Below are 235,559 nucleotides of genomic sequence, written 5' to 3' on the forward strand. Positions count from 1 at the left end.
AGCAATGTCCCTTTGCATTGGTTTTATCAAGTGTTTGATGTGATTTTGTGTCATGAATGTAAATACCATACCCTTTCATTATCATTTCTTTGAATAAATATTTGCATATACAGAAAACTTTAACATCGTTTGTTTTTTGCATCGGGAGAGTGTTGTTTGGGGAAAACACATACGACATGCGGACAGGGTTTTAAAATGATATTAATTTAAAGCTAAAATAAATTTTCCAACGAAATAGTGTAAAGAGACGGGATGGATGGGGTCTACTGAAGTTGACGTATAACAACCATTAAATTTTTGCTTTTTTATGTGATTTCGCAGATCAATTTTTTTTTCTAAAGGGAGAGAGATGTTTTTGGTAATATTAAGATATAATTCATTCTTTTGTCGTGCAAAATATGTGAAAAAAAAATCCTTTTTAAACGCCTATCCGCTTTTTAAATAGATAAAGACTTTCTTTTAAAAATCTTTTTTTTTAATATAAATAAATATTCTGGCAATTGAATAGAACAATCTGTTCAAATGATTTTCTTTTTTCTTTTTGGTACTTTAACGGTAAAGAAACACTTCATCTTAGTTGAGACAGTCATATCGAATCGGAAAACCAATTTGTGATGGTGATCAAAAAGACTTAAAACAAAAATTTACAAAGCCAAATAAAGAAAGAAGTTAAAGAAATTAAGCACCTATAATTCTGAAAGTTTTTGCAAAATACAGCTAAGGTAATCTATTCCTGGGGAAGAAAATCCGTATTATTTCGAGAATTCAAAGTTTGGTAAACATTTGGTAATTCATAATTATGACCATATCAATAATAATTCATGTCAACACAGAAGTGCTGATTACTGTGCTGGTGATACCCTCGGGAAGGAAATCTCCACCGGCAGTGGCATTGACCCTGTGATTGTAAATAAAATCATCATAGATACAGGGTACATTTGTATGTTAGTACTGAGAAATGGGAACCTAACAATGTGAAAACTGAAATCTTCAATATCAATCAATGTCAATATCAAGAAAAAGATCAACATAGGAAGCAATCCTTCTAGTTTTAGTGATGCCTTTAAATCAATTCACTGGAATATATGATACCAGCACTCACTGATATGTGGGTTATTGATTTACAGGACTTCATCAATACATCTGAAAGTATAAAATTTGAGAGTTTGGCAAGATGCTTTTTCTTTGTGTCTGTTAGATGGTTTGATTTGAATTCTGTATTATATGAATACAAAAACAAGTCGAGGGGTAGCGGTGATTAATTAGTACCCATTGGTATACCAATTGCTTGCGCTCCGCAAATATCGTGTCAATCAAAAAGACTAGCATTTGGATGATATCGATATCTATTTATTTGTTTTTGGAATCAATGTGGATCCTGACAAAGTAAGAATATCCTCATTTCCCAATAATGCTTGTTTGTTTCGAATTAAATGCAGTGATTACAATCCCCATCGCACAATAAAGTATTGGAATGCATATAAAAATTAATTATTTCTGGTACTGATAAGGAAAGAAGATTTAAAGGAGAGAAAGGAAAGTAAAATATATCCTCTGTGATAGTGCAGGAAGATTTTTTGAAACCATAAAAAAGCAAAGAAAATCTAATAGTAATACCGTTTCAGGCTTTTAAAATAGATCATGCCACAGAATGGTTTCATTGCAGAAAATACTCTTTAAATGAAAGGCCGTGGCTGCTAGCGTGTTTTTCAATATCGCCGGTTGAAAATTAAGGCAAAAGTCGTGTGCCGATGTTCAAATTTCATAATTCGATTAAGAAGACAAATCAAAGTAACAAACTAAGACTAAGATAATCGCATGAACTAACAAAGGAGAAAGACCGTGTGTGTCAACAAGGTAAGGGCATCCTCATATGCATACATCTCCCGCCATGCGAATCCAAATCAGTCAAAATATCACAATCAGGAATAGGACACAATCGGTAAACATACTAATTAGACGACTGGTATCTAAAGATATCAGACCGATATAACATGTCGCTAGTGAGTTGAGACATATAGATTCTACCACTGCATCGAGTGTGATACGATATTTATCCACTCGAGACAGTTAAATTTTCAAATTTAAAACGCGAGGCTCGCCGAGAGTTTTAAATATTTAAAATTTAACTGTCGATAGTGGATAAATATCGTATTACACGAGGTTTGGGGGTAGAATCTGTTTCTCTAATGATTTTCAAACAATATGCAGGCAAACTTATTCCTTCTTTTCGAATGACCTGCAAAAGATGTGTTCTTTCTATGTGACGTCATCAGGCATGGTCGCCTTTTTTCATGCCGTCACAATAGGCAATTCAGAGGAAAGCAAGAAGATTCGACGTCATAATCGGATTTTAACCAATGAAGAACTGAGATAAAACGAACCACACGTTGATTAAATTTTTTTATACAATGGGTGCAGAAAGGGATAAATTGACGAAGAATTTGAGAAATATAGATTCTACCACTGCATCGAGTGTGATACGATATTTATCCACTCGAGACAGTTAAATTTTCAAGTTTAAAACGCGAAGCTCGCCGAGCGTTTTAAATATTTAAAATTTAACTGTCGAGAGTGGATAAATATCGTATTACACGAGATTTGGTGGTGGAATCTGTTTCTCTAATGATTTTCAAACAATACGCAGGCAAATTTATTCCTTCTTTTCGAATAATCTGCAAAAAGATATGTTCTTTCTATGTGACGTCATCAGGCATGGTCACCTTTTTTTTCATGCCGTCACAATAGGAAATTCAGAGGAAAGCAAGAAAATTCGACGTCATAATCGGATTTTAACCAATGAAGAACTGAGATCAAACGAACCACACGTTGATTAAATTTTTTTTATACAATGGGTGCAGAAAGGGATAAATTGACGAAGAATTAGAGAAACAAACATATCGTTTCGGTCAATCAATTCGTAAATAACCTTGTCAACAAATTTAATGCTACAAGGATTCCTTAAAACGTCACAAGACGTTTTTTGAGAAAATATACACCGGAACTATTCCCTATGAGAAATTTTCATTGAAACTATTTCACGAGCTAATTTTGTCGTCTTGAATTGCTGCAGACATTTTTTACTAATATTACAATATGTATATGTTTATTACAAACAATAATTAAACAATATAAAAATTAACAATTAACAACGCGAGATATCCAAATCACTTGACCATCTGTATGTATTAGATCTCATACCCGTTAACGTTATTTTCGTTGATTTCTCTACTGGGAAACGATGTTCTGTTCGACATCCAAAAAACTGCTTGAATGATCTAATCATTAACCAAAACGATTTTTGGAAATGCTTTCCATACAATGCATACACAAAAAAGTTTACACTGAATGTGCTATAATAAAGTAACTGGCAAATTTGTTGTAAAAACTTCTCGTATTTTTCTTTGCTTACAGGTGCCACAATAATGTTATAGAGTCTAGCAAGATGGCTAGGGAAATTTAAAACAAGGAATAGAGTGGACACAATCAATAGAGTTCGCGTCACACGCATTTGCGATTTGTTTGTTAAGTGTTTATTCCTTTTCACTTTCATTGAGTCCGTTGGTTTATAACAATGTTGCCTTTTCTTGTGGAAAATAGCAGCTTTACAAATAACTCTACAGTTCATAAAAGCTATACAGACGAATGGCAGAACCATGCTGATAATTGTATCAATCCATGTGACAATTTGTAAAAACTCGTAATAGTCATTAATTGTTAAGCACCATTTTCGTGGGCCATACTGTACAGCTTCGGTTGTCCATATGGCAAAGTTATAAAACACCGCTGCAAATATTGTTAAACAAGTTACTGCTATTTTCTGACGACGATTAGAACACAACATAGGGGCTCGTAGTGGATGACAAATGGCGAGATAACGTTCCGTAGTAAATCCAACAACTAGCCAAACGGATAAAAATGCCGCAAAATATGTAACATAAACTACAATCTGGCATGGAATGGTTGTTGATAAGATATTTGAAGCTGTTTGGTCAAACCATGTTAGAAATAATGTAAGCAAAAACAGGTTGTCGACAAAAGCGAGCGCAGCCAAAAACACTGATGACGAGTGTCTCTTAAGGAAACTAGATGTAAATACTGCTATTGAAGCAGTATTCCCAAACAATCCGACTACAGCTATGATAGGAACCACTATAGTATATATATTAACATATAGTTTATGTAAATTGACGGATTCTGTTTGAAGTTTTTCTATTGATTCGTTGTAGACAGTTGTTACATTTTGATCCATTGTTGTATTGTTAATATAACTATAAGTGTAGTTCAGTGTGTCATATTGTTTATCGGGATTCATATCACTCAAATCTGTGGAAAAAAAGAAAGAATAAGATATAAAAAAATGTAGAACATATTTCATTACTGTAATTGAAGAAATCAATCAACAGCATGTACTATAACAGTCCATATTTCCTAGTTGTTGCTTATTCCCATGGTAATACAATATTTCCAATATAAGAATTATAAAACATATCGTACATATTTTAAGATACAAAATGACCATTTGTTTTGTATTATGCTGACCAGTTGAGGCTTGCATTCAATAATGATCGATAACAAAATAAAGATATCAATACCGTGCATAACGTCACCAGCATTCATTTAACTTTTTCTCAAATAGAACAACAAATAGAATGCCAAAACATCTAACGGTAAAAGTAGAATAAAAAATTGGAACAAAAGGACGATTTATAAATGAGACCAATCCAACTTTCACAAAAATCTAAGATTGATATCAAGTACGACTGAAAGGTGAGTATATCGTGTTTTCACATGAAATTCGTCGAGCATTTCGATTTCTAAATAGAAATAGCTTATAATATATGTAAATAGAAAAATGAAATAAAAATTAAAGAATGCAGAATTTTTTTTTATCAAGAACTTACAACCAGAAAAAAAAATTACGGCTACTCATGAAACAAGATGACAATTCAAACACCATAATTGGTTTTTATTTTGTGAAATTCATTTTCTTAATAAAAGTGTACCTATCACAGAGTGTTTGCCTCTCAAGACATGGTGCCCACTTCAGTGATTTTTTTAAGGCAAAGTTGGGCATTATTTCGTATTTATGAAAATTTATTGTCATTTAGAAGAACGCATTGCACTGCATCTGAACATTGTAAATGAAATATGCAGCATCTAGTATACTGCGAGTTATACAATCAATTAAAATTAATTGGATGGATGTAGCGTACTTAAAAAGAACCAGAAATGTCATTGTTTCACTTGGATTTTCAATTTTTCATGATTCCGTCCGCAGAATGTTGTTTAAAAATGATATGTTATTACAATCAGTATTACTTTTATAATGATAGGGGTCACCGCAGTTGGTTGTTGCTGTCTATATCATTTAAGTTTGAGCTATGTATGAAAGAAAATGAAAAACTACGATGATTCTGCAGCGAGACTCCTCTTTTAGATGACATTTGCTTTTTAGATCAACCATATTGATGTGCTAATACTAGCAGTTTCAATATTGCTGACTACTTTATATGTATTTTGTGTATAGACTTTGTATATGTCTTCTCATATTTCAAATTATGGTAATGTCTGCCTGGATATGTTGCTTGTGCATACAAACAATTTATCTCTTACAGTACAATATTTTCTTAATTATCAAATGAATATAGTCATGTTACTAAAATATCAAATCGGGAAATGAAGAAACCCAGATGGATCATTATTTTCAATTGACCTCTACAGGAGGATCATAATTATGGTCTGATAAGAAAGTACTTCTCAACCATGTAATTTGGCATGCCACTTTTTAAAAGAATTGACAGAACATATATTTATTTCTCTTTACAACGACATTTGATATGCAAGTACAAGCATTTAACTAAAAGTACATTTGATATGAAGTAGCAACTAAAACTGTAGGTCTGTATTACGTACTGACGATTATACAGATATCGGTTACGGGAATTACTGGCATCTTTTAGCAAACCCGTAAAAGTGCTTTACACCATTTGTATTACATTCGCTCGATGACATTAAAAATAGTAATTGAAAGTGGAGTGTTCTTTGATAACCCAGCGTGGTATATTGTTGACCGAGGAATTTCAACACAAGGAAAGGAAAAGGATACATTTCGGAGGCGGTAGTAAGTTGTAAAAATCAAAATATTTAATTACACTTGATTCCTGCAAAAAAAAAATACGAAGTACAGTATGTCAACAACATTATGTAATGCTGATGTACAATATAATGTATAGGTGATGATCTTCATAAACTATATCTGGCTGGTAACTGTTAAGCATATTACAAAGAACCGAGCAGAATTAATGGGAAATATAGCATTTGTATAAACAAAGCTCTTGATTCTAGTATTACACCTACTTTTTTTAATGAATACAATTCAAAACTAGTATAGTTTCAATCAAAATTCAATATGCTGATAATGAATTTAAAAATTATTCAATAGTGACTTCCGGCATCCTTCACATTCGATTATCATAAGTGCGAAGATCGTAGAAATGACGACTAAACCGTACCATTTACCAGACTATCACCCATTTACCATTGCGTGTATAAGAGGAATTATTTCTATTCCCGTTATTGAAACGAGGCCATCAAATTGCTCAGCAAAAAGTTAAGCCGCGTCTTATACGTAAATTAAAAAAACTTTTATTGGCGATGAAACATGGTTGCACTCTGTAACTGAAAGATATCGTATCGCAACAACGCTTAAAGTCAATACGTATGGACATTTATCTATTAATTGCCAGACAACTTAAGCTGGAGCATTGTCAGAACATTTTAGTGTGGTCGGATTCGAAACTTTTCAGACGTTACAACCAAGTCTTTCACATTGGACAATACGAACTTTGATATTTTAGTTTGATTAGTTTACAACTTTTATAGACTCCAAACGATTTATTAAGGGCTTGACATACAGTATGGACTATTGGTGAAGACAGAAAATTGCCCTCTAGCTTTTATTTTGGTTATTTTTGTCGTTAGATTGCTATCTCATTGATGTTTTTCCATAATCTTCTGTCATAGACATATACCCAAAATAGCCTGTGATTCCAATTTAGTGTACAATTAGAGTCGATAAGATAAATTTTATCTATAGCAGAGTTACATTGACAGTCCGGATCGATGAGTTTCAGAAGAAATTAAACAGCATATGCAACACTGGTCATACGATTCTTAAGTCCGTATCAAGGAGTAAGCGTCTTAGCCAGGAATATTTTAAAAGGTGATAAAGTAAATGGATAATGGTTGATGATCTGTGACAATATCAAAAAGTTTGTGACACTTGTAAAATGATTTTAAGAAACTGACACCCTGTTATGATCAACTGATTCGTGATGGCGATCCTGAACCAGACTTTGTTGACAACTGTTTGTTACAATAGACGTCTTAATGTATGAAGTAGCATCTGCTCATAACAAGTTCGGTTACAAAGGCTACTAATGATCCTTTTCATCCCTTAATCAACTTAACTAAATGTCGGCTGTGTGTGCTGATGGCCATGTAATATTAGTTAACATAAATGATATGATATATATTTAAGATAAGAGCGGCCGCGTGACCTCGGGCCATCAAAGCGAACAGTGAATACACGATATCCTCTCTATTCAAATTAATAATGACCGGAGTTGTATCTTATGATTATAACCAGAGTTAGTCTTTTGATGGAACAAATCTTTAAAATGAAGTCAATAATGTGGGTAAACGGTATATAATGTAAAGTTAAACTTGCTCACCAAACGTAAACCTTACGCAATTTTTGGATGTTCTGCAAGGATGTTTTGGTTTTGATGTTGTTAAGTTTTTTATTTATTTGGCCTCCAAAACTTTTGGTCCCGGGCGTACGTTTTTAAAAAGTCATTTAAGAAACACAAAGTCGTCTGCACTGAATTCGATATAACAACGGCAGAGTTGATGACCCTGGTAGTGAACTGTCAATCTCCAAGGGCATCATCCCATCACTACCCATTGCAAAGGTACTACATGATAACAGCCAACGCTATTGTCAGAGATAAAAGAAGGAAATTTAATCAGTAGACCACAAAAAACACATAACCGCTTAAACCTGGTGCTAACTAAACTAATTTTCTTCAGAAGGGTAAACAGTTCAAACTACAATGTTGCATCAGTCATGTAAACATCCTGTGATATTAAATTTCTTGGGTTTTTTTGTGATTGTTTGGGGGAGGGGGTGTTTTGTTACTGTTGATGCTTTTGATATTTTATTGATCTGTGTTTAAAATTTCTATTAATCTTGACATGATCTGTTTTTTTTTCTTCAACACTTATTAAAAAAGGTTTGGTCGTCAAATTAAGATAAATCTCTAAGAAATATTATGTGACCATTTGATATTTTATAGAAAGAATAGTTCAAAGTTTGACAATTTAGATTGATACCCGGGGTTAATTTCTATGATTTTCTATATTTACGACAGTATTTATGAAACTTGAACTTTCTATTTTCTATATTTATTAAAGTATTTAGGAAAGTAAAACGTTTTGAAACCCGAGAAGTTATTGGATCTACGATATTATATCGTTTTTTTGAATTTTAAATCAATCAAAACAAGTCAATCATGTTTCCAGGATGGATAAAATAAATCGGTTGCTTTTATTTTGTCTTCAGAAATTAATTTTGTCGCATTAGAACTTCACAAAAGGATGCCTTTTGTGCTATGAAAAAATCCAGATACTGAAGACTGAAAAGTTTTAACAATCTCGTATTATTTCCTTACAATTGTTGTTTCTGTGAGGCAAATACAATTGGTTAATCAGAATTAACATATAACCTTGGTCTAGTAAATTTACAGAGTAAGTTTTGTTTTCGTAGATTATCTTTTTAAAACATTTGTTTAAATTAATTATCTTTTAACACTTGAAACCAATATAAAGATGGAAATGTTTGTATATTTAAAATGACAAAAATACAACTTCTCATCCTTGTTCTGCCTCTTAGCAAAGAAACTAGTTTGTTACGAACAATTATTGTATAGTGTATCTTTAATTCAATATTATTTACTCAAGGTCAGTCAGTGTCTGTAAATAAAACTACACAGACTTCTAGCAGCAGATCTTCATGTTGATAGAACGTCTGTTTGGTTTCAAAGATGTAAAAATTTTCAGTCATACCTTTTTTTTTTGTTGAAGGTCAATCCATGAAACGCAATGGAGAAATTAATCTATGTTCATGTTTAAGAACTCTAACAACAACACTTTGAAAGTTTGGATGGATGGAAAGTGACTAATGTGAGATTTATTTCAGAACACACCATTATTTCCTATTAGCAGTCAATTATATACACCACTTCTCCCGATTATTCAGATCCTGCCAATTGATATATTGTAAATTTTTTGTCGTTTTGGAAAGCCTTAATTTAGAAATATTTGCCAATAGACTTAAAGCAGCTAATAATAATTAAAAGATAGACACAAGGTTTTTTTGCACAATGTTTTATGTTGGCTTTTATTGGTTGGCTCTTGTAGTAAAAAAATGACCATTAGAAAAGTACTTCAACATTATTTTATAAAAGAAAACAACAACACTGTTTATTTTGAAGACCGCATCTTGACCACTTTGGATGTACTTTGGTGGTTGTTAATGTCGTTGGGTTGCTTGTCTATTGAAGTATACCACAAATATCCTCTTATTCATACTACAAAAGACTTTTGTGTCTTGTATTCAAGTCACGTAACCCATTATACGGGTTTCGCAACTAATAATTACAACCGAACGAGTGTGTTAAATGTAATAACGTTGGCTCTTTGGTCACTATATGTATATCGCTTCATGTTGATGTAATTCATTAGAAAGTACATTAAATGGTAAATCGTGACGAAATTACAAACTACATAGACCAAATATGGGAGATTCACTCAATGCGTGCACGTGCTGACACCACAAATTACATATATTTAGTCTCAAATTTAGCCCAGCAATGTAGGACCGGCAAAACGCAATTTTTTTGTTCTTCCCTGAACGTGATTTATATATATATATATATATATATATATATATATATATATATATATATATATATGGTTTCTGCGCACGGTTTAATTGCGTAAACTGGCATGAATTTAATATAGTACGTGGAGACATTGTATGTGAATGGCATGGTGCACGGTATCTTTTACTAAACCTTGACGTCGTCATGGACACCTTACGTTTTACATCTTCGCGCTATAGTCGACTTGCGCTGACGTTACGTTAAACAGTAATCAATCAATCAATCAAAAATCAAGTTGCACTGGAAGCTTCTTGATATCTACTGGTGATAATATCAGCAAAAGATGTTAGTAATTATTATATAACTGTATAGGAATGAAGATGCCCATGTATTGGCAAGTACAAATTAAAAAACAAATTTAACCACGTCCATCCAAAACCAATAAAATAATAATGAGATCAAGTTAATAAATTCATATGACAACATAACTAAATATTTAAAAACATCGATAAAATAAAGTAAATGTTTCACATACGAGTGCCTTATACTTTTTTTCTTTAAAATAATCTAAATTTTGAGTTATTGTTCCATTTTTGACCAGAAAAACATCTTTTCTACCATAATTAAAATCTATATAAAAATTTTAAATTATGTTTAACAAAGATAGACAATACTAACATGACTAAGAGGTCAACAAAGAACCAGAAAAGACAGATAAGTACATGTAGCAGTTACTGCTCCACAAGTGACACTCATCGTATTATTCCTTATAACATTGATTGATTAATTGTTGGTGTTTACCGCCACCTTCAGCACTCTTGGCTATATCGTTATGGAAGAGGCCAGAGTAACGGGACATAACTACCGATCTCCGGCAGGAAAACTGGCAATCCTAGTAAATCAAGATACGAGTCCGAACGCACCTGCAACGAGCGGGATTTGACCTCACAACCTCAGTGATGACAGGCTAGTGATAACTGTAGATGAACTACATAGATTGAAATACATTGATGAGGCATTGTTAAATGTCTCTTGTTTATCAAATCCCAAATCATTACCATTTGTTTAACCGTCGGCTTATGCATTTTTAACCACAATGCACAACCGGATTTTAAAATCTGAAATAAAATCAGTAATAAAACAAATGTAGAAAAATCAACAGAATATGTATGAAGGTCAGTAATGTGGAGTTACTCGTATGAAAAATGATATCAAACGAATTCAAAAGTGAAATCTGTTACATCGTCAGTGTAGGAAAAACGAAGTCAAGTATAACTCTTTTAAAATCACCAAGATCATGCTAATAGAAAGAGGATGTAATGGTTTAATCCGTTACAAAAAACAAATCGTAACATAATTCTATAAGAATAAGACTCAGCAATTTTGTAAACATCTACTACATTGTTGTTCAACAAAAGAGACGTTGAGATCACATGACAAAATAAACAAAAAGAGGCTTCAAATAACTGTCCTTTGATTGTTTCATAACAAAAATGAATGGTGACATTGTTCATGCACTCAACACTTGTTTCCGTTATTTTCACAAGTACGTTCCAGACCAAAATATTGGAAAGCCAATCATATGAAACAGAAAAAACACAGAAGTAGAACAAAAATAATAACGGTTTGAACTGAAAGCCTATTTGTTTTCGATCAGATAGTTGCAACCTTAATGTAGATTTAATTTGTATTTATGAACTCCAAATTTTAAAGACAATTTGCATCAAAATATTTAGGTTACTAAAGGCAAACTCAAGCAGATAGCTGATGAGATAATGAATAGAACTCAAGATAAATATTACAAAAATAAGAAGATGTGGTACATGTTTAATGGCCAGTGAGACAACAATTCACCAGAGATCCAATGACGTAGATGTAAGTAACTATAAGTCACTTTACAGCCTTCCAGAGGTGACTGTACAACCTTTAACAATCCCCATGCACCTAGATCATACGGGAAGTTAATAAAAATAGTCCCAAATGCAAACTAAACAGTTTATCGAGACATCGCCTACCACCAACAAGATAAACAGAAGCGTTGGACAGGATTAAACTAGTTTCGTCAGGACATTTCTCAATCTATGAGAAAACAACTGATACTGTGTAGATACCCACAATAAAAATCAAATCAAAATATATCGGCAAGGAAAAAGACAAAAATACAGCTACATAAATCAATTTGTGATTAAGGTTGCTGAAGGCATGTTCTAAGTATATCACGTGTTGATAATTGTATCCCGTCTTTTATGCTATACTAGTTATTTCATTAACTGTGATACTCCAAAATAGATTTGAGAAAAACAAATAGTTCAGTCAAATGTAAAATTGTGCGAACAATCGGAACATAAAAATATTGATGAAAGTGCAATTTGTCAGTGCGTCTGTACTTTTGTTTATATCAAAAATACTAGATTTTTCATTGGATACCTTTAAATTTTGTCATTTCGGTTTTTTTTTGTGGCTTACTGTACGGCATAGGTTATTGTTGAAGGCCGTACTATGTCCTATACTTGCTTACACCGACTTCCGTTGTTCTCTCGTGGATTCCTTATCTGTATATGCATTTAACCTCTGAAAATGTTATTATCTATCCCAAAACCCCTGATCCAATTAACAACTCTATGCATGTAATATGTCTACTTTGAGTAAAAAAAAATGCGAAATATTTTTGTAAAATTCTTAAATGAATAAGCAACTATGATTACTCGTAAGATTCAAAGATGGTCTTGATGTATAGATTCTAGGTACTGACGCTGTTTATCATCTTAATTACATGTTATAGTGTTCCTTTATTTGTCTTGGTAAATTATTAACCTTTACTGTTTAGTCCATTTTTGGTAATATCCTTTTGGCATGGCTCAGTACATCCCGCCATTCTGTTATTGTGCTATGGTAATTTTTTTTGTATTGTGTCTTTCAATTTTGCTTATGTGCTTTGTCTATATGCCATTTTGTTTATCGTTGTTAACATTTTGTTTGTTTTTATAGTGATTAAGATTTTAACTCAATGTTGACTGCTGTACCCCTATTATTGACATTTGTACCTACTATGTCTGTTTATTTTGCTCAAACATTATTATCAATATAATGGAATTTTATGCGATTGTCATACAAGTGAGAGGTTTAGCTAGCTATAAAACCAGGTCTTATCCACAATTTTCCTCATAAGTAAATGCCTGTACCAAGGCAGGAATATGACAGTTGTTTTCCATTCGCTTGATGTGTTTGGGCTTTTGATGTTGCCATTTGAAAAAGGACTTTCCGTTTTGAATTTTCCTTGGAGTTCAGTATTTTTGTTATTTTACATTTTAGTAAAAGTTTTGACAAATAAATTATTTGTATCGAAATCTTTGATTTAATGGTAAACGATTTGTTTACAAAACGATAAAATCCATAAAAACTCCAAGATGTTACTGCAAACATCTGCATAAATAATCAAAATTGAAAACGATAGAAAGGATAACAATGAAATTAATAAAACCACATATGATACATGGAAAAGAAAATCACATTAACGAAAGAAATATGAAGACTAGCCTTGTTTTTCATAAGTTTAAGAATGAATACTTCCTAATAATGCTTATAGATAAAAAAAATAAAAGGTATTATTGGATTTATTAAGAATAAGTCTAAACGAATAAACAAAAGTCATTGTCATCATGCATAGAACAAATTAGGATTGTCCAGAGAGAACAGGTCATGTTAATATCTGATCGAATGATTTAAACGATCTTTTATAAATTGGATTTTTGTTTATTGGCTTGTATTCTCATGAGTGTTGTAATGCAATTTAACAGTAAAGAAAACAACATTTTCTATAAGAAGGCTGCAAATCATAACTTTTTATATTAGAGAAAATATTATTTGACAATACCCTTTCCGTAAAAAATTAACATGAATAAAAGGAATTGTGGGGTATGCGTCTATAAGACAGCAACCCAACAACGCCAGAAACCAAAAGCCTATCATTATTTCTTTGCATGAATGGTCAGTGTTAGTTTCTTAATGACTGAAAAGAGAATTGTAACAACAACAGCAGCCGTAGAATATACCTGACAGTCTAACTGATACTATAAATCTTACAAATAACAAAATTGACAGGAAATAATGAAAACGCACAAGAGACAATACAATAAACATAAATAGTTTAAAATTGACATAAGGGTATATCTGAGTTGTCCTTCTTCCCACAAAAGATATGGTAATTATGTCTTGAAAGAGAAGTCCTAGATATAGACAGATATAACATTACTAACGTCAGTTATGAAGAATTCTATATGAAACCACAATACTATGTTGTGTATAAAAACCAACCGCCATAAACATTTTAGTCAGATGAAACATTGAAATACTAGTAATCCGCACCAAAGTGTTGGTAACGCTGCTGGTTGCCTGCCAATCAACGAAAGTACTACCTGACAACCTTATTCTGTGTTATTTAGCTAATCGTTTCATGTTTTTAGCTTTAATAAAATAGTATTGTCTTGCACATTTTAAATTGGTACATAGATTCATCAAAATATAATGACCATCAAAAATTCTGATTGTATTTCGAGAACACAATAATTTACTCCATCTCGTACCGCACACGTTTATCGGGCGATTCATTTTGCTCAGTGTTTAGCTTTTGTCTAATTTTTCGTGAATGTAATTGTTTTCCTTTTATGCCTTGTATAACTACATAGCGATGTCGGGCCTCATCCGATTGATAAATTTAAATTATCACTTTTCTAAAAAAAAAAAAAAAAAAAAAAAAAAATACTTAAGAAATCTCTTCCAATCATTAATGAAATAATTGGAAATGATGGGACGAATTTTTCCGATGTGACAGAGATAAATTGTTTGTTTGCCAAGGGTGGTCATCAGAATCAATCGTGTAGCTGCTTAGTGTTATGTTTTATACAAAATAAAGTTACTTTGATGATATTGAAGTACGAATTGTTTGGATATACAGATCGCAGGTGGTCAATTTCTTCCAGATTAATTAAAATCCAACAAGGAAATTAATTAGTTATAATAATTATGTTTGGCTTTATATAAATTCAATAGAAGTTATAAGTACTCTCACCAAATACAGACTTATGATTATATTAAATAACAATTCTTATTATATAGATGGGAGTACCTTAACACTTGTACTATCAAAATAAAAAAAATGACGCCGACGAAGACCATTTGTTTTGCCAATTTCTTTTTTTCTGTTAGATATCATTTCATACTTATTTGGTGGCCTTCGGCTGTTGTCTGCTCTATAGTCGGGTTGTTGTCTCTTTGACACATTCCCCATTTCCATTCTCAATTTTATTACATATATATCTCGATATCTTTGCACACACTTATCAACTGGAATATTTTTTTTGTTTCTGAGCACTGTCATTTCAAGGCGGTTCAATACCTATTTGGGTTGCTGGTTCATTTTAAAACTCTTAAAACTTACTTTGGTCTGAATTCGAAGCAAGACGTTCTTTTTTCCAATACAAATTATTGGTCAGATTATAACAATGACTCCGAGATATTTTTTTAATAAAGTCTGATTTTGAAATCTTTGAAATCACAACTTTAAGCAATTGTTTATATTACATGTACTGTCTCTCTTTATACATAATCTTTCTTTTTTCTGTTGCAAATATGTAATTCCTTATGGTTTTATTAGTTACATACATATGTCAAAATAACGGATATATAAATATATGTAAGTGACATTAAAAAACGTTACACCCTATAAAGACCATAAAATACAGATATAAATTAATAAAAATGTTCGAGTTCTTGCATAACCTTTCTATAATAGTAAATATTAACTACTATTAGCCGTACTATAGTAGTAAAATAAAGTGCAATTATGTATCATCATATATTTTACTCTTATTTTTTTCAACTTTAATGTGTTTTTCACACATTTCATTACATTATCAGAAGACGTAATTGCAAGTCAAGTTTTAAGAATATATAAGTTTGACTGCAAACCCCAATCCACAAAATTGTTGTGTTTAACGATTCAATATAAATCGTGGCACTGTTTTGTTAAAGAACATTTTGAATCGTAGGTTTAAGTCAAGGTCCGAAAAATGCAAAAAATCGTCGTTTTTATTGACATCTCCAAAATGTGCTGACTTTCTGGCAAATCGTGAATTTTTATAAAAAAAGATCTATTGAAGAAACAAATTGTGAACTTTTTTGTATTTAATGATACATTTGAAATACAAGGCTGTAAAGTGGAAAAGGTGAACCTTTTCCTGTTGGTGCTTCCGTAGCGCTTTTCTTAATTTACCTTAAAGTTTATAAGTATCGCTTAAATCCCAAAAAATTGAAAGAAAGAACTATATATTAATACTGGAATATCATATATGAAGACGTTTTTTTAGCTGTTTTAACAGTTTGACAGTTTCAATCAGTTGAATTGAAAATAAAAAAATGTAGACGCATATAATAAGTGCTACACGTAGGTATAGTAAAATAAGTTAATATAAAGGTTTGTAAACTGAATTATTTGTAAATTTCAACAGATAAAAAGTAGAATAAAAGTTTGATTTTACCTTTATAGATCCGACCATTGCCTTGTACTCAGTTGTACATCCCTATTGCAACTGTTGATTGAAGACTAGGACACTCTATTTTAATCCTAGTTGTATCATCCTTCAGGTAATCGATGCTCAACACAATCCACTATGTCATTGGATTTCTTCATCAATATGTTTACATTCTAGTGACAGAAAATTATCGCCTTTCTTTATTTGACTTTTAATTTTTGGCACGTATATTTATAAGGTTAAATTTATACAAATCAAAAACAAGAACAAAACATTATTGTATATTCTATAAACTTAGTATTAAGTAATGTTCAGTTTGTGAGTAATACAATCAATGGCAATCGTTCTGTATTAGCCATCCGTGATGATATCGATATCAGTCATGGTTGCAAAGGCTATATCAAAATCTTGTTACGTTAAGTCACGTGAGAGAGAAAAACTATTTATGTGTGTGAAAAGTGTATATGATATGACTTTTTTGATATTACACACAGTATCAACCCTCAACCAATATAGGCCTTCGGCAAGAGCTCATTGTTGTCTTTGGATTATAAAAGTATGTAGGGTTGATACGAGTGAGATCTTTTAAAAGCGACATGATATATACATGAATTCTCTATTTATTCTTATGTTCTTTAAAACATAAGAATCAACCTGAAGGAAAATAGCATCTTAATGGAGTTTTGCGTAATTGAAATTGACAATAAAATTGTAGATGCACCATGTTTCTTTTTCCCCCACTTACTGGATACATGTATAGGTCATCAACTAAGAATGGTAATGATACTACACTTGCGAGCTGATCAATTCAGAATATTTCAAAAAGAAGGTACCCAAACATAATTTAGTATACATTAAGACAAAGGAAAAGTATGGTATCGAAACAGCATTTCAACGGTTTCTATTAAAAACAACAACCACAAAAAATCAAGGACAAAAACAGTCCTAAATTTTTTTTTTTATTTCTAACCATGACAAATAAAGGCAACAGTAGTATACCGCTGTTCAAAATTCATAAATCGATTGAGAAAAAAACAAATCCGGATCACAAACTAAAACTGAGGGAAACACATCAAATATAAGAAGAGAACTACGACACAACAGAAACACAACATTAAAATGTAACACACACAGAAACGAACTATAATATAACAATGGCCATATTCCTGACTTGGTACAGGACATTTTAAGAAAAAAATGGTGGGATGAACCTGGTTTTGTGGCTAGCCAAACCTCCCGCTTTTATGGCAATGTTAAATATAACATTTAAATGACAACATTACATGACAGGACTACAATGCAAATAAATGGGAGAACATATAGGACAGAGAAACATACGAATAATAGCTTACAAAAGGTACCAGGTTTAAAATTTAATACGCAAGACGCGCGTTTCGTCCACACAAGACTAACCAGTGACGCTCAGATCAAAAAAGTACGAAAGCCAAAAGAAGTACAAAGTTGAAGAGCATTGAGGACCAAAAGTTCCAAAAAATTGTGCCAAATACGGATAAGGTAATATGTCTGGGATGAGAAAATCCTTAGTATTTAGAATTATTCATACTTTTGTAAACAGTAAATTTATAAAAATGACTATATTATAGATATACATGATAACACCGAAGTGGTGACTAACTACAGAATAAAAACGGAAACATAAAACAACATAAACCAGCACATAAAAATTCACAGCCGAGTTAGCCAAAGAGATCAACGCTAATAAAAGGTCACGTCACATTTGAATTTCTGAAATTTCCCAAGATCTTAATCTCCCAGTGTATATAATTTTCAAAAATAGGCTATAAAACTTCATCACTTTTTTTCTCAAATCTCTTACTAAAAGTTGAGTTGCTTCAAGATGCAATTTAATAAGAGTAGACGTGTACTACGGTGTATAATATGTCATTTCTGCTCAAATATGAAAATCAATTATACATTTACATGTAAAACACATTAAGTAATTAAAAGACTTATGGATTCTACAAATGCATTTTTCAAGTGGCTTTCAGATATATGTAAAATTGAGAATGGAAATGGAGAATGTGTCAAAGAGACAACAACACGACCGAAGAGCAGAAAACAATATATTAAATGGGATACCAAATCAAGGAAGGGACACTGTCGCGGGAAATTACATTACATGTGCATTTTTATTACTGTTCTTCATATTGATATAGTATTCTACATTTAATGTGGATAACATAATTCATGTATAAGTTGTTATTGGCTTTGAACAAGCTTTCAGTGTTTTGTGACTGATGTGTATATGTTAGTTGTTTTTCTGTGTATCGTACAATACTATTGAGTTAAGGCAATTGCAACTAATTCTTTCAGTTTGTTCTTATGATATGCCATTACAATCAGTGGTATTAACCATATGTAGATTCTAAAAAAGTCTTAAAGAACTTGTGGATAATTTTAAATCTCGATCTTTCTCTGAAATTAATTCTATCAAAACCTTTGATTTTTCAACCCTTTATACCACCATTCCCCATGACAAATTGAAAAATCTTCTAAAAGAAATAATCCACAATCCTTTTCAATATTAAAATGGTAGCATATGCTATAAATTTATTGCTTTGGGATACCATACGACATATTTTGTTAATAGTGAACAAAAAGGTAATACATGCTACACCGAGGAACAAGTGATCAGTATGCTGGAGTTTCTTATTGATAACATATTTGTTGAATTTGGAGGTAGACTTTTTCAACAGATTGTAGGCATTTCTACGGAAACGATCTGTGCGCCTCTCCTTGTCGACATCTTCTTATTTTCATACAAGTCGAATTGCCGTCACACACTTGACAAAGCAAGCTTGCAGCTGCTACTCAGACTTTATAAAATGTCACCAGTGTCTGAGCAGAAAGTTGATGAACTAGGGTTATGTCAAAGAACGTCTTGTCCTTTTTATAAAAAATCATCGGAAGATACCAGGACATTGTTGATAAATATTCCGTATCAACTTTACAAATACTACATGATGGTCTTGAAGTATAGATTCTGGGTACTGACGTTGTTTATCATCTTAATTACGTATTAAAGTGTTCTTTTTATTTGTCTTTGTATATTTTTAACCTTTACTGTTAAGTCCATTTTATTGGTAATATCCTTTTGGCGTGGCTCGGCATTTATACATCCCGCCATTGTGTTATTGTGCTATGGTCATTTTTTGTATTCTTGTCTTTCATTTTTGCTTATTTACTTGTCTATAGAGTGTCAACATGTCATTTTGTTTTTTTTCTTTGTTGGCATAGTTGTCTTTTTTTAAGTGATTAAGATTAAAACACAATGTTGACTGCTCTGCCCCAATTTTTTACATTTTTACCTATTATGTCTCTTTGTTTTGCTCACACATTGTTGTCAATAGAATGAAATTTTATGCGAATGTCACACCAGCTAGAGGTTTAGCTAGCTATAAAACCAGGTTTAATCCACCATTTTCTACATAAGGAAATGCCTGTATCAAGTCAGGAATATGACAGTTGTTTTTCATTCGTTTGATGTGTTTGAGCTTTTGATTTTGCCTTTTGATAAGGGACTTTCAGTTTTGAATTTTCTTTGGAGTTCGGTATTTTTGTTATTTTACTTTTTTCAACAGATCATCTGCAGTTACTGAAAGGTGATCTTTTTATGCATTCTTAATTTTTGTGTTCCTGTCACCCCAAAACAAACTTTTAGTTACGGTGTATCTAATATCAAATCTATTTAGTTAGGAAATTGAACGAGTCCATTTAAACCCTATCCCTGAAGTGCCATAAAATATTAGTGCCGATGGCATTTTATGTAACGTGAATATCATGGTGTCCCTCTTTAATGAGTAAATGTGTGATATTTATTATTGCATGATCGTCACTGCGTTGTAAAACATCAAAATTCTAAATATGAACCAGCCATGCGCTGCTGTGTGTGTCTCATTTCAAAATATCATTTAATCATATGTCCATGTCTTCAGATTTCTGTATGCCCTTTTAACTTTTTTGATTCGTCACTGATGATTATTTTGTAGACGAAACGCGCGTCTGACGTACAAAATTTTAGGTCTGTTATATATGATGAGTTTATTTACAACCACTATGTTGATGCCACTGCCGTTGGAGGCTTCCTCCCCGAGGGTATCACCAGTCCATTAGTCATAAATTCTGTGTTGACGTGAGTTATCATTGATATGGATGATCATAGATATATATTTACTGTTTACAAAAATTCTAATTTTTCGAAATACTAAGGATTTTCTACCCCATGAATAGATTACCTTAGCTGTATTTGGCAAAACCTTTCGGAATTTGGGGTCCTCAGTGCTCTTCAACTTCGTTTTTTTATTTGGTCCTTTTTACTGTTTTGATTCGAGCGTCACTAATGAGTCTTTTGTAGACGAAAGGCGCGTCTGGCGTTCAAAATTTTAAGACTGGTATCTATGATGAGTTTATAGCTTGTTTTAAATGAATTCAAGTTTGCCATTTCTTACTTTCTAACGAAATATTAATTAATATATATGTCATATATTGTTATTGATTTTGCTTCGTTATATTACATATCATCTGAACATAGAAGTATTACGAGTTACTGATTGTGACGATAAAAATCATTTTACGTAAGAGCTCTACATTTTCATAGTTTCATTATTTGTAAAGGGCGGACATATATTTTTGGGGGACGTTTTGAAGAAAACAACGTTACCTTAATAATTCGCAAAGTTACCTTTTTTTTTCTCTTTTTTCCTCTTTGTTTTGCTGCAACTGCATTTAGACAAAATAGATTAAACTTCAAATATATTCTTAAACATTATATTCAAGTGTTCTATTAAAGAGGTCGTCTCTTGGTACCGAGCTTGCATTGAGTGTGGGAAGTCGTGGGTTAGATCTTAAGCAGCAATCGTTTTTCCAATCAATCAAATATAAGAATGTGTACTATAGTAGAATCATTGCAGTGGCGGATCCATAACTTTTTATAAGGGGGCCCGCTGACTGACCTAAAGGGGGGGGGGGGGGGGGCGCTCCAGTCATGCTTCAGTGATTCCCTATATGATCAACCAAATTTTTCCCACGAAAGGGGGGCCCGGGCCCCCAGGCCCCCCCCCCCCCTCCCCCCTGGATCCGCCTATGGAATGTTTAAATAATTTCACAAGTATGCTGATGGAATAAGTTTAAAAATCTACTACTTGGAGAATAATCTTGATTCTTGTCAAATACATTAAATTTAACAAAAAAATTAAAATAAATAAACGATAAACATAGTTTCTTCTATTTTTATTATCTCTATTAAGTTATTAGATTTTTTAGTTGTAGGAATTTGTAACTGACAAGTCGAAAGATTCTCTGCTAATCTTAATATATTCTGTCCATCACATCTGTCAAATTATCATCATCTTACTGTAATTTGAATGCCGAAACGTCGATTTGATGTGGTAACGTACGATGCCTACGCGATTAGATACTGTAATTCCAAATTAATAGCGAATAAAGATGTTAAACAATTGTACTGTTATATTTCAGAGTATATATTAGTACTAGAGAATTTGACAAAAACAACTAAGAGTATGTTTTAATTTGAGTAGTCAGACAGGAAACAGACCAGCAAGTAGATAGCTAGTTGTCTGGCAACAAGAAATGAAACAAAACATATTAAAACGAAATTCACCAACGGTATAGGTTCAGTCGTCTCCAAATCGAAAATGTCAGTTGGAAGAATCAACCGAAATCCTGAAATTTATCCCAATAACACATGCAGTTCACACGTGTTATTACACATGCTACAAGAAAACAGCATCCTGACGTCATGAGCAAACAATAAACAAAACATCAATTATGAAACAATCAATGAACATATAGTTAACTTGACATAAAAAAAATAATAGAAAACCCTTTATTCAACCAAAGCTAGGTCAATTTAATACTATTCCAGGTAAATATAAAGAGCTAGCATAAAATTTAACTTTTATTGAAAATTGCGAAATGTATAGTTATGTCAATAAAACGAAGGAAATAAAGCTGTTGTCATATGACAAAGGGTAATAACCTCGAAAAACTTTCATAATAGTATTTAATATTTTGATCGTCAATCTCGTATTTGTTTTTAAAATTGATTCATTCCATGTAACAAGACACCTATTGTAGAAAATAAGTCTGAAAGTAATGAGAGAGAAAAAAATCATTTATTTGTCCTTTGGTCTTTATGGAAAGTTATCTCATTGGCAATCATATTTTTCTTCTTTTTTTTTAGGTGAAGTATAATATTGAATACATAAATAATTTGGCAATTGTCTAAGTTAGAAAAGTGTTCTACCACAATTACTAGTTAAGTCGACAGGATAAATGTCATCCACCATGAACATTCATACTCATCCTAAAATGTCTGGATACGGTAAAATAAAATCTGTAAATTTTCAGAGCTGACAACTGTTATGTGTCTAAAGATCTTAGACTGCGAAAACACGTATCGCGTGAGTTGAGACACATCTTTTTTATTTACAAATCACAAACAAAAACAGATATCTAAACGCCTTCTCAACTGATCTTACATGTTATTGTCTTGTAAAATTAAATTCGATGTGAGACGTTTGATGTATCATACAAATGCATTGGTTGCAATGAAATACATTAATGTCCAAGTCAGACAAAAGGAAATATTTCAATAAATCCTGTTCACTCCTTTGACGTCATACAACAATAGGTGTTGTCACCGAAATAGTATCAAAACGAACTGAGAACGGGTAGAAAATGCCTTGTTTTGTTCTACTGAAAGTTTATTAAAATTCAGTGTTATTAAAAGAATAAATACACTGCAATCAAATAATTCAAACATCGAAAAATATTTACATGTAATTCTGGTCCGAACAGCACTGATAAATCATTCGTTATTCGGTCATTCGTTGAACAGAAAATGACATTCAAATTCTTGATTATTTATTCCATAATGAACAATTGTCTTTTATTGATGACTGTGTTTTATATGTCATGGTCTATTTGTATAGTTGCATTGCTTTTCTTTTTATCACTTTGTCATAGGTTTTGCCGGATGGGATATACCCAGGTGTCCATATTTCTTGACCTATTCAACAATTAGCTACAAAACTAACTTCTTGGCTTAAAAAACCCTTAATAATCAAGGATTTGGTTTTGCTAAATCTTAAATGTCTTTCATTTTGGTTCGCTTATTAATCCAACCTTGCCAGTTTAGAATGAACTTATAACGATAGTGCGTTTTGGTGGAAAAAAACTTTTAATTGTAGAAATACAATAAGTTTGCGCAAATTGCTGTATAACTGATGAAAATATACAAAGATACAAATGTTTCATCATTTAGCCGTCTACTTTAATAGCATTACAATTATAATATTTCAACAGTTATTTTAAAATAGTCCATATCCTTTGCTCATGTAACCGACCTTCCTAATTAATTTTTCTGAAGTAATCAGTCCTAATATACATTTATGTCTATAAATAATATTTCGTGATATTAACTCTAAATATACTGAATGTGTTCTTGACAATCTGTCATGAATACATTTGTAAATTACTTGCTTTGTGTGCGCATCCAACTTGATTCTGTAATGAAATTCTCTGCCTTGAAAATATTTCAAGTTATATAATTAATGCCCCTTTATTTACAAAAAAAGTAAACTTAAAGTCAGAGCTGATTCATATATTATTTGTAGTTTTGATACAATCGCTCCATGAGAAAACCACACAATATCAAACTAAAGTGTTAAGATTCTCCGACCCAATGTCTGCTTCGCGTAAACATTGTATATAATTGTCGTGCATTGAGCAAGGATCCAGAAATATATGAGTCATTAGTTGGGCACTGACATTGCAAAAATGAAAACAAATATTCAAGCCTTTCAAATTGATGTTAACTCTATTGATAAATAAACATGTTGATAAAATATAAAATCTAGAGACTTTAGCGCAGAAAGATCGATCAATTGTGGTGCCACTATGATGTCAATAACATGTCTTGATTGACATATTTCACCTAAAGTTATCATTTTGATCATAGTTTTGGGACAACATGAATATCAGCCAATGTATATAATATATTTACACACATAGACGTCTTTATAAATTTCATTTGATTGTAAAATATCTTTTATTACGCCTTTAAGTTAGCTCAAGTCTACATATCATTGACAAGATAGATTTTTAAAATGCGACTGTTTTGGCAGTAAGTTTTTATACGCCCGTCTTAGACTGGACGTATTTTGGTATACCGTTTTCTGTCCGTCTGTTCGTCCGTCTTCAAAACTTCGGACAAAAACTCAAAAAGGCTTTCACCAATTTTCATGAAACTTTAGTAAATTGTTTATATTGACGCAAGCTCCCTTTCCATTTTATAAATTAAGATTTCACGTTTCCGACTTAGTGGATTTTATTCATAAAAAATGGGTGATTTGCCAGTTTTCGGATAATAACTAAAAACTGCTTTGAACAGTTTTCATGAAACTTTGGTGACATGTTGATAGCTTTATATCTATTGAAATAAGCTCCTTTTTGTTATTTTTTTTATAAATTTCTGATATGACATTACTTAGTTATGGAACTTTATTAGTTGAAAAATCGTCGAAAATCACAGTATTTCTGGTTGATCATATCAATTCATTTAAAGCTTAAAGATGAAGTATAAGGGCGATGGGCGTATCATGCGCTCACAGCGCAGCTCTTTAATAGTTTTGCCCTAAATTCATGAGTGTGAAGCCTTATTGCAAATATGTAAGACAAATTTAAAAGAATATATACACTAAAGGCTGACTTACTAAAGCCTTATGGACATCTGAAAGATGTCATTTAGTAGGTTTATAATAATTTTTGATTTTCGATTTCAACGGACCAAGAAGAGTCCTCATTATTCCTCATTATTCCACTTCCTTTAGTTTTTTGTCCTGCAAACCTATATATCTTGCTTAAATAATTATTCATGACTTTATACTCTTCTTGGTCAATTATAGCGTCTGGAATTAATTTGCTTTACACGCAGAACATGATCTATATAGGTGTCTGACCACCACTTCACCAACTCCAATTTAGAACATATGTTTACGTAGTTCTTTAATAACAAAAACAAATTGTGCTTTTGGTGTCATTGTTTTCTTAAACTGACAAACATATTTGTCCTGATAGAAATTTTATGTTTTCATCTCTTTTATACAGCTTATTTAATTCATTCACAGCTTTTCAAGACTTTGGGCAATTTAGTTTGGCATATAGTATTAAGCATGTAGGACTCTAGATGCCTTTCAGTTTTTTTTTGTGCCGTATGGATGTTATTTAATTGACAACCCTTATGTCCTTTAATTCATATGAACTATTGTTGTTTGTCCTATGTTCAGGGTGCAACAGTTCAGCTATGATCACGTCAACTAGATGTTAGATTTATCACACTATTCAATTCTTATTAGACGTGGCTACGTATTTTTACATCCTAAACAGCCGAACAGTCACCTCCTTAGCACGACAGCACGAGAAAAGTCTAAGTTACCCCTGTAACTTATTTTATCATGTGGTTAACTTAAAAATAGATCACCAAAAAAGTAGGGATGATATTTACGCATAGACCGAAATAACTTCTGTAGATATCTGTTCTTGACAATTGTCAATTGAACTGCAAAACTTCCATTATTAAATCTGTTAAAACCATTATCTTTCTAGACGAAGTTACCATCCATATATAATGGTAAAAGCAAAATTATCTATAAGCTTAATTTCCTTGGTACTGTGAGTTTAAACGTTCAAGTACTACAAAACTTCGAAAGGATGAGCCAAGTCGAACAGTTTTGTTAAAAAAAGAGTATAATATTAATACTTTTTGTCAATTCAAGAAAAATAAATATGAATTTGTCCTAAGCGCTTTTCTGGGTTTACCGTCATGAGGAACGCTCAAACGCCAAAATTTGAAAGCTAAGGATGTATAAATACTTGGATACTTAAGGAGCTATATGACCGAATGGAACCTCATTGGAGATGTGAACGAGATATTTCTGAGGATAAATGTAAACACACACGTAATTAAGGTTTTCACTTGGGTCAATTTCCTGATAAAATTCAAATTGATGTGGTACATTTGGGTACTAACAATTGCATGATAATAGAATCATGTGCAAAACAGTGTAGCCGAGACCATTGATTGGCTCGCTAAAATACCCCATTGACTGGATCAGATTAAGTGAACGTTCGTCTGTAACGCCCACAACTCACGACGTATTTATTATAAACATTTAAACTGTGGGGTTGCCAAAGGGTCTCAGTATATATACGAACTACAGTGCACAGTATAGTATATACATATTTTATTTGCGATCATAAAATGTACGAAGTCGTCCATTACTATGTTAATTGGGTCGATTAAAAAAAAGCTGAATATGTTTCTGTTGCCAAGGGTTTTTTCACAAGTATAGTAGTTAGCAGAAAAGATAACCAAACTATACATTTTATACTGAACTGCGGCCAAGCTTAGCGAAAGGTCGTGCAACATAATCAGTCAAACAAACTTTATTAGATTAACTCGTTAAGGAACGATCGTTTTCATTGGTCAATTCAAACCTTCGACCTCACACCTGCGAAAATAGAACACGCGTACTATAAAGATCATGACTGATCAGTATTCACGTAGCCGGTCAAGGTCGTTAAAAACTTCCATCGTCGTATTCACGTACATGAATGTGTTCTTGATTATCCCATGGCAATTCTAGCTTTTATATATGTGCATGTAAAATTTTAAACTTTAATCTTAACAGTCACGTCGAAATATTTAATTCAACTGTCTCCTCTCAATTGGTTCTGGATTAAGGGAGCTACCATTTTATTTTGATTGGGGATGGGGGACTTGGATGAAACATTTTGTCCTGCATTTTTTTAGTTGTTATCTCTGTCCTGTCTTTCTATTTTTCAGTCTGTTAGGTCCTGACTATATTTATTAGTTTATCCTGATTTTTTTACATAAATCGTCATCCTGCCTTTTTTTTTTTTTGTCAAGTTGCTCACCCTGCCTTATCTTTTATTCAATGGACTTGATGAATTAACGTTGTACTTGAAATGAAACCGTACTTAACTACAAAAATAACCAAATTCATACTAAAGATATTGCTCGATTTTTATAGTAAATGGGTTTGTGTTATAAACTGTCATGTTCATTATTCATATTCTTTCATAAGTTTTAGGATAGTGTGATTTTTTTTCTGATTTAGTTTACTTGATTTTGAAAAAAAATCCCGAAATTCTAAGTAAATTCAGAACATGTAACCAGCCATGCTTTGTTTAGAGAAAAAATGGAGATGGCAAACCATGGCACAGTGGAAGGAAATGTACTTTATAAACTCCAGCGATATACTTTCTTAATTTATAATTAACTGTTTTGCTATCCTCGGTTGAAAATTATATATTGTAAATATTTAAATAGTTGCATAGAAAACAATCAGTTTTAAACAGTGTGGTTATTCACTAAATGTATTGATAAAAGGTGACTCCATTTTTGTACATACTTTTACAGTAGTCATCCTTAATTTCTTAATATTTCGTTTATAAGTTTATCATACATGTATGATTTTGTATTTCATTTTAATACGCACGCATGCCACACGTTACTTTGGCGGATAGTTCAACAATGTTATGCAAAGCTCTATTCTTACGGTATGAAATTAAAGGATAAATTTTCAACCAATTAAAATCGAAAACAGTACATTTATATAGTTCCTTATAAACTACGACATTTCTCACAAGTATTTATTTATTTTTTAGTTCCACACATGCAAAAATAAAATTTTCGCCGATGAAACATTTCAAACCTTTTTACACCAACATGCCTTCACTGAATTCATTTGAATTTCGTGGTGACCATGATAGTACATTGCATAGTACATCTATATTCACGTGCACACATGATACGATCTTTCGGGGACAATTTGCTCGTTTATGACACGTCATTTCTGAATGACCAAACGCTTAGCTACTTTATTTTCGTTTTATAGCATGAAAACAATAAAAGAGGAATGTGCAACCCATCATAAATTTGAAATGGATCAGTATTATGAGATCCTTATTATAAGTAACTACGACATTGTCAGGATAATAACCTAGCGTCAATATGAAAGAAATTAAAGTGGTTCATACATCCATCCGTATAAAAGCGGCACATGTATTTTATTTTATCCTTATATTTTTCATAGTGCGGTACAAGTGCTGCATGCATAAAGAATATTACTTAACACAAATTATTAGTATAATATTTCGACCCCACTATTTGAAATTCACAAAATACTTATTTAATTATTTCGACCAAAAATCATTGTTTTTTACGTTCGTAGTAACGTAGAACATTCCATTGTCGGTCACCTGTGTCAATTCACGTGCACACTACAATTGTTGTTGTATTTAAATCTTTCGGCCAATGAAATGAGACGTTACAAGTTGTTTGTTTGTGATACGCCAGAATGTTATCAATGAATTATCAATCGTTAAACTTGACTGCATTTCAGTGTACCTATTCAAAAACGTAAATGCAAATTTCACAAGGCTTGATCCAAATAGCCTTTTTACTGTCTAATAACTTGCAAGTACGAAAAAGACAGGAAAGAAGTATATTTTGTCTATATGTTTTGTGTTTGCACACTTTTTAAAGTTGATCATGCATTCGTTCTAAAATAAAATTTTGACCAGATAAAAGTTAAAAGATGACATAATTGGACAACCGCAATTGTTTAATCGCTTTGACGTCCGAAAAAAAAGATAATAATCAACACATCCATTGTAACTTTTAAAGCCAGTTAAATCCTTTTTTGCTGAAAGAACGTCCGATATCATAAAAAATTCATTATCAAAACATAACAAAAACACAAGTAAAGAACGTTTAAGTATTCAATATAAATCAAAACACAAAGGTTATTCCTGATTAGTTTTTCGAATTATTTTATTTAGGCGTTGAGACCCTTTGGTGACCCCATAGTTTAAATGTCTATAATAAATACGTCGTGAGTTGTGGGCGTTACAGACGAACGTTCACCTAATCTTACCCAGTCAATGGGATATTTTAGCGCGCCAATCAATGGTCTCGGCTACACTGTTTTGCACATGATTCTATAAAGTTGGTAGAATTTGATAATTTAAAAAGGTATAGTGAATAAATCAATATAATGATAATTATATACAATTAAAAAGTGTACAACACCAAAATTTAATAAAAATAATAGTAGATAACTACAAATATCAATTCATATTTCGGATATATATATAGATTCTTAAAGTCCGAGCCTCGGCGTGGACATTAAAATTAAATAATTGAACTACAGAGATTGGATAAATTCGATTTTCCACGAGTCACTATGTAAGAATCCGTTTTTCTAATGATTATCAAATATATTTCCCCTTCGAATGCTTGTTACATTCCTGATTTCTACGTCAAACAAATATAAAGTTGTCAATTTCTCTAACACCTGTTATCACATTTTGATTTTTCCAGAGAGCTTTTAAAGGTTATGACCTTGTAACTTAGCCAATCGTCTACTGAGATCATCAGCAACCACAAGTTGATTAATTTTTTTAAATAATGGGTCCAGAAAGGGTTAAATTGCCAAAGAATTAGAGAAAATGGAATATCCTTCTTCAGTGTGATCAGCCTGTTGTAAGATAGAGTCATTATTATCATTTCTGACTTTCAGAAATCTTGAAAGGTATACAAAATTAGAAAGTGGGCCCTTATTCAAACAATTAAACTGGTGACAATTGAATAGATAATAAAATATCACAGTTTTGTGATGACATTTAAGTGCATAAAAAAGTATGCCCCATCATATCTTACTAGCAAAAAGTAAAATCACAAAAATACTGAACTCCGAGGAAAATTCAATCGGAAAGTCCCTAATCACATGGCAAAATCAAATGACAAAACACATCAAACGAATGGACAACAACTGTCATATTCCTGACTTGGTACAGGCATTTTCAAATGTAGAAAATGGTGGATTGAACCTGGTTTTATAGCGCTAAACCTCTCACTTGTACGACAGTCTTATCAAAATCAAGTTTCATATGTTTCAGACAGAAGTTCATACCCCTGGAGAAATGCTGTTCAATGAAACCTTATACTTCCTAAACCAAAAATCGAATTGTTCAAGATATCTTCTAGATATTCTGGACCATCCTGCAAACTTTTTGCCTATATCGTTATCAAATATTACAAATGCTTATTCTTTCAAACACAAAAAACACAAAAAACAGATCATTTATTGAAATCAACCAATTGGAAAAAAATGTTGAATGTGAATTACTCTATCCTGTTTATTTTATCATTACATTTTATGCAGTTGTATTGAACATTATCCTTATGCTTGACTTTTATACTAATGTATGCTATGTATATGTTTGTTCAACGTTTTTTTTGTTCATGCTATTTTATGATGACGGCCTCGGGGAGATAAGTTATATAACTAACTGTGTAACCCTCTTAAAATAAAGTACTGTTGTTGTTTTTCAAGACATTTTTTGACGTAACCGACGCCCCCGTAAGAAGGATCGTTGACCATTATCTATCTTGATGTTCTGATATAAAGAAAAGCTCAGTAGAGTCAGTATGCATATAGCATATAATCCATATCTAAATAAATATAATATATATATATACGGTCGGTAAACCTTTATGAACAAAGAAAACCAGTCTTTTCTATTAATGGCTATGTAATCAGATAAACTTTCCCTAATAAAGCTGGTTCACTTAGCTCAGTCTTTCGACTTACACTTAAACTTATAGTACATAGCATAAACTCGTCATAGATACCAGGCTTAACATTTTGTGCGCTATATACGCGTTTCGTTTACGAAAGATTTATCAGTGACGCTCGAAATTCAGAATAAAAAAAAAATATTATGGAATTTATTGTATTATCTTATAACATCCCCTTCGAATATATTGAGGCTTTTTCACTTTTAACTGCGAGTCCACAGTTATTCAAAACTGGATTTGGCTGTCATAAATCTTGAAACTTGTTCTAATGTGCCTATATAAAATAGGGAGATGTGGTATGATTGCCAATGAGACAACTGTCCACAAAGTTCAAATGAAGTGGATGTAAGCAATCATAGGCAACCGTACGGCCTTCAACAATGAGAAAATCCCATACCGTATTGTCGGCTATAAAAGGCCCCGACATAAGAAATATGAAACAATTAAATTAAGAAAACTAACGGCCTAATATATAACAAAACAATTTACGAAAAAAAAATATGACAGACATGAACCAACAACAACCACTGAACTACATGCTCCTAACTTGGGCCAGGTACATAAAGAATGTTGCGGGGTTAAACATGTTTGTGAGCGCTCAATCCTCCCCTAACCTTAAGCAATGGTTAACAGTGGTTTAACAGCACAACACAAGAACACACTCTAAAAATCAATTGAAAAAGGCTAAACTCATCAGATCGATACAAAGTAGAAAAACATCAAACAAAAACACACCAGATGTGGCAGAGAAAAATAGGAACACTAATGCTGACTTGCAAACACAAAACCAAGTCAGGATTAGTGTTCCTATTTTTCCAGGGGGATGAATGTCTGATACCGTTATTGGGATTTCAGTCACCTTGATTGGCTTTCAACAATTGATTTACTCAGTAAAACTAATAAAAAAAAACACATTGCACTATCCATTTACTACAGTACAGGTAATTTTTTCAGCGATAATTTGTTTTAAGATAACAAAAACATATCTTGCAGTAAAACATTTCAGAAGATGGTTCAATCCTTTTTACATTAAATTAACATGATGTGTTACTTGTTTGATTCAGAGGCATACATGTGTATATATGTCTCTGTTTGATTATATAAATGTAAAAATCCAATTAAAATTACTTATAAAGAGTTTACATACTTGTATTAAGTACTATTATAGTATTCCATTTCCGGATTTTATACTGATTTGTTTTGTACTGTTTTTGTAAAATTCATTTTATGTAGTGATGGCCATCATTTGTGTATTGAAAACTTTCGTCATCGTTATCAAATTAATGTACATTCATGCAGGTTAGTGCTAAAAATTAACTACATTATCTTAATTGTGGATATCGACATAAAAACGAACATTTAAAAAGATTTTTTTATATGTAGTACTTTCCAAAACTTTATCAGATTCCTACATGAATTGCTTGAAAAATTTGCTATCTTGCTGAACCTCTCGGACTTGGACGTTGTCGCTGTTATAATGTCCAAGCAATTATACTTTGGCAGTTGTTTTTCACTTTTTCCGTTGATTGATAGCGTTTGATTTTGTCAGTTCTTATGGACTTCCCCTTTTTGAATTTGCCTTGTAGTTCGGTATTTTATATAAACTTTTTTGTCCATTTATAGTTAGCCCTTTATGTACTTGCACTAGAATTAATTAAAGTCGTCACTCCCCAAAGAGTAAAAATTAAATATTGTTGATTATTATTTAGAAATTAAAAAGATTTCGTTTTACCAGCTTTAATATACTTTTACATTCTAAATTTTACATGATGAAGTTTATTCCAGAAACATGCAACATGCAAACACAATTTGTATATTCTAAATTACTTAAACTTACTCGATTCCATTATTCCGCAATTACGGTTTATCTATAAAAGCCGGAATTTTGGATTTACATCAGACTGTTTTATTTCCTTCACGATTTTATCGCAATCAATTGATTGTTCTTTTTTCTCACTTGCAATACTTTTTAGCTCACATGGCCAATGTGAGATATTGTCGTCACTTGGCGTTCGTAGTCGTCAATGAAGTTTTAAAAAAACTTGTCGTTTGAAACTACTATGCCAAATTGACCACAATGATCATTAGAGTATCTACTTTAATCATTATGTAGGATGATTCCTCCAGCCAACCAACATGGTTATAATAGAATACAGGGGAAAATCAAGTAATGTTCTTACATCTTAAAAACCGTTGTAACATTGTAGTAATTTTTTTGAATATTGTTGTTATCGATACTAACACTGATGATGTTTTTGGTGAATTAAAAGACAACTTTATATTAATTGCTACAGTCATGATATTAAATCATGTCGATACAGTGTAGTTATATTTTGAGATTGCACAAGGTCGTGTTTTTCTGGCACTATATATGACGTCTTTACACTAAACCGCTGCATATGTATTAAAAGAGGGACGAAAGATACCAGAGGGACAGTCAAACTCATAGATCGAAAACAAACTGACAACGCCATGGCCAAAAATAAAAAGACACACAGACAAATAATAGTACAGATGACACAACATAGAAAACTAAAGACTAAGCAACACGAACCCCACCAAAAACTGGGGTGGTCTCAGGTGCTCCGGAAGGGTAAGCAGATCCTGCTCCACATGTGGAACCCGTCGTTTTGCTTATGTTATTACCAATCCGATAAATAGTCTGATTCGGTAGGTCACATTCGTGAAAAGGATAGGGTATTGTAGTTACGACATAAGGAACATATCCGATATCATCTGTGAAACGGTTATTCCATAACGGTCAACCAACTCGTGATGGCGTCCGTAAAATTTACGAAGGGATGATTTCAACTTCACCATTTGGAACTCTTGGTTTAATAGCTTCCATGTGAGCAGCAATCCTCTATCAAGGAAGTCATGATAGGAAATACAAGCCCGGGAATATCGTATCAATTGGGAGATATGTACTCAGTATGCAAGCGCTGCTGGAATGTTGCTACATAAAAATGGAAAGTTCACAATTGGGAAGCTGAAATCATCTCTTTTGTCGTAAAGTTTTGTTTTCAACCGACCCTCATTGTCAATTTCTAGATGTAAGTCAAGATATGAGGCAGACTAAACTGTATCTGTAGTATCCTTTATCTCTAGTTCGATGGGATAGATTCGTTCAACATAGTCACCAAATTTTGTATTATTTAGTGAGGGAACATCTATATAGCGGAACGTAAAGTTAAAGGATATTGCTAACTTCTTATCTTTCTTCCTAAGAAGTTCCTGTATGGAGTCAGCCTCATAATAATAAAGAAACAAGTCGGCAAGAAGAGGAGCACAATTGGTTCCCATTGAAATTCCGACAGTCTGTTGAAAAACACGTCCTTCAAACGTAACAAATATGTTGTCAATCAAGAAATCAAGCATCTTGATAATGTCAGTTTCAGAGAATTTTTTGTTTGAATCAGAGTGATTCTTTACAAAGTAGGATTTATCCCTCCCCAAGACAAGATACTTGTATCTACGTTCCCATTCTTTTTAATGAAACAAAGTAATACCAACTCTTTCAATTTGTCTTTTAGTTTGGAATGGGGAATACTTGTATAAAGTGTAGAAAAGACAAATGTTTTAATACTATTGTAAGATGAAAGAGTCTTAGATTGTACGTACTCTAAAAGATCTTTGAATTTTTTTAGTATCCACATCTGATTCACGCCACCTCTAGAATAGGCAGTTTCACAATAACTTTGGAGCCCGGCTTTGATTGCTGAAAAAAATAGATGTTAATAATTTAGAAAGAGGTTTCGTGGAGCACTTGGAAGACCGAGCAATATACCGTTGTTTGTAAGGACACTTATGTAGTTTAGGTATCCAATACAGTGATGGAAGATCCAGTTCTTCATCTTTGGTTGAAATTCCAAAGGAACATAGAACAGAACTATGATTATCCAGGATTTCCTCTTTGGTAAGTGTCGTGAGGGTATATGTTGAGTTTCCAAATGAATTGTCAATACCTAATTCATTTATCAAGCAGTTTATGTAATGATATTTACACACACATACGATGTTATTTGGGGCTTTATCTGCGGGGGCAACAACATATTTGTCATGGAGGTAGGACAAGTGTTTTGCAACATTTGGGTCTTTAAAAATTGACGTAGCGTGGGTATTGGTAGACCCATTTAGTTTCTTAATTCGGATTTGTATCAACGACCTCACAGCTTTAATCCATTAGGAAAGAGTATCTACGTCTTCAGCTGTCGCGCGTTTAGCTCATTGCCTGGCATAATCCTCGACTGAATCCGTCAGTATTTTGAAGTTGTATTTCCAATTTATGGATTTAGGCTCACGATATTTCGGATAACAAATTTCGAAGGGAAGTGTTATTGACAATGTTGAGGTCTCCGGTAATAACGTGGCCAGCCGGATTATATGTGAATTGGGAACTAGCACAGGTGCAATCAGGAGGTTTAGACTTGAAGTCGTCAATGTTGAGATCCTGTAAAACGTGTTTGTAATTAAAAATTTTAGTTGCAATTGGTTTGGTTTAGGTATAAGAAATTATTGGTACAGACTGGTCTTTAAAGTAAGGAGGTATTTTAGACTGAACTAATTTATGATGAAGGATATTGCCTAAGTTGACGCCATCGAGACCTTTGTTGGCAAAGGAAAGTTTAAGAAAATATCTTTTCTCTTTTTCATCTTTTCCAAAGCGAACTGGTTTGAAAAGTCTGTGACTTGCAATATCCGAAATGATAGCTGTAAGTTTGTATTGGTTTGAATGAGGGTTTGTAACAGTGGTTTCCAAACATAAATTGAACAGAGAATGAAGTTTTGAAAGGGGTAATGAATAAAGTTTCGTGCGAATGTGATGGATACCTAACGGCTTTTAAATAAATGGCAGCAAGTCATTAATAGAGACATCATGCAAAGTATGTGATGTATAATGACGATGACCATGACTGCGTCTACGTCGAGGAGTAGAGTTAAAAATATTCATCACATTCACCGAGCTACAGGAAGGACTAGATAGAATACCTATACCATCAATTTTGTCATTGCAACCATATGGTATCGCAGTTCCCAATTGTCGAATCCAGTAGTCCTCTTTTTGTCTACGGAGAGGCATAAGTCTGGGAAAACAATTTACTTATTAGTTGTTATTTGATTTTTAACTAGCTTTTAGTATCTGCTAGTACTCTTAAATCGGTACTTTGTTGTCTCAATGTTAGTTGGTTTTTTTTTTTTGTGCTTCGTGCCAAATTGAAGAGCTAAGTCATTTCCAGTTTGTTTTTTATTGTGATGTTGCACCACTCTTCCAGGTTAGGAGAGGGTTGGGGACCTCACACCCATTTTTAACCCCACCACATTCTTTATTTGCCTGTCTAAAGTCAGGAGCCCGTAATTCAGTAGTTGTCGTTGGTTGCTTACAATCGTTTGTATTTCTTTTATTGTTTTGTCATTAATCAGACAATTGGTTTTCTTTATTGAATTGTTTCACATTCTAACATGTCAATGTCTGTAATATTATAGCTTACTATACAGTATGAGTTATGCTCATTGTTAAAGGCCATACGGTACCCTACAAATGCAAATTTTGCTCATGTAATCACGTGAAATTCACCTTAAACCTCAAACGAGCTTACACGTCAACTTTACAAAACAAAATTGGTATTTTTCAAGATTTTAATTAAAAGATTTTATTTGGAAAACTTAATTTTAAAAGATTCACGTGAAAACAGTTAACGTGAGTTTCACATATTAGTTCGTTTGAGGTAAAATTCACGACATGCATTTCAAGTGAGATTCACCTTAAATTCACGTAAGTGAAATTTCCCTGTGCATAGTTGCTTACATACACGCCATTTTGACTCTGGTGGATAGTTGTCGCACTGGCAATCATATCACATATCCTTATTTGTAGATAAATAAAGAAAATATGACATAGGCAAAATGCTGAGAATGTCAGGATCTACCTACAATTCATTAGGACTAAAATCGTCAGACCTCTCCTTGTTTCAGTTGTAGCCCTTAAATTGTGATTTAGCAGTTTTTGTGGGTTTTTCCTGTAGTGCTTGAAAACTATTATATTTATTATAATAGATAGAGCGAAAGTTTAAATAGTGCAATGATCTGCAAGACAAGATCTACAAGTTAGTCAATTACATATAGAAGTAATTGCCATTAAATGACGTTGTTTTTCTTTATTTTTCTATAATCTTGAAAACTTATTAGACGATCTACAAATGGTCAACATGGACGAAATCGTCAGTAGATTCCTGATAGAATCCCTCTTAAATAAGGATATTTTTATTTTTTTTTGGCAATTTTCTTGAAAACTTTATTAAATATATGGCATTTTTACACTGCAAAAATGATCAGTCATACAAGATCTACACACAAGTCAACTTGGTTGAAATCGTTTGTGGAATTCTTACAGCAATCATTGCCCTAAAATAATGATTCTGTTTTAATTTATTTTAGTGTTTGTACCTAACATCGTGATAATGGCGTTGTCAGTTTGTTTTCGATCTATGAGTTTGACTGTCCCTCTGGTATCTTTCGTCCCTCTCTTCTATAATAGATAGACTGATTTATTTTCAGCTTAATAATCAACAACGGAAGATTTACAAATAAGTCAGTATTAAATGAATTGTCAATCGACTCCTTACAGAGTTGTTGCCCCTACATACAGCGTATACTATTATTTTTTTCTTCATTTTTTGTCTACTATTTACCATTCAACTAAAGTACTCTTGTTGTATTGTACCAATTTCGTGCAAAAATGATAGATGAGCATTTCATGCTTCTTGGAGCCTTTGTTTATCAGAATCATTTTGGTTGTTGTCCTTTAAAACACTCTTTCAATTGATTGTCGAACTTATAATTCGTAATGCCATGATACGTATTCATAACAGTTCAGTCATCAGACTTTCAGAAAGTTCTATAGACAAAAAACTGTAGTTTTCAAATATTTTGCACTATAAAAAAAAGGTATTTTAATCTGTTTTTACTTTTAAACATTCGCATTGTTTTTAAAGAAATTTCTTCTACATTATAAGATTGCTTCAGCAACAGGATTTAGACACACAAAGTGATTGATGAACGGTCAATTACAGTACATGCACTTCAATTTTAGTTTAGAAAAAGGACGGACCCTAGGATGGAGTGCAAGAGGCCTTCTTTCCAGAGAGTCGATATTTATTACATCCATTACATTTGTACACCCGCACATCCTTTTTCCAAAAAAAAAACTTGGGCCCTCATTGAGAATCTTCAGACAATTATACGTACTATAGTAAAGGCATAATAAAAATTAATAGGAAGACATTTAATGGTTATATTTAATCTAAACTTCTAAAGACCTCAACTACCCTTCCCGATCCCATTCAGCTCGGTTAAGTTGGAAAACTCGTTTGCCTACGTAATTGCAAATATTCTAGTCGTACAATGTTTGCTCTTTCATCAACCGCAGCTACATAATAATAATATTTTACTTTGTTTCATAAATATCCTTGATGGCTTACTATCCAGCTATATATAAATAGTACACGATATTTAATATGTGAATATTAACACCGTAAAAACAAAGAAGATCACGAACACAATATTTTTAATTATAAAAAATGAAAGATTATTCATAGAATAGCATTAAGGATTATTGGTATGCTGATTCATTATTTTATTAAAGTATCGCCACGTGTTTAACATAACACATTCACAAACATATATAAAACATCGTGTATATCAAAACTAACAGTTAAATATCATTAGCTTAATATGTATATATATATATATATAAGTGCCAATCTACTTCGAATTATGAGAGGCTACTAAAAGAATTATTATATACAATACTTTACATCATTCTTAAAACTATTTTGATATATTTAGGATTTAATTACATCTTCAGATGTACATAAATAAGAAATTTGTTCTTCTGCATCAAATATTAAAAATAAAAGCATGTTTCAGCAACTAATCTTCATTTTTAAATATTTTTTTTAATCTATGTGGTCTCCAGCCCATGTCACCGTAAATAGCATCTTTTGGCGTATACTTGCCAACACCCATAACAATCTTATAGCTCTGTTTAGTTAAACATATTTATTGTCCAGATATAGCATTAAGGATAAGGTACAAGTTAGCCATACTTACATCGTCTACTCCATCACAATATCTCTGTTATGGACGACGTTAACAAAAGTAATCAAAGTACTGAAGTACTGAATATCGGATGACCGCAAGTTGTGGTGGATCACAAGCACTTGCCTCAGAAAAAAATCATATCTCTTTACCTGAAAGTTAAGTTATGATACATAGATATATGCTTTTCTGAGACAAGTTCCAGTGTTGATGATGAATAAATGACAGGGAATTCAACCTCACCGTAATATTTATTATATTGTAGTGATATAATCCTTTGTTATCAGTATACTCTGGTTTGTTGTTATATATTATATTAATATTTGTATAGCAGTTATATATTTTATAGCAGATCATCTTAATAACTCTACAGGCAAATTTTCATCCATTTGTATATCATTATATTCTACTATTCTAATGATAGTGCAGTGCAAGTGCATGGTGGACACTCTTCTGTAAAAGTTCATTTTTCTCATAGATTGAATTTGATTACTCATTCATATTTTCCCGCTTTTGTTGAAAAACGTTCTCGAGATATTCTTCCGCATGCGTTAACACAAATTTTCGGTATCCATGATTTGTTATTGATATATATATTTCTCACGACAAAACATTTACATATCATTTATCTATGTTCTTTAAAATTATTTTCTTGAATATTTATTGATGAAACTAATATATAACAAGCGATAAGGAATGTTATTTTGCACTCGATAGTATCCGCGTAATTATACGAAATACGTTCGGTTATCAGTCTAAAACGCAAGTCACGTGGGTAGAAATGTCTGTGGCAACATAACACCGGAATGACTCAAGGTCATCCGCTGTAAAAAGAAAAATTATCAGTGACCTAAAATAAATGCACCACGAAAGACTATAACTTACCATACCAGAATATAACATGTTGGATGCTAACACAAGTTGTTTAGCTGAACACAAAATTATTAGTTTATCGAATTTAATTTAAGCTATAAAATTATGCAAGCTTCAGATAAATAGTATATCGTCGGTGTTGCTCGAAACCAATCATTGAATTTCCCCAAATAGTAAATCATAGTCAAAAGCAATTATTTCAATATTGCACCAAACATCCGGCAAAAGTACATCTGTGCATCGGTCGATGATAGCCTTTAATTTTTTTTACTGGTTGACTTTATTGCATTTTATTTCCTGTTTTAATTTTTTTTTTCAGAAATATGTGGCGGTATTCTGCAAACGTCTTCAGGATATATATCTCCACCACTGTCAAACAACACTTATCAGTCTAACAGTTTCTGTCGATGGGAAATAAATAGCAACAGAAATAACAGCATTATTTTAACTTCGACAGATTTCTCCGTAGAAGAGTCACCCGGATGTATGTAAGTAGAGAGGGTGAGAAAGTATAACCCGATCTGTACACCAATTTTTGACATTTTTACCTATTATGTCTGTTTGTTTTGCTCTCACATTGTTGTCAATATAATGGAATTATATGCGACTGGCATACAAGTGAGAGGTTTAGCTAGCTATATCAAAGTACTGAAGTACTGAACATCGGATGACCACAAGTTCTTGAGGATGGTCAAAAGCACTTGTCTCAGAAAAAAACAACATATCTCTTTACCTGAAATTGAGGTTAATGTACAGAGATATATTTTTTTCTGAGACAAGTTCGTGCGTGGATGATGAATAAATGACAGGAAATTCAACTTCACCGTAATAACTATTATATTGTAGTGCTACAAATCAGTAGTTATATATTATATTAAAATAACAGTTACATATATATATATGATTTGCATCCATTTGCATATCATTCTATTATACTATTCTAATAATAGTGCAATGCAAGTGCATTGGTGGACATTTTTCTGTAAAAATTCGATTTTTCGAAGATTGGATACGAGTAGGCATTCATACTTTCCCGCAAAAACAATTACAGAGTTACCGGTCCTTGCCGGTATTGTCGCAAAACGTTCTTTGAGATATTCTTCCACATGCTTTAACACAATTTTTTCGGTACGTGTGCATTGATATTATCAACGATTTTTTACTTATATATATATCTCTTACTACAAAACATTTTCATACTATTAATTTATGTTGTAAACAAAAATATTTTTATCAGTATTCATTGAAGAGATGTATTTATATCAAACGATAAGGAATGCTATTTTGCTCTCGTTTAAGTGCGCATATTTATCATGTTTATAGATCGGTTACAAACCCAAAACTAATTTACATAATGGAAATCTAGGCGATAGCAATACATCGGAATGACCTCAAGGTCATCGCGATGGAAAAACCAGGTTTAATCCACCATTTTCTACATAAGGAAATGCCTGTACCAAGTCAGGAATATAACAGTTGTTTTCCATTCGTTTGATATGTTTGAGCTTTTGATTTTGCCTTTCCGTTCTGAATTTTCCTTGGAGTACGGTATTTTTATTATTTGACTTCTTATTACTGCAGCGATTATTTAAATGAATACAAAATGTTCATGTGCATTCAGGATTATTATTATTCTACATTATATCTTTATTTCAAATACGCGTATTTGCCCCAAAGTAACAAATTAATTTCTAATTATTTGAAAAAAAACTTATCTAAGGATTTCCGTTTTTCGATAAAGATCGCCAATATATTTATTTTATCGAAAGTCGTTCTTATGATACCCAACCTTTAATGAATTTAAATTTGACGTTTTTTGTGCATTTTAACAGATTTTCATAGTTTTACGTACCTATTTTTCTTTTGCTTATAATAACGAGAGATAATTGCCCCTTTTCGAGGAAACATATTTCATTGCTAGATTTTAAACAAAACGGGATTATCTTTTTATTATTATCAATCATCATATAAAATGAATAAGGTTCAACTTTACATGAAATTGAAGAAAAAGCGAATTTACTTTTAGACACCGAATCAAATTTCTATAATAGATAAGAAAAATATAGGAGAAATTAATCCAAAATAACACCAAGACCAGCCGAAAAACACCGATGCGTAGGGAGAATAACCATTGGATATTAGCTGACTGAGATAAACTATCATTCTCCAGTTCTTCATCAGAAATTAACTTCACAGTTACAAATGCAAGGAAGGAGGTGCCCATAATTTCGGAAAAGTGTATTTTTTCAATCATTGAAATTTTGTAAAGTAACTGTGACGTCATGATGAGTCTAAAAGGGCTATGTATATACCAAAAATTATCAGCAACAGCCGTCCTACAGTAAATATCAATTGTACATACGTCAGCTTTGTAAAAGACATATTGTGGTTAAATGTTTTGTGGCTGTGCAAAAAGCTGTTGGTCATACAAAAAAATTTGAATGTTAATTTCACACTTGTAAAATATAATCACAAATGTATGACAGACTAATGGCTTGTGGGCAGTTGAAAGGTGTTATTTGATAAATTATCTCCGGTTGCTGTAAACATTGGTGTTTTCATCCTTCGTGTAAGTTATTTCAAGTAATAAAGATCTCCAAAGAATTCTCTCAATAAAACCGGGATGATCAGTATATTAAATTCGTTTTGAAAACATCTTATAACATATGACTTCCATTTATATCGTTAATTATTGTGCACATCTTCCGAAAGATAGAAAAATAGACTGACATGACACGTGAAACAGTGGGATAAAAGTTGTGAAATCATGATTAATAAACCAAATCAATACTTCGGTTAATGGACATTATCTTTTTAATCAACGACAAATATGAGTAGACTTCATAAAATAACGCATATCTAGTTGAAATTTAAAAGCACTTTATTTTCATAAACATTCGTTATTCATGTAAATCATATACTCTTTAGTTATCACAACGCAAAAAAATATGATGAAAAAAAATCATCAAAGAAACAAGGCTTGTGATTATAGATATAAGAAGATGTGGTATGAGTGCCAATGAGACAACTCTCCATCCAAGTCACAATTTGTAAACGTAAACCATTATAGGTCAGAGTACGGCCTTCAATGCTGAGCCTTGGTTCACACTTATGATTATGTAGGCACTTGTGTTTGTACGCCAGACACACGTTTTGTCGACAAAAGACTCATCAGTGACGCTCAAATCAAAAAGGTTAAAAGGACAAATAAAGTACGAAGATGAACACTCAGGATGCAAAATACCGAAAGATTTTGCCAAATGTCTTAAGTTAATCTATTCGTTGTGTAGAAAATCCTTAGTATTTTGAACAATTCAAAGTCTTTTAAGCAGTAAATTAATTGATAACATCATATCAATGATAATTCATGTCAATAAAAATAAGAATATTTTCATTTTTGCTAAATGCTATCGTTTTTAACTACTTATGATGACTGAACATTCTCGAAAATGCATGACATTATACAAAGTCAAGTGTCAAATACATAGGTGTAAGATATTTTATGCTTTACATGTATGTAATTTCACACAGTCCAGTGTAAGCACTTTAATGCGCTATTTAAAAATAAACACCTGTTCAAGCTACAAAATTTTTGTTAGACGAATGGAAGGATTAACTAGCTAAAAACAAGGTTTTCTTCGGTTAATGCCTGTTCCAAGTCAGGAATTTCACAGTTGTTTTCCATCGTTCCGTTGGTTGGTATATATAGTCTAACGTTTGATTTTGTCAGGTTTTGTGGACTTCTCCATTTTTTAATTTACCTTGGAGTTCGATGTTTTTGTTAATACTTTTTTGAATATTGGAAATTGAAGTCTCCTTGTATAATTATAATAGATCCGTCGACGTCGTCATGTCATGTTTGTTATAATAAAATGCATACTTCATCAGTAGCACCCACAATCGTTGGCTATGATATATTGGATTGTTATGTGTTTTTTTTAAAACTTGAAATATCACCTGATAAAGGCATATGATATTGATTTATTACTTACGTTGAATGATGTAAGTGAACTATTTGCGTCATGTCCAGTTATTCCGTTTGTCATAGACTTAATTTTGTTAATCTTATCACAATTTATTTTCATTTACATTGTAACAACGTTGTAGATTGAAACTTTTGGTTGATTTTTTTATTCATTTTTTTTGTCCCATTCATCACATTCATATTTGTAACAGTACGTTCTTGTTCTATTTGTGTTGCTGTTATTAGTCATTACACCTTTAATAATTCTGGACGAAAGTTACGATTGCTTGAGATGTATGAAAAAGTGGGATGAGATACCAATAGGCCAATCAAAAGAGTCAAATAAAAGATCCAGATTCTACATTTTTTGCAAAACAAATTATTTTCACCTTACCACACACATCTTATAAAAATAAGAAGATTTTGTATGATTGCCAATGAGACAACTCTCCACCAAAGATCAAATGACATAGAAGTTAACAACTATAGGTCACCGTATGGCCGTTCAACAATGAGCAAAATTCATACCGCATAGTCAGCTATAAAAGGCCCCGAAATGACAAATATAAAACAATTCAAACGAGAAAACTAACGGCCTTTATGTACAAAAACAATGAACAAAAACAAATATTACCTGTTTTACAGATCATACAAAGTCATGATCACTATCGTTTAACTTACCCTGTGAGGACTACAGGTGCTATCCAGTGATCATTCTGTCTGTCGGTTGGTAGGTCAGCACTCTGTATGCCGAATAGTTATAACTCGAGTTCGCTTATACAGATTAAACTTTTTTAAACACAATGTTAAGAGGTGAAAACAAAATTCCCTGTCAATTATGAAGTTTTAGATGTAGTGTGCTTTTCCAGATTTATTGGAATATAAAAGTCGGAAACTCCTTTACTATCTATAGACCAAATTTTCTTCTATGGATTTCATAATATTTATATACAATGAAATAAATCTCTTTCGATGTTTTTGGAGCGTCTGTCCAGAGCTAAGGGATTCGATAGTCATGGGTTTATATTTTACGGCGCGGGGCGTTTGCGCTTTTTCATAGGACATTTGCGCTTTTTTAATGGACATGTCACAGGACATTTGCGCTTTTACAATATTTTCTTTATGGTTAAAAGTTAAATAGTCATTCCCTAGCACATTCGTGTTTAAAAGTCATTTCATAGCACATTGATATAGTTATATATACCTAAAGGCAAACATTCTAAAGACATACAGACACGTATAGGCATCACAGGTCAATTTTCGCTTGATATCTGAAGCCCAAGGAATGAACAATTTTGCTCTTGTAATCTGTCCTGACGGGTATTTCGCCCTCATTTCAAATACATATTCTAGTCTCTATTTCTCAATTTTTGACTTAGATAGATATAGGAAGATGTGGTATGAGTGCCAATGAGACAACTCTCCATCCAAGTTACAATTTATAAAAGTAAACCATTATAGGTCAAGGTACGGCCTTCAACACGGAGCATTGGCTCACACCGAACAGCAAGCTATAAAGGGCCCCAAAAAATTACCTGTTCATCAACATAACGAATTTTAATGTAATTAACCGACTGTTGTTCAATGATAAAAATCCATCGTGACAAATACATTTTTTTCCTTTACTTGTCTCTATAACTTTATGCTCTATGAATAAGACAGTGTCAATGTGAACTTACTAACGACAAATACAAGTTGAATTTATTTACGCAACTCATTAAATTTACAGGTAAACGACTAAAGGTAAAAAGCGCAAATGTCCGGTCAATTTACTATGTAACAGATATATCAAATTTAAAGCGCAAATGTCCATAGTGTTTGGAGCGCATATGTCCTATCGTGTTACAGGTAAAAAAGCGCAAACGTCCTGTGCCCATATTTATACCCTCGCTTTAAAAAAGTGGGGTATACTGTTTTATCTCTGTCTGTCCGTCCGTCCGTCCATCCGTCCGTCCGTTCGTCCCATGAATATTTTTCTCAGGAACTACATCATACGGATTTCTGAAATTTGGTTTCAGGGTTTATATGAGTCAGCTATACCGTGTGATGCGTTTTCAGATTCATCACTCAACAACTTCTTGTTTACCGAAATATTTGGGCGGGGGTATCATCAGTGAGCAGTAGCTCGCAGTTTCACTTGTTTAATAAGTGCCTTTTATTGCTTTTCTTCAGAGACTGTGTCAGTTATCGACACACCTTTGTTACTTGTATCATGATGCTAGTCATTTAATTTGAAAGTCTAGGTCAAAAAAGAATTGAAATAAAAAAAAAGAAAGTAAGGGGAAAAGATATGAAACTCAATGCAAAATACATGGAGTTTTTTGCAAAATAATCTTGAAATTATCTAGTGGAAGTGACGTTGTCTTGAGTAGCTTTATGCACTTGCTGTATGAAATAATCACTGAAATGCCCATGTTCATCCCGAGGCGTAGATATTTGATTTTAAAAACATATCCGTTCATTTTTTCGCAATCAATTGCCACTATTTTATATTAAAGTAGTAACAATTCAATGATGTAAAGCTGTTATATCGATACAAAATATCATGATATATGGACTATGTGTCTTTCTTTGTTGTGATGTTACACTTTTGTTTCAGGTAGGCTGAAGGTTGGCGTCTATTAAAACGTTAAAACCCGCAGCATTTGTTTGCATTTGTCCTAAGTCAGGAACCTGATGGTCAGTGGTTGTCGTTTGTTGATGTGGTTCATAAGTGTTTCTCGTTTCTCGTTTTTTATATAGATTAGACCGTTGGTTTTCCAGTTTGAATTCTACACTAGTCATTTTTAGGACCCTTTATAGCTTGCTGTTCGGTGTGAGCCAAGGCTCCGTGTTGAAGGCCGTACTTTGACCTATAATGGTTTACTTTTACAAATTGTGACTTGGATGGAGAGTTGTCTCATTGGCACTCATACCACATCTTCCTATATCTATATATATAAAACAATATCGACAGGATGCTGTACTGACATTTCTGTATACGACTTATATAACGCAACAAGAATATTTGTGTAGAATGGAAACTTGTGTGATCTTGCTGATCATTTTTGCTATCATTTGCAAAAAAGAAAAAAAAATTAAAACTGAGATTAAGGGTCAAAAACTCCTGTAAGGAGTCGATTGACAATTGCAATCATATTGTCATATGTGTAGATCTTGATTTTATTTTGTATATCGATTTTCCTGTTTACGGTTTGGTTTTATCTACAATAGTTTCAACATAAACACAAAAATTGTTAAAAATCGTCATTAATGAACAATATTAAAATCTTTCCTTGCTGGTCGTTTTTTTTTTTCTTTTTTCAAATTTTCTCTTTATTATCGTAATAATCAAGATAATTGCCAAAATAAAAAGCATGCACATGGCTAAAAATTGCAATAACAGTAGATTATGGCCAATTTCGGAAATTCATTTAAAATGAAATAAATAAGTGAATGCATTAGTTTTTATTGCACAATATATGAACAATAGTTAAATTTTGCAATATTGATTGAATCAACGACTCTTTTAACTATATTTTTACACTTAAATAATCTGATTCTTCTCAGTTTCTTTATGATTTCTTTCATGTACGTAAAACAAATACCAGGGAAATTTGGCATACCTTCTATAATCTCCGCCTCCCTGTATTTCAAGATTTCGGATTTTCCATTTAGTATAGATCCTTATTTTAGGCTTGCAATGCTTTCTTACTTCGTTTTTTATTTGGTCTTCCAACCTTTTTTATCCGAGCACCAATGATGGATCTTATGTAGACGAAATGCGAGTTACAAATTATAAGCCTGGTATCTGTTGGGATTTCATATGTAACAACTTTCTTTAAGTCAGATTTCAAAAATAAAAGAACAGAGTACGCCAGACGTGTCCTACTTTAAAAAAATACACTGCTCTTGTTGCAAGTATCAATCTTCGTTTTCACAAAAGTTTTAGAAAATAAATTTATTTGACGTACTATGAGTCGAAGAAGTCTACAAGTCTTATCTATCTATCTAAAATTCTGATTGTGACATAGGTTAAATAATATAGAATTATTTACATAATTTATGACTGCTATCAAACTAATTATCAATCAATTTTATGAATAACTTGAAAATTTATTACATGTTCTTGGAACAATAACTAACAGAATATTCAAATATCAAAATATGTAAATTATAACGCCATTTACTTGTCATTATTTCACAACAAACACACTGTTTTATATGAATTCTTTTTATTTATTACCTACCTAATGGGATATTTTTTATTAATATTGTTTTCGTGTACTCAGTGATGTTCAGTTTTTAGCTCACCTGGCCCGAAGGGCCAAGTGAGCTTTTCTCATCACTTGGCGTCCGTCGTCCGTCGTCCGGCGTCGTCCGGCGTCGGCGTTAACTTTTTACATTTTGAACTTCTTCTAGAGAACCACTGAATGGAATGAAACCAAACATGGCATGAATGTTCCTTATGAGGTGTTGACCAAGTGTTGTTACTTTGTAGCCGATCCATCATCCAAGATGGCCGCCAGCGGGGGACTTAGTTTAACATAGGACCCTATAGGAAATGCATACAAATGACTTCTTTTAGAGAACCACTGAATGGAATGAAACCAAACATGGCATGAATGTTCCTTATGAGGTGCTGACCAAGTGTTGTTACTTTGTAGCCGATCCATCATCCAAGATGGCCGCCAGCGGGGGACTTAGTTAAACATCGGACCCTATGGGAAATGCATACAAATGACTTCTTTTATAGAACCACTGAATGGAATGAAACCAAACATGGCATGAATGTTCCTTATGAGGTACTCACCAAGTGTTGTTACTTTGTAGCCGATCCATCATCCAAGATGGCCGCCAGCGGAGGACTTAGTTTAACATAGGACCCTATGGGAAATGCATACAAATGACTTCTTTTAGAGAACCACTGAATGGAATAAAACCAAACATGGCATGAATGTTCCTTATGAGGTGCTGACCATGTGTTGTTACTTTGTAGCAGATCCATCATCCAAGATGGCCGCCATCGGGGAACTTAGTTTAACATAGGACCCTATGGGAAATACATACAAATGTCTTCTTTTAGAGAACCACTGAATGGAATGAAACCAAACATGGCATGAATGTTCCTTATGAGGTGCTGACCAAGTGTTGTTACTTTGTAGCCGATCCATCATCCAAGATGGCCGCCAGCGGGGGACTTAGTTTAACATAGGACCCTATGGAAAATACATAAAAATGTCTTCTTTTAGAGAACCACTGAATGGAATGGAACCAAACATTGCATGAATGTTCCTTATGAGATGCTGACCAAGTGTTGTTACTTTGCAGTCGGTCCATCATCCAAGATGGCCACCAGCGGGGGACTTAGTTTAACATAAGACCCTATGGGAAATACATACAAATGTCATCTTTTAGAGAACCACTGAATGGAATGAAACCAAACATGGCATGAATGTTCCTTATGAGGTTCTGACCAAGTGTTGTTACTTTGTAGCCGATCCATCATCCAAGATGGCCGCTAGCGGGGGACTTAGTTTAACATAGGACCCTATGGGAAATACATACAAATGTCTTCTTTTAGAGAACCACTGAATGGAATGAAACAAAACATGGCATGAATGTTCCTTATGAGGTGCTGACCATGTGTTGTTACTTTGCAGTCGGTCCATCATCCAAGATGGCGGACAGCAGGGGACTTAGTTTAACAAAGGACCTATGGGAAATACATACAAATGTCTTCTTTTAGAGAACTACTGAATGGAATGAAACCAAACATGGCATGAATCTTCCTTATGAGATGCTGACCAAGTGTTGTTACTTTGTAGCCGATCCATCATCCAAGATGGCCGCCAGCGGGGGACTTAGTTTAACATAGGACCGTTTGGGAAATACATAAAAATGTCTTCTTTTAGAGAACCAATAAATGGAATGGAACCAAACATGGCATGAATGTTCCTTATGAGGTGCTGACCAAGTGTTGTTACTTTGCAGCCGATCCATCATCCAAGATGGCCGACAGCGGGGGACTTAGTTTAACATAGGACCCTATGGGAAATACATACAATTGTCTTCTTTTAGAGAACCACTGAATGGAATTGAACCAAACATGGCATGAATGTTCCTTATGAGTTGCTGACCAAGTGTTGTTACTTTGCAGTCGATCCATCATCCAAGATGGCCGCTAGGGGGGGGGGGGCTTAGTTTAACATAGGACCCTATGGGAAATACATACAAATGTCTTCTTTTAGAGTACCACTGAATGGAATGAAACCAAACATGGCATGAATGTTCCTTATGAAGTGCTGACCAAGTGTTGCTACTTTGTTGCCGATTTACTGTTCAAGATGGCCACCAGGATATTTTATTAAATAACGGGACCAATATTAATCAAAATTTGGCCTCAATCATTATTTGGGTATCTGTTATGATTTTTATCTATCTTTACATGATTTCTAAAACCAAAGTAGAGTCAGGTGAGCGACATAGGCTCTTGAGAGCCTCTAGTTATTTAAAATGACTGTATTTATTAGACACTTTTGATACCCGCGGTACAGAAGCGCGAACATCAATAGCAGTAAGTCGTTCACATTACAAACCAGGCATTATTCATATTTACAATTCAACCAGCAATGATTTTATGAAAAATAAATTAGTCCAAATCTTACTCATTACAGTAAGCACATGTAAAATACACACATGAATGGATAAGAAGTTTCTAGCTTGAAACATGATAGCCCAATTTGGCGTACAAACCATATGGTAAATGTTTTTACAAATTTCACAACCGTTTAATTTGATTTGGAAAAAAACCAACAAGTTTTTACAATATATACATACTAAGGTTAATATTGCAAAACAAAAAGGTTGTCACTTTCAAACTGTAAGGGGAGTAATGTTGACCAAATTAATGTTTCACACGTTGCTTACGTTCACCAGTAATAAAACATTTAATGGTCTAGAATTTTGTGATATCTTCGGGTTAGATACGGACCAATTACCAATCAGATATTGCGTGATGTCTAATCACTTGATGTAACATATCAACGTATTTTATAGGAGTAACTCGACGGGTTTCACATGTGGAGCGGAATCTGCTTATCGTTCTGGAGCACATGAGATCACCCCCAGTTTTTGGTGGGGTTCGTGTTGCTCAGTCTTTAGTTTTCTCTGTTGTGTTTTGTGTACTGTTGTTTGTCTGTTGGTCTTTTTCTTTTGTAGACATTACGTTGTCGGTTTATTTTCATCTTATGAGTTTTAATGTCCCTTCAGTATTTGTCGCCTCTCTTTTAATACAAGAATAAAACAAAACAAAAATACTATGCACATTTTGAGAAAGATACAAATATAATGCAATATAAAAAGTTCAAGCTTAAACCTACATTTGAAAGTAAAGAGGAAAAACATAAATAGATAAATACAAAAAATGTAAAGGGTACAAAGGAGCCCTGTGTCTCGTCTGCGATTGCTACTGTCAGTGTAAAAGTGTAAATGTTGATTGCTATAAACCAATATAAGAATAAGAAGATGTTGATGTTGTATGATTGCCAAGGAGACAACTCTCCACCAGAGGCAAATTACAAAAAACTTAACAACTATAGGTCACCGTACGGCCTTCAACAATGAGCAAAACCCATACCACATAGTCAGCTATAAAAAAAAACCGAAATGACAAATGTAAAACTATCAAAGCGAGAAAACTAACGGCCTGGTTTATATACAAAACAATGAACGAAAAACAAATATGATATACAGGAACAAACGGCAACCACTGAATTACAGGCTCCTGACTTGGGACAGGCACAAACAGAATGTGGCGGGGTTAAACTATCCTGTTGGCGCCAAACACTCCCCCTAACCTTGGTCTATTTATCATTAAAATAAAGAAAAAAATCTAAATTTCTAACTGTTTTTTTCAGATGTTATTTATTGATCGTAAAGCTTATTTCCAAGATTTCAAAAAGTTCATGCAGGATCAAAGTTATTGATTTCTAAAAAATGTTGTCACAGACTGTATGTTAATGTTAACAGCAAAACAAATAAGTCCACTTATCAGCAAAATTTTTAAAAATGAATAATGTATTTTCATATTTTTATTCTCTTACATGCAATCTTAAAAATATTCTGTGTCATAAATAAAGGCAACAGTAGTATACCGGTGTTCAAAAGTCATACATCGATTGAGAGAAAACAAATCCGGGTTACAAAAAACTAAAACCGAGGGAAACACGTTAACTATAAGAGGAAAACAAAGGAACAACAGGAACACTGAAGTGCAACAAAAACAAACGCCAACATACATACAAATTTTATATAAAACATTTTATATAAACCATTTAAAAAAAAATCTATATAAAACATATAAACATGGGGTATGATAGTCAATGAAACATACTCCTACAGATTCCAAATGACATATATAGATAAGGTTCGAATGACGTAATTTGAGTTTGAATTATTTTCCTTGGCCGCCATTTTGAAGTGATAAACGCGTGGTTTTCTTATTTGACTAACCAAATTGAAACATGCAATTCACACAAGTCTTATAAGTGATCCTTACTAGATCGTAGTGATGAATTAAGCAAGGCTAAAAGAAATAAAAAATTTTCAAACAAACCCAAGTCTTCAGTCTAGCGGTCAGTATAACAAGTTGAATTTGACTAATATATTTAACTTAATTAAGACCTCCAGAATGGCGAGAAAAGGAAAGTAACTCTTGCTCAAATTGTGTCAATCGAAACCTATCTATTATGGGTGTCCGCATGGCCATCAACAATAAACAAAACTCATACCGTATATTCAGTTATAATTCTTATATGATTTGCATATTAGAGAATACGTTGATATGATTGGTTGAGAGGACTTCCGGTAGTTGTTCTTGACGTTGTTTATTTTTCGATAGACGACGTTGACCGAACTTCTTTTCGTAACCAATGTAAACAAGATGGCGGCGATAATGCCGCAATCCGGATCGACGTTAAAAACATTTATTTTCAATTCGCGTTAATAGGTCTTAATAGTTAAATTAAATAATAAACACAAAACATTCGTTTGAATGATAATAAGAGTTTTTGTAGTTTATTTTTTATCAGATTGCAAATTTCATGGAGTACATATTTTTTGCGTTAACCAACAAATATATTCATGCACCAGGCCTATTCAATGACACAAATATACAATTGACGTGTGATAGAGGTTACGAGTGTGGAAAAATAAATTCCTTATCTCCAATTTTAAAGAATTATAAGGATTAAACGACTTTTTAAAGGAATTTATTGGTGTATAAACTGTACCAAGTCACTCACAAACATATCATAAAACTTTTATTTGTTTGTGAGTGAATTGGTCGAGTTTATACACCAATAAATTCCTTTAAAAAGGCGTTTAATCCTACAATAAAAGGTCCGACAAGAAAAATGTGGAACAAGGTTTGACAAAACTACTGATGTCTTAAAAAACGTCAACCAAAAATGTTCATCAATAAAATACGTAAAAACTAATAACCATATTTACAAATTTTACTCTGGATATTGTCCTTTGATCATAAAAAAGTATCTGTCTAAGTTTGATAAAATTCTTTGACGGTTTGACAAAGCAATTAATGTTTAAAAAAATCTTTAAGCGTATGCCACCACCGACGACTCAATGTAAGATTGCTGTCCCGCTTCCGTGACTCAATGTCGCAGACGCGACAAAAAAGTAAATAATGACCTCATATAAAGTGATTGGAGTCGAATCATCTTTTGAAATAGATTAATAAGGGATTATCTCGCCGAATTCAATTTTATCAAGGATGGTCATAGTTTTTTTCATTGAGTAGTAAATGGAGCTAGATAAAGAATCATTGAAGTGCTAACACGGTTCCTGTTTCCTAGCGAAATTTTTAAAACTTTTTTGAAGCTCATAGATACTGTTTCCAGTTTCGTAATAACCAATGTGTTATTCCTACAAGGAATGTTTATTGATTTTTATTTTTCGGTCAGGTATTCAATGTACTTCACAAATAATCCATTTACAAAAAGACCGTGCAAAAAAAATGTGTTCTCTTTTCTGAGTATACCTCATCAATTGAACTATTTCCTCTATATATTTTCATTTTTTTGAAACTCTATACATGCATATCAAATAACAACACGTATCGTTGTTATGTTTTCTTTGAGTTTCTTTTCTTGTCATATGCATTATTTTATTTAAATTAGGGAACCAACCATTTTGATCAATGAACTTGACTTCACAAGAAAATCTTAATTTTTACTGTTCCGATGTAAAAATCAAAACTTGGTTTAATATACTACGTAATGTATAGCTTACAACTAAAATGTGTTTAAATCTTAAATACTTTAACATGTTTCTTTTTTTCGGGGGCTTGATATAATTTTAATTACACATAAAATATAAAATTGCACTTTTGTTAGATTATTGAGTTGTTATATCTATTGACTGTTAAACATTGTTTTCCGCTCAAAATTTTTATTTTTCCATTTCCGTCTCTCTAATACTTTCAGATTTCTGCTTTTATTATTTCAAAGTATTTCAATAGAAATTATCCAGTTATATAACTTAGCTTAAATTCAATAACAAGTCGACTGAAAAAGCGATAAAAGGTTTGTATTAAGACAACAGGAAAAAAGTCTTAATTGAAGTTTTCAGTCTTTGAACATCTAATCAGTAGGATATTAAAGCAAGCTTAATTCCTCATCAATTTCCTTACTTGAACTGTTTAAAAATATTGCAATTATTACCATTTGGGGATTTTCCTTTATTTAACTCGAGTAACAAGGAAGTTTGGGTCCTAAATTTTGAAACGAACTGTTTAGATAGACTTGTTTATGAATATTTTATGGCTAGTTAGATGACTATTACCATTTGGGGATTTTCCTTTTTTTAACTCCAGTAACAAGGAAGTTTGGGTCCTTAAATTTTGAAACGAACTGTTTAGATAGACTTGTTTATGAATATTTTATGGCTTGTTAGATGATTATCAAAACCTCTGAGTTTCTTATGCTGACAATAAAATGTTACAGTCTACAGGAAATTAATTTCTTGGCATGATTTGAATTGTATCTTGCCTTTGATACTTGTACCATTGTGACATGTGCCAATATGTTAAATCAAGAGAAATACATTTGTTAGCTTGTGTGCTAACTTAGGATTCTGACAGAGACTACTGCAAACGATAACCCTGATTATACTATTAATAGAACTATTTTTTTTATTTTTCTACTGATATTATTCTCATCAGAATGATAAAATCAAATTAACCTAGTAATTTGTATATCGAACTCGTAAACTTGTAAATAAACAGTAAATAACGTGTCACTAATATGGTCGATTCTTTTGATAACCACCGGTTACTTTGGAATGGTTGACAATGAAAACATATCAGTAATTCGTTTAACCATAGTACGCGTCTATTGCATGTAATGTTCTGTTTGTGAAATGTAAACAATAGTTAATGACGCCATATCATAGAGAAATAAGGAAGTAAAAAAAATAATTGGCTTCAAGCGCGCAACTAATAATGCAAAAATTGAACCATTAACAATGTTGTTAAATAAACTACAAGATAAATCCATAAAATAGTAATGCAATGATTACGTAATATTATACAACAAGTGTGATATAAACATTCAAAATACGTCAATAAAAAGCAAATATTTTGATTATTCTACTAATTAAATAATATATATATCTAGTCTATATAGACAGAACAGTTCATGACATGGTATTACGTTTTGATAGAAACGGAAATTGTTTTTTTCATCACTTTTCATTTCGCATGATCACTTTAATTCAGTATTGTAACGTCCTTCAAAGAATTTGAAAGCTGCTACGCATAATTGAAGAGACGAATATCTCAAGATGTAAAACGGTGGAATAGACGCATATAAAAAAAATAAGTTTGTAAGTTGTCTTTATTGCTTGCTTATGGGTCATGATTTCGGTATTTACAATGCAGAATCTCAAAGAAAAAAAAATAATATAATATGATACTCCTAACTAAAATCTTTGATTTTACAACGCCAATCGTAACAGAAATTTGAAGATTATCGAAGCAGAGGTAGATTTTTAAAAGTCTTTAAGGTAGTTCGGGGGAGCTTTTCTATCTAAATGTCTAGATTCACTTTTTAATAATTAACATGTTGATTACATGCGTGATTATCTTCCAATGAGTTGAAATAATAGATCGTGTGCATATTTAGCTAATGAGGTCGAATTATTGTCTTGCAAATCAATAATGTACGAGTGATGTTTTGGGCTTATTTTGACAAAGTTGAACCAAACTGGCATCTTATTATTTTTTAATATTCGGTTACTGTAAATGTCTAAAACCATAACTCTACTTTATCAGAGTAGTTAATGAACTTTAAGTTCTGACAAAATACTTGTACCTTTTTGATTAATTTAAGCTAAGATAAATATGTTAAGAATAAAGGTGAAGAAAGTGGTGTGTTTCACATCTCTGGCTTTTAGAAATTTCCGTTTGAGCGTTTCTGATGAAGGCAATTCCAGGATAGCGCTTTGGAAGCGCAAAATACTAGCACTGGCATGGGTAGATACCTTTCCTGATGTGTTAGTCCCTGTGGGTTACATCAGCCCAATAGTCAGTGCTTCGGAACTGACATGCTTTAAGACATATATTTCTAAAATTTCCTGATAAAAAATTAATAAATTATTTTAAAAACTAAAGTTCCAGGTCCCTCAGGCAAAGTTGACCTTAGATGATTGAAGCAATTATTTTTAAGTCCCTTTTGGTCATGTTACGTATTTTAAGATACCTACGTCGCAAATGTTATGGTTTGAGCGTTGTGATGAAGGTAAATCCAGAAAAGCGCTTTACACACAGAATATTTATTTAGTATTGTTTTCATATAAGTAAGTAAATTTCATTTAAATTCGGCATACCCATGAGATTTGACATCTTTAGATTTTTACTTATGAGTGAAACCAATACAGTGGACCTTGGCCCTACCTCCTTAATATTACAAACGAAATGGGGGAAAATCGTTTGATCATCTTCATTCTTTATTGGAGTTCGGCATTTTTGTTACACTTTTTTATCATGCTTATGAAACGAATCGTTAACCGAATAAACTGTGACAGTTATTATCAGAGTTATGATAACAATATCTTTTTTCGAATGTGAAACGAGAGAGAGAGAGAGAGAGATAATTTCATTTACTGGACATGACTCCATCTTAAAGGTGCATTTGGTATGAACACTTTTAAAATTTTGTTGATTTGGCGTTTACGTATCTTTTAATTTTCCAATGCCTTTTCAATTAAAATATTACAATTAACGGGATATCACAGCAAAAGTTACATGTAATTAATCTGATTACAGAATATGTCATGTGAAAACTTTGAAAGAAAAAACGTATGCTATATCTATAAATACAGTTTTTCTATTGAAAATGCAGCGCGCAGAACTTTGTTTTAAAACTGAAAAAAAAAATAAAAGACAACAGTAATTTCAAATTTCATAAATCCATTTAAAAGATACAAACAAAGGTAATTTAAAATAACAAATACTGATGGAATAGCAGTAACTCCAAAACCAGCTACGCGGATGCGTTGACAAAATAAGTGTCTCCTGATATGCATGCATTAGTGATCGATTTAGTTATATAATAATACTTTAAAGTAAAGTGATTGTAATGCACATATAAACGTTATACAAACAAAAATTCAATGTAGTACCAGAAACATATATTACTATATACATGTACTTTTCTGGTGATGCACTTTATTTCTTTTATTAGATTATAATCTGTCTGAAAGTACATGAATGGATATACGATAAGGTGTTTTCGTCTTGTTTATAGAAAGATAAAGTATCGACATTAGCAAAGGACAGACGGTTCAACTATTTTGGTTTTATATCATTACATCTACAGGTCAGACGTTTGCTTTCGGATGCGATACATTTCGTTTTATTTATTAATGGACTGTTCAATTGTGACCTTTACTACCAGATATTCATTCTTTGAGCAACTACTTTTCTTTACGGCAAAGCACGTCACGTGATTATTTTACGTTATGTAGTAAGCAGTAAGATTGACATCATTTAATAGTCTTTTTACATAGATACAATATATATTTATAGCAAAATCTAATAACATGTCACTGTATTTGGTAGCAGCAGAAAGCCATTCCTCTATTGACACTATGTTTTCTGGTAAAGTGTGATTGAATGAATATTTTTATCAATGGTATGACGCCAAATCGTCTACTATGAATATTGCCGCAATGTTCCAAAGACAAAAAAAAAATGTTTCTTTTGCAGAATTAAACATAGGTTAAGTTTTCGTATTCTCCTTTATTATAATCCTCACAACTCTTATATTTGACCCGTGTTGGCGTAGGTTTTGCTTCTTTCATGCCAAAAAATTAATTACTTCATTTTCAAAAAATTACTTTTTATAAATCCAATGAACAGATGATTTAGAAGTAAAATAGAATTTTTGCAAGAAATAACGCATATTGTTGATAAATCATAATATGGAAATATCAAATTTGTCGTCTCTTCTGTTGTATACAGTCCAATAAATTCAAGTCCAGTATTTATTAGACAAAACAATAATATAATAGTATAGATGACGTTCTATTTGAGCATTTTACTATAATTGCTAGGTCATGCACACCTTACAACATTTGAATTTATTTGTTCTAGTAATAGACCCTTGAGGTTTAAACTTGACTTGACAGAACGTTCTACTACATTAACTGTAAATCTGTTCTCGTCCTGAATATGCATGAAATGTTCAACACGAGAAGCCAATCAATCAGTTGTAGTTAAATGATAAATGTGCAAAGATCGTGCTATTGATGCAAAGTGACATTTGGAAGACACTATTACCTAAAATTGTGCATATATGACTTTCCCCTGATATTACGAGATAAGTACAAAACTTTACGCTTCAACGGAAAATAGGTTTGAAAAGTCAAAAGTTTAAGATAGAAAATTACATTTGCGATGCAAATTTAACAGTTTGTATTCAATTTGATTCTGACAGGTCTCAGCAAAAACGGGAAAAAACGGCAACAATACCATATGTCTTCCTGATTGATAAAATAAAATAAGATTACCAGTCAACGTAATGAACATAAGTCTGCCTCGGTAACGAAATAATCGAGGAGATACTAGGCACCGTTGTAAATAACATGACAGAAGTACCAAAAAAAATGTATTGGGATTTTTTTAATTTTACAGTTGACTATATTTTGAAATTATTGTATTATTCATACATTTCAACTTGTCAATGATAACGGAGATTTATCGATTAATATGTTCGCCGGTGTACAATTTCAATGTCCTATAAGTCCGTTGACAGTGTTGGAAGTTTTCACCGTTAGACAACTTGGAAATGGTTTTCAATTTTTATTTGTGTTGTCTACAATAGAAAGCTTTAGTCAAAAACTTCAATGGAAACGAAAATATTGTAATTTTGCATTGATTTAAGTGTAAAAGGCTTGCAAATAGTAAAACAAATAAGATCAAATTATTCGAATAATACTGGATTATTTGATTTTCCGGCATTTAAATGTAATGTTCAACATTTCATTTGTGTTTATAGTAAATAAGAGTATTTTGTCTTAATATCGTGTTTCTCCTCAGAATATCAAAATGTTAACTGAAAATTACTTATATTCACTTTTTGTGACAATAGATCAAAATCAATGTGGCTGAACCCGAAAACCGGAACTGGTATGTTTGAAAACGATCTACAAATGTCCAAAGTAACACAACCTTAGCAAATATCCGGCTATAGTATTTTTTATCTTGAAATGGGAAAAGCTGAAAATGAGTGTTTATTGTATAAAAAGTATATTTAATGTATTCTTAGTTCATTGTATTTACTTCAAGGAAATACTGAGAGAACAACACACGTTGAAGTTAGAAACTATAGCTCATCGTACGGCCTTCAACAATGAACACCACTCACATCGCATAGCAAGCTGAAAAAATAAAAAGCCCCGATATGACAAATGAACAACAATTCAAATGCGAAATCTAACGTCCTGTTTTATGTAGAAAACAATAAACAAAAACAAATGTCATAAACAGCAACAAAAACAACCACTGAAATACATGCTCCTCACTTGGGACAGGCACAAACAGAATGTGGAGGGGTTAAACATGTTTGTGGGCTGTGAACCCTCCCCTGATCTAAGACAGTGGTGAAAACAACATAACATAAGAACAAAATATAAAATCAGTTGAAATGGGCTAGACTCATCATAATGGCACTAAACACAGAGTACAGATGTGAGAAGTTATCTAAAGCATCCAAAGAATTGCTTACACTCCAAACATACCTCCTGCAACAATAACGTGTCACAACGTAAACAAACGGTGCTTTCTTTCGGCCGTGATTTTAATCTGCTTTATATCACATCAGCTAGGCTAGATTATAGAAGATAGAGATTGGAAGTAAAAGTCCACATGTTTTTTCTATTTCACACTCAATGTTCTTTTAAGTTTTATGTTAGTATAGCGTGGCGCATTTGGGTTGTAGCTTGGAGGACAACTGTGGTTCCATAAGGAACCTAAATAATCCAGACTTTGTAAAGAGGCTACATATTATTGATTTTTGAGTGAGGTTCAGGGTCCTGCGGCATATCATGCCATAAAAAGCCATGCTTCAAACGACTGATATGAACAAGGTTCTTGACTAGTTTTCCATCTGATTTACGGCGGATTTTAACATGAATGTCTGACAGTTTTTGTGTAATATAGTATGGTCCAATCCACGGTCGCATGAATTTTCGATGCTTTCCTGGAGTTACAACTGGCCAGTATATGTACTCAATATCGCCGACGGTAAACTGTGGTTCATGTGTCCTTTTGTTTGCTTTTGTTACCATTGTTGTTTTCGTTCCTTGAGAATTTCCAGAGCTCCTTCTCGTGATTTGTCCAGATTTTTCCAACAAACGAATCCTCCACCAGATATTACTAACTAGCTTATCTTGTCGATGCACCCGGTCTTTGTTTCTTATGGAGTTCGTGCTATTCCCTCAGTTTTTGTTTGTTACCTTGATTTATCTCTAATTACGAGTTTTTAACATCGGTAAACTACTGTCACCTTAATTCATCAGAACGTTACAAATTCAAGAGTTACCTTGAGGCAGTGAAGATGAAGATACTCATATCATTACATCACAACCAAACACGGCCTTGTACGGTGAAACCCATGCTATAAAAGGGAATCCCTTTGGCTGTGCGGGATGTATACATTTGCATAAGAATGGGGACATTAAATTTGATGTCTCGTGTAACATCCTTTTTTTCTCTGCTTCAAATAACACACGGTTTTGAATCTAAATTTTCTTAAAATTCGTTTGTATTTTTGTTCTATTTTAAGAACAATTTGTCCTTCTGCTATCATGACAAGAAGATCATAAAATGACTATCTGCGATGTGATATCCTTTTACTACAAATAATCTAAAACTTAACAGGCAATTTGTTGAATTTTGTTTTAAAATTTCAGTCATTTTACTAAATGACTAGGTAGTTTTAGTAATTTTATATAATGCCTGTCAAAGTTAGGCATTTATTAATTGCCTGAAAATTCAGTTATTTTACAAAATGCCTAAATTTAGAAAATGTCTGTAACATTTACATCGTAACCTACAGCCAATTTATTTAATTAAGAAACTCTCAAACTGACCAACAGAAAGATATTACCATTTGAAGACAAATGCACTTTTCAAGTGACTATTTTTACTTCAAATAATTTATAATGCTTTATAAATAAATGTATTCACATGACATATAGTCTAAACTATTTTATATTTATACATATATTTTTTATTATAGGTTTCATTTCGAGTTGGAATTGGATTTCGCTTGACATCTACTAGAGTTTTATCTTTAATTTCCATACAATAATAACCTAGCTTTTGGCGAGAACTGAGTTGTTATCAAGCGAGATCCAATTCTCAAAAGTTGTTAAATCCATTTCTCTTTCGTAAAAAGAAAGTTCTGGTGAAATATTTTCGATTTCGCAAGTTTCACTTCAAATATGATGTCCGCTTACGGTATTGAGAATATTGTGTCAGGAAGTTAGACTATTCTTAAATCAGACGTCCTCAAACTTTTGTCCGCTTCAGACTGAAATCCAATTAAAAAAAAGAATATTTTCAGGTAAAACATGTGAGTATTTTGTATATTAAATTCTCCCTCGCCTGTTGTCCGAATTTAAAGCATTAATTTTCTTTCTTAAATTCCTTCGTATAAATAAGACAAAACTCTAATGTAGGTTTGGTTGCTCGCAGTAACTTGTTCTTTTCTCTTGCAAACAATGTATAATAACATAATATTCTAATATAACTTAATAACAATCTTCAAATTGACATCTGCATACAACAAAATTGTCCAACACATATGTAAATGAACTTAAACTCTATATGATCCATATTCATAAATATGACAATAAACGGTTAACTGTACGTTGAAGTTACTGTGAGCACCTTCGATGAACTGACAGATCAACAATTTCTTTATATAGTATAACGGAACCCCACCCTCTTAACCGCCAAAGGATTTCACGTGCACAATAACCAATATATCTAAATCCAAAATAACAATAACCCGTTGTCCAACTTTGAAGTCATCACTGACCTAACGAATGACCAATGGAAATGTCTCAATTTCGTAACCTATTGCGGGATAGGCAAACACATTATCGAAATTTTCGTATCACTTATTCATATCACACCCGGTTCAGTGTGATACGAGAAATATCTCTTCATGCGGGATGTACATTACAGACCACACTCATAAGAGAAATAAAATACTATTGGACTTGTCAAGTGTTTTTACTTGATTTATTCTAACATAGAAAAAATTAATAATGATTTTTTATGATCGCTAACATCAAGTCCTTGCAATCAAGTATGCTGTGAAAACGGTCGTTGTAGTTGTTAACTTTTTCAGTAAAACAAAAATGAAGCTTTTATATACTTTAACGTTTGAAGCGTAATAGATACAGCCTAAAGAGGTCTATATTCATGCATGACATATTTTAAAAACCGATATGTTTTTGCACCTCTTTACAGACAATTAGGTTCAATCTACCTCATTTAAAGTGGGGTGAGACTGTTAGGCTATTCTTTCAAGTATCTTTTGATTTTGCATGTACAAGGTGCATTTTAGCCTAAGGTTTTTTTTTTAAACTCATCAACGATACCAAGTATATAACATTTGAGTGTACATTATGTATGATTTATTACCGGAAACTATAAAATACCTTGTGAAGGTTGAAAGCTGTTATTGGATAATTCAGTTCTGGAATCAAATGGATCCGGGGAAAAACTATTTCTTCCTTAATCAATGACGCAAACAGCAACTAATAGTTGATTAGATTCACATTCTGATAGTAATAACACCGGAAGAGTGAACCTATTCTCCTTAATTTTCAAAGTAATAAATGGGGCATCGAAGTTTTATTTATGCATTATAATTTTGTTTTTACTTTGACCCAGACAGTTATGGTTACACGAATTTTGTGCTTCCTTCTAAAATTGTTTTTTTAAATTCCAAATACGCATTCTTTTAAGCGAACCAATGTGGAATAAGATAAAAGCTTTTTGATTTTTAGACGTGATAGTTGTAGAAGTAAACTGACTCTACACATACCATATCAATCCATTGCTTATTTCATCCGAAGCAATTTATATCTTTCCCAGACATAGATGACAATTGCCAGAGTTGACACAACATTTTTGGAATTTTTGGTTTTCAATGCTCTTTAACTACGTAGTTTTTTTCGCCCACCCAGTTGACTTCCTTCGAGTGCCACTGTCTTATGTAGACCAAACGCGAGTTTTATCTACTGTATGATGAGCCTATATCGTTAAAGGAGTTTTTAGACGTAGAACGATTTTAGGTTTGTCATGCTCTGTTGCTACTTGAAGACCATATTATAATTTCTGGACTCTGTTTATTGTGTTGTTGTTTAACCAACGATTATTTTACATTCCAGAACCGTTTTATTCATTGTCCAGTAGCAAATATCTAATGCATATCCAGAACGGGACCGTTTGAGAACCTCATAATAAAACTATTACTTTCACCAGCAGGACTCAGATATACTACTAGGATCACCCTGATTTCTTCCGTTCGGCTGTAAGAACCGTTACGGTAATAAGGGTACTCATTTTCAGTGTGACGGATGTATAAATACAAAGCCACACCAGGCCGGAATTGGTATGTAAATACAATGTTTAGTGTTTGGAGAGTGCCATAATCTCTCCAAATAACAGAAGCCTTGTATTAGTTTACTGGAGGATCAATCGGTGACATAGTGACCTAGCAAATATATGTCACAGTCTTACATAATCTCTTGTTACAGCGTCGGTCCAAAAGGACAAAATATAGCAAATTTATTCAAATCTTCCAAAATTATGATGAATGAACAGGTTAATATAATCTGGACACCTAAGTTACGTCAAGACATGTTTTAATTTACGTATTTTTTACCACAAAAAGGCCATTTCGCACATAATGTTGATATATGAGCAACTGAAACACATATTATAGTGAAATATCTGTTTGGGTAAAACTGTTGCCCATATCTAAATAGTAATGACTAGATCTCAAAATGAGGCTATTTTAATAGATTTTGCTGTTTTGCATTAAATGTAAGAAAATTAAAGCCTTGTGACAAATACGTAACACAAAAGTAAATAAACAGCTGCGCCATGAGCGCATGATACGCCCGTCGTCTTGTGTGTGATTTTTTTTTGCAATAAGCATAAATAGTTTCTGACATACGGCGTGACATGCGAAAACCCCCTTTTTTTTTTACAAAAAACTCAATATCTCTAAAATAAAATTTTGAATCAAAACCAAAAAGTATACAGATCTTTAGATTAATATAATTAAGAAGTGTGTAAAATTTTAAGCAATAATCATAAATCGTTTTTGAGATACGGCGCGACATGTGAAAACCCCCCTTTTAAAAAAAAAAATCAATATCTCAAAAATAAAGTTTTGAATCAAAACCAAAAAGTATACAGATCTTTAGATTAATATAACTAAGAAGTGTGTAAAATTTTAAGCAATAATCATAAATCGTTTTTGAGATACGGCGCGACATGTGAAAAATCCTCCCCCTTTTTTTACAAAATACTCAATTACTCAAAAATAAAATTTTGAATCATCACCAAAAAGTATACAGATCTTAAGGTTAATATAACTAAGAAGTGTGTAAAATTTTAAGCAATAATCATAAACTGTTTTTGAGATACGGCGCGACATGTGAAAAAAACCCTTTTAAAAAAAAAAATCAATATCTCAAAAATAAAATTTTGAATCAAAACCAAAAAGTATACAGATCTTAAGATTAATATAACTAAGAAGTGTTTAAAGTTTTAATCAATAATCATAAATTGTTTTTTAGATACGGCGCGACATGTGAAAAAAACACAAACCTGTTTTAGTTACTAAGTCCCGTAACTCAAAAAGTTTTAATCTTATTTTCACCAAAAAGTTTACAGATCGTTTGACCATCATAAGAAACAACTATATTAAGTTTCATGAAATTTGGATAAGTCATTCTCAAGTTACGGTGCGACATGTTTACGCCGGACAGACAGACGGACAGACAGACGGACGGACAGACAGACGGACAGACAGACAGACGGACAGACAGACGGACGGACGCCGGACATTTGTATACCATAACACGTCCCGTCAAAAATTTGACGGGCGTATAAAAACCAATTCTTTCCCAAACAAGTATTGTTAAGTTGACCTCCAATCACTTAAATGTGAGCCATCGAAGCTATCACTTTTCCTTTTTCTTACAAAACTACATAGGTTATACGTGTCTTAAAATTGCAAAAACAAAAACAAAATTTAACGATAGTTAGGCGAAAGTGTCCGTGTAGAAAAGAGGGCCTTGCATATTTGCCTTGTCGCGTTCTGCCACCAATTAAAATTTTTATGTCATTTATTTCCCTTACTAAACGTGGATTTTTATGAGGATCAAAGCTTACTCTGGTTGCCGAAAAAGAAAAAAAGAAACAAAATCTTTTTAATATATTAATAGATTATTCTCAAAAACTACTAAAACTCAAAAAAGGAAATGCCTTCAATATCTGCCATTTTGATCGTCATGGAATTGACTTTTAAAATTTTTGTTTCTATATATTTGGTTAAAACCTATTTTTTTATTGATGCGTAAATTTCTTGTTTGATTAATGTCGTTACGTAATTCCTGTCTTAAACCAGACACACAAAGGAAAGTCGGTCTTCTATACAAAGCAAAATAGAGATGCACGAAATGTTTCTGTTTAAGAGCCGTTGAATCCATTTTAACTAATATAAACCTAAAAACTCATCAAATATTCCTAAAAGACTTCTACTGATAATCTAAACATGCTATTACAAATAACAATTATAAGTAATAAAAAAGGGTTTTGTTTGAAAGTTCGAAAATAAATTAACAATTCCTAAATAACTGTCACGAAATTCTTGAGTAAACAGACAAGACCATTAGTTGAATATTCAACTAAGATTATGGTACATTAGAAGTCCGAAAATAGTAATAAAGTCGTCAATAAAAAATCATTCTTATATATAATTATTAAACAGTTATTTTAGTTTATATATCCGTGGTCGATTTATCTTTAACAATGTTTTGAAAGTGTATAATTGAACTAAAATATAATAATCAGTCGTTTTTGCGTTGTTTTTTGTTTGTTGTTGTTTTGTTGTTTTTTTTTTTGATTTTTCAGGGGGTGGGGGTCGATCTCAGTCACGATTGACCATTGAATGTAAAATCTTCTTCAAAAATGACCGAGTACACATTTTCTAAAGCTAAACAAACGAAAGTTTTCTCTGACTAATTACAGGGTATGGCGGCAATGTCCACAATTAACCAAGTCAGGAGGCTGTTGCTTGTTACTGCATGTCAAATTTGTTTTCGTTTGTTGGTTTGTACATAAATCATGCCGTTGGTTTTCTCATTTTTATTGTTTTACAATTTGTTATGTTGGTGCCTTTTTATAGGTTGCTATGCAATGTGGTTGGTTATTGCTCATTGTTGAAAGCCGTACGGCGACCTATAGTTGTTAACATCTCTAATGGATAGTGGTCTCACTAGCCATCTTACCACATGTCCTTAGTTTATAAAGGGTAAAAGTACATTATTCAATTTCTTATATTGTGATCAGCTGTCACACGAAAATTGGTTCTTTATTCCAAGTTTATTTTGAACAGTGCTATTACATTTAAGAACCAGATCATGATTGTTTATCAATTGCTTACGGTGGTAAGATCGCAAACAAATAAAAGTACATGTTGTATATATATAGTTTACCAGTGTCCAAATCTCATGTATACAGGAATTATAACGTTCACTTATTTTTTCTAAATATAAATGTAATGTAGAAATGAAATAAGGAATATTCTTCGAGTTTTTTTTTTTTATATTGTTATCAATTTCTATTTTTCTTAAATGCTAGAAACAGGAAGACAAATCAAAATCTAATATAACGTTTTGAGAACTAAAAATGTACGACTACAGTTTGCAACATGAATAGATATATGAAGATGTGGTATGAGTGCCAATGAGACAACTCTCCATCCAAGTTACAATTTATAAAAGTAAATCATTATAGGTCAAGGTACGGCCTCCAACACGGAGCATTGGCTCATACCGAACAGCAAGCTATAAAGGGCCCCAAAAAAATACTAGTGTAAAACCATTCAAACGGAAAAACCAACGGTCTAATATATATAAAAACGAGCAACGAGAAACACGTATGAACTACATAAACAGACGACAACTACTGTAATCAGATTCCTGACTTAGGACAGGTGCAAACATTTGCAGCGGAATTAAACGTTTTAATGGTACCAAACCTTCTCCCTTTTCTGAAACAATAGTATAACATCACAACATAGAAAAACACACTATAAAATATCAATTGGAAGGCTTGACTCAATCAAAAAACGTAAATTAACACACAATGAACGAATAAATTTGACCTGTGACACCTGAATGCAAATACACAGTTGATAAAAAATTACAAGGGATAAATAATTAAAGTAAAAAGTAAATAAACAGGTTTAAACAAAGTCAAAGCATGATATCACTCTGAAATTTCAAACAATTTATAGAAAATCATCACTTTTGAAGCAGGAAAAAGGTCAAAGAAAACCTTATCAACAAATGAAATTTCCTAAACTGGAACTTCGTATTACAGTACATTACATAAAAAGAATACCTTAAGATTGCCAAAACAATACAGGAAGTTACTAGTGTGACGTCCATTTTCATTGAACTAGTACACATTTTTGTTTAGGGGCCAGACGAAGCCCGCCTCCGGGTGCGGGATTTTCTCGCTGTGTTTAAGACCCATTGGTGGCTTTCGGTTGTTTTCTGCTCTTTGGTCGGGTTGTTGTCTCTTTGACACATGTTTCCATTCTCAATTTTAGTATGTTTTTCAAAATTAAAAAAGTGGGACTTATGCTACGAAGTATTAGCTTATCATTTATATGTATTTTTATCATTATGAATATATTGAGATTTTGGATAAACGATAATATCACAGCATTGAGAGATCGTCATATGGTTTTCAGGAAACCAAAATTGAATAATTTATGAACAGGAACCCTTGGTTGAGAAGTTTGTGTAAAAAGAAACCTGAGCACAAAAATTATAGAAAACACTTAATTTTAAAGGGACGTTTTCAGAGATGCCGTTTTTATTTCTGTCAGACTTTGATTTCAATCCCCATATATTGTCTTTGTTGAAAAGTTTGCTCATGAAAATATAAAATATATACGAGCTCGCTTTTAAATGCTATGAGGTTATGGTATATAAGCGAAAAATCCGTTTGGAATGGATTTTCCTTTTCTTTTTGTTTATCTTCTATCATGACATGTGACGCATTAATAAAAATGATATCAGAATTAATGTTGCCACACAGAAATAAATCCAGCGGAAATATTATTGAATGTAAAAACCGTTTTCAAAATGAAAATAATTGGATTGCTTGAAATTTACAAACAAATTCACGCTGCATGAAAATATCTCTTCATGTATAGATAAAATGGAGATTAATATTCTATTATTGCAGCAAACCAAATCGGAATCGTTTGGTGTTGTACTTATTTAATCATAATTTGAAAATACCCCCGTGTCGTACACGTAGAAATTCACAAATCACAATAACTATTGTCTCTATTATTTTTATAAATATCATTTTCATACCTTCATAATAATTCAACACTTAAGGCATATATATAACTTCTCTCTGTTGCGCTAACAATGTTATATATTTCACTTTTAAAAACCAAATAAATTGGAAATGAACTCGACATTTTGATACGTTATAATACCAAAGTCAAAATTCACTGACAAAAAATGTAGAAAGGACAGTTGCATGCATAACATACAAAAAGAATTCCCACAGTATATGCTGGCCGGACACAGTAGGTTTCAACTTACGATCATGCGCAGACAGAACAACAGAGGATGATCAGGTTCTGACAATTCATTCTAAAAACTAATCTAATTTTGGTGAAAAACAGAAACAAATAAAAATTCAATTTTACAATACGTTTAATAAAAGTATATGTATACGTAATGTTTGCATGAAATAAACAATGGCGCGGTTCGGTAAATGGGAATGAATTTTGCACCATTGAAACAGTGACAATTCCAGTAAAAGCCTGATGGATAAACAGTCTAATCACGATGTTAATATCATGAAAGCATTAAATACAATGTTATCTTAAACAACTCACGCTATTGTCAGCAACAAATTGTGTCTGAAAACGCGTTTTGCTGTTACAGCCTACAGTTTTCCTGGAGGCAAGGACAGGTTTAAGGTTCACCCGGAGGACAAATATGGCCGTGTTTACAACTCAAGGTTTACTCTGAGTACAGACAAACCTGTGCACCTTGAACAGTAACGATATTTCTATATTATTAAATATCCAGGGTACAGTGTTAGTATGTATGATCCTCTGAAGAATTTTAAATACATAAACGGATTGTGAATACGGTATTTTAACGGTATAAATACATTATGGATGTTACACATGTACAGGCAATTATTGTGTTCAAAATCAAGACGAATTTGATTATAAGAATTACGAGGTTGGATAGATACAAAGGCGGATTTAGGGGCAGCCATATATCTTTTTCCTCAAATTTTTAGGTTTTATTGACTTTAAATTTGTTACCGTCTCCTTGTTCTGCTGTGATAGTAATTTCAGGTTTTATATTATCGATGATAATAATCTTTGGGTGCAATGTGATTAAAGTGGAAATCATGTGTCTCGCTTCGCTAATATATTTGTTGTAACATTGGAAAAACGGAAAAGATAATTATGCGTGATACACTTATTTCAATTGTAAAGGGATGATTAACTTTCTCCGTAACAACATTTACATCCGTTTCAACAATATATTCTATTGTCACAATTGTTATAAATTCTTATTGACACAAATTGTGCACCTGTCTAAGAAGATGTATTCCTTGAATTGATGAATTTATTGAAAAGAAAGTTACATGAATGATCTGCACTTTTCTATGCACAAATTTCATCAATTTACCTAACTCAAAGATGAATTCATCTAACACAGTTAATGTTGTCCTAATCAGAATCTGATCTACACATTTTTCAAGTAATTGAAAACAACACTTTAAAAATGTCGTAAAGCTAAATCTATATATACTGATAGCCAAAAGAAATGCAACATCTACATTTAGTCTCATTTAATAAAAATTCAAACCAACGGATCTTCTTTCGAAATTGAACAAACGTCGTAAGATTTTGAAAACTGTGTAGGATAGTATGCATGCAGTAAATTTCCAGATATTTTCAGAGACTTTCGATTTTCAGATTTTAACGTCTAAAAATTCCTTATTTTAACCAAAAATTGAAATTTGCACTTTGAATGGTAAATTCTCGCCTCTATGAACCCATATAGCGAAGATTATTAAAAAGTAATGCAGATTAACAATTTTCATTTGCATTTGGTAGAGTGTGGTCACATTTTGATTTTGACCTCTATAGGACAAACGCAAGTTTCTGAACTTAAAAACATCGATACATCATACTGTTAAAAAAGAGGGACGAAAGATACCAGAGGGACATTCAAACTCATAGATCGAAAACAAACTAACAACGCCATGGCCAAAATAAAAAGACAAACAGACAAATAATAGTACAGATGACACAACATAGAAAACTAAAGTCTAAGCAACACGAACCCCACCAAAAACTGGGGGTGATCTCAGGTGCTCCGGAAGGGTAAGCAAATCCAGCTCCACATGCTTAAAGTAACATGAAGGCAAATGTTATGGCATGAATTTCGGGGCCTTGTAACGCTGACTATACGGTTCGGATTTTTCTTATTATTGAAGGCCGCACGAAGTTTGAACTCTGGTGGAGAGTTGTTTCATTGGCAATTATACCACATCTTGGAATTTTTATAGGCACTTGATATACTAAGTTACAACAAAGGACACGACTTTAACGTTCGTAATGTCAAACTTCCTCATTGGCGATATCCTTTGTTTCCATCTTACGGTGGAGTTATTTTCCAATTCCATCAGTAATCATTTGTCTGCAGCAAAATTTAACACATAATATTAGATCTGTTATTTATGTATGTCACGATGTTATAATTAGCACCAGCACAATACCTGCAAAGATAACGGTAATCAAAGCAAAAGCGTTATTATATGTAGTGGAATGGTCGTTATTGGGTTAGAAGTAAGCCAGTCAGGTAGAATGAGACTTAAACATTCTATGTCAATACTCACAATAGGGCCACGTGTGATGACAGTAGCTCAAGTTGTCGTTTGCGACAGACGTGACAAGAATATGATTTTAATCAAATGTGTATGTGGAATTTTATTTTTGCCTTAAAGGCACTTTAACCTATAATGGTTTACTTTTACAATTTGTGACTTGGATGGAGAGTTGTCTCATTGGCACTCATACCACATCTTCTTATATCTATCTGTCATACGCACTTTCATTATAACCCTTCAACTCGGTGTTATTCTTAAAAGATCATTAAACTGTGGATCGAGTTCTAACCAAACAAAGACATAATATTCCAAAATAAGGATTAACTTCGGCCTTTCAGTTGATACTTATTCAAATACGTAATTGAATATCATTATAGTTTATAACTGTTTTGTGCGTAGCTAGAAACGTGAAGATAATATGTTGTAAGCAAAGTAAAAAGCTTGAAAACACAGTTAGTCTAGATAAATATATTGTTCTTGACGCCCTCTTCTTTTCATTTATAAATTAACATCATCTTGTTTCTTTCGAAAGTTATTGTTTCTAGAACAAAACATTATATATGCTCATTAGTAAGTCTTTATTTGAATAGTGTCGCAAATTCTAAGGTCAAGTGTCGCAGATTCCAATATTGCGATAAAGTCTATTTAAAAAAAACAGAACGCAATTTTTAAAAATGGCTGGAGATGATTTTTTTCATTATTTTTACGCTCTCTGTTGTAATAATGAAAAATATTGTGTAGGCACATTCCTATTGTTTAAGACTTTATGTTGACCTGTAAATGCATTTTGGTTATATGTTTCGCTGGGTTGCTTTTTCATTGACGTATACCCAAAATCTTCTTTTATTTATCCACTTACAATTGCCATTTCAACTTGCAATTTTGCACTTTTACATTTTGCCATTACGAATTGTTTTGTACGTATTTAATACCAACCAATATGCAATTTGTCTCCTAAATAAATAAAAGCATGAATGTCAAGAAGACGAAAGCAACATGTGAGATGGCAATATAGAACGTCACATTGATCAATCGATTTAAGAAAAACATGCACAGTAGTAAGCGTTAACGTGACCTTCCACACCTCTTTTCACTATAGAACATTAAGGATGGTTAACTTAAAGTACAGTGTTATCGTTAACATGCTTCATTTGTTGTAATTTTAAGTTTTATTCTGTTACGATCCATTTATTTTGAAAGTTCTTGTCGAATAATAACATTTAGAATAATATAAACAATTTAACATTAACAAATTGACCAGCCCACTACACTATTTTAGACTAATTGCAAAAAAAAAGACACTTGTGGGTGTTTTGTTGACTCAGATATTCTTTCGACTGTATTTTCTTAACTAGAAAAAATATTTGTCTTTGAATCTAATGCTTTAAATTTTGCATGTATTTTATTAGAATGGAAGCGACGTGTAATCAAATCCTAAACACATTAATTGAATTTAAAAGTATGAATAACATTTGAAACTTGATTCTTTGAACTTGTTGAACTAAAACTAAACATACTAATTGGAATTGTTTTTATCTTTTGCGATGGTGTTACCAATCAATTCTATGAATAAAAATGAGCCGTGAGGTATATGTCAATGATACGACATCCCAATGGCACCTAAAACCAAAAGTTATCTACAAGTCCACATATATCGTCTTACTCTTGTAAATATGTTATGTTTTCTACTACCACAGTCAATACATCTTTATTATACGTAGCAGTAATTAATATATTTATTCAATAACAATTACATGTCTTGAAAATAACACTTATGTGTAGGAGCTTTAAAACAAACGGTAATGCTTGAAATGAAGATCGTTTATTTATAAATTTTCTCTATCAAAAATTAGTAAAATGGAATCTTTAAACATAACGAGAAATCTTTTGTTTGAACAACTTTCTGAGTTCTCATGAAAACATTTTTTTTTCTTTTCAGTTGGGACTACCTAGATATAAGAGATGGTGAGGACAATGCTACCTATTCAGTGGGGAGGTTTTGTGGTTATGATGATATATACTTTATATCAGAGTCATCTGCTGTATACATTTATTTCGTTACCGACCAACTTCAAAATTATCAGGGGTTTACACTTGCGTATCGTGAGACGGGTAAGTATCGATATTTTATGATCATCCCAGTGATATCTCCTTGTTCTGGCATGAAATCGTTTACATCTCTAAATTTGCTAGCATAACTAAAACTTTCTGCGTATTAACAAATTCAAATTATACAAATGTATGTATTCAAGACATCTTATGATAACATCGCCTTTTGAACATCTGTATGTCTCATTTGATTCTACTGTCGTTAATATAAACTAGAAACATCTAATTAGGATAAAAACTTATAAAGGATAACTTTTCATTCGTGGGCTATGGTAAAAATCCTTCCACATTTTGAAAATTTAGTCCAAATTCTAAACCAAAAAGAAAACATTTTATAGTATAAATATTGAAGAAGAAAACATTACAATGAACAGATAATGTACATTATTATACTTTATCATAGTTTTTCTTAACCCATACTGCATATCCTTAGTTCAATTAAAGACCAATACTAATTTAAAATTTGTTAAAATTTTTAACCCATATTCATCATAATAAGGATTCTTTTCAGGTCTTTGACACTGTGACTGGACTTTTGGAATTGTTGCTAGGAAGGCAGTCTTTCTTTATCTTCATCTTTTGTTCGTCTTTGTTCTTTTAGCCATAATATTGTCTGTCTTTTTTTTACTAGTTACTTTCAGGATCTTTGTTTCTTTATACTTAGTACATATTATGTAATGCAAAATAATCGGTTAGACGCCTTTTAGTATACTCTAACCAGGAGAGTTTGCATATGATTGCATTTGCACTGCAGTGATACCAGTCTTTACATTGTAAAGTAACGTTAAAGTTTCAAATAAGATGGAAAGAGATGTTAATACTGGATTTTTTAAAATATTATTTCTGTCACATAATCAGATTTAACTCAGATTTTAACTTGAATCTCAAGTGCCGACAAAGTTTTGTCGTAAGCTCGTTTTGTAAAATATAGTCATTGGAGTGGCATACAGATGTGATTCATTTCAGTATATTTCAAAACTACGTTTTGAAGAGAATGTTCAAATTAAAAAAAGTCTACAAAAGGTTATTTAGCACAAGAGAGCGCGTTGACTTTCATTATGGTAATTAGTTCTTAGAGTAATAGCTCTCTCAAGGCTAGATACTTCACTAAGAGCTTTGACACTGTCATATCAGAATTATTTTTTTTCATTTTATACACTTATTTTAGAGCCTTTTCATTAACAAAAACAAAACACAGTCATTTTAGAAATAATAGCAACTTCATCTGCTAATCTGGAATGTATTGATGAACATTTAATTGATGTGTCTGCCAAAAATTTTCATCGAAACCCATTTTCAAATTACTGACAGTATTCTATCAGCAACTTACAACGGGTTCATAATTGCTACGAAACTGCCTACCTACACTAGGGGCTGCGTGTTTTATATATTGATACTAAATATGTTCTTAGGTCTGTTAGAGTACTTGGATGGAGGGTTGTCTCATTGGCACTCATACCACATCTTCTTATATCTATTTACAATAAATGTACCTCTTATACATCCTTGGCTTTCAAATGTTCAGATTTGAGCGTTTCTGATGAATGTTAATCCAGAAAAGCTCTTTGGACGCATGCAATTTATGAAGTGTTGATTCATTTTTTTCCAATGGATATTTCAGTGTCAAAACCCATAGACAATTCAGAGTCAGACCCATATGAATGACTGTTTATTTCCTAGTTTTTGTCAAACAAACCGCCTCTGTTATCCTCGCTTATGTAAAAATGCTTGATTCAAGACAGGACTCAATTACAAGGCTATATTATCAGATTATTACATGGCATTTTTCATATCAGATGTATTATCAGCCCAAGAGCCGAAGGGCTGATAATACATCTGATATGAAAAATGACATGTTATGATCTTTTTATCTTATGCTTCAACAATGGAGAAAAATAACAGTTTAATATATTGATCATTTTAAGTGGTTCTCAAGACGAAGTTCAAAAAGTGAAAAGTTTACGGACGCTAAATGTAACATATTCAATATGAAATTTTTCTATCATATGCACTAACAGAGGAGAAAAACAACAGTATTATGTTTTATATTGACGATAAAAAAATCAACAAAACATAATGAACACTGTAAGTCAACATTTGTAAAGTAGCTTGCTAAATTATGCTGGAAACTGTGAAAAATGCATTTATTGTATCATTTGTTTTGCCTTTTACATAATATATTTTCCTGTTTTCTAATATATGTTTTGTACCCTACTTTTTTGTTATGTTTTTCACTGAAAACGTACCATTGAGGTGTATTTTCTGGAATTTACCGAGTAACGTCGGAATGCTATGCGATAGCGTTACGGAAAGGCATGCGATAATATCCGGAGGCAGTTGATAAATTTTTCATATCAGCCCGCTAAGCACCATTTCGGAAAATATGGATATATTCACGTAAATTTAATGCTTTTATGATACTGTTAAATTTATAAGTTATTTACTCTAAGTATGTGATAAATGATCTTATTTAACACCAGCTTATGAGAAAAGTACAATTAATTTCAGTAAGTTCAGTAAGGTAGTTCAAATTGATCGACATAAGTATAACAAACTTTTAATACTATAGATAATTCTATAGATCTGACATACCTATTAGTTTGTTATATTGGAAAAAAAGCAATAAACAATAATATTTCCAAACATACAAACAGCAGTTTGTTAAGGGAATTTCATTAAATTCAACTGTGAAAATATAAGAATATGTAGTATGATCGCCAATGAGACAACCGTCCACCATAGAACAACAAACGCTTATGTAAATATATACAGGTCGTTATACGGCCATCAATGATTTACCATACAATATGGTACTCTATAAAAGGTCACTGAATACCAATAAGTGAAATAATTCAACAGGGACAACAAACTGCCCGATTTAAGTTAATAAGCGAAAATTATGAAGACATACGGTACCGTTTTGTTTTCTTATCATAATAAGACATCATCGATAAGAAAAAGATTGATGTTTGGTAATGGAAGAAAGCATATTATTAAATGCTCACTGCTAACGTGTTTACAACGGTCAAGGATAAACGAAACTATAGAAAGGCAGAAAAAGTATGGACTAAAAGGAAAGATTATATCCCTAAGTAATAAGACAAATTAAAGAAAGAACAAACCAACAAACACTGAAAAATCAACAGAGAACATCTATCCCTCGCGATCGTCAGGTAACTACTAATGTGGTAAAAATACAGATGAGCTCTTGGCAAACCACAAGTTCTTCATGGCCTCATTGAATATTTCAATGAACAACAAATCTGAAGATTTACCATGTTTGAACTGGATACCTAAACTTCACAAGGCTTCGTACAAACAATGATACATTCCTGGCTCATCTGTATCTTCTACAAAGGAAATTGTCCGTTAGATTAAACAAAATTTTGTCCGCAGTGAAAGAGGGATTACAGAAATACTGTTACACTGTTTACTCTCGTTTTGGCATTAACCATATGTGGATTCTTAAGAATGGAAAATTTAAAATCTCGCTCATTTTCTGAAATAAATTCTATCAAAGCCTTCGACTTTGCCACCTTTTACACCACCATACCACATAAAAAAATGGAAAACCCGTTTCAAAAAATACCAAGACCTAATTGATAAATATTCAGTGTTTTCTTCACAAACAATAAAAGATGGTCTTGAGTTATAGATTCTAGGTTCTGCAGTTGTGTATCTTTTTATGTTACTTTAGTTACCCCGTTATTTATCTCCTTGCTATTATGTTTCTTTTGGTCCTATGACTTATGACGTGAGTCGATATTTATGCATCCCACCATCGGGTTTTTGATTTTGACTTTGCGCATTCCTGGTGCAGGTGTGTCCGGAGGTGCGATGCGGAGTCAAAGGGTTTTTACGGTGTTGTTCTTATTTTGTTTGTCCTTGTATATTTATATTTACTGGGTTTTTACTTTATCGAAAAAGTTTATGCTATATACGGTTTGTACTATCGGCGACAAAGGCTTCTTTTTTGTGGACGTTATTGTCAAATTTACACCTTTGTTGGTGGCGTCTTTGTTAGATTAATTTATATGTTAGCTTGAATTTTTAAGTCAGTTGTATGACTGTGATGTATATTTACGCAGTTTTGGCTGCTGGATCCCAATTATTGTAACATTAAACTGTTATGTCTGTTTGGGTTGCTCACTCAATTTTGTCAATATAACGGAACTATAAACAACTGTCATACAAGTGCGAGGTTTAGCTAGCTTTAAAACCAGGTTTAACCCAAACTTTTCTTGGGAAAATGTCTGTACTAAGTCAGGAATATGATATTTGTTTTTCACATGTTCTGTTGATTGATAGCATTTGATTTTGTCAGTTTGTATGGACATTCCCTTTTTGAATTTGCTATGGAGTTCGGTTATTTGTTTTACCTTTTTATACAGACTATTATGCCTTAAAACCATGGTATAATGATGACTTATTATGACAATAATATGCTTATAGTGTGTGAATGTTTTCGTTATTAATTTGAATGTATTATTCTTTTATCTTTTAAGGAGAGAGAGAGTCTTCACAGTGTAATACTATAATCAGAAGTGAGAGTTATATTACATCTCCGGGATATCCTGATAATTATCCAAGATCAACAACATGTTTATATAGAATAGTTGTAAGTATACATTTCAATTGCCACTGCCTTTCCACTCCTAAGCTGTCCAATACCCTGCTCGGTCTATTGTTAATGAATAATAACCGGAGATAGAAGTTCATTAAATGTTGAACAGATCAATGTGAACATAAAAAAGCTGCCTGCATTATACAGATTGGGAAAATCTGATAAAATTTACTATTATTGAAGCTGTGTCATTTTGAAAGAGATTTTAGCAAAGATTTGGCAAAAATTCCACATGTACGTTTCAAATTTCTTTCTTGCAATCATATTCTCGATTTGATAAAAAAATGTTTTGTCGTATCGAAATCTCCCCGCGCTGTATAAATGGGGAATTAAATTGTATGTCACAATGTGTTATACTTGTACGAGGTCTCAAAGTTCTATAACTCCCGTAAAAATGATCAAATCAAAATGACGATATAATAGTTCACAATATTAAAAAAATAGTCAAAGTCCAATAACTGTCGTAAAAATTGTCAAAATAAAATGACGGTTTAATATAATCAACAACACATTATGATAAACAATCTTTCCAAATATGTGAACTGTCCGTGAAATAGTATCAGAGAAGTTGCGTTCACAAGGCGTTCTTGTTACAATACTCCAACAAATGGTCAAAATCCAATCACTCCCGTAAAAATGATCATATCAATTGGCGGTATATTATGGTCAACTACACATGGTGACAAACAATAAACTCCTGTGTGGAAGCTGTCTGTTAAATGGTCTCCGAGGTTTTGCGCTCACAAGATGACACTGTTAGACTACTATTGAAAAAAGTCCCAAACTCCTGTAATAATGATCGAATCACAATTGAGGTACATAATTGTCAACTACATATGATAACAAACAATCCTACCAAGAATTATAGCTTTCTTTAAAACGTAAAAAGGAGTTCCGTTCGCAAGGTGTTATTGTTACAATATTCAAAAAAATGATCCCATAACTCCCGTAAAAACTGCCAAATCGATCTAAATGATATTTTAAGGTAAAAAAGTACTCTTAACAAGTATGACAGATTTTTGTCAAAAGGTCTCTGAGTTTTGATGTGTTTTATACTGACAGAAGGACAGATAACATTACTATATCATCAAAGCCGCAATGCTCGGGGACAATTAAAGGAATTATAGGATATACGTCAACGAGACAGAAGCTCAACGACATGAATAACAAAACACATCTACAGGGCCACATATAGTCACCAACAATAGACAGATTGGTGTCTATACAATATGTAAAGCCCTTTATCTTCCCGTTACTATAAGCGATGGTAAGAAATATAACAGAAACACCCAAAGATATGTCACCAACACCAAGTTCTCCAAACAACGAAAAACATTCAGAAATGGCATACGACTTATGAGGTTTCTGACTGTGGGTAGGCACAGGAACATCAGCGGGATGATTAGTTTATTCTGATCTCAACCCTCTTCTTTTAATCTCGATAGGTAGATTAACAAAACAAACATAGAAGAATAAACAATAAAAAACAGAACAGTAAATCCATTTAGATAACCACAAAACACAAACTAAATACGAATTATATCATGTTAAAGAATGATCGCAGTTACTGAGGCTCAAAGAACCTAATCTGATGATAAGAAAGCATGCCCTTTTACACTTAATATTGATTGCTGTACTTCACAATATATTGCACACAGCAATGTTACTAACAGTACAGAAAGACATAATTTTCTGCAATGCCTAAACTTACCTTTAATATATGTGATATATGCTTTTTTGTGCTTCTTTGTTAAATATTTGTTTGTTTTTGTTGTGATTAAGATTGTGACACGGTGTTGACTGCTGTACCCCTATTTTGACATTTTTACCTATTATGTCTGTTTGTTTTATTCATGAATCGTTGTCAATATAATGGAATTTGATGCGACTGTCATACAAGTGAGAGGTTTAGCGCTATAAAACCTGGTTCAATCCACCATTTTCTACATAAGAACATGCCTGTACCAAGTCAGGAATATGACAAATGTTGTCCATTCGTTTGTTGTGTTTGTTCTTTTGATTTTGCCATTTGATTAGGGACTTTCCGTTTTGAATTTTCCTCGGAGTTCAGTATTTTTGTGATTTAACTTTTTACAGAAAAACAATTTTAGTATTATAACTAAATTGATACTTATCCCAAAAAAAAGAGACACAATGATTGAACAACCATTGACCCTTTTTACCATGGATGTTTCAAACAAATTGACATTCACAATTATACCCTTTCTCGACTTCATTCTTTCTCCTTTTTTAAGACGGGAAATAAATGAAGATACTGTTGGTCCGGTCATTGAAGTGGTTTTATAGAGGCGAAAAAAGTATTAATATCTTGCCTTACACTCCCATTTTATTGAACGAAAACTAGATTATCTCATGAGTCTAACATATTAAAATTTTGAATATCTGCCACTATTCGGATATTTTTTTAAGGTATTACACTCTACTAGTTATATTTTATGGTTTACACATACATTTACTATCTGAAAAAATCAAAGAAAACATAGAAAAAAAATACACGAACAGACGAATTCTAACACTTAGTTTCAAATTTGTCGTTCACAGATTCATCGAACGCGACAGAGTACAGCGCTTCTCGTATGTTAATGAAACTATAGCAGGTGCCAATTGTAACGTCATTTGGTCTCTGTAAGAAAATTGTCAGATTTGCAATCATATCACATCCTTTTATTCTAAAATGTATCACAATATCAGTTTTGAAATGCGACTAAGTGAAAACGCAGAAGTACGAGAAGAGCCATATTTGGCCCTTGTAATTACTCAAGTGCAGAAAGGTCACTTGTGATATCATAAACATGTTTAAAAGGGACATATTGGACCTAAAATGAATATTATCTACATAATTGTTGGACAAAATAGATATAAGCAACATCCTCAACCAAATATATTTTACACAAATTAACATCGGTGTAAAATACATCGTATAACAAAATAATTTTCGGTAATGCTGTTGCTCATGTAAAAATATCAATGACTATATATCTCAAAATGAGGTTATTTTGGCCGTAAATGCGGTTTATACTTATTTCGAGAAGTTTTACGCCCTAATGCATTTATGCAATTCAGATTTCAAAAATATAGATACTAATGTCTGACAGACTTATGTCTTATGATCATCTGAAGGATGTTATTTTGTAGGTTTATAATAGTTTCTTATTTTCGAATTCAAAGGGCCAAACAAAATGGCCTTTTCATACCTTCCCTTTCCGTTTTTATCATAATCAGCAAAGAACTGTATCTAGCAACTATAAAAACGAATTGAACGGAAATATGTTGCATGTTTCAAATTGTCTTCTATGAACAAAATAAGAAAGTGTCATTAAAATATATATATATATATTATCTCATCTAATCTTGTATAGACCAAAAGTGTAGACAAATTTTCAAAAAAAGAATTGTCACAAATAATTTTTACAAGCTGATTATTATAATTATGTGTGTAATCACAAAGCAAAGCAAATGTAAACACAGAAGCTCTAGCATAATTTGAAATATTTACTGTGCTAACCAGCAGTACCACGCTTCTTGTAAATATTCATCATCAAATTTAAATTTAATAAGGTTGCATATCCTTTTAAACATACAATGACAAAGTTACTATTTTTCTCACCCAGAATGATCGTGTAGAAATATCGAAAACTGTAATATCAATGTAATTTGTCAGAGAAGATAGTTAATTAGTTAAAACGTTTTGTTTCGTTATAGGAAAATCTCGAAGGAGATAGTTAACGGTGTTTGGAAGTCAGTATTCATATTAAGAAGTCCTAAACAATTATGCAACATATTAGTTGTGCAACTATGGTATAAAAGAATGTGTCTCTGTCTGAAAGGCAGCGTAATAAATCTTTAAAGAATTGAATACCAATTGTTCAGAAAACAATTGATGGTATATCAACTTCACCTGTTGATAATAAAATATTTTAAAAAAGAGTATTTATAATGGAACACTATTTCGAAGCCTGATGATCTCAAATTAAAAGACCATAGGCTTACGTTTTATGAACTACAACAACATGTCGCATAGAAAATAGTCAGGGGTGGATTAGAACTGTAAGATGTTACCTGGTCGCTTTGGTCAAAATAATGTTACGAACAATTCAAAACAAGAATGTTATCGATTTCTTTTTTGTTTATACGGATAAGTTGTGCATAAAAGAAAGAAAAAATAGAGGAGATAACTCTTACTAAGAAAAATGATCAGTTAAACAGGCTGAGTTTCAAATGTGCAATGAATGTTTGATATCATTTATCCCCAAAATAATTGAAAACATCACTTTAGAAATTTCATGCGTCCGAAGCGCTTTTCTGGGGTTACCTTAATTAAGCTAAATATTTGAGAGCCAGTGATGTAATAGAACCGAAAAAGTTAAAGAGCTATATGTATTATTGAGATATTGCAAAACACATATACAGCTCAAGAACAAAATGGCAACCAAAAATTATCAAAACAATTTCTACGGGTCTTTCCCAAGAGATTTAGAAAGACTTAAAAGAGAGGCGAAAGATACCAAAGGGACATTCAAACTCATAAGTCAAAAATAAATATACAAACTCCAACAGATCAGTTAATATTTAGAACAAGATCATAACACCGTGTTCATTCTGTTTCGTTTTTTTTACCCACTTCTTAAGCAGAATTTCAAACATCTTTAATTTAAACGGGGGGATTTATTTCAATATAACAGTAAAACACAGATATTGTGAACCTTTAATAAACTAATCAACAAATTTTGAAGTGTTCTTATTATACCAAAGCCTTGTGAAATGATCATTTCATGTTATTTACACCCACACATCAATTAAAAACGAGCAATTTCATCTAGTTTCATAAAGCAGTAATCGGTAGCTAAAACTACCATGTGGTTTCCATTTTGTAATAAGAATGTTTTCAGTTAATACACAATTTACATAATGGCTGATAATTGATAAACAGAAATATATGTCATTTCATTGTAATGTTTTCAAATCTGCATTAAAAAATAATTGATGATGTAACGTAAATATAAAAACTAATTATAAAAAGCTCTCCATAACAGCGACATCTATTTGTAAACTTGAGATACAATTTGCACAAATTCAAGATAAAGTCGAATATCACTGAGGAGACATTTATTGTCGAAATGCGCATCTGGTGCAGAAAATTTGGTACCGTAAATGTTATTGTAACGGTGATAATTTTTCCTCAATGCCCATTATAGTTACCGTATTCGAATAATCCTTGTTACAATATCAGAAACAATCGTTTTTCAAAGGAACAAATGGTATCAGAAAATGTAAGACGATAGAAAGCGGGCATTAAAAAATCACAAAGACAACACTATGTCTATAGAAAAAGGAGAGTTTTTTTAAATAATAAATGATGACATTTTGAATGAATAGTCTTATCTGGGCTTGTATAAACAGCAAAACACATTGGTGCCATTTTTTTAAATCTAACTCAAAATTATCAATATATCAAATTCATGATTTTTTGCCCGACGCCTATATTAGTAAGCATACTCGACGACTCCTTATTACAATATCGGGATTATATAGACGTACAATTGTAGTAACAATCGTTTTTCAAAGGAACAAATACTATCAGAAAATGTAAGACACATTTTAATGGGAAAGACATCACAATGGTCAATAGAAAAAGGAGAGTTTTTTTAATAACAATTGATGACATTTTAAATGAGCAGTTCTGCCTGGGCATGTATAAACAGCAAAACACATTAGTGCCATATTTTAAATCTTATTTTAAATTATTAATATATCAAATTCATGATTGTATTTTGAAGTTGTAAGAACATTATGTCACATTAAACATTAATTAAAAATATAAACGATTACATATGGCTGTTAACTATTTGACATCACTTTAAAACATCAGTACGAATTATTGCTAGGTATTATTGGTTTGTTTTTTAAACTAAACAATTCATTTTCATTTCATACATTCTTTAAATAAATGCTACAAAAAATATATACATACTAATATTCTATATTTAAAATATCTTTCTAAAAGAGAGACGAAAGATACCCTAGTATTATTCAAACTCATTAGTCAAAGACAACTGTGAACGCTTGGCAAAAAGCAAAGAACGACGTAAAGACGAACAACAATCTACAAAACACAACATAGAAAACTACAGACTGATCAACTTTCTTCAATGGTGGTTTTTGATTTGGTATCTTCTTTAAACCCTTTTATTCAAAATGTTACCAAGTCTCTTTTATATTGAAAGTTTCTATATTTTCTTCAAAATTCCAATATTGCTACTGGAGTAAACGAAATATGCGGAATATAGCTAAACATGTTTCATTATGTCATAATATAAATAACTAACTTAAGAAATCACCTACACTTACAAATGAAACTTAATTCAAAGGGGATGGACTTAACATCTTGTCTTAATTTTCACAATTACTTTAGTTATTATCAAAGATAAAGTTACTAGTAATTAAACTTTCGATCCATTGTCTGATGTACTTTCAGAGTAAATATGTGATTTCGTTTTCTCAAGTATTAACATTTACGAATCCAATCTTACTGTAACATATCGTCAGTTTGACAATTAAAGTCCTTTAAAAAGTATTTTTCAAGTCAACTAGATTCGTATAATTACATATTAAATAAGAATATTTGATTGCAAGTTAACTATCAAAGATGTAGGGACAAAAAAGTGTTACTATTTACAGGTAACAGTACGTTCCTTGGTTATGTTTCAATTAAGTCAACATTAGTTTACCGATGTTCAAATATCATAAATCGATAAAGAAACAAAACCTGAGGGGATCGCATGAAATCCAAAAGGAGTGAGACCATGTGTGGCAAGCATGACCCGCCATTATCAGTCAGAATGTCAAGACCGATGAAATAGATTTATATATATAATATGTCAGTGGTTTTGACTTCACAAAATTGTTTAATATGAATAAAACGAGATGTGGGTATTTAGTTTTATCAACATATTACCTCAATTAGATAGCAACAATGAAAACACAATCAAACAGGAATAGAAAGGCGATGGATACCAAAGTGATATTCAAACTCATTAGTCGAAGACAAACTTACAATGCTAAAAAAACCCAGAAAAACGACTAAAAGACAAATAACAGTCTAAAAACACATAACGCAGGACGAAACCCACCAAAACCGGGAGTGATATCAGGTGCTAGACTTCTAAAAAGAAATAGGCGGAAGATACCAATGCGTCTTTAAAAACTCGAAGAAAATCTGACAACTCCATAGAAAAAAGAAAAATGATGAATACACGAACAAGTCCACAAAATACGATATTGAAAACTAAAGATTAAGCAACACGAACCCAACCAAAATCCAAGAATGAACTCAGGTGCTCCGGATGGATGCTTTACCCGTTCTAAAGAGAAAAATAAGGTCCCTACAAATAGACATGAGTCTATACTATACGTCAAGGTTCTAACTTTTATGAACGAGTTTGTGATAACTTTAATGAAACTGGTAAGATTTTATCAAAAGCGGATTTAAGGTTTTTAATCTGATTTTTAACATTTTTCAGTGTCAAACTATTACAAAACTGTTATCAAACCCTAAATTAATTCGTGTTTTAATCAGTATTAATATGTACATGCACTTGTATTTCACAGATAGTGTAAGTGACCTTTTTCGACATTGAATAATTGCTATTATGCGATCGAAATAAATTTTTTCCGAGGTTGGTTGTATTAAATAATTACACATTAATAGGATTGTACCATTTATAGAAAAAAGCCAAACTACCGGTTATATCGTGGGGTTTTATTGAGACTGGTGAAGATTCAATCAAAAACCGATTGAATGTTTTTAATCTGATTTTGAAAATTTTTCTGTGTAAAACTATTACAAAATTGATATCAAACCCTTTTTTGATTCCTTCTTTTATCAGTAAAATTAATAGGTACATGCATGCACTTGTATTTCACAGACAGTGTTAGTGACCTTTTTCGACATTAATTAATTGCTATTATGCAACCGAAATTATTTTCGTCGGAGATTGATTATATTAACTAATCACACATTAATAGGATTGAACCATTTATAGAAAAAGAAAATATACCGGTTACATCATAGAGTTTTAGCGCCTATCTATTAGTATAATCACCCGTATAATTCGTTTTTCGCGATACAAATAATTACAATGTCTGCCTGACTGCGATCAATACTGTATTAGTAAGTAAAATAGGTAAAGTCCTTTTTTGATATAAAAAAAAAAATGCACAACAAAATTAATCTTACGTACGTACCAAACATTTTAATGAATGATTAATAGTATTCGAAAAATGTTTTTGCGTGAACTTTTTTTCAAAAGTTGAATGACTACTCGGTTTCATTTTTCGAATTGATTTACCACAAATGTATAAAATGTACATGTAAAGATATCATTTTCAGCAGGCTATTTAAACTTAGCTAATTGGACTTATTTTGTATTTTTTTTAAAGTGACACAATTGAATGCATGATTTAATTATACTGAAATGATTCCGTTTTGGAAATTGTAACCCCGTGGAAACGTTCAAACTTGACAACGACTCATATGTAGAACACATATTTAAACTAAACAATATGATGATTTTAATAACACAAATGTATAAGATGTAAAGACATCTTTTTCGGCATGAATTTAAACTAAGCAAATGTGATTTTTTCATAGTGACAATGAATAATTTGGTGATAATGAAATAATTCCTTTGCCTTTTGGAAATTGTAAACCCCTAAGTAATATTTTACTCTTTACATGTAATCGTTATGTAGAAATATATTTTCAAACTAAGAAATATTTTGTTTTGAATTCTATACTGTATATGAATGAATTGACGAGCCAAACGTTTAATGTGTTAGCGAACAAGGTGGCAGTCGGAACACATGTTCTGCAAGCGTATTATTCTGGTTCTGAACCGACTCGTCTTTAGTTTGCTTATGCTGTCCTTTTAATCTAACTTTGTTTTTTTATCCAGTCATATTAACAAACTTTCAATATCTCCACTGGAAACCCCGTTACCAACATCCTTTTATAAATATAAAAAAGTCATAATGATATTTGATTTGAATGCAAATTTTGTATGGATCTATTGTCCTTACTCAAAGGCTACTATTTAAAGATTGAAGACGATGATTGCTATCTACCTAGATTTCCTTACACTTTTTAGAAGTTTATCAATATACATGTATTACCATTATCCAGTATTACATTACCAAAGACAATGCCTATTAAGTTGGTCGTAAATTTAATTTGTATAAACAAAATGCTTATTTTAGCGATGTCAATGTTTTTAGTGTTTTATTTTTGGTTTTTTCCCAATCTGGATTTCCAAAATGAAATTAAAGTGGCTCAAAAACACGTAAAACGGTCGAATTAATTTCTGACTCAATTAAAAGGTATACCAAAAACGAGCCCTAAGGTAAATTCAAAAAGGGGCAGCCCCTAAAAACAGACAATCAAACGTAAGACTTAGACGTATCAATCAATGGAACAAATGGAAAACAACTGTCATATTCCTGACTTTGTACAGGCAATATCAGAAGAAAATGGTGGGTTAAACCTAAAAGATGAATGTTGTGAAATTTAGACAGCAAGCAAATTTTCTTTTTTTATTTTTTCCTAAAAAAGATCTTTCGCCCCCATAAAATCTAAATCTTGAAACACATGCTGGAAATATAGTGTAACTCAGCAATGTTTTTATAAACTTGTCCGAATTATCTTTGATTTTCACTATTTTTTAGTCTACTATGAGATAGCACCCCAACAAAAACCAAAAAGTCTGTAATACATGCAGATAATAATTACAAAATAGTACTAAACTTTTCAACCTTTGCATCATTCATTTTGACTCATCCAAGATGAATATCGATTTCTAAAAAGAATCGGTTTTCAGTCAAGTGCCGAAAGGTTAAATTACTTCAAACCTCATCGATGTTAATATTTTTACTGGCAACGACACCAGAGTAACAAACATTTAAAAAAAGAGAGGCGAAAGATACAAAAGGGACATTCAAACTCATAAGTCGAAAATAAACTGACAACGCCATGGCTAAAAAAGAAAAAGGCCAACAGACAAACAATAGTACACAAAACACAACATAGAAAACTAAAGACTGAGCAACACGAACCCCACCAAAAACTGGGGGTGATCTCAGGTGGTCCAAAAGGATAAGCAGATCCTGCTCAACATGTGGCACCCGTCGTGTTGCTCATGTTAGTACAAACCCGGTAATAAGTCTAATTACGTAGGTCACATTCGGGGAAAGGGGACGGGATTGTAGTTACGACATTTGGAACGGATATTCCATAACAGTCAACCAACTCGTAATGGCGTCCATAACATTTACGTAGGGATGATTTCAACTTCACCACTTGGAATTCTTTGTTTAATAGCTTCCTTGTGAGCAGCAACCCTCTATCAAGGAAGTCATGATAGGAAATACAAGCCCTGGAATATCGTATCAACTGGGAGCTATATACTCCGTATGTAGGCGCTGCTGGAATGTTGCTACATAGAAATGGAAAGTTCACAATTGGGAAGCTGAAATCATCTCTTTTGTCGTAGAGTTTTGTTTTCAACCGACCCTCATTGTCAATTGAAATATCATTATTCATATTGAATATTGGTTCAATCTTTTAGGCTGTTTGCAATATTCTCGCAACAAATAGTAGAAAAAAAGCATGTAAAAAAGCATACATACACAATATTGGTTTTAAATAAAGAACGGTAAAAAAAAAATATATATGGTTTCTTATTTCAAAGTGGACCTGTGGAAAACAAATACCAGCCAGGCGGTCATTTTTGAAACTGTAGAACAAGTATGATTTTGTCAGAAAATTTCATTAGGTTCATTTATAAATAATTGGTTGAATCATCATCATAATTGACCCATCTTCCAATATTTCAAAAACTAGAATATGAAGACTTGTCAAATGATTGTTTCAATGTCAGGTTTCATTGAATACTTTTAACTTTGTAATATAATTTATTATCAAACTTGGTGGAAATTGGGTACTTATATATTCCCTCGACCATATTTCATATATCGGACGTGAGAAATACCGAACATTCCACAACCCGAACATTTCACAACCGGAACCCGTCGTCAATTCGGAAAATGAATTGCACTAAAATGTAACCCTTAACTAATGAGAATGAGCATCCTTAACATGTATTCCACGAATGCTGGAACACTTAGACCAACAAACTATTTAAATAAACTTGAATATCATACTAATATCGTGGTTAATTGGTTTGAATGCTGAAGTAGTCACTTGGTTAACGCCTAACTCCTACGATAAACATACGGTTGAAGATAATACAAATGTAGGTATCTGTACTCAGAAATCGATTAAGTAGAAAATCATTGTATAAAAACCAAAAACTGACGTATTTGCATGAACCCCTAAACAAGCAAGACCTGGTATATCGAGATCAAGATATGAAGCATACTTTCATTTTTCTGTATCTTTAATCTCAAATGCTGGGGTGAAATACATGCACTCACTGAAACGTGGATTATTTAGTGACCAGATATCAATAATACTTGTAAAAATAATATTTAAATAAAACTTTTCCAGATTTTTTTTCTTAAATTCTTTGAAAAGGTTTGAATGAATTTTAGTTCATATGAGAACAAAAGCATTTCAGCCAGTAGGAGAGCACAACAAGTACCCATTGGAATACCAACTGATTGTTGCTATATCAATCCACCAAACTCAACAAATATGTTAACGATCAGAAAGTCCCGCATTTTATAATATCATCTTCGGTGTATTTGTTTTCGGAATTAGTGTTGTTCTTCATAAAGTAAGATTTTTATGACTTAAAGCAATACATTTTTATCCATGATTTCCAATTTTTGCTGAAAGAGCTTTGCTTAATGTGACGATGTATTCGATCTTTCGATTGATCATGGAGATTGGTAGTATAATGCAAAAGTGTTGACATGAAGCAAAGGATTTACTTTGTAATTTAAATCACAGTTCAATGTATAAAAACTTATCTAAAATAATATAAACTTTTTTTCGATTATCTAATTATTTTGTGTCGATTCGCTGTATATGTACTTTCAATGTGTTTCTTTCATTAAACTTGTCTGTTAATGTAAAATTAACGAGGGTGGTGGCATGGTTAGCAGTTGCACATTTTTATCTAGTTTATTAATGCTTGTTTATCACTACCCGTATACGTTTTGGTCAAGCTCTTTATATAGAACAATAAAAAGATGTGTTTAAATTGCCAATGAAACAAATATCCACCAAATTCGACCGGATGTGCAGTTCATATAGAAAACATGGAACTTGCAGACCCAAACTTGGACAGTAGCACGCGTTTATTTCGTTAAGCAATGCCTATTTTGTAATAACTCGCCGGCCAGGTAACACCAATAAAAACGAGATAAACTCAGTTCAAACTTCATTCAGGCAATCACGTTAACTGTTTTTTAAAATGTTGTCAAAAAGTTGGTAAAAACTTACAAAACCCAATGATCAAAAGACCAAGACCGTCTCCGAAGTCATTTTTTCTACAGTAAACTTTTGGAGAGAAAAAAAATATTTTGAGGGGAAAAAAATAAATATAAATTAACCATATAGTCTGTGTCTCATTGCAATAAGTAAAGAAAATATAGTTCATTAACGAAATTTAAACTGTAAAAAAATACGAAAACGAATACATATATAGAATTCCTGAAAACAAAAAGCTCAAGCGAAATGATATGTATAAAAATCGTAAAGAACCTTGACTATCATTACTGGATAGAGGGTGATTAAAACGCGAGATAGTCCAGCACTTTCTTAAATACCAAGTATACATGCGAATAATCATATGATTATGCAGATGAAAACGTTAGTAACGTACTTTTTCTCTACGCTGCGAAACGCGAAAAGTTATAAATAGTGGCTGTTTTGTCGGTAAGCACGAACAAGAAACGTTTTACATGTACCTGAAGTGTATTTCTTATCTTAGAAATGGACTTATATAAACCCTTTTATCAATTTCTAAATTATTTTTAAATGTAATTTGCGAATATCTATAACCTTGTTCATGTCTCTGATTGTTATCAAGGTTATTTGTCACAGTTTTTGGATATATCAAATTAATGTCTGCTTTATTAAATTGAAGAAGTGAAACAAACTCTAATATGCACTGGAAGGCTTCGAGAATCTTCATTTAATTCAGTGAATTAAAATACTATAGCATACAAAACACGCAAGATTAGGATGTCGTTTGATCTTCAAAGCAATTATGTACTTAGCTTCAGCAATTTTGAATTTTGAAGCAAATTTAAAACCAAACGTTCTCCTGGACAAATTAGGTTTTATAAATCCTATCGATTACATAAAGAGCAAGAGAGGAAGCTTATTACAATTTGAGTGGGCTAACACTGAAACATTAAATAATAATTTTTTCACCTAATTGCATAGTTAATCAAAAGTATAATTACTGAAGCAGAGGGGACAAAAACAGCAAGATCCAAAAATAAGCGTACAAATCATTACAAAATCAACACATTAAAAATTCCAAATAGGCAATATGCTTTATAGAAATGTGCACTCAAGTGCGAAAAACATATTATAATGTTCTTTGATATAAAAATGAACAAACAAAGAAAATGAAAGGATCATACGGACCTTGGTATATATATATATTTGTTTTTCATTTGAGCAATTGCGGACATATGTTTTTCTTAATTCTCCAATTTAACACTTTTCCAAAAGCTGCTGATAAGACATCTGTTGTGAATTTAAATTAAGCATTTAGTCCGACTGAGTTTTTTTTAACTTTTGAAGTCAGATTATCTCTATGGTTTCTTCTTATCTTTTTTGTAAATCAATATATGTCAATGAAATTTTCCCCGCAAAATGGTATCTTATAAATTTTATTTCATAATTTTTGCGATTTTCAAGGGAAAAAAAATATCGAGCTATTAGGGTCATTTGTAGAAGTTCTATCCAGTTCCATCTCGAACCTAACAGTATTTACAGATAGTTTATAAAAGTGAGGCGAAAGATACCAAAGGGAAATTCAAATCATAAGTCGAAAATAAACTGACAACGCCATGGAAAAATAAGAAAAAGACCGAAATACAAATAACAGTATACAAAACACAACATAAAAACTTAAGACTGAGCAACACGAAAATTGAACGATTATTTTGCTGTTTTCTACAGTCTGCTGATTTATTTTATCATTTGTTATATTTTATTAGGCTCCTGAGCACCAACGTGTAAAGCTGAACATTTTAAAGATGTCAATTTCCGATGATAGTTGCATGTTTGATCGACTTGAAGTATTCGACAGAACTACCAGTCGTACGTATTAACCAATAAAAAAAGCAATCTACAGGATATCAATTGCAGAAATAGCCGAATATATGAATGGAGAAGTTGAAAATAAAAACAAATAATACGAATATTTAAAACAATGAAAGCACTTGATACTTTTTTTAGAACCTATAATATGAAAGCATTCTTCTACGCAGAATAGTTCCTATGTATATATTTATCATAACTGTTCTAGACAAAAATCTGTTATAGATTTGACTTCAAATAAATAGATAGATAGGTGAAAGAATTTGATTGTGCCGAGTAAAACATGTTTTAAATTTTATGTCATACTTTTGAGAGGCTTAGCTAGCTATAAAACCAAGTTTCATCCACTATTTTCTACATAAGGAAATGCCTGTATCAAGTCAGGAATATGACAGTTGTGTTCCATTCGTTTGATGTGTTTGCGCTTTTGATTTTGCCGTTTGTTAAGGGACTTTTCGTTTTGAATTTTCCTTGGAGTTCGGTATTTTTGTTATTTTACTTTTAAATAATTAAAACGCGATTTAACATCAACACCAAATTATTTAAAGAACAGAAACACTAATGTAAACAATGACGGATAAGGACACGGTTCTTGACTTGGGACACATTTTAATTGTGAAAGGGTTAAAAACTGTTTTCTATTCTATTGTAACCTATATATCCCCTTTTTCTGGACCAATTAAAAAAAACAAAGGTATTTGAAAGAATTTACAAGATAAATCAGTCTGGAAACTTAAGTATATAAGATTGGTATTTCAAAGAAACGAAAACCAAGATAAAAAGATTAGGAAGTGTATAATGAACAAAAATTTAAGTTTAAGTATAATTATTCTTATCAATGTTTACTAAATATTTTGGGAAAATTCTTCCAAGTACAATGCTTGTAGTTATATCTAACACGTTCAAAGTACTTATAACCTATTTACAATGTATTAATATAGAAATCATGGATGTTGTCTGAATTATTTGATTCATAAATACTAATTATATATTTTTTAACAAAGATTCCAAAAGACTTGGGACATTCTGTGGTACCGCATCACATGCTATTATATCGAGTGGTAATAGTATGTTGGTAGTATTTATTTCGGACTACATGTTAGAAAACAGAGGATTTCTTGCTGAAATAAATTTCAAAACAGAAGTCCAGGAGCACAACGAACAGGTTTTGGAAAAAAAATTGAATCAAAGTAAGTAGTCCTTCAGCTTCAAGTAAGACCAGAAGTGAAACCGAAGCGGTATGTCAATGTGAAACTTAAAACTCATTATATACCGGTTTATGTAACTTAATATTCCCTTTCAACATGATACATATTTTTCCTTGAACCTTTCATCGATAATGTATATTTCTTAAGGCTTTGACGATATGGTCTATATTTAGTATTGCATATCCTGGTATTGCTTATCGACTACATCTTTAAACGTCCTGAATTTATTAAAAATATTTATAATTTACTCTTTTGTTGTCTGGAATTTTTTTTATTAATGGTTAAAGTTAATTACCCTTCAAATATTTGACCTATTTTAGCAGTTAAAATTAGGAATTACATCACTTTAGAAAAACCCATGTATGAAAGAGAGAGTGTGTAGGAAACGGTGGTATTTATTCTTCCATAGGCGATAATACTAACATTTTCTTAATTTACAACTTTTTATAATAAAGACCTGAACAATACAATTTCGTGTGATATTATTACTTTATTATTCTGTTTTTGGAAATTGAATTCAAATCTTATCATAACCATCTTCGAACAGAGCTTGTTAGTGGTATCATTTCCCATCGTCATTTTACATCAAATTTACGAAAATTTGGAAGCCTTTTCGAATAATTCTCAAAAGATTTTTTCAATGTGTTTCAAAATTTATATTGTAAATATACATACTGCAGTTATTTATAAATAAATTAAAATATATATTATACCCTTACATCGAATAACAGTGCTCCTAAGTTGACTTTCTTCACCTGCCTTTGGTACACGAAAGGCCAACCTAAAGCTGGGAAAATGCAATACTACTTTTTCCTTGTAATGTTTATAATGTGTTATTATTACAGTGTAAAACAAACTCCGAAAAAAAGTTTTAATCCTGATTATCCAATTATTTTCGTGTTTTGCCAAGGGCCAACATTTTGGAATAATGTTTATATGTTTTATAATTCAGGACATCATGATGATCGTATTGGTTATGAAAGTATTTAGTGAACACAATTATCAAAAAATGAACTGCCCCAAAACACTACCAGAAGTGCTGGTAATCACAGTAATCCTACAAATAGCCCAAGAACTATATTGTATCAAGTGAATAATTAATTAAACTCATCATAGATTCCAAGACTGAAATTTTGTACGCCAAACGCGGGTTTCGTCTAAAAAAGACTTATCAGTGACTCTTGAATCAACAGGTTAACAAGGCCAAACAAAGTACAAAGTTGAAGAGCACTGAGGACCCAAAATTTTTAAAAGTTTTGCCAAATACAGCTAAGGTTATCTATTCCTGGGGTAAAAATTCCTTAGTATTTCGAAAATCAGAGTTTTTGTACACAGTTAATTTATAAGTATGCCCATTTCAATGATAATTCATGTCAACACAGAGGTGACTGCTGGGCTGGTGATTCCCTCGGGGAGAAAAACTCCATCAGCAGTGGCATCGACCGAGTGGTTGTAAATGACATGATATTACCTTTTTTTGGTGCCACTGTATTGTATACCTGAAGTCTTAATAATCTTCCCTGCCCGGCTTTGGCTATACTTTTTTTTTGTCCTTTTTGGCTTATAGCTCTTCATCTTTTGAATAAGCTTTGGATTTTCAAATATTTTGACCTTGAGCATCACTGAAGAGACATTGATTGCCGAAATGCGCATCTTGTGCAGAAAAGTTGGTACCGTTTATGTTATTAATACTGTTTGTATGAATTCATCAAATAGTTCCATAGATTACTTCTGTCATTTTTTCTCAAAAAGCTTTAAACGTTCTCTATTCTAGTCTGTTGTTAGTTTTGGACATATTTATATGATATGAAATAACGTCATCTAATTTCCATGACAGTTAAGGTATTAACCAAATTCATGTACATTAGCAAAAAGGGTTACATTGAGGTAACAATAGTTTATCGATGTTAAAACCTCATGAATAAAGAATTAAAACCGAGGTGCATATTACAAACTGTGAAACTGGATGCTTCTACAGGATAAGTGTCTCATGCTATGCGTGCACCATGTGCAATGCAAATCCACATTTAGTCAAAATGTCATAATAGGTAAAGTTATAGATTATATGTAGCGAAACGTTTTAATTGAACTATACTTGACATTCGAGGAAGCAGATTGTATGTTACAGCTCTTAAATGGGAAGTAGACAATTGGAAAGTTAAAATCACCATATGTTCAGTTTGAAGTCGTCCATATCTGTCAATATCGAAAAAAATATCAAGATATGAAGCAGACCTTCAAGTTTTGATAGTTTCCTTAATCCCAAGTTCACTGGGATATATGATATGCAAGAACTCACTGAAATATGGGTTATTGAGTGACAGGACATAATCAATACATATGACAATGAAATCAAAGATCTTTGCGAGATGCTTATTTTGTTTTGTCTTTGAGAAGGTTCTTTATGAATTCCATGGTATGAAAAATCACACTTTTGGAAGTCACTAAAAAATTGTTTTATATATGCGTGTTTTAGATTGTGGAATTAAAGTCGAAGGTTCTATGAGGGGAACTATAACAAGTCCAGGATACCCAGCTGTTTATGATAACAACGTGAACTGCTCTACAACAATCATAGCTCCTCTGCCAGACCATCAAATTATGATACAGTTTACGCACATGGAGATTGAAGAATCAGACAACTGCTCATTTGATAGAATTTCACTTTTCCTCGACTCTTTTTCGGGTATGATTTATTTCTGTAGTAAAACAGTAATATGTACCAAGTCAGGAATATGACAGTTGTTATCCATTCGTTTGATGTGTTTTAGCTATTGATTTTGCCATTTGATTAGGGACTTTCCTTTTTGAATTTTCCTCGGAGTTCAGTATTTTTGTGAGGTAGTTGATACATGTGAGATTGAAAGGATGTCAAAATCATATTTCATTTTTTTGTCGAAATCATAGCTAATTCCCCTTTAACTGCATATCTGGACAATTCAGGACAGTTATAATTTTGGAGACAAAATATGATGTTTCTAGACATATTGCTTTGCAGAAAACACAAACAATGATCCTGTCAAAACATAGACGCAATTGTCAAAAAACGCCCATACTCATAAAATTGAGAAAATTTGAAGGACTGTAGTTTAGCAGTAATACTTAAATTACATAATGGAGATCAAGAAATTATTTAAAAGTTTCATGCATGCAATTATCGCAAAAAAGGAAAGGGAAATAACATCGTGATTTGCACTTTGATTTGCATCGGGACAGTGTGATAGAAAAGGAATTATTTTTTTTTATTTGCAACATTGATCCATAAAGTCGTCTTAATGTATTAGCGATTTGTTCAAAATTATCAAAAGAAATGTGTGTAGTTGTTTGTTTTTTTTTTTAATGTTTTTTTTATGGATAAGTATTATGTTCCATGCCAGTTTTGATAAACAATATTGTTCATAGTATCAAGTTAGGGTAAACATAATTAGCAGTATTTCCGAAGACACCGACAACATAGTTTTTGAATTATGATTTATTCATCAAAGTTGGTTTATTCGTGTCGACATGCAATTCTTCAATCTTCATTTGGAAGATGACAGGATCAACGTCAAATATAGATATATTGTAAAATTCTTAACAATTTATCAAAATATAAATTGATGCAAACTTAGATGTGCAAGCACTCATACGAAAGAGCAATTGTCAATGTCGAAAGAGAGATGCATTTTAGCATATTTGTATGTTTAATAGCATTTCTTCTAGATTACAAATTTGAAGTTCAAGTGATATTAAATGAGAACAAACGCTACACAGACACATTTGTAAAGATGACATTAGTTTACACTTCCTTATGTTCAAAGGATAAAATATTTGATTGATGAGAAAGTTATAGCAAAACAAATCTCTTCTCCATTCCTACGATTTTCAAATTACATAACAACGACAAGAATTATAAAAAACCAAGTAAACCAAATAAATGAAATTGCACTGTGAAACTTTCATATTTTCATGTTTATACAGTCGATTACAAAGGCATTGAGATCTTTACAAAGTTGAACATTCAACTAAATGTAAATGTAGAAGTAAAATTAAACTTATCTTATCTTATATTGGTTTCTGGGTAAAGTATAATATTTCACTTCTTTTTTCCATAAATTTGTCGATACCACAAAGCGTCATATTTATGTAGACACTATATTGACACGTTTGTGTGCTTTCTATGTTTATACTAATATGGTCTGACAGTATGCGTTTGGTTAGACCACGTGCCTACATGTAAACCCATTTTGTTCGGGTCAAGCAAGACCTTTTAAAAACGCAGTCGTTACAATTGTCATTGGGTTATTATTAATTTGGTAATGTTGACCGAAGATACATATTGAATGCAGAAACTAACTGAAAACAGAACGAACCGTCATTGTATTTATGTTTTGATACCTAAAATAAGACATTTAAAAAGTAGTAAGCTTGCTTCCTGTAATATTTCACATTTTCATGATCTTTGGATCTCAATGTCAAAGTCAGATGTTATTAATTTAATTGAATAATTTGCTTTTTACTGTGTATTTCGATATTAATGGTAACTATTTTAACATTGTAAAGTATTTGATATCTATGAAAGGAGATGTGGGATATACGTCAATAAGACAGGAAATAACGACACAAAAAGGCCAAAAGACGTCAAGTGGTCAACATATTCATTTTAACAGTAGACAGTATATAAATAACATATAGCTGTGAGGGTGATAGAGCAGATTGTTACCCGGAGAAAACATTGTCAACTGAGGCGAAGCCAAGGTTGACAATGTCTTTTCGAGGGGAAACAATCTGCTCTATTGCCCTCTCAGATATGTGTTATTTAATTTATTATACTGAATGTACTGTTATTATTGTTTATTAAATTTCAAATTCAAAGTAATAAACTATGTCGTCTTGTACATAACAATCATCCGTATTTATTAAAGCGCACACTTGAGCAAGCGTCTCCGTGAAGGGTAATATTGTATTTGCCATGGGATAGAGTAAATTGTCTCCCTCGTATTAACCAATCAAAATCTGGCAGTATATATACAACATGTCGAGCTCCAAAAAGCCCAAGTCTGTTTTGAATTTAACAGAGACTATCAAAGATCAGACATCAACACATTTTTGACCAAAAACATATTAAACTACGACAAAGGACTTAAAGCTCAGTTTTAATGTTTTTAGACCCGTATTATGTAGATGTCAGTTAGTTAATTTGTGTGTGGTCGGGTTACTCTCTAATGAACGTGTACTTTGCACCTCTTTTTATTCATATGTAAACAGAGAAAAAGAGAAACGAAAAATACCAAAGGCACATTCTAAATCATAATCCGAAAATTAACTGACAACGCCATGGCTAAAATAGAAAGAGACCGACAGGCAAGCAACAGTACACAAACACAACATAGAAAATTAAAGACTGAGCAACACAAACATGGGATGATCAATTGAAAATCTAGTGAAAATGTCACATGAATTTCCTTTATCAAAATCCTGAGTCGTGAACTGTGAAGTTCAAAACTATCTCAGTTTGTAAAATATTCCGAAGGACAATACAGAACACAAAGTCTATAGTTCAAGTTCAATTAGTTGATTAAAGTTCTGTTAATATTTCCATTTTTATCTTCACTGTCTTTCATATATGATTGATTCAAACAGTTGATTACTTTTTCTAGGCTGAATTTCTAAAGATTCAGAAAACTCTTTTTCTAAAGCTATTCAATATTCTATATAACTCTTCTGCGAAAAAATACTAAAATATTCTAAATCACAGCAACAACGTTAATTTATTGCATAAACATTTTAAACTTTTGTTTATCGACATAGTGTATAAGCAATAAGTTCATTTTTTTCTCCAAAATTATGAAATAAATGTAAGACATTGTGTTGCTTCAAATACAAATTGTTAATTTTATCATATTTTTTTAGATTCCCCAGAAATTACACTATGTGCACAATCAGCATCAGATAAGTTGTACTTTTCAAGGGATGGCTTCCTGAAAATTAAGTTTACAACAGACAATTTAATCACATGGACAGGATTCTCAGCAAATTACACTGTCATTCCACGTCAAGGTAAAGGTTTCAATTCAGATAAAGTTACGATAGACAATAAAATGAAAATTAGAATTTTTTTCTAATGGAGAGTTAAAGGTGCACTCAAATTTCATTTCAGAAATGAAGGTTACTGGACTTTTATTGTAGCTAGCACGATTTTTATTCCCTTATCTTTTTAGTGCTTTCGTGAATAAGACAAAAGTCATGGAGAGAAAATAACCATTATTGTTTGAAAAGTTTACCTAGGTCATTCTCTATTTCTTGATAAAAGCAAAATTGAGGTCAATGGTTTTATGGCATTTTAATAAAACTTGCTTTTTTTAAGCTTCAGTCAAAATATATCCTAATCAAAACACCTTGATTAAATCAAATATTGTTTGAATAGATCTATATAAACATTTGTTCTGAAGTTGTGCTGATACACCACTGTCCTAGGTTAGGGTAGGATAAAGTGCTCATAAGCAAGTTTAACCCCGCCATATTCTATATGTGCTTGTCCCAGGTCAGCGGCTTGTAATTCAGTGGGTGTCGTTAGTACACGTCGGTCATATTTTTTTTCCTAAATTGTATTGTATAAATTATGCCGTTAGTTTATCTTTTGAATTGTTTCACATTTTTCATGTCGGGGCCTTTTACAGCTGGCTACATGGTATAGGGATTTCTCATCGATAAAGCCCGTACGGTGACCTTTAATTGATTGCTTATACCTTCGTCATTTATACTCTGGTGGATAGATATCTCATTACCGTTATTCGACATCTCCTGATTTTTATACAGAAGGCTTACATGTTGTCTTTAACAATATTTATACGTCTACATTATATGCAAAACTCTTAGTCGTTCCTAATCAAGACAAGTTGTTAATAATGAATAAACTCATCAAAGATAAATGGCATATAACTTAGACGCCGCTCATTTTAATCTACATAAGATTCGTCATTGGCATTCGAACAAAACAGTTGCAAATCAAATCAATTGGTAAATTGAATAGAACTGAAAACCAAAAATTTCAAAAGTTGCGCCAATGAATTTTACAGAAATATATATTAATGGCATCAATGAAATTTCAAGTCAGTAGAGGAGTTCTGACTTCTGGGCTGGTGATACAGTCGGGTGCAAAACATCCACCAGCAGTGGCACCGACACAGTGGTTGTAAAAACACCAAAATAGCAGGTTTATTTTTTTTATTGCTTACATCCACTTCATTTGAACTTTGTTGCATAGTCATTACTTCACGGCACCACATGTGCATTTCGACACTAAATGTCTCTCTTCAGTGATTCTAGAGGCTAAAATAATTGAAAATCTAAACCATATTACAGACGTTGCAGAACAGATAAAAAAGACCTAAAGTCTAGCCAATTTCCGACAACTATTTAATACGCCACATTCGCATTTTGTCTACACAGGAATGATTAGTGGTACTTGCAAAATTATTTATCAACACCATCGAAAAGCAATTTTATCATGTCTTTTCGTTTTATGGTATATGGGGGGAAACTAGGTATTTGATGTATCTTATAAATCCTGATTTTTTACCTTGAATTTGCTTTTTTAGCATACAAAACAAACCTTTAACAAGTATGTTGTATTATCAGGATCAATTTTTCTAGAAGTGGTTTCCGTGTGAATCAAAGGAGCGAATTACCTGTGCTAGTTCCCAAAGCATACATAATACTTAAATACATTAACAATTAATCGAAAATCTAGTTGCAACATTTTCTGACTGGTATAGTCATCTCTTATATTCCATCTATTTGAATTTTGTTTTTAAGTGTGTTATCCAAGATGTCAAAACAACAGTGTTTGTATCAAAGATGGACAGAACTACAGGTAATTTAAGATAAATTGCTTTTTTATCAGACTATACACAAAATTAAAGAAAATCTTTACAATCTTTTATTACTTAAGTGAATGTTTCAGGAGCATAGAAGACAAAATATAATAAAATGACTGTAGAGGTTAGAGTACATATCGTTATCTAATTTTTCAGATTAACAGAAAATCTTATTTAGTCCGTAATTCTAGTTTCTTTATAGGACTTGATGGAAAATAATTGTTTATCGTTACACAACTATTTCATATGGCTTGAATATTCTCAGTGTAATGATTTTCTATACCAAACCAACAAGTGGTATGATTTCTGTTCGTTTGATAGATAGTAATCAGAGGAAATCTACAGAGATACACCTTACTCGGTATATCTTTTACTTGGAAACTCCATGCATTCTTAAGGTACACAATTGAGGATTCGAACCTTTGAAAAGATTCAAAATCTATAAAAATAGCCTGTTTGTGAAATAAATACAGACTTTCTTCTTTGTCATAAAATCCTGCTGCCACATGTTTGTCTGGCATAAAGTATACAGAAAAGAAGATAATAATGCAATAAAGGGTATAACACAATTACTAGAAATAAATCTATTATATAGCCCATGAATTCTCGCTAACAGCTTTACAAATTGAACAAATAAAATAAAAAAAAACCAGTTAACATCTGTACTAATTTTTGCTGGATACTGCGCTATTGTATGAAAAGGACCCCTGTATATTTGAGGATCACCTCGTCAAAATAGCAAGATTACAACAGCAATAATTGATAGACTTAATTTGGACAATTGTTTTGTTTCTGATAAAATCATTTATTGTCACCTTTTCAGTCATCCTCAGCAAAGGAAAACAACAAAAAAATCAGTTTCTTCTACTATAAATCCAGAAAGATCGCAACTTGGCTTATTTAACCGTAGTGCTTTTGACTTTTGTTAAAAAGAAATTTACCTCGGAGACTACAAGTCCAGATTGTTTGTAACTTTTCGTGTCGAGATTTTTCTAATGAAGGTTATTCCTGACACACGTGTGTTGTAATTGCGTGATTTCATTTAAAGTAAAAATTAGGAAAATAAGTGATTTCTGAAATTGCTAGTTACAATATAACAATATTGAGATGTCGTATGATTGTCAATAAGAAAACTGTCTGCAAACAAAAACAAGGGACAATGTTGTAAACAGCTACAGGTTGAACATGCGGTCTTCAAAAATGAGCAAAACTCAAAAGCGTATAGTAGTTATACATTTGTTCAACTCCGACAATTATTGTTTTAAAATTATACAAGGATCGACAATGTACCCTTAAGTATCATAAGTATTTGTTATCAGTTGAGTTCAATGATATAAAATGTGACGAACGGAAAATTCAACCTTTTACCCAATTTTCTCAAATTTATTTAAATCAAAAGAAATATATCACATCCTGAATAATCACAATACAATTTAGAGGGAACATCTGAAATTTACTTATCACACTACCTTTTGGAGGGAAAAGCGATCTTTATAATGTACAAAGTACCACATATATCTTCACAATATATAATATATCATTTAAAATATTTGTGAAATTCTAGATGTATAAATGGTCAAATATGTGTCACCAATTTGTGCAACCATGGTCACTGCATTAAAAAAGGACTTGCTGACGTACAATGTTTTTGCCATGAAGGGTTTAATGGTTTATTCTGTACAGACGAAATAAAAATCGTAAGTTGTATTTGCCCTTATGTTATATCGTCTTACTGCAAAGTCTTCATTGAAAGTGTTGCAAAAGCAGTATATCTATTTATAAGGTATCGATATTTTGTCGTCTGGTATCTTTCTTCTAGGAAACGCGTTGAAGTTCTAATATACAATTATAATTTGATACCTTTTCGTATTTAACAGTTCAGGAACACTACATTTCTGACGTCAGAATACATTTGAATGGTAATTTCCCAAATACAAAATGTAAACATGCCCCTGTGAAATTGGCCAATCGACTCAATGACCCACAATGAATTGTAGGCTACTACGAGTGTACTATCACTTAATGACACGTGGAATTGGTTAAAAAGTGTCATTTTGTATTGTTTCTCAGAATCTTATATTTGAATTTTTTGTTCCTCTACTGTTATACACGTAATGTATATAGATGTAATGTATATAGTATAATCTTTAATTTGCATGTTCAGATATTTTAAAAAGTATTGTTTACAAGCTTCAGAATTCGAATTTTCATTTCGACTTGTCAAAGTAAAAAGGAACACGTTTTTTCTCTATTGTTATGCACTGTACCTGTGCATTCATTCCACGTAAAATTGATAACGAAGTATACGTTGAACAGTAAATTCCATTGAGTTCTTTAAAACTAATTTAAAGTACTAAGTTACATGATTCTTTTTGCTTAACAAATTTTCGTATTCTGTATGCTTTAAAGCTTATGTCTTTCCAAAAACTATGCTCTTTCATATTGCACAGAGAATAAGGCAAAGAAATTCTTCTTGATATAAAGCAATACTGGCTACAAAGCATCATGAGGTTCAAGACAATACATTGTTTATATATCATCAATAATTTGTTATATAGACTATACTACCTGTAAATTGTTAAAGACTGAATGCTGCCCTCTAGTCGTCGTTTGATTATTTTTTTTCGTTTAGTTGCTGCCTTGTTGACATATATACCACAACTCTTTCAATTTCAATTTGAAAACATTTAAAAATTACATCATACACTAGTATACGTGTATGTAGTTAGGGAAAATCCCTACGCACAAAAGGAAAAAAAGGAAAAATATGTTGTGAACCAAGAAGTAGAAAAAAAACCCAATAATTTAGGATAAAGGAATTGAATATTATTCTCATTAACTAATTAAAGACTTACTGAGACAAAAAGTATCAGTTACAATGATAGTGCAATGATATGGTCTTATTTATAAAACTTTGAATTTGAATTCTAAGGATGTTCTACCCAAGGAATAGATAACCTTAGCTGTATTTGGCAAAATCTGTGGGAATTTTGGGTCCTCAATGTTCTTCAACTTCGTACTTTATTTGGCCTTTTTGATGCGATTGTCACTGAAGAGTCTTTAGTATACGAAACGCGCATCTGGCGTTAAAAATTTTATTCCTGGTATCTATGATTAGTTTATTCATTGTATGTTGTAACACCAGATAATATTTTCGGATTATCTCGGATGTTTTGTTTTTTATGAAGCCCCCTTTATAGAGTTTTATTGACCTTTGTAATGATAGAAGTAGGCTTTATATCATACAATATATTCTAAGCCAAAATAAATTTGTTTAGCGCATTTTACGAATATTAGATACTGGCTTCCTCTATTTTACGAGATAACTGAAAAGTTCAGGAGCCTCTTGTTTTTGGAAATCTGAATGCAAGTCCAACTTATTATGTTTTTAGTTTTTGTGTCATTTGGTTTTTGTCTCGTATTTCGAACATTATTTCCTTATATAATTAGAACAGAAACAATTATTTGTCAATCTGAGCATAAAACTAATACTTTATATCATGGTCTTTAAATGAAATCAAATAAAAAAATTGATGAAATGTTTGTTCCGGCAATCGGTGAAAAATTGCGTTGTATGTCAGTAAAAAACACGTGTTTTCCGAGAATTGTAAGCACTTAGTAATCCATCATGCATTGCAAAAAATGAAAACAAATGAAAACAACACGTTATACATTTCATGCGTCCGAAGCGCTTTTCTGGATTTACCTTCATCAGGAACGCCCAAAGCCGAATATTTGAAAGTAAAGGATGAATAAAACCGAAAGCGTTGAAGAGCTATATAACTAAAAAAAGACTTAAAAAATAGCCAAATTCATCTGAGGCCAGCTTTACCTGAGGGAGTTGAAACCTTAATTTCTTTATAATTTCAAAATTTTTAAACGGCCAATTTTAGAAAGGTTTGTTATAAATCATGTCAGTACCGACATGAATTATATAACTAAAAAAGCCCTAAAAACTAGCCAAATCCATCTAAGGCCAACTTTGCCTGAGGGATTTGAAACCTAACTTTCTTTATAATTTCTAAATTTTTAAACGGACAATTTTAGAAAGGCTTGTTATAAATCATGTTAATACCGAAGTACTGACTACTGAGCTAATGATACCCTCGGGGACTGATATTCCACCAGCGGAGGTAAAAAGATTTGAGTATTATGTAAACAAATTATTATAATTTCAGGAACATTAGTATGCTAAATTATGCATATCCGTATAAGGTAGTGTTCCCGACTTGTATAATGTATCGTTGCTTTGGAAATTCATAAATTTGTTAACAGCGTTTTAGATTAGTACAAATTAGTGGTTAGTTTCAAATAACACTTTATAAATTTCGTGCGTCCGCAGCGCTATTCTGGATTTGCCTATATCCAGAACGTTAAAACCTAAATATTTGACAGCCAAAGATGTATAATATCTCAATACGTTAGGCGCTATATGGTCAAAAGGGACAAAAAAGTATGTCAGAGTTCGTTTCAGGTCAGTTTTGCCTTAAAGAATTTGAACCTTTTTTTAAATTCAAATAATTTATTTCCAATATCCTGTCACAATTACCTTAGTAGCCCAGGATAGCATACTTAGGGTTACCTTCTCACTCATGTCCATGGAGAACAGGTGAGATAAATGTCCACCTTACTTATAAAATTACATAGTGTAGCTTTATTAAACAAGTTATGTATTTTAAATTAACACAGAAGTCAAACACACCTAACATAACACATTGATTTGATAACTCCACATCTTTAAACAGTGATACCTATCTACAACACGGTAAATTAGTTTAATTGATTAGTTTATGTACATTGCTCTGTTTTGATAAACATTGTTAATGTAAATAAGTTGGTAGACATAATCAAAATTTCTTTTATGATTGAATAAATCGATACTTAACTAAAAGTACACACTTGACTTGGATATCACATATCATATCTAATAAGTGTACCACATCATTTTGATGTCTGGTTCTATATTTTGTAAATAATTTAAACGTAAAACGACATTTTCTTTTATTATTACAAGTGATGTTTTCAAACTTTATTAGATTTCGAATTCGAACCTTAATTTATATGTAGTTTCTGAAATTCTCAACGCATGTCAGTACTGAATACTGAGCTGATGATACCCTTGAAAATTAACAGTCCACCAACTGTGATATCAACCCATTGCTAGTTAATCAAAATAAAACTTTAAAATGTTCTATATACAAGTGCTTCGAATAACAAAATATAGCTGAATTAATTTATCATGTATGTATGTATGTCGGTAGGTATGTAGGTAGGTAGGTGCACACTTTTCATTTGAGGCGAGGTGAATTGTAAAAAAATGGATAATTGATACATTTGCTCATATGTTTGACTTTTAATTGTTTGTAAGGCCTTTCAGAAGTTTTTATATATGGATATTTTATAATTTTTTAAACTGAGTTCTTTTCATATTTTTTTCATTTGGCTATGATCTTTTTTATACATGTATTCGTAACAAAACATATCTTATTGTAAATTTTATTCCTTTTAAACAGAAATTTCTTTTAATTGAAAAAAATTATGATAATGGTTCACCAGAGGGAATGTAAAAGAAATATTTTAATGATACAATAATTTTGAATATTCATTACGTATTGTTTTTTCTTTAAATAAAACTTGTTTTCAAGAAATTTTAATGTGATACATACTTTGCCCTTGTGATTCTTTTTTAACTTCTATGTCATGTTTTTATTACTTTGGTTTAAATATTGTTTTCACATCTTTTTTTAATAAACATGCATTTTTCAGTGTTTCCTGGTATTATTTTAATGTAAGGTTGTTAACTTGGGAAACAAATACATCATTTTGTTATTCGTCTGCGCGTACCGTCTTCAGTGGGCGTTTTACTTGTTTCAATAAACTAAAAACTGATATAGTACTGAAAGTTCATGAGCGAATTATACAGGCTTTAAAACGTCAATCAAGAAGGAACCAAGATATATATTTCTTATAAGGTTATTCTTCAGTTTCATTAGTTGCTAATTAAGATAGCAAGAATGCATATAAATATTGTACAAAAGAAAAAGGTTTTTTTAAAACAATTTTCAGTTTACTTTATCATCGTGTTCAAAAATGATTTCAAAGGTGACTGCATATTATGTTCAATTAGTACAAATTCCTAGATCAAAGAACCTGGTTAACCAATTATATAATAACAAATGAACGATAAATTATCAGGCAATGTACTCAAGACGTGATTAATCAAGATTCTATTTGAGTTCGATGTATATCATGTATCAACGTCGAGTTCTAATAGTTTACAAAAAATGAGGAATAGGATTTGCCACGATTTATATCTAATATTTCTCTCATTTAAGCCTGAAAAGAAGAGATTTTTTTATATATTTTTATATCCAAGAAAAGCGCTTCGGACTCATCAGATCTATGAAGTGTTGATTTCCTTTTTTACAGCACTGGTTAGATATTGCTTCTGGTGGACTATCAGTACTGACATGATTTATAACAAAACGTTTTTATATTGTCCTTTTTTGAATTCGTAGATTATTTTTTTAAACTAAGGTTTCAACTCCCTCAGGCAAAGTTGACCTTAGGTGGATTTTGGCTATAATTTATTGTCATTTTTGTCATATAGCACTTCAACCGTTTCGGTTCTTATACATCCTTGGATTCAAATATTCGGATTTGAGCGTTCCTCATGAAGATAAATCTAGAAAAACGCTTTGGACGCATTAAATTATAAAGTGTTTTTATCTTTTTCATAAAGGTACGTCATGATTTTGTAGAAAAAAATAAAACTTGCGATAGCAACGTCTGGTTTGGAATAAAAGACATCCTATCAGTTAACTATATCATGAGTGCTTTGAAATAATTGTCTGAATAAGAATAGTTTGGTAAAACCAATGGCAAAAATGCCACAGTATAGTTAATGGATATATGATAATAAGTTGTTACAATTATTTTATATCTGAGGAAAGGAAAAATTTGACTTGTAAATGAATGATCAACAGCTCACAGCAATTATTATTCCAAAATTGTTCGGAACCATCACTCGGAATAAGTAATAGGAAGATTAAAAAGAAGTTAGCATTATCCTTTAATTTCACTTTCCGCTATATAGATGATGTCCTCTCACCAAATCATTCAAAGTTTGGTGACTATGCTGAACGCATGTATCCCATCGAACTTGAAAAAGGATACAACAGATACATTTAAGTCTGCCTCATATCTTGACTTACATCTAGAAATTGACAATGAGGGTCGGCTGAGAACAAAACTTTACGACAAAAAGGCTGATTACAGCTTCCCAACTGTGAACTTTCCATTTTTGTGTAGCAACATTCCAGCAGCACCAGTATATCCTGTATATATCCCTTAATAGAGGGTTGCTGTTAAAAAGGCTTTTATTAAACCAAGAATTTCCGAGTGGTAAAGTTAAATTATCCCTTCGAAATTTTACGGACGCCTTCACGATTTGGTTGACCGTTATAATAGAATGTCTGTTTTTCAGATGACGACGGATATGTTCCAATTGTCGTAACCACATCCCGTCCTCTTTTCCTCAAATGTGACCTACCAATTTATACTTATCACGGGGTTTGTACTTACATGAACAACACGCCAGTGCCACATGTGGAGCAGGATCTACGTACCCTCCCTACAGCACTTAAGATCACCCACAGTTTTTTGGTGGGGTTTTTGTTGTTCAGTCTTTAATTTTCTATGTTTCGTATACTGTAATTTGTCTTTTTGTATTTTTTTTTGTTTTTTGCCATGGCATTGTCAGTTTATTTTCGAATTATGAGTTTGCATGTCCAAATCTTTCGCCTCTATTTTTAATAAGAAGCTCAGCTTTAGTCTCGTGTCGAGATCAGAGTATAATGTGTTTGGGTGATTACCGGACTTATAAGGAAAATTATTAGTATATCATTGAACATGTAAAGGTGTTATTTTTTCTTAGTAAATTTTGTTTTCCCAGAAAGAGTCTAAAAAAAAACGCATTTGCGGTCATGAATTTAACATAATGTTGAATAACTTTGTCTCTAATGCTTGTTAGTTTAAATTAAGACCCCATATTGTACTTTTACAATTCAATAATGTCTAAACTGACTTTTATCGTTAATGCGCAAATTCTTACAGTGTAGTTTGATGTAATGGTAAGAACGTTACATACCATAAAAGACTCATGGACCTTTTTTCAACATTTATTTATAAATCAGGAGATTGGCATGATTGCCAATGAGACAACATCAAAGAGCAAAAGACAAGAATGTGAACATTTACAGTTACGGACTTCAACAATGAATTAAACCAATACCGTATATCAAGCTAGTTAAGGATAAAATGTGAATCTATTCAAACCAGCAGCCTGAGTTTATTTCGAAAAAAACAATTATGGAAAACAACAACAATAACTAATGACAACCACTAGATTACAGGTTCATAGCTTTGGGCAGGCAAATAAGAAATATGGAGGAAATAAACATGTTGGTGAGAGCTCAACTTTGGCTCTTCCGCGGACATTGGTGTATCATCACAATATAAGAACAAAATGTAAAAATCAATTGGAAATGGCTTGAATCCGAAGATCCATATTTAGCACAAGAGTACTAAAGTACCTCACAAACAGACACTATACATTAAACACTAAAAGTGAAGTTCCTTATACATGTTATATCCTGGAATCTATGATGAGTTTATAGACACATATTCTCTATTAAGATAATAAAACTTTATGTGTGTATCAGGTTTTATCACTGAAGTACACTCAAAAGATAACCGCTAATTTTGATTTGACCATACAGTTTGTAAAATGTTTTGTTTTGCCACGAATGAAATCTTCGTAATTAGTTATAATTCGCCTCAACAATTTTTTTTGTATTTGTATTTGTATTGTATAGTACTGTTGTTATACAGTTGAATATGCTTTTACCCGACAACGATCATGTCTGCTGACCCTTCTGGAGCACCTGAGATCATCACCGGTTTTTAGTAGGGTTCATGTTGTTCAGTCTTTAGTTTCCATGTTGTGTTTAATAGACTATTAGTTGCCTTTTGATGATGTTTTCGTTTTTCGCCATGGCATTGTCAGTTTGTTTTCGACTTATGAGTTTGACTAGCCCCTTGGTATCTGCTGCATCTCTTTGAGGAGAGTGGATTCAACAACTGCACGATATGTAAATATATAAACTCCCGTCTTATATTATGTACTGTGTTATTTTGTTAATTTTCATGCATGCCATCAACCCATTGGGGTATAACAGTGCATTCTTATTTCAATTAAACGTGATATTCAATTTAATAATTATTCCCACTAACATAACAATTATGACTTTATTGCATTTGGTTCATTAGGACTTTATTCGGTATTACATTTGAGATTTCGCATTATGAAAACAGAACAGTATTGTAATACGTGAATAATTAAATCATTACAAAGTTCATGTAATGTAGTATTCGAATTAAAGCAATATGCTAAAGTACATTTGAAATTAAATAATATTGTACAATTTTAATTGGCGTTAAGAGGTCTGACATATCATGTCTTAAATATTTATCAAGCCGGATGATAATAAAATCACTATCCATTATAATAGTTATCTAGTTTCGACTAATTTAACAATATCCAATGGCTAAAGCTTCAAGTTATAAATACTGCATTCCTAGAAATATTTGGAATAAATAACCAATGTTTAAACATTAATTGAAGTCCTGTTTCTTTCAATTTATCAAAATGTATATGAAAACACTAAAAACAAGTGTAAATTGATTGTATATTCGTATATTTTTATTTAAAATTTTATCATGAATCACCTAAGGCAGGAAGTTCGTTCTAACATAATATTAATTGACATTGTAATCGAATACGCGGGTTTCTTTTGGAAATGGATACAATAAATGACTGAAATCGTCACAAAAATAAAAATTGTCTGTACACAATTGTATATTTGGCATATAAGAAATTGAATCAAAATGTTTTATATGCAGCATCTAACATGAAAGGAAAAGACAAATCTCTATGAATACATTATAATAATCAAAAATATCCCTATTACATTAAAATTATACATAACCACTCAAATTTAAATCTGTTCCTCAAGTAAGGTTTTTTTTATATATATTGATTTCAAAATCAACTTGGAACCTTCTAAGCGCATGGTAATATTTAATAATTAATTCTTGATCATTCGAAATCCTTCCTTGGCTGAATATACGAGTCAGTCAGTCCGAGGCGATCCATGTCCTTGCTTGAACGATGCTTAGAAAACGCTTTGATATATATTTATCATACTTGGCATAATTAATGTAATTAAAAAGAAAAAATCTAACTTGTCGATATTCAAGGTTAGAGGTCAAAGGTCAGACTGACACAAAGCTTAGGTCCTACATCAATATAAAATCAATGTCTTGAGTAAATTTTCGCAGACTTAATTTCCAATTTTACCTACAGACGTTTATTTTCATCAAATGGCGTTGTTTAGAGTTGTCTCTTTGATATTTATAATGCATTTAATTTATGCACAATCACCAGGAGAGACTGATCCATGTATTTGTGATGTGTTTGAGGTTTAGATTTTGCCATTTGATAAGGGAATTTTCCTTGGAGTTCGGTATTTTTGTTATTTTACTTTTTCAATGTTCGTACGAAACCTATCTTAATTCGAAAATGACACTAAAAGAAGCATGAGCTGTCAAATTCTCATATTTTATTTACAACATACTAAACGTACATCCAAAATTACAAAAAGTTCAAAAGACACAATCAAAATAACACGGACTTGTAATTATGCATCAGAATTTCGAGTGTATTTCAATTGACCATCGAAATTACCTACGAAAAATGCCGATGGTCAATTATCTGTTATAAACATAAATCTAAATTCAAATACACAGACAAGCACGTGCAATCGTATAATGACGATTTTTCTAGGTCTATTTGATTTCATGTCTTAGATTAAAAAAATGTGTCAATCATTGTTTTTATGAAAATGATTTTTTGTTGGTCAAATCAGTCAACAAAATGGTTCGCACTGTGGCTCCCTTGTTTCACTTTTCAATGTTGCAAATCTTTTCATTTTTTAACTTAACATGCTTAGCGCATTGGCAAACCATCTCTAGCTAAGGGTCAAATTGAAGGTCGCATGGATACGGATTCAAATGAGGTTGAATTATTGACTTTCAAGCGATACTGTTTGGCTTATTTGGACTTCTAGATGAAAAGATGAAGAAAATATGGGACACTAGGGAATCCTGTTCTACTCTTAATATCTGGAGATAGCTTAATAATAATGTACATTTACACAAGTTATAACAATAACAATATTTTTTATTAATTTCAATGTGAACATATGTATTAGTCGGAACACAAAAAAGGGACAAAGGAATGAGTAGGCACTTTAAGATGAATAATTAAGCATATACCTAACATCCTGACCTCTTAAACGTTACAATACTTAAACAACAGTATTGTAAATTAAGGCGACAGTTATTTACCGATGTTCATATTTCATAAATCGATTAGGAAACAAAGCAAGGTAACAAACAAAATGCTAAATCGCATAAACTTCAAAAGGAGCGAGACCTGATTCGTCGTCAGGTTTAGCGTATTCTGCTATGCAAGTATCACCCGCCATATGATTTCACACTCAGTCAAAATGTCACAATCAGGAGTAGGCCGCAACCAGAAGAATTGCAGATCAGACGACTTTACTGGGATCTACAGATCTAAGACTGCGAAAACATGGCGCTAGTAAGATGAAACATCGACAAATTGTATCGAATTAGTGATGGTGAACGTAAAAGAGAACTACGATTTTTGCCATTGGAATGTCAGTTTGTTTTTGACTTATGAGTTTGAATGTTCCTTTGATATATTTCGCATCTCTCTTATTGCTTTCTATATGTGTAAACCCACACAAGAAGTACCTTAAAAATCCTGTTGATGATGAAAATATAGCCTGAGTTCCAACATTCAATTTTTAGATTATTATGACTGATATAAAGGGGAAAGGACTACCAGGGGTATGGTTGATACAGAATGATGCTAAGGACTTAATTTTGCTTTGGAATGAACATACAATTTAGATTTTAACAGTTCTAAAAAAATACACAGAGACATTTATTTCCAGTGGTGATTGGAAGAATGTATCAAAATGTCGGTATTGTATGTTTTCCTTTCATGAACAGTCGACCAACCCATCATTATACACAAATTTTATTTCTAAAGCTAAAGGTTACATAAAATTTAAATTCCCTCAAAAGTTTTTCGTGCAAACAAAATGTTATATCGCCATTTCATTAGACTCACTACCATACAAGCTTCCGTTCGCCTTCTCAAAAACGTAAATTGAATTTTAAATACTCGTTGTCGGTGTTCAATTCTGAATATTTGGTTGATGAATTAAGCAACCCGGGTAAATGTTATGTTCCAAATATCTATGCAGAGCAAATTATAATAAACAGTTTATTTATCATTAATTTAAAACAAATATCTTTGGTTTCAATTTGTGTTTTATTTTTTTATTTTGTGTTTTTAGGAAGTGGAAAAGCTGAAATTCATAAAATCACCAACAGATCAACTCATTGAGCATGGAGAACGTATCATATTAGAATGCCAAGTCAACGACGACACAGCTGATTACATGTGGTTTGTATAGTTTCTTAATACTATAAGTCAGATTGTTTTTCAATGCCTTTCATATATTGTTGTTTGAAGCACAATGTGCCATTGGACGTTTTGAATGACTAAGTTCGTGTGAGACATTTGCAGAAAGACTTGATTTATTGCCTATGAACGACATGCAAAGAAAAGATTCTTTAAGCCATTAATTTTACGCTTAGAATAGTCAATAAAATTGCAAAATATGAAGTTTATAATATCTCAACGTCAGTTCAAAAATAATGTATTTAGGTGCAAACGAACAATATTAAAGTGATAGTTTGAACTACAAGAACTCAAAACGTAGTGCGATCAAATGTCATGTAGTTTTAAAGTCATGTCTAATTGAGTAATATTGCAAAAGCCTATAGCAACGTTAGAAACAGTAAGATGTCAATACATTAAAGTTTCAACCTGATTTCATTTTCAATAAAAACAGCCTTCATCGGAGCACCAGAGATCACTCCTCGTTTTTAATGGGGGTCATGAAGCTTAAGTTTTCTGTGTTGTGTTTGTATAATATTGTTTGTCTTTTGATCTTTTCTTCGTTTCTTGCCATGTCATTGTCAATTTGTTTTCGTCTTTTTCGAATTTGGATATCCCATTGGTATTTTTCGCCTCCCTTTTTTATGCAATGGGAAATTGTTTTGATATTTGGTATTTTACTGTGATGAGTGATGAGAGGTCACATATGTATGAGATTAATCATAAAAATTATATTTAGGAACCAGTAGGTACGCGAAACAAAATATTTACGAATATTAATTTTCTCCCAAAAATAGACGTGATTTGTGAATCAGCTGTATCTTCAAAGTGCAACCTCTATTTTTATACTCTGACCATTGTTCGAGTAAGGATCTAATTTTCTGAATTTTAATAATATTTGACTTATAGATTAGCTCATATTTAGGTTTATTGTTCGAATAATACAAAAGAGTTTAATATAATTAAAGCTACGTATTTTATACTTTCATTCATTATTTTACTATTAATGATTGTAATAACATTTCATTGAAATTTTCTAATCATTAATTATTTGACATGAAAACAACTCATTTTCTTAAGAAAAGTACTTTATTCTATTGTAAAATGTGATTTTTGCAAATACTAAAGTAATATTTTATAGGTTTTATGAAGACCTAATGCTACAAACAGAGAAAAACAGTGTGACGGTCTACCCTGGAGGGGTTTTAGATATTTCTAAATTCAGTATAACTTTAGAAGGACTATATAAATGCCTAGCCAGTACATCATCTGACTTTTTAGAACATGAATTCAGACTTATCCTGGCAGAACCGTGCAATTTATGTAAGTAAAAAAATTGGAGTGGCTTTGAATAAGATTTTTTTTTCATTCAAAGTAAAAGTATGATAACTCTTTCAAACTCTTCAACTTCGGACTTGATTTGGCCTTTTAACCTTTTATTCGAGCATCACTGATGAATCTTTTATTGATGAAAAAACGCGTCTGGCGTACAAAATTATTAGCTCGTTAGCTATACAGTGTTTATTTCAATTATGCATTTTTTTAATCACGATCTTGCTCAGTTCTCGTAGATTTAATGTTTATTATGTTCAACGAGTATTCGTGCCATTTTTAAATGCACTTTTTTTTTAAATCATTCTGCGATTTTTGAAATCGTTTGTTGGTTTCTTTTCAAATCGTTCAAACAGTTTTTCAGTGATGTAAAAAAAAACGTTAAAATGATTTTTTTCAAAACTATACTATGTCGTGCTTATGTAATTTGTTAAAAATAGTGCTTTTTTATTGTTTGTTATTTGTTATAACTGTACTGATTATATGTCCCCTGATTAAACAAAGGCGGAAGATAACAAGGGGAAATTTAAAACGCATAAGTCGAAGAGAAACTGACAACGCCATGGAAAAAAGTCAAAGATGACAGAAAGACAAACAAGTACACAAAACACTATATAGAAAAGTTAAGACTTAACAACTTGAACTTGAGGTGATCTCATTTGCTCCGAACGGGTAATCAGATCCTGCTCCACTATTGTCATCCGTTATGTAACTGGAAAATTGAAAAATGCTGCAACAGAATTAATTATATAATCTGGATTTATTTGACTTTGATGAATTCTCTGGTAATTTATTTTAATGAATTATAAGATCATGTGTGTGATAAGCTACACAAAAAACTAGTGAAGATAATAAAAGAACGCACAATAAAGATCTTTTTACTTCCACGTTTACGGTCAAGTTCAACTAATTTACCACCTGTCTAAAGCCAAAGTTGCCAGATTTTCTATGTTGCTGGTAGCAGTATTTTGTTTTATTCAAAGACACCAAATATAAAGGGGATTAAATATAACTTGAATGGAAATTTAGAGTACTAAACGGACAGTTACTATCATAGTTATTTCAAAACTATAGATAGAAGAGGGTATTGACAAACAAAATTTTAACTTTAATTTGAGTTATTTGTCTGCAAGTTTTATGCAAAATGTTAACTTGAGTCACTAATATTCCTTACGTAATTCCGGATGCTAATCTTATTTTGCCAAAAATAGATATCTTGTTAATGACACTGTATGTTGAATTTGTACATGTTTATGACACCATTGTGTCATCACATCTGACATGTATGTATTCAAGATTATATCATTCCTATCAAACTATCAAATATTGAAAGGATTGTAGAATATTTCTATTTATTTATTTTTTTGCAATTTTGCAATCTTATTAACGTTTTCCGTTTCAATAATCTATATTCGATTTATCTCAGCGGTTACATGTCGCATTCAATTTTATTTTGAATCAGGACAACGCATTCACGATAATGAAGTTAATAACCATATGAAGCTTAAAACAATGTCATCAAACAATGGCAATGCCACCTACATTGTTCAAGCACATTACCACACGTAAAACCTTGTGAAATAGAAAAGCTTATTGCACTAGTGACGGCTTTATACGTCTGTGTATATTTGCTTCCTTTCAACGATCTTCAGTAAGCTTTCATTAAAATTATTAAACACATGGGTAACTTTATTTTCCGCAAAACAATAATTTTAAAGGTAAAGTCAAATGCTTTTTTGCACTAAACACGTACTAAAGCCACGGGTGGTATACCTTTTAAATTTATTCAATTAACGGTTGATTAATTGGTAGTCTGATTAAAATTATATAAGTCCAGTACATCTGTAATAAAAGAGGTTCAGAAACGGACTCATTTAAGTTATTTTGGAATATTTATATGGTGTACTATTAGTTATCTTGGTGTAATCAGGGGTGTACAGAATTTTACATCGTTGTTGAAAATTCATACACCCTGAGGCGCAACCGAATGGGTGTAAGAATTTTCAACAACGGTGTAAAATCCCGTACACTCCTGATTACACCAAGATAACGAATTTATTTCTTATGAACAATTCCTTTACTCATTTTTAACCCGGGATGTAAAATTGAAAAATGCTAATGAAAAATTTCCAGTGTTACATTTTTTCAACGTAGATGTTGCTGCGCATTGTCAAATACATTTTTTCTTTATTTTGGGGATTCAGAAAAAAAAATTTGTTCTTTTGAATTTTCGGGGGGAAATTTTTCAATTTTTTTTTTTTCATTTTTTACAAATGTTTGTCCTCAAATTTATTTATTTTTCATTTTTTATAATTTTTTTTTTTTTGACATTGTATTTATTTTTGTTTTATTTATTTTTTTGGCAAAATTTTATTTATCCCGGGGTGAACAAGGGTGGGGTGTTATTTACACCGGGGTAATTAACCAATCAGATTGCAGTATTTTTCCTGCATAAGAAATAAATGTTTGTATATTGTTGATTTGATATTCCAGACCTTTCAAATATCAAAACAATAAATTATTGCATGATGCAAGAAGTACATTGAAAATAAAATTTGTATCATGCTTTTTTAACCATCATGTGTGACTTTAAAAAGTGTTTTTTCCTGTTAATGAATCAAATACTTGCAGCATAAAATAGTATAGCATAAATACCGAACTGCAAGGCAAATTCAAAAAGAAGAAGTCCATAAAAACTGACAAAATCGAACGCTATCAATCTACGGAACAAGTGAAAAACAACTGCCTTATTCCTGTCTTGGAAAAGGCATTTTCCGAAGAAATGGTGGGTTACACCTGGTTTTATAGCTAGCTAAACCTCCCACTTGTATTATAGTTGTCCCGTTATATTGACAAAATTGGGTGAGCAACCCAACAGACTGAATACCTTAAATTTAACGGACGCCATCACGAGTTGGTTGACCGTTATGGAATAACCGTTTCACAGATGATATCGGATATGTTCCTTATGTCGTAACTACAATACCCTTCCCTTTTCACGAATGTGACTTACCGAATTAGACTATTTACCGGATTTGTAATAACATAAGCAACACGACGGGTGCCACATGTGGAGCAGGATCTGCTTACCCTTCCGGAGCACCTGAGATCACCCCCAGTTTTTGGTGGGGTTCGTGTTGCTTAGTCTTTAGTTTTCTATGTTGTGTCATCTGTACTATTATTTGTCTGTTTGTCTTTTTATTTTTGGCCATGACGTTGTCAGTTTGTTTTCGATCTATGAGTTTGACTGTCCCTCTGGTATCTTTCGTCCCTCTTTTAATGTGACAATAATTGGGATTCAACAGCCCAAATTGTGCAAACATACATCGCAGACATACAACACAACTGACTAAACAAACATACAAATTAATTTAACAAAAGACGCCAACAAAAAAGGTGCAGTAGATAGTAAATTTTTAATTTGACCATTACGCGTCAAAAGAGAAAAATTTTGTCATTGATAGTACATATGTGCATACCGTAGTATATACACTGTTTCGATAAAGTAAACATTAAATAAATATAAATACAAGGGTAAACAAAACAGAAACAACACTGTAAAAACGTGTGTCCGAATTGCACCTCAGGACCCACCAGCAACAGGATTGCCCAAAGTTAAAAAGTTAAAACCCCGATGGCGGGATGTATAAATACCGAGGCACGTCAAAAATCGTACAACCAAAAGAAACATAATAGCATGAAGACAAATAACTGGGGTTACACAACTTCAGCACCTAGAATATATAACTCAAGACCATCTTGTATTGTTTGTGAAGGAGACACTTGTTCAATTAAAATAAGCACTTATACATGCAAATGAGATATACAATCATTCTGATTGAGAATGAAAAAAAATATATAGATGTTTTGAAAAATGCCGGCACTTTGGATGTTTTATACATAACTTTATTTTAACTTTGAATGATATCTTAAACAGTGGTTTAATCAATTTTCTTTTAAAATGTAAACATGAAATTCGAAAACGAAAATAAAATTTCAAAATCCGTATGACAAAAACTATGAGGTTTCAAGTGTTAATATTTCGTTCAATAATTGTAATCATCGACTTTAAAAAAAGGGTCAAATCTAGCGATGAAATAAAACAAAAATTTAGATAAAAATCCTTTTCTTTAAATTGGAATAGAAATGAAAAGTATGTTTGAAAAACCAAAATGTTGATTTATTTAATTAATAAATCCGGGTATAAAATTTAACTTTTATTATACTTTCATGAAGTCAGGAAAAACCTAACCACGAGTTGTTTGTTATGAAATATCTGTGTCAAAGATATGTCTACGGATATTTTCCAATTGTCATAACCACTATCCCGTCGTCTTGTCCCTGATTGTGATATCACCGAATGAAATTTATCACCGAATTTGTACTTGAATGAGCAGCACGACAGATGCCCCAGGTACTGATTACTTTTCGGGGTCACTTGAATTCACCCCTGGGTTATGGAGAGGTTCGTGTTGCTCAATCTTTGTTTTCTGTGTAATGTTTTGTTTACTTGTTCGTCATTTCGTCGATTTTTGTCTTTTTGCCATGGTTTCGTCAGTATTTTTCGACTTGTGATATTTTTTAATGCCCCTTTGAATCCACTTTTTTATTTATCAGATTTGTGCAATTCTTGCTTTACACATGGCACCAGTAAAGTGGAAGTAATTCATAAATTGTTCTCCAACTTTGATATCAAATAAATATCAAATAGTTCTGATTAAGATTTGATCAATTTTCTCAAAGAAGACATTTTATCTCATGTCCTTTTCCCAACATATAACAGATCAAGTTCAGCGCAAATAATGAGTCTTACCTTTTTTTACGTAGTTGGAACTCAATTCTGGCATACTGAATTATAACATTGGTATCTTTAATGGTTCTCTTTGTCAACGGTTCCCCTGATGTATACGTTCATGATGATCATATCAGACCTTTCGTTTCTATTGTTTATTATTGAGTACTCATTAAAGTTCCTGAGAGAAAAATATCAATCCTTTTCACTTCCCTTTTTATGGTGTTAGATATTTAGACTTGTTGACAGTTGCATTCTTTTAAATAAAGGTACAACATACAAAATAAAACGATTTTTGAATTGATCAAACGCTTTTCATTGTAAACAATTTTATAGTGTAGTCATTCATACCGCATTAAACAATGTTTTGTCTCTGATTCTTAGCTGTAGAAGTTCCCCCTATGGATACAGTGGTAGAAGAATCCTCAGTAGTGTTGATGTCATGTTATTCACAACGAGCCGTTAATGTTACCTGGTATAAAGATGCCGTCCTCGTTGCTGATAATGTGAAATATGAGGTAAGTGTGATGTCATGTTATTAACAACAAAGCCGTTAATTTTACCTGGTATAAAGATGTCGTCCTCATAGCTAATAATGTGAAATATGAGGAAAGTTTGATGTTATTTTAATAACAACAAAGCCGTTAATGTTACCTAGTATAAAGATGTCGTCTCATAGCTAATAATGTGAAATATGAGGAAAGTTTGATGTTATGTTATTAACAACAAAGCCGTTAATGTTACCTGGTATAAAGATGCCGTCTCCATTGCTGACAATGTGAAATATAAGGTAAGTTTACGGACTTTTTATTGAACAAATGATAGTTTTGCAATAACTATATTAAGTACTTATTACAATGAACAATGATTAAACCGAACCACTTTTTGAATATGACGAGTTTCTGGTTTTGACAAGTAAGCCTTCTGAGGAAGATTCCTTGTTAACCTTGTAGTGGAATTCCGTTTAGACTGAAATCAACTTATTGCAGATTAAGATTTCGGCAGGTTTCACGGTGTATGAATCAAAAGATCAATTGTCATAACCACTATCCCGTCGTCTTATCCTCGATTGTGATATCACCGAATGAGATTTATCACCGGATTTGTACTTGGATGAGCAACACGACAGATACCCCCAAGAACTGATTAGCCTTCAGGGTCACTTGAATTCACCCCTGGGTTATGGTGAGGTTCGTGTTGCTCAATCTTTAGTTTTCTATGTAGTGATTTGTTTACTTGTTCGTCCTTTCGTCAATGACCTTCTGAGGAATATTCCTTGTTAACCTTAAATCAACTTATTGCAGATTAAGATTTCGACAGGTTTCACGGTGAATGAATCAGAAGATCAATTGGAAGTTAGGGGAAGACAGTTTAACATTTGACAGTATTAAATAATCAATATGAGTAACACAAATCGGATATTTTATAGAAATCTAAAACATCGGTTGAAATAATCAACAATCCCGTCCTCTTTTTCTTGATTGTGACATTATCAAAGCTGTTTATATCAGGATTTTAACTTGCCTGAATAATACGACGGATGCCACATGTAGAGCAATATTCCCTTCTGAAACACCTGAGTTGACCCCTGGTTTTTATGGGGTTCGTGTTGCTCAGTCTTTAGTTTTCTATGTAGTGTTTGTTATGGTTGTTTGTCTTTTCGTCGTTTTTTTATTTTTGGCCATGATATTGCCTTTTTTATAGGTCTTATGATTTTCAAATGCACCCTGAGTATGTTATCTCGTTTTTTTTTGGCTGCGGAAGGGTCAACAATTCCTTAACTTACCTACAATTACTGTTATCCGAAATGAAAGGTTGCTTTTTAAAGTCTTATGGAAAGTTTCTTATTTTCATTCTAAATCAAATTATAAAAGGAATGTTAATTCTTATATTGACCTTTCATATTATTGGATGAAATTATAAAATAGGTCATTCGTATGCATATAAAACTACGTTTCAAGGTAACAGTGTCAACAAAGAAACAACAAATGTTACTGATATTATGGGCTTAATATTTTTGCGGTTTCGCTTAATTCCTACACTATTTGTTAGCCTACTGTTTTGTATTTTTATTTTTATTTCGGAAAAAGTGTTATTTTGTGATATCAAGAGTGTAATTAACACATATTTTTTAGAGTAATGTCTCTACGCTTTTGTAAGCACTTCAATATTACAATCTAGTTTATAAAGAATAAAAAAAAATATGCAGATAGACATCTTGGTATTCATTGGTATATCAAAACGGATAGATTGTTTTAAGATTCAAAACACTTAAGGGAGTATTGTGAAGAATTGTATGCTTAAGTTGGATATTTTAAAATATTTCAATAAATGAGATGAAATAAAGACGCTGTGTATCATTTTCTTTTTCATTTGCAGTTATCCTTTATGTGTACTATTATGTGCGTGTTTGTCCTATGACTCTAGTCGTGGCTATTGCATCCGTCTTTTAGGTTTTTGGATTTAGGCGTTTCGGAGTGTCATTTTCATTTTGTGTACTCTCGTATCTGTATTTACTAAATTTGCAACTAGTCGGGAAAGTATGTCTATGTCATACTGTTTTACTTTACTGTAATAGATCATATAGATCATATTTATGATCTTTGGTATATCTATAATGAATTTTTTCACTATCAAATACAAAAACTCTTTTGTTGGCGTCTTCTGTAGATTTCATCTTATGTTCGTTTGAATTATTTTATTTATTTGTGTTGTATGATGTATGTTTACACAATTTTGGCTGCTGGATCCCACCTATTGTCACATTAACCATTTATGTCTGTTTGGGTTGCTCGCACAATTATGTCAATATCAAGGAAATATATACAACTGTTGTAAAAGTGGAAGGTTTAGCTAGCTATAAAACCATGTTAACAGATCATTTTCTTCGGAAGATGCATGTACAAGGTTAGGAAAAGTCGAGCGTTTGAATTTGTCATGTTTTATGGGACTTCCCAATTTTGAATTAATGTTGGATTCACATTCTTATCAAATAAATGTGCTACATCTGATCTCATTTGGATAAATAAAATACAATTTAGTTTGTGTCATATACAGGACTGTGCGTGTATTTCTTCTTACCTAATAAAACTCAATAGATACAACCTTAATTATTTTAAAGGTTGTCCACATTTTCTATGTAAGGCATGTTCTATTTAAAAAAAAAAGTTGTATACAGAAAAAGTCATAACACACATCTCGATATACAATTTGACAATATAATAAGATCATCCATATCACTTGTTTTTCTTATCTAGATGAAATACTCAGGCCTTGTCTTATTATGTACTTAAAAGCTGTTATATTAAATGTAATATCTGCGTTATTTGTTTCCTTCGGTTTAATTTTTTACCTTGATTTGTATCCTTTTAATGGATCTACGACATTTTAAAATCGGTAAACTACTCATTCCTCTATTTAATGACATTCAATATAAAACAAATCTGACAATGCAAATTAGAGGGTGGTATAAATGACATATTACTTTATAGATTTGCACATTTGTGGATTTACCATAGAATGAATTGCGCAATAAAACTATGGTATAAAAGGATATCATTCTACCCACGTAGTGCAAAAACTGCCAATCATAAAAGAGCATAAACAGAACACACTTTTTTATAATTTGTTCGTGTCAGTTTGCACCATAACATTAACACTTTCATACCAATGTTTTTGTTTTTATGCTCATAATCAATTTTAACAGTTGTCTGTCTCTGTCTCTAAAAAACCTTTTAACACATTACTATTACGGCGACACTGCACAAATCACCTAATGATATCGGTGGCGGTTATATTACATTTCTCCATAAATTAAATAAAATAAAGTCAGTAGATTTCATGAAAGATGTTAAAATCGTGCCTATTTTTAAATACTTGTCACTTTTAACTTTTTAGTGCTTTTAGGTTATATGATAGTTGCTCAGATCATGTTCTCTTATGTTTGTTATTCAGTCTACATGTTTTCTCCCCAGTATGGTAATTCCGCATTGCTGTAAGTTAACCGAAAATTCTACAATGGCTGTATTAAAATTTTTGACATGAAATATTGAAACTGTTTCAAAGTCATCAAAACAACGCAACATTCCACTATGTTCCTTTAACGTATTCCCTATGGTTTAGAATATATTATTATGCCCCATCTAGGAGCATTATTTTTTCCGGTCTGTGCGTCAGTTCGTCCGTCCGTCCGTTCGTACGTCCGTCCGTCCGTCTGTCCCGCTTCAGGTTAAAGTTTTGGGTCAAGGTAGTTTTTGATGAAGTTGAAGTCCAACTTGTTTCAAATACTTACAAAAATGGTCACATAAGTCATATAGATACAATTATTTTGCCGCTGAGAAATCTGTGAAACTTTGATATTTATTCTTACACTTTTTTGTTTATTTGCAATAATATGAATTCGACTTATGAGAAAAGATCTACAGATTACGTGAAGTCCTGGATTTCTATCTTAGGAATTCTGAAATTGTTAAGGATTTTTTAATTGGATTTCCAAAGTGAATGGATTTTGAAAAGGAAGTAGGAGGCTTCATAAAACAAGATTTTCGATATGAAGATTACTTATTTGGATTACAGGGCATACAGTCTGCGGATGACTTTTCTAATATTTAATTATTTGTATTTATATTTTTTGACAAGAAAAAAAATAGTCCTGTTAAAATGAAGAAGTGCAATTATAGTGGTAATAAGAAGTACAAATTTTGTCTGATGGCTCCGTTACTTTTTATATAATATCGGATATACAAACCATAACCTTTTGACAACTGTATTGAGCAAAAAACCAATATGAAATATGCGATAAAAAAGACGATTTCACAAACTTCCCTTTTTTAGATGACGATGTTCCTTTAACCGCATCCTATTGAATGTACTTTCCATAGCTTTTATGTTTTGATAGGATATGTTCTAATTTAGCTGACTTTAATCAGGGGCGTAGCTACACGGAGGCACGGCAGCACGTGCATCCACGTCGTTTTCACAAAAAAAGAGTTAACATATAGGAATTGGTTTTTCTATGTATGCATTTTACAAACTACACAAAGAATAAAAGCAAGAGGAAGACACATGCAGCGGAATTTTTAATCCTGTAAGACATGTATGTGTACGATAAATACATACAACTGGTGTAAACTAAGAGGAACTTTTTATATTACGGGCATTGTTTAGAAAATACCAGCTACATAGTTGTTGGTACCACAACCATACCGTATACTCGCTTTGAGTGCAAAAAAAAAACATAATCCCTTTAGGATTTACAAAAAAACTTGAAAATTATTATTTTCCGCTTCGCCCCAAAGCACTCATCTTACTAGAATGAAGACTCTTCAACTCGTATCGATCCGGGAATAATAACTGTTACCTTGTGAACTACTTCAATATTGACTAAGTATGTAGGTCTTAACAACACGAATAGTTCATTTTCACATCACGTCAACGTATCTCGTCCTGTGTGCATGCATGTAATATTTGCTACTGGACATTAATAACCATTCAATCAATCAATAGTTTCCGTATACTAGTAGATGAGAAGTTGGAACTGCTGTTATTATAAAAAAAAGTACACATTTTCCAGTACATGTTTTACGTTTTTATTTATTTTACAAAAAAAATCTTTTATATAGATTCGATGATTCGAAGTCGTTTCTATATCGGCCGGCTATACGAATGGTTGATTGTAAAACCATTTAAATAAATTATTAATTCTAACTCGTTTTACTGGACTATTAGGTCATTCAATTTTAAAAAGAACTGTCTGTCCGAGTAGGACACTAAACTGCTGATTCTTGTTCGAAAGATACACCAAACTTTTATTACACGTATCTTCACTGTTATCATCTAGATATTGCCATACAACTGGTCGAATGCATATGCATTTGTTAATTAGCTGGCTAATTAAAAACGCAGACCATGAAAAAGGTCGTGATCAAAGTATCATTTACTCTGAAGAAGTTCATTAATTTCAACTTCGAATATTCCTAACTACGTAAAATTCGAAACTCCCATCTCTCTCTTGTAGAGTTTACCCACAAAATTTTCTAAATACATATGTTAAGCTAAATATATGAGAATGTGTCCACCAAGTATTTGGTATCCATGATGTTTTGTTAACAGAAACTCCACATATAGTATTGTGTTTATGTTTATTGTTTGTTTTTTTAAATCTATTTTGCTCAATACAAATACTAGCATATGGAACAAATCTCCGTGATTTTAAAAGCTTTCACGTACAAAAAACGCCAGCGACAATGTTAAGTCTTCATTCGACTCGAAGTTAAACAAATAGTTGACCAAAAATCCACAACAAAAATGTCCAAGTCTTATTTCGTCCTATAGTTTGTGATGACACTTCATTAAAATGGTAGCTACATCCCTGTTAATGACTATAACCTTGCATTTACATAGAAGTTTATTTAAATTCGAGAGTCACTGATGAGTCATTTCAACTGTTCTGGTTGTTATACATCCTCGGCTTTCAAATATTCGGCTTTGATGGTTCCTGATGAAGGTAAATCCAGAAAAGCTCTTCGTATACATGAAATTAATAACGTGTTGTTTTCATTTTTTTTTTAGACAAAATGCGCATCTATCGTACAAAAATTATAAGCCTGGTATATTTTTACGAGGTTATAGGTATCACAGACCCTTAAATACTTTTTAAAAAATTCAGTCGTAATCAGCAATTTATGTGTTAATGTATTTTACTCGTAGAAACAATAATAAAATAGGTTAATAGATTATATTGGATCAGATTAGTATCAATATTTATTATCCCATCTTCTTTTGTAATGTCGCAAATGTAAACTTGCGACAGTTCTTATCTTTTAACAAAAAGGGCAATAGGCATGATAAACAAACTATTTCTGTTAAAAAAAATTTCTTGCGGTTGTCTGACTATTTAAAGTACATACTAGCCGCTCGTAAATACTGCCGATAAATTTTACGAGACTGTTTTTTTTCTGGAACGGCAGTTATCCACCAACAGCCAACAGCCGTGTGGATACATAAGGTAACTCCATGTTGTAGCGAGCACACTATCAAAATCTTTTCAAATGTATGTAACGTCTTTCATTTCTTTTATTCTAAGAAGACGTGGTCCTAATTATAACTGGACTGTAATGGGTTTTATGTGTGTTTTACTTTAACGATATTTGGTCAAGATATGCAAAGTGAGTAAGGGTTGTTCGCAGGTAGGTACACCTTGTAGCCAAACTACATTTATCCGGTACATGTGCCATTTGTTGTTGTTTGTCTTTGTACGTCTATTTTCTTGATCTGTTGTACTGTCCCAATATTTTTGGTAATACATGTACAAGTTTAGTTTTTTGTATATTGTGTTTTTTCATTCAAAAGAAGCTATCCTATGGAAACAAAAACACAAAATATGTAAAGAACCAATAAGCAGCCAACGGTTAGGAACACTCAATAGTGAAAGATGAAATTAGGCACTGAAATGATTTATAAAATACCTTTCATAAATTCTCCGTTGATAAATTAAGAAAGTATTGAGGAACTAAGGTTCCACCTCCTTCAGGCAAAGTTGGCCTTAGCGCGGTTTGGCTAATCTTTTTATATCCCTTTTAGTCATATAGATAATTTATACACCCTTGGCTTCCAAATATTTGAGTTTGAATGTTCCTGGTGAAGGTTTTTTAGAAAAGCTCAGAAATAGTTCCTAAACACTGGTTCTTGGGCTGGGGTAAACAAGGTCACTGATAATCCACCAGCAGTGGTACCGGTGGTTAAGGAAATCCTTAAGCTTCCGATTACCGTGTCTACCACACGTGTTATAGAATATTTTTCATAAGATACTTTTGAGACTAAAAGTACATGTTTAACATTGGTTATTTATTTCTTTAAAGTAGCTTTGATCTTATTATTTAATCTGTCTAGACGTTTATATTTATCTGAGTGAAAGTGATCCTCGATTGCACAGGGTTTACTCTTCAGAAAGTGTCGTTAGGGATTTGTGTGTAGTTAAAAAGAGAGTTGTCAATAACTAATTCCATTACTGAGCCGCTTATATATTCAATTTTTTATATTTCTTATGTCCACTCCAGAATGGTATTGCTATCGCCTTTAAGGTGAACGGACAACAACATTTCTGTCATTGGGGTTAGACAGCTGTCTTGCAACACTTGGATCTTTAATTGATTGATTGGTGTAAGCTTTTCGCCGCATCAGCGCATTGAAGATAGATACTGCATAAGTGTCCTTAAATACATTAATGTTCTTATTTAAGTTTGTGTCAACACTTCCAGAGACTTAACTCATTCTAAAAAAAAACTTTCTCTTCAATTTTCACGTTTTGTCCCTCGTCTAATGCAATGTTTTATATAATCTATAAGATTATATATAATATATTAAGATATGTTAATGAGAATTCTACCACCATTTTTCTTCTCATTTTGGTAAAAGTAAGTAGCTATAGTCTGCAATTTCTTTGCGTGGTGTGTAAAAAATGAAAACAACACGTTAAATAATTTCATGCGTCCGAAGCGCTTTTTCCGGATTTACCTTCATCAGGAACGCTCAAAGACGAATATTTGATAGCCGAGGATGTATAAGACCCGAAACAGTTGAAGAGCTATATGACAAAAAAATACCTAAAAAATAGCCAAATCCATCCAAGGTCAACTTTGCCTGAGGGAGTTGAAACCTTAGTTTCTTAATAATATCAACAAATGATACCATTGGTGTCGATGATGTTCTCTTCTTCCCATAACCTGTGTGAAAACTGCAATACTTGAATCTTAACTATTCATAGACAAATATTTCAAACCGATCTTTGTTTTGTTTTCAATTTAATGTCAAAGATGCCCTAAACTAAATGTATGTGCTGTTATGAAAGTAACATTGAGAATAAAAAATGTTTTATTATTGTATAAGTTTTTGAAGTTATGTTAAATTCCATGTAGCATAAGCTGATCCTACAAATAGTTCCCATTACTTCCCTGAAGTCTTCTATTTCTATCCAAATGTTTTGGAACACGCATCCAAGGACCAAAGTATCATCCTCCATCTAAAATAGATTGGAAACAGTGTCGTCAGGTCACAAAAGACGCTCTTTCATCATATTGTAAAAATTGGTGTAAACGGGAAAAAATCTGATAAAAAATCTCTTGATTCTTATTTAAATAAATGTATTAATGTTGTGGATATTCGAATATCACATTTTGAAAATGATTTAGAAATAAATAAAAGAGTACATACGACGCCTATTTCTACAATAAGAAACAAACTTCAAGTATACTCGCAAAGCGGTTTGTGTTTGTACCGGCCGACAAAGCAGCCAACAATGTGATGGTGGTATGCCGTAAATACTATACGGACGTTCTTAAGAATGAAATTTTAAAATCTTCTACATGTAAGACCGTGCGCTTCACAGAGAGTCATATAGTAAACAATCATATCATAACCACATCACAGCTAATGGCCTCTTCTGAACATTTGAAGATCCCTACTATCTATTCATTACCTAAACTACACAAAAAACAGTAAAATATCGTTTCATTTCGGCCTCTAGTAAGTGTGCTACAACTAATCTTTCAGTGCTTTTAACTAGTTCCTTAACTACTATCAAAGAACTTATCATTAACTTTTGTTATAAAACATATGAAAATAGTGGAAATAACTATTTTTGGAGTGTAAAAAATTCTTTGGATGTTTTAGATAAATTACGTGCCTTTGATGGTCCTTTTGATTCTGTTGACAGTTTTGACTTTTCAACTCTTTACACTACACTTCCACACAATCTTATCTTAAATATAAAAATAAGGAGATGTGGTATGATTTCCAATGAGACAACTATCCACCAAAGTTCAAATAAAGTGGATGTAAGCAATTATAGGCAACCGTACAGCCTTAACAATGAGAAAAACCATACCATATGGTCGGCTATAAAAGGCCCCGACATGAAAAATATGAAACAATTCAAATGAGAAAACTAATGGCCTAATTTATAACAAAACAATTTACGAAAAACAAATATGACAGACATGAACAAACGAAAACCACTGAACTACAGACTCCTGACTTGAACAGGAACATAAAAAATGTGGCGGAGTTAAACATATTTATGAGCGCCCAACCCTCCCCCTAACTTGGGACAGTAGTGTAATAGTACAACATAAGAACAAACTATAAAAATCAGTTGAAAAAGGCTTAACTTATCAGATGGATACAAACAGAAATACATCTAACAAAAACACAAAGTGGACGTGGACGAGTACTTATACATCCCCACAACAAAAAGACACTAAGTACAAATATGAGAGTACTCGCAGTTACTGACAGCTAGTTCAAAGCCAATAACAACTAAAGAAAAAATCATGTATCTAAGACTAAAATATCAATCAGTACACATCCAACATCCAATGGATTTAGTGTAAAGACGTAATTAACAGTCAAGAGAAAAACATGACCTTGTGCAATGCTAAACTATAAGTATCGACAGATTGTAGTACCGTGAAAGTACATATGAGTAATATTTAGTATGGTTTTAACTTACTGATAACAAAATCAATATTTACACCAATAAAAACAATATTCAAGATTTGATTACAGTCTTGAATAGGTAACCCTTAGAATAAGTTTATTTAAAGAATTGATAAGTTTACCCGGATCGTATCTAAATTTCCGGGCTCGGTTTACAACATCACCGTAACATTTAGGATGTGCTATTCCGTTTGAAATAAGTTTTCTACAGGTACAGCCGAACTTGCAGACCAAATCTCTGTATCTATGAAATAATTTAGTAAAGGTTTTAAGTAATTTGTGGTAACGAAATCACTGACTTAATAATTTACTAGTAATAGATTACGCTCATTAAAATCCAAAACGTCACTACAAACACGAGCATAGTGAACGAGTTTGGATATATAAACACCGTAAGACGGTGCCAAAGGAACATCACCGTCCAAAAACGGAAAATTAACAATAGACAAAGAAAAATCATCCTTTTTGTCGTAAATTTTTGTGTAGAGTTTCTGGTGTAATACTGAAAAAAGTTAAATCACAAAAATACTGAACTCCGAGGAAAATTCAAAACGGAAAGTCCCTAATCAAATGGCAAAATCAAAAGCACAAACAACAAACACATCAAACGAATGGACAACAACTGTCATATTCCTGACTTGGTACAGGCATGTTCTTATGTAGAAAATGGTGGATTGAACCTGGTTTTATAGCGAAATATCTAAATCTAGGAAGGAACAGTTATTGCTGTTGATATTAGATTTATTTAAAGTAAGTTCCTTTGGGTTAATTTCAGCAGTATAGTTAGAAAATTCTTGCTTATTTAACGAAAAATATCATCAAGATAACGGTAAGTGTTGTTGAATTTATCAATTAAATGGAATTTAGACGGCTCTTTACTGAGTTTGGCCACAAACTGTGATTCATAACAGTAAAGGAACAAGTCTGCTATTTAAGAGGCACCATTGGAATACCTACAATCTATCAATAAACTTTATTGCCGAAACGTACTAAAATGTTGTCAAGGAGAAAATTTAGTTGTTTAATCATCTCATCACACCTCCAGTAAGTATATCCAGCATATTTACCTTTCTCATTAGAGAAAAAGGTTTTATATGAGTTGCAGCAAATAAATTTGCAACCAGATTTATCAAACGACCATATAATTAGATAGGAAAACTTTTGTTTGATAAGATGATGTGGAAGTGTAGTATTAAGAGTGGAAAAGTCAAAACTGTCAACCGAATCACAAGGACCATCAAATGCACGTAATTATCTAAAACATGCAAAGATTTTTTTACAATTCAAAAATGGTTAATTCTACTGTTTTCATATGTTTTATTACAAAAATTAACGATAAGTTCTTTGATAGTAGTTAAAGCCTTCTTTTCTAATGTGAAAAGTAAATATGCTAGATATACTTACTGGAGGTGTGATGAGATGATTGAAGCTGTTAATTTTCTCCTTGATAATATTCATGTACGTTTCAACAATAAAGTTTATCGACAGGTTGTAGGTATTCTTATGGGCACCAATTGCGCCCCTTTAATAGCAGACTTGTTCTTGTACTGTTATAAATCACAGTTTATGGTCAAACTCAGTAAAGACCCGTCTAAATTGCATTTAATTGATAAATTCAACAACTCTTATCGTTATCTTGATGATATTTTTACGTTAAATAATCAAGAATTTTCTAAATATACTGCCGAAACTTACCCAAAAGAACTTACTTTAAATAAATCAAATATAAACGATAACAACTGTCCTTTCCTAGATTTAGATATTTCAGTTTTACACGGGAACTCTACACTAAAATTTACGACAAAAGAGACGATTTTTCGCTCCCTATTGTTAATTTTCCTTTTTTTTTTTTTTTAGACTGTGATGTTCCTTTGGCCCCATCATACGGTGTTTATATATCACAACTCGTTCGCTATGCCTGTGTCTGTTATGACGTTTTGGATTTAAATGATCGTAATCTATGTATTCCTGGTAAATTATTAAGTCAGGGATTTCGTTACCACAAATTACTAAAATTCTAAAAGGTTACCAATTCAACACTATAATTAGATCTTTGAATACTGTTTTTATTGGGATTAATATTTATTTTGTTTTCAGTAAATTAAAATCAAATTAATATCATTTTTATATACATATGCACATTCATGGCTCTACAATCTGTCGATACCTGTATCTTGGCATTGCACAAGGTCGTGTTTTCTCTGACTTTACGGGAATGTTGTTTACCGAGCCGGTTAAATTTATCGAGCCTTTAAATAAATGTATTCTAAAAGTTTACCAATTCAGCATACTAAATATCATTGTTACACCCATATGTACATTCACAGTTTTACAATCTGTCGATACCTATATGTTGGCATTGCACAAGGTCATATTTTTCTCTGACTTATATTGACGTCTTTACACTAAATCCATTGGATGTTGGATGTGTACTGATTGATATTTTAGTCTTAGATACATGATTTTTTTTATTAGTTGTTATTGGCTTTGAACTAGCTGTCAATAACTGTAGGTACTCATAGATCTGTACTTAGTGTCTTTTTGTTGTGGGGATGTATAAGTACCCAGCCACGTCCAATCTGTGGTTCTGTTAGATGTATTTCTGCTTTGTATCGATCTGATGAGTTAAGCTCTTTTCAACTGATTTTTATAGTTTGTTCTTATGTTGTACTGTTACACCACTGTCCCAGGTTAGGGGATTGTTGGCTCGCCTTCAAACTAGTTTAACCACGCCACATTCTGTATGTGCCTGTCACAAATTAGAAGTCTGTAATTCAGTGTTTGTCGTTTGTTGCTGTATATCATATTTGTTTTTCGTTCATTATTTTGTACATAAATCAGGCCATTAGTTTTCTCGTTTGAATTGTTTTACATTTGTCATTTACGGGACTTTTATTTTTGACTATGTGGCATGGGTTTTACTCATTGATGAAGACCGTACGGTGACCTATAGTTGTTAATTTCTGTGTCATTTGGTTTCTTGTGGAGAGTTGTCTCATTGGCAATCATACCACATCTTATTTTTATATCCAAATTCAAATTGAATTTTAGAAAAAATCCGTGTTGATGGGCATTTCCACTTGGCTCATTATATATATCCCTATAATTCAAGAAAAATTGTAAAATCTAGATAACAAATGATTTAGAAATGCAGCAGCGAATTTAGGCAGATGTAGCTTTGGTTTCTTGTAACGTTATGTTAATGTCTCACATCTACGACGAATCATATTATAAGGGTTCAATAAATCATTACAAGGGGTTCAATCAAAAAGGAAAAAAAATTTTTTTTTTATATTTGCCTCTTTTACAGCTGTTTTTATCTCTAAAACAGTCAAAGCGACATACTATCTGTACAAAATCCAAGATAACTTTTATGTCTCCCCTTCATATTTCTTTTTCTCTTGTTTCATTCCCTGTCCTCTAATTCTTATTTTAATACAACATTGTCTGGTCCCAACTTTTATTATCTCTCGATATTGGGTATGAAAGGGTAGTTACCATACAACGTCATGTCGAGTATCATCCCGAACTTCATTTGACGTAAATCTCTGAACTCGAGGTCAAATAAATTAGTTTTGGAAAAATTCGTTTTCACCCTAAACCATATAAATGAAAATATGGATATCATTTTATAGGAAATTGCTGTTAAAAACTAAAGACATCATTTAAATAAGGAATGCACCTCCTTCATGTCTACCTTGGAATCTTTGTTCTGTTGTGGTTATACTTTTCGACCTTTCCGGTTATATCAGATCGTGAACGTATGTATGCGGTTCTGAATTTTCAATTGTTCACCTCGAGCATCACTGAAGAGCCATTTATTGTGGAAATGTGTATCTGGTGCGGTCAGATTGGTACTGTTTAATGTTGTTGCATAAATTTGATGTATGCCTTTTTGTGCTTCTTCGTTACATTTGTTTGTTTTTACAGTGATTAAGATGATAACACAATGTTGACTGCTGTACCCCTATTTTTGACATTTTTACCTATTGTGTCTGTTTGTTTTGTTTACGCATCGTTGTCAATATAATGGAATTTGATGGGACTGTCATACAAGTGGGAGGTTTAGCTAGCTATAAAACCAAGTTCAATCCACCATTTTCTACATAAGAAAATGCCTGTACCAAGTCAGGAATATGACAGTTGTTATCCATTCGTTTGATGTGTTTGAGCTTTTGATTTTGCCATTTGATTAGGGACTTTCCTTTTTGAATTTTCCTCGGAGTTCAGTATTTTTGTGATTTTACTTTTTGCTTGCCACGGCAAGATACTTCTAGTTATAGGGTTTTTACCCGTTATTCATTCCACGACCTCTCATATACAAATGTAATGATTTATTAAATATATCAAAAAATGTTTAGATCACCTTCCATAAACCATACATATTCTTTTTATTTGTAATGATAGGATCTGATGTCTCACATGTTTTGTTTCAATGGATATGGTCTGTTCCCTTCATATCATACATTCTTTATCTCTTTTATAAACTGGTCAGATGACCAACCCTAAACTACATATATTCTTACTTGTAACGACAGTGTCTTGCCAGTGCTTAATAGGTTTTGATCCTGAGGAACGTACACACTAGTCATTTTTGGGGCCCTTTATAGCTTGCTGTTCGGTGTGGGCCAAGGCTCCGTGTTGAAGGCCGTACTTTGACCTATAATGGTTTACTTTTACAAATTGTGACTTGGATGGAGAGTTGTCTCATTGGCACTCATCCCACATCTTCTTATATATAATAGCCCATTCGTATCGTAAACTGTGAATTTGATAACACAATACGGTACATATCCCAATCCCTAAACCCTTAGGCTATATACTCATTGTAATTGTCATGACAAAACTTTCCAGCGATTTATTAATTGATTTTTGTAGTCATGTTATTTAAGTGAATTTTGGTCGGCCATTTGTCTCATTTATCCAATTAACAGCTGTTACGGACAGCGTAATAAAGAAATCATGACAGTTTATCAGAAATTAAAAATCAAATGCATCATTGCAATTACACTTAGCTTACTGACGTTGTTTATCATCTTAATTACGTGTTATAGTGTTCTTTTTATTCGTCTTTGTATATTTTTAACCTTTACTATTTAGTCCATTTTTGGTATTTACTTTGTTGAAATAGTTATTTGTTTTTATAGTGATTAAGATTATAACACAATGTTGACTGCTGTTCCCCAATTTTTGACATTTTTACCTATTATGTCTGTTTGTTTTGCTCACACATTGTATACGACTGTCATACAAGTGAGAGGTTTAGCTAGCTATAAAACCTTGTTTAATCCACCATTTTCTACAAAAGGAAATGCCTGTACCAAGTCAGGAATATGACAGTTGTTTTCCATTCGTTTGATGTGCTTCAGCTTTTGATTTTGCCATTTGATAAGGGACTTTCCGTTAAGAATTTTCCTTGGAGTTCGGTATTTTTGTTATTTTACTTTTTACCATAATTTTACAGAATAAGCATTTTTTTTTAAGATAAAGAAAATGCTTCCAAAAATTAAAGAACACATAAATGAAGGACCCTCCCAGCCAAACCCTCATAGTTGCTTACATCCACGTCTGGTGGTCTTTTGATGATATGTATTTTAATGGCAATCATACCAAATATATTTACTATATCCTGCTTTCTACAGATACGGTACAAGTTGTACTTAGTGATGGGGTTTGTCTGTCTGTTCGTGCGTTTGTTCATCCTTTTGTTTTACTTTTGTATCGGCAACTGATTCTCAACCTTTTGACAGACTTTTATAAAACTGTCATAGAATTTTTCTAACATAATGTACTTTCGCATCTCTTCTTTCATCTCTGAACAGACTTTATCATATCTGCACCCTGTAGTACAATCCAAATTATTTTTAGGGTCTTACTTTCTTTTTATATGGGTCACGGTAGCTTTAATGCATTTGACAACAATGAGAGAGAGCGAGAGGCGAAGGATACCAAAGGGACATTTAAACTCATAAGTCGAAAATAAACGGGCAACGTCATGATTAAAAAAGAAAAAGACAAATATATAAACAACAAAAAAAAAACACAACATAGAAAACCAAAGATTGAGCAACACGAAGCTCAACAAAAACTGGGGGGGGGGGGGTGGATCTCAGGTGCTCCGGAAGGGTGAGCAGATCCTGCTCCGCATGTTGCACCCGTCGTGTTGCTTATGTTAGTACAAAGCCGGTGATAAGTCTAATTCGGTACGTCACATTTGGGGAAAAGGGGACGGGATTGCAGTTACGACAATTGGAACATATCCGTTGTCATCTGTGAAACGGAAATTCCATAACGGTCCACCAACTCGTGATGGCGTCCGTAAAATTTACAATGGGACGATTTCATATTCACCACTTGGAACTCTAGATTTAATAGCTTCTTTGTGAGCAGCAACCCACTTTCAAAGGAAACCATGATAGGAAGAACAAGCCCTGGAATATCGTATTAACTGGGAGATATATACTCCGTAAGCTCTAAACAAAATATAAAAACCGTTATATCTACAGATTACCGGATATGACGTTGAGGAGGTGAAAGAATACTGACGTCTGAATTCTGTAATTGTTCTTTGGTATGAAATAAAAACGAAAGTGAAGAAATCAAAATTTCATAAATCTAAAAATGTAATCACGATAGCATTTAGTACTTAATTTTTAGTGAAGTTATGTCGATAAATTTCTCATTTTGATTCTGCATTTCCAAGATATTCGTTCGGAGCGATATCTTTTCTATATATCAGTGATCAGATTGCTGGATTCATGACTTTAATGATTGTAATTGCTCTGATAGATTGTCCATTCAGTTGTCTTATTGTAGGCGGGAATGATTGACGTTAAATGAAAGTATCTTTATTTTGTTTAGAGAGTCAATTATTTTAAAGAAGTTACATTCTTCTGAGTTAAATTTGAAATTAGTTTTATAACCGTTTTCACCGATAAATTTAATTTTGTTGCGCGGTAAATAAATCTATAGATAGATACAATCAAGATAAATTATTATTACTTGAATTATATCAAGTGAAAAGCTTTTCCAAAACTAAGCATGCCGATTCCTTTAATGTGAGTGTTGATTTATGGTCTGTAAAAATGAGTTCAGGTTGAAAAGAATTCAAAGAGCTAGACCAATTTTCCCAAACTTTATTTTAAAAAGTCTTTTAATGATTACTCAAATTCATAGTATCACGTACTTTAAGATTCTATCACCAAAATTGCTTATTTTTAAACAGATTATCAAATTATAAACGCCTGAAGATAGCACAAAACCGCAATTTTTAGAGATTTTGGCTGATTTTGAGTATTTATCAAAAAAAATATACAAAATGGACATTGTTTACCAAAACCAGTACGTTGGGAGTCAAGCTATGTGTTGTCTTTCGGCTACTGATTATTTCAGTTTGGTTAACGATGTTCTTCAATGCAACATTTAACATAAACATGTAAAATTTGCAATTTCATTTAATCATATATTTTATGTACGCAAGAGCATGGAGGTACTATACTATAGTTCTTCCATGGTAGTAGATAGGATAATTTCAGATTTAAAATTTCTTTTTTTTTTAAATGATATGACGTGTCTAATACAATCCTTTCCGAACGGTAAACATAAAAATACTGCACGGATTTAACTAAACATATTGCCGATAAAATTATATAGATAATGCTCTTCAGATTAGTAAATTGAAAAAAAAGAATATTTTTCGCCAATGGGTTGTGAACATTTATTTTTCTGTCTTTTACAGTAACTAATTAGATTGGAGACTTACCGGATTTAGAATCTTTCCCTGTCAGGCTTTTTTAACCGATGTTCTATTTCTGTCGATCTTTAGAAAAGCATTCATACAAGTGACGTTAATAAACTTGATCACATCTTTAATGCCGTTGCAATGCCAAAACCAAAATAAGAGCAAAGAAATTTTACGTCGTTATTGAATTGCAAATCAATGATTAGTTAAAAAGTTGAACTACATTTTGTTTACCAAAACAAAAAACAGCGACTCGATATAAATAAAGAACTAGTGCACAAAATGTACAATGTTTTTTTTGAATATAAAAGACGATAAGTGAATAATAACACAGAAAACATTTAAAAATTTACAAAAAAAAAGAATATTGAACAAGAATGGGACTTGTTTGAAACCGTTTTCAAATTAACAGAAATCAAGCATACTTTTTTTTTTAGCACATACATAATATGAATTTTGGTCAATGTTATAACAAATTTTTCTCAAATTGTTAAACCTGTCAGTCACATGTATGTAGTATCTACCAATATATTATATGTAGATTTAACAAGCATAGATACCGACAGATCAAAAGTTGATGTAAACCATAGTTTCATTTTTCTTCGTCATTTAGTTCACTCAAATGTTGATAAAAACAAGTGACTGTCACAATGCAATAGATATACTGCCAATGTTAATTGACTGTTCAAACATGTTTTGTTATTAACCAGATGACTTTTAAATTCTTTCAAGTAAGATTAATTTATAGACAGTTTTGCCTATGAAGTGTTATCTTTAAAGTACATTCGAGATCCAAACTTTTAACTTGACCTATTGAACTAACAACATATCACTGTTAAAAGTCTATATATCCCCAAAAAAGAATGAAATGGACGTGTTTTGTCTTTTATCCTTTTATATCGAAAATTTAGTAGCTTATAAATTAGTTTTAATTATATTATTTTCTCAAATATTGACAAAGTTACAATAAAGCCGACAATTAACACATCATTCGTGTTATTTTTCTAAGTTTATAGTAAGTACTGGTACCTATATTCACATTTCTAGACATTGAACGGTAACCATCATGCAATGACACAATTCTTCTTGTCTTTTTATTGTCTTCGATGTGTAGAAAGTACACGGAAGCTCTCAATCAATCCATAAAGGGTTGTGTCTGGCCATATAATTATGGTCTGTCATTCTACTTTTTTTTTTAAATAAAACAAGCATAAATTGACACTTCAATACTTCAGTTTCTGCGGCACTTTTCACAAAAAATCTTAAGAGTAAAAATACTCGTAAGTCATACACATTTCAGTATAACTTACGATCAATTTTAATCGTAAGATTTTTTGTGAAAAGAGTCGCTGATTCGTACATTGGTAAAAGTTAAGTGATAAAGAAAAAAAATGAAATTAACGTATGAACAACATTTCTGTATACTTAACCTTGTTTCACTCTCATGACTGTCAGAAACCAGAAAGATAACTGATATTATTTTCATGTCAAACCTACTGGATTGCTGTGAGACATTTTTCGAATTTGTTACCTTTGACCTTAATGGTGTTAAACTATGCATGGTAACTAGCTGACAGATTAAAAGGGTTAATTACTAGTATACGAGTTTGTCCCATTTAACCATTTACGCTAAATGTGTCATTATTACTGACAAAAAATAAAAGAAGTACTGCCAAATGCAAGTGACAAATTCTCATAACTATTCAAATGATTAAGATCTCTCTTTTGCCATGCAAATTCGGAAGACATGATCAGCTACAAGATGACACTATAGGAAATTATTAACAGTAAGTCTCCCTCGGTTTTATCCTGAAAGTGACTAAAACCATCTATATTTTTACATCGGTTTATGTAAACAGTTTTATCGTGTTTGATTGTTGTGCAAATCTGTCTTTTTTATGTATTATTCTATATAGTAAACATGGTATTAATAAGTAGTTTAAGTTAAAAGACATAGTATAAACATTAATTTGACTGCTGTTTAAGAAGAGTAATTCACAGTAATTAGGGCATTAAGAAATATGAAGATACAAATAATTGGTTATTTATCTGTAAATGTAAGAACTTTATCATTTCCAATACATTTTGCACTAGGTAATCAGACAATATTTACCTTACAATAATTGTTCACTAGCCGCCATTTGAACCTTTGGCTTCAGAAAACATTTGTAAACTTTCGTCAACGATATAAATTTTCCCAGTAGGAGTTGTTAATATAAAGGTAGAATTGTATTTTATAGGTGAATAGTTGAAGGAAAAGTTCGTGTTTTGACATTACAACATTTTCTGTTTATCAATTTGAGATCGGGCTTGAACGAAAAAAAAAAAAGATATGAAGTTACATTGAAAACTCCAACGATCAGATTTTCTTCAGCATTCAAATATAATACTGACAAAATTTAACTCGTGGAAATATGATTCGAGTATCATATGAATCCGGTCGTTTATGTGCAAAATTTACGCTGATGTTTTGTGTCAACAACAAAACGCGGCTCGTACTTTTTAATGAGTTTCGTTGTATACTTTTTTGGTAAGTAATTGTTTGCATTTAATTTTGGATTTCAAATATTTTGGTCTCTAGTATCACTGAAAAGATTTTATTGTCGAAATGCGGCTCTTGTGCAGCGCAATTGGTACCGTAAATAATATTACAACCATTGGGTCGATATCTCTGTTGGTTGACTGTTAGTCTCCGAGAGTACCATGATCCGTAAATAATATTACAACCATTGGGTCGATATTTCTGTTGGTTGACTGTTAGTCTCCGAGAGTACCATCATCACTAGCCTATTACCCAGTACTTCGATACTAGCATGAAAGTACGGATATTGTTATTTTGAAAATTGCAGCTATAAAAAATTTGAAATTATATTAAATTAAGGAATTTATCTCCCTCATGCATATCTCTGATTCCTTGTACGGGTTAGGTTATACCTTTTATCTTTCTTTGTCAATTCAGCTCTTTATTAATACAGGAAATGTCCGATATATGTCAATGAGACAGCACCCCAGCGACACAAATAACCCAAAAAAACTTCATAATCATAATTTCTTGAAAACAACTTACAGAAAAAGGAAATGTTAAAATGGTCGAACTAAAAGGTTTTGCTTTAAATGCAACTGTCCCGTTGGTTTGCAGTTAGAATTGCACGGATCACAAAAATCCGACGAGTTGGATATTATATTAGGTCTGACTAAACACACAAACACCGTGTCTTTCGTCAGGTACTTGCTGACTCGGTTGTCCTGAAGTTGTTCTCCTTTTTTTAAGGTCAATTGCATTTCTTTCTTGAAAAGTTTTTAAAAAAACTCTGAGTAACTTAGGTTGAATCATTGTTAGTTATTTGGCATTTATTACTTCCTGAAAACGTATAACAAAATTGACCGGATCTATATTCTCTTAGTAACAATACAACGTCAATGCTAAATGTTTATTTTCATTTTTTATGCACAAATTTTTCATACACTTCAAAGTCTCTTGCCCCCTAATTTAAACTGAATTATCGTCCCTTTAAAATCAAAATGTGTACTTACTTTTTTCAGTGTTTGTGTTTTGATATAATATCTATGAATTGAACAATATACATCACACAATATCAAATTTATAAAATTCCAACCACTTCAAACCGTCCAGAAACAACCAGGACAATCACATAAACAGTTTGAAGATTCCCGTAAACTTTGCGAACAGTCTTGGATTAAACGACTACAGACAGCGTATCCTCTAGGTCTAAATGACAATATCATGGGCCAAGGGAACATATCTAAAACTTCATCTATTGATATCATGAAAGACGCAATCATAGGTCTCATGGCAAACGCATCAACCGCAATCAACCAAATAAACATCGTTCTAATTTTACACTTGATGACTTTTATCTATATTTAAAAAAATTGTAGACATCAATTATTATGTTAACTGGGTCAAATACCAATTAGTAAATTACATAATTTTTATAACGAGTGTGATACAGTATCGTTTTTCAGTCCAAAATATGAGTGTACACGAATTATTACAGCCTTTTGTCACCATAGACTGTTCCCTCAAATTGACAAACCTGAAGATCATAAAAAGTATTTCATAAAAATAAAATACATAGGTATTGATTGTATTAGCTTGTCTTGTATTTTTCATGACTCTACCGTTCAAAACTTTATACCTCCATATTTTGATAACATAGAGCCGCTTTAATTGCTTTTTTGTATAAAAAAAAACAGTAGAAGTTTGTTTTTTTAATTATACGTCAGTTATATCAGGCGTCAGTATAGAAATTAATGCTCTTTCGACATGAGACTGTGAAACATCAAAGTTTATATATGATCCCTATGGCCATGTAATTACAGGAGACTTCAATATCGTCCAAGACCGAGAGGTTATAAACCATCTGAAGCAAGGACCAAAATATCGTCCACCGTCGAAAATGAATTGGGAAGAGTGTCGTCAGGTTATCAAAGATGCTCTTTCATCCTTTTGTAAAAATGGTGTAAACGGGAGAAATCTGACAAAAAGTCACTTGATTCCTATTTGAATAAATGTCTGAATATTGTTGAAAATGATTTAGAAATAAATAAAAGAATAAGTAATACGCCCATTTCTAGGATTAAAAACAAAATTCAAGTACTCACAAAGCGTTTTGTGTTCGTACCGGCCGACAAAGCAGCCAACAATGTGGTGGTGGTATGACGTAAATACTACACGGAAGTCCTTAAGAATGAATTTATACGTTCAAATACATTCAAGGCCATACGATCCACAGAGAGTCCTATAGTAAATAATCATCTCACAACCACAGCTCAGCTTAACGCATCTACTGAACACTTGAAGGTCCTCACTATGTATTGGTTACCTAAACTACACAAATACCGTAAAATGTCGTTTCATATCGGCCTCATGTAAGTGTTTTACTACTAGATTTTCAGTGCTTTTAACGAGTTCCTTAACTACTATCAAATAACTGATCATTAATTTTTGTAATAAAACATATAAAAATAGTGGAATTAACCATTTTTGGAGTGTAAAAAAATCTTTGGATGTTTTAGATAAATTACGTGGTTTGAATGGTCCTTTTGATTCGGGTGACAGTTTTGACTTTTCTACTCTCTACACTACACTTCCACACAATCTTATCGAACAAAAGTGCTCCTATTTCATTAAATGGTCGTAAAATAAATAAATTTATTTGCTGCAACTCATATAAAGCCTTTTTCTCAAACGAGAAAGGTAAATAGGCTAGATATACTTCCTTGAGTTGTGATGAGATTATTACAGACATAAATTTTCTCTTTGACAACATTTATGTACGTTTCGACAATAAAGTTTATTGACAGATTGTAGGTATTCCTATGGGCACCAATTGTGCCCCTTGAATAGCAGACTCGTTTCTGTACTGTTATGAATCACAGTTCATGGCCAAACTCAGTAAAGACCCGTCTAAATTTTATATTAAATTATTAAGTCAGGGATTTCGTTACCACAAATTACTTAAAACCTTTACTAAATTCTTCCATAGATACAAATATTTGGTTTGCAAGTTTGGCTGTATCTGTAAAAAAAAACTTATTTCAGACGGAATAGCACATCCTAAATTTTATGGTGATGTTGTTTATCAAGCCCGGAAATTTATATACGATCCGGGTTAACTTATCAATCCTTTGATAAACTTATTCTAAAAGGTTACCAATTCAACACTAGTTAGATCTTTGAATTTTGTTTTCATTGGTATAAATATTGATTTTGTTATCAGTAAATTCAAATCATACTAAATAGTTTTGTTATACACATATGCACTTTAACGGTACTACAATCTGTCGATCGTTTGGCATTTTGGCATAGCACAAGGTCATGTTTTTCTCTGACTGTTAATGACGTCTTTACACTAAATCCATTGGATGTTGGAGGTGTACTGATTGATATTTCAGTCTTAGATACATGATTTGTTTTATTAGTTGTTATTGGCTTTGAACTAGCTGTCAGTAACTGCGAGTACTCTCAGATCTGTACTTAGTGTCCTTTTTGTTGTTAGGGATGAGGAGTGGATAAATACCCTGCCACGTCCGGTCTGTGTATGTTTGATGTTTTTCTCATTTGCATCGATCTGATGAGTTAAGCCTTTTTCAACTGATTTTTATAGTTTGTTCTTATGTTGTGCTGTTACACCACTGTTTCAGGTTAGGGGAGGTTTGAGCGCTCACAAGCATGTTTAACCCCGCCACATTCTTTATGTGCCTGTCCCAAGTCAGGAGCCTGTAGTTCAGTGGTTGTCGTTGGTTCATGTCTGTCATATTTGTTTTTCGTTAATTGTTTTGTTATAAATTAGGCCGTTAGATTTCTCAATTGAATTGTTTCATATTTTTCATGTCAGGGCCTTTTATGGCCGCCTTTACGGTATGGGTTTTTCTCATTGTTGAAGGCCGTACGGTTGCCTATAATTGCTTACATCCACTGTATTTGAACTTTGATGGATAGTTGTCTCATTGGCAATCATACCTCATCTCCTTATTTTTATATTTATTTCCCGTCCCTGAAGGAGATATGAAGATTTGTTCACCCAAGAAAATTCCTATAAATTCACGAGGCATCGCTCGAGGGAAATATGACTTATCGAGGGTGAACAAATCTTCATATCTCACTAAGCCGAGGGAAATGAATGTTTTATTCCACTGCCAATACTTTTTTTTACTTCCTGAACATAAATTATCAATTCAAATATATTCTTATCCGTTTGTTTTTATAACTTAACATGATATAAACATTGATAAACAATACCGATCAAAAGTTAATTATTCATTCTTATTGTTTTAGGTCTGAAATAGTTTTGATCACGAAAATTACTATACTAACCTTGTTAAAAAAAACTTTTAAAACGTTATGTAAAGTAAGTCCCCACGTTTAGAGAGGAATATGATACTCAGAGGGGAATATGAAGTTTTGTTCAACGTCGCGTGGGATAGTCTGAACCGATCAAATGTTGGTTTGGCTATCAATATTTACATACAGTGGAATAATATGTTCATAATACCTTTGTACAATGTATTGCAGTAGTAAATCGAGACCCCAGTAACACGTGATAATTGTATAGGTTATTATATCATCAGAAAGTATGAACAGTGTAATCATACGCATTTTAAAAGTGTGATTACACATTTTTTTTTAGTGTTTAAATACAATTAATGTATACAGCCATGAGGTATAAAATGCAGTAGAACTTATTTATAATTAAAAAAGATTTGGAAGTTTAAGAATAATCAACATTAAGAGTTAGAACATGTGCCCGTTGTAGGTCCCTCTATGTAATTCGTGCCGGTTGTAAAAAAACCTAACCGGGACCGTAAAGCAACGAGTGGGAATCCGAGATGAATTACGTGAATTAACGACATCTAAGCTGTTTCGATTATATATTCCAGTGAAAATTTACAATCGCATGATAAAAGCTCGAATCCAGATGTTTTGTTAGGTAAAGTTAATATACTTTTTTCATTTTTTTTTTTTTGCATAGTCTTCGCATTTTTTAGTATTTTGTAAAATAAAAGTATAGACTTGTAAAGTAAGATAAGCAAGTAAAACAAAAACAATTCATATGAATAAATCGGGGTGTTGGGTATATGTCAATGAGACGGCATATCAACGACATAAAAAATACAAAAAAAAAGTTATTAGAGGTCAACATTGATTTTCGGTCGTACAAAATAGACCGGGGCCTGTTTATCATTTCATACTCTAATTCGTCATGTGTACAAGCAAAATATTATAAACAATATTTATCAAAGAATGAACACCGTTACTTAAAGCAATCTTATATAAATAAGAAGATTTGGTAAGACTACCAATGGTGTAACTATCCACCATAGACCAAATGAAGTTACCATACTTACAAAAAGGGGAACGATAACATGATGGTGGGAGGGAGGGGCAATCAAATTCACAATTTTAAGAAAGACAAACAACACCGTGAATTAACACGGACAGGAAAACAACAGTTCACAAAACATTACATAAAAACTAAACTTTGAGCATCAAAATCCCACCAAAGGTATTTTTCTAGAACTTTTGTTTTTACCGTTATCATTATTATACCATTGCCATGAAGGAATTTATTAAACTTCTGCAGGTAAAATCACACCTCCAAAATGAATATTGATATAAAAACTTTGTGATAAAAGAAGGGGTATTACAGCCCTTTTTTGCCCAAAAATGGAGTTTTTGAGAACAACTTCAACTTTCCTCAGTATATAAGGAAAATGCATAAAATCTAGAAATATGAATGAATTAGACAAGACTTCTATGACGTCATCCTTTGTGCATATCTAACGTAAATGAAGAAAATACTGCTTTTATTCAGAGTTCTATCCATTTTTGGGGGGCCTAATATGGGCTTTAGTGCCCCTTCACCTTTTAACAGTTTACACTCGATTGAATCTCATCGGTTTCACGCACTTTGTCGAAATCAACATTATTTTGAATCAATAATCCAAATCCACGATAATGAAGTAATTTAAAATTACATTCTGATGTTTTTAACAGTTCTTTAAAATTATACTGAGTGCCAATAGAAACGAAACCCTACATGTTTTTTTCCATCTAATAAAAATTTAAACTTACATTTCTTTTTTGGAAATTGACCAATTGTTATAAGGTTTTAAAGATTTTTTATGATATGCATATCGATCATTCAAGAATTTTTAAGAGTTTTTCAATTTTCAGATTTTAAAAAGTTTAAAAATTCCACATTTTTACCCCAAAAATGAAATTTATACTTTGGATGGAAAATTCCCACAATAGGGTACCACTGCAGCAAAGGTTATCAAACAGTAATGAAGATAAACAATTTTCCTTTGCATTTGGTTCAGTGTGATTCCATTTGAATGATCATTTTTTAGTTTTTATACGACACCTATAGGACTAATCGCAAATTTCTGAACTTAAAAGATAAGTAAAATAACAAAAATACTGAACTCCAAGGAAAATTCAAAACGGAAAGTCCCTTATCAAATGGCAAAATCATTGAACAAATCAGACAAATGGAAAATAACTGTCATATTCCTGACATGTTACAGGCATTTTCTCATGTAGAAAATGGTGGATTAAACCTGATTTTATTGCTAGCTAAACCTCTAGCTTCGATGCGAGACCAAACTGTTAAAGTAATATGTACCAAAATGTTTAAGGAATGCATTGAAAGAAATTTTAGGACCAAAAGGGGCTTAGAATATGATGTGTTGCGTTTCTATCGACACTCAGTATATCACATTCTCATTTACATTGTTTAAAGCATCACCGCACTCTATAATGCCCAAAAGGACAATTGATGAGATACTTGTGGCAGTTTGTCACGGCTCACGGAAACCTTAGAAAATCAATACATGCCTGACTAAATATATTTCTATAGAGAAAATCTAATTATATTGTTATTTCTTCGAACAACAAATTTTCAAATGATTTAAAAAAAATATTCCGTCGAATTTGTGCACTGGGTGTAATGATGCCGTGAGATGTTGGGAGACGTATTTCCATTTTTAGCACGCACTTCCGCGTCTTCTTGTATTTATGATCTTTGGAGGCGTACTAATTCATATTTTAGTCTGGGGAAACATGGTTTATTTATAAGTATGATTTTGATTATGAACTCGCTTTCAGTACTGTAAGTGCTTTTAGATCAGAGTGCTCTTAGATCGGTACTTTGTGTCTTTTGTCTTTTTGTCAGTACTAATCAGTTGAGTCCAGTCTATTCCAACTGATATTGTTGTGATGCTGTGCTGTGGCATCACTGTCCCAGGTTAAGGGAAGTTTGAGAGCTCACGAACATGTTAATGAAATTGAGAATGGAAATGGGGAATGTTTCAAAGAGACAACAACCCGACCAAAGTGCAGAAAACAGAAAAAACCCCACCACTTTCTTTATATACCTGTCTTAGGAGCCGGCAGTCTATAGTTGATTACGATGGTTGCCGTCTGTCATAATAGTTTCATAATCGCGGAATGTTATTGGCTTGAATCAAGCCGTTAGTCTCTTCGGTCGTTATATTTTATGATCATTTATAGCTTACTATCCGGTACGAATTTTCCTCATTGTAAAAAGACTATACAGTTGCCTGTGGCTGTGTACAGCCCCATCTTTCTTTTTTGTTGTTGTCTCATTGGCAATCATAGCGTATATCCTTACTTTCATATTCTTTGAGCATAGATTATATATTCATATTTAAAAAAGACGAACTTAGAATTATTATACAAAGGGAGATAGGATCCTAAAATGTAATTCGCCTATTAAACTAAGCGATTTCGAATATTTTTTTCTGTTTTAAGGATTTTTCAATGTACATAAACATTGGATTTAGTCAAGTGAGTTGAGATGGATTAAATTCATTATTATGTTTAGAAAAATATGTTTGTTTTCATAGAAAATGTCGTCAGAATATCTGCAGGTTTTGTGAAAAAAATCTATCAAGTGATGTTTCTTTGGGGTTTTTTTAAAAGTAGCTTAGCATTACATTGCGATTCATATCATTCTAAAGAAATTTAACACCCCAGAAATACTAGTGGATATAATAGCTATAAAACATAAGCTTTGGCCCTATATTTGATAACGAGTTCCTTGGCGGTTGTAAGAGCACTAGTTGGAAAAACAAAAACATGTGGAGTTTTATTAGCATTTACTGGATGCAGATATATGAACATTTGGGTGTCTATATATTGGACCATAGTACGTAAACAAGATACTACTATGCGGGCATTGCTACTTTCTTACGCTTAAAAATCTTAGTTTTTCCTTCTTTGTGCATTCTTTAAGCTTTATATATATTTTTTGAAGGTGAATTATGATATATAATTGTTTGTAAATATACTGTCCTACCTTCCAACTTTCAACTCTTACTATTGATCTAACTCAGTAATGCTCTTCATTATTAGAGGAAATACAGATATATATATATATATATATATATATATATATATATATATATATATAGTTTTAAAAATATATATTTATATAGTTTTAAATATATATATTTATATAGTTTTAAATATATATATATATATAGTTTTAAATATATATATTTATATAGTTTTAAATATATATATTTATATAGTTTTAACAAGTCTAAATTGAAAACAACGTTCATACCTATTATTGCGTTGGATAAAAACCGCAATTTTTATACATGTGCATGCAAAACAAATTTCTTGGTAGAGGGGTCTAAAAACAGCACAAACAACATTTTCCAAAGACCAAATGAGTGAAAAAGTATATTTTAACAAAACGCATTTGACTAGCAGGTCGAACAACTGATGTTCTTAAACCCTGCTGACTGCCATTGGCGATTGCCAAATAAACGGATCACAACATGTAACAAAATAGATATTATTAATTTTTTATCAAACAGAAAACAATAAACTTGCGGAAAAGATGGTATACCGCAAACATGAGGTGCAAAAATTTGTACACCATATCCGGATTTCGACAATTAATGTCTCTTCAGTGATGTTAGGAATCGAAACGGTATTTGGAAGGCCATATAATTTACCAAATAATTTATATAGTTTTATATATATATATTTATATAGTTTTAAATATATATAATAGAATAATAAAAGTACAAGACATAATGTACATAAATATAAATTAGAAAGATCTTCGTCGTCTATTTTATTCAAATAACAATGTTTCTGTGTTTTATGTTACCTCACCCTTTCAATTTCCAAAATATGGTCAGTTACTCTTAGTTTAGTCAAGCTTTACTTGATTCCAAAGTTATTTTCTTTAAGTAAATATGCCTCAATTTCATAATTCTTTTTAACTCTACCATGAATATATAATTCATTATTTTCTGTTAATTTAACAGAATTTAATTTCTTAAAGAACACATTTTAATTATTTTCTTGTATAATCTCTTTCATGTGTTTATTTATTTTATATTTTTCTTTATAAAGTTAACATCTTCTATCTCTGATAATTCTATATTATTTTCATGAATTATATTTTTGACAAAGGTATATACAAAAGTAAGTTACTGCTTCATCCCTTAGTTTTGTTGTGCAGTGTGCATCATATAACAAAGGATTAACTTCAATGTCAGTTATCCTTGCTATATAGTTTAGCGTTTGCACTTTTACGAATACATCTATTGGACATTGTCCTAACTCTGGCCTTGACGCAATGTTTACTGTTTTTTAATAGTGCGATGATGCTCAAATAATGTTAATGACACTATTATAATGGTTTTAAATAGAGTTATGTTATTTTGTAACACATCGAAGTCTCGATTTAAATTGAATTCTTAAATGTGATTCATAAGCAATCGTGTGCGAGAGATCATTATTTTTTCATCAGTAAATAAATGTAGAAGGTTATGCTTGTTTTCAGAGAAACAGTGACAAAGTTCATGTTAATTAAATATTCTATGTAAAAACTCTTTTATCCTTCACGGAGACGCTTGACAATGTTTTCTCGGGGTAACAATCTGCTCTATCACCCTCTCAGCTATGTGTTATTTATATAGAGTCGTATTTAATAAAGCGCACACTTGATCAAGCGTCTCCGTGAAGGGTAATAGAGTATTTACCATAGAATAGAGTAAATTGTCTCCCTCGTATTAACCAATCAAAATCTGGCATTTTGACATGAAGAATAATAGATAGAATTATTCGGTTATGTTTCATAGAATGTTCCTAGTGAACGATTAACGAGTATCATCTCTCCGATTCCGAAACCGAAAATTGATCCTCTTCATCGACATGAATATCGTCCAATTTCACTCATATCAGTGCCATGCAAAATATATGCGGATATTTTGAGTAAAATACGGACAAATTGGTTAGAACAAAATGACATGTTAGCAGAAGAGCAAAACGGATTTAGACGTAATCGAAGTCGTTTGGATCATTTATACGTATTAACAACAATTATTTCAAATAGAAAGTTACAAACGAAAGAATGTTTGCTTCGTGGATGCGAAGAAGGCTTTTGATGATGTTAATCGGGACATGTTGTGGTATAAGCTGATGAAAATTGGTATTAACGGAACGTTTCTAAGAGTAATTCAGTCTCTTTACGATGCGACACAAAGTGCTGTAAAATTAGGAAACAACTTGACATACATTTTCCGGTTCAAAACGGTGTTAAACAAGGCTGTAAAATGTCTCCTACTTTGTATTCCATATACGTTAACGATCTTGCGGATGATATTCGCTCGCTTAATGCTGTTGTAGATATTGGTGATTTAAATGTATCCTTCTTCTTTACGCTGATGATGTTGCGCTGATAGCTCCAAATGAACAGAATTTACAAAAGATGTTGGACTGTTTAAAAACCTGGTGTAGAAAATGGAGAATGACATTAAATACAGAAAAAAGCAAAGGTTATTCATTTTCGTAATAAAACATTGCTAGATCTATCGTTGAATTGCTAGATCTATAGTTGAATTTCAAAATTCCCAAATTTCTGCTGATTTCGTATCTTTAAGTCCCATATTACCCTGAATGGCTATATTTGACGGGCTCATGTATAGACCTATACAGTTTCGTACAGATATTTTGGACTGCATCTGAATGAACTTTTGGATTATATACATATATTAATTTCGTGTGGTGGAATGACTTATGATGTGTTTACGAAACTGCATAGGTCTATAGTTGAGCCCGTTCTATACTATGGTTGTGGAATCTGGGGACATACACATTGGAGAGATGTACAAGTAATACAGAACAAAGCATGTCGGTTTTTCTTAGGAAGTGCTTCAAATGCGTCAAATATAGCCATTCAGGGTAATATGGGACTTAAAAATACGAAAACAGCAGAAATTTGGGAAACTTTTCCATTCTCAATTTTATTTTCGTCTGACAGTGAGCAATACTTACGATACGAGACTCACATATAAGGTCCATGCGTGGAGTAAGGACTGTTCTAGGTCATGGGATAAAAAATGTATAAAGAATGCACAAATTTTAGGTATTGAAAATGTTATTAATGATACTTTTTCCATCAAAAATAAGTTGCAAGAAATCAAATCCCATCTTTATGAAATAGATGAAAATTAGTTTGTGGAAAAATTGTTCAAAGACAGAAATGAATGTAACGGTAATAAATAACGTATTTCTAGGGAATATAAATATGTTTTAGAATTTAGTTCTCATACCACATCTTCTTATATCTACTTATGTAAAACTAGTCGTAATAGGCAGCATAGACATGTTTTGTCAAATTTTAGAAGTGGCTGTTTACCACTGGCAGTTGAAACGGGTATATACACCTGGCCAAAAATTCCTTTAAATGAGCGTACTTGTATATACTGTACAGAGAATTGTGTTTAGGATGAAAAACATTTTTTGTTAGGGTGCGATTTTTATGCAGATTTAAGATATGATTTAATGAAAAAATCTGGTGATATTTGTGAGACTTTTAATGTTGATTTATATGACAGATTTATTTTCTTAATGCCAAATGATTCAACTCAACCATTTTTAGCAAAAACTTTACATCACATGTTTTATCGAAGAAGGTATTGTGTGTAATGATATTTTTAATGCACAAGTTTTTAATGTCTACAGTATCTGTTATTTTTAAAGTGTCTCATAAGCCAGTAATTTGGCTGGGTACCAATATTTTAATTGTAATATTTAATTGTTATTTGCATATTATGTAATTATGTATTCATTGTGTTTTATATTGGTATATGACACTATGATAAATTATTCTGATTCTGAGTATTGAAGGACGAAAAATATATGATTTGACTTTGAATATTGTTCAATGTGTTCTTGTTGTGCTCACAGTATAAGATTTACAATATACAACAGTATCATGTTGAAGAAGAGTTCATGAATAGCACTCGAAATTAAATAGACAGTTGAAAGAATTCCACCCTGACTGAGATAGGTATTTTTCCACCTTTTTCTACACAAGAAAATGCCTGTACAACGTCAGGAATATGACGGTTGTTTTCCATTCGTTTGATGTTTGATTTTGCCATTTGATAAGGGACTTTCCGTTTTGAATTTTCCTTGGAGTTCGGTATTTTTGTTATTTTACTTTTTACCCGTTTATGTTTCATAATTCAAATATCTAACAAAATAAAAATAAAATCCTATCGTAAATGTTTCTATCTCCCTTAATGTTTAACCTGGTTGGTGATTGTTTCTTTTTATAAACACAGATATAATCCCGTATTCTTATCTTTTCCAATTATGTAATATCCTGGTGTTGTCCCAGAGAAATGGAAAAATGTAATTTCCGTGATATTGGATAAACTGAAAATGATTATTACTTTATTCATTTTTATCCATTACTATAAAAACTTGTTTTAGAAAAGAATATAAAAGGCAAACACTGATGTTTATTTCCAAACAGCATTAATTTACAGTCTTGTTATTCAAATCACTTCCTAGAACAAGTTCAAAAAACTTTACAGTCATTATTTAAAACAACTATAATTGTGTAATGAACAAAAACTAATGCTAAAAATACGGTATTTTTATAAATTCATACAAGCATTATAAATGATTTCTATCAAAACACAACATAATAGTCCGTTCATTTCATACAACTCATTGATTGATTGATCGATAGCGGTCACCATACATGGGGTGTGGCGTTTAGAGATATTATTTTAGAGTGTTTTTTTATCAAACCAATAATATTAAAATACAAGAGATAGATAACGTATGAAAATCCTTTGTTGAAAAAAATATCACTTTTTACCAATAAAGAAGACCAGAGTCATGAAAGGCTTCATTGATCTCTCTACTGGTACCAGACACCGTGACATGAGCTTGAACATACTAGGGTTGTCGTGTTATTATTCACTCTACGTCAATCTTACTTTGATTTAATTATCACAATTGTATTTATTTAGATAATAAAAGAGGGACGAAAGATACCAGAGGGACAGTCAAACTCATAGATCGAAAACAAACTGACAACGCCATGACCAAAAATTAAAAGACAAACAGACAAATAATAGTACAGATGACACAACATAGAAAACTAAAGACTAAGCAACACGAACCCCATCAAAAACTGGGGGTGATATCAGGTGCTCCGCATGTGGCACCCGTCGTGTTGCTTATGTTATTACAAATCCGGTAAATAGTCTAATTCGGTAAAAGTTGTATATATAAAAGGTTTATGGGGACAGATGTAAACATTTATATGTTATGTACATGTTTTTATAATTTTTATTCATATGGAGGGGCAAGCTTAAATTTATCTAATTTATCTAATCTAACAATTTGTTCCAATTTATTTTTTACATAAAAAGGTAGCAAACCTTTGACGTGAATTATCAGCACTTATATAAAATAATGGAAGATTTCAGACAGTGCAAGCATATTAATTGTGATTACCAGATAATTGTAACAGATTTTGAGGACATGGTTATTTAAAACCAATGTTTCGAAATCAAATTTGATTATAACAATCTTCCAATATTCCAAAACCGATGAAATTATTTCTGTTTTCTATACATATATTTGAGCTTCCAAATTTCATTATGTTATATAGGAAATACAATTATTGTTTATGATTGAAACATTGTCATACATAATTCAGTTAAGATATCTTGTGTTTGTATGTAATTCAAAATATGATAAAATATGAATTAAGATGCCGATTTCAGTTTGATCATAACTTCCTTCAGAAGAGCAACATTTTGGAAAGCAATACTTTAAGCATTTGGAGTATAAACACAAGAAGATTTAAACGCACTTCCAAAACATTCTGAGTTCAACGAGTTGCATCCTTTGTTCCAATAACCTGAATATTTGAATTAAAATATGTTATCAGACTCTATACTTCACTGTACATGTGGAATATTCGAAGGTTGCATGTCAATGGGTTATATTTTAATATTATTGAAAATAATTGGAAAGCTAAATATCTTTTCATAATCCTTTTAATCATGTTAAATTTTAAAGTAACTTCTAAGAAGAATTTATTTCGCTATTACGTATGTTTAATAATAATTCAATGCGATTAGTGACTTTGAAGACCGGTTAAAGATAAGATTAATCTTTTTTTTAATTTATTGATATGATAAACTGTGTCAGAAGTTAACAATTTGAAAAGAAGGACGTCCATGATTAAATTTTGAGATAAATCCATTGAAAAAAATTAGTTTGCTTATATTTCAAATTATACTATGGTTAAATTAGATTTTCATATTCACATCTAGTCTTGAAATTTTGCTTTTGTATAGGTGGGTGTACAGTTTGCATCATTTTCATATAAGTACATGTATGCACATTGTTCTTAAAATGTATATACAGTATACATTTAAGGTGGTACCCAACACCTTGACTAATATTAATTTGGCTCGTTTAATTTTCATAAAATTTTGACAAAATGTTTACTTTGACCCTTTGACAAAAATATAAAAATTTCAAAAAATTTGAACCAACCACTTTATCAGAAAAATTTCGTTGGTTATATAGCAGTTTGACAAACACTAATTTTGATCATTGAGAAGCTTAATATATCCTTAACAATACAACGTAATTAAAACGTTTAGCTGATTTTTACAGAGTTATCTCCCTGTAGTGTTAGGTACCACCTTAATAAGCAGCATAATAAATAAAACATATAACTGTTTATGGTAAATTTAAACGTATTCATTTGCATTTGTGGCAACCGAGAACACATTTTTGTTTTACCTCTCAGCCTAAATAGAAGTTAAAAAACGTAAATTATCTCGAGTGAAAGAATTATATGCAAATTATATTGAAATTATTGTAAAAAAAAAATGAAACATATACAAGGTACGAGTTTTCACTTAATGAGCGTCTTTTGGGAAGTGCTTGTCCACATCATTCATCATTTCAGTGCCATTTTATATCCATATTCGAAAAGGAGCGAAGAAGAGAAATTTGTGTCGGTCACCGCAGACTGCAATGAAAAAGAATTATATCATATTATCAATAAAAAAATAACTTGAAACTCCATTTGAAAATCGATTAAAATAACTACATATCTTAAAGTCTTCGTCTCGTGAGGTTATGACCGGGGGTTCCAACAAAAACTATGGTATAATTTACAAAACTACGGAAGCGTATTAGCGCCACACAATTTTTTTATATAATTTTCTTCCTATCTTTGCGATATAACGCAAGCCTTTGCGAAATAACGAAAACCTTTTTTTTTTTAAATTTTGATGTAAAAAATCGTTTTTTTAATCTCAGAATATGATAAAGATTCTTTGATAAAAAGTCATGAAATTTCCAATCTATTGTAGTAAATTGGTAGCAATTTAAATGGAGAGAACATAATTTTATAAATAAAACATCTTCATTTTATTCATCTATTGCTAAAGGGTAGTTAACCAACCTTACACAATCCTCAAACGAGAGCTTACTTTGGAAGTAAATTTATATTCGGCAATAGCTATATTAGCAGGGTTGGTTTTTTTCTTCGGTATAACTTTAATTTACTCAATTTTCATTGTAATATGTGTACATGTATTATCATATATATCATTTTGGGGGCACTTTGTAGCTTGATGTTCGGTGTGAGCCAATGCTCCGTGATGAAGACCGTACTTTGAACTATAATGGTTTACTTTTACAAATTATGACTTAGATGGAAAGTTTTCTCATCGGTACTCATACCACATCTTCTTTTATCTATTATCCTGCTCATTATTAGTTAAATAGTAAAGCATTTTACTTTGCAATGAGTACAAAGAAGATAAATTTTAATATATGCAGCCTCCTCCATTAATAACTGCTGCTTCCTTTGAATCTTAAATAAGAAATAAGATAAAACAAATGTTTGCGTTATATCGCAAAGGTTTGCGTTATTTCGCAAAGGTTTGCGTTATTACGCAAAGGTTTGCGTTATATCGCAAAAGGTTTGCGTTATTTCGCAAAGGTTACGCAAACGTAGGAAGAAATATAAAAAAAAGTTGTGTGGCGCTAATACGCTTCCGTACAAAACACCGAAAAACTATCCAAAAGATATAAAATATCTAGAACTTAACCGTACGAAAAAGGCCCTTTACCTAAGAAGTGATATAACTTTAATCATTATCAATGTTCGATGTCTTCCTTGTTTTAGGATAACTTGTAGGTTACATAGTTGGTTAAGTGTTGACATGTTTTATCCACCTCTAGTTTTTATGACTACGAATAAATTATCGAATAACTTTAAAATACCCGTTTTATGAATATATGGGAGTGACCAATACCCCTGTTTTTCCGGAACCTGTATTCAACTTTTATAATTATGGTACTTGTCTTTCTATGTTGATGTTTTTCTCTTTTTTAGACAATGACTATTTCATATATGAGGATTTTCCTTCCAACTTGATCGCACTTTTACGGGTTGCATGTATTTGTAATTAGTGGTTAACCAAAAAGGCTTGATTTTCGTGCGTACTTTCAGGAAATACATATAAATGTCTTAAAATGATATGAACCATTATATGACGCTTCTGGAAATGACAGATTGTGTTCCCTCTGAAATTGAAAAATAGTGTTTTAGGGAAACATAATTATTTTAAGATCAAACTTATGTGTGAATTAATTACATATTGTAACATGGTTTATGCATATATATTGAAATAAAAATTACGTAATGGCATGATAGAACCGTATAAATTCGAGAATGTTGTTACTGATCTGAAATTCAAAGTCAACATATTTGTAATTTTTTTTGACAATTTTCGCAGTGCTTCTTCGATATTTTCTTTGAAACCACTATAGTAAAAGTTATGTGTTTAAACTGATTGTCAATCATAGAAAAGTTATGATCAACTTTATAATAGAGAGTTTTATGCGAAGAACACCAGTATCTATGAGTTAATTCAAATTGTGTAAACAAATGTGCATTTCTTGGATACATATATGAGAAATAGCATACGTTCAAACAGACAGACGCATTGGTAAAGACATGATGATCATTATCTATACTGTATTGTAGATTATAAATATCAATACTAAAACATAAGAAATAGTTTTTTGAACTTATCTTTGGTTCAAAAGACAAAATACCAACAACCGTCTCATTAATTATAATACTCAACATGAGGGATTTGTTCTTTGCTTGCTGACGTCAAAATAATTAAAACAGCTGTGTTTATGACAATACTAATAAATATGTAGAAATAAGAGCTCGTTTTCTAATTTCAATTCTGTTTAATGAAGATCAATGATATTATATCCGCTAACAAGACACTGACTTAATAAATCTTGTTGTGAATCGTATCAAACATTTGGAAAGAAACTTTACTATCATGAATACTATTCCTCATGTTCATCTCCATGAGTCAATATAAATATGTGAACTTTCACTAAACTCTATCACCGGATGTAAGTTGAGTTGGTCTTGCAATGGTTATTAACAGGTGGGTGAACATATAGATAGAAAGAAAAAGTCAAACGGATGAAGAGACAAGAAATTTCATTAAAACAATGAACTTTGAACTTGTTATCCTTTCTGCAATTGTAAAAAAATGGAGATACGAAGGAGAAAATCTAAAACCAGTAGAAAAAAGACAGACAACACGGTGTTAAAAAAAGACGAATGGACAAACAACAAAATCTACAAAATGCTTCACAGAAAATTAAAGATAGAGCAATACAAACCTTTCAGTTTGGACGGTTTTGAAAGTTAACGGACTATATGTCTTAACAATAACGATACTATTTAGTGAGTCTTGTGAACACAGTCAAATTTTATTGTCTGCTGATCCCTTGACATTATATATAATACCATTATCTGTAAAAAAAAAAACCCGCTTTTTAATTAAAAAAAAAACTTGCTCGGAAGTTTTTCTAATTTGATAGGGTGTATCATGTTTTCATGGTGTATGTGTCTTATACCGTATATTTATTTCATGTAAATTGGACACGGGGACAACTATAATGCAATTTTATCCTTATAGATATATACCTGCGAGACTGGTGTTTAAAATACATTATTATGCAATTTTGTCATTTATCTCGGTTAAAAGAAAGATAATTCAAATTGGTATCTTTTCATTCTTTTATATATGCTCGGTCATTTGGTTTTTATTCATCAAATTTGATTTCATTTTGACTGTCATTCTTGTTTTAGATAACTCAAACCTTTCGTTGATTTTATTACGAAAGATAACATTTTTTTTATTTTTGGCTTTTTAAACTGTAGGTCACGAGCATGCCTTATATAGCTTACTATACAGTATGGGTTTAGCTCATTGTTGAATGACGTACGATGGGTTATAGATCTAGTTGTTTTCCTCATCGTCCTTTGGTGTTTGCTAAATAGTTGGTATATATTGGTAGTTACACAAGAAAACCTATTTATAACACGGAAATCATTGTTTGTTTATCGTTTTTGTTAAGTGTTTTGTTTTAATACTTTTTATTAATGAACTTAAAAATTAATTTACGTTTCAGTGAGGAGTTAAAAGGGAAATATTTTAATCAATATACTAATAACTTTGTTTTAGACGTTGAGCGAAGGACAGTATTTAGCAGTCTCAAATGTTATACCTACTGACGCGGGAGAATATACCTGTGAAGTTACAAGCAATGATGGATGTCATGTCAAACGATCTGCTCAATTATCAGTGATTCCGGCATCAGGATTTAATTCCTGTAAGTATGGTCGTTTTCAGCTACTCATCGTGCACTAAAAACCTTTTTCGTATTTAAACATATATATCGACTACGTTTTTAATGTTTTTAAAGTGAAACTATCATTTTCTTATAGTCTAAGGATAATCAGTTAGTTGATTGGATAATCAGTGTGTTGACTGTAACGATTATCTTGCAGAATCAGAAGTAGGATGAAAATTGTCTCTCAGGTCCACGTCAAGCATGGTCTTTACTGATATTGACTCATGTAGAATAAAGCAGATGAACTTACTGTTGCTTGTACGCTTGTTTTCTAAAGGAACTTATGAAATTGGTATCTATGTTACCCGTCAGTCCATAACGTTAATTTCGAGATTCCAGATTTCGGACATAAATTCAAAATAGATTTGAGCTCCAAACTTCTCTCATTTAAATAAAAAAAAAATTAAATTCCGAAATTCTCATTTTGATATCTTGGGCAAATATGTCAATTTGAAGAGTTAATAACCTCAGAATGATATCGCGAACGATATTTCTTTAAATAAGTATGCAGAATATTTTAAGTAGTGTAACCAATCAATCAAAATGCGAATTGTTACTTTGAAAAAATCATAGCACAACATTTGTTTTTCTTTCGTGGAGTGTATTTATTATGTATTCATTACAGTATGATTTCGACTTCATTTTCAGTCTGTGCGAGAGATGTTTTGGTTCACAATCCACGTGTCAGAATGGCTGGGAGAATAACACTCGGCTACTCTGTAGACCAGGCGTCAGCGCCATGGCATGCTGTTTTACGTATGAGTAGTCAGGTATGATGGTAAACAGTTTGTTTTTTTACACTTTAAAGATAAAGCTGTGAAGTTGTGTATGGTACTGAAGACTTCCATGTTGACAATTAGTTCTTTTATACCTTATACATTGCATTTTTTTACTGCTGATCAACTCAAAGATAATGAAATTCCGATACAGGGGCGAGACTGAAGTTCGAAAATTGTAGACTAAATGTATTACAGACTATATGTCACACGTTTAGGAAATTTTGTGACAAAAGCTTATAGCATCATGCAATTTTATCGCTGTTAAGATATACTTACCAGTCCCAAATTAGGATCATCAGTCATTGTTATGATGGTATTATTTTTTCGTCATTAAGGGAATTTGGTATTAATATCAACTATGTGGTGTCTTAGTTTACATATATTGGCAACAAGTCAAGACTGGGATTATATGCGCGGAGTTTTTATTCACATTTAAATATATTAAGCTACGTTACATGTGTGTGGTTTCACAAACTTTTGGATAGTCAGAGGAGTGTTTCAATACTAGCATGAATTGAATAATACTTTCTGATTGTACTCTAATATAGATTGCAACTTCCTTAGGAAAATCTTATATCGATATCATACGTTTACGATACTGCTGTAGGGTCATTACCATTGTATGTTGACTGTCAGTCCTATGGGTAATCCATTCTCAAAGAATCCCATGATCCATTTAAATGAAACTTTTTAATAATTACATTACATGTATGTTTCATTCGAATCTGTAATTTTGATAGACGGACAACAATCGTGAGGCATTCCAAAAAATATTATATTTAACAACATCCAACAGCCATTACTGCATGTGCTTTCTATGGCAGTGTCACAACAATGCTTTATACAACAAACGAAAAGCTTGATATAACTCGTAATCTCATTATAGGAGCATAAAAATATAATTATAAGAATTTAATGTATTTTTAATATCTTTATTGGGTTGTAAAAGCATTGTTTATACACATTTTAGTATGAAGCGCTTCATACAAAATGTGCTTTGGGCAACGTTTTTACACCCCGATAAAAATACAAAAAGTTTACACGATTGATGTAAGGAAACTGTAAACACAACGCTTTCGAAACCACTCATGTAAAATGTATACATCTTTAATTTCTAGATATACGTAATGCATGTACTTTCAGGAATACGTTTGCTCCAGTGCATATCCTTCCTATCATCCTGCAGAAAAAAACGGTAATACAGTTGTATCCAATCTGCAACTTTTTTCCAAACAATTCACATGTTTCAGTGGATTAAACTGTCCTTTAACATCTACGTTAAGGGATGCCCTCTGTTGGTGGCAACGGGGAGCGTCAGTTTTGTATATAAAACATATAGCAATAACTGTCTCCAGTTCAACACAACCCTGCAAATAGCAACTACTTTCGTCATATCAATTACTTTAATGGAACTGACAAATAACGTAAAGTACTTGTAATACCACAGAGGCTTCTGAAAAATGATAATATTTATCAGAATATTTATTATATACTTTTCATTCGTATTTAGATAAAAAATACGAATGAAAAGTCACCAATTAGTTTCATTCGCTTATTCGTCTGCTGTAGAGAATAGTCTTTGGTACTCTTTCATTTTCTCCAACAAATGTTTAAATCAAAAATATTAACGGACTATTTGAACTGTCTGGATGCAACTATAAACATATCAACAGAGCAAGTGTTTAAGACTGACAATGTACTTTATAAAATGACCGGGTCAATAAAATAAACTCATTTGTGCTATTGTAGGAGCACTATAGACATATTTCAACTGTCACTTGGGTTTGGTAGTTTTATCTAATGCAATAAAACTAGAACGGCGTTACTGCAGTTGAACATTATCTTTTAAACTTTATGTATAATTTGATTATGTTATTTTTATTTGAAATGTTCCTTTCAGGTCTTAATAACTATATCATTGCCATTGCTGTAGATAGTGGCAAATTTCTTATTTCAATTATGATTGAAGTATTATGCATTTGTCCAAATCCGTTACACAAAACCTGAATGCCAAAAAGGGTATTTTTGATTGATTGATTGATTATTTGGTGTTTAACACCACTTTCAAAACTATTGTGCTATTTCGTGGCGGTCAATTTATATTGGTGGAGGAAGCCGGAGCGCCCGGAGAAAACCACCGACCTTCGGTAGGAAAACTGACAATCCTAGTCAATTAAGATTGGAGTCGAGCGCACCTTCAACTTGCGGGATTCGAACTCACAACCTCAGTGTTGACAGGCTAGTGATACGGTAGTACGACTACTTAGACCGAGGCCCCCGGGTATATTTGAGGAACAAGTTAAAACATGTATTTATAGAATTACAATGTAACTTCTTTGAATACATTTCATTGTATCGTGAGTATCCATAAGTCTTTCTTCTGACGTAAAGAAAACTTTTCCACGAAAAACAAGTTAGAATTTTTACTTTTGGTTTTCATAATCTGATTTGCGACTAGTCTAAATACGTTTATCAGTTAAGAAGACTTGCGCTTTGTGGGTTCTTGTTTATTGTATGCAATAAAGCATGTTCAGCGCGATATGTTTTCCTTCGTCAGGACAACCTACTAGTATTCATATCAACACTAACATGTTTCAGGATTACGAGGAAAGATTAGCTTTATTCGATTTTCATTTCAGGATAAGACGTTTTGTGGTGCCAATCTCATATCGAATTCATGGCTAATCACAGCAGCTCATTGTATTCGCCATTTTCACATTGAATTTAAAGAATTGTTTGCCAAAGAAAAGGTTGATATCTTCCTGGGAACAAATAGTTGCAACGGCGAAAGAGGTGTTAAATATGGTATAAAGTCTTACGTTGTTCATCCAAATTTTGGTGAACGTGCTGTTTACGATAATGACGTAGCCTTGATTGAATTGGACAGATCGGTCACGTTTACGGAGGATATTCAACCAGTCTGTCTTCAACCCTCTTCTGTCATTAACAATAATTACTTAACTCATAAACTCGGTCATAAAATAGGACGCGTGGTAGGATGTGGTCAATACAGTGAATTCCGGAAAGCAGCACCAGAATATCTCCGGGAGGTGTACGTTCCCTATGTAAATCGTGAAGATTGTGCGTCTGTAAATATTGGCCAAGGAAATTTTACTGACAGCATGTTCTGTGCTGGTTATTCTAGAAGAAATATGGGAGACGCTTGCTTTGGTGATAGCGGTGGGTCTCTCACTATGAGACTCTCAGAAAACCATCCTTGGGTGTTGGTCGGAATAGTTTCATGGGGAGTTGGATGCGATAGGAATAGTCACTATGGTTACTATACACATGTTGCTGCTTTTGAAAATTGGATACAAAATTACACGATCTCCGATAGAGATCCTTAGTACTTTGGTACTTTGCTTTACATCTGTAAAACTATTTTTTTTTATTGTAAATTGACATGACCATTGTGAAAATTAAAGCTTAGCCAAATTTTAATGTTTGCTATACTTATATGATATCTAATTAGGTATAAGATTCATACACCATTGTTTATTGAAAATAAGAAAAATACTGTCCTAAAATATGACAACTGGATATATATAATGCAGGGAAAATTCTGCAAAATCGAGGCATTAGTAAAAACTTAACAATCATTTATCAATATGTGTCCCTAACAATAAAAAAATGTATAGTTTTTGCGTTGCAGTTCATTGAGACTTAGTTGTTTCTTATTAATTGGGTTATATTACAATGTGCCTTACTCATCATTGGAGATCGTACATGTATGAAGTTATTTAGTACATTTTCTCGGGTTGTAACTCATCGATCCTTATTAATACACTTTCATCTAATCAAAGACCAATCTAAAATTCATTGGACAAAAAATATCATTGGAATTGAGTAAAGAGGCAAAACCTTGTATATTTTATTATAGGTGAGATGCAAAGATACTAATCATACTAGTTTAAGAAAACTGGAATGCGACTAATCAGAAAACGTAGCACTTTGGTTGACAATGCTGTTTTTTGGCAAGGTAAAGTGTATGTTTTTGCGATCCTCGCGGCAAGAGAGACAAAAACATCGAAGAAACAAGCATTTTCAATAATTCTTATTATATAAAATATTTTACACTATAGAAAATCCAAATCATTTCAACAGAATGTAGGAGTTGATAACAATAAATCAATAATACAATTTGGGATATCTGTACCGTATATTCATTTTGTTATGTAAGGCAATATATCATATATTTGGTAATCATCATTCAAATCATGCACACATGAAATGGAATAATTATGTATTCTCAAAACTTTGTGTTGAAACAAGATAATAGGTTGAGAAAATGGTAATGCTTGTTCAATACTACGATTTGCCGTCTATAAGCCAACATTCCTCAAACGCACTATGAGATTGAATAAAACACCAATAAGTCAGAGTTCTGTTGTTACGTCGTAGGAGTTGCGTAACATTTCTTAAATCTCTTTCAATATTGTTTAATTTTCATTAAAAATATGTATTCTTCATATAAAAATTAAAATACAATACAATATCATGTTTTCTTTGACGTAATGATTATTTCAATAACTCATACTTGAGTCAAATGTAGATATACTTTTCGGATTTGTTTTTTGTGGCGACATATTGTAAGAACTTCTAAATCCACCGGGTAAAGTATGAGGTCTTTCAAACATAAATTCTGTGTCGATTTTATAGCCACCATTTTGAACTCCATTTTTTTTCACATCATATTTTAACTTTGAAATTTTGTGAAGTTTCGGTACAAATACTGTTATGATGACCACTGTCGCGCACGCAAGAATCCCAATACAAATTGTTAGTTCCACATAGTCACGTGATATTATCAATGTTACAGCTACCCAAGCAGTCCATAAAACAATGTTTATCCAACTGCTAATGAGAATAAAGATAGCTTCACCCATATTTTTCTTCTCTTTTCTTACAGTCAAAGCGTACAACGAACAGATCACTATTAATAACATGTCATAAATTAAATATATTACAAACAATTCTCTGTCAAATTTGCAAGAATACATTTTCTCATTGGACATTGACTTTGTTTCGAGGAACGGGCCTTTCAAAGCAACATATTGCACCGATATTGCAATTTGAACACCACTTACAAATGTCACCGTCAAAAACTGATTTAAATTTGAAATTTCACCTCCTAATCCAATTAATTTATAAGATCTCAGTGACATAAGTTTGGCTAAGCATGTTGCATAAACTAATGCATAACTTATTCCTGGTAGCAGATGTCGAGCAGTGCACCCCATTTCACTTGGTGTAAACAAAAATGGTAAAACAGACAAATACAATGCTGTTATTGATAAAAGTAGAAGAATTCCGAGTCCTATGTACCGTTTATTGAGACACCCGATACATGTTTTGTAAATAACGTATACGATGAATAACAAGGACGCTCCGACTCCTCCACAGGCGACTGCAAGTATAATTATTGTCCATAATTTACTGTTAAATATTGCAGACGAAGAATAAAATATCATCTCCGGGTCTTGGTAAGGCTCCGGCATTTCTGTTCCTTCTTCTGTGTTGTTAAGGTTCGTGCATAAACATGTGCCGATACATCGAGACAACGGTAAGACTTTCTGAACCACACCACCATTACTATATGCACGGATGATTTCTTTGGATAGAGATAAAGTATTGTTTGTCCATTCTCCAACCTTCAAAGGAAATGTATGAAAATAAAATATACATAAAGCATTTATTTATTTATCAACTATACGTCTGTTAAAAAAACTCACCAAAGATACCAGGCTAATAATTTTGTACGCCAGACGCGCGTTTCGTCTACAAAAGACTCATCAGCCAGGACGCTTGAATGAAAAAAAGTTAAAAAGGCCAAATAAACTACGAAGTTGAGGAGCATTGAGGACCAAAAATTCCGAAAGGTTTTGTGAACTACAGCTAAGGTACTCTATTCCTGGGCTAGACAATCCTTAATATGTTGAACAATTCAAAAGTGTTGTAAGACAGTAGTTATTATGGGAGACTTGTGAAAAATAGAGTTGGGAAGAGTCGCAACCCATTAACAAAATTGCTTCGATGATGTTCATGGTGTTATCCCAGTGACTACAATACAAGTATATAATGCTTTAAATATGTTATATTCGTTTATTTTCATCCCAAAAATATAATAAAATAAGCAGTTGTCCTATGAAATACTATGTCTCCACTACTATTCATAAGCTTGCAAAGGTCAAAACATGTACCATACAACAAAATAAAGGATGTTCTAATTAGAGATACATTTTTTACAACAAAATGAGGGCTACTCTATTTTCAACAAATGAGGAGATGTGGTATAATTGCGAATAGGACAATATCAACCACAGATACAAGAACAAGGACGTATACAACAGCACATCACTGCACTCCCTGCAATGATGCTCGATTTGTATGATATTAAAATCCCATTACTCTGAAACGACAAAAGTGAAAATCTTCAATAAGAATACAGACACTTAGACCATTATACCTAATAATTTGGTGAAGTTTGAAGTTAATCGCCCAATAGTGCGCGTCATTTCAAAATAGCTTATTTTCGAAAATGAAAAACCTATTATTCGGAAACGACGAGTGTGAAAATGTTAAAAGTATAATATACAGACCCTCAATTCCTCATTTCTGGTAATTTTGTAGAGTTTGAAGTTACTCGCTCTAGGCATACTTGAGTACCATAATGTGTTCGTTATTGACAGGTATATTAAAATGAAAATTGCAAAACTGACCAAAATGGTAAACTTGTGGTAATCAAATCCGGGTAGACCTCAGAAAATAGATAGCAATACCAAACTTTTTAATTTGGGTTGAATATGATTCGTCAAAGATTTCCAGATTTTGAAAATCAGTAATATTTTTACGGCAGTTGTGTCCCTTGGAGATATAAGTGATGTGGTGAATTAGTGTTTCGACGTTGGATGTTTGCTACACTTTAGCACCTTGTCTTAACAAACGTCTGTCTTTTTTTTCTATTTTTTTCCGGTCATTGATCCCAATGTAACTTCTACGTCATTTGGTCTCATGTGCAGAGTTGTCTCACTGGCAACCATACCACATCTTCTTATTTTTAAAGTTGTTGTAAGTTAGAAATAATGTTCCGTAGTAAGATTTTCTTCTTGCAATAACAAAAATATAGACGGCAAGATTTTACGTGACATGATATGTTATCCTTTTAAATATTTTGAATTATAATGAATCCACCCGTATGAATCAGCCGCTCTCTGACAATTTTACGATAACATATTTACCTTGACCATTTTATTTTCTTGGAAATTTTGGATCTGATATGCACCGTTGTATGCATCAGTTGTATAGAGTACTATCTGATCCTGTAAGTAAGAGAAGCTAATATTTCTAAAGTCTTCCATATGAAGAGACAATCCTTCCGTTTCTAGCAGTTTACACATTTTTGTCTGTTGACCACAAAGTTTAGTAACTCTATTGTGTAAACCATGGAGGATTATATCCGTCTCCATTACAACTTTTGATGACTGCAACATAATATCATTAGGTAAGTTACAAGACTGAGATTGACTTAGTTTGCAATTTTCACGTCCTGTCTGAAATTTTTTCAGCCAAGGATTTCCATAACGACTTATCGTTTGAGTATTTAGGGTGTCTAAATAAGTTTTTAGATCTGAATTTATCTTGTTCGATCGATCTATTACTATTGTTCCAAGAGGAATCTGTATATTTGTATTTAAGCCATTCCATGCAATGTTTGTATCTCCAATGATATGGACCTTACTGAGTATTTTAGAACCAAAAAACATTTTTATATCTTCTACTGAGAGGAAAAGGATTATAACATTCATATTGATAGGACCGGAACTAATTGCATCAACAGCAGATTTAGCTGTACCAGAATCTGATATAGAATGAACTGTATTTATACAAATGTTATTTCTTGCTGCGAGTTCTTCAAACTGTTGCACCTTCCAAGTATAGAGAGGTTCAGAAGAACCCACAACAGAGACGTAAGTCCATTTCATTTCTGATAAAAAGTTAACAATTGTAGTAACTTCAGACCTCGCGTATGAATACTGTAATGTTCCCATGATTGTTCCTTTATATTTAAAATCAGTTGAATGTGACATGACAAATTTACCATGTCGCTGAATTGACGCACTTAAGTCTTCTGCGGTACTGATATTTGAATATAAAAGGTAACTAGGAACTGACATGGGTGAAACCATTTTCCCACTCGATGACGGAAACGAAGCAAAACAACTTTCAAAATTTGCTATACTTTGCTGTACTGTGTCTACACTGGAACACGTATCGACAATTAAAGAACCGACAGATATTCCCTGTAAAAGGTATGGATATCTCAACTTTGCCGTGTTTATCGAATAGAGGAAAGCTTCTGTAAGATACTCAGTTCCCTCCTTCAGAGCAAGTAGGTCACATATTCCTATTTTAGCACCCATGGAGTGTATTGGAAACAATGCAAAAAGATCAATATCACCAGATTTATAGTAATAGTCAATGTTCTGTGCAGTATTTGTTTGACACTGGTGACAAGATGGGCACCATCCGGAGCACTGGTGCTGAATAACTACAGAAGAGTTATTTAAATCAAAAGCAACTATCTGGTTTGTTGACATGGTAACTTCATTTTCCTTTGTAATTGTTGCAACCTATAAAAATGAAAACATATAATAAATTTCTGTTAAATAATACCATTAACTGATGGGTATTTGAATTTAAAAACTATATACTTAGCAATATAAGCGTTGTGTGCAGTTTCAAACAATATAAGATGTTTATAAAAGTTTAATGTCAGAACCATACATATTTCTGACCAACTGCACTAAACATAAAAGCATTACATTGGAAAGTCCAAATTCGTCCCGTCTGCCGGCTTTCATTCCCGATTACTGTTGTCCTGCGTAAACCTATCACTAAAACATGTGGCGTTTGAACTGTTAACCCTCCATAGTACATGAATTAATCCTTATATTTGTTATAAATTCTTTTATTACCTTAGGTATTTTCAACTTTCACGTATGTAAAATGACAATTGTACTTTATTATGTGAGACTTAACTTCTGACGTTTAACACTTAACTTAAGGCACGTTCTCTAAAAATGATCAATCGCTCATTATAGATAGTATGCTAGGACTTTATATACAATGACGCTTTTTGGTTATATTAAAAACTGTATTACGTAAAAATATTTCTAATAATGTAACGTTATTTTGGCTAAGGAAAATTAGAGCAACATTGTGGCAAAAATCTTCGGTTTGTTAAACTTGATTCAAGAAATAGAGAAATGTATGTATCTATCAGCGCTTAATGAAATTTCAGCTGTTCAGCAAAAAAAAAAATAAACAATAATACAAAAATCTGGAACATAGCCAATTAATAGTTCAATGACCTTAAGTATGATCAAAATTGCGTTATGAAAGAGCATGGCAAAAAGACATGATAGATTAATTAATGACATTTGCGTGTTTAGCCTACAATATCACAACAAAGAACTGACAGATAATTTTACCATGATTTTAGATGAAAGTTGAATGTTGAATACTTCTAATGGCATCCTCAAAGAACCATCTGCTGTAAAACTAATCCTGTTAGAACCGTCTGTAAATGTGACTCCGGGAACTGCTGTTTTTATATAATCCGCCAAATCATCAGATGACATAAATGCTTCACAGGGTCCGGACTGAGATGGGCACTTTGTTTTATATAGTTCATCAACAATTGTGACCATAATGTCGACGTATTCAACAATAAGACCTGGAACTGTCATATCGATATCATCGTCGGAAAAAGTCGGTTGATTAGTGCAAGAGTTTGGATGCAAAGTATTGTCTTTAATTGACACGTGACATTTATGGCGATGCTCGTGATACTTTACCCACCAATGGTTTACACTGTCTGTTACCGGTCCTCTGTAGTAACCATTATCAATGACGGAAAGTGTTTTCAACTCCTGTTTGAGGGATGGATCCGATAACATCCGTGGCCGAATGACAACTGAACCTTTCGGTAGATCAGTAATAACATTCCATGCAAAGAAAATGAAATTGGCATTGTCAAAAGAAAAATTCTTTGTTCGCAGGTATTCCATCAACTTCATAGTATCTTCTAGTGTTGTCAAAAGGACAATTGCGCCGCTTTTAAGAGTAGAATTGATGACCTTTGATGCAACTGTATCGATTGTTGTGATGGTGTTGTGAAAAAAGATTTCATCAGATAAACATATACCACCACTTCGCATATCAGATACATGATGATTTACAGAGTCCATTTTACTGAAATCATCAGAATATACAAGGGATACATAAGTCCAATTAATTGATTTCAATAATGACGATAAATCTTTTAAATATACGTCATATCTTTCCGGCGACAGAGATAATCCAGCGGTTGAAATTTTAAACGATGCAAGATCATTTGTCAGAGGTCCTGGTCTCATTAAATTTCTAGAGGTGGAATATCTAATGTCGGACATCAAGCTTCCAGAAACAGTAGTGTTATTTTGTCCGCTGAAAAAGGTTAGAGGACAGTTCGAATTACTAACAATTTGTGCCGAGTCAAGAATTTTTCCGCCACATGTATCATATATCAAAGCACCAATAGAAACTTTTGATAGCAAATTTTTCGAAGGATATTTATCTTTTACAGTATCTATTGCATATAAGAAAGACTGTGTCATCAAAATGCCTTCTCTCGATAATTCCGAACAAGGAGAGCCATATGTTGAGTCTTTATATACAGGAAACCCAGCTGTAAAAATAATGTCACCATTTTTGACAATAACAGATGGTTTAATTTCCTCCGCTTGCTTGTAACATTCGCCACATTTGTAACAGGATTCATTACATAAAGTAGACGGTATATTATTTAATGTACTGAAGTTTCCTGTTTTATATGTAATAGTATCGTTGACAATTCTGAAAACCTGAAAAAAAATAACAATGCATTGAATAGTAGAATTGCTCAACCTAATACAGAGCTCAATATCGTTCTTGAAAAAACAGTAAATTCCCAAATGACCGAGAGGTCACCTAATTGATAACTATATAATAGGCAAGGATCAAAGAAGTTGAACGACTTTTTTTTCCTGGGGAAGAAAGCAAGACTGATGTAACTGCAAAAAAAAAAACGATTCACGATCATAAGATTAGAGTTTTTGAGAATATAATCTTGTTTATTGTCCATAGAATAAAGACATACACTATATATGCTATAATATATTATTATAGATAGAAAATAATGTATGTTGCAATCTTTCTGTATACCTGTCACTATAAAAAATAATGTTATGAAAACTTTCTTATACTTTTTTTTTCAAAAGGCGGAAGATACCAATTAGAGAATCAAAATTCATAAATCGAAGAGAGAAAAATAAAACTTGGCCACCAAAAATAAACGAAAGCCGACGAAAAAAAAACATCAGTCTACAAATCTAAAGACTGTAAACCACGAACCCTATCTACTGTCGGGTTGATCTCAGGTGTTCCTTGAAGGTGAGTACATGATGTCGTGTTCCTCATGATAAGTCTCATTCAGGGATTAAACATGCAAGGTCGAAGAACGATGTCTACAATTAAGCGTTCTTTAAAGAAAAAATAACTCACAAAAAATACCAGGAATTGCACTCCAGACGCGCCTTTTGTCTACAAGTCTCTACAGTGAAGCTATTTTGATTAATCAGTGATAGAACAATGGAAAAACTAATAATCTTCAAGATTAGTTTGAATCAAGCATTATCGTATTATTTAAACCTGCAGATACCCATATTTGAATAAGTTATCTACACGAGTGTTATGTAGAAGAAACTTGCGTCTGGCGTATGAAAAATTCGCCTAAGATACCAGAGGCCTAGTTTTCGAAAGTATTCTAAGGCATCTCCTAAGGCGTGAAATATGATGAGAGTTTTTATGGCTATCATAGGACCATTATATGATACGAATCAGACTGTACATTAAAGCTGTTCTAAGATAGTCTTATGAGGCTGGTCTCAGGGTAATCCTTAGTTATTCTTATATCTGTTTAAAAGCATTCTATTTCGTCGACTACATTAAGATAATTCGTCAAATTATTTTTGAATAAAACGATGATTATCACAGTAGTATCGATAATGGTCTTTATAAAGATAGTATTAAAATACGAAGAAGAGGAAGTAAATAAAGAAAACAAAAATTTATAAAGATAGATGACAAATTTTGCACATATCCGCAGCCCAATGAGTTCTTCCATGTGCTCTTTTCATGGCAAACAATAGTAATATCTCTTTATTACATGTTTTAAATGAATTTGAAATTTAATTTGAATCGTTAAATGAATTTAGTTAGACATGTACGTCTTACATGTAATTTCACGGAAATACGATAAACGCCCAAAACATATTGCATATATTGCCGTTGGCAGGATTAAAATTGTGATTACGATATAAGACAAATAACACCTTGAATGCTTAAAAAGGCCGAGTGTAGCAAAATAAATGTTTTTTCGATAAAATTGTGAAGGAAAGTAAATTTTGATTATCTTCGGTCATCTTGAGCCATGTATTTTGATGTCCTAACTTTACGGTAAATTTTATGATTTGTCCGAACTTAAGACAGTTTCAAAAGGACCACTTAGAGCTATGTCTTAATCATAAATTATCTTTCGAAAACCAGGACCCTTACTTATAACTTAGTACGTTAGACGCACTATTAATATTAAAATTCATCAGTTATGCTCGAAGGTTAGGTAGGCCCAGTCAAAAGCGAAGTTGAAGAGCATTGAATAAACAATATTCAAAAAATTGTGCCAAATCGGGCTAAGGCCATCCTCACCTCATGTTACAAAAACCCTAGTGGTTCGACAGATTTGACTATTTAATGAACAGTAAATTCATAGATAATGATTGTATCAATCATATTTCATATCGGCATAGGAGTGTTTACGACTGGGCTGGTGATATCATAAGGGATGAAACATCCGAAAGCAGTGACATCGACCCAGTGGTTGTAAAAAGTTGCCTAAGATACCAGGGCAACCATCATTTTAAACTTGATAGCTTGTAAGCTTTTGCCGACACAATTACATTTCTTGCTTTTGCATAGCAATATTTAATATAAAACTATCCGTTGAAGGTAAGTAGACAACAAAAATGAGGAAAGGCCAAACGACATCTACCACACGGACGTGTGTATACACGAGAATGAATTCATTCAATACATATTTATAGACGTAGCATGTATATTAACCTACTATTCGCTATTGTATGAGGAAAGGCCAAACGACATCTACCACACGGACGTGTATACACGAGAATGAATTCATTCACCACATAGTTATAGACATTGCATGTATATTAACCTACTATTCGCTATTGTATGAGGAAAGGCCAAACGATATCTACCACACGGACGTATATACATGAGAATGAATTCATTCACTACAAATTTATAGACGTAGCATGTATATTAATCTACTATACGCTATTGTATGATGTCTTTCCACTGATTACAACTTTTAATGAGTACCATGGTGAGTGACAACTGGAGCAGGAATATCTACAGAACCTATGTTTGTCCCGGGTTTTTGGTGTGGTACGTGTTGCTAAATCATCTTTCCCTTTTTGTGTAGTGTTTTGTGGTATGTTGTTGTCTTTTTTTATGTTGCCCATGGGTTTGTGTTAATTTTTTACTTATGCTTTTTCAATGTCACATGTATCTTTTTATTTTTTTAGGCCCTACTATGCATTGTCTCGGAAGAATACTTATTTAACAAGCCTATCCTTTTTCTTGTACATGAGAGTTAAGGTCAACCACATGTGAAATATTCCAAACAGATGAAAAACGAATTTAAACATATAACTTTTTTGGCCAATCAAAAAGATACCCATAAGGAGTAAAGCACATTCACTTGATAAGTAGAGTAAAAATAATGGTCATGATCAGGCAATAGTTGATGGCATCACATTCTGTCTATCTCCATTTACAATTCGCTTGATCGATGTAAAAGATATAAAAGAATTCTGAAAAATTATATCCAAGTCTTACCTTTATTGGTTTTTGTTATCGAGGAAAACATTAGTGAAAAACAAACCTCAGATGACAGTGATGGTCCTTGTGCTACAATTACTGGAACCTGATCCAAGAAATTCCCATCAGTCAATTCCTGCGTTCGAAACGGATTTCCAGCTGAAGTCTGTTGGGCGTTAAGGGTGACGAAATTAACAGCTTTTAGACATTTAGTGAAGTCATATCCACTACAGCTGAATGTTTCCTTCCGTGCTATAAGCCTAAAGATGTTATAGTATGCAGTCAGCGAAATAAGAAATGTTCGATCGTTTAATCTAGACGCCCAATACTGAAGCATGCGTTTACTACAGACTGTATGGTTGAATACTTTATCATATTCACAATAAGGCAGAGATTTCAAAAACTCTGCAAATATTGCCTCACTTTTATTGATAATACTGAATTCATTTTCTAAGTACTGTTGCATATTCTGAACAACGAATGATTGTTCTTTCAGCAAAAGAGTATTATTACCTAATTCGGAAGTAACTAAGTCAATATTCGAATCACCCACGATGAGAAATGTTTTACTTTTGTATGGCGTCAACCTAGAAAGTAATTCATCTATGTTATCATGACCCGAGACAAAAATAACAACTACATCTGATGACAAGTTCACTAAGGTCGAGTTATTGTCTGTGTTTTGTAACCTGCGGGTACAGATATCATTAGAAAATGCAATTTTCAAGAATAACTCAAATTCTGTTGAAGCAAGAGGGTTGTTGGCAGCAAATGCATCGATATGCTTCCAATGAAATTCCTCCAATATCCTCACTACAGCCTAGAAAATATATTTATCAGGTTCTGTGAATAATATGTCATTTATTGTACACATATTATATTAAGATTTAAGATATCGTGTAGTACTATGAGCATCGCTCATGCTGCCATACAGCCGTTTTATTCTTACTGGTATCTTAAGACTTTTAAGACTTGAAACCTTCAAGCAAATTCGCTTTCAGTGAAACCTATTTCAATTCTTAGTTATTATTCTTATTATGTTTGTGTTCATTTTCAATGGAATTGAAATTTTCGTTGAAATAGAAACATATAGGAACATCCCTATTTCAGTTTTATTTTTCACGCTTCGAACAAGGAAATTCCAACACAGCGTTTGAAACCTTTCCTCAAAAACAAGTATTTTCCGTTCTATCTTACATACCTTGTACTGAGAATTTCGTGCACGATATTTTAAACAATGCTATAAATAACAGAAAATAAGAAATATTCTCAAAACTATCACTATCAGGTCTTATCAATTATGTTTTGTACCTTTATAAAAACTATGACTAACATGTCATAAATTGAATCACGTACCTTTGACTTCCAGAGAGAAACGCCTGCAATAGTTAAAGACAGGTCTGAACTGAAGGAGATGTAACTTCCTTGTGATATTCCAACATTGACGATCCCAAACGGTCGTATAACATCTAAAACTTTTGTCTGAATATCTTCTTTTGTAAATGTTATTAAACCTGTTATTATAGGATTAAGAACAAGTGAAATAATTATTTTAGATTATAGCTTATTAATTTCAATGATGTAATTATACTTGAATTTCATTGGTCATTGTCATAAACCAAATATTTATAGGTAGCGAGTGTATATTATTTCTGGAATTAATTCATGTGGAATCTCAACCAACTGAAATACAAAATGAATCTTACTGGTTTCAGTTTTAATTGAGTTTGGTCGAATACTAGATACACATTAACAATTCCTTCAAATAGCATTATTTGTTGAATTTTGTGGATTACTTTTATAACAGCCATTTTTCATTGGGTACAAATTGTGTACCACTACTTGCCGACTTGTTTTTTGTACTCATATGAAGCAGAGCTCATACAGCTCATACAGAACCTTCTCAAAAACAAAATAAAAAAGGATCTAATTCTTGCAACGTATTTTTAATTAATCATTCAGGTATATTGCTGATGTCCTGCAACTCAATAACCTACATTTTATTGATTGCTTACATCTAGTATATCTCGGTGAACTTGTGATTAAGGAAGATACTACCAAAACTAAAAGGTATGTTTCATATCTTGCCCCGATAATGACACAGATGAACGAATTCAGGCTAGAATCTATGACAATCGTTATGATTTCAACTTTCCAATTGTCAACTTCCCATTTCTCAGCAGTAACAAATCCTTTGTCCCATCGTATGGCTTTTACATATCTCAATTAATACGTTACGCTCGGGCATGTTCACACTATACGGACTTCATTAATAGGAGTGTGCTCCTTACACAAAAATTGCTCGAACAGAGTTATGAGAATAAAACGACTGAAATCGACACTACACAAGATTTACGTTCATCCATCACTAATTGGATGACCGATACGATGTGTCTGTGTCTCCACTCGCAAACGAAACGACATGTTTTCGCTGTCTTACATATTAAGATACCAGAAAAGTCGTTTGATCTATAATTTACCAATTGTGTTCTAGTCCCGATTGTGACTATGTGTATTCGCATGACGGTTGATGTATGCACAGAAGGGGACGCTTACCCTGTCGACGCACACGGTCTTGCTTCTTTTGGGGGTCATGCTATACCATCAGTTTTGTTTGTTACCTTGATTTGTATCGTTTTAATCGATGTTGGAAATTTGAACATCGGTAAACTACCGTTGTCTTATATTTATACACTCAGGTTACAATTGTATGGTGAATTCTTGTTTATGGGAAGCCCTATTGTAAACTTTTTGTTTGAACTACTACGGTATTATATTTTTATAGTTGTTTTTAGCTATGTATATATCATTTTCCCTTTATATATACAATATAGTTTATGTGTTACGTATTTCATTGCGTATACGTTTATTATAGGAGCAGAAATTGTATCTTCCACCGGATCATCTGCAGACTCCCTTAAAGAGTGGTTGCAAATGTTCCAATGTGCTAAAATTATGCCCCTCCAACAAAGGCTTATGATTTAATCTTTCTATTCTGACCAGATATTGCGATTAATTAATAATTTATACATCCTATACTACAGACGACCTTAAGCACGAATCTTATTTTTGAAAATTGAGAAATAATAAGAGTAATAAGTAGTTTGTCGATGTTCACAACTCGTAAATCCATAGTTAATGTTAGTGTTGTCAAATTGAACATTTTTGCCTACCCGGTTACTCGGATAATCTATCGACCGATTAACCGGTTAACCGGTAACTGTTAATCTTCAGAGAAAATGAACCCTTAGGGTAACTTGGGTAAAGAAATATGGTTATTTTTCTGTCTTTTTCCGACCTGCAGTAATACATTTGCCAAAGTGGGGCGTCCTTTTGGCAGTTTGGTATGTATGAATTCGCAGCCACGTCTGGTCAGAATGGGGACATTAAATCAGATGCCTCGTGTAAGGGAAGTGTCGCGCTCTTTGCATGTTAATATTCCTCACAAACTCTTTGAGGGGTCCGTAGGTGACCTGTTGCAAGGCTTAATATTAACTTAATATACTTTAGAACAGGGACTGGGGGAATACTGACCGAGACCGGTTGCGTCGTCAGGGTAAGGATCACTATATATGCATCACTTTTCATGTGAATCCAGACCCAGTTTAAATGTCATAATAGTGATGTAACATTACAGGGAATACATGTATATAACATACTTATTCAACTTTCTGATCACGAATGTGTTTGTGTCTTATGAACTAAGATCAAGAAGATGTGTCTCGCTCAAGTTAAGAGACTGACACATCGTATCGGTCAACTAATTCGTGATGGTTACCGTAAAGCTTGAAAGGTGTCGATTTCAATCGTTCTTCCTCATATTACCCAAAGGGTACTATTATTTTTGTACGTTAAAGGAAAAATAAGCAGGTTTGTGTTATCAAACAAGGGAGTGAATCATTTTTGTGCTCCGATATGTTTTATAAGGTTTCGAACGTTGGAGTAATTAGACCTCTGTTGATGTATTTTATTTTTAGGAAATGCCTTTTTGTGATCTTAATGTTTATCATTTATCGAGGAGACAGCTTATGGTGAAAAAAGCTGTTATGATACGCGTACACTCATAAAGTGAAAAGCGATATCGCATCGCACTATTTGATAATATTATGTCATATATGAATAGGTTTTTTATTCTATCTACATGATAGTTGATGATTCTTTCGTTAAATTGTACTTAGCTGGGAATAAACAGAAATTCATACGAGCCGTCAAATGATATACTTGTCATTTAAACTTTTGTGTACATTTTTTTTTTTTATATATATACAAATATTTAAGTGTGTTTCGATTATAATTAACTTCTCGTGAAGAAAAGTGTCTCCTTTCGTGTTTTCTTTAGTATGGTGACCGAATGTGATAGTTTCTGTAACCCGTCCCAAAAAAATATCTTGAGTGGATAACTTATCCCGTCAGTCAAATTTTGCCACAGCTGTGTTATGTCCTTAAAAACAATCAAAACATATAAAAAAAGAGCTAGGATGAGTTTTCCCTGAATTTATTTCACACATTAAGCATTTTAATCTTGACAAGCTTTTACAGTTTTACAGCTTCGTCTATCCATAACACCATGTCGTATTCATGAAACTGTATTTACATTAAAAATGCTTAAAGATGTCTCAATATTTCAATTTTGAAAGGTTGTTGAAAATTTTAGTATTTATAAGAAATATTAACATGGATATTCTATTCTTTACCAAAATGCATCGTGACATTTGTAGCTACAGTATATAGATTGGCTCAGAGCAGATACAAAGTAATTTATGTTGTTTTACTTGGTTATGAACGTCCTCCAATGCATTTTTTTTCTTCAAAAACACGTTAATCATTTATGTATCAAAAGAAATTATTGCATGCATTTATTATTGCGATTTATGAAAAACGGGAAACAAAATGCTAGATTAATTATTTATATAAATAATTTAGTATTTATATAAAATTGCTGAAAAAATCTTTACAGTTTGTTTTAGGCTCTTTGACATTCAATTCCAATAGTTTTACGGTTTTGATTCTGTTAGTAAAACAAATTCAGGGGAAGTTGGTTATTATCTCTGTCCCGAAACGAGCTAATTCAATCTTTAAATGTCCCACTTAAATTTCAATTTAATATACATGAACAATTTTCAAATTACGTAACATTTTAGATTGAATAATGATATTCCGACATTTATATATAGTGTGCTTTGTTAGGAAATAAAACACTGAATGTATAATATTGTAAAATGTTGTTTGGTTGAAAACATGCCTAATTAATTCCATTTTTTTTGTATACATACAAACAAAATATCAATGGATGTCTAATAATGATTTTACCTACCGACTATCTCTGTACAATTACTACAACCTTGAGTATTTATTAATTGTCCAACAATCTTCAATGCCCTTGTTAAAGATCCACACGAGTCGTAAAGTACAAGTCCTGGAAATATGATAACATAGAACAGGTTTAAACAAAAACGCTACAATAAAATTAAACTTATGTAAAACTTGTTTAAATCTTTAGAATTTTCACGTTCGAATAGAAATTTACAAAACAGTTTCCGCGGCTATACAAGATATAAATGACATAACATTTTAATTATTTACATATTTGATCTCCCATAATTATTTATTTTAATTTTGAACTATTTGAGAAATATTATATTTAGATACTTTATTAACCTACTGTTATTAGTCAAATAAGTGACTTATAGGTCCAATGGGCCGGGTGCAACATTGACTATACAAATTTTGTGTTATATTTATTGATACATGTTCACAAGTCACTATAATAAACAATTTACTTAATTACATGTTACCTTTCCTAATTAGCGAACCAATCTTGACATTGCCAAGTCATGTAATAAAATCTTCATGTAGTTTAAAGAACTGAATTAAATATAACCGTTTATTATTATTATTATCATTATTATTTAGTATTAAGTCGATGTTAAAATCTTACCGGTGTTGCTTGGTGTATTTTTGTCCAAAACTTCGTTAGACCATTTCAAAGCCATCAATGAATCAATACCGGCTCTTGAAAGATTTATGCAGTTCCCATCGCTGTCCGAATCTAAGTGAAAATCTATTATGGCAACGATGTTAGGAGATCCTTCTATAGTTACTTCTGGCTTAATGTCTTGTAGAGAATTTCCAAATGACGGTATCAAAAGGCAGACCACAAAGAGAGTAAGTGGAGGTATCATGATTTCACTGTAAAACGAAAAGATCAGATACCAGACTCCTTTTTTTTACTTGTATGTGAAACTAAGACTGGCAATGTAATGTTGTCACAACTGTAAATATAAAAAGATGAAGTGGAATTGCCAAGAGTGTCAAGTAAGACAACTACCCCACAACGAGAACAAATTAATATACGAATATTATAATATATTTAGATATGATTTCAGGTTAGTTTGCAATGGAGTTGTAATTGATTTGCTCATAAAAGACAATTTTAAAATGTAAGATAAGCTTAATTCATTCTTTACACATTGTTTGAAATTAATATAACTGTCAGTAATTTCAGAATTTGTCAGTATTCACGCGTGAACAAAACTCACCAGCTGAGTCATTTGAAAAAATACAAATCGATATTCACAAATTTCTTTTAGCTTAAATGATATCAACCCCCAGTGTTACCTAAAATAAACTAGCTGATTCAAATCTACCATTTCGTTTACTCAATTACTCCGCCTGAGATCATCCCAGTTTTTGGAGGGGTTCGTGTTGCTCTTTCTAGTTTTTGGAGGGGTTCGTGTTACTCTGTCTAGTTTTTGGAGGGGTTCGTGTTGCTCTGTCTAGTTTTTGGAGGGGTCCGTGTTGCTCTGTCTAGTTTTTGGAGGGGTCCGTGTTGCTCTGTCTAGTTTTTGGAGGGGTTCGTGTTGCTCTGTCTAATTTTTTTAGGGGCTCGTGTTGCTCTGTCTAGTTTTTGGAGAGGTTCGTGTTGCCCTGCCTAGTTTCTTATGCAGTTTTTTTGCGGACTTGTGTGTCTTTTCGTCGTCTTTCGTTTTTTTTTCTGTCATGGCGTTGTCAGGTTCTCTTCGATTTATTAGTTTTGAATGATCCAGTGATCTGTCTCTTATTTACTGAATGTATAATTTCCTTGAGCTCATTGCGGCTGAGTGATAAAAATCCTCGCTTCCAAAATCTGATTGGCTAAGTGATTAAAATATCTTCCGTAATCACAATTTCGTTATTTGAGAGATTTGAAAAACAAAAGGGAAAATCAAATCTCATAATTTGGAAAGAGACCGACAAAGTCATGGCAAAAAACGACGAAAAGACGAAAAGCAGTCTGCAATACACTACATAAAAACTAAAGACTGGGTTAAATGAGTACAACTTTTCCCTATTTTATAAGATCAGAGATTCAAGCTAGATAATGTTTTATGTGCAAATGTATATTTCACAAGGTAAATCAGTGTCATGTGAATAAAATGCGTGAAATGTCACTTTTATGTCGTAAAAATATATTGTATATCCACATTGTATCACGTTTGCACCTTGTCACCAACAAATAAAACATAATTCTGTATTAAATTATTAGCTTCAGTTAGGATGTATTTCTTTTAAAATGCAAGGTTAAATTAATAAGACGTACCTGTATTATCCGTCTCATTTAGTAACAAAGCCCATTTCATGGACATCAACACCATTCCTTTTCCACAATATGTAATTTATCAACTTAATATTAAAGTGATTAATTCTTTGTAATTTTTAAATTATCTATTTTTCTGCGTTACTAAGTTGTCTTACTTCCACTGCAGGCAAAAGAAGTGAGTTTGTCATTTTAAATATTCGACCCTTAGGCTTGTCGATGTATACTAATAAAGCCGAAATAAAATCTAGAGCTATATAGTTCATTACATATGATGTATTATAGCGAAACAGCATGAATCACTATATTTCGCTAGATTTTATTACTAATACTTTCTAATAACACTCTTCAATTACATGTGTAATTCGATATAGTTTTTGAACCATCTTTCAGTATTCAAGCTCTGTCAGTTGCTGTTCACATGGTCGTTTGCTTAACGTCCAGTGACAACCATTTCATGAATATTTAAAACAACAAACCAAACAACGATATCAAATATGTGGATTTCTGCTAAGTAGGTTGGGGTGAAGGACGGAGCATTTTGACAGCAACCCAACGATGTAATGTATTATACTTTGCTTTCATACTACACTCCCTTCAAAATTTCATATCGTATCTTTTGTGTTGTACAAATATTATTTCGATATATAGTGATATGACTTACCTGAATAAAATGGGACTGTTTTATATCTATCTAACATCCCAAGCTACCGTTTTAAAAGTAATTTCTGACATGAAAATAACATGTGTATTCGTAAGCGTAACAAAGAAAAATAGTTTATCCAAATTACATGTCATTTTGGGATGACGAATTAACATATGAATAAATGTAACTACTTCAAAATGTTGTCACCTGCAACATTTTTGATCGTCAATTTTTCATGTCTGTGACAATAATAGATTTTTATTGAAATCATATACTCTTATCAAGTGTAGGATCAATCTTTTACACTTTTTCTTACGAACAAATGAATGTTTCATTAACTTATATGAATGTTGTTGAATGTCATAATTCTTTGTTAAAATCGCTTATAATTACAGCATTGACATTTGAAACTATTTACTTTTTATATATGATCTTTAAAATGGTGATGGAGCAGTAAAAAATAGTCCAAACTACAGTATAAAAAATATGGAGATGTGGTATGGTTGCCAATGAGAGAACTATCCACCAAATTTCAAATGAAGAGGATCTAAGCAATTACAGGCAACCGTACGGCCTTCAACAATGAGAAAAACCCATACCGTATGGTCGGCTATAAAATGCCCCAACATGAAAAATATGAAACAATTCAATTGAGAAAACTAACGGCCTAATTTATAACTAAACAATTTACGAATAACAAATATGACAGACATGAACAAACGACAACCACTGAACTAACAGGCTCCTGACTTGGGACAGGCACATAAAGGATGTGGCGGGGTTAAACATGTTTGTGAGCGCTCAACCACCCTTCCCCTAACCTGGGACAGTGGTGTAACAGTACAACATAAGAACAAACTATAAAAATCAGTTCAGTTGAAAAGGGCTCAACTCATCAGATGGATACAAATAGAAATACACCTAACAAAAACACAGAGTGGACGTGGACGGGTACTTATACATCCCAAAAACAAAAAGACACTATAAGTACAGATCTGAGAATACTCGCAGTTACTGACAGCTAGTTCAAAGCCAATAACAACTAATGAAAGAAAATCATGTATCTAAGACTAAAATATCAATAAGTATACATCCAACATCCAATGGATTTAGTGTAAAGACGTCATTAACAGTCAGAGAAAAACATGACCTTGTGCAATGCCAAACTATAGTTATCGATAGACTGTAGTACCGTGTATATTTTCATACTATAATAGTAAGGTCTTTCTCGTTTCTTAATCGTATTTGCATCAAGTTATCTGCTCAATCTTTCTTTCATTGAATGTTTTATTGGCAACAATTAAAACATACCAGTGTCCTGGTCACAAGGAGGAATGATCCTTGGTGAAGACCTTGGATAGATTTTCGAGTTTTGACACTTTTGTTCAGATTTTGCACGGAGTATAATCTTCCATTAATATGCACTGAGTTACTGTAGGCAAAAACATAATGTAGTCTGGAGTAAGCTCAGAATATTAATATTCGACAGTGTATTGCATAAGTTTTTGGGGTATCGGGGAGGTTTCCGTAAACGAAAAAAAAAGTCAAAGTAGACAAAGTCGGTTGTAATTAATGACCAATACTTGATTTTAAATATGCCACTAGGCCTTTGACATAGTGGATTTTTCAAAATGCGATAATCATAGCATAATGGGTATTTAATCTCACCAATTTAATCTATAACATAAACCACTCATCAACATACCATTCGTATCTATTCAAAAGTTTTAATATGCATCATAACCAATTTTGTCAAACAAAATGCGAAAAAATTATTCAACTAATTTCCATGAATTTCTTGTGCCATTTTTTTTCCATGAACCGAAAATAAACAAATGTGATGTAATAATAGAAGAATGTGTTACGTTTTTCTCCCAATATCCAATTCAGGTTACACGAAATTCATCGTTTTTCCCCGAAAAACGATCGGGGGAAAAACTATCGTGTTACAATACTTTCATTTTTAGGACTTCAAATCTCCCTACATCTCTATTAATTAAAGAGACCTTTTGTTCTCAAGATCGGACTTAAATCAGAACATGTTTTACGTAGGCCAAATGAGATCCTAAATGTTTGCACTTTCCCTAAAAAGGGCTACACTTACAGTGTCAACTTCATAGATATTTTCAACGAGTTCAAGTCCATCACCATTAGTCAAAGAAGAAAATGTCTCCAGCAGCGATCTTGAATTGAATAGAAATTACGTGTATAGGAAATCTGATTGATTAATTGTTGGTTGCTTAACGTTCAGTGGCAAATATTTCATGCATGTTCAGGACGATATAGAAAACCTAAAAGCAAGAAAACTTTGGAAACCAACAAATTTGAGGCATTCAAACTCAAATTTAGGCTTTACGAGCTTATGATAAGCATGCCACCTTACGAAATAAAGTACTTTAAACTGCAGTACTTTCAATTTCGGATTTTAAATGCGTCAATGTCAAATGTAGAAACATACGAATAATCCATAACTTGTATGTCTGGTAAAATTCAGCGAATAATTCAACAAATGTATGAAAAGGTATATGATTGTATATGACATTTACATGTATAACCGATGTAGTGACTTATTGTATTTAAATCCATCAACCGTCCGTAGTGAAGAATGCTCATTGTCATTTATATTGACAGAAATAACAAGGTATGTTTACTAATTAACAGGTGGATGAACATAAAAACGAAACACAAAATACATGTATTTACTCACCTGTTCTGGTGTACTGCCGGGCACCTTTTCCCGTTATCGCCGTCCCTGTGGGATCTTTTCCACGCCCTTTCAGAATAATCCTGTTCTGCGGTTGAACACACCCGTTACGGTTCAGTTGTAAGTATTTACGGGTTTAATATTCCATTCAATGTTTATTAAATAGATCGTGCTAAAAATACCAAACACTTGCTGGACGAGTAAATTCGATAAATATAAACATTGTTAAGTGGTTGTAAACAAGATCATCTCAATTCTGTTTGCACACTTTTTGGCACCGATTCTGACAAAAGTTACTTTTGTTATTGTCGAAGCATTGGACTGCCAAGACATGCAATATAATCCGTCGTGACATAATCACCTATCTTTTCATTAGTATTGTTTAGTTTTTAGCACAATATAAGTAAGTTTTGACCTTGTTTATTTTCGTTGAGCTGTTAAAAGTCATATAATAGTCTAGTTTTTATACGATGTCCCAGCACATGCTTTTGCCGTTAAGTTTTGCAAGGGCTACAATTAAAAAAAAATCTACGGGAAACTGGAAATGTTTCAAGTCCTTTTCACTATAGTGGTATTAAAGATAATGAGTAAAACACCTGCTTAAACCATTACTTTTTTTATACAAGAATATCACTCAAAAGGTCGTTTGCAATGTGTTGGTTCCGTCAAACGTGGCAAAGTGTCTGGTTTCTCTTTGATCGTAGGGTAAAATAACTTCTTTAATGCCGTAGAATTGTTAGCTCGATTAATCATCTTCCCCTTTGACATTCTAATTCTATTTCATCAATTATTCTGTTTTAAGTAATACATTCCATTAAGCATTAGATATGGTCAACTATACAGAATAGATATATACCATTGACATATACTATGTTATATATATGATTAAATGTATACTGGCATTCTTCAAAAATATTGATTCGATTTGTGTTTATGAGTACCAAGACCCAAAGGATCTCATATGCAATAAATTGGTGCATCAACGAGACTATTAGAATGGAATGATAGAATATTGCACTTTATGTAATAATAAAATTTCAATAACATTGCATTTCTGAATAAAATCGAATCTTGGTTATGCAGAAGCTCTTTTATCTTACATAGTCGAAATCAATCTGTTTAAGTGAAGATAGCATATCCTTTCTGAAAAGAGCACGAAATGATGTTCAGAGTTTTACACAGAATCAGTCAATAAAAAAATATATGGTCCTCTTTACAAAATCCTCTTACGAGTGACATCTCACCATCTCATTTATACGAGGTCCTCATTAATGCTGGCGTTCGAAGAAATGATGTTCTTAACAACATTTTTGTAAAGGTTCGAGAGCTTTACATGTGTTAAGAATGTGCCATTATCAAGTTTATCCCGTATAGTTACAAGAGACTTCTATTAATAAGCTGTATAGTTCGTCAGATTGGTGTTAAATATTTACCACTTATCTTAAAACCATACTAGTATTCAAAACGAGGAAAAGAGGGGCGAAAGATACCGATAATCAAACCCATGAGTCGAAAACGAGCTGACAATGTCACTGCAATGTGCAACACGAGAACATAATAATGTGTATGAATCCTGCGCTGTACGAGACCGTAACGCGAAGATGAAATTTCAATGTGCTAGCTCATAAGCTCATATTTCACAGAAAGATATGTTTCCCTACACGGACAAATTATTCTGCATTCGGTGTCGAACATTCATAGCTATTTTTCCTAAATACTCATTTGCATAGAAGCAACAATTACAAATTTCAAGGTCTTTACCTTAACTCAGTCTGGGATTGAATCCCACAATCGACGCAAGCAAGCTAGCACAAGACCACCGATGCTGTTCATACTTTTATTTGCCAGTGTACATTAAGTTCGACTATTACAGAGTAAGCCTACCTAGTTTTGATGTGATTGTCTTCAGTTATCTTACAACTGTAGACTCAATACTTGGTAGATGATGCCATACACCTTTTATAATATTTCATTAAAACAAAACGTTTCTAAGCTCTACATATTTAATGGAGATAGCAAGTTATAAGTTAGGGATTCGTAGATGCATCTTTAGATATTTGATAGATTTTCAAATACATCCTTTTTTTCTGCTGTAACAATATTCAAGTAATACTAACAAATAAAGCTTTTCTGACAGATTTCAAACACATGTTTTCTCTCAATTTGGCAGGCAATGTGATGCACCCTAACGCCAAGTTATAAAACTATAGGAAGAATGAGAAACATCATACTAGTATAAACTTCTTTTGAAGTTATATGAAGGAAGTAAATGTTCATAAACACTGTCTTATTTTTCTAGGGGGGTCTTCAAACAAAAATCATGGCAACAACTGACAATTGACTAATATAGTCCACAACTAGCCCAGACACTTTGCAAATGAAAGTGGTTGGTTGAACCAGGTTTTATGGGGCGCCAAATCTTCCTCGCATAATCTCAACCTTAAAAATGTCATGTTCGAGGAACATTTATACAAAAACTTTTACAGAACAAAGTATCGAATTTCCCCTACTGAAATCTTTTCCTCGTATAATTGGATTTTTGCATTATACCAAACTGACACTTTGCATAGTGATGCTGCTAGACTTTAGTTAGCTGAAGACAGCTTGGTACACTCTGAACACGTGCCTTTGAGTTACGTTCCCTGGGTAAGCTGGCCGAATGTGTACAAACATTTCATCTGATGAGGCGAGTCCCAGTCCGGTGTAACAAATACGTTAAAAAGATTATTTGCTTCAACATTGTCTTAATATAAATAATCCCTATATATAAATGGAATCAACAGACTCGTGTTCTACAATTAAATAACGGACGTATAACTTAATTTAGTCGTTGAAGCGTGACAGACTTGATTTTGGTGAAATGCTGATATACTCCAGTACATGGCTTCGACTAAATTGTCCAATGATGCATGAACTATAGACCAGTAATGGGATGCGGTTTTACTCCCCTAGATTGATGCTAACAGCAGAGACACACAATACAATGTGCATCATACACAGGCTATCGGCACTATAATAGGTAACAAATATCAAAATCTGCTGTACACGTTGACCATGAACTAGTGGGCAGGGCCTCGAAATAGTCAACAGATTGAGAGTTACAGACAGTAATGTAACTTTATAGAAAATATAATTGTCTATTTTAAGAAGTTAAATCCTATCAAACTAAATAAAGCAGAAAGCCTAACATTGACAATTGGTATTTAATTGAAAGTCACTGGACAATGACCTACGGGGGCAGGGACTCGAAATAGTCGTCAAACTGGTATGTACTAATAGTAATGCAACTTTATAGAAAATATCATTGATCTATCACAAGTAGTTCCTATTAAACTAACTTGAGCAGAAAACGTAACATTGAAAATTGCTAATTATTCAAAGTCACTGGACCATGACCTAGGGAGCAGGGCCTCAAAATAGTCGTCAAACTGATATGTACTGACACTAATTCAACTTCATACAAAATATCATTGATCTATCAAGTTCTTAGAAAACTTGACAATTTTTGACGCCTACAACGACGTCGTCGTCGCCGGAAAAGCAATACCTGTGTCTTGCCTTCCGTCTCAGGGGAGACAAAAACGATTGTTTTAAATGGCAAACGGGAACACAAATCCTATTTATCTGCCGTAACGATAGCTGGTAATAGGTAGTACATGTAGGTAATTTATCATGAGAGAAGTAAACTCGAATGTATCGAATTTAACCTAACCTAAAGCTCCGGTGATGAATTATACCAATATATATCAGTATGATTACAAGTCACATGCTAGCTCACCCCTGAACTGAAATGATAATGAGTTAATGGATATTGTTAGCTACTTTTTATTATTCTTTCTAGCTCTTCAGCATCCTGAGTCAAGTTGTTAGTATAAATGTAGATGCTACCAAAATACAATCCTTTGAATTATGATTTTTTTTAGCTGACAAATATCTGTGATAATGTACTGGACATTTTTTTCCTCTACTTCTCGATATCAATATTTTTTGCAACCATTCTTAGTCTTTTGGTGATCTTAATAATGAAGGACAATATTAACAAAGTTTCATATGATTCATTGCATCTTCCCAGTATGACAAGCAATGCTGTCAACTTCATCTTTCTATCATGAACATCTTTGAAGCACTTTTGATAGGGATTGACTTTTTTCTGCAGTTACCAAAAAATTATAATCATTCATGAGCATGGTTTATTGAAGAAATTTACAACAACTTGTTTATATTATAATTAAGATTGAAATAAACAATTAATTTCCCTATAGGCGACAATGATAGCCTTTTTCGAGATACAGACTTTAGAAAGTTGATTTTTTTAACGAAACCTTGCTTGAATTAAAGAAAAGTTATTAGGACTACTTTTTGGTCCAAAAAATATAGGTTTGCGTTGCTTTTCTTAGCATAATTTGTACTTATCTCCCATGCCTATCAATTTTGCACTTAAAAATATGTGTCTCATCCTAGCGTTTAAAAGACATTTCAGTTCCATTAGGGCTAAGGAAAATCATTTATTTGGCCTTTGGTATAATGCAGAATGCACGAAAGTCTCTAATAACAAAAAATAATGGGCGCACATATCAACCAATCAGGATAAGCTATACTCTTAATTCTGAATACAATGTTATGCTCATAAAATGGCTGCGCCCATAAAATCTAATAGTTTATTGTAACCTTAATGCTGGGCGACTCTTTAGTAAAAGTGATAACTTTGGGAGTTGCCTCTCTTTTCATATGTATGAACCTATATAAATCCAAAGTTTCTGTTGGCAACAATAATGGTTGGTCAATATCACAGTTGGTCAATTTCACAGAGTAACAATTCAGTACCTCAAAAGTATATGTTTTCTGTCTTGAATGTATACTTATTAGGTTGCAAGAAGAGATTTTTCTTCCTCAGAAAGGTTTCTGGTCATGGGTTTACTATTAAATTATGTTGTTGCTATAGTATTAGATGGTAGATCTGCATAACAATTTCTGTGAGTCAGAACATGAGGAGAACATTTTTCCTACATTCCTAAATTAAGCTTCAGCAGCTCTTTTCACAAAAAATCTTAAGAGTAAAAATACTCGTAAGTCATACACATTTCAGTATAACTTACGATCAATTTTAATCGTAAGATTTTTTGTGAAAAGAGTCGCTGTATGTTGTCATTCACTGGCCAGAAACATTTCCCAAATTAAGTCCAGTGTTACCATAGGGTGTCAGTTTAAGTTGCAAAGTGATGACAACATTATTCATAGCTGGAATGGTCATTTGTGCCTTGTCAACTTGGGAAAAGAAAAAAAAGTCAAATAATTTGCTTATAACAGTCATATATAGATGGAATATTGTCTGAGTGTTTCAAAAGAGAACCCAAAAGGAACTAACAATAACAGCCAACATTAAGCAAAATACCCTTAATTAAAAAAATGCAACTGCTTCATATGGACAAAATGGTATTTTTTCATGTAATGAGCTGTTGTCACAGATATATGTCTCTGAGGGGGTGGGCCGAATGATCTCCATGGGAATGAAATGTGCAAATACTAATATAACTGCATACCAACTATCATTGACATACCCCTAGTTGTTACCTATAAACTGACCTAATCACATACTAATACATTGTTGATGCTGCAGCAGAAACAACATGCCATACTATGCTTTTAGGATTAAGATATGATAACAAAATGATAATAAAATATGTTATAAAATAAAAAACTTTTTATTCTTTTCACTTTCACACCTTCTTTTACACACAATCAAATAAATAACAAAGTAAGTTCTATTTTTGGGTGTCAATATTTCACTCTAACATATACCCATATAATTAATATAAAATGATTGCATAACTTTTCTTAGAACCATAATTTGTCTTGTTATTTATATATGTAAAAAATATTTTCTTCTTTTCTTTTTCAAGGATGCATTTCCCCCCAAATATAACTGTTACTTAAACAATTCAAAATAAAAGTTAATTCATAATCCTGTTTAGAAATTTGAACAAAAAAATTCAAATGACGACTTTCTCCTTGAACAATATGGAGTCTTTATGTATCCTCCCTGAAGATGATAATTAAGTATTCGTATGATGGAATGATTTGAGAGAAATGTGATGTTAGTGGATTCTCTAGTTGGACTGTAGTTTTGCTTTTGCTGTGTATGCGAAGTACCAAACAAGAATGGCAACCATGGAAGCCACAAATTCACTCTGTAGTAAAGGTCCTTTCCATACACCCTGAAAGCAAAATAATTATGTTTTAACATTTTTATCAAGGAGCTGCTTTTTTTCTTTTTTTCTTATTAAACATAAATGCTTTTCCCTTTCTGGAAATAACTTTCTTTACATTCTTTTAACAAATTCTAGCTGTTCTTTTTCAAAAGGCATTGATTGCTCTTGCAAAATTCAAATTAGCAAATTAACTTTTTTCAAGTTGCAGTTGCAATTCATTTCTTCTAATCAACTGAATTCTTTTTATAATTTTTTAATCTGATGCTAGAGAAGGCCTTTTATACTGTGGGGAGGCAAATCATTGGACAATCAATTAAAATTTTTTTGACAGGCAAGCCTTTTACTGGCAAAAATTTTCAATGTATTTTCACTGCAATGAATTAAACAGGCATATTTTTATGAACTTTTTACTGTTTGTTATACAGAAATGAACTGTTTCCAAGTGAAAATGAACATTATTTTTCTTTTAAATTCATTAAGAAATAAATAGCAAAGAAAAAAACCCATAATTAAGTACTTGCACTACTGAATCAATTTCCCACCCTAGCACCTAACCAAAATCTCCTTTTAGCACCCAAAAATCATTAAGAAATGTGGTAGAGTGTTTAAGATTTTGTTATTAGACACAAAGTGAGTTTTCACTGCCATAAATAATTCAAGTGATGCCCTAGATTAGTATTATTTTGGACAATCAATAACTTGGCATATTGTCAGGACACTTTGACCTCTGTCGTTTTTTTTTTTGTGTGTGATTGACTCGTTTTATGTGTATCATTGACACATTCCAGACATCTTTTATTTATATGGACAATTTTTTTCAGATTTTCTGTATGCCCCAGCTGATAAACATATATTTCACATTCTGTAAATAGTGTAGACACATAAAATCTCTAAATTTGACCACTCTACAAATTTCAAATTCACAACAACAAGGCTGGTAGATTTTTGAAGTTGACACTGCAGTTTCTTAGAACTACATATGGCTGGTTTTTGTAAAGTAATATGTTTTTATTAGTTCCCTTAATTTACAATAAATATAATGTACATACAGGATGGCTGATGTGAAAAGTATGGACTGGTTTTATCTGGCTTTCTGAATCACCACTTCTTTGAGCCTGAAAGAGGTTTAAATCAACAGTTAGTACAATTAACAAAATCTCTTTTAAAATGTATGTATACAATATACATTTTTATGTACAAGCAATACAAGAAACTCACCATTTCTTTGTAGAATAATTTTTTCAGTCTCAACATATTTTTTTATTTAAAACTTGTAAGCATTTACTGGAAATTAATACAAAGCAATAGAAAACGTTTTTTAAATTAATTTTCAACTCAAATGTCAAATAACAATTAAGTAAGTTTTTTTAACATTTGAGCAATGAGATGGAAATACCTATTGAAAAAATATGCTAATTTTTTTCATTACAAAGAAATTTAACTTCCTTTTTTTGTAATTCAGTATTCATTGTGTATCTGTTCATTAAATGTAATATGTAACTTCACTATTTCTCAAGTTTTTCAACAAGTTACAGCTGTTATCCTGATGCTAGCAAGTTAAAAGTATGATTGACTTGCTTGCTTTGTTTGTATTAATGTTTGCCCAAGCATTGTAATTAAGATTGACATCTGCAAACAATATAAGTCAGCGGAGTTAAACCTGTATATAGGTAAATTTGATTATTTGATAATGTCCAATCAAATTTAAATATAATGTATACAAGTTTAACTCCCCCTTTTTATACTGTTTTCAGATGTCAATCTTAATTACAATGCTTGAGCAAACATTTATACAAACAAAGCAAGCAAGTCAACCAAACCTTTAACTTGCTTGCATTATGATAATAACTGTAATGTTTTGATGCTTATGGCTTTCACTAACCATCTGTTTGTATATTTACATTTGCATACATCATGTACATACCTTCTTTAATGCAGAATATCCTTCATCATCATATAATCTTACTTGGTAGGATCCTGAGGGTAAATTTTTATGCTCCTCAGAAAAACTAATCTGAAGTAGATAAAAAAGAGATTGTCAAGTTAAATTTACAATTACATTTTAACATATCTATGTGTAGCATTCCATCAGACAATATTTCTGAAGATATATCATTTCAAAATTTAGGTATTCAAATAGGAAATTTTATTTTTCTGTTTTATTTAAATTAATAAACCAATTAACAACTGTTATGACAAAGTCTAATCAACAACTACAGAAAGCATGGAAAACATAAGCTTGGAAAAAAAATAAAATAAAAACATCGCTCTATTATCGGGTTTAATTTTGTGCACGCGTTTTATGATTATGTGCTGATTGTTTATCAAGGTAAAATTGGTAAGCTTCGGCACCAAAATCAAAAGTTTATTAGCAGCTTAATTGAATAGAAAATGGAAACGGGGAATGTGTCAAAGAGAGAACAACCCGACCAAAGAGCACAAAACAGCCCAAGGCCACCAATGGGTCTTTAATACAGCGAGAAAATCCTGCAACTGGAGGCGGGCTTCAGCTGGCCCTTAAACAATAATGTATACTAGTTCAGTGAAAATGGACGTCACACTAGACTCCAAACATAAAATGAACCAAAATTGAATTAATGGGGAATGTGTCCATGGGACACAGATGATGCCCCCGCTTGCATATAACATTATAAAGAGATATTACTCAAGAACTGTAAAAGTGACGCTACCGAAATTTGTACTTGATCTGAGTTTTGTGGTAATAAGCATTGTTTATAAGATTCATAACAATAAGTTGGGGCAGAACAGAAACGAAAAATTCAGCAATTTTTCCATTTTTAAAGGTGCACAACTCTAGAACGATAAAAGTGACACCACCAAAATTTGAACTTGATCTGTGTTTTGTGGTAATTAGCATTGTGCATAAGTTTGATCACATTTGGTTGAGGCAAACTACAGTTAGGGAACGGAAACAAAAAATTCAGCAATTTTTCCATTTGTAAAGGGGCATCACTCTTGAACAGAAAAAGTGACACCACAAAAATTCAAACTTGATCTGTGTTTTGTTGTAATAAGCATTGTGTATAATTTCATGACATTTGGTTGAGGCAAAACTAAAGTTAGAGAACGGAAACCAATTTTGGGACGTACAGACCGACAAGGGTAAAACTTAATGCCCCCTCCGATACGGCGGGGGCATAAAAAACATACAAGACTAACAAAAGCCAGAGGTTCCTGACTTGGGATAGACGCAAACATGCAGCATGTAGATATACAGGTGCAATAATTGCATACATGTAGATATATTTTTCCAACTGTTAATATTAATTAATTATCTTTGTTTGACAATAATGTTAATCAAAAGTCAACATTATTTGATCTAAGAGGCCTAGGGAAGTTAAAGGGGATGAACTCCACTCCCCTTTAAAAAATGCTACTTTATATTTATTTTTTTGAGTTGACAACTTTTGTCCTTTTAAGGTGGTACCTAACACTACAGGGAGATAACTCTGTAAAAATCAGCTAAACGTTTTAATCACGTTGTATTGTTGTAGGAAATATTAAGCTTCTCAATGATCAAAATTAGTGTTTGTCAAACTGCTATATAACCAATGAAATTTTTCTGATAAAGTGGTTGGTTCAAATTTTTTGAAATTTTTATATTTTTGTCAAAGGGTCAAAGTAAACATTTTGTCAAAATTTTATGAAAATTAAACGAGCCAAATTAATATTAGTCAAGGTGTTGGGTACCACCTTAAAGGCAAAGTACCGTTAAAAGGCTTGTATAGTCAGTGGTTTTATTCTCCCAAATTGAACCTGCCAGCAGGGGTGCGGACTATAGAGTACAATAAGCAAGAAATAAGAGAAAAAATTCAATTTCGCGAGGTGGTTTATTTTCGTTCCGCCATGTTTGTTATTGATATTGTAGAGGGCGCTCTTATCTTTTTTTCAAACTAATAAATTTACCTAATCCATATTAATAAGTTATTATTATTCAATATCAAATTAATATTGATAAATTTAAAAATTAAACGCTTCATAACAAATTTTTCGTTTCTTTTCAATGCATTGCTTATAAAATAAACTGGTATCTGCTTGAATGAAACTGTACAAAAAAAGTAAAAAAGACAACCGTAAACCAGCTTACGATGTGTAAATTACAAAACGTAATCGGTTATTATACGTTCCGTTTTGGTGTTTCATACTGACTAATATGTTATTTATTAGCTTAAAACCCTTCAAACATTAATGTGATAGATATATTTAACACTATTTTACATCAGGATGGAACTGTTTTACTTTCAAAGTCGTATTATATTGGTATCTAGTATGTATGGATTTCGACTCTCACCGTTTTTCTCTTCTTTTACACGTGCTTTTCAAACTTCCGGTTTAAACATAAACAAGTTTCTAAATTGTTTTTTGTGTGATTTAGACTTATTTTAACAATCATGAAGGCTTTAAGAATCATTTACAAGCAGTTTCAGCTTCTGTTTGTTGATGGAAAATAGGTTTTTCCAAGAAAATACCGCATATGACCACACACGATTTGAAATTACCAGACTTTCATTAGACCTTTTCTAACAGTTACAAAAAGTTTTTTTACCAAAAATTTTGTGGGGAAAAGGGGGTGCGGACTATGTACCAGTGCGAACTATACAAGCCCGATTACGGTATATGGGGCTTTTATCTGTCCAAATCATTAACTCATTGTATGAATGATATATGAAAAAAAATTAAACTGAGTTTTGTGGTAAAAAGCATTATATATATATTTCATTACATTAATTTAAGACAAACTCAAGTTAGAGAACGGAAACGAAAAATTCAGCATTTTTTTCATTTGTAAATGGGCATAACTCTAGAACAGTAATCAAAGTGCTTGTAAGCACTGAATGGTAAAGATTGCTTTAATTTATCAGTAGGAAGTAAAATTGAATATTGCATTGTATAAAGCATTGTTTGTAGTTGATTCAACTACCATTATGCACAAAGAAAGATAACTCCAATTTTCAAAGAAGACTTTAAAATATTTTTAGAAATGAAGGGTAAAAATTGCTTTAATTTATCAGTGGAAGGTAAAATTAAACATTGCATTGTATAAAGCATTGATTGTAGTTGATTCAACTATAATCATGGACAAAGAAAGATAACTCCAATTTTAAAAATACTTGATATTTAGAAAAAAAATGAAAAATTCAGCAATTTTTCCATTTGTAAAGGGCATAACTCTAGAACAGTAGAAGTTACGGCACCAAAATTCAAACTTGATCTGTATATTGTGGTAATAAGCATTGTGTATAAGATTCATAACATTTGGTTGAGGCAAACTTAAGTTAGAGAACGGAAACGGAAAATTTAGCAATTTTTCCATTTGTAAAGGGGCATAACTCTAGAACGGTAAAAGTGACGCCACCAAAATTCAAACTTGATTTGTATTTAGTGATAATAAGCATTGTGTAAAAGTTTCATAACATTTGGTTGAGGCAAACTAAAGTTAGAGAACGGAAACCAACTTTGGGACGTTCAGACGGACATACAAGGGTAAAACTTGATAAAATGCTCCGCTGGGGCGCAGCTTGATACGACCGCAGAGGTTGAACCCTGAACAGTTGGGGCAAGTATGGACACAACATTCAAGCTTGATACAGCACTGAATTTAATAATTAAATATTTGACACAGCATAGGTTTCTGACACAGAATGAATGTGGTCTAAGAAATTAAAAAAATTTAATTTACCTATTCAAACCATATCATTATTATTTGCTTTTATATATAAATCAGAAATAACCAATTTAAAATGGAAAATTTAAAAAAAAAAAAGGAAAAAAATAAATCCCCCCCCAAATTTTTTGAACCACCTTATGATTCATCACCCCCAAACTCAATCCCAGCCTTCCCTTTGTGGTATGGTACCTTGCAGTACAATTTCAGAGAAATCCATACACTTGAACACAAGTTATTGTCTTGAAACTAAAAAATGCTTGTTTTTTGGCCCCTTTTTGGCCCCAAATTCCTAAACGTTTAGGGCGGTTACCCCCAAACTCAAACCCAGCTTTCCCCTTGTGATATGGAACCTTGCAGTACAATTTCATTAAGATCCATACACTTACACACAAGTTATTGTCCTTAAACTAGAAAAATGCTTATTTTTTTTGCCCTTTTATGGCCCCTAATTCCTAAAATTTTGAGGGAATTGCCCCCAAAATCAATCCCAGCCTTCCCTTTGTGGTATGGTACCTTGCAGTACAATTTCAGAGAGATCCATACACTTGAACACAAGTTATTGTCTGGAAACTAGAAAAACGCTTATTTTTGGCCCCTTATTCCTAAACGTTTTGGGCAATTACCCCCAAACTCAATTCCAGCTTTCCCTTTGTGATATGGAACCTTGTAGTACAATTTCATAAAGATCCATACACTTGAACACAAGTTATTGTCATGAAACTAGAAAAATGCTTGTTTTTTGCCCCTTTTTGGCCCCTAATTCATAAAATTTGAGGCAATTACCCCCAAAATCAATCCCAGCATTACCTTTGTGATATGGAACCTTGTGGTACAATGTCGAGAGATCCATACACTTACACACAAGTTATTGTCATGAAACTAGAAAAATGCTTGTTTTTTGCCCCTTTTTTGCCCCTTATTCCTAAACGTTTTCGAGGCAATTACCCCCAAAATCAATCCCAGCATTCCCTTTGTGATATGGAACCTTGTGGTACAATGTCAGAGAGATCCATACACTAACACACAAGTTATGTCTGGAAGTTACAAATATGCTTATTTGTGGCCCCTAATTCCTTAACTGTTGGTACCATAACCCCCAAAATCAATCCCCACCTTCCTTTTGTGGTATTGAACCTTATGGTAAAATTTCATAGAGATCCATTCACTTAAACTTAAGTTAGAGTGCGAAAACCAATGTGTCTTCGGACGACGACGACAACGCCAACGTCATACCAATATACTACCTCAAAATTTTTTTGCCGTCGTATAAAAACCACAATTTTACAGCATGCTGTCACAATGTTGGCTTTATTTTGTTGTTTTAACTTTTTTCACGCCTGATATCTACTAGTCTAATTGATTTTTACTGAAACAAGACCAATACCAGGTCTAGACCTGTGTCGCCGAGTAGAATTGATTGAACTTTTAAAGTATCAGCAAACAGGAAGTAGCTGCACAGTAGATGTAAAATTTGTGTACATATTGCAACTCAACATTATCACGCTGCTAACTAAATATTAAATATTCTTGAAGATGGACAGGAGTCTCAAGTGGTTACTAGAAAAATGAAAACGATGACCCCCTGTCTATACCATCAATAAACCAAAGGAATAGCAGATTGAAATCAGGACCATTAACAAACCCAGTCTTTTCTGGTTGTGTATAAACTATATATTTTCAGACAGTGTATTACCTGGTAATTATCAGCTTTGTTTGTCTTTGTTGCTGGTACTGTTCTACCATTTATATCAGCATATAAATTTAAATTCTGAAATATAGAAAAGTGAATTATCATGATTATAAATAATAATCTTAGTACATATATTTTAGAAACTTTTTCACTTTAATAACTTTGCACAATTTTGGAAAGCATATATATCCAGTGATATAATTCTTACTGTTGAATCAAATGTAATGTATACTTCAATTAATAATGAGACTTAAAATCAGAAATGAAAAAATCTAAATTATTATCATCTGGAGGTTTTAACCTTTCTGTTAAAATACATAAAATATTCTTTAATCATTTTTGCCTAAGTTATCATTAATGATCTAGCAATACAAAATGTAGATCTTTTTTCTTAATCATGTTAATTTTTCAAAGCAGATTGATTGATATTTAGATTTTTCATAATTGTTTATGGTGCATGCAGTGTTTGCCATGATGAACATGATGAATTGAGATACTGATAAAATTTGGTTAACTCAATAAATACAAACCCTTGCTTGTACTTGTTTTCTCTGTATCTATAACAGTTTTTAGTGAGTTAAATACTTTTCCTATACTGACATGACTGAGTTATGTTCTTTTCTCTCTTTTTGTACATCAACCTTTTGTTAGTCAACAGATCAAGATTGGAAAAACAGTGATGGTTGACATCTCAGGCATGAAGTACAAATGTATATTTGAAGTCCCCCCTTATTATGAAAATTTAAAGACAAAAAGTGAAACCTTCCCAAACCTTTTAATGTGTTTATTAGAGGGGAAGATGAAAATCTTATGTTTGAAACATGGTTTTGACTGTGTTTTCAGATTCAGCAAAGGCAGACATAATCTGTTTTTATTAAGGTTTATAATTTGGAATACATGTACATTACCTCTACTTTTTGTTGACATTTCAATGAAAATTCTACTACAAAAACTGTGTCCATGGAAGCCATACCATCAGTGGTTGTGTATGTTTCTGTTTTGACATCTGGTGAAACACATGTGCTTCCTGAAATACATAATGAATCAGATAAACAACACCCATAAATTATATTATCCTTTTTCTTAGTATACCTGTAAGATCGTTGTGGGGCTCATATGGAAGGATCCTATCCTTTTTAGTATAAGATACAAGGAGTTGCTAGATGCAATGTTTGAAGCTATTAGCTTCATAACCGACATATTTGATGAAATATATACTGCATTACAATATCAAAATGATTATTGCACAACTATTTTGAGTTGATACTTTTACCATACTGACTGTATTTCTAATTTAAAACAGATTATGTGTTTTCTAGAAGCCTTTCGGTGTGTCAAGATATAATATTTGAATTAGATGAAAATTAATAATTAAAATACATTTTATGCAGTGTAATTTTTACACCAAAAGCATTGTACAGACCCCACTTGTTTTGGAAAGAATTTTTAGGATTGTCATTATTACGATTTTCTTTACTCGGAGGTTCAATCAAGGACACGGCATAAATAATAAAATGAATTTTTAAACCAGTAAATAGTATAAGATGGGTGAATTTTCCTGGCGGCATCGTGTATTTCCAAAATTACACATCCAGATGAAACTGCCACGTCAACACCGGCAACTCAAAAATAGATTTTGTACAGTAAAAACTATATTTCTTACGCCTTCTCTTCGTTGCTTCATTTGAGAAAATCTAGTAAGATGATTTAAGGATGAAGTTGACTGAAATATCTTACCTAACACTGCAAAAGGCAACAAAACTACCACCAAAGATGCCAACATTGTGCTTGTTGTCGCCATTGTTAATGATTACCTCCCCTTCGAAAAATGAGGCGACCGGTGATCGATTATATTTATACCATCGTTTATTGCCCGGGGCCAGCAGAAAGTTTTCCGGTGTACTATAACTTGTTTAATATTCACACTAGATTTATGTTCTACTTCTATGAACATCATTGGATATTGATCCAAAAAAGTAAAACAAAAATACCGAACTCCAAGATAAATTCAAAAAGGGAGAGTCCATAAAAACGTGATAAAAACTGATAAAATCAAGTAGAGATTTGAATCTAAGATTTCTTTCCCCAAAACTTGCGAGTGTTTTTTTTCAGTTGAGTTGGGTTTTTTTCTTTGTTTTGCGGGGAGGCGGATGCTTTCTCAATTCAAATAAACAGTAGATGGTCTACAATTTTTTTTTAACTCAATAACATTGTAAAGGTCTCAAGTTGAAAAGGAATGATTGTAAAAAGGGAGTGTATACGATGCCATAGCGATACAGTAAAATTTGTCATATCATAGTATGAATTATTTAATCTTCAAGAATTTTTTTCCTTTTCCAGAAAATTTGTCAGCAATTATTTTATATTTATCGAAAGATGAATTTTTAACTAGAGTCTCTCAAGAGCCCGTGTCGCTCATCTGACTCTACTTTGGTTTTAGAAATCATGTAAAGATAGATAAAAATCAAAACAGATACCCAAATAATGATTGAGGCCAAATTTGGATTAATTTTGGTCCCATTATTTAATAAAATATCCTGGTGGCCATCTTGAACAGTAAATCGGCAACAAAGTAGCAACACTTGGTCAGCATCTCATAAGGAACATTCATGCCATGTTTGGTTTCATTCCATTCAGTGGTACTCTAAAAGAAGACATTTGTATGTATTTCCCATAGGGTCCTATGTTAAACTAAGTCCCCTCCCCTGGCGGCCATCTTGGATGAATGATCTGCTGCAAAGTAACAACACTTGGTCAGCACCTCATAAGGAACATTCAAGCCATGTTTGGTTCCATTCCATTTAGTGGTTTTCTAAAAGAAGACATTTGTATGTATTTCCCATAGGGTCCTATGGGAAACTAAGTTCCCCGCTGTCGGCCATCTTGGATGATGGACCGACTGCAAAGTAACAACACTTGGTCAGCACTTCATAAGGAACATTCATGCCATGTTTGGTTTCATTCCATTCACTGGTTCTCTAAAAGAAGACATTTGTATGTATTTCCCATAGAGCCCTATGTTAAACTAAGTCCCCCGCTGGCGGCCATCTTGGATGATTGATCGGCTGCAAAGAAACAACACTTGGTCAACGACTCATAAGGAACATTCATGCCATGTTTGGTTCCATTCCATTCAGTGGTTCTCTAAAAGAAGACATTTTATGTATTTCCCATAGGGTTCTATGTTAAACTACGTCCCCAGCTGGCGGCCATCTTGGATGATGGAACAACTGCAAAGTAACAACATTTGGTCAGCACCTCATAAGGAACATTCATGCCATGTTTGGTTTCATTCAATTCAGTGGTTCTCTAAAAGAAGACATTTGTATGTATTTCCTGTAGGGTCCTATGTTAAACTAAGTCACCCACTGGCGGCCATCTTGGATGATGGATCGGCTGCAAAGTAACAACACTTGGTCAGCACCTCATAAGGAACATTCATGCCATGTTTAGTTTCATTCCATTCACTGGTTCTATAAGAGAAGACATTTATAGGTAGTTCCCATAGGGTCCTATGTTAAACTAAGTCCCCCGCTGTCGGCCATCTTGGATGATGGACCTACTGCAAAGTTACAACACTTGGTCAGCACCTTATAAGGAACATTCATGCCATGTTTTGTTTCATTCTATTCAGTGGTTCTCTAAAAGAAGACATTTGTATGTATTTTCCATAGGGTCCTATGTTAAACTAAGTCCCCCGCTGGCGGCCATCTTGGATGATAGACCGACTGCAAAGTAACAACACTTGGTCAGCATCTCATAAGGAACGTTCATGCCATGTTTGGTTTCATTCCATTCACTGGTTCTATAAGAGAAGACATTTATATGTAGTTCCCATAGGGTCCTATGTTAAACAGAATACAGTTATTTGTGTTCAAAAGTTTGAGTCAGTATTTAAAAATCTGCAGTTTACGTTTCACTATTAAGGGAATTCGTCCCAGCTAAAAATAGATATCAAAATACACCATAGCAGTATTGGTTGATTGCTTCACTCCGAGTAATCTTTTACAAAAACATAAATGAACTTTTTCGATTTCAGCTGCTTTGGAAAATCCCCAGACTTCACAAGCATAAGTTAAAACAATACCAACGTAAATATCAAAAAGCAAAAATCAATAAGCATGCAATGGCAAAAATATAATCACTAAGTACATTTCATTATAATACGTTATTTTGATTGGCTAACAGCAATCTCGCGTCATTCTGAAATTAGCCTTCATTTCAAAATGAAATGAAACATTCATGACGACACGAGCTTCCACAATAAAGTGCACAGGTAAATAAAATTAAAAAAAAATCGTGTTTTCATGATCTTAGCAAAAACATGTAACTATAAGTATTGAATGCTTCTTTTAGTAATTTTATAGGGTTGTAAAAGCGTTGATCGTGCGCACATTTTTAGAACGAAGCGCTTCTGCGCTTCATACAAAATGTATTTCGGTCCACGCTTTTACACCCCAATAAATTTCCAAAAAGAAACATTCAATTCTTAAATACATGTACGCATATATACCAAACCAAGTTTCTCTGTGCATGTTTTTTTTACTATTATTACGAATCCATAACGTCTAATCAACTCGTAATATTGATCGAAAACATATATGTGTATATGTCTTGTATGTTTTTTTATTTATTTTGGATCATTTGTATATTTCGGATTTTAGTGTGGCGTCCATTTCGCTGAACTAGTATACATTATTGTTTAGGTGCCAGCATAAGACCGTCTCCGGGTGCGGATTTTCTCGCTGCGTTGAAGACCCATTGGTGGCCTAGGGCTGTTTTCTGCTCTTAGGCCGGATAGTTGTCTCTTTGACACATTCCTTGTTTCCATTTTCTATTCTATTAAGCTGCTAATAAACTTTCGATTTTGGTGCCGAAGCTTACCAATTTTACATTGATAAATAATCAACACAGAATCATGAAGCGCGTGCACAAATTAAACGAGATAATAGAGCGATGTTTTATTTTTTGTTTTTTCAAGCTTATGTTTTCCATGCTTTCTGTAGTTGTTGATTAAACTTGTCATAACAGTTGTTAATTGGTTTAGCCAATTATTTTTTTCATTTAGAATCGGTTATTACATGGTCATCTTTTTTGTTAAATTTTACCCCATGCATGACTTTAATCTAATCGAAGATATAGGTACATATCAATTAGTTACACCGTGTGTAATATACTGTACTGCATATGATCATACATGTCCCTGTTCAATATTGTTGTTCTACAAAGTCTATCACAAGCTAGAGCTTGAAGGCTAATTGCTATCATTCAGATGATTATGACGAAAGACTGTTTGTTGAACGTCTAGTGGCAAATTAAATGCTTATTCAGGACGATAATATGACAATGAATATAAACCTTGGATTGTTCTAGACCAACATGTGCACGCTGAGCCGCCCACGCTTTAACGTGTTCACATAATTTTGGTTCAGTCTTTGGTATGGCCCGAACGGGGTTCGAACCTACGACATTGCGCACTCGAGGCGATCGCGTATATAGTGAAAGAAAGGGTACTATCTGTTAGTGTATGCCTAATTGATGATTGGTAATACGTAATAAATAAAGTAAGGAGATGCACATTCCATCGACAGAAGGGTATCAAATTTAGATTTCCCTCATCTCCTGGTTAAAAAATGGTTAAATGTAATGAAAATATAGCAAAGAACTGTTTAAGAATACAAGTCTCACAGATCAAGCTAATGCTATTTTGCTCCAGACTCTCGGTCATGCATGTTTTCTTGTGATTGGACAAAACATAAAGAAGGTTCTAGTTCAAGAAACTGACATGCGTTTAAGTTTATAGGGTTTGATAATACTTTTCAAAGCATGTTACGGCTGCAAACATTATCAGAGAAACTGCATCAATTTTGCGTCCGACCAGGATTTTCGGAAGATATGAAAATAAGAAGATGTGGTATAATTGCCAATGAGATAACAGTCCACCATAGACCAATGCAAATGACGTAGAAATTAGCAAATAAAGGTCACCGTTTGGTCTTCAACAATTGGCAAAACCCATACCGCATAGAATGCTATAAGATGCCCTTAGATGACAAACGTAAAACATTTCAAACGAGAAAACTAACGGCCTGTTTCATGTACAAAGCAATAAATGAAAAATAAATATTGAATGCAACAACAAACGACACTGAACCGCTGAATTACAGGCTCCTGACTTGGGACAGGCACAAGTCAAATTGTTCACTATTAGTTCAAAAGAAACAAAATAAGTACACATTTCATGTTTGTACATAGATATGTAGGTGACTTCCTTTTTTTTATCTTTTAATGCATCAGGTCATGAGAGATATATGTATTCGACCTATTTTGACAAGTCTTCGACAATGTATCTACAAATATTGTTCTAAAGTTTGGAATCAAATTTCACACTTTGTACTCTTCTTCAAAATAATATGTAACTGATAAATATAAGATTTCATATCAATATCATAACTATAACTACGATTGATATACACACAGGTAAAAAGACAGGTGTGTTGACGGAAAATAAACATCTCTGTTCAGGTAATCTGTTTGATCCATTAGAAAAGTTAATAGGATAATATGTTGACGCTTTTTAACAAGGATTAACAAAAAAATACCTATTCGGATTTATTACACACATTAAGGTGATAATATTACATATTGAAATTCGGCCAAAGTTGGGTGTTTAAAACCTATGAATGAAGAAGAATAAACAACTGCTCGTTCATGTAACATTTTAACATGCAATCGATCGTAAACATGTTAAAATGTATATATTCATAACGGTCCACGGGTCAAACCGAAACACGGATTAAAATTTCAGATCATTGACGACCCGAAACAGATATAATTATAGCAATAGACAAGAAGATTCCGCCTTTACAACTAGGGAAATATTTCATTACAATAGGAAGAGCTTTAATGATGGGATGTGACGAATGAGTGATTAAGTATAAATAGACGTGTATTGCCTGTGCTGTTTATTGACAATCTCAGGTGAATTGCATATTTTATATAATCAGAAAATGCAGACATGTGCAGTAAGCAACAGGTAAATGCATGTTTCTGGTGTTAGGTGAAAACGTGAAAAATATCACCCCATTCTTGTACCGAAAAAGGAATAAGCATAGACCGAATGGATTAAAAACAAGTTGAAAAGTCACAAATATGGGTGGAAAGTTAAGTTGTGCTAGCAGACGTTATGTAGAGAGGGATTCAGATTTTCAACCTTATTCAAAGAGACCAATTCCAGAGCAAAACGATGTTGAAGGTGAGTCAGAAGTTATCAAGCTAAGCTAACAATTATAAAATGAGACTAAAAATTTCACATTCAACAAACTGTACTCTAGGTTAAGCTGATCAGATTTTACTTTAAACGATTTAAACTGCATGGTAAATTCACTTTTAATCTGTCTCGGGTTCAAAGGGTTGTAAAATTTTGTGCATGTTTACTTTTTTATTTAACTGTCATGTTTAAAACCGTCATATATTATAATGAAAACTACACAAGAACATAAAAAAGAATATTATATTTGCTACCGCAAAGTTACATATCTAAATTGTTGAGAGCTTAATTGCAGACGAAGTATATTTAATCTAAGGTGTTGGTCCTGTTTAACCAGAGGGACAGAGCGAGATGAAATATTTAAAAATGTTTGCCAAGAAAAGTAAGGGTGTTTAAAATTATTTGAATATATATAAATATCAAACTAAAACTACCTAACAAACTAAACATTTACCCATGAGTTAAAAGTAAACGGCAAACGCATTTTAAAAACATCTACATGTATATAGATCCTCTTACACCAAATTACTCGCAGAATGCAATTGAACATATATACAGAAAATCTACCTGCACATCTAGAATTGTGGCAGTTACGTATAACTTTGGGATTTTTTCAAAAGAAACAATTGTAATCTAGAAAATGTGGCGAATTCTTTATTTCGTAATAATTATTGTTCAATTATCATTTGAGAATATATACATGATATATGTCAAGCTCAAGCACTGAAATGTCAAGTTATTTTAGTCTGATGTAAGGACATGTATTTGGGGAAATTGATAAGGAAGCATAGTTATTACAATGCTTTTGTTTTCCTTTCTAACTTGAGCGTCACAAAAGAAAACAGTATGATATTGTATTGAATGTATATGAATGACTAGTTCGCGCACGGTACGGTACCACACATAGGATTATTCATCGTTACCACTTTTCTTAATTAATCCTTAGTTATTTAACTGAAACCATAATTGTTTATCTTAGCCTTAGATTACCTTCCTTATTTATAAATTTTAAGTTTAGATAATTCAGATTTATGATTATCCTGTAAACGATTTCCTCCGACACCTCGTGTTTCTAGGAAATATATCAGGTACGCCGGCTCTTGACACCAAAAGTTCGGGAAATCAAATACACAAAACATTTAAAATCATCAAAACCAAGATCGCCTAAATAGAATAAACCAAATATTAAAGACAAAGAGGGTCTAAGTAGAGCAGCCAAAATATTCAAAACCAAGATGGCCGAAATAATTTAAAACGCTCAAATCAGAAAATTAAAAAAAAACATGCTGAAAAAACACACCATAAGAAGAGTTGTGGCCTTTATGTCGACCATTGACATTTGTTTGTAAATATTGAAGATTTTGCGATAGATCTACAATAGTGTCCAGGCAATGGTGGAGTTTTTCAATTGAGGTGAAAGGCAAGATATAAATGCTTAAAAAATCATCGGTTTTCTAAATATTTTTGTTGTTGATTGGAACAATTTTCAGAATTGAAATATAAACATCCAGGAATGAAGCAGATATGTGGTATACATCAATGAGACAGCACCGCAACGACACAAACGAATCAAAATTTATTTATAGGTCAATATACGGATTGTTGTTTTCCGAGTGGCCGTAGTATAGGTTTGGTCGGTTGTGCTGTTCAATGTTATGGTCATTCTTAAAGACTGTTACATGAATTTAATATATACTGTCGAGTATCTGCCATTAATACTATATTATCCCAATAAAAAAAAATTATGAAAAGACACTGACGACATTCCTACTTTGGGACAGGCACATGAAATTTGACTATTCGGCTAAGTGTTTTGTAAGATCTTAAACCTCGTCCCTTTTCAGTCGGTCTCGATCAGTAGACTGACCAATGGTACATAAAGGAACATAAATGATGAAATACAATAAAAACAGAAAATGAAAACACTAATCTCTAAACATAATTGTATATAAATAACAAACACACAAGTACACAAACGATGCAATGATAAAAAAACCATATCAAGAAAAAGCTCGCAGTTACTGAAAGCAAGGTCAAAATACTTTCAAACCTGTTGATATAAAATCATACCGTTCTTCATACTTAGTGACACATTTTGTGTTTTTAGATTAAAAACCCGAATTAGTTAAAGAAAAGTCTAATCAGTTATCAAATATCAATAACCAAGCGCTTAAGAGCTTAAATCTTGTGTTCGTACACCTGTTATATGTATGAACCTGTTGGCATTTATCCACGTGTATATCGAATCCTAATGTTTAGAACTAAGTTGTCTCTTCATTCCATGACAAAATTCACAAAGCAATATTAAGGTCAACCGGTTATATACATGTATTTCCCATACAGTACATTTACAAACAAAGTTTCGCGTAGTTCATCCGAAATCCATGATGGGTAACTTGCATAAATAAAGTATAATATTCGACCTCATCGGAAGTATACGTAAACAGCTTTTTGGTGGATACAATTTCACTGAATTGATGGACTTCTATGTGTTAATATATATTTGAAGGTCGTACGTAAGATTTTTGTGTCGATCTGAAATCCAAGAAAGTCGGGTAACCATCAACGTTCAACAAATAAGTATGAGGTACACTCATTATCATCTATTTATACTGCAATCTGTGATTCGTTTTCCAAACTTTTCAAATGGTATTGATGTGCTTCAGTTATCTTTGGGGATGTGATACGCTACATCAAATATAAAAAACTTTGAATTTGAATATGAGTTTAAATGCCCCAGTAGCGTAGATGCTTTACGTGACTATGGGATTCCCCAGTAGCGTAGATGCTTTACGTGACTATGGGATGTCCCAGTACTGTAGATGCTTTACGTGACTATGGGATGCCCCAGTAGCGTAGATGCTTTACGTGACTATGGGATGCCCCAGTACTGTAGATGCTCAAGTTACGTGACTATGGGATGTCCCAGTAGTGTAGATGCTTTACGTGACTATGGGATGTCCCATTAGTGTAGATGCTTTACGTGACTATGAATTATATTTTCTATATAAAGATAGTATTTGTTTTCTATATGCAAATATCTGTATACAAATAAGAAGATGTGGTATTATTGTCATCGGGTTTAATGAAATGAAGATGCCTCGAATCTTATAGCTTACAGAATTTTAGGCTTTACCTGTCCTTCAAAAACACGGATATCAAAATTATACAAAAAAATAAAATGTGTACAGAGGCGGGTCCAGAACCTCGGTATAAGGACGTTAGTATATAAAATGTGTAGAGGGGCGGGTCCAGAACTTCGGTATAGGGACAGTAGTTTGTAAAATGTGTTTAGAAAGGGGCGGGTCCAGATCTTCGGTAAAGGGACCGTAGTATGTAAAATGTGTACAGGGCTGGTCCAGATCTTTGGTATAGGGGACTGTAGTATGTAAAATGTGTACAGGGGCGGGGACAGAACTTAGGTATAGGGGTAGTAATAGGTAAAAATTTTTACGAATGCATAGGGAGGGAAAACAGATCGTTTATAAGTATACTTATTGAATAGGGATGAGAAGGTTTGAAATAATAGATCGAGGAAAACGAGGTTTAAGCTGAAAAGACTTTTATTCTGACCTATGCAGTCTTCTCGTAATAGAACAGGTTGTTATGTGAATTACCGGTATTACATAACAGAATAGAAGTAAAGATAAGCGGATGTAGTAAATGACCCTACAGTAAGGCCAACTTTAATTCAAAAAGTGAAATAATTATATTGTATAACAAAACACGTTATAATGATTTGTACATTTATACTTCGTGATCCCCTCGTTTTGGATTCACTTGCACTTGGAGAGAAGGTATTGCGTTTTATTTGTATTTAAAGGGGTACTCTGAGGAAAATATCGATTTAAATATCAAAGACCAATATATATATTTGATAAATTTAAGTACTATAAAACCGCGATATGTCTATCTGATAACCTTCTATATAAAACAGTCAACTTGAAATTTCACAAAATAAAATATATGAGAGCCTTAGCCCTTCTGTATGTATAAATGATTTATGACAGGACTATAAATACGACCATGATCATCGACTGTTGTCCTCAAATCCAGCCAATAACTGGTTTGATATAACATATATATTTTAAGAAGGAAACAATATATCTGAAAATAAGTTCAACAGATAACTTGTTTGACGCTCATATATATATATATATTCATTCCATTCAAATGAATATATAGATGGGCGATTAATAGTACGCTGCTGTAATTTTCCTATATATATGTCTGTTGTTTTGTTGAGAAGAACCACTAGAAGCCCTTGGGCTTTAAGCAACCATACTTTTAATAAATAAGGCTTAAACACGTTAAATTGTATTATTGATTCAACAGTCGCTAAACAATTGACTTTAAATGTGTTTTTAATGTTTTGTGTTGTATTTTTTTGTTGTTGCATTTTTTTGTGTTTTTGTTTGTTTCTTCTACTAACGTCGAACAGGGAAAATAAAGTGAATGACGTAGGAAGGAGTTGTTCATATTAATCTTTAGAAGAAGTGTTGATAATTGATACCTGTAATCAACGTCAGATCAAAAGTCGTTCACCTGAACAGGTGGATGTTCCGGTACATTGATAATTGTATACACCAGCTGAGCGATTCTTCAAATTACGGACAGACCAACAACACAAAAACTTAATATGCATCCATATAGAAGATAATATAATGTATTTATATTTGTATTCATGAAAGATTTTAACCTCGTTCACCTTTTTTAACCATTTTTGTAGAAATAAAATTTCTCAGACACTATTAATTATCAGTTGTTATTTTCATGACATCAGTAACCGCATATTATAACAGCATGCTAAACGTTTCGTCCTTATTATGTAGAAAAGTACAAGTATGACTCAACTAAACAATCTGACAGTTTCCTTATGTACAGTGATGAAATTATTTTGAAAGAAGATACTGAATGAAGCCTTCTAAAGGTGGTCGATATTAATTGTTTTAAGACTTCAGCTTGAAAAGTTTGCGAAGTATTAATGAACAAATTTATGCATAAATATTTCTGAATTTTTTCAGAAACTTTTGCAGCGCACTTTAATGCCTCCCAAAAAAGAAAATAAACCGTCGAAAAGAAAATTTGTCCTACCCGACAGACAAACAAATCTCCAACGAATTATTTGCCTCAAGTTTTGACAGAACATTTGCTTCTCTTTCGAAAGATATTTCACATGACAAATGTGTCTTATGGTGTCACTCAAATTGTGCCATCAAAGCTTACATTTATTTTGAAGATTTATATTTGTGATTAATACATTATACAAAGATCTCATAAAATTTCTACTTTTTGTTTAATTTTCAGGGCAAAACAACCAACAAAATGTTATTTCTCCTTTATTTTCATTTTTTTAGACGCTTGTCGATTTAAGGGATTGACATATTGTATAGACACCTATCCATTGTTGAAGGCCGTATACGTCAACGTTTAGTTGTCTTTTGGATTCTTGTTTCAATTGGTTGCTGTCTCATTTACGTACACAGGTACATGTACTAAAAGATGTATAAGTAATACCTCATATTCACTACAGAATCAAGTTAGTAACCTTAAAGCATTCTTCCATATATAATATCTCTTTTACTTTGATCTTCAACGGAAAGAGTAGCGTGATTTCGTCAAAACTTGGTTTGTGTGACATAATCGGTATCGACTGTTTCATGCACGTACAATTCAATTGTTAAAGTATAAAAAATTCGCATGGTTCAATGTTTTTCACTGATTAAAACATCTTTTTTTACGTGCAGGTTAAAAGCGAAAAATAAGAAGTCACGTTTGTAGGGGAGAACAAATAAAAAAAGTGTTTAATCTTTCGGATCAAATAATTGATACCTGTAAACAACGAAACTTGGGATCTTAACACGCGAAGCATGTACCATCCTATAATATGAAAGGTGAATTTCTTTTTAAACAGTCAAATATTGTACATGCACGAACATAATAATTAAGGAGCATTTGTCGTAATTTCCATCCCATATAAGTAATTTTAATACTGATTGCGGTGAAAATTGCAAGAACCGAGACGGATATCGCTATTGCGGCATTGGCGACGGTGACGGCGTTTGAAATAGCAAAGTCTTACCTTTTCTTCAGTAAATTTGCATGAGATAAACAATGTATCGAAAGATAAGATAAGATACAGGGGCGGATCCATGATTTTAGGTTAGGGGGAGCGCAAACATATTTTTTTTTGAGGTAAAGTTATCGAAATAATCTTTATTAAGCTGAGGACAACCCATGCTTTGCAAATTTTAGGGGGAGGGGGGGGGGGGCGCACGCCCGCCACGCCCCCGCCTGAATCCGCCCCTGAGATATATGAACTGTAGCATACTTTAAATTGATATTTGTATCTGGATTTATTTAAAGAGTAAATGTCGATAATATGGCGTTGACTTTTTGGACGACCCAATAGTCGTTGCGTTTGTTCCTTCCCGGTTCCGTTACTATACATAACAGGTAATGGTAGTAGGTATATATATATTACTCATTGTTTATATTTCTTTTCGTTCAGACTTGAGGTTTTCCTTGTGTTAAGTTATACTATGTATATGTTCTCTGCTCTTTGGTCAGGTTGTTGTGTCTTTGACACATTCCCTGTTTCCATTCTCTATTCTATCACAACTGATAAGTCACGTGTTGTTGATTAACGGGTTCTTGTTTTATTGGATTTTTAAAATATATGGGTAAAATATGCACGTGTAATCCTTTGGCGCTTTAAAAGGTGGGGTTCCGTTATAATAATATATAAAGAAATTATTAGAGTGTCAGTTCATCAAACTACGATAGAAAGTTGACCGTTTATTGTCATGATTATGTACAGTTAGATTTCAGTTCATTTAAATGTATTTGGACATTTTGTCGTATGAAAAATTTGAAAATAGTTATTATATTGTATATTGGATTATTATGTTATTAAACATTCTTTGCTAGAAAAAGAAGTTACTGCGAGCAACCAAATCTATATCTAGATTTTGTCTTATTTGTACTAAGTAAAGAACCGTTTTAAAATCAGATGAGCATGGCTAGGGAGAATTTAATGGACATTTCCTTTTCGTGTAATATTTGACATATGACATTGGCCCCACTTAAGAATGAACTCACACTCAAGTCTAACGTTTTCGTTCGCCATTGCTGAATTATCTAGTAAATCTTTGTTAAAACGTTTTGTAGCGATTACGGAATAACGACTTTTGATCACTAATTATTAATTGTATCTTCAGAAATATTAAAAGCAAAAGTAAATATAAATAATATTATCGGAAAAGTATGTTATGATAATTGATAGTATCCGTGTATTGATATTGTAACCCAATTACTGACACGGCTATTCTCAACAGTATATCTATTTACAAAGTCGTTTCTCCTTGGACATATGTCTACTTCATTTCATCTAATAGAGTAAAAGTTCCTTAATTAGCATTTGATATGCTAGGAATTGATCAATAGCATAACTATATACAACTGTCATACAACTCGGAGGTTAAAGCTAGCTATAAAACCAGGTTCAACTAACACTTTTTTTAGGGGAAATGCCTGTACCAAGTCAGGAATATGACAGTTGTTTACATAATATATGGACTCCCCCTTTTTGAGCTTACCTTGGGGTTTGGTATTTTTTATTGTATTTTTTCTCTACATGTAATGGAGATGCTGTAACACTATTGGTAAATTGAACATTTATTAAACACATTCACAAGATATAAAATAAACTCGAAAACAAGATATCGGTGAAATACTACGTATATAACCCATTATCACAACTTAAAATAATAAATGTATTATGTACGTAATACAAGATCATATAAACTGCAATAATGTGGTCAACAAATAAATTCATCGAAATACATTAATTAGTAGTCTAAAAAGTGCAAACCGTGCAAGCGAATTCATAAATTGTTGACGGGGCAAGTTTCCTGTTTAAGAATGTTTTATTTGTATGTCCAAAGACAGGACGACATTCTGCGGCCAATATGTTGAAAAAGAAAAGAAAAAAATATGAATATCGGATCTGAAAGCAATGATTCTCAAATTTTCACATTAAGTCTGGTTTAACTTCATCAATCCCTTACAACTCATCATGTCTCTGGTCATTAAGCTCTAATTATAACCAACTTAATTAGAACAGGCAGACATTATTTACTTGACACTATAAGGCTAAGGTGTAAATTGGGATTGGAAACCGTATCAAATTCATTCGCCAGATGCTATCATCGAACACTAGATTAGTTGGAGTTATAGCTTCCATTGGAGATTTTAATGTCTACTAAATTATCAAGTAAGTTTTGAATCGATCTTTAACACTACATTGGGAAAATTCAGTTAATTAGTTAATTAACATTTTAACGAAGGAGAAAGAATCTTTTTTTCAAATAATGTATATAGAATATTTTGAAGATGGGACTTTCCGTTTATCTTTTGGAAGCATGACCAATATTAATGCCTATTATCCGAATTCGTAAATATTTCGATAGTTTAATTTGAGAGAGTTTTAAAATATATATAAAGAAATATATCTTATCATGTAAATTATAATGCATGCATCTTCTTATGTCTATTGAAAAAAAAAAAAAACATTAGCACCCAATATGAATAAGACGTTTTGATAAATTGTGTCCTCCGCAGGTTGAAGACGAAATACATTTGTTATAATACTGTCCTTAATCATAGAATAACAGAAAAAAGACAGGTCTCTCACATTAGGGTCTTTGAGATTTTGGACGTAAAACAAATACGGCAAGTTTTAAGAGCTGAATTCAATATCCGTATGCAATATTTAAATAACCTGTTACAGCAAGTGTTCATATTGATGCCAGAAGTTCATTACCATATAATTGTAGTGGACTTCATCATTGAATTGTATTGCATTGGCTGATCGTTGTTTTATTTAAGTGAAGGACTGAATAAATTAAGTAGGAGGGAAAATATACACTAGCCGAAATTTTCTGTTGGAAATCCCTTCGAGTGGAATAAATAGCCTGGAATGATTTTATAAACTATTGACATATATATACAAAAACAACTAAATTCATTTATTCAAATTTAAAACGTTTACAAAGATAATTGTATACCATTGATAATTAAACTAACACCTCTTGTCACCTAAGGTTAGCACACAGACATAGATCACATATCGTTTTACTAATCTCTGATCTACAATTGACAGTTCTGACAAAAACTAACAATATGATTTTATAATCAATGTTTTCGTGACATATTTTAGACAAGACAAACTATTTGACTAATGACACATAACTTCTTTAAATATTTACATTAATTATTGATTAAATATACAATATCTTCTTGGCCCATTTTTACAACCCTATTGTCTGTTCGTAAACATTATGTATGAGAATCGTAAATCAGAGAACAAACCCTCGAAACAAATTCAAGTTGCCCTAAAGTGAAGGACAAACTGAAGATTTTACAGGGGTATTATACAATCAATTCAGGTTATCACAAAATAACAGATCACATATAAATATGTTTTGATTTTATTTCTTATAAAAAAAAATTGTATCGAACCTCCAGCTTATTTTTTTCAAAAGAATCTCGACTTGGATATGGAATGGGTTAAGTGTGATGTAACGGGTTCATTCCTCCTATTCCCACTTTTTATAAATCTGGTAAGAAAAGTTAAAATTTCATGTGGGAATAGGGGGAAAACTTGTGCAAACAAAGGATTATACTGTATAAACATTGTTTAATCAACTTTTAATTGACAAGTGTTTTTTTTATAGGTAATAGGTTATTTTTGTATGTGTATGAATTCTGTGTTTTTAATTTAAATAAATACGCAAGAAATGGAAACAAATACAAGTTAATTATTTTATTTCTTTTATAACACAAATTCAACAGTAGATTCAAGCAAGCATTATAATATGAAACAAACTATACAAATTAACAAGATTCAAGATTCTTTATTTCTCAAACACCATACAGTTACAATGGTACAAAGAAGTTCATCAAAAGTTATAACATAACATAAACACACATGACAAGATGAGATGCAAAAAAATAAATAAAATAAAATAAACAGTGGCGAAGAGTGGTGATTTACCAGGAAGACTTACTTGAAAAGTTATAACCCTGATAAATTTGCACAGCATTTTTAACTCATTTTTGTATTTTAACTGAAATAGTTTTACAAACTTTAGTATATTAATTCTGTGCAAGAAAAAAGTATTCAAATATTGTGCTTGAAAATTTGCCAAAGAGCTACACTGCAAAATGTAATGAAACTCATCACCAATCTCGTTGCATTGACATAAATTACAATATCTATAGTTACGTTCAATTTTATTCCATCTACCAGTTTCGATGGGTAACTTGTGGTTTCCCGTTCTAAATCTGCAATATGTTATTCTATCTTTATCACTTAAAACATTCAGATATTCTTCATATTCAAATTTTTGTTTAAACAATTTGTAGGCCAAACCTTTTGATGAATAGTCAATATCTGCTCTACATTTCTGTTGAAACTGATTAAATAGTATTTTAAACTAATACCCAACCATATAGAATTAAAATTTCCTTGTGATAACCATATATTGCTATATCCACATCTATCTAATGTATCTTTAATGTATTTCAACCAATCTGACCTAAATTGGTTTTCAGAATTCTTCGAGAACATGTATCTGTATAATATTATAGGAATCCTGTTATCCTCCCCATTTACCATTTTTGACCAAAAATTAACCATATGCAGCTGTATATATAAAGACATGGGATAAATACCAAGTTCACCATAAATCATAAAATTAGGTGTCGACTTCTTAAGATTTAATAATAATTTACAAAATTTTAAATGCACTCTTTCTATAATATCAGTATCACTGAAACCCCAGATCTCACATCCATATAGTAGGATTAGCTTCACAATTTTATCAAAGAGATCATATTGAGTTTTCAATGACAAGTTGTGCAACCTCCCCTTTTTCAATACTTCATACATTGCTTTATTTGCTTTTCGAACTAAAATTTTCTTAGCACTCATAAAGCTACCTGTTCTTGAAAAATTCAACAGCGTTAAAACAAATCAAACATTATAGCACACACCTTAAAAATTCAATGTATATAAGTCTATTAAAGTTTATTAATCTATTCAAGTGATTAAGGTACTGTTGTGACTTCCTGGTTGCGGTATCTATCCATAAGATTTCTAATCTGTTGTTGATTTCGACATACTTTGGTTTTTGGGCCACTCTCTCTGCCCACCGGCTGCATACTGGATCATGGTCAGGGCATAGCTTCCTCATGTTTCAGTAGTTTAAAGATGTTTGGATGTGGGTGTTGAACATATTTCTTCAGCTTGAATTGCCATCCCTCTAAATGATGTGTAGTCCTCAGTCCCTGTGTTTTGTAATGGTCCCATCAGTATTTTGTTACATTGTCTGGAAAGGGCGTTTAGCTGATGTTAGTATCAATCTGATCAATGTCGGTTAGGGCATTAAACCACACATCTTCGACCTCAGGTATGAAACCTCAAATTCAATGATTTTTTAATCTTACTTCTATTTATCTGACTTATTATTATTTATTTTAAGGTAATTCTTTGAAGAAGAAAAAACATATTACAAACAAACAGTGTATTATTTTTTTTTTAAATAATATACTTAAACAGTGTATATGTTTTCTTTAAAAAAAATACTGGTAAATCTTAGGTGAATTCTTAATTAACCTTGATTGTTATAAAAACAAATTATTTATCAAAACATCTATTGTTATTTGCATGTGGGAATAGAAGGAATAGTGATTTTTAAAAAGTGGGAATAGGAGGAAGACACCATGTAACGGTTCCATAGGGACAGGTGGAAAAATTCGTTAAAAAACGTGTTATTTTTAGATTCAGAACATTTGACCAAGCGGTTAAATATATGTGATATGTACCATAGTATAGATGCACTCTTTGATGTGCATTAGCAGTAGCGGATTGAGTATTTTCAAAAGGAAGAGAGGCGGAGAACTCCACCGAAAATAGAAAAATCTTCTTGTCAACAACTAGTAAAATGTATTTAATGGCATACGATACAGTTTTGATCCCACGGAGAATTTTTGATGAAAGTTTGCATAAAAGCTATTTTTCACCTAGTCAATTCAAATATGTAACAAAAAATGTGCTACTTTTAGAGATAAATGGGGTCGAAATTTTAGACATTTACTGGACATTTCGGTTTCTTCGACATTTCTATCCTTTGGAAATACATACCTAACTTTTTTGTTATGCTTTATACAAACTTTCAACAATGGAAGGTAACGAATTAGTAAAAACATGTCTGACGACACCCAAGTGTATGAAAACATAAAAATTGACGAACCATCTGTTTAAGACGTTGATTGTTGGCTACCACAACAATAAACAGATGTAAAGTAACAATAGTTATTTAGATATGTATCGATGTGTCAGTTTTTGATGGTTTTACCGTATGGGTACCTCTCATCTACTTCATATAATCACATTACTCCATCTCCTCAACAATTTTACGACCATGATGCTTTTTTCGATCGACAAAGCAATGGCCATTGGAAAATATAAATTGAAAGTAGTTTTTTCTATGAGAACCCACAAGGGACAAGCATAGTAATAGGCAATAACAACGATCTTGATACGTCTGTCCCATGCCAAAGATTATTGTCATTGGTACTTGTCATTATCTAAATTTGATATGACTATAAAATTATTTCTCTAGTAATATTACATAATTACTGTCTGAGAACTGTTGTAGCCTGCCTGCCAACTGTTGTGGACTACCTGCCAACTGTTGTAGACTGACTGCCAACTGTTGTAGACTGACTGCCAACCCAACTGTTGTTGTAGACTGACTGCCAACTGTTGTAGACTACCTGCCAACTTTTGTAGACTACCTGCCAACTGTTGTAGACTGACTGCAAACTGTTGTAGACTACCTGCCAACTGTTGTAGACTGACTGCCAACCGTTGTAGACTACGTGCCAACCGTTGTAGACTACGTGCCAACCGTGTAGACTGACTGCCAACAGTTGTAGACTGACTGCCAACCGTTGTAGACTGTTGTAGACTGACTGCCAACTGTTGGCGACTACCTGCCAACTGTTGTAGACTGACTGCCAACTGTGTTGTAGACTACCTGCCAACTTTCGTAGACTACCTGCCAACTGTTGTAGACTACCTGTCAACTGTTGTAGACTACCTGCCAACTGTTGTAGATTACCGGCCAACTGTTGTAGACTGACTGTCAACTGTTGTAGACTACCTGCCAACTGTTGTAGACTACATATCAACTATAGCGAACTGCATGAAAACTGTTGTGGAACTGTTATAATTGTTGATTCAGACGTCTGTATGTTCATATTTTTGTAAAAATACTTCATTAGAAATGTGCGACGCATGCTTTTAAGCCCTTTTCAACTGATTTTTATACTTTGTTCTTATGTTGTGCTGTTACACCACTGTCCCAGGTTGGGGAGCCCGCAAACATGCTTTACCCTACCACACTATGTATGTGCCTGTCCCAAGTTAGGAGCCTATAATTCAGTGGTTGTCGTTTGTTGCTGTATCATATTTGTTTTTCGTTTATTGTTTTGTACATACAATAAGCCGCTAGTTTGCTCGTTTAAATTGTTTTTTATTGTCATTTCGGGGTTTTTTAAAGCTTGATGTGCGGTATGAGTTTTGCTCATTGTTGAAGGATGTATGGTGACCTATATAGTTGCGTACTTCTACGTCATTTTGTTTCTTGTGAAGAGTTGTCACATGGGCAATCATACCACAACTTGTTTTGTGTTATAATCCTTTGCACCTAACAGTTTTTACTTTTAGGCACTTCCATTTCTCGACTTGATGCACTAAACTATAATTTCTTTCCATCAATACACCTGTAGGTTACCAGCCCGAATATAGTCTGCTTAAACCAGTGGCGCTAAATGTATTACATGTTCTTTTACTAAAACTGTTTAATACTTAATAATTTATTTTTAAACAATAGTTTATTTTCCAAATCTTGTAGTATACTCTCTATTCAGTTGATTTTATGATATTTTGATTTGGTACGTACTTGTACTTAGATTTAAATGTAAGCGTATGTACATGTTACCGAGGATGACCAAGTCCATTTTATCTTTTCCACATATTTTAATTTCTTTTCATATTTGTGAAAACAGTGCGAGTGAAGCACTTTCGATAAACATTTGAACAGGCTTTTAATTAATACATATTGAAAAAAGCTGTTTACATTTTGACTGCACAGATTCATGGCTCTTCTATAAGATCTTTGTATAGTGTAATTGCCTTTTGCTTTTATTGTTATTATACTGTGTAATGAAAATCGTCCTATCCTCTGCTTTGATAATATGTGTTAGTAAGAATGGTTTTAATTATCAGGAATACTATGACATATTACCACTTATGATGTAACATGGTTTTTATTTATGCGGAATTTTGTGAGAGTTTGGAATTTTGGCATCGAAGAATGATGAAAACACATGCTATCTATTGCAATCAACTCTATCTATCTATCTTTGTTTAACTGCAGCAGCAGATTTTACTTTGTTACTTTCACTTTCTGAACATATTCAGAACCGAAAATGCTTGGATTTAGCCATCTGATTGAAGAGGTGCATCCATTCGGAAAAACAACGTGCAGACATTTGTTTGATCTATGCTAACCAAACCATTCGATATTGACTATCCATCTGCCATAGTAAATCTGACATAAATATGATGAATCTAAGACATAATTTTGTTATCAATGATATATTTATTCTGGATGTAAATATAATAGTGCAAGCACCTGCCGTGTAGTACTTATATAAGTCTTGATATATCCTCCATTGTATATTAACAAATTTTCATTCGTGGAACTGTAAGATTCATATTCATCCAGATGTCTACAGTCGTTTAAAAGTTTATTGAGAATTTCTTCGTGAAGTTATTACTAGGATGTATATAATGCAATCATATAATGAAACTAATTTACACTTGAGGATTTTGGCAGCTTTCAAGTAAACCGTCTGCCGTACGATAATAGTTTTAATTTCTCGTATCATTTTATTATGTTCTGTTGGATTTGCTTCATTGCAAAGTCATTCTGGAATCAATTAGACTTAGATTTAGAAACCAACGCTCCGAAACGAATTTATTAATAAAAAAATGGAAATTATAACATTATCACATTTCGTCTTTGTGATGGCTCAAGCAAATAAATAAATTCGAATCTAAAAGTTTTGCTCACAGCAGCTGCTTGTTGATATTAAACACCACCAATTTAATGAAGATAATGGCCTTTTATGGTGGAAATTATTTCTGACTCATCTATATTTACATAATATTGCAAAATTAAACCAGTCCTCCATTGCCTTATTCATGTGTGATATTCACTTCAAGGATGACGTTTTGTTCTGTGTGGGTAAATGTGAAGCATTCACTTTTTGGCGGATCTTCATATAACTGCAGACGACAGGAGGCCGCGTGGTCCGAAAACTGGGATAGCGATGAAGGTGAAGCATTATGTTTTGTAATTGTATTTTATTGAAATGCAGGTTAGATCTGGTTTATTAGTATATTTGAAGCTCAACAACAATTTAAACATTTTAAAAGTCCGTTTTTAATTTCAAATGTTACATTTCGAATAGAAAATGACATTTTTTTTTATATTAGAACAAAACCATTTTTGAAAGCTCTTTTTTTCTTTTATTCGATATGCTTTTCTATTCTCGTGATACGGTCGCGAGAGGAAACTTTGACTTTTAAAAGCATCACATAGCTATTGTTTCGATACAAAAGGAATCCATTTATTTGCCATTAAAAATATCCATAGTCGAATGATTCTGTGTAATCAATGTCTCGACTATATTACACTAGTCAATATTTACGTGTTACAGATCGATTTTGTCCAGAATTCATAATATAATATACCGTGACTGGGAACTATTATCATTGCTTATCTTTTTCTTCATCATCAAGGTTGGTTATTTTATCTTTTTTCTTTTTAGAGCGGAACACAAAATAGAGATCATTTTCAAATAATGATGCCACATTTAAAATGTAAGAATGCGTCCGAATAACTACGATTGCGTGATTGCGAACAACATTGATGAAGCAAAAAATGTTCCACTTAAATTTGCATTAGATATGTTGTAAATTTTGATTAATTTGACATGTGTAGATTTTCATTGTTTTTTTTATTGCTCTGTGATTTAGTTGTCCGACTGATTTTTTTTTAGATGCCGATTAAAATACTATATACGTGTTGAATCGAGACGAAAAAGACACGACGAACGTCATGACAAGGATGTAAATTTATATACTATCATGTTTTTACACATAGTTTAATGTTAAAACTGTTTTTTTTAGTATGTTCATTGGAAATAATAAAATAAAACGTTTAGATGTAAACGGTTTGACCTACCAGCATTCAAGTTTAAAATAGTGATAAGCTATGTCTAGTAAGAATTGATTTTTTCTTTCACATAATACTGGTTGCAGTAATGCTTGCAACAATTAAATTAATTGATCGACAATGAACAGCATGTGTGTCATGCCAATAATGACTCATATATCATTTACAGTTTTCTGATTTATCATTATTTAACTTTTCTATACAGATACTGATATTTTTTTAAGATATTGTAATCTTCGATTTTTTTTTATAACCAAATTAGAAAATATGAGCTAATTCAATTAAGTCTGAACACTGATATACATTACCATAAAAAAAAACATCGGTCTTGTTATGTAACTTACATTTTACCTTTGGTATAATACCTACAAAGGAACACTACCTTTAATATATGCTTAAACTGTTTACCATATGTGTTGTTCGTTGTTATGTTTATTTATACGAACGTGTCGGGTGCTGGTGGTTTGTATGGTCTGTTGTTTATCTATATGTAGTACTTCCGGTTACCCTTTTATGCGTTATCAGAATGTTTAGGAATTTATCATGACATTAACATGTCCATGCATTAAAAGAGGAATCATGAATCATTACATCAACTTTTGTATTTATCAAAAGAAGGTTGAGGATTTTATCATGACCTTAAACATGATCACGTATTTTTAAAAGACTATTAAGAATATTAAGTTTGTATTTAGTTAAAAATAAATGTATATGACACGTGTGTATCCTAAAAGTTCAACATCTCTCATTACATTTCTTACATTAAGAAAGAAACGTCCATGCATTATAACTAACAACAAACATGAATAGACCCGGGATTTTGACCTTGACATATTGTACAGGGAAGTCTATGCACTCTCTATAGATATAATTATGGTTATTCTTGTTGTTTAGTTGCAGACTCGTTGAGGTGTACCCCACATTTCGTCTTATTCAATATAAATGTCCTCCAGCTTAATATTCTATATCGCTTCGAATCAGTGAACAAATCAATTACATTTAAGTAAAGAAATAAAATACTAAAAACGAAGAGGACATCATGGTCAGTTTACAACAGAAAGTATCGAAATCTTAATCTATGAGTCTTAAATCCATTTTCATTTCTATTGCAGAATCTGAAGGCGAAAACCCACATACTTGGAGGTTTTGGAGGAGATTTTCATTACGGAGAGGGGACAAGGGGAAAAGAGAACTTCTCCACAGAGAAGATGATGAAAAATACGAAGCTAGTCACAAACTGTTTCCGGATGAACATTGTAAAAGAACCAACAGCTTAAAACCACCACCTAAACCACCTAGATTATTTCTCTTTAGATCTTCGTCCATTAGTACCCCACGTTCATCATTTGTTGGACCTCCAGATCGGAACTCTTTCGTCATGTCTCAAGCATATCAAAGCTCACGAGCACGTGACAGCAACGTGCCGACTGCACATGTCGTTCCTGTTCAGAAGGAGAATGGCACTATTTCAAAACACATCGTAAATAATAATAACATTCAAAACGAAAAACAAAAGCCGGATGATGATAAACAACTGTCTAATGAGTTCGATACAATAATGTTGGGGTCACCATATTCATCTTCTAAAATTAAAATAGTTACGCCGGACTTAAATCCACGGCGCACAATTGGCAGATCACGAAAAATGTCTGTAGATGTGTCTTCATCAGATAGTCATCGATTGGTCATTCAAAATGCTTCTGAACTACTTTGTCAAACGTTGGATCCTACTATCTTATTGGATGACTTATCAGAAAAACATGTTGTATCTGCAATTGACTATCAGGCTTTTAAAGGTCACCCTGACAGACGATTAGTTTGTGAAAGTTTGATGCAGTCATTAATGGAAGGCACATTAAGTCAGTTCCTTAGTTTCTGTGATGTCCTCAAATTAAAACTGACATATCATGATATCGCTGTGATTCTTGACGTTATGAAAGAAACATATGACGTTATTTTTAACATTCCTGTCACTGGCGTTTGTTCAACGGGTATACCCGACGAAGACAAGTCTATAACGTTCGAGATTGGATACTTTAATAACCAACTTGGAAAGTTGAAACCATTAGTGCAATTGGAAAAGGCGCGTGACTATAAACGTTATTCTCGCGATTCTATGCTTCTTAAAAGATCTTCTAGAATTTCGTACATGTCATCGTCTAGTGATACGACTTTAATTGATGAGGTGGCAGGGCTCGACTTGAGCGTGCCGATGATAAACATTAGTATTTCCGGTTACTCACTGTGTGGCTCTCGAGCTAAGGCCGTGGCAACACTAATAGAAAAATACGAATGTATTTTAGAACTTCATGTGGGGAAAACACAAATGCAAGGAGCTGATATAGGCACACTTGCAGTTGGTTTGCCAAAATCGAATATATCTGTTTTAGATTTACGTTTAAATTCTGTCGGCAATGAAGGGGCCAAATTACTTTCTTGTTTCCTACAAAAAAATTCAAGCATAAAACATCTGAATTTATCGTCTACAGGTGTAGACTGTGACGGCTTTAAAAACATTTGTGAAGCACTGAAACATAGTACATGCATTAATGAATTAGACTTCAGTTTTCTCGAAGTTGCTGATAGTGGATGTATTGCTATTGGCAACATGCTAAAACAAAACAGATCATTGACAAAGCTGCGTCTAAGAAGTGCAAATATTTCATGGATTGGTTGTGGAATATTATTCGAAGGCGTTCAACAAAGCAAAACATTAATAGAACTTGATATGAGTCGAAATTTTATTGGCGATAACGGCATAGAAATGATGTGTCGCCATTTAAATGACAAGACAAGTTTATTGGAATTAAATTTGGAAAACTGTGGAATAACAGCTTCCGGTTGCTCATTATTGGCAGATGTCATTCAAAGTTATAAGACCATCAAAAATCTGGATTTAAGCTCCAACTTTATTGCCGATTCCGGTATTTCCAAACTTGCCGCGTCATTAGAACGCAACAAGTCCATCAAAACATTAGGACTGAACATGTGTGGAATTACGAATGATGGGTTTTCAAAACTGTTAGATGTTCTGGAGTGTAATCCTACAATAACATTAATGAAACTGTGTTACAACCGACTAGGCCGTGAATACACTAATCCAGCTGCTGCGTCTGATGATCTCAGATACCGCGTGCGAATTGTAACATCTTCAAATCCAAAACTTAAACTTTTATTATGGGGAAACGCTTTCGACGATGCATAATGAGGTTGTCGGAAATTATCATTACTAGTCCGGTGAAAATACAAACACTATCTTAAAACGTTCATTTTATAATCATGATAATTATAAGCATATTTATTTAATTTATATAAATCATTTAAAAATTGCTTCATTTAAATCTTTATATATAAAAATATGTGGTATGATTGCCAATGAGACGAATATCCACCAGACCAAATTAGAATGCTGTAAACAAGTACAGATTAACTTACATTATTCAACAATGAGCAAAACCTAAACCATAGTAGGCTACAATGTATAAAATGCTCTGTATTGGGATAACAAAAAACGAAACAGTTAAAAGAGAATTGATTTAATCTTTTAACGTTATACGAAGAACAAGTTTGGAAGACGGCAACCAAATACAACCACTTGACTACAGGCTCCTAGCTTTAGAAGGGCACACAAAGAATGTTGTGGGTTTTGATAAATTTGTAAGCGCTCAACCCTTCCATAACCTTGGACAGTGATGTAACAGAACAACATTAAAACAAACTGTAATAAACTGCTTCGCTGAGCGCAGCTGGATACGCCCACAGAGTTCCAACCCTGAACAGTTGGGGCAAAAATGGACACAATATTCAAGCTTGATACAGGTCTGAATTTGGATTGTAATTAAATATTTGACATATTATAGGTTTCTGAATAATATAGTCAAAGAACTTGAAATTGGTTATATGAATTGAATTTATATTCAATTAAAGATGTCTTGCTGTTGTGCAATACTTAGTAAATCTGTTGTCAGACTATAAACAAATAAAGTTCAATTTCTTCTCAATTTATGAAAATCAATAGGGAGATTACATCAATAGCTATAAATAATTCACCAAAGTTTCATGAGAATTGCTGAAAGCATTTTTGAGTTATTGTCCAAAAACTGGAAAATCCCCCCTTTTTTAATGAATAAAACCCCATAACTCAGAAATGTAAAATCTAAAATTTATAAAATTCTAAAGGTAGCTTACATCAACAGATATAAACAATTCACCAAAGTTCATGAGAACTGCTGAAAGCATTTTTTAGTTATTGTCCAAAAACTGGAAAATCCCCTTTTTTTTATGAATAAAACCCTGCAACTCGGAAACGTAAAATCTAAAATTTATAAAAATGGAAAGGGAGCTCATGTCAATAGATATAAACAAATAACCAAAAGTCCTTGCAAGATAGTGAAAGCATTTTTGAGTTATTGTCGGAAAACTGGAAAATCCCCCCTTTTTTAATGAATAAAACCCCAAAACTCGGAAACGGTAAATCTGAAATTTATAAAAAACGAAAGGGAGCTCACGTCAATAGATATAAACAATTCACCAAAGTTTCATGCATATTGGTTAAAGCTTTTTTGAGTTAATGTCCGACATGTTGACGACGGACGGACAGACGGTCAACGGTATACCATAATACGTCCCGTAAACGGGCGTATAAAAATCAATTGAAAATAACTGGACTCTTCAATTCGGTAAAAAAATAATTACCAAATGACCAAAGACACAAAGTACCAATTAAAAAGTACTTGTAGTTTATGGAAGCTAGTTTTAGCTTGGAGATCATGAATAGTCCTTTTGGAGTTCATGCCATTCTTTTAGTTCTCTTGTTACCTAAATTGATTTATGAGATTTGAACATCGGTAAACTACTGTTTTATAAATACACCATGTTTCCCCAAAATAAGAGATCAATAAGAACATCTCAAATAGATTTAGAATATAAACACCATAAACGATATGAGAAAAGCATTACATTATGAAATGCTAAAAAAAATAGGTATCGACAGGCTGTAGGACTGCTAGTGCTTATAACCAAGGATCGTGTAATTACTGGAAAGTGATGTATGTTAAGTTATATAAAAAAAACTTCGAAAATAAAATCAACGTTCATAACGTAAGTACCAATATTAAAGATAATATGTGTACCTTTGAACAAAAAGACAGCAACACCTCTACAATTATTTATAACTTTAAACCGATATAGTCTAAAGACGCACATCTCCTTTTAGATACGAATACGTTTCTAGATATTGCTTATTACAGCATTACAAGTAAGAACGAGTGGATAACTAATCCTGTATAAACGGTTACTACTTAAATCGATGACAACAATCAGGTTGTTTATTTTTTCTGTTACATGTATGTAGAAGATTCAAATTGGCAGTTAACAGGTAAAATGTATACCTAAAACCAGAGGCTTACAAAAGCATATCCCTGCTATAACTGATACTACACGGTCAACCTGGGAAATGTTACTAATATGCTTGATTATTGCAAATCAGAGCAAGTTACAATGAGTTACTGGATTAAGCCAATATACAATCCATCATTCTATGACAACTGGTACATTATAAAAGATCATACGGCTTCGATTATAAAGCCAAAGCCTCAAATTTTAGTAAGATTAAAATGACAAACAACAGACTTAAATGAAAAAAAATCAAAAGTTTAACTTGAATTGTAAAAAAAAATCCATACCTCCTCAATCTACACAAAAGCAAACATACATAAATAAAACCTCAAACCTGTTGATGTTTTCCAGAAACAGAATTGTGTAAAAATATATGAAATGAACTGCATTAAAATCGGATGAAACAGGTACAGGTAGGGCCAGATACCAGATTTTACTTTGTGCTAAGGAACTTCAAGTCTTAAATTTCATCGTAATTAATTGATAAAAACAAAACATCCACACCATAATTCGTCCAGTCATGTAAAAACGTTACAAGTGTTTCTAACAGAAAGGCAAAACACACTATGTTTTGTTATTTTAGCCATCCTGTAATTTGAAATAGCTAGATTATGAAGTTCAATCAAAGTTTACTGACTGTATTTTTTATTTTCTATCAATATCCATTCCTATTAAAAGAAAATCGGTACCAAATCTTAAGACAAAGAATCAGTAAAAAACTATCTGAAAGAATATCACTGCTATTATTTATGTAAACCACGAATTCCTATGCCTAACAGATAGTTCTGTAAAAGTTCTGGCATAACTGATTCCGTCTTGCAGTTGTAAAAGATATTATGAATATTGGATACTAATCACATACATTTAATGCAGGTGAAATAGATGAAGAAAATGTTACATAAATCAAAAGAATAGTGTATGTCTTTATTTTTAAAATCATCTCTAATTAATGGCACCGCCCAAGATCATCTCTGTGATCATTTTAAGTTTGCTATATCCACGTATTACAATTATCAAAACAACTGAAATGATCCTTTAAACACTTGTTGAATGACATACAATACCCTTTAAATATAAACATGTGCATTCTATTTTAAAGTATGTGTTATTATTGAGTTGTCGTTTTGTTTTGAATTAATAAAAGGCTCCAATAGGACAACAAACCGGGTTTTTATTACATTTATTAGTGTCTTTTTTTAATTCGACATAAAGCAATGTGAGGCCATAACTCCTGAATGGCAAAATGTAAATCCATCAATATCGAATTTGACCTCAACATATTTTAAAAAAGTTGAAAGTATTGTATGGGAAAAAAAGTTCTCAACTTATTGCAGAAATAAATTGAGAATGGAAACGGGGAATGCGTCAACGACCAAAGAGCAGAATACAGCCCAAGGCAACCAATGGGTCTTCGACATGACTTAAATGCCATTTTTCAATCAATCAAGGACCATAACTCCTCAACAGCAAAAGTGAGAATTGTCATTATCGATCATGACCTCAATTTTGAGATCAATTATAACATATTAAAAATTATTTTGAAAACATTGATCGAACAGTTCTCAAGTTATCAATCAAGAACCATAACTCCTCAAAAGCCTGAACTCATGAAAGGCAAAAGCGAAAATCACTAATATCGAAATTTACCTCAATTTTCACTAGCGGATTTAGGGAACCCCCCTACCCCCCCCCCCCCCCCCCCCCCCCCCCCCCCCGCTTGATAATCTTGAAATATTTTTTGTGAGCAAAAAGCATACAATCACTTAATCATTTCTCTTTTAATGTTATCTTTATTAAAAATTGAATATTCAGTGAGGCACTTAATTGGGTGACACGTTGTCGCTACACTCCGTTAAATACACACATGTCATAATTACATTGGCCTGGGGTAAAATAATTAGAGGATCAAATGATTTAATTTAGACCATCCAAGGCTGCTATCCTATATTTTATTACTTTGTTGGTTTAATAATTAAAACGACGTTTTCTGATAGCTTGATTTGAAGAAAAATACTTTCTCACTCTATAATATCCACAAGATTTTTTTTATTATTTTTTTTAAATTCTGCAACTGCTGCGACACCTGCTGAATCTAAGGATATTGCAAACTTTATTTCCACATCTGTACCTAGTGCTGATATGTATAGCATTCTAATTGAAAACTGGCAACCACTTATATAGTTTTTTTTTCCCTTTTCCTAAACGAGAAACGTACGGGTTTAAAAGATGCTTCAAATATGCGTGGCTGCACTATTACCCATGGATTGTCTATTTAACTTCACCGACGGAATTTACTGCAAATTTTGCGTTTTGTTCGCTACTGACCACAACCTCGGACACATAATTTGGTAAAGGTAAATGGTGAATGTAAATTTCACGGAAACACAGAATACCACCAAACAGCCTTATTAAGAGAATTACAAGACTTTCAGCTCTTTCAAACTCTTAAAGACCTATTTGCGATCAACCATGACTAGCGAGAGACTCAATGGCCTTGCTTTAATGCATATTCATACCAGCACGGAAATTGTCAAAAGTGGAGTGATCGATCAGTATGCTAGAGCCTATAACATCAGGATGAAATTATCAACAATAGACTTTTTAGGATAACTTTGTACATTCAACGTCTGCCAATTTTCATTTATTGAAGTATTTTTATCTGGAATTGAATAATTAAACTAATCTAAAAATTCAATTTTGAGTAACCATATGACGGATGAACAAAAAGTGTGCCAATTATTGAAAACATAAGGTTTGGTTAACAATTAAGAAAACTTCTATAATGTTCAAAAATGCTTCTCAAACCACCCCCCCCCCCCCGCTTTAAGCTCTGGATCCGCGCCTGATTTTGTAATCAGTAACAATATAATTGAAAAGAATCGGTAGAACGGTTTATAAGTTATTGCATGGAAACACTGGAGCCGGCAGCTCGAATGCCCACCCAACCGCTGCACAACCCTAAATAAATAACTCGATTTTCGTAGATGACACAGATAATGGATTGGTGCTAAATTTCTGATAGAAAAAGTAATCAGAGATCCAATAAGGACAGCAACATATGTTAAACAAGAGGCTCATAAGAGCCTGAATCACTTGCATGGCATTTTCGTGTAGATCTTGCATCATTGATTATTCTGCTGCTTAATGTATATAAATGCATGTTCAAACATGTCATTTAGTTTTAGTTTAGCCATTCAAAGTTTCTGTCTATCATAGTTTCTGAATAAAACTTAAAAATTCAATAAAGATAGTCTTTCAAGGGCAAACTCCTATAAGGGATCAATTGACAATTCGGTCCATAAACATAGACGTACTAGTAGATCTTACTTTGCTGAACAAGTTTTGCTGTAAAAACAAATCTCTTTATCTATAATAGTTTTCAAGATAATAGCCAAAAGCTGAGAAAAAATACTATTTCAGTGGCAATAACTCCAAATTTTCCAACAACTAGATCTGGACCTGCTGTTCATTTTTACACTACCAGTTTTGCTCTGACTGCTTTAGTTTTTGAGATATAAGCCAAAAACTGTGTTTTACCCCTATGTTCCATTATTAGCCATGGTGGCCATGTTTGTTGACTGACTGCAATATAAAAACACAAACTTTATACTAGATACCATAAGGATCAAGTTGGGTTGAAATAGGTTCAGTACTTTCAGAGAAGATCTATGTAAAAGTTCACAATGACGAAGCTTGTCGCCAAGTGATGACAATATGGGCCAGATGAGGATTTTTTTATGAGTTGAAAACTAAAAATATTGCCTGCTGCAATTTTTAATTATGATTTGAGACATGGATTTCTTAAAGTTAAAGTTGACAAGGTTAAATCAAAGCTCTAAGATGTGTATGTTAAAGTCTTTGTAATGAATTTACATAAATATATATTTTCAATTGAATGAATGAATGAATATTTTATTGCAGAAGCAAACATAATGCTATAGCAAAATAACATAATATATAATGACAGTAAACATGCAGAGAACAACACAATTAGGTCATAACAAGCACAGAACTCCAACTGTTATGCAATAATAATTTGTATTCTTAACTTCCATGCCGCATTAAGAAATTTACACAATTTTTTAGTTAAATTCTTTGAGCTAGCCTGTAAAAGAAATACAAGCTTTCTATGATTTGGCCATGAACAATAAAATTTTGGTAAAAACTGTAGCCTCAATGATCTAAAGGCAGGACATACTAAAACAAAATGGTACTCATTTTCAATACAATTCATATGACAGCATATACATATACGATTTTCTCTTACAATATTGTCAAAACGACCAACTTCTATATTCAGTTTTAATGTTCCACTATGTAGTTTAGTGAGTATATTACTATCAAAATCATATTTTAAGTAATCTTCTAAACGAAACTCATTTTTCAATTTCCTATATAAACACAGATTTTCACAATCGTTCAAAATAGCAAACCAGTTCTGGTAGTATTGATCATTTATACGACTTTTTATATATTCTCTTGATCAATCCATACATAATTCATACCTAAACTAAATATTAAATCGCGAACATTTGAAACCCAGTTTCTCTTACCATTTAAGGCATCAATGCGTAGGAGGTTATAAATATCATATACAATATTAGGTTTATCATATATTATATGCAACCAAAACTTTATAATGTTTCCTTAAAATAAACATTGGTAGATGACCAAGTTCACCACGTAAAAAGGCGATTAGTACATTTTTACCAAGCTTTAATATAAAACGACAGAAACGATCATGAACAAGTTCTATGTCATTGGCTCGATGAAATCCCCAAACTTCAGACGCATAGTTAAGTATAGAGGCCACCATACTATTAAACAAAAAACATGCTTGACTATGTTCAATATAAACTCGCTTGAGAGTGTCGAATAAGGAAGAAAGTGCCCTTGCTCCTTGCTGAGAAATCCTCTTCTGTGAGTGAAAGAACTTTCCATTGAAATGTAGCAACATGCCTAAGTATACATATGAATTTACAATTTCTAGCTCCTGGTTGTCAAAGAAAAAGCGGTTATTAACAGGTTGCCAACCATTTCTGAAAACGACTACTTTTGTCTTGTCGGTATTAACAGTAATATTCCACTTTTTACAATAAAATGAAAGTTTTCTAGTAAGACTTGTAATGTTTCGGCAGATTTTCCAAACAGGACGGTATTGTCTGCAAACAAAATTAAATATATCAGATATCCATTGATATTAAAAACTCCGTTATCATTGTCCATAGGAATATCTTGAATAATGTCATTCACGAAGAATAATAAACAGCTGCGCCATGAGCGCATGATACGCCCGTCGTCTTGTGTGTGAATTTTTATGCAATAATCATAAATAGTTTCTGACATACGGCCTGACATGCGAAACCCCCCCTTTTTTTTTTAACAAAAAACTCAATATCTCTAAAATAAAATTTTGAATCAAAACCAAAAAGTATACAGATCTTTAGATTAATATAACTAAGAAGTGTGTAAAATTTTAAGCAATAATCATAAATCGTTTTTGAGATACGCCACGACATGTGAAAACCCCCCTTTTTTAAAAAAACAAACCAATATCTCAAAAATAAAATTTTGAATCAAAACCAAAAAGTATACAGATCTTTAGATTAATATAACTAAGAAGTGTGTAAAATTTTAAGCAATAATCATAAATCGTTTTTGAGATACGGCGCGACATGTGAAAAACCCCTCCCCCTTTTTTAACAAAATACTTGAATATCTCTAAAATAAAATTTTGAATCATCACCAAAAAGTATACAGATCTTAAGATTAATATAACTAAGAAGTGTGTAAAGTTTTAAGCAATAATCATAAATTGTTTTTGAGATACGGCGTGACATGTGAAAAAAAACACACACCTGTTTTAGTTACTAAGTCCCGTAACTCAAAAAGTTTTTATCTTATTTTCACCAAAAAGTATACAGATCGTTTGACCATCATAAGAAACAACTATGTTAAGTTTCATGAAATTTGGATAAGTCGTTCTCAAGTTACAGTGCGACATGTGTACGCCGGACAGACAGACGGACAGACAGATAGACGGACAGACGACATTTGTATATCATAATACGTATAAAAACAACAGAGGTGATAATGGTTCACCTTGTTTCTCTCCAAAGAAATTATCAAAAGCCTCTGAAAATTCACCCTCAGTGCAAATTCGTAGACGAACAGTTTCATAGACTGCCTTTATGATTGAAACAAATTTCGTGCTTATACCACTCTTTAATAGTTTGTACCATAGAATTCTACTGATAACCTTGTCGAATGCCTTATGAAAATCGACGAATGCGCAATATAATTTTGATTTCTGTTGTAGAATATCTGTTATAATACCATGTAGTACAAATATAGCGTCTACAGTAGAGCGGCCAGGTCGAAATCCAAACTGGTTATCGATAAGTTTTTCCTCATCCTCAGCCCAGCTGAGTAATCGTTCGGTTAATATCGATGTAAACAGTTTTGATAAAACACTAACTAAGATGATAGGTCGATAATTATTCTGGTCTGTTAAGTCACCACTTTTTGGAACCGCTATTTTAATGCCTTCCGACCACGTATCAGGAAAAAAGCCATTTTCAAACATAAAGTTGAAGAGAGTTTTAAAAATAGGAGCGAAGAAAACTGGATTCAATGAGAACATTTCTGTGATAATGGAATCATTCCCAGCAGACTTTC

At 32.4% G+C, this 235,559-nt stretch overlaps 5 protein-coding genes across 9 annotated transcripts; 2 read left to right on the forward strand and 3 right to left on the reverse strand.

Annotated features, from left to right (window-relative positions):
* Positions 1 to 3,089: 3,089 nt before the first annotated feature.
* Positions 3,090 to 16,716, reverse strand: LOC127707801 (probable G-protein coupled receptor 139). Its single transcript, XM_052212588.1, has 2 exons — positions 16,484 to 16,716; positions 3,090 to 4,326 (listed from the first exon to the last, which is right to left on the reverse strand). The coding sequence occupies exon 2, from the start codon at positions 4,313 to 4,315 to the stop codon at positions 3,146 to 3,148; it is 1,170 nt and encodes a 389-aa protein (XP_052068548.1). The 5' UTR covers positions 4,316 to 4,326; positions 16,484 to 16,716; the 3' UTR covers positions 3,090 to 3,145.
* A 15,661-nt stretch (positions 16,717 to 32,377) lies between these two features.
* On the forward strand, positions 32,378 to 165,006 carry LOC127707310 (mannan-binding lectin serine protease 2-like). The gene is made up of 16 exons (XM_052211859.1): positions 32,378 to 32,486; positions 40,477 to 40,645; positions 73,827 to 73,999; positions 78,502 to 78,614; positions 92,835 to 92,937; positions 93,942 to 94,127; positions 96,622 to 96,831; positions 100,038 to 100,184; positions 101,943 to 102,000; positions 103,569 to 103,701; positions 114,517 to 114,626; positions 115,765 to 115,946; positions 121,132 to 121,265; positions 160,397 to 160,544; positions 161,214 to 161,335; positions 163,984 to 165,006. The coding sequence occupies exons 1-16, from the start codon at positions 32,423 to 32,425 to the stop codon at positions 164,689 to 164,691; spliced, it is 2,760 nt and encodes a 919-aa protein (XP_052067819.1). The 5' UTR covers positions 32,378 to 32,422; the 3' UTR covers positions 164,692 to 165,006.
* A 375-nt stretch (positions 165,007 to 165,381) lies between these two features.
* Positions 165,382 to 186,414, reverse strand: LOC127706388 (uncharacterized). 4 transcript variants are annotated; one of them, XM_052211008.1, is made up of 8 exons: positions 186,254 to 186,414; positions 181,263 to 181,596; positions 180,639 to 180,740; positions 176,681 to 176,838; positions 175,389 to 176,144; positions 170,836 to 172,248; positions 168,583 to 169,974; positions 165,382 to 166,995 (listed from the first exon to the last, which is right to left on the reverse strand). In XM_052211008.1, the coding sequence occupies exons 2-8, from the start codon at positions 181,504 to 181,506 to the stop codon at positions 165,868 to 165,870; spliced, it is 5,193 nt and encodes a 1,730-aa protein (XP_052066968.1). In that variant the 5' UTR covers positions 181,507 to 181,596; positions 186,254 to 186,414; the 3' UTR covers positions 165,382 to 165,867. The 4 variants fall into 4 exon arrangements, with proteins under 4 accessions (XP_052066968.1, XP_052067176.1, XP_052067119.1 ...); XM_052211216.1 differs by having other exon boundaries at positions 181,263 to 181,513; positions 186,254 to 186,393; XM_052211159.1 differs by lacking the exon at positions 186,254 to 186,414 and adding an exon at positions 183,565 to 183,675.
* A 5,519-nt stretch (positions 186,415 to 191,933) lies between these two features.
* Positions 191,934 to 201,680, reverse strand: LOC127708132 (translocon-associated protein subunit delta-like). Its single transcript, XM_052213007.1, has 6 exons — positions 201,576 to 201,680; positions 200,747 to 200,865; positions 199,842 to 199,916; positions 194,384 to 194,473; positions 193,509 to 193,574; positions 191,934 to 192,465 (listed from the first exon to the last, which is right to left on the reverse strand). The coding sequence occupies exons 1-6, from the start codon at positions 201,637 to 201,639 to the stop codon at positions 192,358 to 192,360; spliced, it is 522 nt and encodes a 173-aa protein (XP_052068967.1). The 5' UTR covers positions 201,640 to 201,680; the 3' UTR covers positions 191,934 to 192,357.
* A 4,644-nt stretch (positions 201,681 to 206,324) lies between these two features.
* LOC127707411 (uncharacterized) lies at positions 206,325 to 226,814 on the forward strand. Of its 2 annotated transcripts, none has more exons than XM_052211999.1 (2): positions 206,325 to 207,093; positions 224,597 to 226,814. In XM_052211999.1, the coding sequence occupies exons 1-2, from the start codon at positions 206,991 to 206,993 to the stop codon at positions 226,687 to 226,689; spliced, it is 2,196 nt and encodes a 731-aa protein (XP_052067959.1). In that variant the 5' UTR covers positions 206,325 to 206,990; the 3' UTR covers positions 226,690 to 226,814. The 2 variants fall into 2 exon arrangements, with proteins under 2 accessions (XP_052067959.1, XP_052067903.1); XM_052211943.1 differs by lacking the exon at positions 206,325 to 207,093 and adding an exon at positions 221,525 to 222,582.
* Positions 226,815 to 235,559: the final 8,745 nt, after the last annotated feature.

The sequence above is a fragment of the Mytilus californianus genome, unplaced genomic scaffold (genome assembly GCF_021869535.1).
Source record: "Mytilus californianus isolate M0D057914Y unplaced genomic scaffold, xbMytCali1.0.p SCAF_1, whole genome shotgun sequence".
Classification (NCBI taxonomy): domain Eukaryota; kingdom Metazoa; phylum Mollusca; class Bivalvia; order Mytilida; family Mytilidae; genus Mytilus; species Mytilus californianus.

What these genes read in the sequence shown, in the direction of transcription:
- LOC127708132 (XM_052213007.1), bottom strand. Translation starts at nt 201,639, where the DNA reads ATGGCGACAACAAGCACAATGTTGGCATCTTTGGTGGTAGTTTTGTTG. An exon ending in ACAAAGCTGATAATTACCAG is followed by an intron (nt 194,474 to 199,841) that starts GTAATACACTGT and finishes TATCTACTTCAG; the next exon opens with ATTAGTTTTTCTGAGGAGCA. An exon ending in GATATTCTGCATTAAAGAAG is followed by an intron (nt 193,575 to 194,383) that starts GTATGTACATGA and finishes AACCTCTTTCAG; the next exon opens with GCTCAAAGAAGTGGTGATTC.
- LOC127707411 (XM_052211943.1), top strand. Translation starts at nt 222,471, where the DNA reads ATGACGTTTTGTTCTGTGTGGGTAAATGTGAAGCATTCACTTTTTGGC. An exon ending in AAACTGGGATAGCGATGAAG is followed by an intron (nt 222,583 to 224,596) that starts GTGAAGCATTAT and finishes TTTCTATTGCAG; the next exon opens with AATCTGAAGGCGAAAACCCA.
- LOC127706388 (XM_052211008.1), bottom strand. Translation starts at nt 181,506, where the DNA reads ATGATACCTCCACTTACTCTCTTTGTGGTCTGCCTTTTGATACCGTCA. An exon ending in TAATTGTACAGAGATAGTCG is followed by an intron (nt 176,839 to 180,638) that starts GTAGGTAAAATC and finishes CTATAATAACAG; the next exon opens with GTTTAATAACATTTACAAAA. An exon ending in TTTCTCTCTGGAAGTCAAAG is followed by an intron (nt 176,145 to 176,680) that starts GTACGTGATTCA and finishes TATATTTTCTAG; the next exon opens with GCTGTAGTGAGGATATTGGA.
- LOC127707801 (XM_052212588.1), bottom strand. Translation starts at nt 4,315, where the DNA reads ATGAATCCCGATAAACAATATGACACACTGAACTACACTTATAGTTAT.
- LOC127707310 (XM_052211859.1), top strand. Translation starts at nt 32,423, where the DNA reads ATGGCCATCATTTGTGTATTGAAAACTTTCGTCATCGTTATCAAATTA. An exon ending in ATTAATGTACATTCATGCAG is followed by an intron (nt 32,487 to 40,476) that starts GTTAGTGCTAAA and finishes TTTTTTTTTCAG; the next exon opens with AAATATGTGGCGGTATTCTG. An exon ending in CATGTTTATATAGAATAGTT is followed by an intron (nt 78,615 to 92,834) that starts GTAAGTATACAT and finishes ATATTTTATTAG; the next exon opens with GCTCCTGAGCACCAACGTGT.